The 276,370-nt window shown below is 44.7% G+C and overlaps 12 protein-coding genes across 24 annotated transcripts; 6 read left to right on the top strand and 6 right to left on the bottom strand.

Moving 5' to 3' along the window:
* The first annotated feature begins 3,000 nt into the window (after window positions 1-3,000).
* On the top strand, window positions 3,001-10,470 carry LOC115199670 (uncharacterized). 4 transcript variants are annotated; one of them, XM_029761985.1, is made up of 11 exons: window positions 3,001-3,321; window positions 3,610-3,638; window positions 4,384-4,478; window positions 4,580-4,838; window positions 4,961-5,085; window positions 5,219-5,255; window positions 5,366-5,634; window positions 5,871-9,358; window positions 9,484-9,647; window positions 9,768-9,849; window positions 10,138-10,470. In XM_029761985.1, the coding sequence occupies exons 3-11, from the start codon at window positions 4,396-4,398 to the stop codon at window positions 10,293-10,295; spliced, it is 4,665 nt and encodes a 1,554-aa protein (XP_029617845.1). In that variant the 5' UTR covers window positions 3,001-3,321; window positions 3,610-3,638; window positions 4,384-4,395; the 3' UTR covers window positions 10,296-10,470. The 4 variants fall into 4 exon arrangements, with proteins under 4 accessions (XP_029617845.1, XP_029617856.1, XP_029617838.1 ...); XM_029761996.1 differs by lacking the exon at window positions 3,610-3,638 and having other exon boundaries at window positions 4,421-4,478; XM_029761978.1 differs by lacking the exon at window positions 3,610-3,638.
* A 62,505-nt stretch (window positions 10,471-72,975) lies between these two features.
* On the bottom strand, window positions 72,976-75,201 carry LOC115199625 (ADP-ribosylation factor-like protein 4D). Its single transcript, XM_029761948.1, has 2 exons — window positions 75,058-75,201; window positions 72,976-74,304 (listed from the first exon to the last, which is right to left on the bottom strand). Exon 2 carries the CDS (start codon window positions 74,159-74,161, stop codon window positions 73,556-73,558), a length of 606 nt encoding a protein of 201 aa, XP_029617808.1. The 5' UTR covers window positions 74,162-74,304; window positions 75,058-75,201; the 3' UTR covers window positions 72,976-73,555.
* Window positions 75,202-80,246: 5,045 nt separating this feature from the next.
* On the bottom strand, window positions 80,247-88,128 carry LOC115199594 (transmembrane protein 106B). Of its 4 annotated transcripts, none has more exons than XM_029761940.1 (7): window positions 88,045-88,128; window positions 86,643-86,853; window positions 85,754-85,907; window positions 85,456-85,596; window positions 85,301-85,344; window positions 81,783-81,836; window positions 80,247-81,322 (listed from the first exon to the last, which is right to left on the bottom strand). In XM_029761940.1, the coding sequence occupies exons 2-7, from the start codon at window positions 86,849-86,851 to the stop codon at window positions 81,205-81,207; spliced, it is 720 nt and encodes a 239-aa protein (XP_029617800.1). In that variant the 5' UTR covers window positions 86,852-86,853; window positions 88,045-88,128; the 3' UTR covers window positions 80,247-81,204. The 4 variants fall into 4 exon arrangements, with proteins under 4 accessions (XP_029617800.1, XP_029617794.1, XP_029617790.1 ...); XM_029761934.1 differs by having other exon boundaries at window positions 86,643-86,856; window positions 88,045-88,112; XM_029761930.1 differs by having other exon boundaries at window positions 86,643-86,856; window positions 87,911-88,105.
* Window positions 88,129-89,256: 1,128 nt separating this feature from the next.
* LOC115199564 (next to BRCA1 gene 1 protein) lies at window positions 89,257-101,316 on the bottom strand. 3 transcript variants are annotated; one of them, XM_029761909.1, is made up of 20 exons: window positions 101,069-101,316; window positions 97,994-98,056; window positions 97,875-97,893; window positions 97,759-97,781; window positions 97,414-97,599; window positions 96,202-96,279; window positions 95,846-96,042; window positions 95,395-95,520; window positions 94,911-95,114; window positions 94,536-94,695; window positions 94,112-94,381; window positions 93,762-93,969; window positions 93,541-93,635; window positions 93,348-93,507; window positions 93,081-93,248; window positions 92,536-92,953; window positions 92,332-92,414; window positions 91,858-91,939; window positions 91,580-91,676; window positions 89,257-91,361 (listed from the first exon to the last, which is right to left on the bottom strand). In XM_029761909.1, the coding sequence occupies exons 1-20, from the start codon at window positions 101,168-101,170 to the stop codon at window positions 91,188-91,190; spliced, it is 2,913 nt and encodes a 970-aa protein (XP_029617769.1). In that variant the 5' UTR covers window positions 101,171-101,316; the 3' UTR covers window positions 89,257-91,187. The 3 variants fall into 3 exon arrangements, 2 of the variants coding, with proteins under 2 accessions (XP_029617769.1, XP_029617765.1); XM_029761905.1 differs by having other exon boundaries at window positions 93,348-93,635; XR_003879383.1 differs by having other exon boundaries at window positions 91,222-91,361; window positions 91,835-91,939; window positions 93,348-93,635.
* A 64-nt stretch (window positions 101,317-101,380) lies between these two features.
* Window positions 101,381-111,481, top strand: LOC115199584 (proteasome activator complex subunit 3-like). The gene is made up of 11 exons (XM_029761918.1): window positions 101,381-101,667; window positions 102,230-102,262; window positions 102,538-102,600; window positions 105,463-105,567; window positions 108,860-108,914; window positions 109,161-109,276; window positions 109,414-109,482; window positions 109,645-109,712; window positions 109,821-109,875; window positions 109,956-110,042; window positions 110,170-111,481. The coding sequence occupies exons 1-11, from the start codon at window positions 101,623-101,625 to the stop codon at window positions 110,248-110,250; spliced, it is 777 nt and encodes a 258-aa protein (XP_029617778.1). The 5' UTR covers window positions 101,381-101,622; the 3' UTR covers window positions 110,251-111,481.
* Window positions 111,482-120,396: 8,915 nt separating this feature from the next.
* LOC115199550 (primary amine oxidase, liver isozyme-like) lies at window positions 120,397-123,817 on the top strand. The gene is made up of 4 exons (XM_029761902.1): window positions 120,397-122,038; window positions 122,256-122,541; window positions 122,653-122,785; window positions 122,914-123,817. The coding sequence occupies exons 1-4, from the start codon at window positions 120,466-120,468 to the stop codon at window positions 123,196-123,198; spliced, it is 2,277 nt and encodes a 758-aa protein (XP_029617762.1). The 5' UTR covers window positions 120,397-120,465; the 3' UTR covers window positions 123,199-123,817.
* Window positions 123,818-128,643: 4,826 nt separating this feature from the next.
* On the top strand, window positions 128,644-131,798 carry LOC115199519 (glucose-6-phosphatase). The gene is made up of 5 exons (XM_029761901.1): window positions 128,644-129,236; window positions 129,454-129,563; window positions 130,406-130,511; window positions 130,645-130,760; window positions 130,994-131,798. The coding sequence occupies exons 1-5, from the start codon at window positions 129,019-129,021 to the stop codon at window positions 131,500-131,502; spliced, it is 1,059 nt and encodes a 352-aa protein (XP_029617761.1). The 5' UTR covers window positions 128,644-129,018; the 3' UTR covers window positions 131,503-131,798.
* Window positions 131,799-133,129: 1,331 nt separating this feature from the next.
* On the top strand, window positions 133,130-147,576 carry LOC115199478 (histone acetyltransferase KAT7). 4 transcript variants are annotated; one of them, XR_003879382.1, is made up of 15 exons: window positions 133,130-133,300; window positions 138,754-138,901; window positions 139,714-139,875; window positions 141,516-141,755; window positions 141,936-142,018; window positions 142,173-142,259; window positions 142,435-142,533; window positions 142,824-142,934; window positions 143,410-143,595; window positions 143,737-143,826; window positions 143,916-144,056; window positions 144,144-144,237; window positions 144,367-144,620; window positions 145,180-145,331; window positions 145,812-147,576. XR_003879382.1 is itself a non-coding variant. In XM_029761898.1 (14 exons), the coding sequence occupies exons 1-14, from the start codon at window positions 133,286-133,288 to the stop codon at window positions 145,276-145,278; spliced, it is 1,788 nt and encodes a 595-aa protein (XP_029617758.1). In that variant the 5' UTR covers window positions 133,130-133,285; the 3' UTR covers window positions 145,279-147,576. The 4 variants fall into 4 exon arrangements, 3 of the variants coding, with proteins under 3 accessions (XP_029617758.1, XP_029617757.1, XP_029617759.1); XM_029761898.1 differs by having other exon boundaries at window positions 142,824-142,913; window positions 145,180-147,576; XM_029761897.1 differs by having other exon boundaries at window positions 145,180-147,576.
* A 13,298-nt stretch (window positions 147,577-160,874) lies between these two features.
* Window positions 160,875-164,698, bottom strand: shfl (shiftless antiviral inhibitor of ribosomal frameshifting). 2 transcript variants are annotated; one of them, XM_029761895.1, is made up of 9 exons: window positions 164,524-164,698; window positions 163,918-164,053; window positions 163,247-163,296; window positions 163,014-163,073; window positions 162,649-162,690; window positions 162,351-162,506; window positions 162,019-162,122; window positions 161,767-161,927; window positions 160,875-161,583 (listed from the first exon to the last, which is right to left on the bottom strand). In XM_029761895.1, exons 1-9 carry the CDS (start codon window positions 164,548-164,550, stop codon window positions 161,366-161,368), a joined length of 954 nt encoding a protein of 317 aa, XP_029617755.1. In that variant the 5' UTR covers window positions 164,551-164,698; the 3' UTR covers window positions 160,875-161,365. The 2 variants fall into 2 exon arrangements, with proteins under 2 accessions (XP_029617755.1, XP_029617756.1); XM_029761896.1 differs by lacking the exon at window positions 164,524-164,698 and adding an exon at window positions 164,293-164,424.
* Window positions 164,699-174,897: 10,199 nt separating this feature from the next.
* Window positions 174,898-183,840, top strand: LOC115199435 (retinol dehydrogenase 8-like). The gene is made up of 4 exons (XM_029761894.1): window positions 174,898-174,924; window positions 181,573-181,752; window positions 181,870-181,963; window positions 183,779-183,840. The coding sequence occupies exons 1-4, from the start codon at window positions 174,909-174,911 to the stop codon at window positions 183,816-183,818; spliced, it is 330 nt and encodes a 109-aa protein (XP_029617754.1). The 5' UTR covers window positions 174,898-174,908; the 3' UTR covers window positions 183,819-183,840.
* A 1,802-nt stretch (window positions 183,841-185,642) lies between these two features.
* LOC115199419 (microfibril-associated glycoprotein 4) lies at window positions 185,643-187,177 on the bottom strand. The gene is made up of 5 exons (XM_029761893.1): window positions 187,043-187,177; window positions 186,756-186,959; window positions 186,464-186,560; window positions 186,152-186,319; window positions 185,643-186,009 (listed from the first exon to the last, which is right to left on the bottom strand). Exons 1-5 carry the CDS (start codon window positions 187,046-187,048, stop codon window positions 185,762-185,764), a joined length of 723 nt encoding a protein of 240 aa, XP_029617753.1. The 5' UTR covers window positions 187,049-187,177; the 3' UTR covers window positions 185,643-185,761.
* Window positions 187,178-187,511: 334 nt separating this feature from the next.
* On the bottom strand, window positions 187,512-237,090 carry LOC115199403 (neurogenic locus notch homolog protein 1-like). The gene is made up of 27 exons (XM_029761892.1): window positions 236,796-237,090; window positions 234,793-234,865; window positions 212,601-212,743; window positions 212,074-212,409; window positions 210,564-210,920; window positions 210,197-210,352; window positions 209,891-210,076; window positions 206,639-206,752; window positions 204,974-205,087; window positions 202,193-202,426; window positions 201,607-202,056; window positions 200,355-200,741; window positions 199,883-200,111; window positions 199,548-199,749; window positions 198,885-199,041; window positions 198,221-198,405; window positions 197,956-198,088; window positions 195,175-195,432; window positions 194,978-195,090; window positions 194,209-194,744; window positions 193,631-194,106; window positions 193,257-193,482; window positions 192,901-193,160; window positions 192,368-192,672; window positions 192,022-192,169; window positions 191,794-191,891; window positions 187,512-191,654 (listed from the first exon to the last, which is right to left on the bottom strand). Exons 1-27 carry the CDS (start codon window positions 236,857-236,859, stop codon window positions 190,170-190,172), a joined length of 7,425 nt encoding a protein of 2,474 aa, XP_029617752.1. The 5' UTR covers window positions 236,860-237,090; the 3' UTR covers window positions 187,512-190,169.
* Between the last annotated feature and the right edge of the window lie 39,280 nt (window positions 237,091-276,370).

Below are 276,370 nucleotides of genomic sequence, written 5' to 3'. Positions count from 1 at the left end.
TTAAATGAATCAAGTAGTTTATGACTGTCATGTGTCAACTTGCACTAAGTACAGTACCTTCCATAGGTCCATTTCACAACCCATTAAGTGTGTGCCCTCAGGCCACTACTCTACTACCACATATCTACAAACCAAAATCCATGTGTACGTGTGTGTGTATATAGTGCGTACGTTATCATGTGTGTGTGTGTATGAGTGTGACTGTGCCTGTGCGTGTCTCTTCACAGTCCCCGCTGTTCCATAAGGTGTATTTTTATGTTTTTGTAATGTGATTTTACTGCTTGTCTATGGTGCTGACCTCTTTCATGACCCCGGCTGCTGTGAAGACACCCCAGACATCTGTGAGAGAGAAAGCCCTCCACCTCCACTCTGTCGGTTAACCAACCCTGGACCTCTCCAAAGCCCACACTGGGTCCCTTTATGGTCTCAATCATTTTGTCTGGACGCCAGGCAGCTTCTTTGTACAGGGAAGACATGCTCCTGTGTGTGTGTGTGTGTGTGTGTGTGTGTGTGTGTGTGTGTGTGTGTGTGTGTGTGTGTGTGTGTGTGTGTGTGTGTGTGAGAGAGAGAGAGAGTGTGTAAGTGCAATACACAATGAGAATCTTTGGTTATTACGTGCTGTAAAAATCAATGCATTTTCCTTACTGCTAAATACATATTTAAGATTTCTTTCCATGAACCTACTTGCTCTTTACTTGTGTTCTAATTTATATATTTACTATACAATAATACACGGTATCTGTCTGTGCTTACCAGGTGGACTCAGACACCACACACACATACAGGAGGCAGTCCAGCAGGTCATCCATGCCCATCTGATGAAGACACCCGAGCATGGCCACTGCAGCCCTTTGTCCACCTCCTGAACCTAGCAGTGCTATGTGTGACACGTCCTGATTGTTTCAATATGAAAAGATAATTAACAAAGAACTCCAAACAATCATGAAGGTTGTGTTCTTTACACTTGGAAACCTCTCTTACTCATGTGACTGTCTACGTTTAATTCAGTTTCACACTGTTAAGTTGAATACATTTCATTCAGTTCATTTTGCTGCCATGAGAGGAGGAGAAATCCAGGGGTATCTGACAATTTGATCCACATACCGGTTCACAGTTGATGTCATTCCTCCTCAACCATTCTAGAATGTTATGTTTCTTCTTCACAACATACATCTCCCCTACACTGAGAGTGAGACTTCTGAACTGTCTGCTGAAATGAACAACACAAATTCTCATTATCAAAGGAGGTAATAATTAACATCAAATGTGTCACAGTACAAATGATCATACTCTTAATGTTTTGTGAATTTCTTGAATTTTTCTCCATGATTTTTCAAAGTAGTTGATTGCAAAATGAACATCATGCGTAGGCGTACAAGGTTTCAAAACAGAACTGGCACTGAAAGTATGCCTCCTTCAGTATGCCATATACTTTGTGACATGTAGGCCTAATGTACACTACATGATCAAACGTATGTGGACACCTGCTCGTCGAAAATCTCATTCCAAAATCATGGGCATTAATATGGAGTTGGTCCCCCCTTTGCTGCTATAACAGCCTCCACTCTTCTGGGAAGGCTTTCCACTAGATGTTGGAACATTGCTGTATGGACTTGCTTCCATTCAGCCACAAGAGCATTAGTGAGGTAGGGCACTGATGGTGGGCGATTAGGCCTGGCTTGCAGTCGGCGTTCCAATTCATCCCAAAGGTGTTCGATGGGGTTGAGGTCATGGCTCTGTGCAGGCCAGTCAAGTTCTTCATCACCGATCTCGACAAACCATTTCTGTATGGACCTCGCTTTGTGCACAGGGGCATTGTCATGCTGAAACAGGAAAGGGCATTCCCTAAACTGTTGCCACAAAGTTGGAAGCACAGAATCGTCTAGAATGTCATTGTATGCTGTAGCGTTAAGATTACCCTTCACTGGAACTAATGGGCCTAGACCAAACCATGAAAAACAGTTCCAGACCATTATTCCTCTTCCACCTAACTTTACAGTTGGCACTATGCATTCAGGCAGGTAGCGTTCTCTTAGCATCTGCCAAATCCTGACTCGCCCGTCGGACTGCCAGATGAGCTTTACACCACTCCAGCCGACGCTTGGCATTGCGCATTGTGATCTTAGGCTTGTATGCGCCTGCTCGGCCATGAAACCCATTTCATGAAGCTCCCGACGAAACAGTTTTTGTGCTGACATTGATTCCAGAGGCAGTTTGGAACTCGGTAGTTATTGTTACAACCAAGGACAGACAATTTTTACGCTCTACATGCTTCAGCACTCAAGGGTCCCATTCTGTGAGCTTGTGTGGCCTACCACTTCGCAGCTGAGCCATTGTTGCTCCTAGATGATCCCACTTCACAAGAACAGTGCTTACAGTTGACAGGGGCAGCTCTAGCGTGGCAGAAATTTGACGAACTAACCTGTTGGAAAGGTGGTATCTTGTGACGGTGCCACAATGAAAGTCACTGAGCTCTTCAGTAAGGCCATTCAACTGCCAATGTTTGTTTATGGAGATTGCATGGCTGTGTCCTTAGACACCCGTCACCAACGTGTGTGCCTGAAATAGCTGAATCCACTAATTTCAAGGTGTGTCCGCATACTTTTTTTTTTATATATAGTGCATGTTGTTAAACAGGTTTGTAGCTGGGAATCCACTAAACAAACATTCCTCTTTTCCTCCTGATACAGATTATATGATCAGGTTGTATTTGCTAAATTATTTTGGAACAATGCTTTGAAACAAAGTCCAGTATTCGAATACATTTTTTGATTTACTATCCACTGTCTGTTATGGATTAAAAACCCGGTCAATAACCTCAAAGATCCATTAAACCATCAAAACAGACAGCCCATTGTGTTCATTTCATAGCGGTACTTCTGGACCGAGCCTCGCGAGAGTTTGGTGTCAGAAACTTTTGAAGACTGGGATCACTTCCTTACCTTAACTAACCACAAGAGGGCAATATGTTTTTTTTTTTTTTTATGTACCACCCTTATTTATTGAAGTCCTGTATATAGGCTGGGCAGAGTTGATTGAACCGATGTTAATGATTTGGTATGACTATAGATTATAGGGTGAATATAGATTGTTAGTAATATGTATTGACTGTGCAGTTATAGTTTACTGGACTGTTCTCCTTATATCTGGTTGAAGCACAGGAGTAATCAGAGCAGGGATGTAACTATACCTGCCCCAGTACCCGTGCGTTAGAGATGACGACGATACCTCTAACGCGCAGATACTAGTGTACCTGCGATCTTATTCAAAAACTCTCATGATCTTATAGGACGATAGTTCCAGCTCAACTGCGACATTATGGTATGTAACTTAGTGTATCACCTTTTATGTTGTTTTGCATCGCACTCAACATTTGCGGCAAAAGCCCAAAACATGGGCCTTACAACCCCCATTAAGATTCAGTACTTTCAATGAGTAGGCCTGAATCGGGGGTGCGTTTACCAGTGCGTAAAATACTCATAACATTGTTACGTCATAATTGATGAGGTTTAAAACTGTACAGAAAAACTGGTTGGCTCGTTCTTATCTTCGTTGTTGACTGGACGACCTAGTGTTAATCATTGGATGCGCATTCACTTATTTTACAAGGAAAAGACACGGAGAGTAAAGTGTCTGAGGTATGTTACTTTATATTCAATACTGTAGTTATTGTAAATGAGAAGAAGCATTGTACAGATTTTACAGCAGAATAACATCCAATTGTATTAATTTATGTGGGTTAAAATGTAGCCTATAGGCTGTCATTGACCAAAACATTTAAGTAATAGACCAGTCATAGGCTACTGTAAAGATAGGCTAGATGAAGCATGTAGGCCTTCTTTCTAATGACTTCAGGGGGTCAAAGGTTATGACCCTTAGGTTGGGTGCAAGCAAAGATGATCAATTATATTGACAAGATAGTCGAGTGGCCTCTATAACAATGGAAATGCATGTCCTGGATGGCAGGCGGGAGGGGGTGAGATCAGGTACGACCATTCTAGCCAAAGACAGGCCAGATGCATGTGTGAACAACAGGCACAACTCCAATATAAAGTAGATTATTTTCAAAAGTTGCTGAAATGCCACGAGTGTCCGCTTATATCAGTGCATTCCGAACAACCTAACCATTCCAAAACTTCTATTCGATCAAATAAGCATCACTCAGCAAGTTAGAGATGACATTTTTTGTTGACCGAATTTGATACAAATATTCTTCACTTCGTGGTCTTATTTTTGCGATCAAATTTTGGGTGGAGTAAACCCTCGCTTTGCCTCTTCCTCTCTGGTGAAAGAGTTGCAATAGGTCACCTTCACTATAGATAAGATGTGACCAACGAGATGGCTAAAGGTGAGGCATGTACATGACTTTCTGATGTCTTTCAGAGGTCAAAAGTGATGACCTCACCCTCATATATATTAGACTCACAGCCTCTTGAGGACCCTATCAATAATGCTGATGACATGCAGGATGAAGTCAGGTAAGTAATTTACACAAATTATCCATTCACACATAGGTCAAAGGTCTATACATTATGGCTAGGTCCCAGTGATCATAGAGAGATTATTTTCCTCTGCACAGATATGAAAAAGATCAGCCTGATACTGGGAGTCTGGACCAGTTCTTTGCTGATCAAGAAATAGCCAGCCCAACTCAGTCAATAGCGGCTGAACCGGAGGCAGAGATGCAGGAGGCTGATCTGATGTCAGCTGAAACAACCCAGTCACTCGAGGCTGAAATAGAGAGTGGGATGCAGGCTGATCTAGAGACACCCGACCCATCCCATGTACAGGAGCCACACCAGACTTCTCTACTCAACTCTGGAGACCTGAAACTGGAGGTGAGGACTGTAGTCATCTCTCAATCTAATCTACTAGTTGCATTGTGTGTGTGTGTGTTTGGGAGGAGAGAGTACTAGAGTTGATTGAATTCCAGCCTAACTGTACTTCCTGTCATCACCAGGATACTGATGTGACCTTCACCACCACGCCCACGGCCCCCCAGGCTGCAACGTCCCAGAACAGCCTTGTCAGGCTGCAAAGAAGCTCCCCAGACCTCTCCACCTTTGTGCAGGACATGACTGACAAGTATGTTGCTCTGTGGATTTCCTATTCTCCCCTTGATTGTTTGATTGTATTATACATATTTTAGATGCCCAGATCAACTGGGCTTCCTAGATATGTTCCCCATTAGAAAGGTTATCTTTTATTTACTTTTCAGCCACTGGAATCTGTTGAGTGAGAATATGCGTGCCAAGGTGAGTTAAAGTCAGTTCCTGTCTGCTTGGTTAGTGAAACGGTGAGTCATCACATGGCTCTAAGTCATTATATCGATACAGTGTCTAACTTCTCTATATGTTCATTGCAGTTAACTAGAGATGAGTTTACTGCCAAGTGCATGGACATTGTCACATGGGTGAAGAAGATCAAATCGACAGTTGTGGTTCCCGCCCTTGACCTCACCATGCAGATAGAGCTGACTGAGTTGCCAGGCTCTCCTGGATCAGGAAGTGAGGAGGCAGTAACTTCTCTCTCCCGCACTGTGAGATTAAGTTGTACTCAAGGCCCCAGCAGGAGCACCAGTTCTAAAACTTCCTGGAGCACACCGACACCCACACCTTTCCCCTCCAGTCACCGGTAAGCACCACTATCCACTTCCCTCCAAGAAGTTCTACCCTCACACATTATTCCCATATCCCCCACCATGTGTACCAGTAACCAGCCCCACATAATGAGAGATACTGCTTAGATGGAACACAAAATCTCAAAAATGTTTATTGGTTTACTTCTTTTGATTAGTAATAATAATGAGGTTGAGTCCAAAACGCTATGGACATTTTTGTTACTATGTCTCTGTTGTGTGCATTCTCTAGGTCCATGACCTCTTTGCTGAGTGAAGAGGATGATAAAGACTTGATCCGTGGAGAGGTCACATATCTCTCAACACCTGAGGGGGGCAATAGAGAGATGAGGGACAGACCCTGCTCAGAGCCACTCAGGTCTGTGTTTGGCCTGTCTCAGAGCTGTGTTTTCAATCAAATGGTCCACAGTGGAGCATGCAGGTCGCTAAGTGAGATTGTACTGCCATCCAGCCGAAGTAGGCAGAGGAAGCTCATGCCCATCATCGTCTCCACAGACACCAGATTGGTAATGGAAATTGTGGAGATGGTGATGAAAATCATCAACTCCAGGCTAGCTCAGCTAATGCTAAATGTGGGTTGTAGTCAGGGAACTGAAGGTCATGGCAGCAACTCAGCAAGCATTCAGTTTGCTCAAGAGATGCTGAGCATGGCAACTGCATCAATGTATGCCCACGCAATGGAGCATATTGCACACGGCCGCAAGTCCAGCAGTCGCCAGTCCAACAAGTCTCCACTTGAATTAGCGGGGGAGATGGAAGCCATATTGGGTCCTCTGGCTGGACAGGTAATAGTCACCGTCATCAATAGTATCCTCAGGACTAAAGACAACGGAAGAACTGAGCAGGAACGGACCACCCCTTTGAGTTACTTCCTTACTGCAGTTTCTGCTGAAATTCAAAGCATGGTAGTTCAAAGATCTGCAAGTAGACAGTCCTCCAGGCAGTCCATCAGTGACCACTTGATGAATATCTCCAAGGGCAAGATCGTGAAAGCCGTCCAAATTAAAATGTCACAACTCTATGGCGAGTCTACCAATGAAAGCTGCATATCAGCAACTCCAACAATCCAGAGCCTGTCCAAGTGCTCATCCAAAGAATCCCTTTGTGATTGGACTCTCACCTCAGATGACGTGCATCCAGCTAAGTTCCTGTCTAGCAACAGAATTACAGCATTGTCGACTAATGTTGTGGATGTTGTGTTTGGTGATGTTCTTTATAATCTTGGACTTTCGGACAGCCAAACACTTTTAAGGCCACAGTGCACCGGCTCCAGCTCATCAATAGACATCAGCGGTGTTGCTGGGGAGATGGTCAGACAAGTCTCCGTAAAACTTCAGTCCTTTGCATCCGAGAGCAGTCTGAAGGCCATATCCATGACTCACGACTCACCATCTTTGCCCATCTCAGACTCTGACTTGAAGTTCTTGTGCTCTCACTCAGCGGTTGCTGTAGCAACTGCCTGCCAAGCAATTAAAACTGAGCTTGAGATTGAGATGAGTCTCAACCCAGCCACAGAGGCCGGCTCCCAGGGTAACCTTGCTGCCAGAGACCTGGTATCTTCTCTGTCACAGAGTCTTGAGGACATAGATGTTTCTCACATCATTCAGGGCCTTAAGGAGGCAGATGTGACATTTGCCAATCTGAACGAAACCCCTTCGACCGACACTAATAGATTAGAGGAAATCTTATCTGCCCATATTTCCCCTGAAAGTATTGCAGCGGCATCGGTTGATCTTTTTGATGGCGTATTAGGAGACTTGCATGAGGCATTTGAGGCAAATAAGGTCTCAGCAGCCACAAAATCTGGTCGCAAAAAGTTCTGGGTTGAAGTACATACAAGTTCACAAAACCTGTACACCAATGCGCTGGACAAACTAAATAAGTGGTTCAGTTTACACCATCTCACTGAGGAAAAAGATGTCCCTCTGAATAGCAAGCCCTCTCCAACTGGACCACTCCTAACTGAGGCCTGTGTGGAGGTATCTCCTGTGCAAAAGACCAGTATTAACAGCTCTGGTATGCCCTTCAGGTCTCTGAGTGATATCTCAGACAACCAGCTAACCCTCAACACATGCACTAAAGAGGTCATCAAACAGGTGGCCTCAGTTCTGAAGGTTGAGGCTTCTAAGGAAGACTGTTCTTCTTCCGTTGGAGGGAGGACATTAAATGTGTTCTTGGAGTTCAGCCAGAAGTTGGATGCTCTCATCTCAAAGTTGGAGGACCTCCCCATTTCAGGTGAGATTTCCTCGCTCACACAGCCACAAAGTGCAGTCAGCAGCAGCAGAACCTCTAATATTTCCATCAGGAGTATCCTAAGTGTGGAGTTCTACACAAAGGCCAACCAGATCGTGAGTGAGGCTATCCTTGGAGCTGCAATTGTTTTCTATGCTCGCAAAGCCAACCATTTGGAGCTGAATATGCCTGCTACCTATTCACAACATCTCTTTGCAGCCACCTCAGACATTGTGAACATTATTGTGGAAGACCTAGAGAGAGAGCCCATGGATACAGAGTCCCACCTCATACCTAAAATAGTTTTTGACAAGTTCCTGGATGCGGCTCACAACATCTACTACCAAGTGCGGGATAGGCTGAAGGTCTTCTTCTCCATGTCCTCAGTGCCTGCCTCCAAAACCAAAGATGTGGTGGATTCCATGCCTGTGGAGAAACATGGATACTTTGAGTCCTCTGACACTGCTCATGACCCGGAGCGACCTCAATCTGTCAGGAGTGTGAAGTTGTTGACAAAAGACAGTTTAGCCAAGATAGAAAGGTCTAAATCCCTTGCGTCTCGGGGTGGCACATCAACAGAAAATCAAGACTTTGACACCTTCACATTGACACCCACCAAGAGCATGTCAGTGTTGAGTGATCACAGTTTGAGAGGAGCTTTTTCTCTCTTGAGTGAAAGTTGCCAACCACTTTTGGCTCTCCAAGACTCAACAGTGGCAGTCACTAAGCATAGCTTCACCAAATCTGCTAAGACCACCCTCAGCCAGATCCTAAATGTGATCAAGTGCAGAGTGGCTGCCTCAGATAATTCATCTGTTGGACAGAAGACAACTGACATGTTGGACTCTCTTCTTGAGAGCCTTGACCAGTTGACTGCAGATGAGATAAAGGGGACGGCGTCCCACAGCTTGATCACAGTAGATGTGCCAGAGTCACTGTCTAAGCAATCCTTGACAAAATACTTTTCTACTCATGAGAGGAACCAGGATTCTTCCCCTGCAAAGCTTGTGTGTCAACCATCATGCGTGATACCAACATCCATGTCTGACACCAACATTATAGTACAAACTATAATGGAAACGCTGGTGAAGGACGAATCAAAGAAGACTTCAGCAGAGGAAAACCTTGAGAGGCTCGTCTCCATTGAAACCATTCAAGGTGTGTCAGACGACCTCATCACAAAGGTCCATGGTCTCATTCAGGAGATCACAATAAGCCGGCAACTTCAATCCATGGCTGGCCACAGGAGCTTCTCTGAACCGGCATTGCCAAAGCCAGCCCTGAAAAAGCTGTCAAGGAATGATGCCTCTGAGCTCGCCTACAGCTTTGCCGAAAATTCTGTTAGGGCTCTCCTGGGGCAGTGCTTAGATGTGTCGTCCTTTTCCACTGGAGTAAGGCAGACGATGGATCAGGTCACTAAGATAATGACCAACACAGTGATGGACACCCTGACTGATGAGTCCAAGCCCACAGTGAAGTCAGAGGATGGTAAGTTAAATTGCCATTTTAACTCTGTAGAATAATCTTTTGTAACGTGCTCAATAGATTGTTTCTTATGATGTAAAGTTTACTGACTTCAACTGTGCCAAATGTATCGTCTCTACTTCTCCCAGAATTAGTTTCCAGGTTAGTCCAACCAGATGAATTCCCCACGAGGAGCCTTAACCCATCTGATGGCAACGCTGAGGTGATGCCTCGCTCTGCTGGAGGTGAAAAGAATAGCAAGAAGTGGCGTTTCCTTTTCAAAATGCCTAACATCCCGAAGATCAGGATCAAGGTAGGGAGCTTTGTGTTTGGGAATTGCCTCTAAGTTAGGGCTGGGATTTAATTATCCCACAGCTAGTGGGCGTATGAGATTTTGTGAGGGCTCTAATGTCAGGATATATTTTGTCAACAGGTGTTCAAGAGAAAAGGACAATCCAAGAAGCACCCTGAACTGGAAGCGCTGCCAACAAAACGTTTCAGTGATATGTCACTGAGTGAGTAATAAGCATTGATTATGTAATTGTAATTAATCACCATGTGACCAGTTTGTTACGACTTTGGCATGAGTGAACAAAGATACAGTATCAGTCAAAAGTTTGGATACACCTACTCAGTCAAGGGTTTTTCTTTATTTTTACTGTTTTCTACATAGTAGAATAACACATATAGATTCATGTAGTAACCAAAAAAGTGTTAAACAAATCAGAATATATGCGTATTTGAGAATCTTCAAAGTAGCCACCCTTTGCCTTGATGACAGCTTTGCACACTTTTGGTTCCAGAGGTTCCTTCTGCCTTCCCACCCATGGAGGACCTGATACCTGCACCTACTGCACAGAATCCCCAATCCCGTAAATGCCCCTTCGTGGTTAGGGTGTTTCGGGCCCTCTCTCGAGCCATCACCAGCCTCTTCAGAGGAGCTTCAGGGAAGAAGCACTAGATAAGTGCTTGATTTTAATAAACATTACTGCATTTATTTTTGTGTCTACAGCAGTTGTATGTGCAATATAACAAGATTAGTACTTCAGAGTGATTTATAGTGGTAGACTTTTTATGGTCATTGATTGTGGAATACTGATATCAATAAAGACAAAATATTGCCTCTTATAGGGATACTTTGCCTTCAGTGTGGCATGCCCATATTCCAAATGTCAAATAGGGAATCCCCACCCACCTCTAAGACTCCTGAGACTCACTGATAATTCTCACCACGCCACACTCATCCCACTCCTAGCTTATTGGCTATGCCTCGTTTAACAATAGCGCTTCATCATTCTTTTTTAGACCTGGATCGCTTAGAATAAACAGGGTAGACACCGTGAGGCCTCATAAGTTTGATGCACACGATGACTGTAGTAGGTGTGGGGGAGCACATGGGCCAAGACTGAGTGACGAAACTATAAGTCTTCCTAAAGGGACTTCCTCGAACAGTGTGGCTTTTCCGAAAGGTATACAGCACATCCTACCATCCATTACATGGGTCACTCTCAACACCAAAGCTTCACCCTTCACATGTCTTTCTCCATCATAGAATTTCACTCGATTTTTACCCCTGTTGATCATATCTTTGGTCTGCATGTTTGAGTGGGGAATCAGATGGAATATTTGTTTGTGTGTAATATAGGACATCAAAGGCTTTGCTCATGGTATTTTAGTCTTAATAGGGAAAATATGTCAACAATAAGGAAGTAGGCTTCAAACCAGGTAACTGAAATCAAATAGCAAGCCATTTCTTACATTCATAGAATTGTTTATATTAGAACTCACATTGACATTAGCATTTTGACAGATGACATTGACTGATGAGTTCAGAGAGCACTAAAAGCTGTTCGACGGAGGGCTCTGCTCAGGATTCTAATAATGTAATATTGTCCACAAGACACAGCACTTAGATGGAAAACTGTTGAATCATGAATATGCCTCCCTCTGACGGTGACACAGGCATCCGCCCCCCCTAACCCTGCACATACCATCTATTCAGCAGTAGTCAACAGCGTACACTGGTGCTGCTTCATCATCTGTGAAGACAGGGTAAATGACTGACACATGCCTCCCAACAAACACACACGCAGACACGTACACTCCCCCCTGGACAGTGTATCACTATCAATAATATTCTCAGCATGAGGCAAAGTAAATTATTACTTCCCTCCCTAAAAAATGGAAGGGATAAAAGGAAAAACAGCAGAGCCCCATGTGGTCAATCAGCCAATGATCCCGGAGGAAGAGAAGAGTAATGGTGCTGTGAGGTATACAGTGACGGTCTGTGGATGATGTGTCTCATACATTATGAATGAAACCTTATGTTTTCCATCACTGTCAGATGTGCTTTGCTGCTGTCATCTGTCAGCGATTTAGTTCCTAAACTGGCCTATTTAGAATTCTGCATTCGAGGGCCACCGTCAATTTAAACATTGAATGTACAAAATGCCAATTTTGAGTCACCCGCATTGCTCATCTTGTCACGAGCACCTTGACATTAGTAAATGAGTTACTTGCACCAGTTCCTAGGGCAAGAGCAAGTGGTTTGGAAACAGATGAACTGTGTGTCTGTGTCTGGGTCTGTATCTGTATCTGTGTGTGTGTCTCTGTCTGTCTGTCTGTCTGTCTGTCTGTCTGTCTGTCTGTCTGTCTGTCTGTCTGTCTGTCTGTCTGTCTGTCTGTCTGTCTGTCTGTCTGTCTGTCTGTCTGTCTGTCTGTCTGTCTGTCTGTCTGTCTGTCTGTGTGTGTGTGTGTGTGTGTGTGTGTGTGTGTGTGTGTGTGTGTGTGGATAACAACAGGATCCAACCCCTCCCTTCCCCCCTCACCTCATTTCCAAAAGAAAATGTCATCTCACACAGATACACAACCCCCTGTGAAGATCATCCAACCTAATCGACCTCCATTATCCAATCAGACACAACAGTGGAGGAACAATCTGCCGCTAATTCAGTGGGCGGGAAAGGAACCCTAGGGGGAGGTGCTACTCTGTCTCCCCACTTCCACCCCCACTCCCACCCCCACCCATGTTTTATAATCAGGTGGTATTTCACTAGGCACTGTGAATAGTAAAAAACAGACTTTAAAAATCATTCTTCACATCCATGGCATTGTCAGTTTAGTGGTAAGGTCAACCCTTTGAAAAGGAAGATTGTCTTTAAGGACAGTGGGCTGTATAATTTTATGGATGTTTCTCTGTTGAGGGAGGCTAGAGTGTAAATGTTTGTGCCTGTCACTAAGACACATACACAGTTGGCTTTGTAAACAGTAAACACGTAGCTCATCACTCGAACAAAGGCACACGGACGACAGGATGAGAGTCAGCTGCCTTCACCAGGTTCTGATTAAGAAAAACTTCACTGGGGTACTGGCTCCTATGGCCACCAAGGGAATCAGTTAGATCCTAATGATTTCCTTTCAATGCCCTGAGCTGGTCAAAAAGCCAAACACAGACAGCTAAATAGAGCCTGATGACACATGTTGTTCTGCAGGACTGAGGTCATCTACTTGAGATCATTTAGAATCTAGTCATTGGGCAGAAGGGGATCAGTGGGGGGGGGGGGGGGGGGGGGCTGGGTGTTATTATTGGCACTTACAAAATGTCGTACTGGTCATACTACTGACAAATGTTGACATCATAAAACATGCAGTGTACAGGAATGTGTGCAGAAGTCATTTTTATTTATTGGATGTGACTGTTTCCATTTTGTAGTGATAACTAGGATTTTTTTAAATGTCTTCTGCATTATACCTAAACTGTATGCCTGTGTAGCTATGACATATGTTTTCCAGTAGTCAGTCCTTTACTGTAGTAGTGAGTCCTTTACATCCTGTTTTATTTTGAAGACCACCTGCCTCCTCAGTCCTGTATCTCTCCTCCTCAACCCTAGGGGGCGATCACAGTCAGGTGCAGAACAGGCCAGGCCATGGCTCCTCTGTCTCTAAGCCTCCTCTCATAGCTCCTGCTCCTCTCCATGGCTCAGTACATTAGGTAGCCCGCTGGGCATGGCTCTCATTGCATAACTGATAAATGAGCTTTGTCTGGAGGAAAAGTAGCTGAGAAGTTGGCAAAAGTTTTTCGTAGCCGGCTGTCATCGTGCTGATCAAGGAGGAGTGTGCAATGTAACCCACTTTCATCCCCCATTACGTCTGAAAGAAAGATGTTGGTGCCCTCCATTTTGTACACAATACCTGAGCTCAGAAAGAGTGCCTCAACACTGACATCTGGAATTACAGAAATATAGAATGTCCAAAAATGATATGAATTCTTAACAGCGTCACTCCTGTCTTTATACAGCATATCTCGGCAAAAATTACAGTTATAAAGCTTTTGAGACTAAATCGTCTGTGGCTTCTTTTTTTAAATTATGTCCTATTTTCTTTTTCTCACTCATTACAGCACATCTGCATTACATTTGCCTCATTATGTTTCATGTATCACATTAAGCTAGGCTCAACAGACTCCCCAGCCCATAACCAAAGAAGCCTGAGAAATACTGTTGTTTATACGGTCTATGGCTGAACCTCACTGGAACAACCCATATATTTTAGCCATCATTTTGTACAACGCAATAAGCCCTCAAATTCCTGCTATCATTTGTGCAAGGCATATAGGCAGCCATCACGTGTGCTCTAGAGAGCGCAGCTCCCCTGTCTGTCCTCTGGCTCTATTGTCCCTGTTGACAGTATAGGAGATATTTTGCCAAATTACTCGAGCAGGCACTTTTGTAAGACAATGGAGCTCCTACAGACCCGGCCTCAGAACAATGGCACAGCGGTGCTTAATAACCATCTGTCTGTCAACTTGAAGGATTAGACCCACACACACAGGGGTTATCAGCTGAATCCTGTGAGGGTGGGAGTGTGGGTCTGGCTGTGTGTGAGTGAGGGGGATGGGGATGAGGGTGCAAAGATTAAGCAGATTAATATGACAAGTGTAAACCTGTGTGTTTGTGCGTGCGTGCGTGTGTGTGTGTGTACACACATTTATATCCGTGTGTCTCTCTATGAGTGTGTTACAGAGCGAGCCTATGTATCTGTGTGTGTCTGTATTTGTCAGCCCAGCAGGATTCACTTGGGGACAAGTGGGAGTTTAACCACATATCCGGACCATTGAGCCTCAGTGACCCACCAGAAAGCTCTCCACACAGAACCAACATTTAACCAGATTAGAGTATTTGGGTCCTCTGGCACTTTACAAGGCTGAATCAGGACAGCTCTCTGACTGTGTATAAAAAAGGAATGTAAAAATAAAAACATCTGTCACTGAAGTGGATTTGCCACTGTGAATGTTCTGCATTTAAATGAAGCCATTACTGTCAGCAAAGCTATTGGATTGTCATGTCTCATCACCAAATGGCTTCACCAATCTATCTGACGTGATGCCGTGTAATAGCCATGCAATTGTAGTGTTCCCTGGCCCTCAACAAAAAGTGTTGGTGAGTTTTGGTCAGAGATGCAGTTTGCTGAGATTTTTATTTGAACCTTTATTTAACTAGGCAAGTCAGTTAAAAACAAATTCTTATTTACAATGATGGTCTACCCCGGCCAAACCCTAACCCGGACGACACATTTGGAGAACCAACCAGAAGTTGTGTTTGTTGTACCCATGCTATTTTTGTGCCCTGACTCATTCCCCTAAAAATCAACCTGTTTTGGGTGAGTGTTGGGCATTGATTCCAAATGTACTGACAGAAGTCTGAACAGGCTTTGAAGAAAAGTTTTCTACAAAGGATTTGTAAAATGAAAGTATTCCAAAAACCACTTTCACCCATCAGTGATCTCCACCCACACAAACATACTGTATACGTGCACAGAACACCTACATGTGGGTACAACACACACACACACACACATATATATATACACACACATAAATGGGTCATCAGGCAGTGTAAGGGTGTCAGTGAGTGGGTTTTGCGTGGGCCTTGTGATAACAGAGTTCTCCCAGAAAACTCTTCACATCTGATGTTACTGGGCTGAATACTGAAGAGGAGCACGTTTGGGTGAATCCTCGATGTTGAATCCTACCCATGTAGAATTTTAATCTTTTTTCTTGTTGTAGCCTACTACAAATGTCTCTAGGAGGGAAAGGGTGTTTATCCTATTCATTATTCCAATATGGCTGTGTGACTCACTCAATAACTCAAATTGGGAAGTAGACTAATGTTATTAGTTCACTGTGAGTGTGTCTGGACTCACTGAACTGGGACAGCTGTTTACATGGTACCCAGTGAAATACCTGATAGTTGGGTATCATGTTGTATACCCCACATAAGTCTATCATCCCTATACTTTTTCAAGACTTTGCCAATTGCTCAGGTATGACTCCCACGCTCTGACATGGTCAGGGAGACTCAGGTTACAAAAGTTAAATAAACCATTTGTATACCTTACCCTCCCTACTGTAATCTACTGTAGCACACCGACCCCTCTCCAGCTTTATCTAACCACCTTGTCAACATTTCCAATCTGCACTGCACAAATAACCCCATTAGGGGTGTTATTAGCTGTGAAAGCCACAATATGCTAGTTAAATAGCTCGCCGCTAGCTAGCAGGGGCTTTCTCTGTTTGCCTGATAGGAGCAGATTACAGTAATTTTATCTGCAGGGGGGTAACAGCAGGATACGAGAGAGAGGCCTGTGTATAATGACAGGATGATCGGGTGAGAGTGGAGAATGAGTTGCAGAGGCTGGATCTGTTCCACACAAATAGGCTAACAAACAGCGCTAGGATTGTGTTTACCGTATCTAGTCCCCCCGCTGTTAGCCTAGATCTCAACTACTCTGCCAACGTAACCACACAACCGTTTCCCTGTTAGGTGATGTTGTTGTCTGTCAACATAGCTGGTTGGTAATGGAACCACTCAATCTGTGGTAATATGTTTGTTATTGTGTGTACTGCTATATCTATAGCTTATTGTACACTTGTCCTCCACCAAGCAGTTTTACTATTAGTTTATCTCCTGAGGAGATATCTGTACCAATCTTCAACAAATCTGCTGGATAGCTAACTTGATCACTATTCCATTGTGTCTCTACTAGGCTTAAAACAGTTGACTGAGGACTGCACTGTACAGATCCAAGCGACAGTTAAAGTGAGTGGTGTCCATCCATCTCTCTGTTCTCTTCCTCCGGCCCGGCCCTCTCTCAGGAGACTGGTTAATCTAATGGGATCCATACTGATGAAAGAGCTCAGCCTGCAAACCTGATGACTTCAGCTATAGTCAGCAGTAATTATTACCAGTTGTCACGTCCTGACCATAGAAAGCTTTTATTTTCTAGGGTAGAGTAGGTCAGGGCGTGACTGGGGGGTTGTTCTAGTTTATATTTTCTATGTGGGGTTCTAGGTTCATTTTCTATGTTGGTGATTTGTATGATTCCCAATTAGAGGCAGCTGGTTATCGTTGTCTCTAATTGGGGATCATACTTAAGAATGTTTTCCACCTGTGGGTTATGGGATATTGTTTATATTTAGTTGCCTGTTAGCACTGCATTGTCATCACGGTTCGTTTATTCTTTATTGTTTTGTATTTTGCTTAATTTCACTTTCTAATAAATTATGTGGAATGCTACTCACGCCTGCTCCTTGGTCCGTTTCTACAAACGAACGTGACACCAGTTTACCACATGGCCGCATTCATCACATTCCCAGCGGGTCAGAAGTGTACATACCCTCAATTAGTATTTGGTAGCATTGCCTTTAAATTGTTTAACTTGGGTCAAATGTTTCAGGTAGCCTTCCACAAGCTTCCCACAATAAGTTGGGTGATTTTTGTCCCTTCCTCCTGACAGAGCTGGTGTAACTGAGTCAGGTTTGTAGGCCTCCTTGCTCGCACAAGCTTTTTCAGTTCTGCCCACAAATCTTCTATAGGATTGAGGTCAGGGCTTTGTGATGGCCACTCCAATACCTTGACTTTGTTGTCCTTAGGCCATTTTGCCACAACTTTGGAAGTATGCTTGGGGTCATTGTCCATTTGGAAGACCCATTTGCGACCAAGCTTTAACTTCCTGACTGATGTCTTGAGATGTTGCTTCAATATATCCACATAATTGTCCTACCTCATGATGCCATCTATTTTGTGAAGTAGACCAGTCCCTCCTGCAGCAAAGCACCCCCACAACATGATGCTGCTACCCCCGTGCGTCACGGTTGGGATGGTGTTCTTCGGCTTGCAAGCCTCCCCCTTTTTCCTCCAAACATAACGATGGTCATTATGGCCAAACAGTTCTATTTTTGTTTCATCAGACCAGAGGACATTTCTCCAAAAAGTACGATCTTTGTCCCCATGTGCAGTTGCAAACCGTAGTCTGGCTTTTTTTATGGTGGTTTTGGATCAGTGGCTTCTTCCTTCCTGAGCGGCCTTTCAGGTTATGTCGATATAGGACTCGTTTTACTGTGGATATAGATACTTTTGTAAATGTTTCCTCCAGCATCTTCACAAGGTCCTTTGCTGTTGTTCTGGGATTGATTTGCACTTTTCGCACCAAAGTACGTTCATCTCTAGGAGACAGAACGCGTCTCCTTCCTGAGCGGTATGACGGCAGCGTGGTCCCATGGTGTTTATACTTGCGTACTATTGTTTGTACAGATGAACGTGGTACCTTCAGGCGTTTGGAAATTGCTCCCAAGGATGAACCAGACTTGTGGAGGTCTACAATTCTTTTTCTGAGGTCTTGGCTGATTTCTTTTGATTTTCCCATGATGTCAAGCAAAGAGGCACTGAATTTGAAGGTAGGCCTTGAAATACATCCACAGGTACACCTCCAATTGACTCAAATTATGTCAGTTAGCCTATCAGAAGCTTCTAAAGCCATGACATCATTTTCTGTAATTTTCCAAGCTGTTTAAAGGCACAGTCAACTTAGTGTATGTAAACTTCTGACCCACTGGAATTGTGATACAGTGAATTATAAGTGAAATAATCTGTCTGTAAACAATTGTTGGAAAAATTACTTGTGTCATGCACAAAGTAGATGTCCTAACCGACTTGCCAAAACTATAGTTTGTTAACCTCACTGTATGTAAACTTCCGACTTCAACTGTAGCTACAGTATATGTCAGTATATCTACAGTAAGGCAGTATTTCCAATCTCAACCCCTCCTTGAGTGTACCCAGCCGATCCACTTATTTGATGCATTCTAGGCTAGCACATAGCATCAAGACATTGATCAGTTGTAGCGGACTAACTGTGAAATACAATGAAACCAAAATGTTTGCTGTGTCGCTGGTGACCACTAAGACTCTGACCATACCTGACAAACTCCACTAGCACTACAGATAAAGGGTAGCATGGCACCAGTATGTACATCTGATGATCCCCACAATGGCCTGGACTCATGTGGTTATCTGGGACTGAATCTCCAGTACTGTGGTTACATAAACGGAGGGCTCGGTGCTGGTGGAGAGATTGTGATTCCATTAATAAAGGACTTAAGAGAGGCAGCTGATCTGTTCCACGGAGGAAGAGCCCAGGGCATGTTCTTTGTGTGGTCACAATGAGGCCAGCACCACTAATGGGAAGACCGACCTCTCTGTGTTGTGTGTGTGTGAGTGACCTGGGCTTATCGCTTCAAACACAGGCATGGCTCCACAGTTATGTGAGAGAGCAAGGACGAATGAGGCAGAGTGAGAGAGATGGAGAGATGGAAAGAAAGAGAGAGAGGCAGGCCACGGGCCACTACACATCATTACACATCGTAATGCAGGAACAGAACTGATACTGTGCAAAGAGAGAGGAGTCAGTAACCCTGGGCCCTGTACTGTACAGTTATAGTTATATAAGTCAAGTTCCAACTGACAACATTGTGTCCAGTATGTAGCCTGAGTCTAAGATAGATTGAAAGATACTGTACTCTGGCTATTCTGCAGTACTACATTGCTGTAAGAAGACAGATGATATTGAAATGAGAAGTCTTGTCTAGAAGGACTATGCAAGGTAGATGCATTTTTATGGCCGACTGATTTGTGTAATGGGCTCTTTCAGTGATATCCATAAAATAGAAGTGAAATATTAGAGAGCGAAGTAGAAACACTGATAAAGAAGGAGGGAACAGCGGTCTTAACACTGAGCTCATCTAGAGTAACACTGATGGTTTCTAATGCATGAACAGCACACTCTCCTCCCATGCTATTCTCCCTGCTCTTGTATCAACAACATTACACAAACAACATCTCAATAGACATTGGGGCGTGGGTGATGCGATACTTCATCTTTACTATGATTGAGCAGTTGTTGCAGTCGATAAAGCAAGCCATAATTACTATCAAACAATCAGAGGGAAAATTAAAATCTCCCGTTGAGTATGCTAATACGTTGTCATTCATGCTACAATAATGGGCCGTGCCCTGCCCACAACTCACAGGATATAATTATAGCTTAGCTACCCTTTAACTTGAGCACCCGTGAATGGAATTCTTAAAGGCCCAATGCAGCCGTTTTTATATCAATATCAAATTATTTCTGGGTAACAATTAAGTACCTTACTATCCATGTTACCATCCAACCATTTCATGCAGATTAATTACCTGATGCATGGAAAAAGTCACCACCCAGCTGATGGAAACATGAAATGCCGGTACAAATGTATAAATGCCTACAGACAATTTGCTTGTTTCGACATGCGGGGATATTTTTGTGTCGGTAAAATTAATTATGCAAGAATGTCACGACTTCCGCCGAAGTCGGTCCCTCTCCTAGTTCGGGCGACGTTCGGCGGTCGACGTCACCGGCCTTCTTAGCCATCGCCGATCCACCTTTCATTTTCCATTGGTTTTGTCTTGTCTTCCCTCATACCTGGTTTCAATTCCATCAATTACATGTTGTGTATTTAACCCTCTGTTCCCTCCATGTCCTTGTCCGGAATTGTTTCTTGTAGTGCTTGTGTATGTTATGCAGGTGGATACCAGGTTTTGTTTGACCCATTCATTGCTTGTTCTGTTTACGGTGGTTTTTATGTTTATTAAACAACACCGTTGTAAATCAGTTTTCGCTCTCCTGCTCCTGACTTCTCTGCCGCCAGTATGCACCCCGTTACAGAGAAATGGCGGTGGAAATGCCTTTATGCGCAAATATTAATATAATAACCATCATATCAAAGTAAACTTGGAGTAACGCAATGATGTGTTGTGTGGTCCTCCCACTACGACTCGGAAAAGCATGTAGTTCGTTAGGCTACAGATAAAATACTTCAAAGGATGGTGAATGTGAAAGGTGATGAGCTTGATGCTCATTTCCTATAAATATTGAGGGTCTTATTCTGGTGACATGATGATCGATGCTTGGCTGTCGTTTGACAAGTACAAATAATATTGCTCTTATCCATAATAATCTCATAATGTAATATAGGTAGCCTACCAGCACTGTATTTGCGAGCTGTTGACTTGGGCGCATGTGCCAAGACCAGAGTGGACACATTTGCTAAATAATGCAACCGTTTTTGTGACAAAACCATCAGTAGAGTTGAAAATGCGATGGAAACCCATTTAACTTGTATTTTTTATTTGGTACATGGGAATTTAACCACAAAAGTTATTTTTATGTGCACTAAGTCATCACACGCAGCCTTTTATCCACAAAAAAGTCAGTTTGATGGAAACACATCTCTGGTGGGAAAATGCACATATTGTTTTATGCAGATTTTAGAATATTCACATTAAAATCTAACACAAACTGAATGGAAACCTAGCTACTGTATTAGATTTCCATTAAAATGTGCAAAAATAGCTTTTTAGCAAAACATTATTTCTAAGGCAAAAATGTTGTTAGGACTGTATGGGAGTGGTCTGAGTGGGAAGGGGAAAACTGAAAGTAACTGTTATTGACAGAGAGGTTTGGAACTGTCTTTGTTGTATGTCTAGTAACTAATTTACTGCATGGTGATGTCACCATGGATAGCCAAAACTCCGCCCATGTACAGTAACCTGTTGATTAGAAGGTCCTGTGTAGATTTGTATTTTCAATCAGCATCTATCAGGAAATAACACTGATAAAATATTTTCACACTTTTACAGTGTTAGTTTCATCAGCTGTTGTACAATATGATATAAAACACAGGACAAACTGCAATTTGTCTGCCCTGGGCCTTTAATCACCTATAAGGCAGATTAATTTCAGAATAAATCCTGTACAATAACCACATGTTATTAATAATGAATGTAGTCATTAATACATGGAGAAAACTGGGTCTATATACAGTAAGCTCAGGGGCCAATGTGATCTTAGCAGCTGTTCTTCCTTCTTCCCCACAGAGTAGATCTAGAGGCATTCTGTCGGTTGTGTGCTCTCATGGCGCGCAATCGGACATGATAAGGTTGGCTTTGCATTGCAGCCAATTCCTTGGTGACCTGACTACCTAGTAATGAAAAGTGTGTTTGCATGTTTTTAGACCCTTGAATTTGATGGTCAACGGTTTTCATCGTTCTGTTTCTTTAATGTTATGCGCTGTAGGCCTGTAGGCTTATGCTTTGTTGCGTTTACTTGTGTGAGAAGGAGCCTACAGTGTATGAGGAAAATAGAAGAGAACAGTTACATCTTTGCTAAAAAAATACTACAATTGTATAGATTCAGTGACAGACTCTTTAATGATGTTGCATCAGATATCTTAGCTAAATTTAGGCTTTTTACAAGTGTGCCATAGGCATGATTGCAATAGGCTGTAATGTGTAAGAGAGAGTTAGAAGTAGCACTCAAGCACATTATGAATGCCAAACTGCAAAACATTCTACAATATCACAGCAGAATCAGAGGGAGCAGGCCTATACTCTATGTATGACATTCTCATCTGCTAGGTTTGTGTAGGACTGGGATAATCCCTGTGCAGAACTGTATGTCCCCTCACAACAACTCAGCGGTTCACTGGATCACATCAATCAATTCAATAAGACCAACAGCGCCTTTGTTTTTGAAAGATGCGCCTTTGAAAGCGTGCCAATTTTCCGTGTGTTGGAGTTTCTCACAGCCAGGCAGTATCCACCACAGCGGCGGCTAAATCTGGGCCAAATCCCGCTGACAAAAGAAAGTTTTGACTCATGTCTGTCCCCACAACACTCTTAGCACCTCGCTTTCCACGCTGGTCCCAATCACTCCACTGTGGCAGTCACCAAGATGAGACAAGAATTTATATTCTCACAAAGTTGGTCTGCTCTAAACTGACCGACAGGTTAACAATATAAATATGCTCTCTCTAATTCTCTCTTTCTCTCTTTCTTTCTTTCTCTCGGAGGACCTGAGCCTTAGGACCATGCCTCAGGACTACCTGGCATGATGACTCCTTGCTGTCCCCAGTCCACCTGGCCATGCTGCTGCTCCAGTTTCAACTGTTCTGCCTGCGGCTACGGAACCCTGACCTGTTCACCGGACGTGCTTGTTGCACCCTCGACAACTACTATGATTATTATTATTTGACCATGCTGGTCATTTATGAACATTTTAACATCTTGACCATGTTCTGTTATAATATCCACCCGGCACAGCCAGAAGAGGACTGGCCACCCCTCATAGCCTGGTTCCTCTCTAGGTTTCTTCCTAGGTTTTTGGCCTTTCTAGGGAGTTTTTCCTAGGGAGTTTTTCCTAGCCACCGTGCTTCTTTCACATGCATTGCTTGCTGTTTGGGGTTTTAGGCTGGGTTTCTGTACAGCACTTTGAGATTTCAGCTGATGTACGAAGGGCTATATAAATAAATTTGATTTGATTTGAACACACTAAAGGCTAGTTTACGGTCCACAGGTTGACTGTGGCTCAACTGACCCGAGTCCCAGCATAATCTCGTGGCTCTTTGACCCCCTGGGGTTTATAATAATCAGCTAGTATAACACTGAAAAGAGAACATTTCAACAACACAGAGCCAACTATGTTGTATCCCAACTGGCTATTTATACCACAAGAAGAGGGCAGAGCACTATCCCCTGACATGGGCATATTACTCATCCACACAGAGGAATTCTGATCTCATTCATAGCCACAAAGCTCCTCTCTAAACATAACACTGGTGGGCACAGATCTGGAGGTTAATGGGTTATTTAATGGGTAATTTAATGGGTTATTTAATGGGTTAAACTCATTTCCCCCAGTAATATGAGTGCCAGGCCCATTACAGGCTTCATCCAATTTGTATTCTTTTTTTTCCAGAAATAATTTTCCTGGCATCATCCTTTATGCCCAATAAATGGATGAAATATGTCATCTGTGAATTAAAGTTGGCATAATTTTGCTCTTCTCTGAGGAACAAAATTATATTTAGTAACTGACTACATCTACTCGGATTAAACCAACCTGGACAGTTATTACAGATTCACTATGATATCTACATGCAACATTTCACTGAATTTGGCTTGTTACTACACTTGCATGTGCAGGCATGTGCTGTAGGTATATTACGGCTATGCTAAGTACCATATTAATGCTACACTAAATAATTTGTAGAGCCCTAAAAGGCAAGCCATTTCATGAACCACAAGGCATTGCTGTCCCATTCACCCACTGGGAAGACATAACCACTGTGCTGTATGTAAGTGAGGTTTGTTTGCACTTCTGTGACACTTTAGTGGTTCTCTCATCTCTCATCCCATTCTACATTGTGCTACTCAGTAAACAGGCTAGCGTCACCCTCCTCTCGCTGTGTCGTGAAGTCTTGACTGTCTGTGACTCACCCACAGAGAGCATGCTCCTCTGCCTGCCTGCCTGCTCGCTAGCGTGATGCTGAGAGGAGAGGCACGACAGGCTCTTGTTAGGGCAGTGGAGGCTGGCTCTTGCACGGCCCGCTGGGTACAGTCATGGCATTGTTACCGGGCAGATCCTCCAGCCTGTAGCACGCTCTGTGAGAGACTGGCTTGTGAGTGGGTGAGCCAGCAAAGCGGCCTATGACTTGTAGTGATATGACAGATCAGGAACAGGCAGACGCACCATGGGAAAAGTCTGTTGTGGTTCTGGGACCTACTTTTGGGACAGTGGAAAGGATGGGACAGGTTGTGGGATGGGGATGGCGGTGCATGTGTGAGCGTGTGGTGTGTATGTGCGTGTGTCTACATAAATCCTTGAAGCAAACGGTGCATGGAGAACGATGACCCCATCCGCACTCTAGATGTTGTTGGATAAACAAATTCTTAGGCATGGGGATAGTATCACAGATGATTGAGTGAAGATTACTGTGTGAGGATTACTGTATGTACTTAACGTGATATGTTTGCCCAGAGCGTGACATGTGGCTCAATGTCTGAGCATCACGAGATGTGTGTTTACATGTCTCCATTCCAAGGGTCGTTAAGGTCCATTTCAGCTTCACAGTTGAGACCACTGCATGTTTTACACGTGAGTGGTGCTATGTATGCGTCATGCAATATGTTCTGTCTGATCTACCTTGATCCACACACACGTACGCGCATGCTTGCAAGCACGCACACACACTTCATAAACATATATTCACTACAATTGGTACAAGAACAGACAGAACAAGAACGTACAGCACATCCTCGCATGCACATACTACCTGTAGCCTATGTACACAAACATGCTGTCTGTGCACTTGATATGACGAGGAAAATATGTACAGTGGACTTCATGTGGTTTTTGGACACGTGTACAGTATAAACACACATGTATGAACAAATCATGTGAGAAACATCATATAAATTACAAAAAGTTAACTTGAGTTAACTTGAACATGTGAACTCTGAATTTAATACATGTGAAAATATGGTTTCAAATGTGAAATTTAAGCTCAATGTGAAAACAGCCACATGTGAAAAGTCAAATGTCACTTTTTTGTTGTTGTAAGGGCCCAGTTGTCTATGTGTCAGTCTGTTTGTACAGTAGATAAGTGTTATAGTGGCTATACAGAGGACTTCAGGGCCCCAGTGGTCTACGTGTCAGTCTGTTGTACAGCAGATGACCTGTGTGGCTCTGCCAAGGTCTATTCTTGTGGAACAGACTCTGTCTTGGCTGGGCTCCCTCTGAGCTCACTGCTTCAAGAAGAGACCCATTGTTTTGCTTTCAGACTACAGATAGGGTTTCCTCCACCTGCAGTCAAGAAGAGATTTGAACGGCCGTGTCCAATTTCTGTCTACTGTCTAAAGACAGACTCATTCATTATTTTTCTCTCTCTTCTTTTTTTCTGTTTGGGTTCACAATAACTCTATTAAACCTAGAACAACTGTGAAATCTAGGGAATAACGCTGTGTGTGTGTCCTTGTGTTGTAGTGTGTGTGTGTGTCCTTGTGTTGTATTGTGTGTGTGTAATTGTGTGTGTGTGTGTTTACACATGTACAGTACCAGTCAAAAGTTTGGACACACCTACTCATTCAAGGGTTTTTCTTTATTTTTACTATGTTCTAGTAAAAATAAAGATAGTGAAGACATCAAAACTATGAAATAACACATATGGAATCATGTAGTAACCAAAAAAGTGTTAAACAAATCAAAATATATTTTAGATTTAAGATTCTTCAAAGTAGCCACCCTTTGCCTTGATTACAGCTTTGCTCTTGGCATTCTCTCAACCAGCTTCACCTGGAATGCTTTTCCAACAGTCTTGAAGGAGTTCCCACATATGCTGAGCACTTGTTGGCTGCTTTTCCTTCACTCTGCCGGTCCAACTCATCCCAAACCATCTCAATTGGGTTGAGGTCGGGTGATTGTGGAGGCCAGCTTATCTGATGCAGCACTCCATCACTCTCCTTCTTGGTCAAATAGCCCTTACACAGCCAATGTAGAACATAGTATAAACATTTTTTTTTTTTTAATTGAATGAGTAGGTGTGTCCAAACATTTGACTGGTACTGTACATGCTAACATATGCAGGAAAGGGTGGACAGTAGGCAGTGTAGGTGTCTGTGTATGTGTGTGTATGTGTGTGGTGTGTGTGTGTATGTGTGAGTGTGAGTGTGAGTGTGAGTGTGAGTGTGAGTGTGTGTGTGTGTGTGTGTGTGTGTGTGTGTGTGTGTGTGTGTGTGTGTGTGTGTGTGTGTGTGTGTAAGTTAGTGGATGAGGTCACAATGTTACTAGAAAAAACAGATGCCAACTGCTCAGCCTGAGGTTGGGTTTCTGAGATGAGATGGTGGAGTCTGGGGCATGTACTGTAGCAATAAGGCTAAACTGCAGACAATGTCTCTCCACCTCCAATATCCAACCCCCACCCATTAATATTTAATGGTGCTTGACAAATAATTGTCCCATCTGTTACAGTAAGTGCTGCCTCAGCCGCCGACAATATAAATAATGATGCTGCCATAGCCCGCAGCCCATGACAGCCAAGTTGATAATTCAATAGGCTTCACTTGGCTTCGGTTGCTGTTGCTGTCTGTACAGTGGCTGACTGGAGAGAGGGAGGAGGACGGTAGTAAAGATGTATAGACTTGTCTCCTGCTAGCACTTTCAAAACAGAATGCCACATAAGCTAATGGCTGCAACCTTGACACAGTTTCCCATCCCACACACACATCCACCCACACACAAGAAGAGCCTCTCCTCCAGCAAGCAACAATGTGAATTGTTTGTTAAGCATAGAAAGACACGAACATGAATTCTTCTGGAGACACAAATCTTGCGGCCGGAGGAGTAGCTTATCAGTGTCACTGTCTCAGCATTAGGCTCCTATATGAAAGGATAACTGACGATTTTACCAAAACATTTATATCAGAGAGATTAGTAGACATCAAAATACTGTATACAAACAGCAAGTGGAACTTTAAAAAAAAAAAAAACACATGAAAAAATCCTGTGGAAACAGCATGTGATAAAACTAGAACAAATCACATGGGAAAAATAGACACAAGGGAGACATGACACTTGGTTTTCAGACACGTGAAGTTTCATATGGATTTTTCACATGACTCAGACATGTGGTTTGCCAACAATTCACAATTTCACGTGTTTTTGTAACTGCCAGGATTAGAACCTGGGTCTTCCACAGGACAAGCCGACACCTTGACCATTAGACCAAGATTTTCACATGTGGAGTTTTCTTACATGTGAAACTGCAAATTCCACATGTGAACGTGAGATCCTCAAGTGAGAAAGTTCACATGTGAAACTGCATATCCGATTTTCACATGTGAAAGTTTTTAACGTGAAACTGCAACTACAATTCACGTGAGGTAAAAAAAATATATATCCTGTGAAAAGGTGGTTTTAACATGTAAAATATAATACCTGTGAAAATATGGTTTAATATGTGAAATTTAAGCTCAACATGTGAAAACAGCTATTTCACAAGTGAAAATGTAATTTCACAAATGTGACATATTTTATTGTAAGGGCTGTGGCTCAGCTCTGGACTTCCACTCCAAAAACCGGGAACTGAACGGGATTGATCCCGTCAACACTGGTGTCACCACGTTGCGAGTGACGTCACAGAGATTAAGTTGTGGGTCGCGTCGAGGGAAGACTTCCCTCAAGAGGATCAGACGGTCCTAATCTTGTTAGGTCATTCACAAGATCCTTGCTGGCCTCTGGGGTTGTGCAGTTTGACCTGGCCAGAGGTGACCTGCTGCTGTGGGTCCTTAGAGTACAGTATGTAGTGGATGGCCAAGTTAGCATCGCACTGTGACGTCATCAACCTGAAACCTGAGGTTCAAACACTGCCAACCAAAGCCATGCCATTTCAATATTGTGGCATCAACCTACACTCTTAGAAAAAAAAAGACACTATCTAGGACTAAAAAGGGTTATTTGGCTTTCAAAGCAAAGCAAAAAAATACCCTCCCTTTGGCTAGAAACTCGTGGCAGGATTTGAAAATCATTTTTTTTTAAACTTTTAATCCTACCCTGTGATTATAAGGGCACAAGGCGAGACCCAGATGCAGACACAGGAGGCAGATATTTAGAGTCTTAGTTGTTTACTTATATACAAAAGGAGTAGGCAACAGAATGGTCGTGGACAGGCAAAAGGTCAAAACCAGATTCTGAGTCCAAGAGGTACAGAGTGGCAGACAGGCTCGATGTCAGGGCAAGCAGAAGGGTCAGGCAGGCAGGTACGGAGTCCAGAAAAAACAGGCAAGGGTTAAAACCGGGAAGAGTAGAAAAAGAGAATAGAAAACAGGAGCACAGGGAAAAACACGCTGGTTGACTTGAAAACATACAAGACGAACTGGCACAGAGAGACAGGAAACACAGGGATAAATACACTGGGGATTATAAGCGACACCTGGAGGAGGTGGAGACAATCACAAGAACAGGCGAAACAGACCAGGGCGTAACAGTGATGTCACAGAGAAGCATTTTTTTAGGAGGTTTCTTCTTATCTTTTTAAACACGGATCATAGAAACAAATAGTTTTCACATATGTAGACATTGGTTTGGTGCTGGAGATCATGGATGTGGGGTTGAAAAGTGGCAGAATTGCCCTTCAAGCCTTAAACGTTTTAAAAGCCAAGCAAAAGACTTAGGCTACAGTATATTGCAAATTTGTGCCTGTCATATGTTCCGCTGAATCATTACCTACCCTTACTGTTAATTACTATTACAGGGCTCCCGACTAACATGTTCCCCTGAATCAACACCTACCCTTAGTGTTAATTACTATTACAGGGATCCAGACTAACATGTTCCCCTGAATCAACACCTACCCTTAGTGTTAATTACTATTACAGGGATCCAGACTAACATGTTCCCCTGAATCAACACCTACCCTTAGCGTTAATTACTATTACAGGGATCCAGACTAATATGTTCCCCTGAATCAACACCTACCCTTAGTGTTAATTACTATTACAGGGCTCCAGACTAATATGTTCCCCTGAATCAACACCTACCCTTAGTGTTAATTACTATTACAGGGATCCAGACTAACATGTTCCATTGAATCAACACCTACCCTTAGTGTTAATTATTATTACAGGGCTCCAGACTAACATGTTCCCCTGAATCAATACCTACCCTTAGTGTTAATTACTATTACAGGGCTCCAGACTAATATGTTCCCCTGAATCAACACCTACCCTTAGTGTTAATTACTATTACAGGGATCCAGACTAACATGTTCCCCTGAATCAACACCTACCCTTAGTGTTAATTACTATTACAGGGATCCAGAATAACATGTTCCCCTGAATCAACACCTACCCTTAGTGTTAATTATTATTACAGGGATCCAGACTAATATGTTCCCCTGAATCAATACCTACCCTTAGTGTTCATTACTATTACAGGGATCCAGACTAATATGTTCCCCTGAATCAATACCTACCCTTAGTGTTAATTACTATTACAGGGATCCAGACTAACATGTTCCCCTGAATCAACACCTACCCTTACTGTTAATTACTATTACAGGGATCCAGACTAATATGTTCCCCTGAATCAACACCTACCCTTAGTGTTAATTATTATTATTACAGGGATCCAGACTAATATGTTCCCCTGAATCAACACCTACCCTTAGTGTTCATTACTATTACAGGGATCCAGACTAATATGTTCCCCTGAATTAACACCTGCCCTTAGTGTTAATTATTATTACAGAGATCCAGACTAATATGTTCCCCTGAATCAACACCTACCCTTAGTGTTCATTACTATTACAGGGATCCAGACTAACATGTTCCCCTGAATCAACACCTACCCTTAGTGTTAATTACTATTACAGGGCTCCAGACTAACATGTTCCCCTGAATCAACACCTACCCTTAGTGTTAATTACTATTACAGGGATCCAGACTAACATGTTCCCCTGAATCAACACCTACCCTTAGTGTTGATTACTATAACAGGGATCCAGACTAATATGTTCCCCTGAATCAACACCTACCCTTAGTGTTAATTACTATTACAGGGATCCAGACTAACATGTTCCCCTGAATCAACACCTACCCTTAGTGTTAATTACTATAACAGGGATCCAGACTAACATGTTCCCCTGAATCAACACCTACCCTTAGTGTTCATTACTATTACAGGGATCCAGACTAATATGTTCCATTGAATCAACACCTACCCTTAGTGTTAATTATTATTACAGGGATCCAGACTAACATGTTCCCCTGAATCAACACCTACCCTTAGTGTTAATTATTATTACAGGGATCCAGACTAATATGTTCCCCTGAATCAACACCTACCCTTAGTGTTCATTACTATTACAGGGATCCAGACTAATATGTTCCCCTGAATCAACACCTACCCTTAGTGTTAATTATTATTACAGGGATCCAGACTAATATGTTCCCCTGAATCAACACCTACCCTTACTGTTAATTACTATTACAGGGATCCAGACTAACATGTTCCCCTGAATCAACACCTACCCTTAGTGTTAATTACTATTACAGGGATCCAGACTAACATGTTCCCCTGAATCAACACCTACCCTTAGTGTTAATTATTATTACAGGGATCCAGACTAATATGTTCCCCTGAATCAACACCTACCCTTAGTGTTCATTACTATTACAGGGATCCAGACTAACATGTTCCCCTGAATCAACACCTACCCTTAGTGTTAATTATTATTACAGGGCTCCAGACTAACATGTTCCCCTGAATCAACACCTACCCTTAGTGTTAATTACTATTACAGGGATCCAGACTAACATGTTCCCCTGAATCAACACCTACCCTTAGTGTTAATTACTATAACAGGGATCCAGACTAATATGTTCCCCTGAATCAACACCTACCCTTAGTGTTAATTACTATTACAGGGATCCAGACTAACATGTTCCCCTGAATCAACACCTACCCTTAGTGTTAATTACTATAACAGGGATCCAGACTAACATGTTCCCCTGAATCAACACCAACCCTTAGTGTTCATTACTATTACAGGGATCCAGACTAACATGTTCCACTGGTGTCACTGGTGCCACTAACTTTTACAGTTGGTCATGAGTATTCATCTTATAAAGTAATTCGTAGTGCTTTATTAAGAAGCGTAATAAATTCACTACTGAGGTATTCAAGCAGGAATTCATGATTCAAGATATTTTTATGTGCAACCTAATCCATTGATTGTCATGCGTTTTGTGTTCACAATTAGTCTATAGTTGCTATATTGTACTGTTAAATAGACTCCAGAATTTCCAGTTTTTTTTCAATAGAGATAAATTACATACATCTGTATGTGTACTAACTAATATCACAGGCTAATTCAATTTGGGTTCAACACCTGAGGAGGTTGAAACTCAAAACACATGAACTAGATCGCTAACTCTAAATAGAATACCCACTGCTAGTAGTCATCCAACAGTGAATGTTATGTCCTAAAAAAACTTTGCATTTGTAGACAACAGGACCTATAGGCCTATGTCCTCGCAATGGCCTGTGCGCATTTCGCTCCATATCGCAAAGCCATATCAAATATCTTGGTTGTCAAATAGTTTCTATTGAGCTGAATATTGAGAGTTAAGAAATCTAAATTATACCTACAGAAAGCTGAGACCCTCCTCTCGTCGATAAGAACAAGGGGATGAAGCTTCCAAAGCTGTGTTTGTCCCACAATTGCTTTTTGAAATGTTATACGATCAGAATGTCTTTTTCTCTCAAGCGCATGGGGGGAGAGGAGAGTGGTTCGCTCATTACAGCAGCGGGCCACAGCGATGGCACAGGGGCTTGGCAGACACTTTCTTTACAGGAATTATGAGGATAATGCACTTTATTGTTTGACCAAATCATGGTTTTAGCCGCCACAGAAAAGTATGTTTTGAGTGAGGTGACAATATAGAATGTGCTCTTTCTATGTTTAGAGGCAGCCTTTTCACATTTTATGATCCATGATCTTGGCCATCTAACTGATGACAGAGTCGGAGCAGGTCTCTTTGCTGATGCAGCGTTTGATTTTGAATGTGGGGGGCCGGCCGTTACCCACTGATCAGCCAAAGGCTCATTACAGAGTAGTATAACAGAGAAATTGCACAAAAACCTTAAACATTTTTATTAAAAGGCTTCAGGCCATGTCACATTTTCATTGTTTTATTTTGATATACCAAAAAATATTTTGGTGTGTCAATTTCGACCAGCCCAAAAAAATTGTCCAGCCCATCTGGCATTTGCCAGAATTGCCAGATGGCCAATCCGCCCCTGCTAGGTTGTGTTGCCTTTTTCTTCATAATGTGAAGTTGATGAAAGAAAGAATATGATGCATTTAGAAGTCTCATTACTTTTACAGTGAACACTTCCTCTAGGGTTATTTTGTTTAGGTTATGAATTAGATATGGAGCCTAAAGTGGAGGCAGTCTGAAAGATGAAAAACTAACCTTCAGAAAGGCAGAATGAACAAATAAAAAAGGGAGCCTTCCATTCTGATAGAAAAAGTTGTGTACTTAAGGATCAGTATTTAGTAGCGGCATTATCACATAAAATAGTTTCAGCTGTCAAAAACCTCTAAACTCAAAAACGGCAATGTAGAATCTCAGCTCTGTCAGCGTATCGATCCTTGTCTCTCTTCTTGCTTCATCTTCATCCTTTGAGAAAAGGAAGAAAACAGGAGGGCTCCATCTTGAATGAAAAGAAAAAAGAAAAGTTGTTCTTTAAAGCTGCAGGACTTTAATAATTCAAGTGAAAGGGCTGTCTGCTAATTTTCACCCTGGATAAGAGAGGTGTTTTGTAGTGGGTGGGGGGGTGGGGGTGGGGGGGGGTCAAGGAGCTCTTGAAGCAGAATTAATGTGCTTGTGTGTGAGGGAGTTTATGCCCCTCTCTCTCTTCTCTTCCTCACTCTCTCTCTTTCTCTCCCTCCTCTCCGCATTGCAGCAAACGATGCCAGCTCAGGACGAGGCTCCAGCGGCTGGCATGTCCTCAGGCTCTGGCACACTCCCGCTGTCACCTCCCATGGGACCTGTGTATGTGTGAGTGTGATGGGTGCCTGCGTGCGTATCTGTGAGCGTGCGAGCCTCAGTGTATGTATGTGTGTGCGTGTGTGTTTGCATTCAGATCCTGTCAGAGAAGTTGCTCTCCTGTTGGCGGGCCACAGATCACAGCAGCACAAACCAAGGACACCTTCTGTCTGTGTGTCAATGCAATCAAAAATTCCACAGGCTCCCTGCTGGGTTCTGTAACTGCTTGGTTATTTACTTCCTTCCTGTCCTTTTCTCCTTAAGTGTCTTTGGTGTGCAGCGTGGCTATGGGCAGGATGCTGCATACCAGCTATGACCTACATACTGTACTCATCAGCAGATAGGAGGGAGGGAGAGAGAGAGAGTATGTTTAATCACAACCAGGAAGAAAAGAACAGGACTCTGGCTATTGCACTGTGACGTCATCAACCTACACGTTGCATTGGCTGCCAAGGTCGATACCACACACACTCACTCGCATACACATATTCTTACTTATTAAGAGAGCCATATAGCCTTCACACACACATTCACTCATGCAAGCACACATATATGCACACACACCGCCTCTTGAGCCACAGAGGACGAATAGGTAACTAATGAAGGAGAACATCAGAGCAAGACAGCAGAGCCAAAGAGGCTATGAAGTTTAATGGAATGTCTCGGTGAGGTCATTGGTCAACAAAGTGACTGTTCAACAAGGAATGAACAATGTCAACCACAAACATGCTCAATAATCATGTGCCCTCATTACAGTATTATCATTGCTATAGCTGTGCTCTTAGTCAATCACTAAGTCATTTTGGTGCAATATTCAATAGCTACAGTATAATGTGATATACTGTATAATAATATACAGTGCATTCGGAAAGTATTCAGACCCCTTGACTTTTTCCGCATTTTGTTCCATTACAGCCTTATTCTAAAATAGATTTTTTTCATCATCAATCTACACACAATATCCCATAATGAAAACATTGTTAGGAATTTTTGCACATTCATGAAAAATACAAAACAGAAATACCTTATTTAAATAAGTATTCAGACCCTTTGCTATGATACTCGAAATTGAGCTCAGGTGCATCTTGTTTCTATTGACCACCCTTGAGATGTTTCTCCAACTTGATTGGAGTCTACCTGTGGTAAATTCAATTGATTGGACATGATTTGGTAAGGCACACACCTGTCTATATAAGGTCCCACAGTTGACAGTGCATGTCAGAGCAAAAACCAAGCCATGAGGTCGTAGGAACAGTCTGTAGAGCTCAGAGACAGGTTTGTGTCAAGGCAAAGATTTGGGGAAGGGTACCAAAAAATGTCTGCACCATTGAAGGTCCCCAAGAACACATTGGCCTCCATCGTTATTAAATGGAAGAAGTTTGGAACCACCAAGACTCTTCCTAGAGCTGGCCACCGGATGGTCACTCTGACAGAGCTCCAGAGTTCCTCTGTGGAGATGGGAGAACGTTCCAGAAGGACAACCATCTCTGCAGCACTCCAACAATCAGGCCTTTATGGTAGAGTGGCCAGAAGGAAGCCCCTCCTCAGTAAAAGGCACATGACAGCCTGCTTGGAGTTTGCCAAAAGGCACTTAAAGGACTCTCAGACCATGAGAAACAAGATTCTCTGGTCTGATGAAACCAAGATTGAACTCTTTGGTCTGAATGCCAAGTGTCATGGTCTGGAAGAAACACCTGGCACCATCCCTACAGTGAAGCATGGTAGTGGCAGAATCATGCTTTGGGGATGTTTTTCAGCAGCAGGGACTGGGAGACTAGTCAGGATCGAGGGAAAGATGAACGGAGCAAAGTATAGAGAGATCCTTGATGAAAACCTACTCCAGAGTGCTCAGTACCTCAGACTGAGGCAAAGGTTCCCCTTCCATCAGGACAACGAGCACACAGCCAAGACAATTCAGGAGTGGCTTCGGGACAAGTCTCTGAATGTTCTTGAGTGGCCCAACCAGAACCCGGACTTGAACCCGATCAAACATCTTTGGAGAGACCTGAAAATAGCTGTGCAGCGACGCCCCCCCATCCAACCTGACAGAGCTTGAGAGGATCTGCAGAAAATAACCTGTTGTGGGGTGGCAGGTAGCCTAGTGGTTAGAGCATTGAGCCAGTAACCGAAAGGTTGCAAGATTGAATCCCCGAGCTGACAAGGTAAAAATCTGTTGTTCTGCCCCTGAACAAAGCAGAAAACCCACTGTTCCTAGGCCATCATTGTAAATAAGAATTTGTTCTTAATTGACTTGCCTAGTTAAATTAAATGAATGGGAGAAACTCCCCAAAATAAAGGTGGGCCAAGCTTTTACCATCATAATCACTGCCAAAGTTGCAAAAGTACTGAGTAAAGGGTCTGAATACTTATGTACAGTCGTGGCCAAAGGTTTTGAGAATGACACAAATATACATTTTCACAAAGTTTGCTGCTTCAGTGTCTTTAGATATTTTTTTCAGATGTTACTATGGAACACTGAAGTATAATTACAAGCATTTCATAATTGTCAAAGGCTTTTATTGACAATTACATGAAGTTGATGCAAAGAGTCAATATTTGCAGTGTTGACCCTTCTTTTTCAAGACCTCTGCAATCCGCCCTGGCATGCTGTCAATTAACTTCTGGGCCACATCCTGACTGATGGCAGCCCATTCTTGCATAATCAATTCTTGGAGTTTGTCAGAATTTGTGGGTTTTTGTTTGTCCACCCGTCTCTTGAGGATTGACCACAAGTTCTCAATGGGATTAAGGTCTGGGGAGTTTCCTGGCCATGGACCCAAAATATCGATGTTTTGTTCCCTGAGCCACTTAGTTATCACTTTTGCCTTATGGCAAGGTGCTCCATCATGCTGGAAAAGGCATTGTTCGTCACCAAACTGTTCCTGGATGGTTGGGAGAAGTTGCTCTCGGAGGATGTGTTGGTACCATTCTTTATTCATGGCTGTGTTCTTAGGCAAAATTGTAAGTGAGCCCACTCCCTTGGCTGAGAAGCAACCGACACATGAATGGTCTCAGGATGCCTTACTGTTGGCATGATACAGGACTGATGGTAGCGCTCACCTTGTCTTCTCCGGACAAGCTTTTTTCCAGATGCCCCAAACAATCGGAAAGGCGATTCATCAGAGAAAATGACTTTACCCCAGTCCTCAGCAGTCCTATCCCTGTACCTTTTGCAGAATATCAATCTGTCCCTGAGGTTTTTCCTGGAGAGAAGTGGCTTCTTTGCTGCCCTTCTTGACACCAGGCCATCCTCCAAAAGTCTTCACCTCACAGTGTGTGCAGATGCACTCACACCTGCCTGCTGCCATTCCTGAGCAAGCTCTGTACTGGTGGTGCCCCGATCCTGCAGCTGAATCAACTTTAGGAGACGGTCCTGGCGCTTGCTGGACTTTCTTGGGCGCCCTGAAGCCTTCTTCAACAACAATTGAACCGCTCTCCTTGAAGTTCTTGATGATCTGATAAATGGTTGATTTAGGTGCAATCTTACTGGCAGCAATATCCTTGCCTGTGAAGCCCTTTTTGTGCAAAGCAATGATGACTGCATGTGTTTCCTTGCAGGTAACCATGGTTGACAGAGGAAGAACAATGATTCCAAGCACCACCCTCCTTTTGAAGCTTCCAGTCTGTTATTCGAACTCAATCACCATGACAGAGTGATCTCCAGCCTTGTCCTCGTCAACACTCACAGCTGTGTTAACGAGAGAATCACTGACATGATGTCAGCTGGTCCTTATGTGGCAGGGCTGAAATGCAGTTGTCACGACTCCCGCCGCAGTCGGCTCCTCTCCGTGTTCGGGCGGCGCTCGGCGGTCGACGTCACCGGTCTTCAAGCCATCGCCGCTCCACCTTTCATTTTCCATTTGTTTTGTCTTGTTTTTCCACACACCTGTTTTACATCCCCTCATCACTCTACGTGTATATTATCCTCTGTTCCCCCATGTCTGTGTGTGTAATTGTTCGTTACGTGTCATGTGTGACGCTTCATGCTGTTTTTTTCGCCGGGTCTTGTTTGGAACCAGTGGTATTGTATGCTGTACATTATCTGTGTGACGAGTGCACTATTCGCTTTTGCCTTTGGCGGGAGTGTCGTTACGCAGTTGCGTTTGACTGTTTTCCTTCTGCCACATAAAGTGTGCCTGTTCACTCATCTCTGCTCTCCTGTACCTGACTTCAGTTAACCAGTTGCTTACACTCTTGACAGCAGTGGAAATGTTTTTTGGGGGATTCAGTTCATTTGCATGGCAAAAAGGGACTTTGCAATTAATTGCAATTCATCTGATCACTCTTCATAACATTCTGGAGTATATGCAAATTGCCATCATACAAACTGAGGGAGCAGACTTTGTGAAAATTAATATTTGTGTCATTCTCAAAACCTTTGGCCACGACTGTAAATGTGATATTTCATTTTTATTTTTAATACATTTGCAAAAAATTCTATTAACCTGTTTTTGCTTTGTCATTATGGGGTATTGTGTGTAGAAAGATGAGGAGGAAAAAACTATTAAATACATTTTATAATAAGGCTGTAACATATTTTTTGCTGTGTGCTGTAGGCCTACTGTTCTGTGATATGACTTGATGTGATATAAAATGATATGACATGTACGCCTGGGTCAACAGGAAGGTTATCATCCTGTGATGAAGTCATATCCTAGACCAAGTCAGATCATGCCAAGGCAGTTCCTTGAACAGGAAATTAATAAAGCTGATGTTTAGTCAGTGAGCCAAGTTATTACATCCTACTGGTCAAGGTTAGGATTAGATCTGGGAACATAATGTAGGCCATGGGCATACATGGAATACAACTTGGATTCTAATCACCTTAAATTGATGCAGACAGTCATGTAGCCCTTTCCTGCATTCAATGACCAAAAGCGCCCTCTTTGGCCTCATGGGTGGAATGTTATTAATGTTATTATTATCATAGTTTCATCATTAATATTTTATTTTATTTATTTATTTAACTGTTATTTAACTAGGCAAGTCAGTTAAGAACAAATTCTTATTTACAATAACGGCCTACCAAAAGGCAAAAGGCCTCCTGCAGGAACGGGGGCCTGGGATAAAAAAAAAAAATTCATACAATATAAATATAGGACAAAACACACATCACAACAAGAGAGACAACACTACACTACATAAAGAGAGACCTAAGACAACAACATAGCATGACAGCAACACATGACAACACAGCATGGTAGCAACACAGCATAACAACAACATGGTAGCAACACAACATGGTAGCAGCACAAAACATGATACAAACATTATTGGGCACTGACAACAGCACAAAGGGCAAGAAGGTAGAGACAACAATACATCACGCAAACAACTGTCAGTAAGAGTGTCCATATTGTCTATATTGTGTCTTTGAATGAAGAGATTGAGATAAAACTGTCCAGTTTGAGTGTTTGTTGCAGCTCGTTCCAATCTCTAGCTGCAGCGAACTGAAAAGAGGTGTAACCCAGGGATGTGTGTGCTTTGGGGACCTTTAACAGAATGTGACTGGCAGAACGGGTGTTGTATGTGGAGGATGAGGGCTGCAGTAGATATCTCAGATAGGGGGGAGTGAGGCCTAAGAGGGTTTTATAAATAAATATCAACCAGTGGGTCTTACGACGGGTATACAGAGATGATCAGTTTACAGAGGAGTATAGAGTGCAGTGATGTGTCCTATAAGGAACATCTAGCTGCTCGAGAGCACCCTTACCTGCCGAACTATAAATTATGTCTCCATAATCTAGCATGGGTAGTATGGTCCTCTGAATTAGGGTTAGTTTGGCAGCTGGGATGAAAGAGATTACGATAGAGGAAACCAAGTCTAGATTTAACTTTAGCCTGCAGCTTTGATATGTGCTGAGAGAAGGACAGTGCACCGTCTAGCCATACCCCCAAGTACTTGTATGAGGTGACTACCTCAAGCTCTAAACCCTCAGAGATAGTATTAACAACAGTGGGAGGAGGGGCATTCTTCTTACCAAACCACATGACCTTTGTTTTGGAGGTGTTCAGAACAAGGTTAAGGGCAGAGAAAGCTTCTTGGACACTAAAAAAGCTTTGTTGTAGAGCATTTAACACAAAATCCGGGGAGGGGCCAGCTGAGTATAAGACTGTATCAACTGCATATAAATGGATGAGAGAGCTTCCTACTGCCTGAGCTATGTTGTTGATGTAAATTGAGAAGAGCGTGGGGCCTAGGATCGAGCCTTGGGGTACTCCCTTGGTGACAGGCAGTGGCAGAGACAGCAGATTTTCTGACTTTATACACTGCACTCTTTGGGAGAGGTAGTTAGCAAACCAGCCCAAAGACCCCTCAGAGACGACCAATACTCCTTAGCCGGCCCACAAGAATGGAATGGTCTACCGTATCAAAAGCTTTGGCCAAGTCAATGAAAATACTTGAGCAATATTGCTTAGAATCAAGGGCAATGGTGACATCATTGAGGACCTTTAAGGTTGCAGTGACACATCCATAACCTGAGCGGAAACCAGATTGCATACCCGAGAGAATACTATAGACATCAAGAAAGCCAGTCAGTTGATTATTGAAAAGTTTTTCCAACACTTTTGATAAACAGGGCAAAATAGAAATAGGCCTATAACAGTTAGGATCAGCTTGATCTCCCCCTTTAAATAAAGGACGAACTGTGGCATTCCAAGCAATGGGAACCTCCCCAGAAAGGAGAGACAGGTTAATTAAAAAGGTTTGAGATAGGCTTGGCGATGATAGGGGCAACAACCTTAAAGAAGAAAGGGTCTAAACCATCTGACCCAGCTGGTTTTTTGGGGTCATGTTTAAGGAGCTCCTTTAACACCTCGGACTCAGTGACTGCCTGCAGGGAGAACTTTGTAGCTGGGCAGGGGGGAAAAAAGGAAAAGCATCGGGGATAGTCACATTAGAAGGGTTGAGAGATGAGGAAATGTTGGACGGGCAAGGAGGCATGTCTGAGTCAAATAGGAATCCTGACTTAATGAAGTGGTGATTAAAGAGCTCAGCCATGTGCTTCTTGTCAGTAACAACCACATCAACAACATTAAGGGACATGGGCAGCTGTGAGGAGGAGGGTTTATTCTTCAGGTCTCTAACCATTTTCCAGAACTTCTTGGGGTTAGACCCACAGAGAGAGAACTGCTCCTTAAAGAAAGAGCTTAGGGCAGGTAGGGTACAGGCGGGTGCTGATGGAGGACGATAGCACCCAGCAACAGTCAACAAAGAGCTATTTGAAAGTTTAATGGTTAAAACCAGCAAATCAAATTGTTTGGGGACAGACTTGGTGGAGACAACCGAGCACTGAAGGTGATCCTTGGTAAAGATTGCCACTCCCCCACCTTTGGAGGATCTGTCTTGCCGAAAAAGGTTATAACCAGAAAGGTTAACATTAGTATTCAAAACACTTTTCCTTAACCACGTCTCAATAATGACCAACACATCTGGATTGGAGCTGTGAACCCACACTTTCAATTGAGCCATTTTAGGTAATAAGCTTCTTATGTCCGGTGTTTCTATGTTCATAACAGTTTTGTTATATTTCAGTCTTCTGTGATGTATATAAAGTGTAATATTGGGATGCAAACTGAAAATGTAATACATTTCAACTCTATATCTTACATAGTACAGGTGTGTTCTATTTTTTAAGCCCATAACCATGTCAAATCAAAGTTTATTTGTCACGTGCGCTGAATAGACCTTACAGTGAAATGCTTACTTACAGGCTCTAACCAATAGTGCAAAAAAGGTATTAGGGGAACAATAGGTAGATAAAGAAATAAAACAACAGTTAAAAGACAGGCTATATACAGTAGCGAGGCTATAAAAGTAGCGAGGCTACGTACAGACACCGGTTAGTCAGGCTGATTGAGGTAGTATGTATATGTAGATATGGTTAAAGTGACTATGCATATATGATGAACAGAGAGTAGCAGTAGCGTAAAGGAGGGGTTGGCGGGTGGTGGGTGGGACACAATGCATGTGTGATGTGTATACTTTTGTTTTCAAAGTAGATTGTTTTAAGACAACCAAGAATCACTCTGTGTGACCCTGATTTAGCCCACTGCAATATGAAAGGTCCAATGCAGCCGTTTTTAATTCAATATCAAATCATTTCTGGGTATTAAATGAAGTACCTTACTGTGATTGTTTTTAATTAAAATGGTCAAAAAGAAACAATAATAGCTTCTTAGCAAAGAGCAATATCTCAAGCAAGAATTTTGCTAGGACTGTCTGCGAATGGTCTGAGTGAGAGGCCTAATTGGACGAGCCTAATGGAAGGGATAAGTAACCAGAAAACTAGCTGTTATTGGTAGAATGGTGTATTAACTTATACCGGCTGGTGATGTCACCAGGCAGGCCAAAACGCCATTCTACCAAAACAGGCTGAAATTTCAGGCAATAGTTTTAAACAGCTCTTTTGCTAAAAGGGCATTATCATCATTTTTACAATTTCACAGTATTATTCCAACCTCATAGTGTGGAAATATATACTGTATAAAACATAATAAAATCATGTTTTTGACTGCACTGTGCCTTTTAAAGTAATCTGTTATGTTTCTAATTAATAATTGTACACAAAAGGATCATCTATTACCAAAGCTCCATGATTTATGAAGTGGAGTAATATGTAGGCGTCTAAGTACATAGAAGTATCATTAACAAGAACATCTTCAGGGACAATAGGCAATGTGCAGTTATGTAAATTCACTTGACTTTTCAAATTAATATGGAAATACGGCAATGACTAACTACACTTATGTAATGCACTTTACACACAAAAGAACAGAAACACCTCCCAGATCGGATAAACTGATAAGTAACAGTAGTAGACATGTTAGAAGTGATGTACAGAAAATAATCTGGTCTGAGTGATGAGCTTCATTTACTCTGGATCTCCAGTGCTTACTTCTCTTCTACCACAAATCAATGCTGTGTTTTATTGTCTCATTTATATTGCACATTATAATGCGAGTTATGTGGACTGCCAGTAAAATACTTGGCTTACCACACCTCTGTGATACCCAACGATGGTCTCTGCTGGTTTGAGCTTGTTTGTCTGAGATGTGGGCAGCAGCAGTAGCTGGGTCATCCCAGTGCAGCGGTCATAATAAACGATGATTCGCTGCATCTGCCAGCCATGCTACTCCTCCTTGCCCTGGGCCTCTTAGTAAGAGCTGACTCATTGGTCCACCATCACATTTCTTTTATCAAACAAGGTCTGCAGCCTCTTGTAGTACCATATCTCCCTTTATTATGTATTGTATGCATTTTATGGATTTAAAATGACTATTTGTATATATCTTTTGCTATATTATTTATGAGCTTGTACTTGATTCAGCAATGATGAGGAAACAGTAGGAAATGATGCTATGACATACTGTCTGTTTTGTGCTCATGTAGATGAATTGTAATGTGATACGATGAACATTTGGTGTCTGGTTGTAGTTAATCACTGTTCCTTTTCTCTCCCTTTCACCAGGACTCAGGGCTCCAGCAGGAGGGCTTATGGATATCTGATATGCCATTTGACTGGAGGCATGCTGCAGTATGCGGCACAGGGAGAAGAAAACATGCAGAAACGTACTCATGTGGCAAGGTCTAGTAAAGATTGGAAGGGTAAAATGCCTCCTCGAATAATATTCTAGAAAATCCCACCGCTGCCACTATTTCTCAATCCACCTAACAGAGGACAGACGAAATGGAAGCCGTTGCGGTTATAAAAATGCCCTTGAGATAGAAACAGCACTTTTATACTTAATCTCTTACTGGAATCCTAATTTTCCTACTGTACTGTATGACTGAGGGAGTTGGCTGCCAGCTTAACACATTATATTCTGCTGAACCTGGCTCAGGTTTGTGTGAGTTGGGTCAGTTCCCTGCCATAGTCCACGCATTAAGATACTGAACCAGGGTCAGCCAGTTGTTGTGAATGAGGTCACTGGTGGTGATTGAAGTGACGCAAGCCTGCCACTCATACTTGTTTGCATTAGAGGCTGATACTGTGGTTGCATGCCCATTCGGGAGATTCCATGCTTGTCATTCTTGGAATGCCTGGGATTCAATGAGCCTCTGGATTGGGACCATGTCATTGCACAGCACAGTACATCAGGATATACAGTATCAGAACATACACACAGGCACGCACACATACAGAAAGAGAGGGTGAGGGAGAGAGAGTGAAGCACAACAGTGGACAAGCAGTGCACAGAAACTCTTGAAACAGGAAGCACACACACTAACAGCCCACTAACATAGACACCTTTGTTTATCCCATGAATCTAACGACAAGCTTTGACAAATCAATCTTAATGTTTTGAGTCTGAGAAATAAGATGGATGAAAGATAAAAAGATGGGTAACTGGAGCAGGAGGTCAGAACTAATGCTTGTTGTCTATCTGGGCCAGGCCGGGAGAGCCCAGGGAACACCCACGGCATGAAAGCAGCAGCAGTTTCAAGCCTATCCTTGTTCTCTGTTTTGTGGGCGGTGCTACTAGCAACCAGCATGTGGGATGGATCACGTTCGGATTAATCATTTGCCAAGCAGATGCCAGGGACACTTGTATTTTGTGCTAATCCTTCCTGGGTAGTCAAAGGCTTTTAGAAAAAAAAGTTATCCTTTCATTGTTTTCTACAAAGTCATGTAGAGTTCTCATTTTCGAAGCGCACAGATCTTTGTTCGATTTAAATTGTTGTTGATAGTCAACAAACAAGCATGATGTTCATGTAACGTTTTATTGGCTGTATCAACTATATTTATGTGCTTCTTATGGTTTTACATTCATGAATGAATGTTATTGTCTAATTATACATGACTACTGCTATGCTAGGTTTTGGGACAGACGTAATAAGATATTACACAGCCTCATGCCATCATAAGTGCTACCTCGTAAACTTTAGATACCTAATTTCCTATTCACAATGCCATGGTGTCATTTGGTATGTTGAGAATGTTTGTTAACTAGGTGTGGTCATGACTTGAGAACTCACTGCGCTGTGTAGCCTGGTACAGTTTGGACTGTTCATGACACACAGCACAGACAAGGCACAGACCTGACGAACCAGATCACCCTGTTGAGAAATGCCATACGGGTTCCTTCTCTCTATAGCAACAAAACAAGCAGGTTGCATCACTCAGCTGGGTGCTATTGGTGGAGGTGTGCGAGGTAGGTTAACACACAGTGTGAAGTGCTGTGGAATGTTTTTGTCTGAAAGGTGGTTAAGTACATATTTGAACAAGGATGTAGGTCACCAGTCACATCCATTTCTGTAACATTGGAAATATGTTATCAATCTGTTTTTGGCCACAATGCCCATCTGGTCCCCAAAACATATCCCAATGCCCCAGGGCAGTGATTGGGGACATTGCTCTGTGTAGTGACGTCTTTCGGAAGGGACGTTAAACGCATGTCCTGACTCTCTTTGGTCACTAAAGGTCCCATGGCACTTATCATAAGAGTAGGGGTGTTAACCCCGGTGTCCTGGCTAAATTCCAAATCTGGCCCTCATACCATCATGGCTACCTTGTCATCACCAGCTTCCAATTGGCTCATTCATCCCACCTCCTCTCTCCTGTAACTATTCCCCAGGTCATCGCTGTAAATGAGAATGTGTTCTCAGTCAACTTACCTGGTTAAATAGGTTTTAAATAAAAAATGTAATAAATAAAAGACAATTGCTGACACTCCAAGACCGTGTGTCTGGTAAAAATCGGTGTGATAGTTGACTAGGAGCCCTAGTCCCTCAGCCCAATCTCTATCTGAATAAGGATTGTCACACACACACACACACACACACACACACACACACACACACACACACACACACACACACACACACACACACACACACACACACACACACACACACACACACACACACACACACACACACACACTTCCATGACAACACAATGCAGTCTACAATCTCACCTAAATGGCATTTCACAACTTTGATGATACCATTGTTTTCTTAAAGGAACCCTACAAACTATGTTACTATTGTTTTTTACTATCGTTTGTTTTCTCCTCCCCATGTTGACTCACCACAAATACAACCTGGTTCATTCTTCTCTTTCAGAAAACCTGCATTTCTGTCATTCCTCTGTATCCACAGCTGCTCCCTGCAAGTTTCAAGTTTTAATGGCACATGCACAAGTACAGTGTAATGCCCTTCTTGCAAGCTCCAAACCCAACAATGCAGTGATCAATATCAATGTAGCACTAAAAATAACATAAGGTAGAACAAAAACACAAGAAATACAAATAAGAAGAACATGTGAAAGAAGGTACAGTGCCTTCAGAAAGTATTCACACCCCTTGACTTTTTCCACATTTTGTTGTGTTACAGCCTGAACCCCATAATGTCAAAGTGGAAATATGTTTTTAGAAATGTTAATCAAATTAATTTAAAAAAGAAAAAGCTGAAATGTCTTGAGTCAGTAAGTATTCAACCCCTTTGTTATGGCAAGCCTAAATAAGTTTAGGAAGTCACTGACCTCTTATCGTCGCCGGTGAACAGGCCTACCACCGTCGTGTCGTAAGCAAAATTATGGTGTTGGGGGTGTGAACAGGGAGTACGGGAGGGGACTAAACACACACCCCTGTGGGGCCCTAGTGTTGAGGGTCAGCATGGCGGAGGTGATGTTGCCTATCCTCACCACCTGGGGTAGGCCCATCAAGAAATCCAGGATCCAGTTGCAGAGGAAGGTGTTCAGTCCCAGGGTCCTAAGCTTGCAGAGAGGCTAGTCAGGCAGGTTTTAGGCTCTTTTATGCTAAGCTAACGTTAGGTTAGTTATTAAGTAACATTCCTGTGCATCTTACACATGGTTTCCAATTGGCATAACGTGACATTCAAAATCTGGGCATACAGAACATACATCGAGCAAAGGTTCCTAGTAACATCTAGAACTTTCTGTTAACTCTCTCTGAAATTCTAGCATATATTACTTTTACTTGGCTGTGTTATGGTTCCTCTGGGAGCATTATTGGGTTTTTACGATACCTGCTTAACTGCCTCCAATCCCCTCATTCCATTCCCCTGTAGACAAACACACTCCCCAGCCAGCCAGCGCAAGCCGCCAAGGCCCTGATTATCAGTCCTGATGTTGCTCTAGGATCTGTCTCGCTGAGATCCATTCAACAGACTGTCTAAATATAGCCATGGTGGACCAGGCAGGATGGGACTTGTGGACTTCTTTTCTTTGGACAGTTGCAGCAGTGTTTTTGTTTTAGTTGCTGGTGACATACAGTAGCCTAAACAGGAGAAATGTTTTTACCAGACACTTGGCAAGAGACCTGGGGACTGTGGTGAATGGTTAACACTTTTGTTATCTTACCACTGCACTGGACAACAGGTGTACATTTGAGATAGACCACTGCAGTTTCCCACATGTTTGAAGCTATATTTTTCAGTTTGCCTGTCAAGTCTATAGGAAATGTTTTGTAGAGAGCTAAATGTAGTGACAAGAACATTCCATCTGACTGAAAGGAAATGGTGTCTCTTGCTATGTACGAGTTAGAGGTTTTAAATTATTTTGCTTTCATAAGGAAACAGGTAATATCCATTTATCATAACCACAAGGTTACTGTACTGCACATTCCGTACAAGCAAAAACCTGCTGTGGTCTCAATGTGCACATCTTGAAAGGGAGTTTGAGTGCCGGTTGACTGGAAGAGTATGTCTCATAGCTAAAACCCATGTCACTCCACTGAGAGGCCCTCACACCCACAGACCCCTCCCTCGTTATTCTAAAGCCCCGGTCACTTGTGGCTGTTGAGTTCATCTGTCAGAACTGCTTCCCCGGCCCAGAATCCCCCTCTACTGTTCCTCAGAGGAAGACACAACACAACACAGCAACACACATAGTTGGTACCATACTGGACTGTAAATACGGATGTGTGTGTATGGGAGATGGGTATTTTTAGTGTTGACTGACCCTATTTTGTGATCTTTGTGTTTTTACAGAGCTTTCTTATCTAGAACAATAGCTCTACTAACTCCAGTTTGTTCCGGTATTAAGTTCATGACTCACGGACAGGTAAACAATAGGCTTGTGTCCTACTGGGACATCCCATCAAACAAAAACGAAAGCACCCATGTGATTCAATATGATGCACATAATATTAGTGTTGTAGAAGACTGCGATTCCTGGGCAGTAAACATACATACAGATGTAGGATCTTCATTTGATCACTCTTTTGTTGCTGAGAATTTTCCTTGTAGTGTATTTGAGGTTTAAAAAGGCTTCTAAAATGTGTAATTTCCACTTTAAAATGTCAGATTTGATTTGTCCTAACGAAAAATGTATCAACCCCTACAAAAATGTTCCATTAATTCTAATCCACATAATAATTCACAATTCCTGTTGCTGCAGGATTAGTTTCTTGCTGTAACAAACTGGCTCAAATTAAGATCCTACATCTGTAATGACAATAGAAAACAATATGATACACAATATACAGAAGGTTCTATTTACGCCTGGACGTACAATCTTAGCTTCTAAACAACTTTGAAGCCCTAATGATGGCCTTCAGCAAATTAATGTCCATCAAGGGGTAAATAATGTTTTGATCGAAGAGAAATAGCTATGTTCATTTTTGGAATATGTGAGGGAAATGCATTAGTGATTCAGTACTTTCAGCAACCTGAAAATCTGCTAGAACTGTTGAGATTAAATTCAGAAGTTTTGCATTCCTTAGAACCACCACAATATGTCTGGCAATAAAAAATACATTTGAAGACCAAATATTTATCCCCAGACTTGAATTGAATTTTTCCCTTTGTGAGTTTCTAACAGCAAAGGCTAATCACAGGGCATTATTCAATCACTATTTAAAGGCCCAGTGAAGTAGAAATTCTGTTTTTCCTGTTTTGTGTATCATATTGTACAACAGTTGATGAAACTAACACTGTAAAAGTGTGAAGAAATGTGATCCGTGTTATTTCCTGATAGTTGCTGGTTGATAATACAATCTATCAGGGTGGAGTTTTTCGCTTGCCTGGTGACATCATAACTTAATTTAGACCAATAACAAAGAGAGTTCCAAACGTCAAATTTTGTTGCTTAAGAAATAGGCCTAGATTCGATCAGATCAAGCGTTAACTAGCAATAGCAGACACACACATAGAGAATAGGGGGCCGGGTCTAGCCTTTTGGGGGCCCTAAGCAACACCCCCCCACCTAAAAACATTAGATTTTTTTGTTGTTGATGTTTTAAAGTGAATTTTCTTGAAATTCTACACATCTTACCAAGCGGCAGAGGTAGTTTTGTTCAGTTTTACAGTTATTTCCCTGCAATTCTTTTCCATGACTTATGCCATGTTAAGGATATCTGAGTGGGCCCTCTGGAGGTCAGGGCACCTGGGCACGTGCCCTGCATGCCTGGTCGGTATGCGGCCATGATTACTATAAGTTTAGATAGCTGGTTAGACTAATTTAGCAATCTAAAATTGTTAGCTGACATGGCTAATTGAGTGACTGTCAGTCATAACAAAACAAAAAAATCTGATGCACAACCAAATTTCGGCCTTGCACCTTGTGTATACTACTATTCTAACTCTGAACAGTAAGTTTAGACCCCCACTGAGTTCCTACGAAAACATTGTTTGGGTTGGGGTCCCCCTAGCGGCCTGGAGCCCTAAGCGACCACTTATGTTGCTTATGCCTGGAACCGGCCCTGAGGGGATGGTTTGGCGGTGTCAGAGGGGAAACGGAGGTGGACCTGGATTGGAGCCATTCAATCTGTGAGCAGCTGCTCTTGCGATCATTGTCATGAAGCCACACCCACGTATTCAGAACAAGAAAGTGTAGGCTATATAAAAATAATTATGCTCAAATTGAAAAATGTATCAACTAAATAATAAGATTTCTATCATCCTAGTCGAGGTGTAGATCTCACATTCCAGTGTTGTAACTTGTAAAAAAGGCTGCATAGGATTTCTGTTAATGCGACTCCGTGCAGACAATGACAACGTCCACTTTAGGTGTAATGCCAGGAGTCACTTGTGGATTTGACAGACATAATGCAGTTCCACCTCCAATACCATCAAAACAACTGCTTTACGGATGTTGGCTAAAGCGGATCTGAAGGCATTTTTGTTTCTTTCTGACCATTTTAATGGAAAACAATTACAGTAAGGTATTAGTTGTTCCCTAGAAATGATTTGATTTTGAGATAAAAACGGCTGCATTGGGCCTTTAATATGCTTGACTGCCCTTCACACAGAGATATAAGACTGGTCTGCTGAGAGGTTCAAACACAGCTGATATTGCGGGCATATGGGACTGGAAATCCCAGAAGGCATTGGGAGGGGTGTGCCACCGCAGTAGTTGGAGGGATGGGGGGGTTATAGGGAGCTGAGCCTCCTGCATATCTGATGAGAGTGGAGAACAGAAGGTTTGGGGGTTATGGAGGGGGGGGGGGGGTCAGGGAGGGGAGGGGGTCAGGCATGGGGGTGATGGAAACCCAAAACAAAGAGACACAAAGACAAGCCTCGACCTTGAGCTTACAAATGGCACACGCTCGACCGCAGGGGATTCACTCTAACCCTGACCCTGTCTCTGCCAATGACAAGGGCCCATAAGTGCTCCTCATTACGTCTCATGTGGTCTCCATTTCATATCACGCCTTTCAAGATCAAAATGTCCCTAGAAGACGACCCTGTAGAAAACAATTTCAAGTTAAAAGGGCTTTCGTGATTCATAAGCTGGTTAGTCAACTGGTCAACTGCTTACGGCTTGTCTCCAAAAAAACATAAATGATATTGAAAAACTATACCCTCAACCTGTTCTTGGTTGTTTCTCTATACAGTAGTGTCTATTAACATTTTTGGTGGCAGTCTTCAAAAGCTTCCATTTACTGAGGGAAAGGAGTATACCAAATGTGCCTCTTAACCCTCGACCCTGACACAGCCGCGAAAAACAAACCTCATTTCCAACTATTTAGACTGGGAGAGCTACCTCTCCAGGTAGATAATAGATGTTGTAATCACCAAGGGAAACCAAACTGTTACTGTGGCAATCAGGTCTGACATGGGAAAACCTGTTACTGAAAATAGGACTTGGAAGAAAAGTAGACATATTTGTGAGGGCGGTATACATTGTGTGTGTCAAATATGATTTTAAAAGGTTAGAAAGTTGAATATCCAATGTGAAAAAATGCACAGCCTTAAGGCTCCTGAGTGGTGCAGCGGTCTAAGGCACTGCATCACAGTGCAAGAGACATCACTACAGTCCTTGGTTCAAATCCAGAATGTAACACATCTGGCTGTGATTGGGAGTGTCATAGGGCTCGGCACAATTGGCCCAGGGTAGGCCGTCATTGTAAATAAGAATTTATTCTTAACTGACTTGCCTAGTTAAATAAGGTTACATATTTTTTTATTACGTAGGCCTAGTTGTTTGTCAAGGATCAGTTGGAAAACATGTAATTTACCGTGTTGTATGTTGCATTTAGTGTACCGTCTTCAACAGGAAGTCATGTCATCAACATACAATTATGTGTTTGCTTGGGTGTTCAGGCAGACCAGGGACTGTGGTTTGTGGTGGCACAGAGGAAGAGGACAGTCTATCACTGAAACAGACAGGCAGGAGACATGCAAATCAGATGACTTTTAAATGGACCATGATCATATCAAAGATAGAAATGACGTAAATGTTTTTCTCTCTCCACTGGAACTTCTAACAAGCTTCCGTTGTTGATGTGTAACTTAAAAACAGATTTCCATAAAAGGGAAAAACATTATAGATTAACTGGAGCACTGTACATGAATAACAGGTACTGTATACCATGAACATTTGCACAGATATGGCAGGTGATAAGCAGGAGCCAAAATATTTGCATTGTAACAATCAGTTTTAAATCTTGGATATTGACTTGTGGTGAGTTTAAACTAAATCAATGGGATTAGCAATGGTTCAACTGTGCCTGTGAGCATACACCACAAACTTTATCTTCCTCGTACTCCCTAGGGTCAAATCAGTTCAACTCTCCCGGGCACCCATCGCCACCTTCCAAAAAAAGACATTCCCTTCCACTTCACCCTCCCTCCGTATTTCATTCTCTTGGCGGTTGCTCCCTTATTGCAGTATTAGCTATATTTAGCCCTGGCTGTCCCCCCAGCATTTAATCTGCCCGTTTCTCTCTCCCTCTCTCCCTCTCTCCCTCTCTCTCTCCCTCTCTCCCTCTCTCTCTCTCTCTCTCCCTCTCTCTCTCTCCCTCTCTCTGTCCCTCTCTCCCTCCCTCTCTCCCTCCCTCTCTCTCTCTTTCTCTCCCTCTCTCCCTCTCTCTGTCTCTCTCCCTTGGCTAATTGTGAAGTGGAGATCTGTATGTGGCCTGACTGTGGCGTGATCCTTTGAGCTCTGTCATGGCTGAGACGGAGTCGGAACTCAGAACCTTTAATCAGACTTGTCATGCCAGAGGCTTGGAACTGGAATGAGCAGTGCAGAAAGTGATGAGTGACTCTTTCTGCAGAGACTTGTTAGAAGGGGACAAGAAGGGAGTGGAGTGAGTGGTCAACTGGAGGGCGGGGGCACCCCTAATAACAATATAAATAAATCAATCCAAAATTAAGGAAACATTAAGAGCTGTATTTGCCAAAAAGATGACATATTGGAAAAACCTCTTGACGCATGGTGTATTGTGCATCAATCAAATTTCGATGGGCTCTATATAAGGTTCAGCCCCAACTCCCCAGCCTCCAGTCATGTTTTTCCTTCCATGACAATGTACGTTCTTAATTGACTCCTACACAGTGTCCCTATGACGTGTATTCCTTGATCCCTTCCTGTCCTTGTCCTCCCGTCTCTGTGTTTTCCTCCTATCAGGTGCCAGGATTCAGGTGGGGACCCAGGTGACATGTGGTGCTGTGTAGGGTTTAGCTCTGTGACGTCAGAAGCTTAGAATGTCAGAAGAAAAGGAGCCCAGGTTGGCTGCAGACAGACCTGCTCTAAAAAAAGCTCAGGTCAACCTGCCTGCACGTAGCATTGGTGCTCACATGGTGTCCTTGACAAGTGAAAGGTTGGCATACTGCCTTTAGAGGTATCTTCTTACTGTTGAACAGGCTAATTGGAATGTTCGCTGTATATTTTGAGAATTATCCAATAAATTCTGTCATTTTGGAGTTGAAGTCTGTCCAGAATTAAGCAAACAGTCACAGTAGGAGAGGGTGCTAGCTAGCATAAGAACAGTAATATTCTCCCAGTGGGGAATAGGGCCAATGCCTGTGAGAGAGGAAAGGAGATGATGAGACCCGAGAGGCAAGGTGACTCAGATGGACTGTGGAGAGAAAAGTCACTAAGTGTTCCTGCTGAGACAGTATCTGACAGCAACACAAAACGAGTTTGTCTGTGTTCCTATTGCTCTGGCTCTCTTTCACTTTCTCACACGCACGCACGCACGCACGCACGCACACACACACACACACACACACAGGGCTCCAATTTGGATCCTTTTCATTCTAAATATACAGGTCTGAGACTGAGATCCATCAAAAGAGCTTCTTCCTCATCACATTCCATTGTGTGATGCAAACCACAAACGCAAAGAACACCTCGACACCGAGCACACTACACTAACAACATAATTATAGGGCCGTTAATTTGGGTCGCTCGGGAGGGTATACGAAAGACTGTGATAATTGGGATGCTACAGTGGAAGAGTGGAAGACAATGAGGATAGTGTGTGGCCATGTGGGATGGAGAGGAGACAGACAGGCGAGTGGATGACAGACCTGTGGATTCCCTCCCCCCAGGTGACACACAAAGGGGCTGTTGTGGAGGAGTACAAGAGCTCTGTAGTAGGCTGCAATTACATGGAGGAGAGAGAGAGACAAAGGAGAGAGAGAGAGACAGAGGGAGAGAGACAGGGAGAGAGAGAGAGACAGAGGGAGAGAGACAGGGAGAGAGAGAGACAGAGAGAGTGAGAGAAGGGAGTGAGGAGTGAGAAGTAGAGACAGAGAAGGAGATAGATAATGAGGGGGAGAGAGGGACAAGGGGGGAGAGGAGGGAAGCAGAGGTGATTGAGAGATAAGATAGGAGAGGTAGAGGGAGAGAGAGAGAAAAGGAGGAAAAGGAGGAGAGGAACAGAGCAATGTAGTGCAGGCTCAGAGATAGAGAGACACAGCTAGGCAGTGAAAGAGAAAAATAGGAGAAAATGGTTGAGACAGAGATGGGAAAAGATCTTTTCAAAGATTGAGAGATAAATAAGAAGATGAGGGAGAGGGGCATATGGGAGAGAAGATAGAGAATCCACTAGCAGACAAATACTAGGCAGCAGGGGACAATCACCAGCCAAATGCATAGGACCGAGGACAAACACTGTCAAAATTGAAAAACTTTGTCATGGTCAATATCTGTAACGGCCGTCGTCAAAATAAGACCAAGGTGCAGCGGAGGATGTGTTCATCTTGAAAGATTTTAATGGACCGAATGAACACTTACAAAATAAACCAAAAAACGACAAGCAACAGTTCTGTCAGGTTACAAAACTAAACAGAAAACATTCACCCAGAAAACCCAAAGGAAAAACAGGCTGCCTAAGTATGACTCCCAATCAGCAACAACCATGTACAGCTGTTCCTGATTGGGAGCCATACCCTGCCGAAACAAAGCAATCCCAAACATAGAAAAACAGACATAGAATGCCCACCCAAATCACACCCTGACCAAACCTAAATAGAGACATAAAAAGGATCTCTCAGGTCAGGGCGTGACAATATCATTGATGTGTATCATTTCTTTGATAAATCATTTATCCCTTGTACTTATGGAATGTGTACTATATACAGCGGGTACCAGTACAGAGTCAATGTGCGGGGGCAACGGTGTCGAGGTAATTGAGGTAATTATGTACATGCAGGTAGGGTTATTAAAGTGGCTTTGCATAGATAATAACAGAGAGTAGCAGTAGCATATGGGGGGGGTGCAAATAGTCTGGGTAGCCATTTGATTAGCTGTTCAGGAGTCTTATGGCTTGGGGGTAGAAGCTGTTTAGAAGCCTCTTGGACCTAGACTTGGTGCTCCGGTACTGCTTGACGTGCGGTAGCAGAGAGAACAGTCTATGACTAGGCTGGCTGGAGTCTGACAATTTTTAGGGCCTTCCTCTGACACCGCCTGGTATAGAGGTCCTGGATGGCAGGAAGCTTGGCCCCGGTGATGTACTGGGCCGTATGCACTACCCTCTGTAGTGCCTTGCGGTCGGCGAGAACTTGCAGTTGCCATACCAGGCAGCGATGCAACCCGTCAGGGTGCTCTCGATGGTGCAGCTGTAAAACCTTTTGAAGATCTGAGGACCAATGCCAAATATTTTCAGTCTCCTGAGTGGGAATAGGTTTTAACGTGCCCTCTACTTGTGCTTGGACCATGTCAGTTTTTTGGTGATGTGGACGCCAAGGAACTTGAAGCTCTCAACCTGCTCCACTACAGCCCAGTTGATGAGAATGGGAGCGTGCTCAGTCCTCCTTTTCCTTTAGTCCACAATCATCTCCTTTGTCTTGATCACGTTGAGGGAGAGGTTGTTGTCCTGGAACCACACAGTCATGTCTCTGACCTCCTCCCTATAGGCTGTCTCATCGTTGTCAGTGATCAGGCCTACCACTGTTGTGTCATCAGCAAACTTAATGATGGTGTTGGAGTTGTGCCTGGCTGTACAGTCATGAGTGAACAGGGAGTTCAGGAGGGGACTGAGCACGAACCCCTGAGGGGCCCCCATGTTGAGGATCAGCGTGGCGGATGCGTTGTTACCTACCCTTACCACCTTGGGGCGGCCAGTCAGGAAGTCTTGGATCCAGTTGCAGAGGGAGGTGTTTAGTCCCAGGGTCCTTAGCTTAGTGATGAGCTTTGAGGGCACTATGGTGTTGAATGCTGAGCTGTAGTCAAAGAATAGCATTCTCACATAGGTGTTCCTTTTGTCCAGGTGGGACAGGGCAGTGTGGAGTGCAATAGAGATTTCATCATCTGTGGATCTGTTGGTGCGGTATGCAAATTGGAGTGGGTCTAGGGTTTCTGGGATAATGGTGTTGATGTGAGCCATGACCAGCCTTCAAAGTATTTCATGGCTACAGACGTAAGTGCTACGGGTCGGTATTCATTTAGGCAGGTTACCTTAGAGTTCTTGGGCAAAGGGACTATGGTGGTCTGCTTGAAACATGTTGGTATTACAGACTCAGACAGGGAGAGGTTGAAAATGTCAGTGAATACACTTTACAGTTGGTCAGCGCATACTCTCTCCCTAGCCTTACATTACAGTATGCAAATATGCATGTACACTTTTATACTACATATCCCCCATAGGCACACACACACTTTTGCAGCTGCACATAAAGATATACACATACTTTAATGTATACTATGAAGTAGAGCAGGTAGTAGGCAAATGAATAATGTATGTGGAGAAGGATAACATCAGTGGTGGATGTGAGAGGATGTTCTCAGAAGATACTGCCTGGTTCTAGAATGGACAGGGGGAGAAATATGAATTGAATGAAATGTGTGGAATTCCTATTTTATTACACTGTTCCACTTTTTCCTGTCTGCGCCACTGATCCACAGAGTGGAAAATCCAAAGTCCAAACCGTCTGGATGATCTCTTAAATGGGAAAAACAGATTCACACTTGATAGGCTAACAACCATATGCAAACTAGCTTTGGTAAGGAAGTCAACAAGACACTCTCTCCTGAGTTTGTCTGTCTGTCTCGGAGAAAATGTTATTTGCAGATTGTCATAAAAAGAGGCAGCAAAGTACTTTAACATCTATCCCCTGATGACCAGTGTGTGGGATGATAGCCATGGTTTGTGGAGTCCTGTTTTCCCCCCTCAAATCTGTGGTGTGACTCTGGCCATGTGTTCTGACTAGGGCCAGATGGGGTGCTGGGTAAACTTAGGCAAGCGCTAACAAATCTCTCGGGGGGGGGGGGGGGAATTCAATTAATGAATTGTATCTACTGTATATCAGTAGCAATACGATCCCAAGAATGAATTTCTCACACATATATATTTACAGATGGTGGCAGCGTTGGGATCACGTGGCATTGCATTGTGTGTTTTGAAACCCAATCCCATAGATACTTCCCTAGGGTTTTACCCAAGACACCCTGCACCGCTATTTTTGTCCCAGATCTGGTTCACCTACTCCATTCAAAACTGTAACATTTACAGGCTTATGGGAAAAACCTGGCCCTGAGCCTAAATGCTTATGGGCAAGTCTTACCTGATCCAACAACCCAACCTTTAAAGATCCAAAAAAAGGGGAAACAATTGTGTCTCCTTATGTCTTCACCAAGCTTCATCAAAGTGAATCTACATTAGAAGGAACTTTCATACCACCCTATTGACACATATAAGGAAGAAAATGTGTGTGTGCATACTGTACGTATGTCATCCTATATGTGGAGGCTCGTCTTTACACACATCAGTGCTGGTTCCGTTTCAGTCTAACGTATAATGTTCCACAGAAATATGTGGCCAGTAATATTGACTTTATACACTCTTTTCTTTGTCTGAAAAAGCTCCTGTGTTCATGGGAGAAACATGGTTGTCATAAAATGTGGCTTTTTATCCTGGATAAAAGAATGCTTTTGCTAATATAATTGACCAAGGTTCTTTTTTTGCGTGTGTATAACAGTCATGATTACGCAGACAAACCAACATTGATTGTCTTACATTGATTGGCTTATAACAATTGCCCTTTCTTTACAGTTCTATGCCAAGCTGAACCAATGTGCAGAAGGACAAATCTTCACATGGTGTTGTCATGTGACTATTTCTTGTGTAGTCTTTCTCTACTCTATTCTGCCATGTTGTCTTACCATGTCAAGGCTAGCACTGCTGTTTTGTCTGGTTCCCCAGCACATCTGGCTGACCTCAGTTGTTTCAAAATAATACATTCAAATAATAATCCAAGCACTCATTGAACGTATCAATGGTAATCAAACCAATAGGTTGGAATACAGCAGGGCATTTCAGTGGCATTGCTGCTAAACAGTCTGAGACCTTCATTTTCCTTTTGCAAGATAAGCAAATCTGAGGTGAGATCTCTTCTCTACAGGGGCCGACTGATCCATCTCCCCCTCCTCCTCTTCCTCCTCATGCTCCTCCCCCCTCCTCCTGTGCCACACATGGTTCAGTCTCTCCTGCTGGGGATGTAATAGCTGTGGTGGCTTAAATATGGAGGGGGACCAGTCCAAGTGTTAACTTTGCTACATGGCACTCACATATGAAGGAATATCGTATTTTGAGAGAGGCTATCCACTCTCAAGGTATTGTTCTACTTCGAGTGTTGAAATGTAAGGATTATGATCCCCACCATTTAAAAAAAGAGCCGTAAGACTGTAAAGAAATACATTTGGACCATGAAGTGTGACTTCGTGCAACAAAGCAACACTTGAGATTTAATGGACCGAGAACAACCTCTGTGGGATATCCACTTCTCTGTGTCCTCAGCTTGTAGAAAGAGACCCCAAGGGAAGTGTTTGTCACCAAATCTCATTAAAGTAGTACAGGCACTTGGACAAAGGCAGGACATAAAGTGGAGAATAGGGGTTGCCATTGCTTGATTGGCAGTAACATTTTGTGACCTCCCTATGCAGCAGGGTCCCTCGCTTTACGACCAGGATTTAGGAGCTCAGTGGCGGCCAGGGTGAGGATGAGGTACAGGTTGGGTGGGAGTGTTGTGGGTGTCTCCCCATGTCTCCTCTGCGGGGGTTGGCGGACTAATTATCCACACCAAAGGACTCACCAACATCGAAGAGATCTGTGGATTTATAGCCTGTTGTCACCCTTCTCATCCCTGTTATGTCCGGCTTTTGTTCAGGCTGAGGCTCCCCCACACGTTGATTTAAAGCGTGGGTCTACCACCTCACTCTGAAAGAATGATATCTTCAAACAGTTCTGTTTATACACTCTGTCTACGCAGCACCTCCAGACACAAACACACAGTGAAAACCTCCAGACTCCCAGACATACAGCAACATCCAGGGGGAACCTTTCAATATCAACCCTAACACTAAAACTGACCCTCACAAGTCTCCAAACACTAACAAGCACACCCTGTATGAAACCAGTAAAGTTTATGCATTATCCACAGGAGGAAACCTGTGTTGTGTGCAGACTAAACGTACAGTAGACAGAACCTTCTGTTGTTGTGAATCAATGTGATAAAATATTCAGCACTGTTGTTTTTATTTTTATTTTATTTTTTTAGTTTTACCCTTTTTTCTCCCCAATTTCGTGGTATCCATCGCTGCAACTCCTGTATGGACTCGGGAGAAGCGAAGGTCAAGAGCCGTGCGTCCTCTGAAACACAACCCAACCAAGCCGCACTGCTTCTTTGACACAATGCCCGCTTAACCCGGAAGCCAGCCATACCAATGTGTCAATCTGTCCAAGTCCCTGCCACAGAACAACATTCCCACAGCATGATGCTGCCACCACCATGCTTCACCGTAGCGATGGTGCCAGGTTTTGTCCAGATGTGACGCTTGGCATTCAGGCCAAAGTGTTCAATCTTGGTTTCATCAGACCAGAGAATCTTGTTTCTCATGGAAGTCTTTAGGTGCCTTTTGGCAAAATCCAAGCGGTCTGTCATGTGCCTTTTACTGGCTTCCGTCTGGCCACTCTACCATAAAGGCCTGATTGGTGGAGTGTTGCAGAGATGGTTGTCCTTCTGGAAGTATCTCCTATCTCCACAGAGGAACTCCGGAGCTTTGTCAGAGTGACCATCAGGTTCTTGGTCACTTCTCTGACCAAGGCCCTTCTCCCCGATTGCTCAGTTTGTGGGACCGTATATAGACAAAAAGTCGGATTTCGTAACCTAATAAACTCAGCAACAAAAGAAACGTCCCTTTTTCAGGACCCTGTCTTTCAAAGATAATTCGTAAAAATCCAAATAACTTTACAGATCTTCATTGTAAAGGGTTTAAACACTGTTTCCTATGCTTGTTCGATGAACCATAAACAATTCATGAACATGCATCTGTAGAACGGTTGTTAAGACACTAGCAGCTTACAGACGGTAGGAAATTAAGGTCACAGTTATGAAAACTTAGGACACTAAAGAGGCCTTTCTACTGACTCTGAAAAACACCAAATGAAAGATGCCCAGGGTCCCTGCTCGTCTGCATGAACGTGCCTTAGGCATGCTGCAAGGATGCATGAGGACTGCAGATGTGGCCAGGGCAATAAATTGCAATGTCCGTACTATGAAATGCCTAAGACAGCGCTACAGGGAGACAGGACGGACAGCTGATCGTCCTCGCAGTGGCAGACCACGTGTAACAAAACCTGCACAGGATCGGTACATCCGAACATCACACCTGCGGGACAGGTACAGGATGGCAACAACAACTGCCTGAGTTGCACCAGGAACGCACAATCCCTCCATCAGTGCTCAGACTGCCGCAATAGGCTGAGAGAGGCTGGACTGAGGGCTTGTAGGCCTGTTGTAAGGCAGGTCCACACCAGACATCACCGGCAACAACGTTGCCTATGGGCACAAACCCACAGTTGCTGGACCAGACAAGACCGGCAAAAAGTGCTCTTCACTGACGAGTCGTGGTTTTGTCTCACCAGAGGTGATGGTCAGATTCGCGTTTATCGTCGAAGGAATGTATTCTGGAGCGTGATCGATTTGGAGGTGGAGGGTCCGTCATGGTCTGGGGCAGTGTGTCACAGCATCATCGGACTGAGATTGTTGTTATTGCAGGCAATCACAATGCTGTGCGTTACAGGGAAGACATTCCCCTCCCTCATGTGGTACCCTTCCTGCAGGCTCATCCTGACATGACCCTCCAGTATGACAATGCCACCAGCTATACTGCTCGTTCTGTGTGATTTCCTGCAAGACAGGAATGTCAGTGTTCTGCCATGGCCAGCAAAGAGCCCGGATCTCAATCCCATTGAGCACGTCTGGGACCTGTTGGATCGGAGGGTGAGGCCTAGGGCCATTCCCCCCAGAAATGTCCAGGAACTTGCAGGTACCTTGGTAGAAGAGTGGGGTAACATCTCACAGCAAGAATTGGCAAATCTGGTGCAGTCCATGAGGAGGAGATGCACTGCAGTATTTAATGCAGCTGGTGGCCACACCAGATACTGACTGTTACTTTTTATTTTGACCCCCCCTTTGTTCAGGGACACATTATTCCATTTATGTTAGTCACATGTCTGTGGAACTTGTTCAGTTCATGTCTCAGTTGTTGAATCTTGTTATGTTCATACAAATATTTACACATGTTAAGTTTGCTGAAAAAAATGCAGTTGACAGTGAGAGGATGTTTATTTTTTGGCTGAGTTTACATCCAATAATAAACACCGAGCTCTGTTGACAGAGCTGTTCAGCTTTATCGCCCAAACTTTTGAGGATCTTACATATAGTTGACGTTATCTTCCAAGTTGTTTCCGCAGGTTGCAAATAGCAAAATTAGAATGACTCGAGCTGAATTAAATGTAAAAAGCTTTGAAAATAAAAAGCTTGGTGTATGCTATGTGCTCCGTTGACATTTCACAGAAACCAGGTTTCCATCCAACCTTTTGATGCGAGTAAAGTGCATGTCGGATAAAAAAATCTCATGACAGGCCCGATGGAAACAGAATTTGTTCTGGAAAACTTTCCAGATGTTGACATAACAAAATACGGTAGATGCTCCTTTCCAATAAATATCGAGGGTCTTATTCTGGTGACATGATCATCGATGCTTGTCTGCTGTTTGACAAATAAAAATAACCTTGCTCTTTTGTCCATAATAGTCTTATCATGTAGGCTATACGTGCGCTCTAGCCAACAGCCTGCGCACATGCCAATACCAGAGTGGGCACACTTGCTATATCGCAAAAAAATGTTGTGAGAAAACCGTCAGTAGAATTGAAAAGGTAATGGAACACATGGGAATTTAACTGCAAAAAGTTTTTTATGTGCACTATGTCATCATGCACAGCCTTTTATCTGCAACAAGTCCATTTGATGGAAACATCTCTGGTGGGAAAATGTGCATATTGTTTTTATGCAGAGTTTAGAATATTTGCATGAAAATCTGTCACCTATTGGATGGAAACCTAGCTATTAATACACTTGTTTTTGTGAGAGGTTTTTGAAGAAGAACAAGAACTTTGCATTAATACGAACAGCGTATACTAAAATATGAATAAATGTCATGTCTCAAAATCGATATCTTTATACTTTTTTATGTCCTCCAGATTTGACGAGAAAGATGACAAGTTCAGTGGTAGCCCTTAATTCTCGCACAGCATCTGACGACGCCATGCTATTTTACTAATTTTGACCAGCCTACCAGGGTAAAAACTTCAATACGTTTTGAACGGCTTATGATAGAGACGAGGTTTGGACAATTGGTTTTCTTAGAGGATCATCATCACAATTAACATCTTGTTTTACCATTGGTCAAAATATGCATTTTTATTTTACAAAGTAGCAACAGTTTAATCCAAGAGAGGACAAACATTATTATGAGCTAATGACCTAGGTCTAACCTTGATAAGTTATTTTGTTTTGAACAAAATCTGTTCATAACCAGGAGCTACTACCAATAATCTATTGTGTTATCATATTGGTTAGTCAAACAGTGCAGAGCGAGAGTACAATGCTGAACATGACAAAATCCCACCAATGAACCCAGCCCCCACATTAAAGGTCATGACCTCTGATGATATACAGCCCTGCCCCACAAAAGCAGTAAATGTCTGATGCTTCCAGAGGGTCACTCTTGGTAACCTGCCAGTGGTTTCTGTGGCTACCGAAAGGGAGGATGGGCAGCATTGGGTGCGTTGTCATCCAGAGAGAAACTCCAATGGATCTATCCTCTCTGGCTGCATCTGTCTGTGTCAGTTCAGTGTGTTGGCTATCTTTGTCCATTACGTTTCTCCACAGCTTTTCAACACCCCCTTGTCTCGGGTGTTTATTTAAATGTCTATTTCCATTTCACATTCCTAAAAAGGTCCTAACAGACCAAAATAGAGGAGACCAGCGTGGACCAATGCAGCTGCAATTACTCATGATGTTAGTAATTAAGCATGTAAGCCTGTTAGGAGGTTAAGTTTACACTGAGTGTACAAAACATTAGGAATACCTTCCTAATATTGAGTAGCACCCCCTTTTGCCCTCAGAACAGCTTCAATTTGTCGGGCCATGGACTCTACAAGGTGTCGAAAGCGTTCCAGAGGGATGCTGGCCCATGTTGACTCCAATGCTTCCCCACAATTGTTTCAAGTTGGCTGGATGTCCTTTTGGTGGTGGACCATTCTTAATACCAGTGGCGGTCGGTGAAGTTTAGAATGAGGGAGCAAGATTTTAAAAAAATGACCATGGCCTTATTTCTATTACAGCATATTGGATGACTGTCATTCATATTCCATTCCCCCAGCTCAATGTAACATTGATAGGTTTAGGCTACTACATTATACTCACATTTTCCCTATACCCATCATGAGGTTGCTACAACCTAGCCTACGAATGAAAGTTTACAACGTAGGTGCACAGGTCGAGAGAAGATTTGAGTAATCAAGGTGACAGTGACACATTCAATACCGCCTTGCACACTCTTGCCTGCATCTAGCTGATCTAGGGTGGCATCATTAGTTGCAAATTAATGTATTTTTATCCCCGTTCAGTTCCGTTTGCTTCCGTTTAAGAACTGTTTTTCAACAGAATCGGCAAAATAAATACACACCTGATCACCCGCAAACACAGTTCACTTTCATAGCAGCCACATACAAACAGCATGATCACTTTGCTCGTTATACAATTCCTTCTTGCATCTACACGCTCTCCTCCTCTCATCTTTTCCCTTCGCTTGTGGACTTCATTGCACAACACAACAGCTCTCTGTGACCAGGTGAAGAAACCTTTCCAAGCCAAACCTTCATATCATAACCACTAACCGCTAAACACAGCCTACATCGTTGTCACCATATTAGCTAACTTCATAGTCAACATAGTTACTAAAACTAACGCGTTAGTAAATCCACTACAATCATGCAGTACAGTGTCGAGCAAGCAGTTTAGTAGTTACACCGGTGGACCCGGTGGCAATAAAATAATAAAATCAAAAGCTTATCTTAACTTGGAAGAGTTCCAGTTGGATAGCCATAGTCAGCTAGCTAGCATAGCATCCCCCTCTGTTTTGAGCCGGGTGTTTGAGTAGGCTAAACTAGCTAGCTGCATTTGCTAGCTAAGTAAGTGAAAGTGAAAAAAATACAACAAAATATAGCTAGCTCTCTATCTCTCTTGCATTTTTAAACAATTAATTTGTTCAAAACTGTTCAACTATTGTCTTTCTCTCTCTTCGAGTCAACTGCTCACCACAATATATGCACTGCAGTGCTAGCTGTAGCTTATGCTTTCAGTACTAGATTAATTCTCTGATCCTTTGATTAGGTGGACAACATGTCAGTTCATGTTGCAAGAGCTCTGATAGGTTGGAGGACATCCTCCGGAAGTTGCCATAATTACTGTGTCAATCTATGGAAGGTAGTGAGAACTCTGAGCTTCCTAGGTTTTGTACTGAAGTCAATGTACCCAGAGGAGGACAGAAACGAGCTGTTCTCCGGCTACACCGTGGTGCTACCCTACAGAGGGCTGTTGAGGCTACTGTAGACCATTGCAAAACCGTGTGTTTTAATTCATTATTTGGTGACGTGAATATATTTAGTATAGTTTATCTAAACAGGATAACTTATTTTAATGTCTCACTATTTTATTTTTGTGAAATTTCATTGAGAAGGATGGTCCTCCTCTTCCTCCTCTGAGGAACCTCCACTGCTTGATACACACGGGAAAATGTTGAGCGTGAAAAAAATAGCAGCGTCGCAGTTCTTGACACACTCAAACTGGTGCGCCTGGCAGCTACTACCTTACCCCGTTCAAAGGCACTGAAATCTTTTGTCTTGCCCATTCATCCTCTGAAAGGCACACATACACAATACACGTCTCAATTGTCTCAAGGCTTAAAAATCCTTCTTTAACCTGTTTCCTCCCCTTAACCTACACTGATTAAAGTGGATTTAACAAGTGACATCAATAAGGGATCATAGCTTTCACCTGGATTCACTTGGTCAGTCAATGTTTTGTACACTCAGTGTATATGTTAGAGAATACCCAATGAGGACGGAAACTTCAATTCAGGAGAAATAAGCCAACAAAATGTTTTATGCATTCATATAGTGGAATAGCGTTCTGTAGCTTTCATAGGGCTCTATTCAATCCATATCGCGGAAGTTCAGCATTACAGTGTAATTGAAATTTAAAGGCAATGTTACGGCATTGGTGGAGACTGCATTCACGGTAAATGCTGCATATGTTGGGTTAATTGGAAATGACCTTTAAACGTCTATCGCGCAATCTGTAATGCTTCAGTGATACAGATTGAATAGAGCCCATAGCCTTCATATTTCCGGTAATCATTTCAGATATTGGTATGTATCTGGTATTTTGAGGGCCGTCAATACTCATCAATAATATTACAAAACCAAAAACTTTGAAGGAGCCTTTAAAGGGGAATTTTAAATAGGCTGAAGAAATTTCTATGTAGAGGAAGAGGGTTTACCAGATGGTTGCATGTTAAGATCCCAAGCGGTGCATATTACTGCAGTGCCCTTGAGCAGGGCACTTAACTTGGATTGTTTCATTGTGTGCATCGTGCCTTTAAATGGATTACCTGTAAAATGTATGCATATCTGAATAGAACAGAACAGAGGTAGAATGGAAAGAGAAGAAGGATTTGAAGCTTAAAAGGTTATTGGGTCCTTTATAATCAACAACAGTCTCAGACAGACTTGATTATCTTTACATGGAACGTTTATCATACCCATATTGTTCTTTTAAAGCCTGACTGACATTGGTTATGGTATTATATACAAACTGGTGATACATTCCTTGAATGTCTGGCATAGAGTGGCACCTTGCTGAGTTATCAAACAGGAGTCAACCTCTACATGCTAGACTGGTGGTGAGGCTTGAAAACGGAGTTTTACAGCTGATTTTCACATGTCCTCTCTCATTCAGAAATTACTCAAACTTTCCCTGGCATGATAGTGTGCCGTAGACTCCATAATGGTGCAAATCGAGAGGTAGAGTGCCCAGGGCCCGGGGCGGTAAACTAATCATCAGTCTACTTGACAGGCAACACCACACTATCAGACCCATCATATAAAACCCCTGAAAAATTTCAAAACAACATCCGTTGTTTCTCAGGTGAAGTCATCAACTGGAGGGTTTAACAGCAGCTATGGCCCAGCTGAGATCCAAACTGTAACTGTTTGCCCTGCAGTGCTGTGTCCCTTGGTGGTGCTCTGACAGTCTGTTTCCTGAGAGCAGCAAAGCTAAAGGCCAAGGAGAGCCAAGCAGAGCAGATTCTCCAACCTCTGCAGCTCCAATTAAAGCTTTGCTGGACTGTTCAGGCAGACGTCCAAGCCCCAGAGAGTAAAACAACCAGTTTTGTGTCCTAATACCACCCTCTTCTCCCTTGCTCTCCCCTATCCCGACACCCATCTTGGCTGTTAGATAATCCTTACTCCCCTGGGCCAGTACTTTATAGTGAAAACAAACTGTGATCAGCTGACTGACGGGGCTGTGAGGAGCGACGGGGAGAAAAAGGAGACACTGTGACTAACAACTGTAAACAGTTACAATCACAGTGACACTGTGGGCTCTGTTAACTTACATCATATAATTTGTCTGTCATGAGGTACACGGCCAGTGATAGGAGAGAAACAATACAGACTTGATCAGTAATAACAAATTGGATACACATAAAGAAGTACTTCATAACAGTACTACAAGTGATGTAACTGCCCCACATGTTATTCTTCCTTTTCTGTGGGCTTTTCACAACAAGCACAATTCCATTTAGTTAAACTCTCCAAATAGTTCCAGAACTGTACTTCCCGCTTGTCACACCACCACCAAAAGACGGCAATTAATTAAATTATCCACTGGTGTGGCAAAATTGTAGAATAGGCTGGACAGAGTTCCCAAAGCGTTTAATGAGAACATTCCTGAGTGTAATAGTGGATGAAGTATCCTGGGAGCTCACAGCTTGGGCTGAGGCTAGAGAGAGACGTTTCTCTGGCAGAGAGAGGCAGAGAGAGAGGCAGAGAGGCAGAGAGAGAGAGAGAGAGAGAGAGAGAGAGAGAGAGAGAGGCAGAGAGAGAGAGGCAGAGAGAGAGAGGCAGAGAGAGAGAGGCAGAGAGAGAGAGGCAGAGAGAGAGAGAGAGACAGAGAGACAGAGACAGAGAGACAGAGGCAGAGAGAGAGAGAGAGAGAGAGAGGCAGAGAGAGAGAGAGGCAGAGAGAGAGGCAGAGAGAGAGAGGCAGAGAGAGAGAGAGAGAGAGAGAGAGAGAGAGAGAGAGAGAGAGAGAGAGAGAGAGAGAGGCAGAGAGAGAGAGAGGCAGAGAGAGAGAGGCAGAGAGAGAGAGGCAGAGAGAGAGAGAGAAAGAGAAAGAGAATAAAAATGAGAGGAACACACAAAGATATTGTTTTGATCCACAAATGCATTCTTATCTCAAGGCCACTGTGGTAAACACCAAGTCAGTCTCTCACTCTCTCCCCCACACACATTGACTAACATAGACCACACACTTGTCCTCCACTGTACACTAACCTACTGATTTCTGACAGTTTTAGGTCTCTACTACCTACACCGAAAAATAACATTGTCCGGAGACGGATAGGAACATTTTGCAATATAAGTGATAAGCAAGCAAGGACATCTACCCAGAACTAACTGGCAGCATGGAGTGTCTTCACATTGAGAGAGGCACTTTATGGGCCAAACAAGATATCACAGAGGAAAAGAAACAATAACAGAAGATAGGAATTATATTTGCACTTACAAACCAACAGCGCAGTTGTCTATTAATTTAAAAACATATTTGTTTGACCTCTTGTTTTTAATGGATAACTTCGGTACAGAAAAATACATACTTATCTGAGAACCAAAGTAGGTTTGTGCTTTACTGTCCAAACCATTTCATTGTACCCTGGTGTTGTGGGTTACAACAAGACTCATGCTGAATCAGAGCAAGCCCTGAGGTCTGGTGCTAAATGACTATGTTCGTAGCAGATAAGCCACACAGAATCTAGATTAAGTTACACATAGATGCTGATGTAGAGCCAGTTTTTACAATTCCCTTTGATGCCTAACACCAGGATTAGAAGAGGGTAAGCTGATCCTAGATCTGTGTCTATGGGAAAACTTCTACCTGAAGATCGCAGCACAGTGCCAAATAAACAGCATCTGAGTGACGACCGTGTGAGGCAGAGACAAGTCTGTTTAATTGCCTCCTTAACGCCTGAGAGGGCCATGTCTCACAAGGCACTGTGCTTGTTTCCCGAGCGACCATGTTTGTTGACAGGTCTTAGTTGGGTTTGCTCTGTTCGCGTTCGAACATGGAGTAACTGGTTGCAGGCATATGGGTGCAATAAACACAAACACTATGTTGCCACTCATTATTCATCAGTTGTCCTCATTGTCACACAGTATTTAACAGTTAGCCTGACTTCTAATAATAATGTGATGTTAGCCTTTCAACATATCACATCTCCTTGCAAGACACCACACCTGGGTTTAAATTACTAAACTATTTAAAATATATTCACATACATACCAAAGTAAGTATTCAGATATTTTTTCTTTGAAAACAAAAACAAATAGTTGAATATTGGAATGTATTTGGAAATATACTTGGAAAGTATTGGCATGTATTTCAAACACAAATATGCTATTATTTAAAAATGACCATGCATTTGAACTCGTTATTTGAAACAACGTATTTTAAAATATCTTCAAGTAGTAGGCTATTTATAGGAAGCTATTTCAAAAAAATGCTTTCAAATACTTCAAATAGAAATGGTTGATTCGGCACCACAATATTTGGAAATACTCAAAAATACAGAATATAAGTATTTAATTGACAAATACTAAACCCAGGACTGCAAGACACAGATATGTGACCAAGGCCAATCCATGCATGAATATTCACATTCACCATTCATTATTCCCAATAGCAGGAGGCAGATCACCTTCCAGACACCAGAGCAGGAGCTGACTGCACAGTAACCCATTTCAGGTCACATCGTTACAGAGTCACTCATTGGAATTGGCACTTATCTATTGCTCAGTGGTGGTGGGTGTTATTGAAAGTATTATCTGTGTTCCGCCAGCCTGGCTAAGGTCAGAGATAGTAATGGAGCCGGGTTGACCTCTATGGATGGGGAAGAACAGATGACATCATTTACCTCCTGGCCCTCAGTGTCAAATAGAGTATTAGGATGTCCAATGCAGAGAGACCCCTGGATCTGCCTATTAACCCCAATAACCCATTAACGTACAGAGAGAAGATAGGATGTTATGTATGCAAAGAGTGGTTTGTACAGGCAAAATGAGAGATAGTGATATCTCTTTCACCATGGTTTCAGTTAGATTTGCTTTCATAAAATTGCAGATTTCTGATCCTGGCTTCTGTCACTTTTATCAAAAATGGATTACGGTTTAATAGGAGAAGCTACATTTATCGTACATCATCACATCTTCAAAGATGAATATCAAAAACATAACAGATGGCTTTGTTTGAGATCACACGTGAAGCTGAACTTGCAAGTGGCGCTAAATCTCCCTTTGTGTATACATGCACAACCTCAGGTCATTGGAGAGAAACAGAAACACACTAAGAGAGCACTCAATTGATGGCCCATCTGTCAACCAGCTGTATTCATGCAAAAGCAGGGACGATCTCCTATGGAAAAGATAGAATAATTTTACAAGACTCTTACATGTTCTACCTGGAACTTAAGCAATACATGCAATACATATGGTAGTAAATACACTTATAAGATTCATAGAAGATTCTTGTAATATCTGACTTATATGTTGCATGCATTATATTATATAAACCATACAAGAGACATGTAAGCTAAGCCTTCTAAGGTCTCATACATGGGATATACTAATTTCAAAGCACTTGCCTACCACTGTCTGATGTCACTGACACGTGCAATGTGACACTTATTGGAAAAAATAAGCAAAGTTCGCTGTGAGGATGAGTGGAAGGAGGAGGAGCAGGAGGAGGAGAGGGTGAAGAGGAGGAGGAGGAAGAGAGGAGATGGAGGAGGAGAGGGAGGAGGAGGAAAGGAGGAAGACAGGAGGAAGAGAGGGAGGAGGAAGAGAGGAGATGGAGGAGGAGAGGGAGGAGGAGGAGAAGATGGTGAAGGAGAAGAGGAGGAAGAGAAGAGATGGAGGAGGAGAGGGAGGAGGAGGAAAGGAGGAAGACAGGAGGAGGAGAGGAGGAAATTGATGAATGACTAATAGCAGCAGTTCATCTATTTAGTTATTAAGTGGAGATCTCCAACAATCATTCTCATGACAGCACATTAGTAATGTGACAAATACCATAACTAAGCTGGCTTAGTGACAAATATCATAGCTAAGCTGGGCTTGGTTAAAACCCTGGATGGGAGACCAAAGGCATAGATGTAAATACATCGACTGTCTAGCACGAGGTGCTGCCCAGCCTTAACCATAGAAACGCATACCTAAAAAGGTTTATTAAAGTATTATATTTTTCTTATAATAACTGTGATATTTTTTTATATCTTGACTTAAAAAAAACAATTTGAAACCTATAAGGAAAGCATTTATTTTGTTAAATTCTCAGCACATTCCTTATAATATTCGTAGATGACTCATAACTCATATATTTTATCTCAAATACTGCCATATCTTTGTAGGAAATGCACCACATCATGTACTCAATTGTGTATGTCATATAAGGCATATACATGAACACATATACAAATACACCACTGCCATACAAGATTCGTATTTGATTTTCAGGATTATTTTCCATATGGGGTGTAGTTGGTATCACTACTGTTGGACTGGCTTAAAAATCACTGACGTTGACATCAAGCTTGGGGTTGACCACGTGTTCTCTTGATAAATTGGTGAATTGGACTATTTCCCTTTCCTGCTAAGCATTCAACATGTAACGAGTACTTGTGGGTGTCAGGGAAAATGTATGGAGTAAAAAGTATATTATTTTCTTTAGGAATGTAGTGAAGTAAAAGTTGTCAAAAATATGAATAGTAAAGTAAGGTACAGATACCTCAAAAAACAAATTAAGTAGTACTTTCAGCTCATTGGCTGTCAGACTGGGTATCTCCTTTAGTGCCTGGGGGACAGTGCATAGCCAGGCCTGTGTCACTGCTCAGCTATTCTTTAGAGAGTGGGTGTGGATCACAGGGTTGGTTTGATATAATAGAGCTTCACGCAAGCTTGATAGCTTGCCTCTGCACACCCTTCACTGCTCTGACGCACTAGCTGCAAGCTATACTATGGGAGCAACAATGCAGAGGGAGAACCTGTCAAATTCTTCTGCTCTTTCTGCTTGACTTGTACCCAACCTTACAAAGCATTCCCTGTGAAGTATGTAAAAGTAAACTACTAGACCCACACTTCAGTTCAAGTACACAAATAAGTTAAGTACTTTTCTCAAAGGTAAACAATTCCCTTAGCACAGACTAATTTCCCTGCCTTATTACCTCACAGCTGCTTGGGGAATGAGAGGTAATGTTCTATTCAGGAAGCACTATCTGTGAGCCAACTTAAATGACCCATAAAGCTGGAGCCTCCCATAGAATGTGGAGATACACATCAGAAACACCCTAAATTACAGCACTGGCCAGGGGGGTGAAATGTAGCGTGCAGGGCATATTTAGGCATCAGGGCCGACAATGTTAGCAGCCAAGCTGGATGAATGTTATTGGCAAAACCAAATGGTGTGGTCAAAGAGCTTTAAAGCCTAACTTCTAGTGAAAAATGGTTCCTTAACTTCAATTAATGTAGACCTGCTTTACATGGTTTTGGTCTTGCGCCTTGGGAGAGCAAAGCACTTTGATGATGAAATCGCAAAAACACGCTAATCAGATAAAAGTTGAATTGAATTAAACTTGGCTACTGTGTTTTCCGTACAGGTTTGAGCCAATACTGCTGACTAATCCAGCTCAAGCTGCTGAGACACACAGGGAGGTTCTAATCAAGGTAATTGTATTTGGTATCAGTAGAAGTGTATAGTTGGTGGTGAGACTGTGGCCGTGACGGGGGATGGCTGGGTCCTTCTTACATTCCTGCATGACTTGTCTTCCCAGATCGGCCTGCAGGCCGTCCGCACACTAGGTTCGGTTTGCTCTTAGCAGAACTCGGCTAGGCGAAGTGAACATCTGTGTCTCATATAGGCCCTTAAAAGACCATCGGTTGAAAAACTAAAAAAAAATATGCCAATATTACTTTGTCCCTATTGAGACACCGTAGCAACAAATAGCCAAAATACACTACCTCAAAATAGTCTGAATTAATCTAAAGAAAAATCAAGAAATCTGTAATCAATTTTTACGTTTTTGCAGAGTAAGAGTTTGTTTCGTAATTTTACATCTAAGATGCTTGGTGCAGTATTTCTCAAGTGAAAAAATGTGCATGAAAACTAGTCTCTCATTGAATAACACTTAATTGAAGAATCCTTACTTTGACCAATCACCGAAGGGGCGTAGACTTCGACTAGCCTCAATAAAAAAATATTGTTTGCTCAAACAGCCCAACAAAAAAAACTGCCGAACACCAAAACAAACAAAACATCACAAAATGTAATATTTGCGCAAACTGTTTCAACTGGGAAGTATACGGTAAGCTTAAGGATGAAAATGCCTCCAAAACGTAGGTGATGCAATTGGAATATAACAGCATGGACACAAAACCTAAAAAAAGGTAGCAATACATACCCCCATAAATGTGTGAGGGACAATTCAAAGACATTGCATTAATCTGGTCATGGCCCCATTACCTGATAAATAGAATGACCAAAAAGAGACTAAAGTGAAGGTTTTCGTGTGCTGGTGTAGGCTCCTAGCCTCCATTATTGATTTGAATTATCTGGTACGTTTCAAGTCAGTCCTGCCCACAGCTTTCCTTTCATATGGCTTTCAAATATTTATACAGGCCAAACTCTGTAGATCCTTGATCCTGTTTCTTAGTATTCTGTGAACACATACAAAATCAAACATCTACTAAATCCACTGATTTCCGCTATACAAGTAATATGGGTCACTTGTTCAAACCTGTAGATTGTCTCTGATGAAATACAATATCTGACAAACCAGTTACATATTAGCACCTGGCAAGATGTAGGTTATTTTCATTGTGGCACTATTGCCAAGTAGTGCACTGTGTCAGGAAGAGTAACTTAAGTCTCAGGTTTAGAATTGCCTGTGGTTTTTGGGCTACCATTTAACACTGCCCTTTCTCACTGGAAGGTGAGATGTCCTTCAAGAAAACAAATTCTTACACAACTATTCCCAATTATCTTTGGGAACTAATTATACAAATTGTCTGACTAATAACTTCACTGATAAATTAATGACTTATTGGAGCTACCATAGATATAAAATGACTGGCAAACTGCCAATGAATGTCCTCTAAGAGACTTGATGTGCAAATCACTAATTAAATGTCATTGAACACAGGTAAGCAGTTCCTCTTGTGATTGATGCAAAAGCTATAATTGAGAAGCCAAAGAGACCGTGTGTTCTTTAAACGGATCTCTGCCAGGGTGGGAACCAGCAGGCAGATGTTAAAGGAAAGATTAGTAACTGAAATAGAAACATGAGCCGGTCTCCTGACTCCAAAGGATACTTTTTCAATGACGTTTAAGAAAAAAACACCTCAAGAGCAAAAAGGGAAACTGGAGCAATGACCTATAAGTTACAGGGTCCCTTGGTGTTCTGTTGAGAAGACCATTAACTGCACAAACATTTTGATATAACAAGGGCAAACTATAACACTTGGTCAGCATGGTCAAATAAACTGAAGGAAAGAAGGTGGACTTCCAGATAGTGTCTTCAATAATTTATTAATTTGTAAGCATTACAAAAAAATATGTACAGAATGTAAAAACATATTGGTTGTAACAACTTCACACATTTAAGTCTACCATGACAAGCAAAACAGTGGTGAAAAGTTGCATCATGGCTAGCAGCCTCAGGCCTCCTGCCAGCAGGCCTTTACAATGCCAGCCGAACAGTGGGTTGAAATACAGTCCCTCTTTTGATCTACAAAAGCGTGGTCTTTTCCAACGGTGAACCACCTCCGTGAAACAAAGTGAACTACAAGGTAAACAATTAGACCTACCATACGTCACTGGACGTTTGGACTAGACCATGTTGGTACTACAACTTGATAAAAAGCAGATGGCAATGTTTATTGAAAAAGAGCCACTATAAAAGGGCTAAACGTAGTCCGTGCTGTGTCCAACGTATAGAATAACAGGTCCATTTCTCTGTCCTCTGGACTGACCCTCACTGGGAGACCTGAAGCAGATCCTTCGGGGCACAAATTTCCCATAAAATTCCAAGGAACACCAACAAGGTCCATTCTGCGGGGTAAGTGGCTTTCGGAAGCTCAGACGCACAGCTCATCTCTTCTTCTTACTGTGTCTGAGCAGCTTCTTCCTCTTCAGGATCATTTCATATAGTTTCTCCAGGCCGGGTTGGAGCCCCTGTCCGTTCAGCGCGCTGCATCCCTGGGTGTGGTGCAGTGTGGAGTTGCTAAGCTCGTGGAGGGCCAAGGCCTTCTCCACCTCCACAGCAGAGACTGCAGAGTCCAAGTCCTGCTTGTTGGCAAGCACCAGAATTGGTACACCCTGGTTCTCTGCCGAGCGACTGATGCGGTGGAGCTCCACCTTGGCCTCCTCCATGCGCTCAGTCTCTGCAGCATCCACAACGAACACCAGGCCATCAGTGCGACGCGTGTATGACTTCCACAGGGGCCGCAGCTTCTCCTGACCGCCCACGTCCCACACCTGGAAGGTGGTGGTGGCCCGCGAGCTTCCAACTGCTACTTTAATCCGTTCAGTGTTGAAGCCCTTTGTGGGGATGGTCTCCACAAACTCCCGGAGCTTTAGTCTGTACAGCAGGGAGGTCTTTCCTGCAGAGTCCAGGCCGATGACGACCACATGCAGAGACTGGAAGTTGGGGAGGAAAGGAGTGTTGGGGGCTATCTCTGTTAGCTGGTTACCCATTTTGGCTGCTTGGCTGGCCCTGATCGTGAGGTGGCAGACTAGTCAGGGAGGTGGTGGGTGTCTCCAGAGAGATGAAGCATTCACACCTACTTCAAAGGCAGCAGTTGCAGACCAGAAGGCAGACGACTAAACTCACTGATGACCTTGTAAAATGAAGGAAACGGCAAGATTAGTTATGTTTTATAGACAGCACCATGGTTGACAATCATTTATACGTTTAGTCTACCGACTATGCTTTGGAAGAAAACAAATAAACTGCCCATTTCAGTTAGCCACAAGTTTCTCAAAACAAACCTGCATATCTTTCCATAGCAGAAAAAAAACAGTTTCAATATGTAATTATATGGAAATGCAGCTGAATTGCCATTACTGTTTGACAACACTGGCTAAAATCCTGTTCACTTTTTTTTTTACATAGCAATAAGAGTAGAGTACAGTACACGCATTGTCATAGTATCTTGTCGCGCTATCTGCAGAAAAATGAATTGACCACATTGAAATGTGTTTTGTCAGTAAGGCACAGAATATTCTGGTCCTGTAACGTTAGTTCAGCAAACGTATCTCCTCTGTCCTGTTGGTTCGTTGCGTATGCGGCTGCATAGTAACGCTGGTGTCGCTAACGCTAGTTAGTTAACCTTAACGCGAAAAAACAAACAAAATAGTAGATCACTTTAGTGAAGTGTTGGCCGTCTAGGTAGATAGTTGGGTAACAATTATTTCGTTGTAAGTAATTCCAGTGGGGTTAACAAACATTGGCTAGTTACTGTGCTGCACTTGCAATGCTGGCTCTGTCCGTGCGACAAACAATATCTAACAGTCGTGACACTTAGCGTTAATTAGTTAGCTAACTGAACCGAACAAACGATGTTAGTTAGAACACTTACACGTAATCTTACCTTTATAGCGTGCCTGTATTGAATCAGACAACATAATTCCAACACAGACAAGCACAAATCCACACTGAAGAAGAACTCCAAAAGATGCTGTGCTTGAAAAGAAGTCCCTCTTGTCGAATCTCCAGGAAAGGAATGGAACCAGAGGTGGTGAGCAAGACTGAAGAACACAACCCCCGTGTGACGTAACGAAAACACTCCCTGTCCCAGCCTCCCCCATAATGCAATGACCTTTAAATGGAAAGTGGTCAGAGGTCAACTTTTGAGCTCTTATCGACGGTTATCAGTCAATTGCTTTGGAATTGTCAAACTAAAGGTATAAACAAAGTAGGATATTGATTATGTGGGAATGCTTAGCTTGGTTGGCTGTTTCGCCTTGTTTATTTAATCAATACATAATCGTAAACCACTAAACAGTAACCTATTTCATATTTTGACATGAGACGTCATGTTCAGTAGCCTATGAGAAATGTATACCAGCAAAAATCATGGAAATATGTGTATAAAGTAGTTGGGGTTGCCGCTTGAGGTCCTTCTGCTCTGAACAAAGTTGGGGGCAGCAAGGGGACAATGGGTCGACTGTGGCAATTTGAATGCTAATGCCTTTGTAGTCTTTTCCTTGAACAGCATCATGATAACATTTCAGTGAATGACCCGCTGGAGTTGGAGTGCCCTGTATTCATAGGGCATGTGTTATGAAACCAGCCAGGTCATATCAGCATATCTGGGAGGAATCCAGTTACTACTCTCAGCACAACACTTGCTGGTTGTAGCCTGTCATGAGGGGAGGATGCAAAACTGTGTGCAGATTTGAAAATAGAGTGGTTATCAGATGTACCCACAGTGCAGCAAATGGAGGGCAGATATCACACATGGGAGTTAAATAAAAACTCGCAGGGGAATTGAGATTGAGAAATTGTGTCAGCATGTGCAACAATAATTATATTTCCTGCCGAGCAGAATTCCATGCCGAAGGGTCTGCCTCGGGGGAGCAGAACTCAGTAATTACACACAGTCAACGTTCAAATCACTGACAAATTAGCTTTCCAGTGAAGCAAATCAAATCAAAAATACTGTGCTTCTTCTCTCATCGTAAATTCACTCGATCTATGCACACACACAACACATCCATTTTACTGTCATTATCACAAGGGAACAACCTCAATATACAATGGACAATTATTAATTGCTGCTCCATTTATAGAGTTGCTATCTTAACAAACAATTGGAAAATTATAAATTGGGTACCAATTAACTTTCAGGACTGAATATATCATGCAGAATATATGTTTCTAAGTAGACTGTCTATGCATCTACTTATGTATTCTCATTGGCAATTACTGTGTTTGCTTTGTATGAAAAAAAGGCTAGAAAAACAAATAGGCCTATGTTTTTTAGATTAAAAAAAACATAAAAGCTTTGATCAATTGGAATTTGAATGCAAGAAAAAAGGCCTCCAGACTGTATCAGTACAAAGGAGCTGGTAGCCTAGTGGTTCGAGCGTTGGGCCAGAACCCGAAACCCTGAGCTGACAAGGTAAAAATCAGTCGTTCTGCCCCTGAACAAGGCAGTTAACCCACTGTTCCTAGGCCGTCATCGTAAATAAGAATGTGTTCTTAACTGACTTGTGTAGTTAAAAAAAGGGGGTCTGTTTTACTAAACATGACAGTAGCGCCCTCTACCAACTAATATGGGAAATACATCCATATATTGTGAAGCTTACACCTGAAAGATTCACAGGTGCAAAACTATTGCAGAACGACAATGCATTTGGTAAGTTACCAAACGTGCATTGCACATATTACATGATCTAATGGGTTGGAGATTTCCAGACTCCCCAGGTGAGAATTGTATCTCCAGAGGGTGAACTACTGGGGTGGGTGAGTTTACCTTGATCTATGACGCCACTAACTCAAGGGAACGTTCAGTTGCTAGGTAACTTGCGAGGCAGGTGGGAAATACTTGAAGCTGGGAAATTGAGGTAGTCAACGTCATCATTAGCTACCTGCTTAAGGCTGCTGAAGTCCACATTGCCTCTGAGGGCAAAACAGCTTTTTTTTCTCCAGGGATTGTTGTAAGTAAAAGATCCAATAATTCTTTGTCATTTTTGCATGCTGAATTTAACAGGGTAGATGTGTTTTTCCTTATCAATATAATATTTTAAAGTAGCTGTACTTGCAAATCATTTTATTTTGCTACATTCCTCATTGTATATCTTATTTCAATCGGTTAACCTAGATTAATAATCAACATAGCAGATCCAGTACATCGAGGTTCATTTTAATGTCTTACATGACTTTCTTTAATTACTGGCTGTTAGTGTGGTTAGTCTAGGTTAGATTTATACTATCCAGGGACAGCTATTGCCTTTTTTTTAATACACATTCATTGAAACTCCTAATGCAGCAGTGTGGAGACAGAGGGAATAACATCAGTGGCCCCTGTTTATATGAAGACAAAGACAAGACATTGTGTTGGGCTGTCATTAATCAGAATTGGTGAAACAGTGATACAGGGGCTTGTCTGTCTATCAGGTTACAGCACTGGCACTGTGGTTTAATGATTCGTTAGCTCCACTCTCCCACAGATGCTGGTGTAGGATGTCTGCTATGCATTGGGAAGCCCGGCGCCGGCAGACCATGGTGGACCGCAGGATGTCCAGGGCCAAGCAGCAGGTAGGCTACCGTCAGTAGGCTTGTTCCATAATTGATTAACACCGGAGGTGGAAACCAAAGTTGGACATGTGACACCCATGTGAGGGGTCAACTTCATTTCCTATTATTTATTTTGAAGGTTGTGTTTCTCTGGTCATACCTTACGCCTCGGCTGAATGTTTCATGTGTGCCAGCACTGACCGAGAGCCAATGAATAGCCTTGATATTCAGGAAAACATCAGAATCCCTCACTCAGGTGGCATTAAATGTCATTGGCTTACACTTATATATTCAAGCACCTCTGGAAACAGCAGAGCAAGGTGCTACTGTATTCTTATTCAAAGTTAGTTGCTACAACACAGTCCATTATCACTAACAAATAAGTTTGCAAGTTCCTGGTGGTAATTTGGTATTGAGAACAGGGATCATTGTATAGGGACCTCAACTCCACCACATTTTGGATGTTCAACATTGACAGGTATTCAGAATTTGGAGGCCATTAACACCTGTCTAAATGGAGGGTGTAAAACTGACCCGCCACTTGGGGTGAACCCCTCCCTGTCTGAGGTGTGCAACTGTTTACAAAACTGTGAAGTAATGTACAACACCCCTAGTTATATGCAAAATATCTCAGGTGCATTTGGTGTTTCTGCTGCATGTCAGGGTGCCTCAAGTAACAGCATTTACAAGTACCGCTTTTGTTTGTGCAGATGACAAAGGACTCTTCAGAGCCAAGCTCAAAGCCACTGGCAGAGTCTAACGCACCAGCTCAGCAACCAGGTAATATCTAAATGTTTAATTTGCACCATTTTTGTTGTACCTAAAAGGGTGACAAACTACTAACAAAACCATATTCATTATAAGCCAGACATGCTCATGTTATGTCTCATGACTAGGCCTTTCAGAAAAGGGACTTTTGCATACTTATTTGTAAATGTCTGACCCTGCAACAACAACCATCTTCTGACTGTAATTCAGGCAAATAAGGTAATCAAATCTCATAAGCAAACAATTCCATGCCCTGAGGATTCTGTTTAAGGAGTTATATCTGTGGGCTCATGTTCCAACATGACTTTGCTGTGTCGTCCAGCAAGTAGCCCACAATACCAGAGCCATTAATCCCCAATTGACTCCAACACTTTGAGAACAATGGAATTACAATTTACTCTCCAAAGCCTTCTATTGGCTCATGAATATCTCTGTAATCTGGTAGCTTCTCGCTTGCAGGCACATCAATGATTACCATTAACTGAGTCAACAACAGCCTATCCCCCAGAGGTGACATGGACACACATCCTCACCACAAACAGAAAACCTCCCATTCAGGAGGAATGCTCAGATCGGAGTGGTCTAGAATAGTCAACTTTCCCAACTCCAGTCCTGGGGAAAACACAGGACCGCAGCACAAGCATAACAGATGTTTATGATCTAAACATCAATAATTGAAGCAGGTGTGGTAGTGCTGGTATTGAACAAAAATGTGCGGTCACGTGGGTACCCGGGACTAAAATAGAAGCAAGTGTCTATACAGTTTGGTAATTGTAATGGCTCTAGCCTGGCCAAACCAAGTCTCCACAGTAGCAGAGGGTGTCACGCTCTACCGTCCTCTCATTAGAATGGGGTCTGTTAAATAATATATGGGGCCATGCTCTGCACTCCTACTGTGTAGTGGCTCTAATATCACAGATGAGGAGTTATGGGGATTGGAAACCTGAGGTTTGTGGCAGGCAGCCAAGTCTTGGGTTGTGTTCAGTAGAAACAAACAGGAGAAAGCTCTTGGTTACGAGTTCAGGTAGTGGTAATGATATTCTGTTTCAAAAATACTTTTCCCTGTTTCATTCTTACTGGATGCAACCCACAGTGAGTGCCTGTCGTGTGAGAGAAAGGACTAGAAGTAGTTGCCAGCCCGTTGACATGGGTCATGTACAGTTCATTGGCATGGCCACCTGCATTGTGCTATTTTGCAGGTGAATTATCAACTGTGAAACTAGTCTCAGACAACTGGACCAGTTGACAGGAAGGATAACATGTTCTTAGTAACAGAACAACGCTGATTACAACATATCTGTACAAAGTCTTGGAGTACTATGACCACTTTTGATGACTTCCTCTCTTGACCGTAGTATCCACTAACATGCCATTATCTTCTCCTTCTTGTCTTCCAGCCGTGAATGAATGTTCACACTGCAAAAACAAGCTCCAGTACAGTGCTAAGATTGACAACAGATACTCGGTGAGTGCATGGGATACACCATGATAATGCTATGTATTATTGATATACAGTACATAAGATTATAGTGTTTTTATCTCGACATTACAGTCCATACAGTACTCCCAGCAGTGGTGAAGAGCCCATATCCAGTCATTGGTGAAGAAGACGACTAATATGGACTGGACCCAACTGTCATCAAGGCAACTTTTTCTATGCAACTTCGGCACCACTCAGTGGCCATTTCAAAGTACAACACCCTTTAATCATGTGACCAAACAAGGACTGTGAAATCAGAAAGCCTGAGAAAATACAGTATTGACTACTTTAAAATGAGTATAATTTATTTCACTGATCTGACAAAGGTGAAAACAATGCACTAAAACCCTTAACTCAAGGAATAGAGGAAGTAAAGATTAAGAGTATTTGAACAGGGCATAAGAAACATTGCCATGATTATGCTGTAGCCAAGAACACAAGGGAGTAAATTAGTTAGCTTCCCCATTCCAAAAATACCCATGGTGACACTACTAGTCCATGTGGATTCCAAACAACCATTTTTCCCCTCACTAATAATCTCATTTCAGTGACACAAAAACCATAGGTTAATTAATATCCAGATCTTGTTATAGCTGTTAGAATTAGCATACAATTCAAGATTATGGTTTAACATAGAAATGTGTGGTCAGTAGTCAATCCCATTAGAGTACAAATCAAAGAGAACTGTGATTCCATAGAAAAGTTCTAAATAGTCTCTACCACAGTCATGTGATCAATACTACATAGTTGTATGCATAACTTTAAGAATACTTAAATGCTTTTACCTACTTTAACCAATTAACACACATACAAAAGTAATTTACTTGTTTGTAGTGCACCGACAATCTGTTTTTATAGGAAATTATGCAAAAATTAAATTACTCTTTCAAAAATGTGTGCAAATTTGTAGTCCATTCAAGTCTTTCAGTTTCTTTGAAGACAAAACAGAGTAGGTTTCAGTAGGATGTAGTGGCAAAAAAGTACATTTCACAGCGCAGAGCCTCCAACCGATGACCCTACTTATAAAACAAGTGCTACAGAGGTGCATAAAAAAGACAAACAGAACATTTCAGAGCTTTAATTTCAAGCTCCACAGTTGTGTTATTTCCTTCTTCCCCATAACTTCAGGGAACATTTGCATTAACTATGGCTTTTGACCACACAGTTGTTCTCCACAGTTCACCTCATGGCCTGCTCCTCAGTCTTCCCCTCACCCTTGTCATCCCGCCCCTAATGGAGCCATGGTTCTCAGGGTGTAGGGTTGATGATGTGGGGTGTTGTGGTGTTAGACCCACAGTCGATGTATTCAAACGTGTCCAGGGAAAGCTGCTCAAAGTGGGCCAGGTAGTAGACAGTCATTGACATCCTGAGGGAGGAGGATGGTTACAGATTCTAAAATATTTCATCTATTATTTATCAAATGTAATGATAATTGATGTAATTGTACCAGACTTAGGTCAGCCAGCTATTAAGGTTTCCTAACCGTAACCATGAAATAAACTCTACCTTGAGCCATCACTGTAAATACTGAGCCATGTTAATAAGCCCTTTATATCCCTTCCTCAGATTTTAACCACTGATAATAAATAGGTTAGTCTCTGACCCCATTGGTTTACGAGGTTGGTGAAGTTGTGTGTCGGTTTATCATCAAAACATTTAGTCATGAACTATTATGGTATTACATTTTTTTCCACTGAACACAGATTCAACATGATTCTTGTTCATTGTTGAATATATGCATTATAATCTAAATAGCTAATCTGTGGGAGTAAAGCTACATTTGGGGGGGTGTTTTACCCATACTGACTGACTGGGCACATACTCACTGAAGATGGACAAATAACGTGTGGATCTTGATTGTAGATTTCTTGCAGTAATTGCTGGGAAGAATAAATAGGATTAAATAATGAATACCTTCAGGATTTCCTTATGAAAGATATTTCAAAAACAACCTACTGGGCACAAACTAGTTGAATTAGCGCTGTTTCAACGTAATTTGACAACGTATTGTGACGTGAAATCTATGGAAAATACATTGATTTGAAAAAAGTCATCAACTGTTGTTTTGAGTGTGACATTTCAACCACAGGATTATGCATGTCATCATGGTAACCACATTAGAGACAATGTATAAAATGTTGAATTCGTACCTTTAAAACAACGTCAGAACTTCAATGTTATATCCACTACCAGGGGGGGAAAAAAAACAATAGGCTGGGCAGCACCTCCTACTGAAGAATTCATCCATCTCCAGCTACCCTTGAGTCTCCCATCCAGGGTTTTAACCAAGCCCAGCCCAGCTTAGCTATGAGATTTATCATTGACTATTACCAATGTGCTATCGTGACAATTATTATTGAGAGATCTCCACTTTAAAACTAAATAAATTCACTGTTGCTATCAAAGTCATTCCAAAGGGTAGGTTTAACAGAGTAAATTAAAATGTGATCATACTTTAGCACTTATCATCAATGATGCTATTTAGGCCTATATAGCATTTGCAAAGTCATCAACAGTTGTTTAAATTCAACCCAGAATGAACCTAAAAATAGACAATACAATAGGCCTAGTGTTTCAAGCTCTGGTTGACTTCAAATTAATGTGGAGATGCACCTTCTGCTTGATAGTTCCATCTGTGCCAATGACTTAGTCTGGTTTTAATTCCAAATGTATAATGTGTGTTGGGTTTACATCTCCATCTTAACCAAAATGTTAAAGAATAGGACTAAATAAAATCTAACTTTATTTAAAGTGCATTGAAAGTTTAATTTAATCGTATTCTTTCATTTTTGGTTGAGATGGCTTCATGAATACAACATATAACATTGTTAATTTGTAGACAAACTGGAATTAAAACCAGACTAAGACAGTGGCACAGATGGAACTATCCAAGCAGATGATTAAAACCTTCTTCAAACATCTCGTGTAGGCTTACCCTGGCGTGACATTTTGTAACCATGTAAATCTCTCGGACAAGGTGACCTTTATCAATATAGTCGCCTCTATTTACTCAGATTCGAAAACGCTAATTAGCATCAAAGTACACATCATGCAAAACTACAAATCCCTGCAAGCTCCTGCGTGTCATCTCTTGCTGACACCTTTGCTAACAAGTAGTGTCAATTTAAAACTTGCACAAGAAAGTTCAAAGAATTCAGGTTTAAAAAAAATGTTGCCAATATATTAATTACTACATTTAGATAGTTAATCCAAAGATTCTTACTTTTGCCTCGATTTGGCAGTCTCATCCAGATCATCATGGCATTTGTAGTTCTGTATGATATTAGCTGCTAATGTGGCTTAGCGTTTCATTTTTTAGGGGTAAATACAGGGGAATATATTGATATGTCACCTAGTCCTAGACTACACGGTTATCAAAAACATCACGCCAGGGTAAGCCTATACGAAACACAGCCCTTATTTTAAGTGTTTCTAAAATCCCCTATGGGAAAAATGAATGGTGGGAAAACGATTGGAACCATTTCCTTGCTTGACTACTAAGTTTTATGGGTATTATGACTCATTCTGTGGTACTCTATGGGACTAAGCCAGTGGCTCAGATGGAACTAGCCAAGCAGTAGATCCAGGTAACTGCCAAAATAATGGAAACACTTGCCTAAACGAGGGATAAAAATAATATTGAAAGCAGGTGCTTCCTGATCCGGAGTGAATTAAGCAATGCTAATGGTCATGTATAAAAATGCTTGACAGGCCACTATTTTGGCAACGCCCAATAGGATAACAACTCCCCAATCCACAGGGCACGAGTGGTCACTGTATGGTTTGATGACCAATAAAATGAGGTGAACTATATGCCATGGCCGTATCAGTAAGCAGATCTCAACCCAATTAAAACACTTATGGGAGATTCTGGAGTGCACCTGAGACTGCGTTTTCCAACAACACACCAAATTATGGAATTTCTCATGGAAGAATGGTGTCACATTCCCATAGAGTTTCAGACACTTGTAGAATCTATGCCAAGGTGCACTGAAGCTGTTCTGGCCCAACAGCCTATTAAGACACTTTAGGTTGGTATTTCCTTTATTTTGGCAGTTACCCATACCTCTCCTTTAAAATGTTGATATTTGGTTGCGTTGTCAACCAAACAATATTACTTCTGTAATACAGTAAATTGCTTAAAGTTAAGGCTATCTTACAAGAGAATGTAACATTCAACCCTAAAATGAGTAACATATCCAAGGCCACATTGAGGACACTAACTAATTTGTAAGTCGCTCTGGATAAGAGCGTCTGCTAAATGACTTAAATGTAATGTAAATGTATACATTTCTTATGTAACCATATAAAAGTCTGCATGTTCAAAAAGCACGCATAGGTCCTCACATGTCTGTGGAGATCTTCACAATTTCTGTAATCTGTGCAGAATATCAAATGGCATTGATCAGTTGCACCATATACTTTTAATGTAATCTCAACTGCAATCTAGGCCATTTGGTTCTGCTTTTAAAAGAAGTGCAGTAAAAACACTCTTTTATCAATAAACAAAATATGACATTGCCATCCCATTTCAACTTTGCTGGACTTTTAAAATGGTTGAAAGCACAGTGATAGACATTTGGGGTGACGACGACAACCAAAAATCGAATTGTTTTTCCATTGGAATTTGGTTGTGCTTTTAGATGGTTGAAAGCATAGTGATAACACATTGGAAATTCATCTAACTTTTCGCTGTCTTTTTGAGTGGGTGAATATAGGTTGTAATCTCATTGATCAACATGTTAACCAAATTGTAACCAAGTCCCCACGTTGAAATTACATGGTGTGCCCAGTGGGAATGCTTTTGACTTATTTCAGTCCAGAGGCCCTTTCATTTTGTGAATAGGAATTGCTACAGCTAGTGACAATTAGCCTGCAACACATGGAAAAAAATGAGATGGATTGCAGATGCCAGTGCTCCCAGGTAAGCAGGTTATGTACTTTTGTAAGACAAATACTTAATATCTGTTCAAACATTTGATAGTCATGCCTCAAACTTGCTCTAAATACCAAAAAAATAACATTTACATTATTGGTTTGTCTTTATACATTATTCAAAACTAACCAAGAAAAATGAAGAAAAGAACTGTGTAGAGCACACAAAATAAATTCACATTTACAGCGAATGAGTTACATTACTTTCACATGACAACATGCCACAATCAAAATAAGCTTAACTTCACAGCACAACTGAATTAAAAGGACTGCGTCACTATATTGTAAGTGTGTTACCATGGCACTTTGTATAACCAAACAGCCACAAAAGCAGCTTTATGTCTCACTACTGACGCAATGGAAGAGTCAGCACCAGACATAATTTAACCAAGGTTATACTTGCACTTACTTCAGACCCTCCTCCACTAGCGTGACAGGAATCTCAAAGGCAAACTGTCAGGGGAAATAAGGAAGAGCGTTAGTGAGTCAAGTAACAATATTTAGAGGCTTACAGAAGCTAACATCTCTGTAGTATAGCAGTTGGTAATGAGGGGAGGTGCTCACCGTTTTGTCCGCGAGTGGTTTGACGGTGGTGACATTTTTCATATCAGCCTTGCCCACAACCGTTTTATCAAAAAGAGCCTGCACTGTCAAGTTGTAGGCCTGAACTGTAAAAAAGTTGTCATTGGTAATATTCAGGATGTTCTGTGATGGGAGAGAGACAAGGCGATTATTACATTCACCTCCAAAAACACACTCCAGTGATGCAGAGGAAGAGACAAGAGGCCAATAATTTTATGGCATAGCCCAGATAGAAACCGACTGTGTGGTATATGAATGAATAAGGCCAATGAGGTCTCACCGTGATGTTCATTTGGACAGTGGTCGGGGTGAAGTAAACATAGACAGACTCGACAGCCACGGGTGAGAGGATGACACTGCGAGGAAACAAGAAGAAGAGGACCAGCGAGCTGACCAGCAGGCACAGCGTCACCGACACAGTGACATACAACTTCCTGTAAGGGGACATGATATGTACAAGTTGAGTATTGATTGAAGGCCCAGTGCAGTCAATGTTTTTTTTTTCTTTGTTTAATATCATATTGTACAACAGCTGATGAAATTAACACCAAGTGTGCTTTTTTTTTGCTGGTTGAAAATGTAATCTACACAGGATCTTCTAATCAGCAGGTTTGCATGGGCAGGAGTTTTAGATTTCCATGGTGACATCACCATGCGGTTAGTAGACCAATAACAAAAAGCTCCAAACCTCTGCAAATAACAGCTAGTTTTCATCTCTCCAGTCATGCTGCATTCAACTGCTAGTCGGAACTAGAAAACTCTAAAATGTACAACTTGCTAACTGGTTGTTATACACGTGCTGCGTTCAAGGAATCAGCAAGTCAGGAGTTCCAACTAGCATGTGAACGTGGCATACGACCACATTGCTAGAGAAAGTTTAGCTAAAAAGCTTGTTAATGGAAATTATTACAGTAAGTTAATTCATTGTTACCCAGAAATGATTTGATTTGGGAAAAAAAATGGCTGCATTGCATTGGCCATTTTAACATACCAAGTGTTTTCATGCAGTATACACAAAACACACCGAGATACAGATGCCCACTCACAGAACACAATAATACTTTGCACACACAATGAACATAACTACACACCATAGACTTAAAGGACCTTCTAAATGCTGCATGTGGGAAATAAAACAATTGTTGCTGTAAATCTCAACATGGTCTTACGTGTGTCGTGGTTTCAGCCTCTGATCGGAGCAGGGGATCACTGCCACCAATTTGCTCTCCTGACCTCGTGGGATGCGGCCCGTGCCCTGGCAGGTTGGGCAGTCCAGTGTTTCCTCAGAGTGTCTCCTGTTAGAGGTCTTCCTCCTGTCCTGCTGGGGTACAATGGCCTGCTCTTCATTCTGACTGGGTTGACTGGAACCAGCTCCCATGCCTGCTAAAGAGACAGTCATATATACAGGTAACTGCCAAAATAACGGAAACACCAACATCAGGTGTCTTAACAGGGCTTTGGGCCACTACGAACCACCAGAACAGCTTCAATGCACCTTGGCATAGATTCTACAAGTGTCTGGAACTCTATTGGAGGGATGCGACACCATTCTTCCACAAGAAATTTCAAAATGTGGTGTTCTGTTGATGGTGGTGGAAAACGCTGTCTCAGGCACTGCTCCAGAATCTCCCATAAGTGTTCAATTGTGTTGAGATTTGGTTACTGAGACACACACACCTGCGGGGAAACATTTGACTCCCATTCAAAATCCTATTTTACCTAACTTCAACCCCCCCTAGAAATAACCTTTTTATTTGTGGTGACCTGCAAATAGTCCTCAGTTGGGCGAATTTTTGTTTGTTTACAATTCTTGTGGGGACCAGTATAGTTTAGCGTGCACTCCTTTGAGACCCCTCTTTCAAAGTCACTGAGCTCTCTTCTTCTAGCCACAATAATAGGCAACTGGGGATTTTTTATATGACCCTAAGCATGATGGGATGTTAGTTGCTCAATTAACTCAGGAACCACACATGTGTGGAAGCATCTGCTTTCAATATACTTTATCCCTCTTTTACGCAAGTGTTTCCTTTATTTTGGAAGTTACCTGTAATGTTAGTTGCTTCACATCAATATAATGATACTTTACTATTTGATATTTGTAACGACAAAGGATTATATTTTAAGTATGTATGTGCTTTGCTGTCTTGGTGGATTTCACAATGGTGATTATCTTAAAAGCGTACAATTAGACGATGTTTCATTAACTTCGCAGACACCATAAGTATGACCCAATTAGATCGAAGTCGGCTTTGTCCATACATCAAACATTTTATCTGAATTAAGACTACAATTTAGCAAATAACCGATGGCGAACGTTAGTTTTAATCTAAACAGAAATTTGACTAAGCATTTATAACACTCCGCATACAAGTCTTGCGATGAGTTTCGTTTCTCTGCCACCCCTGAAGAAAACAATTGTTGCACTGTGTTTACTTGCCTTGTTTATGGGGTGTTACGATTTATAAAGACGGCGCCGTCATCAAGATTATCTGTAATCTAACTCCACACCATATGCCTCACAGAAGTCATGAAATGTGTCTAATATTCTTCTTATGTTGGTCACATACTCACTGAGCAGTGGCGTAATTTCCTATCCATGTGAGGGTGACGCAGCGTAATTTTGCTGCGACCTACAGGAAATAATTAAAGCGGCTATATGTAACTTTTTGGGGAACCCGACCAAACTCACAAAGAAAGATGAGTTCTAGATCTGTCATTTTCATTGAAAGGAAGTCTATGAAGCGGTAGATGTGTTCTATTTTATGCTTCCCGTGATTACGTTTTATTTTCGAGTCTTTTACTTTGTTTTGTACACCAGCTTTAAACAGCTGAAAATACAATATTTTTAGTTATGGAAAATATTTCAGTGGTTTAGAGGGTACAATTATTATTTGCACTGCACTTGCTCGATTAGTCAAACTGAAAATAGGCAAATGTTAGCAACCAGAAAATGGCGGAACAATGTCAACATAGTGCATCTTTAATAGGTTTGCCTACTCAATGTTTTTAAACGAAGTCAAATAAATACATTGATTCCTGGTTATTTTGAGTATGTGAGCATTTTAAATATTTTTATTTAGCCTTATTCAAAAAAAGTGACATCTAAGTGTAATGTCTTTTATTAGAGACAAGATATTTGTACATCACAGGTAGCCTGTCTTTTAATTGCCTGGAAACCCAACATAGAATTGCATTGAATTCTAGGTCGGCAGAAACGAGCGTTTGAATCAGGAAAGTTTGCTTTCACGAGCTCTACAAGCCAGAATGTTGAATAAAATTATATTTTTACGTACTTTACCGGTTGGTCCTTTTGGTGGAAGGAATGTGAGACAATATCCACAGGAAAGTATAATTACATTCAGATTTCTATCACCTGAAGCATGAGCAAAACACGTGCACGAGCTCGGCAAGTAACTAATGCATGTATTTTTATCATGTGTGCATGGCGGTAAAGTACATTAAAATATAATTTTATTCAACCTTCTGGCTTGTAGAGGTCGTGAGTATAAACTTTTCCTGATTCAAATGCTAAATTCTGCCGACCTAGAATCCAATGCAATTCAACGTCAGGGTTCCAGGTAAGTCTTAAGTGCAACACAGAAAGAGTTCAGACAATCTGCACATTATCCCTCCCAAAACACTTTTTGGAGTTCTCGTTCTTCACCCTCTATGAAACTATCCTGCCCATATATGGAAGGTATGAATGTTTCAAGTACATGTATGTAGAAATGTATGAATCGCACTGTTTCTGACCTCCATTAACCTGCCATAATTGCTGACATATAGTTTTCCACTGTGGGAAAAGCTTACTTTAATTTTAATTCAAAAGACCACAATCCTTATTGTCCTTGAATTCAGTTTCTCCTTGACACCCTAAAAGTTGACTCATAAGTGGCAATAAATCAGATACCATCACCTGGTAGGACTGTACATTCTAGTCATTTAGCAGACACTTATCCTTTGGTAAGACCCTAATCCCAAGAACCATTAAGACTACATTATACCAAAATAGGGTCGATTCAATGGGCTTTTGTATTAATGATTTTTACCAATATCCATTTGCTACATTTTTGACTGACCACTGTAAGAGTTAATTCTTTTTCACAATGCTCACAACCCTGTCAATTTCCCCTTAGTGTACAAGACTTAAGCAAACCTTTCCAGTATCTTTTCTTCAAATATAAACATATTAGAACAGTGGAAATTCAAGCACAATGACGTGAGCAAGCTTCAACCAGAAGAACATAGGCAAATCTTCCTTTACATTTCCAAAACAGCCCTCAAGCAATCAACTCTAAAACAAAAAATCTTTTAACAACAAAGATTACCTCTTAGGATCACCTGAAACACGTTAGCATTTCCATATTGGAAAAGAATAAAAGCATTTCAAACTTGTTGTTACATACTGCTTGATTTCAGCTTAAGTTTTGAAAGAACTTGACGTACATTTTTTTAAAAGAATGATACCAAGTGGAACGAGAAAATGCTTTTGATACGTCATGATCACCAGGTATGGCTCTGAAAAGAACCCCCCTCCCTCTGTGGACAATATAGAGCCGATTGAAGACATTTTATAAAGAAGGTTATTTCATTTCTTGATAAAATCCCTTCAACAGGATCTTAAAATGTATAACATCCTTCACTTCTTGAGCAGCTAGTCTTTTGGGTTTGCATCAATATTTATGTCTTCCATGTGCAACAAAAAAAATCATTTGTATATTATATTTACATGATTTTTCTTTTTCAACCCAAATATACTCCTACTTAAGAATGGTGATTAATATACCCTCTCAAAATGGAATTAAATGGAGTGCATCAATGTAATGGTCCTCATTTAAAAAATACTTCATGTGTACACCATTATGCACAAATATCCATAGCATGTTGTCAGCCATGGCGCGACATCACAGAAAGTAGGGGAATGATTATCTTCAATCAATAAGACACGCATCATGTCTACAGTACGCTGATACTTTGAACAGTTAAGCTGAGAAAGGTTTAAGCATGTGGGGGTGAGTGTGTGTGTGTGTGTGTGTGTGTGTGTGTGTGTGTGTGTGTGTGTGTTTAATTGCTGTGATCTGAATGAAGCATAGCGTTCTCCAACACTGACAGTCATTCACACTTGGAACGAGGACCTGACATGTCCACTATTCAAACACTCTATGAAGTTGATTAACGTCATACAATGTTGACTATTGCCACATATGGTTCTGGCTCTCTGTGATAAATATTACACCCAACACACCTTCAGCTAAGCTTACACCTTTTCCTGGAACTCTTGTTGAATATACCTGGTCTATGGCTGCCTATTCAGCCTGTATTCCAATCTATGACTTCAAGGGTGAGTATACTGTTTAACAGGAATGGCTTGGTGATAGCAACTTGTGATATGTTTGCCATTTGATACCACAGCAATGAAGGTGTTCTCCTGGAAAGAGTAGCCCACCTCATCCACCCCCCTTCAGTCTCCCCCTTTCCTATGCAAAAGCCAACAGCCAGAAACGGCCATGTTAAATGAATCTACATACATACTGTAGCTATTTGATAGTCTAAATATCCCAAAGTCCGTGGGAATGTCTCTAGGTCATAAATCAGGATACCTCCTGTCAACTTGGTCCAAATCTAAAAAGAGGAAGAAGAGACGAGAGGTCAAGGCATCAGAGGATAAACCCATGACGCCACCCCAGCTCCTCTTTCTCCTCCTCCCTCTCTCCTCAGTAGCGGGTGGAGTACCAGTCATTGTCGGTCATCTGGACCAGTTCATTGACCACGTCCAGCAGGTTGTAGTTGTGTTTCTTCAGCAGCCGCTGGTTGAGCGGCCGGTCACCAAAGCCCATCTCCACCAGCACCCCCATCATGGTGTCCTGGGTGGCTCCATCCACTGGGGGCTGCAGGAAGGACAGCATACTGTTTAAAATACACCTCCTAGATACTAACGACTCTGATAGTCAGTAATGACATGTTAAAGTAGCCTCACAATGGTGGCATTCCAGTTCGATGTCTCAACCACCACGTTGATATGATATAGCAATCCTCTGAGATTGCAAAAAGGATGACCTTGAATGCTGTTATTAACAGTGCTGTAGGAAGTGAACGGAGGACTGACCTGCACTGGGCCAGGCTGCCCAGTGAACAGAGCCTTGTAGGCGGATGCTGCGACAGACAGGGCTCCTTTCACCAGGCCTCCAGTGATGCCTGGGTGCCTAGAAGGAAGAAGACAGACAGAGAGGGCCAGGGAGTGAGTCTTACTGACACCATTTTGTTTCTGGTCAGCCAACACTAATATCATTAAATTGACGTTCCACTTTAACAATCTCTTCAAACAAGAGAGATCTAGGAAAATATTAGCATCTGAACTGACTGAGTTGCACATCAGGGTCCCACCTAGGGTCTTCGGAGTTGTCTTCTGAGTCACCGTCACCAGAAGCAGATGGACTGTCTGGTTGGCTGTCTGGCTGCTTGGAACCTTTCAGACACAACCACAGAGATGACTGGTTGGTTATGTTCTGGGAAAAGGATATACCGGTATGCTCATATGGATAAGTTGTAGAGCTCTAGAGGGGAGTGTATAGAAGGTGCTCTTTGACAAGAATGACTCTCCAAGCAGACCTCTACTCCATAGCCATTGATCTAGTGCTTAGTACTTGTGTTCGTTAGAACCAAGCATACATATTGTACTTCGATATTACCGCTGAATGATCAGAGAGCAAAAAGGCACTGCAGCAAGCAGAAAACATTATTACTGTTAGGGCATTGTCATCAGTTAGGCCCAACTGCCTTTATGTGACGAGCAAAAACGCTTTGTTTCCTTTAGTTGCTAGAACTACTGTTCAGTATGTGACCGTGTGTGTTCCTTACCATCCTCTGACTCCCCCTGCTGGTAGACCTCAGTCCTGTCCAGGGACTCAGCTGCTGCCTCGGTCTGATCATTGCTGTCTAGGCTGAAGACAACACCAACAATATACATCTACATTTTGGAACATCTCAGCAATTTAGCACTGTCAAAATGTGTAATTGCACTGTAAACCAATTTCCAAGCACTGCTGGCCCATGGTTTCTCACCTGAGTGTAAGAGCTGAGTTGAGCCGAGGGGGTGCCACCACCACAGGGGTTAGGGGCACGGCGTCCAATGTCTGGGAGGTGCACAGCATATCGTTAGCGCTGCTGGAGCCTGAAACCGTCTCTTCTGCTTCATCGTGCTCCCCCTCGGGAGTGGTACGGCCCTGGCGGTCAGGGTCTGTGGGCGTGTCGGGGACGTCGCCAGGCTGGGAGAGGGCGGAGCTGTACATGGACTCTCCCAGCGGGCGGCTGGTGTCGAAGCAGTCAGGGAGGATGATGATGTAATCCTCGGATGAGGCAGAGGAGGAACGGCTGCGGGCGCCCCTGTTCCCCTCTGTCAACTCTCCTTTATCTTCGCCCTTGTCTTCGTCCCCGCTGGCGTCCACGCAGATGCTCTCAATGTCTGACTCCAGTCCCTCATCTGCAAATGGTCAAACAATTTAATTGTTGTTTTTTTTTACCTGACAACAGGGCCCAGATTTGAGCTCAAGTGGTATTTATCAACCAACCAGCTAATTGAAAACAGGAGGATAAGTTGGGCCAATCACCTGGCATCATCAGCTCTGGTATAGCCAGCTGGGGTGGTGCTAGGCCTGTGAGAGGGGCCACAGGGGATATGTCCCGGGTTTTCTCCAACCTCGCCTCCAAACGCTTCTCAGCACCTTTCCCTTTAAGAGAAGAGGAGGCGGAGCCACCTTGGGCTGCTGGGCGGACCACTGTGAAGATCAGGGAAAGTAATTTTGGTTACACTATGTTATGGCCCTTAATCTGGTATTAACATAGGCTTAATATGGAACTAATTAATAAAAACTCACCTTTGCCGGGGCAGTTGCCACGCAGGGGTGTGTGGTCTGGGGCCTCCTCCAGTGTGAGCGAGCGCATCACTGTCTCACACACAAACTGAGTCCCGCTCATATCCTCCTCTCCCTCCTCCTGGGCTGGAACCCGGCCCCCCTCCGCCCCTGGCCCCAGGCCCTGAGACGGCTGGATGCTTTTGACTCCCTGGGCCTGATGGGCCTCTGCTTCCTCCTGGATCAACCCCAGGGTGGGCTTCTCCTGCAGGGGACCGTCATGGGGCAGTGGGGATATGCACGGGGTCATATCTGTGTGGAAGAGAGAGAGAGAGAATGAGAGAGAAATTCAGAAAAGAGACGGAGAGACCCTAAGTGCAGTCAACTGATTAGGAACACCCTGCAGATTTAGCATGTGAATAGCAATGGAAGGCTTACCTGCCGGAGTGTTGTTGGGCACGCTCTCTATTTCCTGAACAATGTTGATGTCCAGTAGCTCAAAGGAGAGTAAATCCTGGGCTGTGAGCAGGTCCACAGAGGGAATGTAGTATTCTTGTTCGTCTTGGTCCACTGACATGAGTGCTTGGTCCCTAGAGGCTGCAGTACAAGACTTACCACCCTTATCTGTGGAGAGGGGGTTCTTCCCCTGTAGAGCACCAGCAGATCGAAATATATGTTACCCAGACAGAATACATACTTAACTGAGATTACTACCATCTTTTCCAGAGAACTACAGCATTGTATAGCAGGCCACTGAGAACCAAAGTCAAGAGGGTGGGTGGACTTGCCTGAGGGGTGATGCAGGGCGACACCAGCACGCCATCTGCCATCACGGCTGCAGGGGCCAGGGGGTCCACCACAATGCTGCACCAGACGCGAGGGCCAAACTGCTCCCCACCGTGTGCCAGACGCCAGTGAGAGGTGTATGAGCCTTCCAGGGCTGGGGCGCATAGGGCCACGCTTACCACGCCCACCTGACCTGGCTGCAAGAAAGGCACAGCCACCTCACGCCAGCGGTCGCCCGACGCCACCGCCAGATTCCCCCACATGAACTTCAGCTGAGAAGGAGATGAGCGTAGAGAGAAAGAGACTGTCAATGTTATGCCTAACTCTCATCATCGTGTCCTCCTTTCTGCTAAGAATACTGTGGCTGTCAATGGTAACCTCAGATAATGTGCATATCCCAGGTGCATCCTCATCCCATAATAGTACCTTGGTCTCAGAGCTCCAGCTCACGCTGCCAGTGTTTCTCATCTTCCAGTACTTGATGAACTTGGTGCCCGGACGAAGACGAGTCCCATCAGGCAGGTTCTCATCCAGGAACAGGGCCGTCATGGCTGGCACCACCAGAGGGCAGGGCCGCTTGGGACGCCTGGGGGACAAAGCGCCAAAATACACTATTAAACCACAGAACATCTCTACAAAGCACAACTCTCTCTGACCTTTCCCTCCTTTTGACAGCAGTCTAACTACAGAGACAAGCCCTGTGCCTCTCACTGATTTGACCTTAAGATACTGCTTGCAAGGCGTGGTATTCAGTGTATCGCCTTTCATCTAATTCTGGTTAACTGTCCCTTTAAGACGTACTCTGGGCTGTTGGCCTGGGTGGCCCTGGGTTGGAGCAGGACGGGTGAGGAGCTCCCGTCGCCAGCGGCACTCCACTGCAGGCCCCTCCTTTCCATCTTCAGCTGCTTCCTGATCTCCTTTACCTCCGCCTTCAGCTGACGCTTCTCAGCCTTCAGACGCTGCTTCTCTGCCTTACGGAAGCTCCGGTCCCCTCGCCGGTAGAACCTGGGGACGAGGTAGGGAAGGGGAGAATGCAAGTGTTTCTGATTGGCCATCATAGGACAGATACAGTTCTGACAACTTTCTGATGACAATGATCAGTGTAGGATTGAAAATTACAAACACAAAACAACCCCCAAAATGGAGAGTCATTTCTCATATCAAACCATAGCAGCCCCATAAACAAGAATTCATTAACATTGGCACCCCATAAGCATTAAAGGAGGTTCCAAAAAGTGAATATGTAACTGTTACAATATGTAATATTTTCCAACCCTGGTCTTACCTGCTGTGGTCTGGGGCTGGTGAGCCGTGCTCAGGGATGGAGAGGGGTGTTCTGGCTCTCACCAGGTTGTGGCTGGGGTCATGGGAGAAGCTGCAGGGCTCACACAGTGTGCAGGACGTACACACACTGGGAAAAAGAAAACCAGACATTCAGGGAGCGGCACACCAAACAAAGGGCCTTCTGATTATTTTAAACTGATCTTAGGTGTCGCATACTGAAGAAATGGAAATGACAACTGACCGAAGGAATTGGTTTGTTTTGGAGCAACACAATGTATGTTGGAGGCACTAAATGAAAAGTGTGTGGGAATAGGCTATTTACAAAAACATGTAAGAAAATATCTGATTACATTGGTGTTTATTTACCTTAACTCACATTTGAACTAATTCACATTTGTCAATGTCCTCCCTAGTCTCTCTCGGAGCCACCTCTCTTCTCCTCCCCTTCTCACCTGCACTGATATCCTCCCCCAGCGGTCTGGCCCCGGCAGCTGCTGCAGGCAGGGGTGGAACTAGGACCCCCAGGCAGGGTGGAGGAGGTCACCTCAGGGATCTGGGCCTCAGCCCCAATGGGCTTGTGGATGCAGCACTGGCCCGAGAACTCCCGACAGATCTTCTCCACTGCCTCCCTCACTACTTGGTCTTTGAACTGGATGACAAGAGTTTGGGTTACTGGTTAGCTAGTGAGTTTAATTTAATCTATAAAATATACACATACAACCATATAATGTCAAGGTTAAGTGGTATGATTCTAAATAGTACATTCATTGACTATAAAACCACAGTAATTTCCAAATCATCTCCTCACCTTCTCCATGTAAGATGTAAACCATGCTGGAGGTGTCTTATCTTCCTCTTTGGTCCCCTTTAGTTCTTTCATGATCACCTTGGGAACAAAAGTAGAAACACATCGGTGAGAAATCAGACAAATAAGCCATATTTATTTTAGGACACGCAATGACTTAGTTTGGTCTTTACTTTTATTAAATTAATACCTAATGACACAAAAGCTCATTCAATTTGAAAGAATTAGCGATATAAAAGTAATAGTGCTGAGCGATTAGTACTTTGAGGTCAGATCGGTTTGGTTCGATTATAAAAACAACATTAAATACACTATACATTATGTGGGTTGAATGCTGTAACACAGAATAAAGCAATGAATAAAAATCCCATGATGGTAGTGACTGCCCATTACTGCTGATCAACCATCATTTATTCACCGTACTTTAATAAAATATTTCAGTTGTTCAATGTGTATATTACATTTCTTTTATTTGATTACTTTATTATTTCATGTCATCTCAATATAGCTGCTGCCTATGCAGTCTGACAAAATCTAAAAATGTAGTTCTTCAAAGTAAATAAGGCATACTAAATAGCAACTACCAATCACTTAGATGGTGTATTTTCTGGTAGATACCCCACGAAGCAACAGTTGCTCTCTATATCACCTCACGCAATGGATCTTGGTCATTGTGGTTAATTACCGCATTTTATGCGCTAACCTATGTAGAATATTGGCCTGTTGGAATCTACAACTCCCTACTACATCACACAGTTCAGACTGGATCTAATTTATCTCTAGAGAAACTGTGAGATGTGCGCATTGAGCTCACAGGGAAAAATAATTACGAAATGGAATTCAAATACATATATATATTTATTTTTTTACACCTTTATTTAACCATTCAAGTCAGTTAATAACAAATTCTTATATTACAATGACAGCCTACCCCGGCCAAACCCTCCCCTAACCCGGACGACGCTGGGCCAATTTTGCGTCGCCCTATGGGACTCACGATCACGGCCAGTTGTGATACAGCCCGGGATCGAACCCGGGTCTGTAGTGACACCTCTAGCGCTGCGAGGCAGTGCCTTAAACCGCTGCACCACTCGGTCCCTATAATGTAACCAACATTGGTCAATTAGTTGTTTAAAAACCGAAACATGGTTAATCGCTCAGCACTATTAAGTAGAAAGTATACAGTAGTGTGTATATCTATAGCTCTGTCCTTACCATGCCCTGTTCGGGGACAGCAGCCTGGACCTTCCGGCTCACCACCTGAGCCAGGGTTGGGCAGTGCTGTGGGGGACGGAACCCTCTCTTGGGCTCCCCTCCACTGGCCTTGGCCGGCACACGTGTGGGCTGACCCCTGGTCTCATACACATTCATGTGCAGCCGGTTCCCTTGCCTGGATGCACTCTGATGAAATCAACATAGATGAATGATGGTTAATGTTTTGCTTTGTTACTTGAAGGCGTATTTTGGGTCCTGCCTCAGGTAACAGTTCCACTTCACTTGGACCTTTTGTCATCATAAGGCCTAAGTAGGGACAGGAGTCAGATTGAAGTTACCACCTACCTTTAATGCCTCCTCATACTCCACTAGAAGAGGAAAAATATCATTATTGGACATGTTACATTGAACAACTAATTAATATTATGTTTGGTACAAAAACAATGTGTTTTACTACTCACTTTGGCTGTTTATGGATACCTGAAACACAAAATGGAAATTTATTGCAGTAACATTGTAATAGCATTGTATTACCATTCCCAACAAATTAACATTGCCATAACTCTTTGCTCTCACTCACCTCCTCATTCTCCTCATCAAAATAAGTAACTTGTAGATTACACAGGCCAAAGGACCGTTTCACCTGTAGACAAAAGACAATCTATAAACCAACCAGTGTATTACATGATTTAGCAAGCTGTTTCTCAGACAAAGGACAGGCGCCTCCAAATGACATAAAAGTGATCCTTTCAAGAGCCAAAAATCAATCATGTTATCACGGTTATATTTAGGCTATGCCGTAGTATCCCATATTTGCTCATTGAATGAACAAGCAGGGCTATGATGTAGCATATGATGCCTGAAAGGAAAATTGATCGGTCTCCTTGAAGGCAATGCCATGGCAACATGGAGACACAATGGCAATTTCAATGAGGATGAACTCCGTGACTAGTGACTGGACAGCGGAGTGACAATGGAGTCTGAGCTTGCTGCTGCCAGGAGATTCAGAGGAAAACAGTCTCATAAGCTCTCCATATAGGAAAACCACCAACTGGCATCCACCATTCAGTCTTGCACTCACTGAAATTAAGATTTCCCATTTTACTGTGGGAAGAGAGAGAATGCAGCCCATTGCAAGATATTTTATTGGCTTGCTTTGGAAAGTGACACATCTTGGCATAAGGGGATGTTGTCAGATGAGGTGGCTTGGCTCAAATGTTTATTTTGACATCATATGGCAGGGCTGTTAAACCCTGGAGTGAGAGACGGAAGCCTCAAGTGTCATAAGCCAGACTCGCCCTCGAATCAATACCCTCCACATACTGACGTCAAAAAGAGTATAGTACTAACATGAACCAAGCTATCATAGACGAATAATATGTTCTGTTATTGTATTTATGAAAAGGAAATGAGAACCGCAGAGAACTAGCAACATTAACGGTAGCACGCAGTGTAGCCCTCCATCTCAATAGCCTGACTGTTGTCAATAAAGTGTCACTGGGTTAAATATGAATTCATCCCAAAATGATGCAACTGAATAATAGATGATAATGGGGCATTTTATAATTGTTTTACCTTTATTTAACTAGGCAAGTCAGTTAATTAAGAACAAATTGTTATTTACAATGATGGCCTATCAAAAGGCCTCCTGTGGGGGAGGAGGCTGGGATTATTTTTTATTTTTTATTTTTTTTAAATGAATTAAATTAAAATATAGGACAAAACACATATCACGACGAGACAACACTACATAAAGAGAGACCTAAGACGACAACATAGCATGGCAGCAACACATAACAACTAGAAGTCGACCGATTAACGGGAATGGCCGATTAATTAGGGCCGATTTCAAGTTTTCATAACAATCGGTAAATCGGCATTTTTGGACACCGATTATGGCCGATTACACTGCCCTCCACGAGGAGACTGCGTGGCAGGCTGACTACCTGTTATGCGAGTGCAGCAAGGAGCCAAGGTAAGGTGCTAGCTAGTATTAAACTTATCTTATAAAAAAACAATCCATTTTAACATAATCACTAGTTACACATGGTTGATGATATTACTAGTTTATCTAGCTTGTCCTGAGTTGCATATAAATCAATGCGGTGCCTGTTAATTTATCATTGAATCACAGCCTACTTCGCATTCACGAAAAAAGCACTGTCATTGCACCAATGTGTACCTAACCATAAACATCAATGCCTTTCTTAAAATCAATACACAAGTATATATTTTTAAACCTGCATATTTAGTTAATATTGCCTGCTAACATGAATTTCTTTTAACTAGGGAAATTGTGTCACTTCTCTTACGTTCTGTGCAAGCAGAGTCAGGGTATATGCAGCAGTTTGGGCCGCCTGGCTCGTTGTGAACTGTGTGAAGACCTTTTCTTCCTAACAAAGACCGTAATTAATTTGCCAGAATTGTACATAATTATGACATAACATTGAAGGTTGTGCAATGTAACAGCAATATTTAGACTTAGGGATGCCACCCGTTAGATAAAATACGGAACGGTTCAGTAGTTCACTGAAAGAATAAACGTTTTGTTTTCGAAATGATAGTTTCCGGATTTGACCATATTAATGACCTAAGGCTCGTATTTCTGTGTGTTATTATATTATAATTAAGTCTATGATTTGATAGAGCAGTCTGACTGTGCGGTGGTAGGCAGCAGCAGCATTTATTTGAGACTAAGTTGATTTTATTGATGTATTATATTAAGTTAAAATAAGTGTTCATTCAGTATTGTTGTAATTGTCATTATTACAAATATATATGTAATAATGACACATACATAATATATATTTACATACATACATACATACATACATACATACATACATACATACATACATACATACATACATACATGCATACATAAAAATCGGCATTGGCTTTTTTTGGTCCGCCAATAATCGGTATCGGCGTTGAAAAATCATAATTGGTCGACCTCTCAACATAGCATGGTTGCAATACAACATGACAACAACATGGTAGCAGCAAAAGACAGAGTACAAACATTATTGGGCACAGACAACAGCACAATGGGCAAGAAGGTGGAGACAACAATACATCACACAAAGCAGCCACAACTGTCAGTAAGAGTGTCCATGAGTAGATAGGTTCTGCTTGTAGTCTATTTTGACAGCCACGGCTTCAAGCGCTCATATCAAGAATGTCACTGGTCTTCTTTACTGTTGTTGTTACCATTGACATGGTTACGACGCATGTATACTCATCTACGTGGATGCCCTCTGTAGGGCAGGCAACAAATTCATTTCTAATGCATCTTCAGCAAAATGTAGGCCTATTGTAATATATCCACTTTTATTAATAGCAGCGCCTCTTATTTTAGCATTGCTCGATATTATGTTGTTGCGACTGGGATGTTGTTGTCGTACTGATTTTCAGGTCGTTTAGATCGGTAGCTACTGTAACTACTAGCTAACATTAGGCCCTAATTGTTAAATACTGGATTGTCATAGCTAGAATGTTTTCAACTACAGGGTATCAATCATTTATACAAGGTCTACAACATTTAGCAAATAAGCGGCCGGCGATCGATGGCTGATAGCTTCAGTAACAGCCTACCGTAAAGGAAGGTGAAGGTGAATGCTGCTATGAAAACACCAGCGTCGTTATCCTTGCTTACCATGGCCTCCATTGACTCCCAACTCTTCGTCTCGGAACCTGACAGAAGAAAATTCTTCGCATTCCCCCTGAAATTCACCTTCAAATTGATGTAGAAGTCCATTGCTCCTTGTTTCTATGAATTAAAACATATCAAGGAAAACAAAAATTAATTACTGTTGCCGAGATAAACACAGATTGTCTGTCTTTATGGTATGTGACTTATCCGGATGAGGCGTCTTTTCTGTTTACATCATCAGCTATGTAAACACACCCATATGATCACGTGACAAGAAACGCATATTTGAATCAATGCTGCGCAAAAATAAACACTGATACACAGTTAATGTAATACACGGACGTAACTTTTTGTATCAGTATATAATCTTATATTTTAAAATAATCCACGAGAAACATAGCTAGTGATACGTTTTTTTTTTTGGTTCACGTGGTTGTTTTACTAGTCGCATCTTGTCTACGTCATACTTTGATTTCGAAGCAGTGTGCGGCAAAGCAACAACGAGCCACTTCAAACCGTTTTTTGTTTATATCAGTTAATTTGATTTATTTCAAATTATGTCTTCAAAAGGAATTAAGGTAGACAATGACCTCAAAACAAAGGTAATGTTTTGACAATTTCTTTGACGCAGAAGTTGAATAATTGACAATGCTTGCCAGGCCTAGCTAGGGAGGTTAGCTACATTTTGCTCATTGCTTATAGTAGCTAGTTACGTTATTAGCACAACATCATCTATGAAAGTTCAATTAGAAAATCTGAGCTCAGTCAAGTGGTGTTTATCTATCCTTGTGAGACTGGATAGTACCGATTTGTTTGTTTGTCTACAGTACCCGGCATCACACATTTAAACACGAGGGCTGTCTTTTTCTGCAGAAACAGCAACGTTAGCTAGTAACGTTACTAACTAAATATTTACAATTTAATCTGTTGTAACACTAACAGTTCTTGGGGAGAGCGATAACATTAGCATATGTACAAATTTAACTAGATGGGTCGCCTGCTAGGTACAGATAAATACACGACGGGGGAAAAAAACTATGGCGGTAAGGACAGCTGCTTCCATCAAATGGCACGTGGTGTTATTGGACTGTCATTCAACATGGTTTTACTTTCACATGTCATAAGATGTGTTCGAAAAGGGTTATTATTATTATTGTCTCATAGGTTGACGCCTTCAGAGAGCGGATCACGGGTGAGGTGAGTATCAATATTATGTCAACATGTTATTATTTTAGACTTTTGATGGTCCTAGTCTATTTCACAAATTTTACCAACAACCACAAATAACTATCAATCAACAACCACAAATAACTGTTTGGAGTCGTCATGTAGTGGAGGCATCATATATATATATATATATATATATATATATATATATATATATATATATATATATATATATATATATATATATATATATGCTGGTGCACACGTGATCAATGATAAAAAAAAAAAACTTTGTTCTTTACTAGGCTGAAAACCTGGTTGCAGACTTTTTCCCAAAAAAGTTGCTGGAACTTGACAGCTTTCTGAAGGTAATTCATATTCTAATAACAGGGATTCTATTGTTGTACATTTCTTTGTCAAAATAGAACATAGGTTAATCCAGAGCCCCTTAAGTTCTGTCACAGCTGACATGATGTGTTGTCAGCTGTGATGCATTGTCCTGGCACCACCCTTGCACTGCCAGGACAACAACCTCTCCCTCATCAGCAAGGCAAAGGAGCTGATCATGGACTTCATGAAAGGAGGGCCGAGCACGCCTCCATCGACGTGGCTGTAGTGGAGTGGGTTGAGAGCCTGAAGTTCCTGTGTCCATATCACTAATTAACATGGTCCACACTAGAGCTGGGACGATAAACCGAAAATGATCAATACCAATACTATACTAGTGAAATTTGAAGTTATATACATTTGCTGATATGGGTGATTCTTAATAGGACAGTTGATGGCTACAACCATCAAACCAGTAGTACATAATAAAAACTATAGTGCACATTAATGTTATAACAACGTTATTGCATCAATTCAGGCACTTTATTCCGCTATGGATTGTTGTCCATATCACCCAGCTCTAGTCCACACACCAACACAGTCGTGAGGAAGGCACGACAACGCCTCTTCCCCATTTAGGAGGCTGAAAATATTTGGCATGGGCCCTCGGATACTCAAAGTTCTACAGCTGCACTATTGAGAGCATCTTGGCTGGCTGCCTCACTGCTTGGTGAGGCAACGGCTTGGCATCCGATGGCAAGCACTGGGTCGTACGCACTACCTTCCAGGGCCTCGATACCAGGCGGTGTCCGAGGAAGGCCCTAAAAATTGTCAAGTACTCCAGCCACCCAAGTCATAGACTTCTCTCAACTACCGTACGGCAAGTGGTACCGATGCACCAAGTCTGGAACCAACAGGACCCTGAACAGATTCTACCACCAAGTCATAAGATTGTTAAATAGTTAACCAAATAGCTACCTGAACTATATGCATTGAACCTTTTGCACTCACTTTTGACTCATCACATACACTGCTGCTACTGTTTATTATCTATTCTGTTGTCTAGTCACTTTACCCCTATGTATATGTACAGTTGAAGTCAGAAGTTTACATGCACCTTAGCCAAATACATTTAAACTACATTTTTCACAATTCCTGACATTTAATCCTAGTAAAAAAATCCCTGTTTTTGGTCAGTTAGGGTCACCACTTTATTTTAAGAATGTGAAATGTCAGAATAATAGTAGAGAGAAGGATTTATTTCAGCTTTTATTTCTTTCATCACATACCCAGTGGGTCAGAAGTTTACATACACTCAATTAGTATTTGGTAGCGTTGCCTTTACATTGTTTAACTTGGGTCAAATGTTTCGGGTAGCCTTCCACAAGCTTCCCACAATAAGTTGGGTGAATTTTGGCCCATTCCTCCTGACAGCTGGTGTAACTGAGTCAGGTTTGTAGGCCCTCTTGGTCGCACACGCTTTTTCAGTTGTGCCCACACATTTTCTATAGGATTGAGGTCAGGGCTTTGTGATGGCCACTCCAATACCTTGACTTTGTTGTCCTTAAGCCATTTTGCCACAAGTATACTTTGGGTCCATGTCCATTTGGAAGACCCATTTGCGACCAAGCTTTAACTTCCTGACTCATGTCTTGAGATGTTGCTTCAATATATCCACATAATTTCCCTTCCTCGTGATGCCATCTATTTTGTGAAGTGCACCAGTCCCTCCTGCAGCAAAGCACCCCCACAACATGATGCTGCCACCCCCCGTGCTTCGCGGTTGGGATGTTGTTCTTCGGCCTTTTTCCTCCAAACATAACGATGGTCATTATGGCCAAACAGTTCTATTTTTGTTTCATCAGACCAGAGGACATCTCTCCAAAAAGTACAATCTTTGACCCCATGTGCAGTTGCAAACCGTAGTCTGGCTTTTTTCTGGCCGTTTTGGAGCAGTGGCTTTATGGCTTCTTCCTTGCTTCTTTGCTGAGCGGTCTTTCAGGTTATGTTGATATAGGTACTTTTGTACCTGTTTCCTCCAGCATCTTCACAAGGTCCTTTTGCTGCTGTTCTGGGATTGATCTGCACTTTTCGCACCAAAGTACGTTCATCTCTAGGAGACAGAACGCGTCTCCTTCCTGAGCAGTTTGACAGCTGCGTGGTCCCATGGTGTTTATACTTGCGTACTATTGTTTGTACAGATGAACGTGGTACCTTAAGGCGTTTGGAAATTGCTCCCAAGGATGAACCAGACTTGTGGAGGTCTACACATTTTTTTTCTGAGGTCTTGGATGATTTCTTTAGATTTTCCCATGATGTCAAGCAAAGAGGCACTGAGTTTGAAGGTAGGCCTTGAAATACATCCACAGGTACACCTCCAATTGACTCAAATGATGTCAATTAGCTTATCAGAAGCTTCTAAAGCCATGACATCATTTTCTGGAATTTTCCAAGCTGTTTAAAGGCACAGTCAACTTAGTGTATGTAAACTTCTGACGCACTGGAATTGTGATACAGTGAATTATAAGTGAAATAATCTCTGTAAACAATTGTTGGAAAAATTACTTGTGTCATGCACAAAGTAGATGACCTAACCGACTTGCCAAAACTATAGTTTGTTAACAAGAAATTTGTGGAGTGGTTGAAAAACGAGTTTTAATGACGCCAACCTAAGTGTATGTTAACTTCCGACTTCAACTATACCTATCTACCTCGTACCCCAGCACATGGAGTCGGTGTAGCCAAGTTATCGTTACTCATTGTGTAATTATTCCACGCTGTATTATTTTTCAAATTCTCTCTGCATTGTTGGGAAGGGCCTGTAAGCATTTCACTGTTAGTCTACACCTGTTTATGAAGCATGTGACAAATACATTTTGACTTGATTTCTTCATCCTTTCCAGGAGCCCATTTTGAATGTCGCAGACCTGAAAGAGATCCACTCAGAGATAAACATCAAAGTACCAGACCCAATCATTCTCAACAATAGTCATGATGGAGTAGATGTGGTAAGTTCGTGGATTCTCATTCGCATCAAATCAGTATCATGAAAGTGTATACATTCAATACCAAACATGATTTTGTCAATTACTTTTTTTATTTAACTAGGCAAGTCAGTTAAGAAAAACTTCTTATTTTCAATGACTGCCTAGGAACAGTGAGTTAACTGCCTTGTTCAGGGGCAGAACGACAGATTTTTACCTTGTCAGCTCGGGGATTCGATCTAGCAACCTTTCGGTTACTGGCCCAGCGGTCTACCTGCTGCTCCCATGGTTACAAGTAACACACCTGATTTAGCAAATTGGATCTTGATTGAAGACACGGGCACCCTCATAGATATCATCCTGACCTCTAAATACACCTCTGCTCTCTTCAACTAGGATCTCAGCGATCACTCCCTCATTGCCTGCGTCCGTAATGGATCTGCGGTCAAACGACCACCCCTCACCCTAAAACACTTCAGCGAGCAGGCCTTTCTAATCGACCTGGCCCGGGTATCCTAGAAAGATATTGACCTCATTCCGTCAGTAGAGGATGCCTGGTTATTCTTTAAAAGTGCTTTCCTCACCATCTTAAATAAGCATGCCCCGTTCAAAAAATGTAGAACCAGGAACAGATCTAGCCCTTGGTTCACTTCAGGCCTGACTGCCCTTGACCAGCACAAAAACATCCTGTGGCGTACTGAATTAGCATCGAACAACCCCCGCGATATGCAACTTTTTTTTTGTGATGTTGGGAACCAATATACACAGGCAGTTAGGAAAGCAAAGGCTAGCTTTCTCAAACAGAAATTTGCATCCTGTAGCACAAACTCCGAAAGGTTCTGGGACACTGTAGAGTCCATGGAGAATAAGAGCACCTCCTCCCAGCTGCCCACTGCACTGAGGCTAGGAAACACTGTTACCACCGATTTTTAAATTCACGATAATTGAGAATTTCAATAAGCATTTTTCTACGGCTGGCCATGCTTTCCACCTGGCTACCCCTACCCCGGTCAACAGCCCTGCACCCCCCACAGCAACTTTCCCAAGCCTCCCACATTTATCCTTCACCAAAATCCAGATAGCTGATGTTCTTAAAGAGTTGCAAAATCTGGACCCCTACAAATCAGCTGAGCTAGACAATCTGGACCCTCCTTTATTTTTATTATCCGTTGCAACCCCTATTACTAGCCTGTTCAACCTCTTTCGTATCATCTGAGATCCCCAAAGATTGAAGAGGGGGATGACTGTGGCAGCTTTCCAAAGGGGGAGACTCTTGACCCAAACTGTTACAGACCTACATCTATCCTACCCTGCCTTTCTTTCTAAGGTCTTTGAGAGCCAAGTTAACAAACAGATCACTGACCATTTCGAATCCCACCGTACCTTCTCCGCTATGCAATCTGGTTTCCGAGCTGGTCATGGGTGCACCTCAGCCACGCTCATGGTCCTAAACGATATCAAAACCGCCATCGATAAAAGACAATACTGTGCAGCCGTATTCGTTGACCTGGCCAAGGCCTTCGACTCTGTCAATCACCACATTCTTATCGGCAGACTCAACAGCCTTGGTTTCTCAAATGACTGCCTCGCCTGGTTCACCAACTACTTCTCAGAGTTCAGTGTGTCAAATCGGAGGGCCTGTTGTCCGGACCTCTGACAGTCTCTATGGGGGTGCCACAGGGTTAAATTCTCGGGCTGACTCTCTTTTCTCTGTATACATCGATGTCGCTCTTGCTGCTGGTTATTCTCTGATCCACCTCTATGTAGACGACACCATTCTGTATCCTTCTGGCCCTTCTTTGGACACTGTGTTAACTAACCTCCAGATGAGCTTCAATGCCATACAACTCCTTCCGTGGCCTCCAACTGCTCTTAAATGCAAGTAAAACTAAATGCATGCTCTTCAACCGATCGCTGCCTGTCCAGCATCACTACTCTGGACGGTTCTGACTTCTGAGAATATGTGGACAACGACAAATACCTAAGTATCTGGTTAGACTTGAACTCTCCTTCCACACTCACATTAAGCATCTTCAATCCAAAATTAAATGTAGAATCGGCTTCCTATTTCGCAACAAAGCATCCTTTACTCATGCTGCCAAACATACCCTCGTAAAACTGACTGTCCTACCAATCCTTGACTTCGGCAATGTCATTTACAAAATAGCCTCCAACACTCAGCAAATTAGATGTAGTCTATCACAGTGCCATCCGTTTTGTCACCAAAGCCCCATATACCACCCACCATTGCGACCTGTTGGCTGGCCCTCGCTTCATATTCGTTGCCAAACCCTCTGGCGCCAGGTCATCTATAAGTCTTTGCTAGGTAAAGCCCCGCCTTATCTCAGCTCACTGGTCACCATAGCAGCACCCACCCGTAGCACGCGCTCCAGCAGGTATATCTCACTGGTCACCCCAAGCCAATTTCTCCTTTGGTTGCCTTTCCTTCCAGTTCTCTGCTGCCAATGACTGGAACAAATTGCAAAAATCACTGTAGCTGGAGACTCAATCTCCCTCACTAGCTTTAAGCATCAGCTGTCAGAGCAGCTCACAGATTGCACCTGTACATAGCCCATCTGTAAATAGCCCAAACAACTACCTCATCCCCATACTGTCATTTATTTTGCTCCTTTGCACCCCAGTATCTCTACTTGCACATTCATCTTCTGCACATCTATCACTCCAGTGTTTAATTGCTAAATTGTAATTACTTCGCCACTACGGCCTATTTATTGCCTTACCTCCCTAATTTTACCTCATTTGCATACTCTGTATATAGATTTTTTCTATTGTGTTATTGACTGTACGTTTGTTTATTCCATGTGTAACTCTGTCGCGCTGCTTTGCTTTATCTTGGCCAGGTCGCAGTTGTAAATGAGAACTTGTTCTCAACTGGCCTACCTGGTTAAATAAAGGTGAAATAAAAATGTAAAAAGACTATGAAAAGTAGAATCAGGTGTGTTACTGCTTCGCTGGAACAAAGGCCTGCACCCACGGTTAGCTAGCATTTGTTTATATTGGCACTGCCTAACAACTTCATTAGTCTGATCACAAGGGTATGTTCCACATCTGAAAGAGACTACCCTGAACAAAGTGGAGGATAGCCAACACCAGTAGTCTCTCACTCACTTTAACATAACACTGTGAAGGAATGTTAATGAGACACAAACAGAATGGCTCATTGACTCTCAGCAGGCCACTGTGCTCAAAGCACTTGACCATTACTGTTCGAGGGAGAAAAATGTGGAACCCCTTTGGTCAAGGGAGACCTGTAACAGAAGTAATGCCTATGTTAACGCGAGGTTAATGTTTATAGCAAAATTCCAGAAAACGGAAAATGGAAGATGGACTAGATGATGATAACTGTCAAGGTAAACCCTACTGCCTGTTGTCATGCCATTTAATACTTGCATAATACGTCTGATGGCATTGCTGTACTGTAAAATATGCTTGTTGATATCGCTTAATGTCTGTCAATGCCCACTTATGCCAGAACCATTAATCTTCAATACATTTCTTGATAGAAGAGAATAGTAGACTACACTTGACTGATTTACAGTATTCTGTATTAGCTAGAAGCTGCTTGGATATTTGACCTCTCAATCCCACCTCTCTAGATGGCCCCAAGGTGTTTGCCATGCCAGGGGGGATGATAAAGAGCAACGGCCAGCTGGTGGACCTGATCGAAAGAGTCAAGCCAGAAATAAGAACCCTCATAGAGAAATGCAACACGGTATGTACCCAAAGACACAGCCATTTTTCTTTTGAGGGATTTATTTCATTGCTTTTTGAGGGCTCTCCCACTGAATTGCTTAGTGGAGATCTACTGTTGAGAAATGACTGTCTCGTCTGTATGTCTCTCACTTTCAGGTCAAAATGTGGGTCCAGCTCTTAATCCCCAGAATAGAGGATGGTAACAACTTTGGTGTATCCATCCAGGTATTATACTTTCCCATCAATATGAGTGCAGAGACATGCACATTAACATGTCTAGCTTCTGGTCTACTTTCCCGAACATGAACAAATCTCCAACACTAGGGGGCAGTAATTGCTCTCTTTTGCCTTTCTGTCAGATGATGCTGGCCTTGTTTCTGTTTACAGGAGGAAACTGTTGCTGAGCTCAGGACTGTAGAAGGAGAGGCAGCCTCTTACCTGGACCAAATTTCCAGGTATGCCACAGTATACACTACGTTGTGTGTTTTTATTTACTTCACAAAAATCCCTTATGAATCTTTAAAACGGTTCCTTGGACTGTCTCAAACATTTGTTTTCAACAGGTATTACATCACCAGAGCGAAGCTAGTCTCAAAAATTACAAAGTACCCTCATGTGGTAAGTGTTAACTGCATACTGTTTACATCCACATCCAATCTGCTGCCCCGAGTCTCTTATTGTTGACCATCTGTCTGCAGGAGGACTACCAGCGCACGGTGACTGAAATAGACGAGAAGGAATACATCAGCCTCAAGATCATTGTGTCAGAGCTGAGGAATCAATATGTGAGCAATACATGCACACCGTTCTGGCTCTGTTCAACCATGTTGTATCAACGTTATGTTGTTAGCCTGTCATGTTCTGGTGCAGATATTTGTTTACCGTAATAACCAAACCCCATCCGCTTTGCAGGTGACATTACATGACATGATTCTGAAAAACATAGAGAAGATCAAGAGGCCACGAAGCAGCAACAATGAAGCCCTCTACTGAACACTCCACTTCTCCTTATCCTCTTCTCACCAACTCCTAGTAACATCCACATTGGCAGTATTTAGATATCAGAATTGGGCTGCCTATTTCTTTTCACTAATTAGTCTTTTGACCAATCAGATAAGCTCTGATGTGATTGGTCAAAATGCCAGTTAGTGGAAAAAAGCTCCAAATTGGGTTGCCTGTGTGAATGCAGCCATTGACTGTAACGGGCTTTGTTCTGGACTATCATCAATTCCCTCAAGGTGGACTTCGAAAGAACCTCCTTAGACATGTTCTGAAACATCCATGTTTCCAGGACTTGTGAGAAGGTTGTACCTTGATTATGGATTTTTCTCCATGTCGACCAATCAAGCGGGCTTGAACTGAACTCAAACATGGCCGGCCTCCACAAGGTTGGTAGGAGGTCAGATGAAACTTTTTGTGTCCTTGTTGTCCATGTCTGTGTGCTTGTAGTGTGTATGTCTTGTCTGGAAACCATCATTGGAGTCTCACAGGTATACTTTGTCTGTTTTATCTTTAGTTTGTTTTAAAGGAATTATTTTTAGGATTCTGAAGTGCTTGATGGTAACTATAATTAGCTGTATGTGAGATTGTCAAGGTGAGTGTGTGGGAATGCTCAGTCTGCATTTTAGCTGTAGTGTAGCTTGCAGTCCTGTCATTTTATTTTGACTTAAGGGACTACTCACAAGTACATTGTGAAGGACTATAGTCTGTTTCCAGCACAATATGTAATGGCCATCCACTCCCACTCTGATCTTGGAGTTTCAATTGTGTTAAAAGCCAGATCTGTAATGTTCTCATATCCCAGATGCTACGTGATGAGAGAAGTGTCTTTTACTGTATCTCTCCCTTAATTGTAATTTTGTTTTAAGAATAAATATTTTTTACTTAATACAAATTCTTGAGAGAATGACATGGTTTCTCACCTATTGTATGTGCTGAAACTGTTGGTGTGTCTCAAAGAGCTTGTGTAGTTGAATTCAAGCCTTGCTGTGAAAATTATTAACCTCCAGATGAGGGGGCAAAATACTTATTAATAGCTAGGTTTCTATCTAATTTGCTACATATTTTCATACAAATGTGGTCAAATCTGCATTTAAAAAAGATGTGCATTTCCCCACCAGAGGTGTTTCCATCAGACACTTCTTTTGTGGATAAAAGGCTGCGTGATGAAGTTGCACTGCGTGATGAAGTTGTACTGAATAAAGGTTGATGTGTTTCTATGGCATTTTCAGCTCTACCGATTTAGTTTTGTCACGCAGTGTTGCGATAAATGGCAAATTTGCCCAATCTGGTTTGCATGCTCTCTAGACAAGTTTGTTGATGGTGTACACAGGATCGGTTAGGTTATATGATAAGCTGGATAAGAGCAAGATAACTTGTATTTGTTAATTGGCAGCTAAGCACAGATCATGTCACTAGCATACAAATTAAGACCCTTGATTTGTATTGGAAAGGAGCATCAAGCTTATCACTGTGCACTTTCAGCACCCTGTAGTGTAGACAACGGCATGCTTTACCAACTTGCTGTGGGATGACCACACATCATAGCAACGTGTGACTGCAAATTTACCTCAACGTGATGATTATTCTATCAAATTGCGTAAGAAATTTCACCACAATTCGTTGCACAATTAATTTTACAGACACAAAGGTCCCACCATGTCGAACAAACAAATTGTAAACATTTACAAAATTGTAAGGACATATCCTGTTTCTATCACACTTGTCGTGATGTATTTTCATATGGCAGGCCTTTACTCGCATAAAAACTGTTGATGGATACATGGTTATAGGGTAACTTTAATCTACTACTGCTGTTTTTTTGTTCTACTTGATCATTAATTGCACCCAGGTCTAAATCAGTCCCTGATTAGAGGGGAACAATGGAAGAAAATAAAAAAATCTGTGGCATCGGCTTCGAGGTCCAGAGTAAGAGTTTGAGGGCACAACACTTTGCACTCGTAGTGGTGGTATAGAGATAGGGAAGTGCACCCAAGAGGTAATGTATAACAGGCTAGATAATGGGAAATAATCTAGAATTGGCTGCTGGTTGGTCATGGGCAGGGTTGTGTAGGTTACTTTCTAAATGTAACCTGCACTTTCGAAGTAATGTAATTTTGGGATTACCCAAACTCAGTAATGTAGTATTATTAATTTCAGTTTCTTTTGGATTACTTTCCCATTAAGAGGCAATAGAAGAGGACGAAAAGGACCCATCAAACGCAGTTGGTGTGTCATAGTGGTCTCTGACTTGTAGTTAGACTCACTCAGGTGGAACAAATTTAAACTTGAGCATCGGTGTACACGTCGCTGACAAATGGAAATGGTCCACCCCACAGACAGCGTGGTGAAGAAGGCACAACAGAGCATCTTCAACCTCAGGAGGCTAACGAAATTTGGCTTAACACAAAACCCTCACAACCTTTTATAGATACACAACTGAGAGCATCCTGTCAGGCTATATCACCGCCTGGTACAGCAACTGCACTGCCCACAACCACAAAGCTCTCCAGAGGGTGGTGTGGTCTGCCCAACGCATTACCGGGGGCAAACTACCTGCCCTCCTGGACACCTACAGCACCCGATGTCACAGGAAGGCCAAAAAGATCATCAAGGACAACAACCACCCGAGCCACTGCCTGTTCACCCCGCTATCATCCAGAAGGTGAGGTCAGTACAGGCGCATCAAAGCTGGGACCGAGAGACTGAAAAACAGCTTCTATCTCAAGGCCATCAGACTGCTAAACAGCTATCACTAGCACATCAGAGGTGGCTACCTATAGATGAGGAATCACTGGCCACTTCAACAATGTTCCATATCTAGCATTACTCATCTCATGTGTATAAACTGCACTCCACACTATTCTACAGTATCTTAGTCACTTTTAAATTGTGTTTACATATTGCATCACCTATTTCATATGTATATACTATATTGTATTCTATACTACACCACTGACTGTTAAACAGCAATCTCCAGCACACCAGAGGCTGCTGCCCATAGACATAGATTAGGAATCACTGGCCACTTTAATAATGTCTCTATATCTTGCATTACTCCTTTCATATGTGTAAACTGTACTCTATACTATTCTATGTATCTTAGTCACTTTAATTGTTTGTAAATATTGCATCACACATCTCATATGTATATACTGTGCTCTATACTATGCCACACTATTTTAGTCCAAAGCTGCTCTGACATATGTGTGTGTGTGTGTGTGTGTGTGTGTGTATATATATATATATATATATATATATATATGTATATATATATTCTTAATCCATTCCTTACTTAGATTTACCTGTATTTTGGGTATAAGTTGTGAAACTGTTAGATATTGCTGCACTGTCGGAGCTAGAAGCACAAGCATTTCACTACACCCACAATAACTTCTGCTAAATGTATGTGTGTGACCAATAAAATTAGATTTTAAATTATAATCTCTTTTTTTAAGTATCTAATCTGTTTACAATATTTTTACTGGTAAAATAACTGATTGCTTAGCTTTTTTATAATCCGTTTTTTTGTAAAAACTCCCCAACCCTGGTCACGGGTGTGATATGAAATGTTCGTATATAGTGAGAGTTTAGAGAGACGGTGAGTCATCGGCACATGACTTTACTGTATACAGAACAGTGGTTGTTTAGAGTAGCATTAGTGCCTGCTAAGATTTATTGTGCTCTTATATTTGATACAGTTGGTTCTTAAAGGTAAGCCTTGTCAGGGGTTACATCTGATCCTGACCTGAACAATGTTCCAATACATCCCATACAGCTGTAAATGCAATCCTGTAATGTGAATGTTGTTAATGAACTCTTAAAGGGAATGGTTGGTGTGGGCTGGTCATCTCAGATAAGATGTGCACCTCTCACAATATATAAAACTGACAATCGTTCCTTTACCGCTTTCTTTTGACCTCTCCTGCAAAATGGTCGCATCAATGAATATATCCGTTAGTCAAATGGATATTGATATTCCTTGGCATTGTCTCAGTAATGGTACAACATTGTTCTAATATGGCTTAATACGAGAGATATGACAGCAGGGCAACAATTCCTTGCTTAACCTCTCCACCCTATAACGGGTGAACACAACGAGCGCAGCGTTGTTTTAACTGGCCTATCAGCTGAGGAATATCGTCAAGTACGCGACTACATGGGCACAATTCCAGACATAAACATTTCGTACTATCCACAAACTATGCCTTTTGATGATTACTTTAATCGACCTTTCTCTGCCAAAGAAAGAGGATACGGTGCTCTACCTGGATGACAATGGACCCAAGCCGGTGAGAGAACCGAGGAGGGATGTTTTCCATGGCACCCTTGGGTACATTAAAGACAGTGGTGGCAAAGTACCCAATTGTCATACTTGAGTAAAAGTAAAGATACTGTACCTTAATAGAAAATTACTCAAGGAAAAGTTAAAGTCACCCAGTAAAATACTACTTGAGTCAAAGTCTAAAATCATTTGGTTTTAAATATAATTAAGTATCGAAAGTAAATGTAATTGCTAAAATATACGTAAGTATCAAATGTAAAAGTACAATCATAAATAATATCACATTCCTTATATTAAGCAAACCAGACTGCACCATTTTTTAGTTTTTTAAATGAAAAGATAGCCAGGGACACACTCGAACACTGTGTGCCCCTGGAGCGTCTGTGTTTAGTGAGCCTGCCAGGGATGTTCACTTGAGAAGTGCGTGAATTGGACCACTTTCCTGTTCTGCTTAGCATTCCCAATGTAACGAGTACTTTTGGATGTCAGGGAAAATGTATAGAGTAAAAACTAAATGATTTTCTTTAGGAATGTAGTGAAGTAAAAGTTGTCATATACACACCAAAAAAAACTACTTAAGTAGTACTTTAACGTATTTTTACTGAAGTACTTTACAACACTGATTAAATAATATTTGGTGGGACCTCTTCCCAACTCTACTTACCATCGAGATGTCACGTTTGAGAGGTATAAAACCGAGTTACACTTTACCGCCCGCCAATTTACACTGGGGAGTACACACTTTTAATCTCAGTTGTTTATTTAGTTATTTTCAGGGTTTGGTAAATTGCTAAATTAGAATTTTGGTGTTGAGCCCCTTGTCTCTTACGAGAGTATGCCTCGTGGAGTCAAGTCAAGGACAGAGGGTTCCGTCGTAATTATGAGGGGTTGTATGTTCACCCTATATGATTTGAATTTCAACTCAATCACGAGAGCAAAAATCCGTTTCAAAGGCGTGTGATGAAGTTGCTTCTTAACGGCCGGTACTTCAATAGCGTGCTGGATCTTAAACAGCAATATGACGCTGGGACAGGCTCCCAGCTATATTATGTTCAAGGTAAACGCCTCAGTGTCAAAAAGAATAATGTCATATACACTACATGACATCTCATTCCAAAATCATGGGTATTAATATGGAGTTGGTCCCCCTTTGCTGCTATAACAGCCTACACTCTTCTGGGAAGGCTTTCCACTAGATGTTGGAACATTGCTGCAGGGACTTTCTTCCATTCAGAGCATTAGTGAGATGGGGTTGAGGTCAGGGCTCTGTGCAGACCAGTCAAGTTCTTCCACACTGATCTCAACAAACCATTTCTGTATGGACTTCGCTTTGTGCACAGGGGCATTGTCATGCTGAAACAGAAAAGACCTTTCCCAAACTGTTGCCACAAAGTTGGAAGCACAGAATCGTCTAGAATGTCATTGTATGCTGTCGTGTTTAGATTTCCCCAGACTGGAACTAAGGGAACTAGCACGAACCATGAAAAATAGCCTCAGACCATTATTCCTTCTCCTCCAAACTTTACAGTCGGCACTATACATTCGGCACGTAGCGTTCTCCTGGCCTCCGTCAAACCCGGATTCATCCGTCAGACTGCCAGATGGTAAATCGTGATTCATCACTCCAGAGAACGCGTTTCCACTGCCCCAGAGTCCAATGGTGGCAAGCTTTACGCCACTCCAGCCAATGCTTGGCATTGCGCATGGTGATCATAATCTTGGTGTGGCTGCATGACCATGGAAACAAATTTCATGAAGCTCCCTACGAACAGTTATTGTGCTGACGTTGCTTCCAGAGGCAGTTTGGAACTCGGTAGTGAGTGTTGCAACCGAGGACAGAAATGTTTATGCGCTAAACACTTCAGCACTCGGCAGTCCTGTTCTGTGAGCTTGTGTAGCCTACCACTTCGCACCTGAGCTGTTGTTGCTCCTAGACGTTTCTACTTCACAATAACGGCACTTACAGTTGACCGGGGCAGCTTTAGCAGGGCATAAATTTGACAAACTGACTTGTTGGAAAGGTGGCATCCTATGATGGCGGCACGTTGAAAGTCACTGAGCTCTTCAGTAAGGCCATTCTACTGCCAATGTTTGTCTATGGAGATTGCATGGCGGTGTGCTCGATTTTCTACACCTGTCAGCAACGGGTGTGGCTGAAATAGCCAAATTCACTCATTTGAGGAGGTGTATGTAAATGTGTCCACATACTTATATATAGTGTATCAAACCGCCTGGCGGAGCACATTTTTCGAAAATTTGTGCTTTTTAGCCTTTTTACATTTCAACTATTTATTTTCATATCCCTGCTCTTCATGGTCTCTACTAACAGGAATGGTGCAATATTTATGCCTCACCAACTGTGTCTGCCTTTTATCCCATGTCTTTGGTGACTGATTGAGTTTTCTTACAGCCGTCTGAGTGGTCAAAGTTAGTGCCACTACTGATGCAGGAGGGCTAGGGGAGTTGACCAATCAGGTTCAAGTGAAGCTTTTTTCATATCCATTTCTAAATCGACTTCTTTTGAGCCTAAAATTAAGAAAATTGGCGCGAAATTGTAGAAGGGGATCCTCCTGCAGCTTAGAATGCTTAGCATATTATAATATAGATAATATAGCTAGATATATGAATGTGTATTTAACAAATCAAATATCCACATAGTTCTGCAGATAGGCCGGTATACTCAAAGTGATCTACAATTCTTGGTTTTCTTGTATAAACAGACATTGAATTTGCTACAACTTATCGGAGTTCCTCCTGAGAAGCAAATTGTGTTTCCCTGGAATTCAACATCTGAAAGTTGTCACAAGGGAGAGAGGACTCATAGGAGAATGAAAATGAGTGGGCCAAGCAGCTCTTGCACTGGCCAGGAATAAATGAGTGAATTATAGAAACATATCTCAGTAAATCTAAGTCGAATGGCAGGAAGGTCAAAGGCTGGAAAATGTATAGGTCAGGGAAGGGCAACTTTGATGGGGGTGGGAGCCACAACAAAAAAATCTGAAATCATCACGAGGGGCCCAGTGGCTCGCAGGTCTCCATACCCACATCGATACCCACACATGCAGCCTAGTGTTTTGGGGGCCCTAAGCAAAACATATATACATTTTTTTATAATTATGAATTGTGGTGTTGTATTGGATCAATAGAATATGGGGAATAAAATGTATCCAAATATACCAGTTAATCCTGAAATTAAAGATAGATTCCTTAACTGAAGCATAAAAAAGGAAAGCCATCCATATCGCGGTCACCAACGCCTCACTACCGGACGAGCTAAACACCTTTTTCTCATGATTCGAGCACAATGACCCCAAGCTGCCAAGGAGAGCCCCGATGACAACATGGGCTACACACCCAGTCTCCACTGAGGACATATGTAACTCATTCAAATGTGTTAACCCTCACAAGGCTGCCGGCTCAGACGGCATTGCTAGCCCTGCCCGCAGAGCATGTGCAGACCAGCTGGCTGTTGTCTTCTCTGACATTTTCTCTCCCTAGGTCATATAGGTCAGGCCGCTATACCCACCTTCAAGATGTCCACTATCATCCCTGTGCCCAAGAAAGGGAAAGTAACTGAACTGAATGACTACCGACCAGTAGCACTCACTTCTGTTATCATGAAGTACTTAAAGATGCTAGTCAAAGACCATATCACCTCCCTCCCTGACACAATAAACTCTCTCCAATTCGCCTACCGCCCTGACAGATCCACGGACAACTCAATCGCCATTGCACTGCACACTGCCCTTAGCCACCTGGACAAAAGGAATGCATATGTGAGGATGCTGTTCACCTACTACAGTTCGGTCTTCAATACCATAGTGCCCTATAAGCTCATTACAAAGCTCACAGCCCTGGGTCTGAACTCCTCCCTATGCAACTGGGTCCTTGGCCTCCTGACGGGACACCCCCAGGTGGTGAAGGTAGGCAACATTACCTTGTCGACACTGATTCTCAACACAGGGGCCCCACAAGGGTGCGTCCTCGGTCCCCTTCTGTATTCCCTGTATACACACGACTGCGTGGCCTCACACAGTTCCAACTCCATCATCAAGTTTGCTGACAACACGACAGTAGTAGGCCTGATTACTAACAACGACGAGACAGTTTACAGGTAGGAGGAAGGCACTCTGACGGCGTAGTGCCAGGTAAACAACCTCTCCCTCAATGTTAGAAAAACAAAGGAGCTGATTGTGGACTTCAGGAGGAACCAGGCTGGACACGCCCCCACTCTCATCAACGGGGCCGCCGTGGAGACAGTCAATAACTTAAACTTCCTTGGTGTACACATCTCAGAGAAGCTGAAATGGTCTAACCACACGGACACGTGAAGAAGGCACGACAGCGACTCTTCAACCTCAGGATGCAGAAGAAATTCAGCCTGTACCGAAGGGCCCTCCACAGTGTTCTACAGGTGCATCATCGAGAGCATACTGTCGGGCTGCATCACTTACAGCAACTCCCCCGCCACGGACCGTAAGGCGCTTCAGAGAGTGATACGTGCAGTCAAATTCACCATTGGGTGCACACCGCCTGCCCTACAGGACACCTACAACACCAGGTGTCGCAGGAAGGCCAAGATGATCATCAGGGACCCCAGCCATGCCCTGTCCTCCCTGCTTCAATCACTCAGATGCAAACAGTTGTAAGGGATTTCTGCCCTATGTTCATACAAGAGACCACAGGAAACTTATTTGATCAGAGGTTAGTTTGTTTAATAAGGATTGCAACCTGGAGTATACACTTACAGTAATTTGCAAGTAACACACTCAGTTGTCAAGATGTTGTTTGCCATTGTTATCCCCTACTATGGTTCACACTGCCCAGGGTGATGTCCCTTAACTTTAATACCATATAAGCACATAATTATCAGTTGCTAATACAAAGTTGTCTCTGCTAGCCATGTTTTGAGGGTATACATTGTTCGTTTACATTTAGGCCTACATTGTTTACAAACATTGGTGTAAAACAAGCTTATATTTTGGGTTCTGATGGGGTAGGTCTACGACAGTTGAACTAGCTCATGAGGCATTTATAACTTAGCCTATTCTTCAAGAATCAATGGGTATAGGCTATATCATTCATGTATAGCCTATATCCAAAAATGGATGTTGCAAGTAAGAGTTATAGCTGTGTTGGTTGGAATAAGAGAGCTCCTTTTACGGCTTGCCTCAGAAAGAAAAAGTGAGGAGCGCCATACACTATAAACCTACTTCAAACTGAGGACTTTCGGAAGGCTGCCAAGACTTGTGGCTTTCCACTTACATCAAATGTTGGGAAGAGAATGTTGGCTTCGTTCCGAAACGGAAAACTCTTCCCACCAGGGTCCAGGAAACACGGCGGGAGACAACAGACAAATCAAGACGGTGTTTTTTCACTTCGACAGTGCAGTGAGACCCAGGCTAGTGAAAAACAACAAAAGCAACACCATCAGTTGTTTTGTCTGCGTATGATGCCTGGTTTATAGAGGCTTCCCAACTAAAATAACCATTATAGTGTATTTCAACTTCAAGAAGACGATGCTCTTGCAAACCACATTTTGTGTAAAAATAGTTACACATTTAATTTAATCTAGGCCTACATGTACAAATAAAAATATCTGTCAAAAATATATCAACATAACGAAGTCCCTTGAACATGTATTTATTTGACAGGAACGCACAGCCCTTTCCACAGTATGTGCGTAAAATACACTTTACGCAGAGGGAATGTTGGCGTTTATCCAAAAAACTATTGGATTAAATCCCGGCAATTGCATAACTTTATTCAAAGTATGGGAGAACTTTGAATTTCTTGAGGGTGCTGCATGGGGGTGGGACGAGGGACGGACGGGTGTGGCTCATCCCAAATTCACTTGCGCGCCTAATCTTATTCTATGCTCCTCGCAATCGCCTTCTCTATCCAGAACACCCCATGGTGTTTAGATGGTGGTTTTGAGAATGACTTCATTAGTTAAATGGATATTGATACTCTTTGGCCTGATCTCAGTAATAGCGAATATTGTCATCGTATGTCTTTACTCAGGTAGGCTGCCCAAATGCTCCTTGAAGCCGCATCATGCTTTCAAGGGCAAACACAATGAACGCAGCGTGGTGTTTGCTGACCTGTCCGCCGAGGAATATCTCCAAGTCCGCGACTATATGAGTAATCAAAAAGACTTGGATATTTCTGTCAATGCGTTTACAAAGCCTTCAGGGAATTTTCTCTTCTTAATTGAAGTGTTGTTGCCAAGGAAAGCAGATGCGCTTGGCTACCTAGATAACAATAAACCCAAGCCGGTGAGAGAGGCTACTGCGGTGGTTTTCTATGGCACCCTGGGGCACATTAAGGAATATGTGGTGGGACCTCTCCCCAACCCGACTTACCACCGCGATGTCACGGTTGAGAGGTATAAAGAAGAGTTGCCCATCAATGCGCGTACGGTCACCATTGGTGAATATGTACTTATTTTCAAGTTTATTAATGAGGAGGTATTTACAAAACTTGGTAAAATTGTGAAAGAAAGTTTTGATGTCAGTAAAGAGAAAACCCTGAATAGTTTCGAAGGCATGCCTCGGGGTGTCAAATCGGGAGAGAGACAGACATGGATATCTTTCTTTCGGGATTTGAGTGGGATGTACATCCACCCTGTAGGTTTGGAAGTTTTAATCAATCACGAAAGCACCAACGCGTCTCTTTGGAGTGTGAAGAGATTACTTTATAACGGACAGTACTTCGACAGTGTGGAGGATCTTATAAAACAATATGATGCCGGGACAGTGACTAAAATTGTGTATAAACCTGTCCAGAACTATGCATCACTCAAACCTAAAAGTAAACCCACCGGTTTAAGCCCTCAGCAGTTTTACGCGCAAGGTAAACGCTTCAGTGTCAAGAATAATCATGTTATGTATCTCGAATGGAGTTTTGCGTTTGGTCTGAGTTCCCTCACCGGTATGAGAGTTTTTGACATTCGTTTTAAGGGGGAGAGGATAGCTTATGAGGTTAGTGTTCAAGAGGCAATGTCAGTTTATGGTTCCATCACACCCGGCATGATTCTGACTAAGTTTTTGGACTCTAGTATCGGAATAGGGCGCTTTGCGCACGAGCTCGTTCGAGGCGTGGATTGTCCGTACTCGGCAACCTACATCGACACTTTCCGATACATTGACGTCAGTGCACCTCATAGATTCAGGAATTCAATTTGCCTTTTTGAGCACAATACAGGCCGTCCTCTCAGAAGACACTTCTCTGACTTTTTCAGCAATAGTTATGGAGGCATGGTTAACAGTGCCTTAGTTTTTAGGACCATTACGGCCATAGGTAACTATGACTACCTGTGGGACTTTATTTTTTACCAGAGCGGCTCTGTTGAGACCAAAGTGCATGCCACTGGATACATATCGTCATCTTTCAATGTTGATGGTAATCTCAAATACGGACACCAGGTGGCAGAAAATACTATTGGGAACATCCACACTCATTTCATCAACTTCAAAGTTGACCTAGACGTGTTGGGTAAGTGTGAACAATGCCTTTGGCCTAGTATGAACCGATGAAAGGTCAAGCACAGTTATAAATGTTTTAAATGCCTTGTGGCCACTGAAGACCTGGTTTTAACCCCAGTTTGTTACATTGGTGCTGGACGTGTCTCTGCGAGTTATCTTTCATTTCAATGATAGGATTATAGCATGATCCAATAATTAGAATTTTGAATTGGGTTTCTGTACCACAGGGGTTGAGAATGTATTCCAGACCAAGGACATGAAGTTTATGAATGTGTCTTTACCCTGGATGCCGGAGCGCTATGCCATGGTTCCTCAGCTGGTGGAGGCCCAGCTAAAGACCGAGAAGGAGGCTGCTCTCCGCTACGACACCAAGACGCCACGCTACCTTCACATCGCCAGCAACCGCACCAACCGCTGGGGCCACCAACGCTCCTACCGCCTCCAGGTGGTCAGCTTCACCGGTGACAGCCTTCCAGAGACGGAGCCAGAGGAGAAGTCCATGTCTTGGGCTAGGTGAGGCTCCCTCCTCTCTCCTCCTAAGGAAGGTCCTAATTCCTAAAACACAGGTTACAGGTAGACCAAAGGCAAAGCAGTTTGACCAACTTTTGTTATTTTATTTGACAGGTATAAAGTGGCCATCACTAAGCACAAAGACTCAGAGCAGACCAGCAGTAGCCTGTACAGTCAGAACAACATGTGGACACCAGCAGTGGACTTCAGCAAGTACATTGAGGATGACGAGAGCATTGAGAACCAGGTGTGTTTTTGATCTAATGTGCCATTGTCCTTACATATATTTTACCACTCTCTCTTGAGACTTGCACATTTTCAGGTCATTGATAAATGAAGGTTTGGTAGTCACCAAATTAGTGCTTTTTCGTCTAGGACCTGGTTGCCTGGGTAACCACCGGCTTCCTCCACATTCCTCACGCTGAGGACATCCCCAACACAGTTACCATTGGAAATGGAGGCGGAGTGATCCTGAGACCACATAACTACTTTGATGAGGACCCGTCTATTCACTCTCCAGACGGGGTGTACATCAGCCCAGGGTCAGAGGGAAACTGTGAAAATAACAAGATGGCCTGCTTGGCTGAAGACGCATGCAGCCCAGTCATTGAACCCTTCACCTACAGTGGGTTTGAAGGGACCATGAAGTTTGAAGAGTGAAAAAAAAAGTCCCCAGTCCCAATCCTGAGTGTGCTCTGCGCTAAACACTAAAACACTTATGAAAATGTGAAACTTTCCCAAGACAACATTTTAAATAATTAAGAAACGACATTGGATTTCTAACTTGGCATGGACTCTACAAGTTGTCAAAAGTGTTCCACAGGGATGCTGTCTGAAATTGACTCCAATACTTCCCACAGTTGTGTCAAGTTGGCTGGATGTCTTTTGGGTGGTGGACCATTCTTGATACACACGGGAAACTGTTGAGAGTGGAAAAATCCAGCGGCGTTGCCGTTCTTGACACACTCGCGCCAGTGTGCCTGGCACCTGCTATCATACCCTGTTCAACAGCACTTAAATCTTTTGTCTTGCCCATTCACCCTCTGAATGGTACACTCACTGTATATATTCAACTCAATACAGTATAGGTTTATATCTGCTCATTTGAATACTTTATCACTGCACTGAGGCTTTTCAATTCACTTTTGTCTGACCACTCTCTGTATGAGGATGCTGGAACTCTCCGTTGATTGTTTTGTTTATGTTTTTACCTTACACATAAGAAAGAATCTGTCTAGTTGTCTCTCCCAATAAAAATTTAAATATTTGTTTAAAATGGGCTGGACCTCAGCTGTTTCCTGTTTTTTCAGTCTTTCTACTCCCCATGGTGTCTGCAGAGACCAGATCAAAGTGGGTGAATGAACTCCCCACCCCTCCTCACTTCATGGGAACGGAAGTTGTTGTTGTAATGCATTTTAATACATTGAAAATATTTTTTAAACCTTTATTTAACTAGGCAAGTCAGTTAAGAACAAATTCTTATTTACAATGACGGCCTACACCGGCCAAACTCGGACGACACTGGGCCAACTGTGCTCCACCCTATGGAACTCCCAATCACGGCCGGTTGTGATACAGCCTGGATAAGAATTATCTTACATTTTTTTTTCATAGTACAATAGGGTAAGAAATTTAAACAGCACTGCAATTTATTTCCTGTAAACATGCATTTCTGGGGGGTTTGTTGCACAAGATTTTGGCATTTTTTAAGGCCATTGTGAGGCTGTAATTTCCTCCCTTGGATAACCCACAGATTTTGTAACATATCTTGGCGCAGCGTCCAATCCTTACAAAAGGTGACCTGAAAATGACCTGCCCTCCCTGGCCATCGTAAATACACACGCACGCACGCACGCACGCACGCACGCACGCACACACACACACACACACACACACACACACACACACACACATACACACATGTCTACTCCCACATGTCTACTCCCACATGTCTACTCCCACTTTCAATAAATTCCACTCAGACTGTGTAGACATTCAGTTACAGACCAGATGTTAAAGTGTTAGAGCTGTGAGGGGAATGGATACATTGAATCAACACTGGAGTTTGTGGTGTCAGAGAAAACGTTCCTATAGAGATTACCACATCTGGGTTCGCATGACTTCAGTCAGACACTAAGGAAACTTTGGTTTGTCCTCCATTCTAATTAATGCCTGCAGGCTAGCTTGGTTAAAACAAGAAAATAAACACTCAGTAGAAAGCGATGGAACTTCATTTGTCACATTCCTAACTTGAATCCTGACACAGCAACCACATCCCCCCCTAAATAAAGAGGAGATAACTGCATCTGTGTTAATGTCAGGGACATTTTCCACTGGATTCAAACTCTCAGCTGCCTTGTGCTGGTCCCCCCGAAGGTCCTCGCCCTGTGACCTTCCTGCTCCACTAACCATATAACGGTCATGAGTCATGACCAGTAGACTGCTCCAGTTACTGGTAAGAACCCCCACACACTGATCTCAGAGGTAGACCAAAGACTGGTTGTCAGTCTCTCCAGAGGCACCTTCATTCGGAGAGTCACTCCCTTGGAGTTGAAAAGTCTGCACCAAGATTACTAGACTTAGACTAAGCAGTAAGAAGACTTGAATAGAGGAATATACACAGGATAGCCTATAGCCTACATAGAAAGATAACATATTTCTATACAACATTAGATCAAATGCTGGCCAGATAAAACCACCCATCTTTAGCGATTTACCTGAGTTCATTTGAGTTTGAGTTTCATTTCATAATGAAAGACCCGTGCACAACTATTAGGTAACTTCAACCATGGGAATTTTTGTTTCTTTATGGCAGCAAGAAAATCTAGCAAAAAATACTCAATGTCAGGGTCTCTTGGTTCAGGGCATACTGTGAGGAGTCTGAACTGACTTGGGAAAGTATGTTGGAAGTTTCTATAAAGAACTTTACTGTTATAACAAGACTGTTTATCGTTTGGATTCTCTTGGCAGACTGCCTGGCGAGACATCGAGAGCAACATGGGTGTCACATGCTATGGCTTCATCTGTCTATTCTCAAGGGCAATAGATGGAAAGTTGCCTATAAGTTGAGGTTCATGATAGTATAGTACAACACTTCCTTTGATCCTGTAGTCATTAATTAGTCTAGTTTCTCTTTCAATAACAACTTCTATAACAGATGTATAAATGCTGAACAGACCAGATGACTTTATAAACAAAACCTCAACTGTATGGCTAAATTGTATTGTGTAAACACAGTGATGCTATTTTAATACGCTAATCTATCTGATGCAGCACATCAGATTATTGTTTATTCAATATTTCAATGTGCTTGTACCCGTCCCTCTTAAAATGAACCATAAATGAAATTAAATCTAGGCCTATGCATGGTGTGAGACCCCAGTATTTGACTTCCCTTTGGAACTTCCTTGAAGGTAAGCCTCTCCAACTGATGAAAGTGTCACATCCTGACCCTTGTAAGAGGTCATTTGCCATAGTAGAGCGGTCAGGGCGTGACAGGTGGTTGTGTTGGGTGGTTTTGGGTTTTCTGTTTATATGTGGGGTTTTTCTAGTATTCTATTTCTATGTTTTGTTTTCCAGGTTTTGGCCGGGTATGGTTTCCAATCAGAGGCAGGTGTCTTTCGTTGTCTCTGATTGGAAGCCAGACTTAGGCAGCCTGTTTTCCTTTGAGGTTTGTGGGTAGTTGTTTTCCGTTTTGTCTACGTACCTGACGGAACTGTTGGCTGTCGTTTTGTTATTTTGTTGAAGTGTTATCATTAATAAAAAGAAAAATGAGCACTTTACACGCTGCGCCTTGGTCCCCTTTCAACGACCCCTGTGACAGAAAGAGGATGCTGACAGAGTCCAGAAACTCAGGGAGGAATCCTGCCATGTGATCTGCAAGGATAACTTTCACAAAAATCTCCCATTGACGTCAATGCATTATTTCCGCAAAAGTCTGAGCCTTGTGATTCCCTGGTGCTAAAAGTCTCCAGTAGACCATTATCCTCCTTTTATAACGTGGTGAACAACAGCAACACTAGACAATGTAATGGACGCATGGTGAACTGCACAGGTTTCCTCTCTAATGCATTATGCATCCTCACACTTGTGATGAATGTGTTGGGGATGTCTGTAATCATTAACTAATAGACCTGGTTTGGTCATAACTCACAGTCCCAAACAGCCACAGCTCAGAGGCCTGATCTCCATACAAAGCAGACAACCATTGGCTGAACATTCAATATTTGGACAACTGTGTGTTTTTCTCTAGTTTATCAGCACAGTCCACTGGGACAGATGGTACTTTGGTGTGCAGGGCAGTGGTGTTGGTGATGTGGTCTATGGCAAGGGTATTATTGGTGATGGAGTGCCTGGTTTAACCTCTGTTTTAACTCTGTTTATTAAGCCTGGTTATAGCACTCTGGTAATCAACATGGCACAATTAAGACAATTGCCTTGTTAATCACAGACGTATATGTGTAGACATAAACAAGAGGCTCTTGACTGAGTAAACATCTTCACAGTGACATGTTGCATAGCAGAGATCAACCACAGTTAATGGCCTCCTTGAGTTGCAAATAACAACTTTCTCCCCTCTCACACCAGTAGCAGTCCCTTGGCTGGCTAGAAAATATCAATAGGTTTGTAATGGATTTACAAATGTTACATGAATAAATATCACAAAAATGTATCCTATTATACCATCAGGGAAGAGTTCAACAAAACACACTTAGATCATGCATCTCTCACCTGGTTTCCCTCCCCACCCCACACACACGTTCACTTGTCTCCCCCCTCCCTGAACGTGTTTCTCAAGGGAAAGCCATCCGCTCCATTAGTGCAGTTGGAGGGGTGGGGGATGGACATGAAAGGGGAATTGTAGCATGTGTGTGTACGTGTGGTGGGCTGCACAGTGGAACCATGCTAGTGTTATTTTTAGCTCCCTGGGGAAGATTATGGTTTGTGGAGCAAACAACAGCAGCAGCAGGCAAGGAACAGGCCTAATGTCTGTCAGCCGGCCACGGCCAGATAACATATCACCTTGGAAACTTGTGCTGGTTGGAGGTTGGTGGCTGGGAACACTCAGCTAGAAGTAAAAACAGACCCTGTCCTCCTCCCCTCCTCTTCCCTCCATGCCTACCCTCACTAAACGAGGCTACACTCTTTTCCATCGCTAGCTCGACGTGCCTGTCCAGCGTGGGTTTTTCCATATTGTCCTCTTTTTTCCCCTTCTCATTTGGCCTTCAGTAACACATGCTAAGTAGTATGTCCTGGAAAAGTCCTCTTTCTTAACATGGTTAACCATACACTCTTAGAAAAAAAGGAGCTATCTAGAACCTAAAAGAGTTCTTCTGCTGTCCCCATAGGAGAACCCTTTTTGGTTCCAGGTAGAACCCTTTTGGGTTCCAAGTAGGACCCTTTCCACAGAGGATTCTACATGGAACCCAAAAGTGTTCTACGTGGAACCAAAAAGGGTTCTCCTATGGGGACAGCCAAAGAACCCTTTTGGAACCCTTAGAGAGTACATGTAGTTTAAAGCAGTCATTGAATGAAATAAGAATGATGGATCAATGAGACATTGAGGGATATTGAACTCTTGAAAGGAGAAATCCGTCAGCGATTCATTGGCGCTTATATTGAACCCATACTCTTGTTATTGTTCAACTCCACCAGCCCCATAAGAGAGAAATCAGGCACCGGGGGAAAAAGAACACCTCACATTTACTTCATCTGGTATCTACTCACTCTGAGCTCTCAAAAGGGCAGGGAGCGATAACTGGAGGAGCAGCCCCTGCACATGCATGACACGTGACGGTGGTGATGAGTATGTGTGCATGCATATGTCTTTCAGTGGAGGCTGGTGGGAGGAGCAATAGGAGGACGGGCTCATTGTAATGGCTGGAATGGAATTAATGGAACGGAGTCAAGCATGTGGTTTCCATATGTTTGATGTGTTTGGTACCGTTCCATCGATTCCGTTCCAGCCATTACAATGAGCCCGTCCTCCTATAGCTCCTCCCACCTGCCACCACTGGTGCGTGTGTACGTGCGTGCATGTGGGGGGGGGGGGGGGTCTTCCAGCAATACCACACCACAGGTAGTCCCCATGGTGATGCACTGACCAGCTGGCTGCAGTGCAGTCAGTCATGATGTAATGTTTGTCCAGTTCTTTTCCCTCCTCACTCTCTCCAGTTCAAAGATCAGGCATGGTGGAGTGACCAGGTGTTCACAAGGGTATAAAAGGGATAGCAGCGGTGACCGGCGGGCACTGGACAGACAAGCAGCACACACTACAAGGGCTGCACAGAGACCTCACACCACTACCTCTTGACTTTATCGGACAATACACAGAACTATGGTACTGCCAGCGGGCATCTCAGGAGACACCTCTGCTCTTCTGACATAGGATATCAGACACAGCAGCAGCTATAGACTAGTTGTCGAAGACTGTTCTTAACGTTAGTGTGACTGTCAGATACAGTGAACTAGAGAGCAGCCATGGACACCGTCCACGCCTATGGGGTTAGCACCACACGATACCTCCAGACTCACTACAGGGACACTCAGAGCTGGTTCCTGTTTGTTTCCATGGCAGCTGACCTGCGGAACACCTTCTTTGTCTTCTTCCCTGTGTGTTTCCACCTGCGGGAATCAGTAGGGGTCAAGCTGGTCTGGGTGGCTGTAGTGGGAGACTGGCTCAACCTTATCTTCAAATGGTAGGTGACTACTAATACTAATCACAGTGCTTAGATGCTAAGATAAAGAATAACAATATAATAAGTATATTTCCAGGATGAAAATACTGCAGGTTCCGAATGTTTTAACAATGCTATGAGAACGATCCAACAGATGATCCCTCCAGGGCGTATGTTGCCAGACAGAGGAGGATTCAATATGTGATACATTATATATTACTCTCTCATGTCTACACAGGATCCTGTTTGGCGAGCGTCCCTATTGGTGGGTTCAAGAGACTCCTTACTATGCAAACTCATCAGCGCCACAAATTGAGCAGTTCCCTATGACCTGTGAGACTAGTCCAGGTGAGTGCCTGTTTGTCTGCTGCTGGCAAAACCACTTTCCCTTCTGGAGAATCCATGCAGTATTTTCAACTCAAATGAAATTAAATTCCATTATTTTATTATTCAAAAAAATAATAATTACATCTTTATTATGACGGCCTACCAAAAGGCAAAAGGCCTCCTGCTGGGACGGGGGCTGGGATTACAAATAAAAATAAATTAAATAAAAATATAGAACAAAACACACATCACGACAAGAGAGACAACACTACATAAAGAGAGACCTAAGACAACAACATAGCATGGAAGCAACACATGACAACACAGCATGGTAGCAACACAACATGGCAGAAGCACAACATGGTAGCAGCACAAAACAGGGTACAAACATTTTTGGGCAGACAACAGCACAAAGGGCAAGAAGGTAGAGACAACAATACATCACGCAAAGCAGCCACAACTGTCAGTAAGAGCGAACATGATTGACTCTTTGAATGAAGAGATCGAGATAAAACTGTCCAGTTTGAGTTTTTGTTGCAGCTCGTTCCAGTCGCTAGCTGCAGCGAACTGAAAAGACGAGTGACCCAGAGATGTGTGTACTTTGGGGACCTTTAACAGAATGTGACTGGCAGAACGGGTGTTGTATGTGGAGGATGAGGGCTGCAGTAGATATCTCAGATAGGAGGGAGTGAGGCCTAAGAGGGTTTTATAAATAAGCATCAACCAGTGGGTCTAGCGACGGGTATACAGAGATGACCAGTTTACAGAGGAGTAGAGAGTGCAGTTCGATTCAGTTGGATTCCATTCAGTTCGCTATTTCTTTTCAAGCAAAACTGTACTTGACTGCAGTTCTCCTCTCACAGGAAGTCCGTCGGGTCATGCCATGAGTGCTGCAGGGGTTTACTACGCTATGATCTCATCACTCCTTGCCATCCTTCTCAAGGAACATGGGGGTCACATCAAGAACTGGTAAGAGGACAAATTCTATGTTGTTTATCAGAGTTTATCCGCTAGACACAATTATCTAGATTGAATGATCCAACGCTGCTAAGTAGGTGACTGTGTGTCCTTCCCCGTGTGTGTGTGTGTGTGTTTGTGTCAGGTGTGTCCGCGGGACCCTGTGGGCTGTCTTCTGGTGTGTGCAGGTGTGTGTCTGCCTCTCCAGGGTTTTCATCGCTGCCCACTTCCCTCACCAGGTTGTCGCTGGGGTCGTCACAGGTCAGTGGAGAGCCCCAACTCTTATACCGAATTCTAAATCAAATCCTACACCCTACCCTGTTGTGTATATGTGCCATTCAGAGGGTGAATGGGCAAGACAAAAGATTTAGGTGTCTTTGAACGAGGTATGGTACTAGGTCCCTGGCGCCTTTGTTAGGTGTTTTCCCAATTGAGAACATGCAAGTGAAAGCTGGGAAAGAACTTCTCTTTGACAAGCCTGTCTGTTTTCCTAGGCATCCTAGTGGCGGAGACCTTTGACCGGGTCCACTGGATCTACAGGGCTAGCCTGAGGCGCTACATCTACACCACCCTCTCCCTGCTCTCCTTCGCTGTGGGCCTTTACCTGGGCCTCAGGGGCCTGGGGGTGGACCTGCTCTGGACCCTGGACAAGGCCCAGCGCTGGTGCCAGCGGCCCCAATGGGTCCACATAGACACTACACCCTTTGCCAGCCTCCTGCGCAACACCGGCACTCTGTTAGGCCTGGGCTTGGGCTTGCACTCGCCCCTCTACGCCGAGGCCCGGAGAGTAGGCGGTGGCGCCACCTACAGGCTGGCATGCGTTGGCGCCACACTGCTACTGCTCCACCTACTGGACTCAGTCAGGCCACCAGCCCACACCAGGGCTCTGTTCTACCTGCTGTCCTTCTGTAAGAGTGCCACTGTGCCCCTGGCCACCGTGGGCATAGTGCCCTACTGCGTGGCCGGGGCAGCGGGACGGAATGGAAAGAAACACCAGTTTTGAACTAATTCGAACTTATTGTAATTCTGTGAGAAATGCCCTGAAGGGACAGACAGAGACGGACTGTCATAGGAGAAGCAGGAATGTTCACCCCAGTTGAAAGGGCTTGAAGGTCGGTCAGTAGACACTTGTTGCTGCATGAGGTGGATGTTTTATATTCTCTTTTTTTTCTCTTTTTTCATGTCACATGCACAGATGTAGTTGCAGTGTACAGTGAAATTCTTAAGCTCCGAGCTCCAGCAGTGCAGGTGTGAATGAAACAATAAAAAAAATACAATAACAATTATTATTATTATGCATACATGTTTACAACATGACAATGATCAATATAAATGTTCATTGGGTGTGGGCAGGGTAATTGTCCATTGGGGGGGATAAAATGTTCATAGGGGGATCAGCTGTCGTTTTTTCCAATGGAGAAGGGCTGGTAACCTCACACAGTGCAGTGGTCATGGACAGGGCTTGCCCTGAGAAATTAGACAGCAATATAAATCCATTATTAACTCACTACTTGGTTTTCTTTTTATATGATATGAGAGACAATTCTTTTAAAATTAAATATATATTTTTTTATTGTGTACAATCCACATGAATCATGTTCTATGAAACAGCCACTTTTCCTGTAAATGCCCTGTGATTTGTAATACCCAATGGCACATTTTATTTGACTATCAAATAGCATAATTAATAATCACTTACTGTAGATAGACCACAGTTAATTTATTTGTTATCGCTCTCAGCCAGAAAAGCCTGTGGAGGATTCAGTCTTAAGATTGTAAAATCAAGAAGCACTCCCAATTGGTTTCTTGTCTTCATGAAATATTGTTATAGGGAGAGAAGGAGGGTGAGCATAGAATTACATATATACTGAACAAAATTATAAACGCAACAAAGTGTTGGTCCCATGTTTTGTGAACAGAGTGGTGGTGGGGTTATGGTATGGGCAGTCATAAGCTACGGACAATGAAAACAATTGCATTTTTATCAATGGCAATTTGAATGCACAGAGATAACGTGACGAGATCCTGAGGCCCATTGTCGTGCCATTCATCCGCCGCCATCACCTCATGTTTCAGCATAATAATGCACGGCCCCATGTCGCAAGGATCTGTACACAATTCCTAGAGGCTGATAATTTCCCAGTTCTTCCATGGCCTGCATACTCACCAGACATGTCACCCATTGAGCATGTTTGGGATGCTCTGGATCGATGTGTAAGACAGCCTGTTCCAGTTCCCACCAACATCCAGGAACCTCGCACAGCCATTGAAGAACTGGCCACAATCAATAGCCTGATCAACTCTATGCGAAGGAGATGTGTCGCACTGCATGAGGCAAATGGTGGTCACACCAGATACTGACTGGTTTTCTGATACACGCCCCTAATACACAGTCAATTTTTATGTAAACTGTATGAGTCAGTGTATTGTCAGTGTATTTCACCGTACATTATCTGGGGTCCTTGGGATGTCCCTACCTCTCAACCTGTAGTGGGGTAGGGACTTCCCAAGGATTCCGAATAGCAAGGGGCCTTTACACAAGGGACCATCATGTACACGTTACAACACTGCCATCTAGTGGCCAATTGAATAACAGTAGAACCGTTTCAAAACATTCCAAAACGTGTCGACTTGCTTGAACATACCACGGAAGTGTGAGACAAACGTTGAGCGGCATCTCCAGTCAATCAGTTTCATTAGTGAGCATTTTCATTTTAAAACGCGGTGTTTATTTTTACTGCTAAGGGATAGCTAACGTCTTAAAACAGACACCGTTAAAGTGAAATATGCCTCGGAGAAAGGTAAGAACTTGGTTTATTTAGATACGTAGTGGTAAAATACAGGTGACTGACTCATGCTAGCTATATCTAATGTCAATTTGTTTAGCTAACTTGCTATCATGTCGAAATGTCACTATAACGTGACAAATAGGAGCTAATTGAGCCCTGGTTTGCGTTAAAGCATAGCACAATCAATTTTGTGTAACATTTAGAATAGCACAAATGCCATGGCAAGCTGATGCGATACTGGTCTAGTTAATGCTAACTAGCTATCCATGAGTATGTTCATTCATGGCTATAGTGATGGGGCGCATTTGAACATCATTTAACAATCGCTTTAGCTAGCTGACATAGTTATCTAGCTAACAGATGAAGCACCAGCTAGCAGTGATAGAACCAAAAGCTTGGTGGAACAGGCCCGCAGGGTGTACGGAAAAGGTGTTATCTAGGTTCAAACCTCTCTGGCTGTAGCTAGTTGAATCCTGCTGGTGGTGAGGGAAATACTTGTCTTCCTCAAAACAACGATTTCATTGGATTGATTCAGGAATAACAGTGTCAATTGGTTTAATTTTCTCCTGTCCCGCCTTTCATCGCTTGCAATTGGTTAAAGACACATAGTGCCCTAACGATTGTTGAACCATTTATCTCGAATGTATTTTCGCTACGCTAGTTGTCAACGTAACAGTATGGTAATATACATTTGCATGGTCCGTTGCATGTTCATGTTTGTTTTGGAACATTTCCCGAGTGGATTTCAGTTCTGGCCGTTGGTAAATGTTTTGACATGGTGCATTGTGGGAAAAGTACTACGGAAGTGTTGCTTGTGCACATGCTCCTCCTCCACATGAATCAAGATGTAAACCGTTGACGCTTGTAAACAATATTTTCGGTGATTCTTGTATTTTATGTGCTTGTGCTTTTGGATTAGGATTTTTTTCCTGTGTAGAGTACTAGCTAGTATTCCAGTCCAGTTTGCTTCAAAACACACAATGCCTTCAGAAAGTATTCACTTACCCTTTACTTATTCCACGTTGTTGTGTGACAGCCTGAATTCAAAATTGATTAAATATTTTTTCTCACCCGTCTACACACAATACCCCATAATTATAATGACAAAGTGAAAACATATAGTTTAGAAATGTTAGCAAATTTATAGAAAATGAAATCAGAAGTATTCACACCCGTGAGTCAATGCATGTTAGAATCACATTTTTCAGCAATTACAGCTGTCTTTCTGGGTCTCCAAAAACTTTGCACACCTGGATTGTGCAATATTTGCACATTTATTATTTTTTAAATTCTTCAACCTCTGTCAAGTTGGTTGTTGAGCATTCCATTTTCAAGTCTTGCCATAGACTTTCAAGCCGATTTAAGTCAAAACTGTAACTAGGCCACTCAGGAACATTCAATGTCGTCTTGATAAGCAACTCTTGTGTATATTGTGCCTTGTGTTTTAGGTTATTGTCCTGCTGAAAGGTGAATTTGTCTCCCAGTGTCTAGGTTTTCCTCTAGGATTGTGCCTGTGCTTAGCTCTATTCCATTTCTTATATCCTAAAAAACTCCCTTGTCCTTGCTGATGACAAGCATACCCATAACATGATGCAGCCACCACCATGCTTGAAAATATGAAGAGTGGTACTCAGTGATGTGTTGGGATTTTCCCCAAATATAACGCTTTCTATTCAGGACATAAAGTACATTTCTTTGCCACATGTTTTTGCAGTTGTAGGGGGCTTTCACACAATTGGTTTGGTGCGTTTTTTCCGACCTCTGGTGCGTTTACCCCCTTAGTTTGGCTCATTTGGACTGGTGTGATTACTATCTGCACTCGGAAGCACACTAAACAACGCACTGTGATTTGCTCAAAAAGGGTGTACTCGGTCCGATTCTATTCATACCGTGGTGCGGTTCACTGCAGGTGAGAATGCAGTCCGCACTAAACACAGGAAAAGAATCTGTCACCTTTATTTAACCAGGTTGGCCAGTTGAGAACAAGTTCTCATTTACAACTACGACCTGGCCAAGATAAAGCAAAGCAGTGTAACACAAACAACAACACAGTTACACATGGACTAAACAAACATACAGTGAATAACACAATAGAAAAAAAGTCTATATACAGTGTGTGCAAATGGCGTGAGGAGGTAAGGCAATAAATAGGCCATAGTGGCGAAGTAATTACAATTGAGCAAATTAACACTGGAGTGATAGATGTGCAGATGATGATGTTCAAGTAGAAGTACTGGTGTGCAAAAAAGTAAATAAAAACAATATGGGGATGAGGTAGGTAGATTGGATGGGCTATTTATAGATGGGCTGTGTACAGCTGCAGCGATCGGTAAGCTGCTCAGATTGCTGATGTTTAAAGTTAGTGAGGGAGATATGAGTCTCCAACTTCAGCGATTTGATTTTTTATTTTTTTATTTCAATTTGATTTTTTTTGCAATTCGTTCCAGTCATTGGCAGCAAAGAACTGGAAGGGAAGGCGGCCGAAGTAAGTGTTGGCTTTGGGGATGACCAGTGAGATATACCTGCTGGAGAGCGTGCTACGGGTGGGTGTTGTTATTGTGACCAGTGAGCTGAGATAAGGCGGAGCGACGAATATGATGCGAGGGCCAGCCGACGAGCATACAGGTCGCAGTGGTGGATCGTATATGGGGCTTTGGTGACAAAACGGATGGCACTGTGATAGACTGCATCCAGTTTGCTGAGTAGAGTGTTGGAGGCTATTTTGTAAATTACATCGTCGAGGATCGGTAGGATAGTCAGTTTTACGAGGGTATGTTTGGCGGCGTGAGTGAAGGAGGCTTTGTTGCAAAATAGGAAGCCGATTCTAGATTTAATTTTGGATTGGAGATGTTTAATTGGAGTCTGGAAGGAAAGTTTACAGTCTAGCCAGACACCTAGAATGTGTGGACAACTACAAATACCTAAGTCAGAACCGTCCAGAGTAGTGATGCTGTAGTAGTGCATTTAGTTTTACTAGCGTTTAAGAACAGTTGGAGGCCACGGAAGGAGTGTTGTATGGCATTGAAGCTTGTTTGGAGGTTTGTTAACACAGTGTCCAAAGAAGGGCCAGATGTATACAGGATGGTGTCGTCTGCGTAGAGGTGGATCAGGGAGTCACCCGCAGCAAGAGCGACATCATTGGTATATACAGAGAAAAGAGTCGGCCCGAGAATTGAACCTTGTGGTACCCCCATAGAGACTGCCAGAGGTCTGGACAACAGGCCCTCTGATTTGACACACTGAACTCTTTCTGAGAAGTAGTTGGTGAACCAGGCGAGGCAGTCATTTGAGAAACCAAGGCTGTTGAGTCTGCTGATAAGAATGCGGTGATTGACAGAGTTGAAGGCCTTGGCCAGGTCGATGAAGACGGCTGCACAGTATTGTCTTTTATCGATGGCGGTTATGATAGCGTTTAATACCTTGAGTGTGGCTGAGGTGCACCCGTGACCAGCTTGGAAACCGGATTGCACAGCGGAAAAGGTACGGTGGGATTCGAAATGGTCAATGATCTGTTTATTAACTTGGCTTTCGAAGACTTTTTAATAAGGCAGGCAGGATGGATATAGGTCTGTAATTGTTATTTGTTGTTTGACTGCGTGTATTTGATGAAATGCACGCAACATCATACTTGAGATCTCTGCAGAGAATTTATGAGCGCATCCGATGCAGATTAGGGGAGACCGGAGCTATATTGGGGATATACAGTGCATTCGGAAAGTATTCAGACCCCTTCTCTTTTTCCACCTTCTGTTACGTTACAGCCTTATTCTAAAATGTATTCAATATTTTTTTTTCTCATCAATCTACACACATTACCCCACAATGACAAAGCAAAAGCAGATTTTTATAAATTCTTGAAAATGTATTAAACAAACAAAAAAACACCTTATTTACATAAGTGTTCAGACCCTTTGCTATGAGACTCGAAATTGAGCTCAGGTGTTTCCTGTTTTCATTGATCATCCTTGAGATGTTTCTACAACTTGATTGCAGTCCCCCTGTGGTAAATTCAATTGATTGGACATGATTTGGAATGGCACACACCTATCTATACAAGGTCCCACAGATGACAATGTATAACAGAGGAAAAACCAAGCCATGAGGTCGAAGGAATTGTCCGTGGAGCTCCGAGACAGGATTGTGTCGAGGCACAGATCTGGGGAAGGGTATCAAAAAATGTCTGCAGCATTGAAGGTTCCCAAGAGCACAGTGGCCTCCATCATTCTTAAATGGAAGACGTTTGGAACCACCAATACTCTTCCTAGAGCTGGCCGCCCGGCCAAACTGAGCAATCGGAGCCTTGGTCAGTGAGGTGACCAAGAAAAAAAAATAGGAAAAGAACCCAATGGTCACTCTGACAGAGCTCCAGAGTTCCTCTGTGGAGATGGGAGAACCTTCCAGAAGGTCAACCATCTCTGCAGCACTCCACCAATCAGGCCTTTATGGTAGAGTGGCCAGACGGAAGCCACTTTTTAGTAAATGGCACATGACAGCCCTCTTTGAGTTTGCCAAAAGGCACCTAAAGGACTCTCAGACCATGAGAAACAAGATTCTCTGGTCTGATGAAACCAAGTCTGGAGTAAACTTGGCATCATCCCTACGGTGAAGCATGGGGGAGGCAGCATCATGTTGTGGGGTTGTTTTTCAGCGGCAAGGACTGGCAGACTAGTCAGGATCGAGGCAAAGATGAACGGAGCAAAGTACAGAGAGATCCTTGATGAAAACCTGCTCCAGAGCCCTCAGGACCTCAGATTGGGGTGAAGGTTCACCTACCAACAGGACAACGACCCTAAGCACACAGCCAAGACAACGCAGGAGTGGCTTTGGGACAAGTCTCAATGTCCTTGAGTGGCCCAGCCAGAGTCCGGACCTGAACCCGATCAAACATTTCTGGAGAGACCTGAAAATAGCTGTGCAGCGATGCTCCCCATCCAACCTGACAGAGCTTTAGAGGATCTGCAGAGAAGAATGGCTAATGGATAGGTAATGGGTAATCACTGCCAAAGGTGCTTCAACAAAGTACTGAGTAAACAGTCTGAATACGTATGTAAATATGATATATATTTTTATACATTTGCTAAAATAAAAAATGTTGCCTTGTCATTATGGGGTATTGTGTGTAGATTGAGGGGGAAAAACGATTTCATACATAACGTAACAAAATGTGGAAAAAGTCTCTAGGGGTCTGAATACTTTCCGAATGCACTGTAAGCTACTGAATATAGCCTATTCACGTCGCAGTTAGAGCGGCTATTGCGCTGTTTCCTCCCACATGTTGCTGGAAGACGACAACGAAAGTAATAGGAAGATTGGGGCACACAAGTGATGTTTCATGATAATCATAAATGGATTCAATGATAGCATTGTGTTCATACAAGCTAACAGGAACCAAACCAAAGAATCGTCATGTTTATGTTACTGATGTGCATAACTGACGATCGATCTTCCCTTTCGTTCTATGAAAGAGGAATGCTGGAAGCAGCTCCGACGGCACTGAGGATTCAGACTTCTCTGCTGACCATGAGCACACAGACAGAATCGAGACCTATGGGAGAACACGGAGGAACACGCGCCTCACCCGGGCATCGCTGCGACTCAGCCAAAGTTCACAAGGTAAATATGCCTCTTTCAAATTGTATTTGTCACATGCTCCGAATACAACAGTTGTAGACCTTACAGTGGCTTACTTACAAGCCCTTAACCAACAATGCAGTTTTGATATGGAACTGTCATGAGATGGCCAAGATATTTATATTGTTATGTTTCTGCATCAAGAATCTGCTGAATAACTATGAATCCTATATGAATCCCTTGGATTCCAGCCCTATGAGTTTTCAGTCTAGATCATTGAACCAAATGTTGTGACAATAATCTTAGTCAGAAGATTCAAAATGAAGATACTGAATATAATGCTGGGGTTCTCTTTTGTCTGTCTGTAGCTACACCCATAGATGTGCTCGTGGGTTGTTATCGCTTGCTGTACAATAGCCATTGTATATCAGCATTCAAGCTCATAAACTGTGAATGGGTTTAGACAGCAGTCATCCCCCCTGATCCCTATTCGGTCTGGCGGTCATGGTTTGAGTAGAGGATGATATAGTTTCCACTCCCTTTTGTTATTGGAAAAAAACTGGATGCATTCTATGTGGTTTTTAAAAAGTTTGGCATGTTTGAACTGATATTGTTATTAAGTTGTTAGGCCCAATCAGTAGGCTACTTGTTGTGTATATGTTTTGTTTGTTGCCTGTACTCTACTGGTCAGTTTTGTTGTGGAAACGAATCTGTTTGTTAAGGGAGTGTAAGTGTCTCTGCTTGAAAGGGATTTGTCCATTGACGAGACAAAAGAATTGTAGCTCCTAGCCTGCTACATTACTACTGAGGGCCGGAGACCCCTGAAGACGTCTGTTAAAAAAATGTGTTTTTAGATTCCAGCCCTGTCCAGATCAGCCCAGCAGAGGTGGTGACCTTCTCTGCCCGGCGAGTGACCCGTAGCCGTAGTCTGCAGCAAGGGCCGCCGGTCACCCCCAAGAAATACCCTCTGCGCCAGAGTCGCTCTTCAGGGTCGGACACGGAGCAGCATGTGGAGGGTAGGAGGACGATGCAGCATGGTCACTTTCTCTCACAGTTCCCCCCGCTCCATTGTCCACATCCGAGAGCTGGCCACCCACTGTGTTATTTATGTTATATTTTCATTGTATCATTTTAAGTTTTCGAAGAGGCAGTGATGCTCAACCAGTGCTTTTCTACTCTTTAAGTTTGTTTTGGGCTTGTGTCCTCAAACATAGATGATTTGAGCTTGTGTTGTCCTCCACATGTTATTCCACTCATTTGTTATGTTTCTGCTGGTTACCCAGACAGTTCTGTTGAAAATTGCAGCCTTTGCTTGTAGCTACCATCCCTATTCATTCCTTTGGGTTTCCGTTGCTGGTGTGGTGGGGTCGTTGTATGCGATCATGGGAAAACCTGAAGGGGGCATGCACGAATTTTGTGAAAAACAAATGCATCACCAACATTGACAAAAAATATATAGCAGTGTGTGTGTGTGTGTGTGTGTGTGTGTGTGTGTGTGTGTGTGTGTGTGTGTGTGTGTGTGTGTGTGTGTGTGTGTGTGTGTGTGTGTGTGTGTGTGTGTATATATAACAGCATCACAACTAAATGGAATCTTGTATCCTGAAACTGTATAAACATGGTACTGTGAGAGAGTGGCGAGATAGTTGGAATGTCCTCATTCATAATTATAGATACAAGCCAGGCACTTGAAATATGAACTAAGCCCCGTGTGGGCTCCCGAGTGGCACAGTGGTCTAAGGCACTGCATCTCAGTGCTAGAGGTGTCACTACAGACCCTGGTTCGATTCCAGGCTGTATTACAACTGGCCGTGATTGGGAGTCCCATAGGGCAGCGCACAATTGGCCCAGCTTGTACGGGTTTGGCCGGGGTAGGCCGTCATTGTAAATAAGAATTTGTTCTAACTGACTTGCCTAGTTAAATAAAGGTAAAATAAAATAATGTGAGTTGTCAGTCGGGCTTGTGAGTATAACATCAAATGTATTTATAAGGCCTTCTTACATCAGCTGATATCTCAAAGTGCTGTACAGAAACCCAGCCTAAAACCCCAAACAGCAAGCAATGCAGGTGTAGAAGCTCGGTGGCTAAGAAAAACTCCCTAGTAAGGCCAGAACCTAGGAAGAAACCTAGAGAGGAACCAGGCTATGAGGGGTGGCCAGTCCTCTTCTGGCTGTGCCGGGTGGAGATTATAACAGTATATGGCCAAGATGTTAAAATGTTCATAGATGCGCCGCAGGGTCAAATAATAATAATCACAGTGGATGTCGAGGGTGCAACAGGTCAGCACCTCAGGAGTAAATGTCAGTTGGCTTTTTATAGCCCATTATTCAGAGTATCTCTACCGCTCATGCTGTCTCTAGTGAGTTGAAAACAGCAGGTCTGGGACAGGTAGCACGTCTGGTGAACAGGTCAGGATTCCATAGCCGCAGGCAGAACAGTTTGAAACTGGAGCAGCAGCACAGCCAGGTGGACTGGGGACAGCAAGGAGTCATCAGGCCAGGTAGTCCTGAGGCATGGTCCTAGGGCTCAGGTCCTCCTAGAGAGAGAGAGAGAGAGAGAGAGAGAAAGAAAGAGAGAGAGAGAGAATTAGAGAGAGCATACTTTAAATTCACATAACAATGCCTTTACATGTGTTCTTCTCCTCGTTGGCTTTTCCAGACCTGAAGCGAGCAGCAGACCAGGACGAGTCTCCGCCCCGCACCCCAACAGGGAACACCCTCTCATCGGAGTCGGACATTGACGTGTCCAGCCCTAACGCCTCTCATGACGAGAGCCTGGCCAAGGAGCTGTCACTCAAAGACTCTGGCAGTGACCTCTCCCACAGGCCCAAGCGCCGCCGTTTCCACGAGAGCTACAACTTCAACATGAAGTGCCCCACACCAGGCTGCAACTCCCTGGGTAAATGATCTCATTCTTAACTGTCAGCTCCACTGTCAATGAGGGCAGGACATTTTATTTACATAGTTGACTTTTTGTGCAGTGGGGACCTCAGAGCGCTACACATTCAAAACACGCACTGTTAATTGTTATGTTCTGCATTTGTTTCACTTGACGTTCTCTGTTTTATTTGTTTTTCAGGCCATTTGACAGGGAAACATGAGAGGCACTTCTCAATATCTGGCTGCCCTCTCTTCCACAACCTCTCTGTAGATGAATGCAAGGTAAATCTACAAGACCTTGGAAGTTGGCTTTAGTGTTGAGGTGTGGGATTCTTGGACTGTGTCTGAAATCTGTCTGCCTACTACTTAATAAAACAACATACTGTAGGCATATCTTTAGTAGGGATCGCTTACCAAATGGGATTTCTCTTCACAGACGAGGGCCTCCTCTCGTGACAAACAGGTGGAGGAGCGGACGTTGTCCCACCGGCAGGATGAGAACAGACACACTACCCGTCACCAGGTACTATGATCCTGGGCCTTTCATTTGGTCAACCATCTCATTTTATCACTACGCTACTGTTTTTAGTTTGGATTTGTCCCTCCTTGCAGTAAATGTTTCAAGAAAGGCAATAGGGCGCAAATTAGTTTAGGATTTGGATTTAAAGGCAGTATCATAACATTGCATAATGGATTAGGCCCCAACGGAGAGACAGATGAGGTACAAGGAGAAGGTGACGGAAATGAGGAAGAAGAGGAACTCAGGTCTGCTAAAAGAGCAGAAAGACCAGTACATGGTGAGTGTGATGATCTGACCTCTAATCCAAAATCTAGGAAAGAAAAAACAACCCTTTTCCATTAGTACCAGAAGAAAAAGCTTCCTTGTAGCCTACGCGTTGTAATACACTCTTATCCCATACGAAACGTAAACAAATATAATACTTGCAATATTAAAAAGTGTCTCGCAAGCACAGTTTGACAACTGTTCGGACAACAGATATGTTGAAGGTAAATAATGTGTCCGGTTGAAGAGATGTGCTGATTGTTACTGAGGTTAAAGGCTTCTTCTCCCTCTCTGATGTCCCAGGATCACCGGCAGTCCCACGGCAACAACCGAGAGCCCCTCCTGGAGAACATCACAAGTGATTACGACCTGGAGCTCTTTCGAAAAGCCCAGGCACGTGCTTCGGAGGATCTTGTAAGAGAGAGAACTCATCGCCCTTCCTCCCATTTTCCTCTTTCTTTTCCTGAGCCTGTACTAGTGACTGTCTGGACTGGGCCCAGTCGACGCCCAGCTCTCACCGTTTATGGTGGGCAGTGCCAGACGGGGAGCATTCTGGGTAATCTGGCTACTTACACTGTCTGGTGTTGTCAGTTACAAGACCGGGTAGTTTATGGAGAAGTTCTTCTTCACTCTCTTTGAGTTAGATTTACTCTAGCCGATATCTTTAAGATATCAGTCTTCCAAATCAAAGCTCTCTCTTATCCTTTCCACACACATTTCTAACCTTTTTTCCCCAAATTAAAGCGCATTCTCCGTGGTCGCTTCCACGGAGAGTAATGAGTTCTCCTCCCGTGGCGTTTTGCCTGCCCCTCTCCCTCGCTGCGTTGGTCAAACCTCTCTCTTCCTCCTCTCTTTTCTGTCCCCTCTCCCTGTCCTCCGCCTGGTGCAGGAGAAGCTGCAGGGCCAGGTGGCGGAGGGCAGCAACATGATCAAGACCATCGTGTTTGGCCGCTACGAGCTGGACACCTGGTACCACTCGCCCTACCCAGAGGAGTACGCCCGCCTGGGACGCCTCTACATGTGTGAATTCTGCCTCAAGTACATGAAGAGTCTGACCATCCTGCGCCGGCACATGGTGAGAACGTTGGTGCATGTCAATTAGTTTCTCCGGTGTTTTCTGATTGTTCTTTATGGATGGATTCAGACGTTTCAGAGTGGATCTCAGTTCTGAATAGGTTTTTGTATGATGATTGGTGCTGTCCCTCCCCCTGTACAGGCCAAGTGTGTCTGGAAACACCCACCAGGGGATGAGATCTATCGAAAGGGAAACATCTCCGTCTTTGAGGTGGACGGTAAAAAGAACAAGGTGAGAGATTTCTGTGGTCCCCGGAATGTTATGTTATCCTGCCTTGTGAATGTTATGACTACCCTGCTAAATGACCCTATTGTCCACAGATCTACTGCCAAAACCTGTGCCTTCTGGCTAAGCTCTTCCTGGACCACAAGACCCTATACTACGACGTGGAGCCCTTCCTCTTCTACGTCATGACAGAGGCTGACAACACCGGCTGCCATCTTGTTGGCTACTTCTCAAAGGTAACCAGTCAGTCGTAGTTATAATGCTACGTTTTATTTATAAACTTCTTTTCTCAAACTCAAAATGTCAATGCCCTCCCATTTTAGGAGAAGAACTCGTTCCTGAACTACAATGTCTCCTGTATCCTCACCATGCCACAGTACATGAGGCAGGGCTACGGAAAGATGCTGATTGACTTCAGTGAGTACAGCCACTACCTTGTGGTCTCTCTGTAACTCTACCTGACCTCTCTGTAACCCTGTGTCTGGTCCTGGTTTCTCTCTAACCCTGGTCTCTGTGTAACCCTGTGTGTGGTCTGCCCTCTCCCAGGTTACCTACTGTCCAAGGTGGAGGAGAAGGTGGGCTCTCCAGAGCGGCCCCTCTCAGACCTGGGCCTAATCAGCTACAGGTCCTACTGGAAGGAGGTGCTGCTGCGCTACCTCAACCAGTTCCAGGGGAAGGAGATCTCCATCAAGGAGATCAGCCAGGAGACAGCCGTCAACCCAGTGGACATCGTCAGCACCCTGCAGTCCCTCCAGATGCTCAAGTACTGGAAAGGGAAGCACCTGGTCTTGAAGAGACAGGTATGTCACCTACCATTTCTTCATATATTTATTCTTTAATCAGCCAAGAACAAGTTCTGATTTAGTATGACGGCCAGGAAATTTCTCCAACTAACTGTGGAATTAGTTGGGGTTTGGGTTATTCCATTAGACGTCAGTTCAGTCTGGATATTGTCTTGGACATCCACTTATCATTAAGCCTAGCAGTGCTAACGTGCTTACTAACCTCACGGAGCCATCCTTCCAAATCTCGTTACGATGACTTTACTATTGAAAGTCTGGAGAACTTTGGTATTGGATTTTGAGTAGAAGTGACGTTGCTTTTTTTTTTATTTGCTTTGTTTCTCTTTCTACCGTGTCAGACAGTTTGCCTATGCTGTGTTAGTTGTGTATGAATAAATAAAATAAGCTGAAACATGCTAAATATTTAATGGGTTTGAAAAGTGGCAACATGTCTAGTTTCCGTCTATACCACTGTTTGTCCTTTTTTATTGTCTTCCTGAGGAGAACTTCCACAGGTTTTGGAACGGAGCGTGACAAACCTTGGCTTCTGAGGCTAACATGCTACTATCTCCTCCAGGACCTAATCGACGACTGGAAAGCCAAGGAGACCAAGCGTGGCAGCAGCAAGACTATTGAACCCACCGCCTTAAAGTGGACCCCACCTAAAGGAACATAGGACACCCTTCCCCCTACACCATACCACACCAACTCTCCAACCCACGGACCTAGGTTCAAAGCTCACTATCAGAATAGTTTACTTCAAACAACTTTTGATCAGTACACTGTGTTAGCGCAGAATTATTGATCATTATATTGAGAGTCCTAACCAAGCTTAAGTAGTAGATCATAATATCAAGAAGAATAGTGATGTTGGGTTGCTTGAATCCAGACCCTAGCTTTCCTCACACAACTTCTCAGTAGAACCGTGTTAACCTAGTGAGCCAGTCAGTTAGTACGTATGGGGAATATAGCTGTCTTTCTGGGGAGGGGTCGAGGTAACACAACAATGCATCTTGATTGTCTTTAGTGTTTCTGTTTGGTTTGGGCTTTATTTGCCAAATTTTTTATTTTTTATTTTATTTTATTTTTTACTTCTGTTTGGTTTTACCACTGTTTTAAGCTGTTTTGGCTAATGTCCTTTTTTTAAGCTATTTTAAATTTGGCTTTCTGAAAGATTGCCAATTCCCTTTCTTCCCCTTCTCTCCACAGTGTGCACTCTTTCAAGTATTTAAAAGCATAGGACTGGTGAAAACGTTGGCTGGAGGAAGTTCCTTACCCCAATCCATTCCTTTCAAATCCACGAGGAAGAGTGCACAAGTAAACACTTTGGGAGAGAAGGAGGAGGAAAAGAACTGGAATTCTCAGTCAGGCTCTGTCTGAGGCCGAAGTGCGAATTTGATGTCAAGTTCAAGTCATGCTGTCAATATATTTAAATGATAGAGAGAAGATTTTATAGTACAGGTTTGGCAAGACAAAGTATATTTGAAGAAAGTTTTTAAAATCTGCAGGACTGGTTTCCTAGCCGTACTGAGAACTAGATTTGAACGTGTCATTAGAAGAGATTTTCTGTAACATATTGCAGAGGAACAAGCAAATGCATGTAGTACACAGCAAAAGAGACAATTTGTTTTGCGTTGTGGTCAACCCATTTTATGTCTATGTGTATAAGGATACAATAATGGATGTTTTTCACCAACATTTTGAATTGCTGCAAATGTTACTGACTGCTAGACTGATTGTGCAAATACATTGGATGAAACCAGAAATGACCTCCATCTGCTGTGTGTATATATAAAGATTGAGTTCCACAGCAACGTATGGACCTCATCTCAAGAATTTATAGCCACAATAGGGCAATAAATATATAAAGTGCACATCTTTATAGTTGCAGAAGAAATGGCCTTTACTGACCATATGTCAAAAGTTAACTCTTTACTAACATAGGATTGACAAACTTCACTGTCATTCTGAAATAGTGTTAATCCTTGTGCAGAGTTTTGAGTTTTTATTCAGTTGTGTTTCTGGGTTCTTTCTTGTGTGTTTTAAAAATAAGCTATTTGATCCGTGTATTTGTATGTCATAGGGGAGAAACAAAACAAGCTCAGAATCTGAGAGGAGGTATTTCTTCAAGGCTGCCAAATATACTGTATATTTCACCACCATATTTCAATGGATCCAGGTTGAACTAAGAAAGTAATACTCCAATAATATGGCGTTATGATTCTTTTCAGAATATAAGCACTGGTGTTGAAGTGTTCGATGTCCCATTTAAATTGCATGTTAAAATAGTTTTGGGCCAGTCAGGCTTTTTTTATTCCTTCTGCTTTTGAATGTTAAGTAAAAGGCCTTGAAATATACCTGCCCATCAGATTGTTTACTTCCTTATTTTGACTCTTTAAAACTAGATTGTATACTGTCCTCTATATTTTGGGGTATGATTTTGATTTAGTTGCAAAGTTCATGGTTCATCAAGAGTCTGTATAATATCAGCATATTTGGCATGAATAGATGCTAACTTGGCCTAACATCACACAAAGGTATTATAGCAGGTCAACTTGCAGCTAATTTCACTGTATATTTTATTGGAACCTGAGAAAACACTGCTACAACAGATCAACTGTTAATTTCCCCCAAACAATTCTCCTTTACCTCTCTGCCTTTCATATTTTTGCCTCCCAACCTGTTGCTGTGGTCTGTGTTGTCTTGATGCTTCCTCCTGTGCCAGTCATGGCAGCTATAGAAAGCAACTCCAGAACAGCTCAGTTTACCTGAAACCAGTGTGTGTGGTCATAATGTTCACCTTCATACAAGCGTTTGTTCTTCAATAAGCTATCAAAAGAGCAGTAGACCACTGTCGCTACACAGCAGTCAGCAGTACCTCTGTACAGCATTAATATGTAGATAAGTTGTGTGCACCTGCTTTTGTACTTGCTTCCTCTCCAATAAATCTAAACACCAAAATGTGTTGATCATGTGTGCAAGGTGTTCTTTCTGAACTTTCTTGGGCAGCATCCTCTGTTTCCCCAACCAGTTGCCACTACACACTGCAATGTGTTTTTGTTTCGGGTGCATGGATCAGTCTAGTGGTCTCATCTCCACTCCATGACCTGCACCAATCTGGTAGAGCTAGACAATTGAAAGCAAATGACCACTACAAGAAGTGCACTTGATTGAACAAATTGTTTTTATTAAGGAAATGTGAACAGCATTGAGCCTTTGCAACATAGATGTGTAGGGGTTCACTGACAAATTATCAGCATTTGATATGAAGCACAGAAAAGCAAATTGTTTTTCAAAATTAATGAATCTTGAAGTTCAGTAATTCTCTCAGTGATGGGACATGTGTGAATTATCTTAAATTAGACCATATATACCTGTTTGTATGCACAACAATCCATCTAATATGCAACACAAAATACTTGACTGAACATGACAAGCGGCTTGTATTGCAAAGGAGAGTACAGAATGATACAGTTAAGGCATAAAATGTCAATTAATTGCAGCAAATCCCTGACCCAGTTTTTACACACATGGGTCAAATAATTATTTACCCTTATTACACATTCCTTACTTATGCTACATCAATTAAGCTGTGTTGCATGTATTGGATTGATTTGACCTTGATTAATAATTTGAGCAACATTGATTATTACAGTAACTTTGAACAGTCAAGTTATATCTTCATCTCTAGTGATACTGGGGCTTGTTCCATTCCTCTTGTGACTCTGGAAAAAACAAATATGGAATAAATACATTAGATTGAAATTGTTCTGAAGAATGATAGCTAACATATTTATCATCTGGTAAGGTGCTTGACTACCTCCACTTGAGGACCTTCTACCCATGAGTCCAACAAAGATGTCTCCTTTATATCCTGATGACACACACACACACACACACACACACACACACACACACACACACATTTTTATTTGAGAAGTACATAATATAGGCTATAGCCCAAAGCAGGCCAATTAATAATTTAATTAATAATGCTTTCAAATTTGAAACACCTACTTTTCTGCTCCAGTGGAATCGGTTGAGGGACTCCTAAAATTGGGAAATGAAATGCGTTTATTCATTCAAATTTCAATCATTTCTATAAATTATAGCCTACAAGCTCATTTTACTATGACCCCCCCCCCCCAAAAAAAACCAGACCAAATCAAAAGATATGAACGTTGAATTGACCTGAGCTTCGCCCAATGAGTCTGTGAAACTGCTGCGAGTTGGACCTCTTGATGAGGTCAGCCACGCGGAAGACCAAGCCACTCTCCAACGGATCCCTCTGTAACAATAATTGTAACAGTGAATAAGTAACAGAAGCCTTCTATCAACCATTGCCATATAAGATGTCCTAAACGTGAAACCTTAAAATAATAGCTTGAACGCAGCAGGACGCTACAACATTCGCTGCTAACCAACTAGCTATGCACCTCAGAAGAGGGACGTGCGTTTTACCTGCCAGTTTTCAATCGACCAAATATCTCCATCGTCGCTGGTTGGGGTTCCCAGGGCACAGTATACCTGCGCAAACACTGCAACAATCAAAACCACAAACTTTAAAACGTCCATGTCGGTAAATTTGAGGGAATAGATGATAGGCTGCAGGTGTTTCTTCTGTTTGAAACAAACAGATATCTATTAAGCAAAGCCAAAGTTGTAACGGGCTTTATAGTGTGGTCTCTCTCGTGTGCCTGTCAATCCGTAGCGCTGTGGTCAATTTATATTCCATTGTTTTGCTCCGCCCCTCTCTCCATATAGCGTCATATGTGCATTTTTATGAGAATAAATATTGTTTTTGACATAGCTTTGTGCGCAACTGGTGAGCAAACTCACGATTGTCTAAAGCCATCTGACCTTTTTCTCATGATGCATGTGTAGTTTCTTTCAACCCATTTGTTTTACATGGTGTGTTCGAATTGTTTACCTCTGGATAAATGATCATCCAATGAGGGCAGAACACTCAGAGGTGAGTACCATTGAGTTAGCGCAATAATCAATGATTTATTGAAGAAATATATATTGCAGTTGCAGTTGACTTGGTGAAAAAAGGCTAATGGAATCAATGTTGGACAAATCATCCCTCTCTAATGAATATATGTATTAAAAAAAGTTTCTTAGATCTTAACAGTTCTTATTCGGTAATTTCCCTCTTTCTATCTCTGTGTCAGACAGGGGCGTCATGCAACCCAAAAACCTGAGGGGGCACAAAGTATGTGAGGATGGCTGGTGGGTGGGCCAGAGAAGGGCTATAAATATAAAATCATAAAAGCTAATTTACAAAATAAACCCAGAACGCAATTATGTCATTAATTAGGAATTTATAACATTGCTTTTTTCATTATCACTAATAATTCCGATATTTGCCAATTTGGAGAATTTAGCATTTTTCAAACATCTGAAACAGCTTTTTTTCTGCAATCTAGAGCCATAAGCGTTATGCTTAATTCTATGTAAAGACAACATGGTTATTTTTCTGCATATCTAATCATACCTCTTGAGCTGTCTGTATCCTACTGACTGGTGTGTTTTTTTTAAAGAAACTAAATATGCTACTTTGCATTTCTACTAAAATCTGAGTAAAATATTGAAATGAATGAGTCTTATTCAGTACACTTAGTAATTGCTTGCTTTTCTAGTCTACCAACCTTGCCAGCAGGCATGCCAGCTGAGATAGTTAGACAAGCTACTCTAACTTGATAGCCTGAAATGTCTTCTTGGTAGGTAGTTTTGAGGTTGGGAAATTGGGAACATATCTGGGCTAGCTAAAGCCAACTTCATAAAATAGCTACAGATGTAGGATCTTAATTTGATCACTTGAAAAATTAAAGGAGAGCCGCACATTCTAGGAGCTCAGATGCAATAATTTAATAACCAAATAACCAACGTTTTGATAGACAAGCTGTCTTCACATAGTGTCAAAGGACACACAAAGGTGTCTGTAATCATGGCCGGGTGTGGCCTGATATCATTGGTTAATTCTCAGATATAAAAATAACATACCAAAAACATGAATGGATAGCATACGATCATAGATACAATTTGGCTACATAGGCCTAAAAACATTTACAATAGCAAAATCACAATAATCACAAGAATGGCTTCAGATAAAAGTCTACGTTATGACCGAAGGGAGCAAGTGTATTTAAATTAAAGATCCAGGCAGCTTCACGTTTTAACAATAAATTGTCGAAGTCACCCCCTCTCCTATGGAGGGTGACATGTTCGATGCCGATATAAAGTATGGATGAAATCGAGTGGTTTGCTTCCAAAAACGTAATTTGACCACCCTGTTGCAGCATAACTTTCCTGCAATGCAGGAAATGTAAAACTTGTAGTGTATTTGAGGTTTAAAAAGGTTTCTGAAGTCTGTCATTTCCACTTTGAAATAACAGACTTGATTTTCCCAGTCAAAAAATGTCTCATCTCCTAAAAAAATTGCATTAATTATAATCCACATAATAATTCCTATTTCCTATTGCTGCAGGATTATTTTCCTGCTGTAGTAAACTGCCTCAAATTAACATCCTACATATGTAGGTGTCTAGTAGTATTACAGAGAAACAATAACAACAAATTAAACAAAAACATGTAATGTTCTTTAATTTTTTTCCCAGGACACATCTGAGGGGGCACGTGCCCTGTGCCCCTTAAAGGCATGACACCTCTGGTGGCAGATCTGCATGTAGCATGTAGGCCTACATCTTCCATGTGTTTTATGGCATGTGTCACATAGCAGGCATAGGCTAAGGTCTATGTTAATACACACATACAATACATACATTAAAATACTGGCTGGATATACACCACAAGAAAGAACAAAATAACATGCTACACACATGTTGGTTATATCATCCCTCTAATGACAGATGTACCAATTCCAGGCTGAAGTACAGGTGCTATTGGATGTGCGTGACAAGAGCGGTTCAATCAGCACATAGCCATGTGTTTTGCATTCAATATCCCAGCCAGTCACAAAGGTCCCTAATATCCTCATTGTCTTTTTGGACATTGGGGTCAACTCTAGGGATGAATCTGTAAAATGAGATTGCTGCTCTATCCAGCTCAATCCTACCCAGGCCACAGAGGTAGTTTCAATGAAATGGCAGGTCTCACTGAGTAGCCAGTCAATCTCAGGCATGTTGCTGCCTCATGTCTAGAGGTGTGAATATGTGCCAGGAAGATCAGGCTGGCTGGGAAGATAAGTTAACTTAGCGTCTTTGACAGGATTTACTTTTTTAATATGGTTGATAGAAACAAAGAAAGTGTATGTAATAAAATGAATGTATCATTGAAGGAGAATGATTGATACAGGTGAGAGGTTATATAGAACCTGCCAGAATTACATGATAGAAGCTCAAATGTCTGTAATCAAGCTGCTTTGAAAATCAGACCCATTTGAAAATCATTCTCCATTGAAGTCATAAGGGTCAGTATCAATGGACATTGTGGATGTCATCAGGAGATAATTACATATTTCTGGAAGATAAAAAACTGAAATAAATGTTTAGTCTAGTCATCTTTATTTTTGGTTTTACAGTCCTGTTTCAGCCGTATAACTGAAACAACATTTTGGTAGCATAGCTGTGTTGTGTTTATCATATCTAGCACAGCTCAAGAGATCAGCCAAATTAGATGGAGACATAGCAGCCACGTTGTTTAGTCGTTTTTTCCCCAGCTATCTGACCTTTCAGAACCATAAAACACACAGCATTCTGCCCATCGATGCGCGCACATAATTTTTGTGACATTGTCAGGCAACCCATCTACAAAGAGCAATAAATAGCAATAAAGAATGTCAGTCTTCATGTTTTCAACATCTGGCGTCAACTTGAAAGCTTCTTTATTAGTTATTGTAATTAAATCGGAAATTAGCCTGCTAATTTGGATTGTTACGCAACCCTACCCACATCTTATAACTCTGAGGGTATTCATGAGTAAAAAAGTGTTCCTAGAATTGGACCTCATTGAAAAGTCATCCCACCTGGGCGATACATGTCAGTCATTTCTATTACAGGTACCGAGGAATGCATAGGTTAGATTGACTTCAAGCCACTTAGGATGAGAATTTATGTCAGTTCCTTCTCAACACTTCTGCCTTCAGTCTGGAATGTCACACTGCCAACTACAACGCTCCTGAGGGAGAGCATGATTAGTCCCTAGTGTTATCTCTCCTGTTCCACCAATCAAATCAAATCAAGCATTTCAGACATGGAATGCAACGCAATGTGCTTTACAGGAAAAAATCATTAATAACCTACGAAAATAAAAGCTGAAATATTTACTACACAACAAACTAAAGTGACACAAACTGAACAACTAAAAAGCACCCTAAGGAAAAGCAAAGCTTAAAGACGTTTTAACATCTCTTTTAAATATGTCCTTAGTTTCGGCCCCCCTCAGGTTCTATGGGAGGCTGTTCCAGAGGCTGGGGGCATAATAACTAAAGGCTGCCTCTCCATGCCTCCTGGTCCTAGGCTTTGGGATAGTTAAAAGGACAGTGCCAGAGGACCTGAGGGACCTACTGGGTACGTAACTTAAAAGCATGTCTGACATGTATTGGGATGAACAATCATGGATTGATTTAAAAACCAATAGAATAATCTTAAAATTAATTATAAAACTCACAGGCAGCCAGTGCAGAGACCTTAAACCGGTGTAATGGGTGCTCTCTGTCTGGTCTTGGTCAGTACCCATGCTGCAGCATTCTGTATGTTTTGTAGTTGACCAATGGCTTTTTTTGGGTAGACCAGACAGGAGAGCGTTACAGTAGTCAAGCCTGCTTGTAATAAAAGCATGGATGATGCTCTTTGTATCAGCCTGAGAGAGAAACGGCCGCACCTTGGCAATGTTCCTCATGTGGTTAAAAAGCTATTTTGGTCACATTCCTAATGTGTGATTTGATATTTTGTTCAGAATCTAAAATAAAACCTAGGTTTTTTACCTTTTGTTTTATCTTTACTGCCCTTGAATTAAAATGTGCAACTAGATTCTCTCTGTGCTTTGGCTCCAACAATAAGTACCCCAGCTGGAGGACGTTGTGAGCCATCTAAGTATTTCAATCACTAACACAGTCTAATGATTTATCTGTGGAGCTAAAACCCTCTGGTGACACAGAAATGTAAAGTTGTATATCGTCTGTGTAGCAGTGAAAATCAATGCTTTGCTTTCTGATAACGCTGCCAAGGTGTAACATATATAAACTGAACAGTAAAGGACCCAAAATCGAACTTTGTGGAACGCCACATTTGATTTGTATTTTATGTTTTATGAGTTATGTTCACCAAGGGTGACAAAAATGTCTCGACCGGTTAAATCAGTCCGAAACCAATTTATAACTGGACCAATGGCTTTCACATAACTCTCCTGGTCAATGTCAATAATACAGTTAACCAGTCCACCATCAACTATCAAGCTATTCATTTTATGTTAACAAAACATTCAATTTGATTGGTAATCATCTTTGTTTGTGCTTTTAGCATAACTCTCCCAGATGCCAACATTTCATCAAGGCACACATCTACAGAAAGGAACATTTAGTTGAGCTAAGACATTTCTCTCTGACACTTTGTGGTGATTGAAAGTAGTCAGACATCTCTGGCCGTGTTTAGGCGTGGAGTGATGAGGGAAGGGTCAGAGGATGCAGAGAGATGAGATGAGTTAGACCAGACTAGACCAAGGCTGATTGAGGATGTGATCTAAGGAGGGTCCTCAGATGATCTGAGTGTCCTGATGAGAAACACTGTCACCACTCTCCAAACGGACAGGGAATAAATTTGCCTGCTACTGTCCATATGAATTCTAGACAAAAAGGAACGACAATACCATCATGTCACTGCTCATAACCGCCTCCACAGAAATGTGTCTACAAATGTTCTGTAATTCCTTGTCTAGCAAGGCTAATACTGGTGCTATCTGGAGGCGAAAGAAACGCACACCTGTTTAGGTGATGGCTGGCAGAGCAGAACACTTGAAAAAGAAAAGGAGAGCTGCACTCTAGACGCAATCATTTAATAACCTAATAACCACCGTTTCCACAGACAAGCTGTCTTCTTCCGGGTATAGTCCAGGTGCTACATCGTATTTATGCACATACAGTACCAGTCCAAAAAGTTTGGACACGCCTACTCATTCAAGGGTTAGGCTTTATTTTTAATGTAAAATAATATTGAAGACATCAAAACTATGCAATAACAAATATGGAATCATGTAGTACGAGAGCTTACTCCAATGAGTACGTCATTCATATGACTGGGCATTTCCCTCAATGATGGATTGACTAAATCATTTGCCTGAGTGACCAGCATGTGTCTTTGAGGCATGTTTCCTCTAAAGTCCTCGACTGATTGGAAAGCAGTTAAACTCAAATCAAGCATCAGTCAGTTAGTTGGTGTGTTGCCGTATGGTACACACTCGCTCTCCACTGCAACGTGTGTGTGTGTCACAGATGGGCTAGATCTCACTACCTGTCAGACTGAGCTGTGAGGTACACAGAGCGAGTCACTGAGAGGCACCCGCCTCAATCTCCTCTCCACAGCACTAGCTACTGTGTGGTAAACTACTGACGCACTGTGGGCTTTATAATCAAGTCAACCCCTTTTCACTAAACTATTACTGTCACATTGGAAGATAAGCAGTGTTAAATCACACATGGGATGGCAAGCCACTGTATTGAGTCAATGAATGAGTTGTGTATTCAATGCTCAGCAGGATCTTGCTATTTAGTCCAACCTTCTGTTTATTATATGAAGATATCAGGGTAACACATACTGTGGTGCCATTTAAATGAAAGTAATAACGATATAACTATGTTATTTTATAGATCATTTATAAATCAGCAATAAACCTTTAATCCTTCTTCAGGGAAAAGATAACCTTGTAAATAGATTCATCCCTGAGGCATTTCCAAGCTCCTAACTGCTTTCCATATGCTTCAATTTGGCAAACAAATATTATTTCCCAGGGGCAAAGACTGTGTACAGCAGGTCTGAAATTATTGACACCCTTGATAAAGATGAGCAGTAATGACTGTATAAAATAAATTATTCAAATACTGAGCTATATTGTATGCTCAAAAAAAGTGGGAAATTATATAATATAGTAATACAATTGCTAAAAAATATATAGATTTTGCTTAACAAGTAACACCTTTTTTCTCAAAAAGGTAGGGGTCCAAATTATTGACACCCCTAACGATTCGTAAAAATAAAGTAGTCAAAAGTTTAGTATTTGGTCCCATATTCCTAGCAAACAATGAATACATCAAGCTTGTGACTCTACAAACTTGTTGGATGCATTTGCAGTTTGTTTTGGTTGTGTTTCAGATTATTTTGTGGGCAATAGAAATGAATGGGAATTAATGTATTGTGTCAGAAAATCCTGAATGACTACTGGTTTTATTGGTTTATTAGAATCCCCATTAGCTTTTGCTGAAGCAGCAGCTACTCTTCCTGGGGTCCACACAAAAACATAGAACACGACAAGTAACAAAACACTGATACACTGATAGACAAGAACGGTCACACAAATGTAAAATACAACGATATACAAACAATACAACTAAAGAACGTGTGTTATTTTTTTATTTTACCTTTATTTAACTAGGCAAAAGAACAAATTCTTATTTACAATGACGGCCTACACCGGCCAAACCCGAACAACACTGGGCCAATTGTGCGCCTCCAAATGGGGCTCCCAATCACGGCCGGTTGTGATACAGCCTGGAATCTAACCACACTGCCTGTAGTGACGCCTCTAGCACTGAAACGCAGTGCCTTAGACTGTGTTAGAGTGTGTCAGTGTGTGTCTCATTTCACAGTCCCTATTGTGCCATGAGATGTTGTTTTATAAAACATTTTTAGGTCATTTTGATGTTTGCTTGACTAATTGGAGATAGAAGGGAGTTCCATGCGATCATGGCTCTGTATAATACTGTGACGAGTCCCCTGTCTTGTGGGGTACATTTGGGTGTCTGAGCTGTATGTTATTTGATTATGCAGACAATCTGGAATTTTCATCAAAGTAATATTTCTCATAAAACCTACAAGAGAATACTTTAATCTCTCTTTAACCCTCAACAAGGAAAGATTGGCATGCATGTTGTTGATGTTATGCAGTTACTGTGCATTCGGAAAGTATTCAGACCCCTTTTCCACATTTTGTTAAGTTATTGCCTCATTCTAAAATTGATTTAACAAAATCCTTATCAATCTGCACACAATACCGCATAATGACAAAGCGAAAACAGGTTTTTAGAAATTGTTGCAAGTTAGTTATTAAAAATAAAAAACAGAAATACCTTATTTACATAAGTATTCAGACCCTTTGCTATGAGACACGAAATTGGGCTCAGGTGCATCCTGTTTCCATTGATCATCCTTGAGATGTTTCTACAACTTGATTGGAGTCCACCTGTGGTAAATTCAATTGATTGGACATGATTTGGTAACACAGTTAACAGTGCATGTCTGAGCAAAACTGCCATGTTCTGACCTGTAAAGGTGTTATTTATTAGTGTTTAGTTTGGTCAGGACGTGGCAGGGGGTATTTGTTTTATGTGGTTCATGGTGGTTGTGTGTATGTGTCCATGTAGAGAGGGGTATTTGATTTATTAGTCCAGGGTTTTGGTTATTGTTCTATGTTAGTTTATTTCTATGTTCTGTCTAGTCATTTGTATTTCTATGTTTAGTTCATTGGTGTTGGGGCCTTCAATTGGAGGCAGCTGTCTATCGTTGCCTCTGATTGAAGGTCCTATAATTAGGGGTGTGTTTGTATTGTGTGTAGTTGTATTCTGTTTCGTGCTTGTCACCTGACAGAACTGTTAGTGTCGTTTCTGTTAATTGTATACGTGTTTATTTTGTTTCTCCTTCTTATATATTAAAAAGAGAAGATGAGTATACACTTCCCTGTTGCGTCTTGGTCCTCCACACAAGACACTCGTTACAGAACTACCCACCACAACCAGACCAAGCAACAGAAGAGGGAGCAGCCAATGAAGCAGGAGGACTATAGGGAATCGTGGTCATGGGAGGAAATCCTGGCGGGAGAAGGTCCGTGGCGAAGGAACGGTGAGGACCGGGAGAAGTACGTTGGGACGAGGCTAGCAAGGAAGCCTGAGAGGCAGCTCCAATAATTTTTTGGGGGGGGCACACGGGGTGGGTGGCTGGGCAAAGGATGCCCCTGAAGCCAACACCTCGTGCTTATTATGGGGAGCACATGGAGTGGAGAGCGCCGAAGTACGAAGAGGTACGCAAGATCTTGCCCATGCGCACGCACAGTCCGGTGCGTGTGACCTCAGCCCCAAGCAAAGGCCGTGCTAGAGTGGGCATCCAGCCTGGAAGGAGGATGCCAGCCCAATACGTCTGGCCACCGGTACGCCTCCGAAGTCCAGGCTACAGGACACCTCCTCTACGCACGGCCACCATCAGGCCCCTGCATATCCCAGTCCGCCCTGTACCAGCAACCCGAACGTACAGGGCTACTACTGCCATCCAGCCAGGACGGGTTGTGCAGGAGGTGAGCTCGAGACTTCCAGTACTCACCCAAGGCCCGGTGTATCCTACTCCTGCGCCTCGTAGAAGCCCACAGGTGCGTGTCTCCAGTCTGGCTCCTCCAAAGTTTGGAACCTCCAAGACTCTTCCCAGAGCTGGCCACCCGGCCAAACTGAGCAATCGGGGGAAAAGGGCCTTGGTCAGGGAGGTGACCAAGAACCCGATAGTCACTCTGACAGAGCTCCAGAGTTCGTCTGTGGAGATCGGGGAATCTTCCAGAAGGTCAACCATCTCTGCAGCACTTCACCAATCAGGCTTTTATGGTAGAGTGGCCAGGGGGAAGCCACTCCTCAGTAAAAGGCACATGACAGCCCACTTGGAGTTTTCCAAAAAGCACCTAAAAGATTCTCAGACCATGAGAAACAAGATTCTCTGGTCTGATGAAACCAAGATTGAACTTTTTGGCACGAATGCCAAGCGTCACGTCTGGAGGAAACCTAGCACCATCTCTACGGTGAAGCATGGTGGTGGCAGCATCATGCTGTGGGGTGTTTTTCAGCAGCAGGGACTGAGAGACTAGTCAGGTTTGAGGGAAAGATGAATGGAGCAAAGTACAGAGAGATCCTTGATGAAAACCTGCTCTAGAGCACTCAGGACCTCAGAGTGGGGTAAAGGTTCACCTTCCAACAGGACAACGACCCTAAGCACACAGCCAAGACAACGCAGGAGTGGCTTCGGGACAAGTCTCTGAATGTCCTTGAGTGTCCCAGCCAGAGCCCGGACTTGAACCAGATCAAACATCTCTGGAGACCTGAAAATAGCTGTGCAGCGACATTCCCCATCCAACCTGACAGAGCTTGAGAGGATCTGCAGAGAAAAATGGGAGAAACACCCCAAATACAGGTGTGCCAAGCTTGTATTGTCATACCCAAGAAGAATCGAGGCTGTAATCGCTGCCAAAAGGTGCTTCAACAAAGTACTGAGTAAAGGGTCTGAATACTTATGTACATGTGATATTTCAGTTTTGTATTTTTTATAAATGAGAAAAAATGTCTAAAAACCTGTTTTTGCTTTGTCATTATGGGGTACTGTATGTAGATCGATGAGAAAAAAACAATTGAATCAATTTTAGAATAAGGCTGTAACGTAACAAAATGTGGAAAAAGTCAAGGTGTCTGAATACTTTCCGAATGCACGGTAAGGGCAAGGCGTGCTGCTGTTATTAAACAGCTGCAGATTTGCTAGGTTTTTCTATGCTTCATTTGACCATATTACCGGACAGTAATCAAGATGGGACATACCCCTCCCCATCTTCACAAAAACGTAGTCAATATGATAATTGACCATTCAATGATAATTCAAATCAAATCAAAGTTTATTTGTCACGTGCGCTGAATACAACAGGTGTAGACCTTACAGTGAAATGCTTACTTACAGGCTCTAACCAATAGTGCAAAAAAGGTATTAGGTGAACAATAGGTAGGTAAAGAAATAAAACAACAGTAAAAAGACAGGCTATATACAGTAGCGAGGCTATAAAAGTAGCGAGGCTACATACAGACACCGGTTAGTCAGGCTGATTGAGGTAGTATGTACATGTAGACCATCCAATGTTATACCTAGAAGTTTAGTCCCTCTGTAACTTTCTCCCTCATCATTATTTACGATTCATTAAGGATTATCCGCAATCGAGGTAGCACCCACATGAATGTAGAAGTGTTTAGAAACATATTCTATTCTTATTTACAATAAAAGTGATTCCAAAAAGACAATACATTATTTACCATTCATTTCTATTGGGCACAAAACGATCTGAAACACAACTTAAACGAACTGCAAATGCATCCAAAAGGTTTGTAGTAACAAGCTTGATGTTGTAATTATGTGCTAGGAACATGGGACCAAATACAAAACTTTTGACTATTTTATTTATAAGAATCTTTAGGGGTGTCAATAATTTTGACCACTACCTTTTTGAGAGGAAAAAAAATATTACTTGTTAAACAACATCTCTTTCTCTGAGGAATTGTATTATTAGTATAAAATAATAATTTCCCAATTTTTTTCTCCGCATACAATATAGCTCAGTATTTGAATTCTTTAGTTTACAAAGTCAATATTGCTTATCTTTGTCAATCTTTATCAATATCTTTGAACCCCACTGTAAATGTTTTTCTCAGGTTATTCTTAAACAAACAGAATAAATTGTGCTTTATTGGTGTACAGGTATCTTCTAAATTATTTACAGTGATATATTAAAATCCACAGTGGCATGTCTGTGATTTTTCCTCCTAAAAATCATAGACTGTTCTCTCTGCTATTGCACGGCAAGCGGTACCAGAGCGCCAAGTCTAGGTCCAAAAGGCTCCTTAATAGCTTCTATCCCCAAGCCATAAGCCCTCCTGAACAGTTAATCAAATGGCTACCCGGACTATTTGCATTGACCGCTTTTTTTTACCCTGCTTCTACTTGCTGTTTATTATCTATGCATAGTCACTTTACCCCTATCTACATGTACATATTACCTCAATTAACCTGTACCCCTGCACATTGACTCGGTACCGGGAACCCCTATATATAGCCTCGTTATTTTATTGTGATACGTTTTTGAATATTTTCTTATTTTTTTTTAAACTCTGCATTGCTGGTTAAGGGCTTGTAAGTAAGCATTTCATGGTAAGGTCTACACTTGTTGTATTCGGTGCATGTGACAAATACAATTTGATTTGAACCCGAGTCGTATTGAAAATGAATAATAGTAAGATTTCATAATGCATTATTTGTGGGGTTTTTTTGGGGGGGGGGACCAAAATGCATTATTTGTGTTTTATAATATATTCTTGTTCAAATTGATATGACAAATCTATTTGAACACACACATTACTAGAAAGCTAACTCCTGAATAGGTAACCAAAAGTAAAGTCAGAATTTTGGGCAGTAGCCAGTGCGGTCAATCTCCCCTTGTCATTCAGACATTAACAAAGCAGCAGCAACAACACGTGGCAACACTTCAATAAGCATAAACAAAGCCAAAAGCAAAACATGAAACTAGTTATATCATCTCACTTATATCATCTGACTGTTGTGAATGTCGAGCGGTATTTTCATGGTTTTTAAAATGAAAGGAAAGTAGAACCAATACTATGTCAGTAGGCCTATGAGATGCCATCCCAACCTAAGATAAGTGACATATCCTGATCATTGGAAGCACCATTGGGGAAGCATGGAAGCTGCTCACGACTGTTGGTCAATGGTAACATCAGTGATGCTCTAGCTGCTGCTGCTACCACTACTGTTGTCCTCTTCACTCTCCTCTCTGATGTCATCCATGATGAGGTCGTATAGGTTCTCCAGGCTTCCTTGGCTCAGGCAGGTGTTGACGGTGGAGCCGGAGCTGATGTGGATGGAGCTGGGATTGACCACGCGAGGCTTCCTGTTCCTCTGGCGACTGCGGGGGTGGACACACTCTGTCCCAGGAACATGGGGCTCTGGAATGGAAGTACAAGGCCAGTTAGTTGGCTGGAGCCAGCAGCCAGACAGACATGTAAAAGGACTCCATCTGGTGGTGCTTGTTTGTAGTAACACACTCTACAAACCACAGTACATTGCACTGTACAGCAATCCTGTGTGTGTGTGTGTGTGTGTGTGTGTATGTGTGTGCGCAGTTTAACCTTGTCTGTTGTAACAGTCCTCAGCGAGGCAGCTGTGTGGGATAGGTTTTCTGGGTCCACCTACTCCTACCCCTCCCTTGCGTGGAGGGAGAATCTCTGTTGGGATTACCAGAGTTCGGCAGGAGTAGCAGGGGGAGCCCAAATCCATCCTCCCAAAGCCCCTGATGGACAAATAAAACCAAGTGCATAGAGATTAAATAACATGTATCATTTCTCATAATCACACATGCACAGGACAGCTCCAGCGTTTACCTGAAGGTGCGTGTGCATTTGGTGCAGCAGAACTCTCCAATACCCCACATTTTGTCATAAGGGACAGGGTCATACTTCTTCTTGCACAGGTGACAGCGAGATACCTAGGAGAGATGACAGTCAGTGGAGACCCCAGTTAGTAGATGAACTGGCCATGTGAAATACACATCCTAAGACAAAGTAACAAGGTAACAGGAACACCGTTACAGACACAGGCAGGGAGAAATACGTTTGAACTATTGTGCATGGGTTTGGCATGCATATCAAACAGAGTGTACCAATGTGTGAAGACCACGGTGTATACCAGGTGGGTATGTATGGAAGAGCATTACCCTCTTCCTCTGGGGTACCCGACGCCACCAGTCCTTGTCACAGGTCTGGCAGGCAAACTGGTGCAGGACCGAGGGGGTGATATGGCGCTGGGCATTATCAAACATTCTCTTGTTCTTCTCAGTGAGAGGCAGGACCCGCAGACGCTCTCCCAGCTCCTGAAGACTCAACACACACGAGCCACACACATAAAGGCAGGGACGCACTCATGCGCACACACACCTTTCAGTTAGCCATCCACTTAACCCTTAATCTCTTTCCCCACCAGTAAAGTCGGTAAATAGCCTGTGGATGACTGACCTTGATATCATTATCGTGTTCAGGCTGTCTGCTACCTCGGGGCTGTAGGGAAGACAAATGTAAGTCATAGAATATGAAATAGTCAAGGCAACCAATTTACCAACCTGATCATCAGATTGGATATAGGACCAATGTAATATGATAGGAGTTTTATTCCCTCTTTCAGCCCTTGAACAGTGTTGTTATAATAGCTCACAAATCTATTCCCAATGTGTTATTAACCATTACCAATATGGTTATGGAATATGAAACTTCAAAATCAACAGAGATTTTTCCATTATGCTGAAATCCAGATGTGTTCTGATGAACATTGACTCTTTAACCTAACGAAAGAGGGACTAACTAACACTGTGACTGTGTTGTACCTGCTGTGCAGGAGGGACCTGAGGTTCCCTGTCCTCAGCTGTGAGTCTCTGCACCACATTCTGAAAGAGAGAGAGAGAGAGGTGGGTCAAGGGTCAGGGTACAACTGAACTATCATGTTTATGAGCACAAAGACCACATGTTCAAAGAAATACAGACCAGCCTGGATACACCCCTAAAGCCAAAGAGACACACACAATGCGACAGAGAATAGTATGGAATGTATTAATGTAACCTTGACAGCCTGATCCGTCTGTAAGCATTTTCTGTCCTCATCATCCAGCTCTGCACGGCAAGAGTAGAGAAAGAGGAAGAATCAGAGGTTAGATTGTCAACATGGCCAACCCTTTAACGCAAATAAAAAAGGTATGGTTGTTAAACCACCAGAGACCATGTCTGAATAGAGAGGTTAAAGAGGCAATCAGCAGCTGAAACAATAACAAAGTGTCTACCCCGCCCCTGTTTCTGTAAAAAATGTAGGGATGGGGCTGGAGAAATGTAGCCACTTTTAAATGTATACGCAGAGCTGTGGATGCAAGGACTGACCATCCATGATATAAAAATGACCGTGTTTTGATGCTATATAGTGTTTGTTTACATTTACTTTGTTCACAAACAATGGAGTAAAACTAGCTTATATTTTGGGTTCTGATGGGGTACAAGAATCAATGAATACATATCATAAATGCATAAGTCCAACAAATGGATGTAGCATCTGCAGATTGCCACTTTAAGGGATAGTTTCCTGGACAGATGAATCTTAGTTCTGACTAAGGGGCACATTTAATGGACAATAACCATTGAACAAGCTTTTTAGTACCGGACCCATTGTCTTGGAAAACACTCCATAGGGTTTCCTATGGTGGTATGACTGGGGTTTGCATTTACTGTAAACCATGTCTTTACCGTTGCCTTTCTTCAGTATAACTGCCCAGGTGACCATTTGGTGGTTGTTGGCATAGCGCCTCATCAGTAAGGTTGCCTTTTCCACCGCTATCTTTCCATGGAACGTCTCCCTGAACCGCCTGACACTTTTCTCCAGCTGAGTTAACAGACAAATAAAAAAGGACAATAAGAATCTAAAAAAAAAAACAGACTGGTCTCAATCATGTTGTAAATAAAATAGAAGATCGGGCACATTCAACAGGAAGATCGACAGAACATTGCAACAAATGCAAATGCAGCCTAAGGGCATGGTTTATTCAAAAACAGATCACAACACAACGCACAATGAAACACACTGCTCTTGACTGTCCTCGCTAACAACATAGGCCTACTTACAAAGTGTAATAACGCCATAGTGTTTGATGACGTTATTTAGGTTTAGGCAAACGTATGAGAAATGTAATAAAAAACATCATTCTTATCCAACGTTAAAAGTTTCACATCGACCAAAACACAAATTGAACTTTGGATCCGTAGGACTACAATACAAACAAGAAAGGCGCATTCAAATTGACCATATAAAACAGTGTTATTGGCCAAATGAAAACTAAGTTTACCGTAGCCTACCTCAAATTCATCTTGCAGACAGCTCATTTTATTGTCGTCTAGGCCTTTTCTATCCTTGTATATGTCGTTCTATGGTAACATATTTTGCAACAATGGATCTATTTCCTTGTAGCGCTGTAGTTGCAGTGTGTTGACTAACGTTAACAACTTTCACTTTGATACAATGCAGCGTTCAAAACCACTGGGAACTTTGAATAATACGATGTCAGGTCATTACGTCAGGGATCATTAGGGCGAAAAGTCGGATCTCGCGAAAGAGGCCCGAGTTCCCGAGTTGAAATTCCGAGTTGGATGACCGTTCAAATCAAATTTTCCCAGTCGGAGCTCGTTTTTAGTCCGAGTTCCCATTTATTTTGAACGCACTGAAGTCGGATTTCGGGGTTCCCAGTTCCGAGTTGTTTTGAACGTATCATTAGACTGGTCATACGTACCACGCGTCCACAGACGCCCACGCACGCCACACACAGTAAAAACCAACACACACCAACCAATGAGCACACTACCAGCTCCCGCTACTTCTTCTTCTTATTATTTGGTATCATGGCGTTTGCACATTTTGTTTGTGCATTTCGCCACCTACTGTGCGGTAGTGTATGTTCAATCACGTTATACAAAAATAAAAAGGGGTAAAAAAAATATATATATAAAAAATAACATATATATATATTCACAATATATACACAAAAATAACACACATATATATATATATATATATATATATATATACACACATTCACCACCAATCAACCCTACAACTATATAGCACTATTTCATTTTAAAAAATCTAAAAAATCTCATATAGCCAGCTGCCAGCTACAATCATTAAAAAACCCACAACCCCATTCCACTACTTTGACCCTATCTGCTCCTACACCATGCCAACGGCCTGGGAGGACGGGACAACCCCACTCAACACACCCTGTAACTCTTCTGAATTCAAATCTCATATAACCAAATACTTCTCTGCAGCTGCCACCACAACATATATGTTCTGTGATTTACATTTCATTTCTGCGGTACAGTTGATAACCATTGCTGTGAACTCTAAGAAGGCAGCCTCAAAGAAGCTCAAAACACTATGGCCTCTCCCTCTGTGCTGACACAGATCTACTACTCACTGGGATCCTCTCAGGATTCCTCACCTTTGACCCATCCGCCTCTGCTTTCTTCACTGCCTCAGCATACAACACCTTCTGCACTAGTCTCTGACCACCTCAACCTGCCTCGCTCATACCGGACACTTCCGATCCCCAGCAACATGGGCACCACTACAGTTGACACACACAACTTTACCAAAACTACACAATCCTCTGTCCAATGCCCTCCTGCACACTTCTCACATCTTGGAATCTCCCTCCTACACACTGCTGCAACATGACCATAAACATTGTACCTGAAACAGCGCAGCGGATTTGCCACAAAAGCTCAAACAGGATAACTGATATATCCTAACATGACCACGTCGGGTAAAGACTCTGACTCAAAACTCAAAAGGACTGACAGTGACTCCTCTGTTTCACCACGCTCCCCACCAGGTCTGTGTCGCACCAAACGGCGGGCTTCACAAACACCAGGAATCTTCAACTTCAATTGCCCCACCGCCACACTTAACGCTATCTCAGAAATCACTCCTTTCAATGGTGCCCTGTTCTTAAGAGCAAAGCACGAAATAGATCTTGACCCAAGTTGCGTGACATGGAGCGCCTGCTCCCTCTGGTCAGAAGAAACATAAACAAAAAGAAAAAGTCCACTTCAGGTTACCTTCACGGATTCTACTGCACCCAACTCCTTTCCCACCCATCCTGAAACCACAAATGGAAAGGGTCCACTTTCTCCAAAAATGTCACTCCTATTTAACTACAGTAGATTATTTTTATCATGTTCAACAATGTCAAGCTCTTCACCACACCTTCCACCTCACTTAACTCTCCCTCATTCACTTCAATTTCTCCTCTAGAACTCAGTCTGGCTCATGGCTCACTCTGTTTGACACCAATCATCTTCAACACCCCATCATTTTTATTGCCTTCCTCAGATTCAAATCCAACTTCTGCTTTCCTCATTCTCTTCAACCACCTCTTCCTCTTTTTCCGCCTCCATTCCTCCTCAGAAATCCACATTTCTGTGTCCCTGTCCCAATATTCCTGTTCTTGTTCCATGATTCCTCTTCAGAACCCCTTTCAAGTGAACTGTTCCAACCAGCCCCCTCTGCTTCTTCTTCTTTGTGATTGGATTGGCGGATCGCATCTAACATTTAAGGTGCATACACCACCACCTACTGTACTGGAGTGTAAGGCCAGTCACAGCCTACCAAAATGTCATTATCTTCATTAGTCCTGTTCCTCTAAGAAAGTGAAATATCACTTCCCTCCCATTTACTCCCCCCACTACACCACCCAAACTCCAACCTCGTCCAGCCTCTCTAACAGTTTCACTTAATCTCTCCCTATCTACATTACCAGTCAAAAGTTTAGACAAACCTACTCAGTCAAGGGTTTTCTTTATTTTTTTACTATTTTCTACATTGTAGAATAATAGTGGAGACATCAAAACTATTAAATAACACACATGGAATCATGTAGTAACCAAAACAGTGTTAAACAAATCAAAATATATTTTATATTCTTCAAAGTAGCCACCGTTTGCCTTGATGACAGCTTTGCACACTTAGCATTCTCTCAACCAGCTTCATGATGTAGTCAACTGGAATGCATTTTAATTAAAAGGTGTGCCTTGTTAAAAGTTCATTGTAAAATGTCTTTCCTTCTTAATGTGTTTGAGCCAATCAGTTGTGTTTTGCAAGATAAGGGTGGTATACATAATATATCCCTATTTGGTAAAACACCAAGTCCATACTATGGCAAGAACAACTCAAATAAGCAAAGAGAAATGACAGTTCATCATTACTTTAAGACATGAATGTCAGTCAATCTGGAAAGTTTCTTCAAGTGCAGTTGCAAAAACCGTCAAGCGCTATGATGAAACTGGCTCTCATGTGGACTGCCACAGGAAAGGAAGACCCAGAGTTACCTCTACTGCAGAGGATAAGTTCATTAGAGTTACCAGCCTCAGAAATTGCAGCCAAAATAAATGCTTCACAGAGTTCAAGTAACAGACACATCTCAACATCAACTCTTCAGAGGAAACAGCATGAATCAGACCTTCATGGTTGATTTGCTGCAAAGAAACCACTACTAAAGGACACCAATAATAAGAAGAGACTTGCTTGGGCCAAGAAACACGAGCACTGGACATTATAGACCAGTAGAAATCTGTCCTTTGGTCTGATGAGCCCAAATGTGAGATTTTTGGTTCCAACCGCCGTGTCGTTCTGAGATGCAGAGTAGGTGAACGGATGATCTCTGCATGTGTGGTTTCCATCGTGAACCATGGAGGAGGTGGTGTGATGCTGTGGGGGTGCTTTGCTGGTGACACTGTCTGTGATTTATTTAGAATTTAACACTTTTTTGGTTACTACATGATTCCATAAGTGTTATTTCATAGTTTTGATGTCTATTATTCTACAATGTAAGAAAAACCCTGGAATGAGTAGGTGTGTCCAAACTTTTGACTGGTATTGTACGTCATACAGTTCACAAAATATCAACACATGATCCACTGTCTCGTCCACTGAACACTCATCACACAGCCCTGTTTCATGTCTCCCTATCATCCACAACGTGGCATTCAAACCTGTGTGCCCAAACCGTAGTCTACTCTACACAGCTTCCTTTCTCCTACATCCCATACTCCCCACCTCTTTATTTACTGACCGGTGCACGTAAACAATTTTCCTCCCCTTAAAACTAGCATCCCACTGCCTTTGCCAAAGATCGAACCCTTTTGCCTGGACTTGAAGGACTTGAATTCTTTATGGCCTAGCGGGACCTGAATATCTACCCCCTCTCTCCTCACAGCACTCTTAGCTACCACATCGGCCTTCTCATTACCCTCCACACCCACATGGGCGGGAACCCAGCAAAAGCTCACCACCACTCCCATCCTCTCCAATCCCATTAACAGCACCGTCATCTCCACTAAACAAGTCTAACCTATCCGACCTGCCCATCTTCACACTGCCCAACACTGCAGCCGAATCAGAGCAGATCACCACTCTGAGTGGTTTCACCTCCTCCACCCATCTCAAACCTATAATCATGGTCATCAACTCGGCCGCATACACTGATACATAATCAGTTAACCGCGCACATACACTAACATTGAAATCTGGGATATACACCCCTGCCCCCACCCTACCACTGACTGGATCCTTTGAACTATCTGCATATATCATTAAAAACTCTACACACCATCTCACGTCACCCAATTCTCTCCTGCCCTCAATCATGTCCACATCTACACTTGGTTTAGGAAACAGCCATGGAGGAACGTTCCCCAATGCAATGGCCGGCCCTCTCCCTCTCTCCCCCCTGTCCCTCTCTCCCCTGGATCTGGCTGTGCCACTCAAGGACATTCAGAGACTTGACCCGAAGCCACTCCTGCGTTGTCTTGGGTGTGTGCTTAGGGTTGTTATCCTGTTAGAAGGTGAACCTTCTCCCCGGTCTGAGGTCCTGAGCACTCCGGAGCAGATTTTCATCAAGGATCTCACTGTACTTTGCTCCAATCATCTTTCCCTTCGATCCTGACTAGTCTCCTAGTCCCTGCCGCTGAAAAACATCCCACAGCATGATGCTGCCACCACCACCATGCTTCACCGTAGGGATGGTACCAGGTTTCCTCCAGACGTGATGCTTCGTATTCAGGACAAAGTGCTCAATCTTGGTTTCATCAGACCAGAGAATCTTGTTTCTCATGGTCTGAGAGTCTTTTAGAGGCCTTTTGGCAAACTCCAAGCGGGCTGTCATGCGCCTTTTCCTGAGGAGTGGCTTCCGTCTGGCCACTACCATAAAGGTCTGATTGGTGGAGTGCTGCAGAGATGGTTGTCCTTCTGGGAAGTTCTCCCGATCTCCACAGAAGAAATCTGGAGCTCTGTCAGAGTGACCATCAAGTTCTTAATCACCTCCCTGACCAAGGCCCTTCTCCCCCGATTGCTCAGTTTGGCCGGGTGGCCAGCTCTAGGAAGAGTTGTGGTGATTCCAAACTTCTTCCATTTAAGAATGATGGATGCCACTGTGTTCTTGGGGACCTTCAATGCTGCAGACATTTTGGTACCCTTCCCCAGATCTGTGCCTTGACACAATCCTGTCTCAGAGCTCTATGGACATTTCCTTCAACCTCATGGTTGGTTTTTGCTCTGACATGCACTTTCAACTGTGGGACCTTATATAGACAGGTGTGTGCCTTTCCATATCGTGTCAAATCAATTGAATTTACCACAGGTGGACTCCAATCAAGTTGTAGAAACATCTCAAGGATGATCAATGGAAACAGGATGCACCTGAGCTCAATTTCGAGTCTCATGGCAAAGGGTCTGAATACTTATGTAAATAAGTTATTTCTGTATTTTAAATTTGCAATTACTTCTAAAAACCTGTTTCCACTTTTTCATTATGGAGTATTGTGTGTAGATTGATGAGGGAAAAAAACAATATAATCAATTTTAGAATAAGGCCGTAACGTAACAAAATGTGGAAAAAGTCAAGGGGTCTGAATACTTTCCAAATGCACTATAGAACCCATTCCACAGAGGGTTCTACATGGCACCTAAAATGGTTCTACCTGGAACCAAAAAGGGTTATCCTATGGGAACAGCCGAATAACCCTTTTGGAACCCTTTTTTCCAAGAGTGTACCTATATCCTGACCATATATTTTCAGCCTTACGTTTTTAGCCTTCCTCCTAGAATACACCATAAACCAGGGCTTGGCCACAGACATTCTAAACCCTCATGTTAGAGACCAATCTTCCACTACTCCTGCAACTTCTTGCAACTTCCTCATCACATATTTCACATTCCCACCTCTCTTCCACACAGCCCCATCATCGGCATACAAGGCCACACCCACTCCCTGTCTCAGCTCCTTAAATATGTCATCTATCATTAGGGTGAACAACACCGGACTAACCACACTTCTCTGAGGAGTACCATTGTCCACTTCAAACCACATTGACAATTCTGACCCCACCCTCACCCGTATGACTCAATCGAACAGGAAGTCCATGATCCAGTTATACAGATGTCCCAGTCCTCCACACCTTATTATACAACCCCAACACTGCTTCCAACACACTGTCTGGTGCATGCTGAAACATCTCATAACCCTATCTTCAGGAGCAGTCTGCCCGCAGCCCTCCCGACACCCTTGGCATCTCAAACATCCATAGCTTCTCCTGACTCTCCTTTTCTCTCTAAGACATTTCCATGCTCCTTTAACTTTTCCCTACGTCTCCTCTTACTCTCATCACACAGGTGCTCACATCTATGAACCGCTGCAAACACCTCCTAGGACATTTGCCTTTTCTTCACTTGATACAGCTGTGACGTTTCCTTCTACCAACACTGGAATTTCAGCAGTTTAACCCTTCCCAATCATTTTTTAAAACATTTTCTAACCCTCACCAATTTTGGCCCCTATACCAATAGTGGAGCAAAATTCACACCATGCCTCCCCTTTCACTGTCTTAATCATTCTTCTGGCCATTGCTCTCTTCCTTTGATACTTCATGATACACACTGGAACAGTCACATCGGCAGCTGATATAATTACAGACATTACTGCCTCGGTGCACTCCTTCACAGACCCCTCCATTGATCACTTTTGTCCCACACGCTCACACAGGTACTAATATCTTCCAGTTAGCTTTCTCAAAGCACCACCTTATGTTATTTTTTTATTTTACCCGGTAAGTTGACTGAGAATACAATCTCATTTACAGCAACAACCTGGGGAATAGTTACAAGGGAGAGGAGAGGGATGAATTGTAAGCTGGGGATGATTAGGTGACCATGATGGCCAGATTGGGAATTTAGCCAATACACCAGCGTTAACACCCCTACTCTTACGATAAGTGCCATGGGATCTTTTAGTGACCACAGAGAGTCAGGACACCCGTTTAACATCCCATCCGAAAGACAGCACCTTACACAGGACAATGGCCCTGGGGCATTGGGATATTTTTTTAGACCAGAGGAAAGGGTGCCTCCTACTGGCCCTCCAACACCGTTTCCAGCACACACACACACACACACACACACACACACACACACACACACACACACACACACACACACACACACACACACACACACACACACACACACACACACACACACACACACGAGCACACACCTTACATCTAACTGGAAAATGATCACTCCTCATCACTTGCCATTCATACACACCTCCCTGCCACCGCTGCAGATACCAATGCCAAGTCAGAGCATGACTCTCTACCACTCACCACATTGATTCTCATCCCCCTCCCATCATTAACACACACTAATCCCCTGATATCCATACATTATTCAACTGTACTCCCATTGTGGTCTTCATTAAGAGTATAAAAATCACACCGTATTAGCTTTCCTACATCCTATCAATCCCTTTAACTTTGGTAACAAGGGAGGTTTGCAGGGGTTATAGAAGTTAACTATTACGTTACCCCTATTCCTACATACAGTTGAAGTCGGAAGTTTACATACACCTTAGCCAAATACATTTATACTCAGTTTTTCACAATTCCTGACATTTAATCCTAGTAAAAATTCCCTGTCTTAGGTCAGTAAGGATCACCACTTTATTTTAAGAATGTGAAATGTCAGAATAATAGTAGAGAGAATGATTTATTTCAGATTTTATTTCTTTCATCACATTCCCAGTGGGTCAGAAGTTTACACACACTCAATTAGTATTTGGTAGCATTGCCTTTAAATGGTTTAACTTTGGTCAAACGTTTCGGGTAGCCTTCCACAAGCTTCCCACAATAAATTGGGTGAATTTTGGCCAATTACTACTGACAGAGCTGGTGTAACTGAGTCAGGTTTGTAGGCCTCCTTGCTCGCACACACTTTTTCAGTTCTGCCAACAAATTTTCTATGGCTTTGTGATGGCCACTCCAATACCTTGACTTTATTTTCCTTAAGCCATTTGCCACAACTTTGGAAGTACGCTTGGGGTCATTGTCCATTTGGAAGATCCATTTGCGACCAAGCTTTAACTTCCTGACTGATGTCTTGAGATGTTGCTTCAATATATCCTTTTCATTTTCCTTCCACATGATGCCATCTATTTTGTGAAGTGCACCAGTCCCTCCTGCAGCAAAGCACCCCCACAACATGATGCTGCCACCCCCGTGCTTCACGGTTGGGATGGCGATCTTCGGCTTGCAAGCCTCCCCCTTTTTCCTCCAAACATAACTCTGGTCATTATGGCCAAACAGTTCTATTTTTGTTTCATCAGACCAGAGGACATTTTTCCAAAAAGTACGATCTTTGTCCCCATGTGCAGTTGTAAACCATAGTCTGGCTTTTTTATGCCGTTTTTGGAGCAGTGGCTTCTTCCTTGCAGGGTGGCCTTTCAGTTTATATCAATATAGGACTCGTTTTACTGTGGATATAGATACTTTTGTACCTGTTTCCTCCAGCATCTCCACAAGGTCCTTTGCTGTTGTTCTGGGATTGATCTGCACTTTTGCACCAAAGTACGTTCATCTCTAAGAGACAGAACGCGTCTCCTTCCTGAGCGGTATGACGTGGTCCCATGGTGTTTATACTTGCGTACTATTGATTGTACAGATGAAGGTGGTACCTTCAGGCATTTGGAAATTGCTCCCAAGGATGAACCAGACTTGTGGAGGTCTACAATTTTTTTCTGAAGTCTTGGCTGATTTCTTTTGATTTTCCCATGATGTCAAGCAAAGAGGCACTAAGTTTGAAGGTAGGCCTTGAAATATATCCACAGGTACACCTCCAATTGACTCAAATGATGTCAATTAGTCTATCAGAAGCTTCTAAAGCCATGACATAATTTTTCTGGAATTTTCCAAGCTGTTTAAAGGCACAGTCAACTTAGTGTATGTAAACTTCTGACCCACTGGAATTGTGATACAGTGAATTATAAGTGAAATAATCTGTCTGTAAACAATTGTTGGAAAAATTACTTGTCTCATGCATAAAGTAGATGTCCTAACCAACTTCCAAAACTATAGTTTGTTTAAAAAAAATTGTGGAGTAGTCAAAAAACGAGTTTTAATGACTCCAACCAAAGTGTATGTAAACTTCCTACTTCAACTGTATTTCTATTCCTCCTACACATTCCAATTCCTGTATCTCCAATACTCTGTATGCCATCCCCTCTTTAACGAATGTAGCACAACCCCCACCCCACCCGTCCCCTCCACTCTGTCACATCTAAGCGAACTGAATCACGGAATCACCAGCCCCCTCTCCTAAACCAACGATTTAAAACCTAATGTAAATTGCCGACGAAGAACTACAACTCCCAGTAGAGCAGCCACAGTTTGCAAAATGACATGACCCAGTTAGGTCATCGGGCTAGCCGCTGCTCGGTCGTCGTTATGTGACTGTTCACTTTGCTTTAGTGTTGGTTAGAATAACCTACATGTTTAGACGTTGCTCTAAATTGGCAATCTTTACCTAGATATATCTGTATTAGATTACACATATACGTGGGATATATACCTGCACCGTCGCAACTGCGCGCTATTTCCCACACTACAGGTTAGTATACCGGTAGACTACAGCCATTTATAACGGCTGTAACTATAGCCTGCTGTAGCTGTATTAATTACGACATCAATCGCATAAGGGGCAGTATTGTCACTTTCGGATGAAATACATGCCCATATTAAACTGCCTCCTACTCAAACTCAGAAGCTAGGATATGCATATTATTAGTATATTTGGATAGAAAACACTCTGAAGTTTCTAAAACTGTTTGAATGATGTCTGTGAGTATAACAGAACTCATATGGCAGGCAAAAACCTGAGAAAAATCCTACCAGGAAGTGGAAATCTGATGCGTGGAATCTTTCCAAGTCATTGCCTATCAAACACACAGTGACTCAGGATTCATTTTGCACTTCCTAAGGCTTCCACTAGATGTCAACAGTCTTTAGAAAGTTGTTTGAGGCTTCTATGATGAACAGAGAGCGAACAAGAAGGTGGGGAAGTTGGTGACTCAGGGAATGACATCAGTTCATTGGCGTGCATTCACGTGAGAGGTAGCTGTGTTCCAAAACGTTTTTCAAGACAATGGAATCGTCCAGTTGGAATATTATTGAAGTTCTAAGTGATAAAGTCCCTAAAGATTGATGCTATACAACGTTTGACATGTTTGAACGAACGTAAATATAACTTTTCGTCGTGACATTTTCCGCCGCTTCCTATATTTGGAGTAGCTAACTGAGTTTATCGAACAAAACAACATTTATTGTGGACCTGGGATTCCTGGAAGTGCCTTCTGATGAAGATCATCAAAGGTAAGTGAATATTTCTAATGCTATGTATGATTTTAGATGACTCCAAAATGGCGGGTATCTGTATTGCCTAATGTATTTTTCTGAGCGCAGTACTCAGATTATTGCAAAGTGTGCTTTCCCCGTGAAGCTTTTTTGAAATCTTTCACAGCGTTTGCATAAAGGAGATGTTCATCTATAATTCTTTGAATGACAGTTTAATATTTTATCAACGTTTATGACGAGTATTTTTGTAAATTGTTGTGCTGATTCACCGGCAGTATTTGAGGGATAATATTTTCTGAATGTCACGCGCCAATGTTAAATGCTGTTTTTAGATATAAATATGAACTTTATCGAACAAAAAATGCATGTATTGTGTAACATGATGTCCTAGGAGTATCATCTGATGAAGATTGTCAAAGGTTAGTGCTTCATTTGGCTGTGTTGTGGGTATTTGTGATGCATCTAGTTGCTTGGAAAATGGCTGTGTGGTTATTTGTGTCTATGTACTCTCCTAACATAATCTAATGTTTTGCTTTCGATGTGAAGCCTTTTTGAAATCGGACAACGTGGTTCGATTCAGGAGAAGTGTATCTATAAAATGGTGTAAAATAGTCCTATGTTTGAGAAATTGAAATAATTAGATTTGTGGTTTTGAATTTGGCGCTCTGATTTTTCACTGGCTATTGTCAAACTCAATCCCGCTAACGGGATTGGTGTCGTGTTAACCGGCACATGGGGCACTTCAGATAGCAGCACCAAGCAACCTTTTTTTAGTCATTGTAAGCAACGCAGCTGGCAACTTCTTCAACTTTGTGTTGCAGCCTTTTAGGCTGACCAGAACTTGCATAACTTTCACTATTACATTATAATTAAGCAATAAGGCCAGAGGGGGTGTGGTATATGGCTGTTCTTATTTCTTGCGACGCAACGCGGAGTGCCTGGACACGTCCATTAGCAGTGATAAATTGGCAATATACCACAACCCCCGAGGTGCCTTATTGTTATTACAATCTGGTTACCAACATAATTAGAGAGGTAAAAACAAATGTTTTGTCATACCCATGGTATATGTCTTATATACCACGGCTGTCAGCCAATCAGCGTTCAGGGCTCGAACCACCCAGTTTATTATATGATGTAATGTTTCATCATGGGTAGCATGTGTGTATGCTATGTAGTTAAATATTTATATTAGAAATGTATTTAGATTTGTAAAGAGTTGCAGACCGTTGTCATTAAATAATTTGCATTTGTAAAGCCCAGCAAAAATACTTAAGTGATTGAAATTAATTTAGGGGCCTGAGGGGAGGCTTTGTTACTGAAATCCACACAGCCATCCATATAATGAACTTGACCCTTTAGAGTGAAATTAAGTAATCAGCAGGCTACTGACATTTGAATGAAGTGGGGCAAGCAGCGACCCCACAGACCGGTTGTACCAATCGGTAAGGCTGTACAGCATAGATGGGTTAGCTGACAACGTCACGAAAACGATGTGTGCGCTTCCATGTGGCGTGTTGTTGTGATTCTGGATGGCCAGATTGCTAGCAAAACTGACAAGAAACAGCCATGTGGGGAATCGGAAGTGGCTCTTTTCATCTTGTTCTTTATACCATCTCTTGTTTTGAGGTGTTTTGATTGATTTCATGTCAATGCTAATAGGGCTAGCTAGCTAACCACCAACTGTAACGATGTATTTGAGAGACAACAACTGCAAATTGATTTATGTTTTCAACAAATATTGTAAACGAAATATAGTTTACATGTTGTCAACAAAAGCCAACCACGTCAGTTTTGCCCCATAGTTGCGCACGTTTCGGTTTTGTTGCTAAGTAGCCTGCATGCACATAACACACACACATGCACATAACACACAAACATTCATACTGACTCTACACGCACATAACACACACACATTCATACTGACTCTACACGCACATAACACACACACATTCATACTGACTCTACACGCACATAACACACACACATTCATACTGACTCTACACGCACATAACACACACACATTCATACTGACTCTACACGCACATAACACACACACATTCATACTGACTCTACACGCACATAACACACACACATTCATACTGACTCTACATGCACATAACACACACACATTCATACTGACTCTACACGCACACACACTCACATGCAATAATCATATACGCTGCTCCTACTCTGTTTATCAAATGTCCTGATACCTTACCTCTAGTCACCTTACCCCTATACATATCTAACCCTACCACTCTAATATCCCTGCACTTTGTAAATATGGTTTTGGCACTGAGCCAGGAACTGACCCTGTATACAGCTTACTGACCCAGGAACTGACCCTGTATACAGCCTACTGACCCTGGAACTGACCCTGTATACAGCTTACTGACCCAGGAACTGACCCTGTATACAGCCTACTGACCCTGGAACTGACCCTGTATACAGCTTACTGACCCAGGAACTGACCCTGTATACAGCCTACTGACCCTGTCTATAGCCTACTGACCCTGGAACTGACCCTGTATACAGCCTACTGACCCTGGAACTGACCATGTATACAGCCTACTGACCCTGGAACTGACCCTGTATACAGCTTACTGACCCAGGAACTGACCCTGTATACAGCCTACTGACCCTGGAACTGACCCTGTATACAGCCTACTGACCCTGGAACTGACCCTGTATACAGCCTACTGACCCTGGAACTGACCCTGTATACAGCCTACTGACCCTGGAACTGACCATGTATACAGCCTACTGACCCTGGAACTGACCCTGTATACAGCTTACTGACCCAGGAACTGACCCTGTATACAGCCTACTGACCCTGGAACTGACCATGTATACAGCCTACTGACCCTGGAACTGACCCTGTATACAGCCTACTGACCCTGGAACTGACCCTGTATACAGCCTACTGACCCTGGAACTGACCCTGTATACAGCCTACTGACCCTGGAACTGACCCTGTATACAGCCTACTGACCCTGGAACTGACCCTGTATACAGCCTACTGACCCTGGAATTTACCCTGTATACAGCCTACTGACCCTGGAACTGACCCTGTATACAGCCTACTGACCCTGGAACTGACCCTGTATACAGCCTACTGACCCTGGAACTGACCCTGTATACAGCTTACTGACCCTGGAACTGACCCTGTATACAGCCTACTGACCCTGGAACTGACCCTGTATACAGTCTACTGAACCTGGAACTGACCCTGTATACAGCCTACTGACCCTGGAACTGACCCTGTATACAGCCTACTGACCCTGGAACTGACCCTGTATACAGCCTACAGACCCTGGAACTGACCCTGTATACAGCCTACTGACCCTGGAACTGACCCTGTATACAGCCTACTGACCCTGGAACTGACCCTGCATATAGCCTACTGACCCTGGAACTGACCCTGTATACAGCCTACTGACCCTGGAACTGACCCTGTATACAGCCTACTGACCCTGGAACTGACCCTGTATACAGCCTACTGACCCTGGAACTGACCCTGTATACAGCCTACTGACCCTGGAACTGACCCTGTATACAGCCTACTGACCCTGGAACTGACCCTGTATACAGCCTACTGACCCTGGAACTGACCCTGTATGCAGCCTACTGACCCTGGAACTGACCCTGTATACAGCCTACTGACCCTGGAACTGACCCTGTATACAGCCTACTGACCCTGGAACTGACCCTGCATATAGCCTACTGACCCTGGAACTGACCCTGTATACAGCCTACTGACCCTGGAACTGACCCTGTATACAGCCTACTGACCCTGGAACTGACCCTGTATACAGCTTACTGACCCTGGAACTGACCCTGTATACAGCCTACTGACCCTGGAACTGACCCTGTATATAGCCTACTGACCCTGGAACTGACCCTGTATACAGCCTACTGACCCTGGAACTGACCCTGTATACAGCCTACTGACCCTGGAACTGACCCTGTATACAGCCTACTGACCCTGGAACTGACCCTGTATACAGCCTACTGACCCTGGAACTGACCCTGTATACAGCCTACTGACCCTGGAACTGACCCTGTATACAGCTTACTGACCCTGGAACTGACCCTGTATACAGCCTACTGACCCTGGAACTGACCCTGTATACAGCCTACTGACCCTGGAACTGACCCTGTATACAGCCTACTGACCCTGGAACTGACCCTGTATACAGCCTACTGACCCTGGAACTGACCCTGTATAAAGCCTACTGACCCTGGAACTGACCCTGTATACAGCCTACTGACCCTGTACTAGCCTACTGACCCTGGAACTGACCCTGTCTATAGCCTACTGACCCTGGAACTGACCCTGTATACAGCCTACTGACCCTGGAACTGACCCTGTATACAGCCTACTGACCCTGGAACTGACCCTGTATACAGCCTACTGACCCTGTCTACAGCCTACTGACCCTGGAACTGACCCTGTATACAGCCTACTGACCCTGGAACTGACCCTGTATACAGCCTACTGACCCTGGAACTGACCCTGTATACAGCCTACTGACCCTGGAACTGACCCTGTATACAGCCTACTGACCCTGGAACTGACCCTGTATACAGCCTACTGACCCTGGAACTGACCATGTATACAGCCTACTGACCCTGGAACTGACCCTGTATACAGCCTACTGACCCTGGAACTGACCCTGTATACAGCCTACTGACCCTGGAACTGACCCTGTATACAGCCTACTGACCCTGGAACTGACCCTGTATACAGCCTACTGACCCTGGAACTGACCCTGTATACAGCCTACTGACCCTGGAACTGACCCTGTATACAGCCTACTGACCCTGGAACTGACCCTGTATACAGCCTACTGACCCTGGAACTGACCCTGTATACAGCCTACTGACCCTGGAACTGACCCTGTATACAGCCTACTGACCCTGGAACTGACCCTGTATACAGCCTACTGACCCTGGAACTGACCCTGTATACAGCCTACTGACCCTGGAACTGACCCTGTATACAGCCTACTGACCCTGGAACTGACCCTGTATACAGCCTGCTGACCCTGGAACTGACCCTGTATACAGCCTACTGACCCTGGAACTGACCCTGTATACAGCCTACTGACCCTGGAACTGACCCTGTATACAGCCTACTGACCCTGGAACTGACCCTGTATACAGCCTACTGACCCTGGAACTGACCCTGTATACAGCCTACTGACCCTGGAACTGACCCTGTATACAGCCTACTGACCCTGGAACTGACCCTGTATACAGCCTACTGACCCTGGAACTGACCCTGTATACAGCCTACTGACCCTGGAACTGACCCTGTATACAGCCTACTGACCCTGGAACTGACCCTGTATACAGCCTACTGACCCTGGAACTGACCCTGTATACAGTCTACTGACCCTGGAACTGACCATGTATACAGCCTACTGACCCTGGAACTTACCCTGTATACAGCCTGCTGACCCTGGAACTGACCCTGTATACAGCCTACTGACCCTGGAACTGACCCTGTATACAGTCTACTGACCCTGGAACTGACCCTGTATACAGCCTACTGACCCTGGAACTTACCCTGTATACAGCCTACTGACCCTGGAACTGACCCTGTATACAGCCTACTGACCCTGGAACTGACCCTGTATACAGCCTACTGACCCTGGAACTGACCCTGTATACAGCCTACTGACCCTGGAACTGACCCTGTATACAGCCTACTGACCCTGGAACTGACCCTGTATACAGCTTACTGACCCAGGAACTGACCCTGTATACAGCCTACTGACCCTGGAACTGACCCTGTATACAGCCTACTGACCCTGGAACTGACCCTGTATACAGCCTACTGACCCTGGAACTGACCCTGTATACAGCCTACTGACCCAGGAACTGACCCTGTATACAGCCTACTGACCCTGGAACTGACCCTGTATACAGCCTACTGACCCTGGAACTGACCCTGTATACAGCCTACTGACCCAGGAACTGACCCTGTATACAGCCTACTGACCCTGGAACTGACCCTGTATACAGCCTACTGACCCTGGAACTGACCCTGTATACAGCCTACTGACCCTGGAACTGACCCTGTATACAGCCTACTGACCCTGGAACTGACCCTGTATACAGCCTACTGACCCTGGAACTGACCCTGTATACAGCCTGCTGACCCTGGAACTGACCCTGTATACAGCCTACTGACCCTGGAACTGACCCTGTATACAGCCTACTGACCCTGGAACTGACCCTGTATACAGCCTACTGACCCTGGAACTGACCCTGTATACAGCCTACTGACCCTGGAACTGACCCTGTATACAGCCTACTGACCCTGGAACTGACCCTGTATACAGCCTACTGACCCTGGAACTGACCCTGTATACAGCTTACTTACTTTCTTGTGTTCTTCTTATTTCTATTTTTTGAGCATTTTTGTTCTACTTGACTTTTTCTTTTACTGTTATAGTACTTCTGATATTGATTACCGCATTGTTGGCATTTACTGCATTTTTGGCATTTCACTGTACTAGTTCACGCGGCACGATAACTTGAACCACACTCCAATATAAACTGACTTGTACTGTACACAGTACACCATGATTGATAACATGTTGTCATCCATAATGAGGGAACAGGGTGTGACATGGTGTTATCTGTCACCCTCAGTGAGTAACGCAGGTGTAGGCATGATTGGGCCGTTGGAGTGCCATAGTGTGTCTGACGGGCAGGGGCTCTTCGACACCAACTTCTTTGGCTTGGTGCTGCTGGTGAAGGAGGTCCTGCCTGATATGAAGCGACGTCGAAGCGGACATATTGTGGTGATGAGCAGCATCATGGGCATTCAGGGTGAGTAGTCACTACATAAATGCAGCTTCAGAAATAAATAAGATGTTTACTTCCTAAACTTATCCCTATATAAATCGTACATTAAAACGAATGAATGGATTGTATTTGTATTGATAAGGCTACTCTTCAATGATGTCTACTCTGCTTCAAAGTTTGCTGTGGAGGGGTTCTGTGAGAGTCTAGCAGTACAAGCCATGAAGTTCAGTGTGAAGTGAGTCTACATTAAAGGAGATCCATCCACATCCCTTCACATGAGTCATGCAGCAGTAGCTAAACCAACACTCGGCAGTAATAAGACTTTGCCCTAATGCCACGACAGTGAACCCGCAGGTAATGTTTTCATGTAGATGATTAGCCTGAGATAGGGAATAGCTGATTGCACATGCATGTGCAAACAGGAGGATTCCCTCAGTTAAACAGTGGTCCTTTATCTCTCCCTGCTTTGTCCATCTGTCCCTCTCCCTGCTCTGTCCTTCTCCCTGCTCTGTCCATCTGTCCTTCTCCCTGCTCTGTCCATCTGTCCCTCTCCCTGCTCTGTCCTTTTCCCTGCTCTGTCATCTGTCCCTCTCCCTGCTCTGTGCTTCTCCCTGCTCTGTCCATCTGTCCTTCTCCCTGCTCTGTCCTTCTCCCTGCTCTGTCCATCTGTCCTTCTCCCTGCTCTGTCCTTCTCCCTGCTCTGTCCTTCTCCCTGCTCTGTCCATCTGTCCTTCTCCCTGCTGTCCTTCTCCCTGCTCTGTCCATCTGTCCTTCTCCCTGCTGTCCTTCTCCCTGCTCTGTCCTTCTCCCTGCTCTGTCCATCTGTCCTTCTCCCTGCTGTCCTTCTCCCTGCTCTGTCCATCTGTCCTTCTCCCTGCTGTCCTTCTCCCTGCTCTGTCCTTCTCCCTGCTCTGTCCATCTGTCCTTCTCCCTGCTCTGTCCTTCTCCCTGCTCTGTCCATCTGTCCTTCTCCCTGCTGTCCTTCTCCCTGCTCTGTCCTTCTCCCTGCTCTGTCCATCTGTCCTTCTCCCTGCTCTGTCCATCTGTCCCTCTCCCTGCTCTGTCCTTTTCCCTGCTCTGTCATCTGTCCCTCTCCCTGCTCTGTGCTTCTCCCTGCTCTGTCCATCTGTTCTTCTCCCTGCTCTGTCCTTCTCCCTGCTCTGTCCATCTGTCCTTCTCCCTGCTCTGTCCTTCTCCCTGCTCTGTCCTTCTCCCTGCTCTGTCCATCTGTCCTTCTCCCTGCTGTCCTTCTCCCTGCTCTGTCCATCTGTCCTTCTCCCTGCTGTCCTTCTCCCTGCTCTGTCCTTCTCCCTGCTCTGTCCATCTGTCCTTCTCCCTGCTGTCCTTCTCCCTGCTCTGTCCTTCTCCCTGCTCTGTCCATCTGTCCTTCTCCCTGCTCTGTCCTTCTCCCTGCTCTGTCCATCTGTCCTTCTCCCTGCTGTCCTTCTCCCTGCTCTGTCCTTCTCCCTGCTCTGTCCATCTGTCCTTCTCCCTGCTCTGTCCATCTGTCCCTCTCCCTGCTCTGTCCTTTTCCCTGCTCTGTCATCTGTCCCTCTCCCTGCTCTGTGCTTCTCCCTGCTCTGTCCATCTGTCCTTCTCCCTGCTCTGTCCTTCTCCCTGCTCTGTCCATCTGTCCTTCTCCCTGCTCTGTCCTTCTCCCTGCTCTGTCCTTCTCCCTGCTCTGTCCATCTGTCCTTCTCCCTGCTGTTCTTCTCCCTGCTCTGTCCATCTGTCCTTCTCCCTGCTGTCCTTCTCCCTGCTCTGTCCTTCTCCCTGCTCTGTCCATCTGTCCTTCTCCCTGCTGTCCTTCTCCCTGCTCTGTCCATCTGTCCTTCTCCCTGCTGTCCTTCTCCCTGCTCTGTCCTTCTCCCTGCTCTGTCCATCTGTCCTTCTCCCTGCTCTGTCCTTCTCCCTGCTCTGTCCATCTGTCCTTCTCCCTGCTGTCCTTCTCCCTGCTCTGTCCATCTGTCCCTCTCCCTGCTCTGTGTTTCTCCCTGCTCTGTCCATCTGTCCCTCTCCCTGCTCTGTCCATCTGTCCTTCCACTCTGAGGATGACTAGTGGAGCCTGGTCCGGTGGGGACAGAGTTTGAGAGGAAGGTGTACGACGACGCTGAGAAGATGGACCTCGCGGGGGCAGACGAGGAGACGGCTAGGATCTTCCGTGAGATCTACCTGCCCTACTCTAGGAAGGTGTTCAACTCTCTCGCACAGACACCCGAGGAAATAGCAGAGGTAACACTCTGTTATGTCACTATCTTATATTTTGTGACTACTATCCTAGTATTATTTGGTATGCAGTCTCAACATGTCATCCTTTGGTGGCTAAATGGGAAACAGAATATACTAATCGCTCACCTCTACTCTCTTGCAGCAAACACTTCAACTGATCACAGCGAAGGAGCCTCCCTTTCGCCACCAAACCAACCGGGTGTACATGCCCATGACTGCCCTGAAGCACGCAGACCCTACCGGTCGTCTACCCCTGGACACCTTTTATAAGCTGCTATTCAAGCATGACAGTCTATTCACTGCCAGGCTGGGGCTGCTGCGCATGTTGCAAAAGAGGATGGGGAAGAGCTCCAATTGAGCAGAAGGTTGGAGAGACAGAGTGAATAACCTGGTGAGGAGAGATAGGAGGATAGAGAGAGCAGAAGGTTGGAGAGACAGAGTGAATAACCTGGTGAGGAGAGATAGGAGGATAGAGAGAGCAGAAGGTTGGAGAGACAGAGTGAATAACCTGGTGAGGAGAGATAGGAGGATAGAGAGAGCAGAAGGTTGGAGAGACAGAGTGAATAACCTGGTGAGGAGAGATAGGAGGATAGAGAGAGCAGAAGGTTGGAGAGACAGAGTTAATATCCTAGTGAGGAGAGATAGGAGGATAGAGAGAGCAGAAGGTTGAAGAGACAGAGTTAATATCCTAGTGAGGAGAGATAGGAGGATAGAGAGAGCAGAAGGTTGGAGAGACAGAGTTAATATCCTAGTGAGGAGAGATAGCAGGATAGAGAGAGCAGAAGGTTGAAGAGACAGAGTTAATATCCTAGTGAGGAGAGATAGGAAGATAGAGAGAGCAGAAGGTTGGAGAGACAGAGTGAATAACCTGGTGAGGAGAGATAGCAGGATAGAGAGAGCAGAAGGTTGGAGAGACAGAGTGAATAACCTGGTGAGGAGAGATAGGAGGATAGAGAGAGCAGAAGGTTGGAGAGACAGAGTGAATAACCTGGTGAGGAGAGATAGGAGGATAGAGAGAGCAGAAGGTTGGAGAGACAGAGTGAATAACCTGGTGAGGAGAGATAGCAGGATAGAGAGAGCAGAAGGTTGGAGAGACAGAGTGAATAACCTGGTGAGGAGAGATAGGAGGATAGAGAGAGCAGAAGGTTGGAGAGACAGAGTGAATAACCTGGTGAGGAGAGATAGGAGGATAGAGAGAGCAGAAGGTTGGAGAGACAGAGTGAATAACCTGGTGAGGAGAGATAGGAGGATAGAGAGAGCAGAAGGCGTGAGCCATTGAGTGACTCTCCACTCTGCAGTGCACAAGCCTCCTCCTCTTCTTTGCTAGTCATGTTTGTGTATAGACACAACAAAAGAGTACTGTTGAGACCTTCCTGATAGATCCTTAGTAAAAGACCCACGCCTCAGACCAGAACCCTTCCTTATGAACATTCATAACCACTCCTTAAACTATCAATGACTGTGCTCAACAAAGATGAGACTTTAACAAGGACTGATGTTTGTGGGCCTCTAATCAAACCCAGTAACCTAGCCATACGGACTAAGGGCTCAGTGTGTCTCAGACCAATCTGGACTCCTTCTGTTCCTTCAGCTTTTAGAGGATATTAGTGTGTTACTACTGTATTTTAACAGTGTAATGAAGTTTTATGGTAAGACTGGCAACACTTCAATAAAACGAGGCAAAACCTTTTTTCCCTTCAATTTATTAGCTTTAAAATGTTTAAACTTCAGTGGCTTTCCAAATATTTTCATAATTTGGAAGGTAATATTTGAGTGCAAAGTGTGAGTATGCTTGGTTCTGAACTTATTCCACAGGCCTTATCTTCATTTCAATGGCTTTTAAAGAGTATTTATAACCTTTCCAAGACACCCAGTTGATACCAATACCATAGATTGAGTCGCCCCACAGATATACCCCGTTGGGATTGACACTGTGGCATTCTCCATACCACCATCCTCCTAGATAGGATTTAGCACAGTTTGTAACGTGAGTGCCCTGGTCTTTGTCGAAGGTGGAGAACTTCTGCCCATTGTGTTCATCCATAGATTTTCCTGAAATGCAGAAGGGATTGTTCCACATGTCCATTTACAATATAACTTTCTTCATACTGTATCGACCAAGTAGTCCTTTCAGATTTGTAATACTGTTATTTCACGGGAAAGGAGGAGAAATTGAAGTGTTCTTTAGACTCACCGGCACCTCCATCTTTGAAGCCACTTAAATGCAGCTTGTATCCTTCATGCTCAGAGTCGACAGAGAACGAGGAGTACTGGACGTGGACTTTAGCCCCTTCGAAGTCTTCCAGGTCCACTCTCAACTCATACTTCTTCCTCTGAGTGAGGAGATGGATGTTTTCTAGACCTGAGGGAGAGCACAAGGTGTTGGTGGAGAACATAACAAGAGGTGAGTACTAAAGATAGTAATAATACACATTAACAGACATTTAATATATTTTTGTATCTCAGCATAGACATTTCAAATGTGTCCAGTGCATCGTGCTCTTACCTAACCAGTACTCTCCAGATGCCTGCCCAAATCCACTCCTGTATTGGTCCCATCCACGGTAAAAGTTCACTGTCCCATCCTTTCTCTTCTGGATCACCTGGAATAGAGGGGCATTTTAAGATGTTCCACACAAGGGGAATTTTTATCCATCTCTCCGGGTCGATAACATTCTCTACTTCAAATGTTAATTGCGCAAACAACAACATGGATTGAGCCCTGAGGTAGTGGTTGTGAAACAAACTTTGATGAAGCTCAAAAGACTATAAACAAAAGGTCTAGTCACTGTACACACTGTCCATTTCCCCCCCCCAGGTTGGTCCTCACAGCCCATGTCACAGTAGACCTGGATGGGGGAGGTTGTTCCTGCAGGGTAGATGGTGAACACTCCACTGTGTCCAAAGCCCCTTCTATACACATCAGCACAATCCACTGGCGTGATATTGTATGGTAGAGTATTGACTGCCACTGGGAGTAGTAGAATGAGCACATCCAAAGCCTGCAATAAATGTCAACTTTAACTTAAAGACATTATTATAGAATAGTAATCCCCCACCCCCTATTCAAGGTAACCAATCTCACCTTCATTATGATCCTTCCTCGCTCTGAGAGTAACGTTGAACTGGAGGAAACTGATGAATAGCATGAATAGCGAGGTCTTTGGAAGTTCAGTTTTATACCATTTAAAGAACATGCCTGTCCCTCCTTGTAGGCTTGTTTACTTTTGTGCAATTGTGACAGAGTGGAAATTCCACTGCAATTACGACAGAGTGGAAATTCCACCCGACATGGGCACGAACTCACAACTCTCAGCTCCGTAACAACATACTCAAGAAGTACTGTCAATACCACTGACCCAGAAATGCTAAGGCTTTTCTAAATCCAGGGAAACTCAGGAAGGCCATAGCGATGCCTTTAACCATCCACTAAAACGGCAATCAACATCATATTCTACATTTGAAACGATTTGCTCTTATTCACATGCAATACTTAATAAGTAGTACATTATTATAAGTCAAATATAAATGTGTGAAAATAAGATACACAGAAATGTAGTTCCCTACAGTTTTTATTAGAAGTGACTTACTTTACAACTTTTGTCTGTAGAAAGAAACATTGTGGAACGGTTTTTTATGTACAATGATTTTTAAACTACTTTTAAACAAGTATAGGAATTAATAATAATGATAGAAAATATCTATGACTTCTAATAATACAAGACCAATAAAATATCAGTCACATCCTCAATTTTCACAATAATCCTAAAAGGAAGTACATTTTATTTTTGTCCTTTTTAGTACATAATCATTTTTAGAAACATACGATGCATCTTAAACAAGTAAATCTACCCAGGACAAACATTATTTACAGACAGAAGTTGGGATATCTGAAATGTACAGACAGAGCATAGTAATGTCGCCAGGAAAGAAAATCAAAGGACAACAAATAAACACTTCACTAAATGAACCCTGAAGTGGAATCTGAACCTAGTATCAGTCCAACCCAGAAACCTCCCAGGTCTGACTGTACTGTAGTAGCTGGTTATAGTGAACAGGCTTGGACCAGTAATGAAATCGAACAGGGGAGGATCTGATTGGCTCTCCCAGTAGTAAGTATCCTGTCCAGGGAGCAGCAGTGGTCTGGTTGTGAGGGCTAGTTGGATCTCTGGGGAGTGACCTCCATAGTAAAGGGCTACAGTAGGGGGGTGCAGCACTACATAGTAGTGTTCTCTCCTTCCACGTCTTCTAACAAGTCCTATGTAAATGTCCTCTCTGTGGCTAGTGGGGTGCGAGCTGCTAACGACGCAGGGGAACGCTCCTCTTCATGCTGTAGAACAGCACCTCCCTGAGGAGAGACAGAGCACTAACAGTCCCAACTCACCAGCCACGCCCTCACACTGGCCGACTGACTGACGACTGACTGACTGACCACGACTGGAGCGCACCAGAGTTGGAATCAGTCCACAGACTTATCCGTAACTGAACCGCAGGAGAACATACCAACACCTCAATTACCAATGGAACCGCAAGAGAATGTGCTTCTATTGGCCAACGCGACAGCTAGCCTGAGTCCCAGATCTAGGTGTGCGTTCTTGCACGCATAACAATGGCAGCAATGGAGTCAGCAAGAGAGCACAAGCAGATGTGGGACTCAGGCTACACAAAAACAGGACCAGGGGTCAAAGAATAGAATAGAAGCAGTCAAAAACATGCTATCACACTGCCAGGCAACATGCAGGAATGTTTGCAGGTTAGTGGTAAAAGAATAGCAGCTGATAAACATAGCTTAGTACACCGAGGAGATGTTCCAAAAGGTAACCATGGTGTCAACACATATACAGTATATAAAAAAACACACAGAACTGAGTTAAAACCAAAACTAAAGGGCAGTGAAAGGCTGATTTAGAATTGGCATAATAATGCCTTCATCTGAATGAATGTTCAGAATGAGTGAAAACAAGCTGCATGACTGAAGTAGTGATGGCAGACTGGGGGGGCAAACCCTTTATACCAGGACCAATGAGACTAATGACTAGGATGACTCGAGCCGTGCCTGGGGCTGACACGCAGACGGCCTGGGGGAGAACGTGGCTTAAGTCAATGGGAAGTTGAAACTTTAACACATCAATGTTTTTGTTGAGTTGACTGTCTGACTGAACACTGGCCAACGAACGTACTGTAATGAATGTTTAGAGCCTTCCTGGCTCTGTGTGTGGATAAGCAGAGTGCCTCGTTGCAGTGTCAGAACGCCACCTCACGATCACCCTCCCTCCCTCCCAACGCTCGGTCCCGTCAAGTGCTTCAGAGACGCCCATCATTCTACATCCTTAAACATAATACTTCTACGGAATGTAATCAGTTCCTTTTTTTCCTAGTTCATCAAATCAGAACATAATATCACTAATGACAGCCAACTTAAAAGAGTACATATTTGTTCCCAAGCCAATCTGATCGTTTTACCTGTTGGCCTAAATAAATAACATCAGTCAAGAGAGGCGAGACCTCTTCCTCTTCCTGTCTGAAGCCCACGTCGATCTGCCTACAGAGTGTTAGACACTGGTGGTGGTGGTGGTGGGTGGAGAGTGACTGAATCCCTAGTCATCTTCCTTGTAACACCACTGGCCTCAGGTGAGCCCAAGACATGTGTTCCATGTAACAGGTGAGTGTGAAACACTGTGTGAGAGGACAGGACAGAAAGGGGCTGAGAAAACACCTGAAAAGGCAGTTCTGAGAAACACAAAAAAACAATAAATAAAAATAAAGGAATTCCCTTCAACATTGTTGCTTTTTTCTTTCTTTTATCTACTTTTTTAAAAGTTTGTTAGTTTTTCAGGAGAGCATCCCTAAGTCTTTGAAATGAAAGACTTTGTTTTCTTCATATACTTTTTATAATAATAAAAAAACAAGTCCATCTGTGACAGAATAAGTCTTACTTCATTAAATTGTCTGTTCTTTTATATCCAGACAACACACATTTCCCTTTACTCTTTCTCTGCAAACAACACTAGCAGACGGTCCTCGTGATAAAACACAGTCAATCCAAATCCAATGGAAAACCTGGATCCAGGCTGACGCATAAACTCCAGACACACAGGCCTTTACAGCCAGTCGTCTCCTCTCTCCTCTCCCCCAGGCTGGTCTCTGTTAACCCGGGGTTAACCAGGTGTTAACCAGGTGTTAACCAGGTGTTAACCAGGTGCCTTGGGGGTTCATGCAAACACCTGCATCTTGCCGTTGGACTCCTGGACATGGGGGATCTGGGTTTGGGCAGGACCGGCCACCGCCGGGCTGGGGGTGGAGTCTGACCAATCAGACACACAGTGGGGGGAGGGGCTGGACCAGGGCTCGGGCGACTCTGGGGAGGGGGTCAGGTAGGGATGCTCGCTGGACAGGCGGAGGTAATGCTTGGGGGTGGCATCCAGGGCGGAGTAGCTGTGCTGGGAGGGCGGGGTGGGGTAGTCCTCCAAGCCTGCAGTGCTGCCACTGGCCTGGGGAGGAGGGGCCTGGGAGGCCTGTGGAGAGGTGGGCTGAGGAGCTGGCTGGGGCTGAGGAGGCTGCTGCTGAAAGAAGGCTGGAGGGGGCTGTGTCGTCTGGGGGGTGGGTGGGGAGGAGGTGCCCATGCGGAGGCTCTGCTGGCTGGCCATGGAGTGGTTGTGAAGCTGCTGCTGCTGCTCTGCGATGGAGGGCAGCTTGACGGGGCTGTGGGAGATGGGCGTGCTGGCGATGACAGGCGTGGGCTGCAGCATGGCCTGCTGGGCGCTGCGGTACAGGTTCTGCTGGTGCTGCTGGTGCTGCTGCATCATGAGGCTGTTCTGCTGCTGCTGCATGGGGCTCTGAGGGTGCATGCCCGCCTGGCTGCTGTGGACCAGGTTCACCACCTGTCCCCCGCACTGGGAGGAGGAGGGCATGCGGCTGTGCCAGTCGAAGGGCACGCTGACAGGGCTCACCAGGCCCATGTTGAGCCCCAGCTGGCCGGCGTTGAGCACGTAGCCGTGGGGGCCCTGGTTGACCTGGCTGGCCATGGACACGCGGCCCTGCATGGACATGCCTCCATCTCCCAGGTCGTTGAGCTGGGCCAGAGACACAGTGAAGGGGCCAGAGCCGTCCATCATGCTGCTGTGCACCATGGGAGTGCTGGGCACCGACATGGAGGAGTGGAAGAGCCCCGAGGAGGGCATGGCGACCGGGGAGCAGGGGTTGGTGATGTAGCCGGCGTTGTTGGCCCCTCCGCGGGGGGAGTCCAGGGAGTCGACGGGGGACAGGGTGACAGAGCTCTCCAGCAGGGCGCTCTGCATGTCCAGGGTCAGCTTCTTGTTGCGGGCCTTAGCTGAATCCTTGAGGTTCTGGGCATGCTGCCCTCCCAGACCTGAACCCTTGGCCCCGGGGCGGCGACTCTTCTTCCCCTGGGGGGTGTTCTTCAGGCCGGGCATGAAGGCGCTGGGGGGGCACATGAGGGGGGACAGGGTGTGTCCCCCGGCCAGGTGGTGTGGGGCCCCTCCGTGGACCTGGGGGCTCCTCACTGTGTTGTACTCATCCAGCAGCTGAACGATGTCATGGTGCATTCTCTCCTGGGCGATGTCCCTTGGCAGACGATCCATATGGTCGGTTATCTCCCTGTTGGCGAAATGGGCCAGGAGGACCTTGACCGCCTCACAACTACCCTCACGCGCCGCCAGGAATAGAGGCGTCTCCTCCTAATATACAGAGAGAGAAGAGAGAGAGAGAAAGAGAGAGAGAATTAGACATGTTGGCTCCTCAATATCTCTATATATTCAAGGCTGTATGACTGTGGGTGGCTGACAGTTGTAGATATAGGTGGAGAGCTGTGTGTACCTTGAGGTCCTGCATGTCTTTGTTGGCTCCGTTCTTCAGCAGGGCCATGGTGGCCTCCACGTTGTTGACAGCAGCTGCCCAGTGCAGAGCAGATTTACCTGGGATGGGAGGAACACACCCTGTTCTTACTCATCCTGCCTCTTACCACGAAACACAGCATCACCATTCAACTGCATCAACTCTCTCTTCAACACACACACTCACACACTAGTTTAGCCAATCACGTACCCAGTTCGTCGACAGCGTTGATGTCTGCGTGGCAGGTGATGAGTTCCTCCACCATGCCCTCTACGGCCAGGCGGGCAGCCAGGATCAGGGCGGTGGAGCCATCGTACATACGAGAGTCCAGGTCTGTAGCCCGGGTTCGGATCAGAATCTAACCAGGTCAGACAGGGAGAAATAACATGTCAGTCTGGAAGATGACACAGCAGTCTACTCAGCAAGTGGGCAACCGTAAGAAGTAGCAAAGTCAAGTCTTACATGTGTAATACTGTGTATAGAAAGACAGAGGAATACATTGAGTAAATATGAAGATATAACTTAAACATTAAGCATCTGAAAAGTGTGTGTTTACCTGGAAGACCCCCTGGGCGTCGGCGGCCACGGCGGCGTGTAGCGGCGTGCGCCCTGTGTTGTCCTGCGCGTTGGCGTCGGCCCCGGCGTCCAACAGCCGCTTGGCGGCGTCTGCGCGGGCGTAGCGGGCAGCCAGGTGAAGGGCGGTCTCTCCGGTGCGGTCCGTCTGGGCGACCAATGTGGCGCCCTGGTAGATGAGGTCAGAGATGATGTTGGCGGAACACTCCTCTGACTCCTCCTCCTCGGGGAGCTCGGGCTCCAGACCGCCTCCGCAGAACGACGCCAGCATCAGAGGGGTGAAACCGTCTGGAGGGGAGAAGGACGCGAGAGGCGAAGGGTCAGTCAATGTGTCAATCAAAACACAACGGACGGGAACAGGTCAAAGAGATCAAACGTAGCAACTAACCATAAACAATACGAATCAGGAGGAGCGGTTTTAAAGGATATACTACAGCCTTAAGGATTCCAGTCCAGACACATACAACACCGCGCACGACACAACAATGCTCCCATGTGATTCATTTCAATACTGACCAGGTCCTCGGACGTTGACGTCCATGCAGTCCTGGTCGAACTCTCCCTGGGGCGGGGTGAGGGCCATGGAGGGGGGCATGCGGATGTCTGCAGCCGCTAGGTGGTGCTGGGTCCACTGTCTACAGTCTACAGTGTCTTCACTGTCTGACAGGAGGCTGGGCTCCTCCACCTTCAGTCTCTTGGCCTCGGGGCAGTCTGTGTCGATCCACGAGTCACTGTGGTCGCCAAGCAGAGACTCCTCCACCGTCTTGGGCATGTATCTGCAGAGAGACAGGTAACACACAGTCACAATACCATAGTGGAGCAGATACATTGATCTGGAAGTGTACTGAGGAGACAACAGAGTGACTACTCACTTCATGCCCAGTGCGTCCTGGCCTAAGGGTTCCCTGCGGTTCTTGTTGCTGCTGGGTTCCTTCTTGGGGAAGAAGCCCTCGGGGAACCACAGGGTGCTGTGTTCTCTCTTCCTGCGGCCGATCAGCACGCCCACCACCAGGATGACCAATAGGAACAGGGCTGCCACGCCCGCCAGCATCAGCTTGGCCCACTCTGGCATGTCCTCAGGGTCTTGGATCTTCTCACCTACATGATATAACAAGGATTTTAGTATACAAGCTGTGGTTACAGTATTTGATGGAGAAATGACATATATATATAAATGTTTGTAACGTTATCTCCTGTTATGTTTAGATGCTGTATCCTGGTATAGTGTCAGAGGGTTTCTGCTCACCGCGGACTTCCTTGATGGGGTAGGGGAAGCGGAGCATCTCCACGGCTGACAGGGCTCCCAGGTAGTCTGCTGCGCTGTCTGCCGACGGGAAACAGTCGTCAGACCGCTGGGAACACAGACGGTTGTCTATCTCCAGGTACACTATGGACCCAATGACCTCCTGGTGGGGCTGCAGCTCTCGTTTGAGGCGCGCCTCTCGGCGGGTGTAGGGTCGGATCATGGGCTCTCCGTTGTGGTCCAGGCGGAAGCGCAGGGTGGTTCTCAGGATGGCGCTGAGCTTCTGCAGGAAGGCAGGGGCCGTATTCACGAGTTCGTCCGGGGGTAGCAGGACCACCAGGACCAGCACTCCGTCAGCCAGGTTCTCTGGAACCTTCCCTGCACAGTCCAGACCGTCCCAGCCACACTCCTCTGAGTTACAGCCCTGGTCACAGCGGCCGTCAGCGTAGTGGTCGATGCAGTACGCCTCGTAGATGGGACTGGTGGAGACCGAGAGAGTTACAGAGATCAGCTTAGAGGGTTTCATATAGAGGGTAAGGTGAAAGAATGAGAGAACAGAATGCTGGCGGTGGAGTACTTACTTGCAGATTTTCTCCTTGCTCTTGCAGTCAAAGTTGTCGTAGAGGCAGTCGGCGTTCTTGCACGACTCGTCACACTGGCTGTTGTTGAAGACACGCCAGCAGCGCGGGTCGGTGCAGCGCGCCCATGGGTTCACCGCCAGCGAGCAGTCGCCCCCGTCCCAGCGGCAGGGGAATGTGTTGCACTCCTTGTCGCAGACACCGTCGTTAGCCTTGCCGTGGCAGTCGGCCAGGGGGCAGGAGGGCGGCAGAGGGACCTCTATCAGCCTGGTGCTGCCCTGCTCGCAGCGCTTGCCCGTCCAGCCTTGGGCACACTGGCAGAGGAAGAAGGGGAAGCTGGTCTCCTCGGTGCAGAGGCCTCCGTTGCGGCACGGCTGCGAGGAGCAGCCCTCGTTACTACGGTGCTGGCACTGGGGCCCGGCGTAGCCTGTCAGGCAGGTGCAGCGGGCGCCCCGCGTGGTCAGAGCACAACTACCTCCATTATAGCAAGATAACTCCCGACATGACATGCTCCTCTCACAGTTGTTCCCAGCATAGCCCTGAGGAGGGAGAACAATCACATACAACGTCAGTGTGGGTAACAAACAGATGTGGTCAACTACAGGACGTTAGCGTTGTAATAAATCCAGGGCTCTTTGACATATGGTTCTAGGTTATGCTATGTGAGCAGGGAAGTTCAGGGAGATAGAGATGGTTGTAGTAATACCAGCTGTTTCCACAGGAGGACTAGACACTGGGTAAAGGTGTACGACAGTGACATGTTGATACTTACCAGCTGACAGGTACAGGCGTATCCAAGGGCTGAGCTGCTGGAGACAGAACAGGCCCCTCCGTTCTGACAGGGCTGAGACTCACACACACTGAACCTGCTCTGGCACCGCCGACCTGCACACGATAACACAAACGCGTTAGAGTGGCGCCAACAGATACAAACACACATTTACATGCACACACGCGCACCCTCCTTACCTGTGAAGCCGGGCTTGCAGACACACTGGTAGTCGTTGGGGAGCTGGATGCAGTCCAGACTGTTGGCGGGGCTGCAGGGGTTGGAGTGACACTCGTTGATGTCCCCCTCACACCTCTCTCCAGTGAAGCCGGGGGGACAGTTGCAGCGGTAGCCCCCCACCCTGTCCACACAGGTACCATTGTTCAGACACTTAGGAGGAGTCCCGCGCAGCCTCAGAGGAAGAGCACAGTCATCCTCATTGATCTCACACAGAACACCTGTAGGAGAGATGGACAGCTATCAATATTGAGTATGTTTACATGCACACTAGTCATGAAATATCAAACTGAGTATGGCATTAGTCATGTAAACACCTTACTCTGCTTATCTTAATCAGCGTAAGGTTATAATGGTAGTAAGCATACGGCGATTAAAACACCTGGTTTTCTGAGCAATCTTTTCTAATTATTAGGACATGTTAACGGCTTAATCTGACTTCCAGCGGTGTATTTGATCTGTACATGTACCAGGCAGCACCAGCGGTGTATTTGATCTGTACATGTACCAGGCAGCACCAGCGGTGTATTTGATCTGAACATGTACCAGGCAGCACCAGCGGTGTATTTGATCTGTACATGTACCAGGCAGCACCAGCGGTGTATTTGATCTGTACATGTACCAGGCAGCACCAGCGGTGTATTTGATCTGTACATGTACCAGGCAGCACCAGCGGTGTATTTGATCTGAACATGTATCAGGCAGCACCAGCGGTGTATTTGATCTGAACATGTATCAGGCAGCACCAGTGGTGTATTTGATCTGTACATGTACCAGGCAGCACCAGCGGTGTATTTGATCTGTACATGTACCAGGCAGCACCAGCGGTGTATTTGATCGGTACATGTACCAGGCAGCCCCAGCAGTGTATTTGATCTGTACATGTACCAGGCAGCACCAGCGGTGTATTTGATCTGTACATGTACCAGGCAGCACCAGCGGTGTATTTGATCGGTACATGTACCAGGCAGCCCCAGCGGTGTATTTGATCTGTACATGTACCAGGCAGCACCAGCGGTGTATTTGATCTGTACATGTACCAGGCAGCACCAGCGGTGTATTTGATCTGTACATGTACCAGGCAGCACCAGCAGCCCAGCCTCCATAACGCGCGAGTGAAGGGAGTTGGGAAAAACTGAAAGTATGCATCTCAGAAGTAGCTTTCACATACAAACTTTACATGTCCAAACTCAGATAGGCTTCCCAAAAATAACATGGCCGCTGTGGTAGACAGCTTATTTTGATTGGCAATTTTCTGCATTCATCATGTTGTGAGTATAAAAGAGGACATGTTGTGAGTATGGAAGAGGACATGTTGTGAGTATGGAAGAGGACATGTTGTGAGTATGGAAGAGGACATGTTGTGAGTATGGAAGAGGACATGTTGTGAGTATGGAAGAGGACACTTTGTGAGTATGGAAGAGGACACGTTGTGAGTATGGAAGAGGACATGTTGTGAGTATGGAAGAGGACATGTTGTGAGTATGGAAGAGGACACGTTGTGAGTATGGAAGAGGACACGTTGTGAGTATGGAAGAGGACACGTTGTGAGTATGGAAGAGGACACGTTGTGAGTATGGAAGAGGACACGTTGTGAGTATGGAAGAGGACACGGTGTGAGTATGGAAGAGGACATGTTGTGAGTATTGAAGTGGACATGTTGTGAGTATGGAAGAGGACACGTTGTGAGTATGGAAGAGGACACGTTGTGAGTATGGAAGAGGACACGTTGTGAGTATGGAAGAGGACACGTTGTGAGTATGGAAGAGGACATGTTGTGAGTATGGAAGAGGACACGTTGTGAGTATGGAAGAGGACACGTTGTGAGTATGGAAGAGGACACGTTGTGAGTATAGAAGAGGACACGTTGTGAGTATGGAAGAGGACACGTTGTGAGTATGGAAGAGGACACGTTGTGAGTATGGAAGAGAACACATTGTGAGTATGGAAGAGGACACGTTGTGAGTATGGAAGAGGACATGTTGTGAGTATGGAAGAGGACACGTTGTGAGTATGGAAGAGGACACGTTGTGAGTATGGAAGAGGACACGTTGTGAGTATGGAAGAGGACATGTTGTGAGTATGGAAGAGGACACGTTGTGAGTATGGAAGAGGACATGTTGTGAGTATGGAAGAGGACATGTTGTGAGTATGGAAGAGGACATGTTGTGAGTATGGAAGAGGACATGTTGTGAGTATGGAAGAGGACATGTTGTGAGTATGGAAGAGAACACATTGTGAGTATGGAAGAGGACACGTTGTGAGTATGGAAGAGGACACGTTGTGAGTATGGAAGAGGACACGTTGTGAGTATGGAAGAGGACACGTTGTGAGTATGGAAGAGGACACGTTGTGAGTATGGAAGAGGACACGTTGTGAGTACAGAAGAGGACATGTTGTGAGTATGGAAGAGGACATGGGTGAGGACAGAAGAGGACATGTTGTGAGTACAGAAGAGGACATGGGTGAGGACAGAAGAGGACACGTTGTGAGTACAGAAGCGGACATGGGGAGGACAGAAGAGGACATGTTGTGAGTATGGAAGAGGACATGGGTGAGGACAGAAGAGGACACGTTGTGAGTACAGAAGAGGACATGGGTGAGGACAGAAGAGGACACGTTGTGAGTACAGAAGAGGGCATGGGTGAGGACAGAAGAGGACACGTTGTGAGTACAGAAGAGGGCATGGGGAGGACAGAAGAGGACACGTTGTGAGTACAGAAGAGGACATGGGGAGGACATACCCAAGGTACCAGGTGGGCAGGAGCAGATGTAGTGTCCCACCAGGTCAATGCAGGTGCCACCGTTCTGACACGGGTGAGACTGGCACTCGTTGACCTCCATCTCACAGTTCTCTCCGGTGTAGCCCGGCATACACTGTAGGGCCATAGACACATACCATTAACATCATATCTAGAACCATATTACAGCAACATTAAGACATTCCCTTCAGAGTTATTAGACAAACTGCAGTTTATACAGAATTCTGACTTGACTAATCCGACTCACGTCACACTGGTATCCTCCCACGTAGCCCCTGCAGGTGGCGCCGTTGCGACAGTGTTTGTCCTCACAGTGGTCCACCTGGCTCTCACAGTAGCTGTCTGTGTAGTCTGTGGGACACTTACAGTAGTGGGTGTTGCCTGTGTTGACACAGTGACCTCCGTGATGACACAGCTCGTCTGTCTGGAGGCCTGGGAGCAGACAAGAGGCCAGGGACGGTTATACCACGGTATAAATACAAACACATACTGCATACATGCGCTAAACCAGGGGTGTCAAACATACGGCCTGTGGGTGGTTTGAGTAAAACAAAATATATATGTACGAACTCAATATACTTTAAAATGACTAAAACCAAATCAAGACAGTGTAGTAATGATAATGGGCCTATATTCATACAGTTTGTTGACTGTCCAGCTCTCTAATAATCACCTAAATGGAGCTAGACAGTCAGGAAGCAGCGGAAAATCCAACAACTATGGATAGAGGACAATTCTTTGCTAACTTTGATGTGGAGGAAATATAACGATTTTTGTGCGCGACCCTCTGGACCTCGTTGAAGACCGAATGCGGCCCCCCGGGGCAAAATGAGTTTGACACCGCTGCGCTAAACACTTACAGTAAACACACACACACACACAAATAACAAGAACAGAGCATGCCTCTGTACCTCTCTTGAGCGCGGCAACCTCACAGGAAACCCCAGGGATGTCACAGTAGCGTCCAGACCAGCCTCCCAGACACTCACAGGAGAAGGAGGCGTCCTTCTGACGACAGCGCCCTCCGTTCTGACAGGGAGACGAGCGTCTGCACCAGTCCACTGACATCTGGAGAGACAGAGAAGAGAACCAGCTTAACACCACAGTATCTGAACATGTGTTTGTGTTAATGCTTTCTAGATTAGTATACAATAGATTAGTATAGAATAGAATAGTATAGAATAGTATAGAATATAATAGTATAGAATAGTATAGTATAGAATAGTATAGAATAGTATAGAATATAATAGTATAGAATAGTATAGAATATAATAGTATAGAATAGTATAGAATATAATAGTATAGTATAGAATATAATAGTATAGAATAGTATAGAATATAATAGTATAGTATAGAATATAATAGTATAGAATAGTATAGAATATAATAGTATAGTATATAATAGTATAGAATATAATATAATAGTATAGAATAGTATAGAATATAATATAGAATATAATAGTATAGAATATAATAGTATAGTATAGCAAAAATAGCATAGTATAGTATAGAACAGAATAGTATAGAATATAATAGTATAGTATAGTATAGTATAGTATACGCTGTGTGTGTACCTGGCAGCGGTTGCCTGTGTATCCCTTGGGGCAGGAGCAGCGGAAGGACTCCAGAGCGTCCTGGCAGACCCCTCCGTTGAGGCAGGGCTGGGAGTCACACTCATTCACCTCATACTGGCAGTGGGAGCCTGTGAAGCCTGAGCGACAGGTACAGGAGTAGCCGTTGATCTTGTCTGTACAGGTACCTCCGTTGAAGCATGAGCTGTGGGTATAGGGTAATAGATAGTTAAATCATCACTGCTGATCCATTCTGCACACATCAGAACACGCACTGTTTCAAAGGTCACAAAGGGCACACGTGCACGCACACAAACACAGCGGACTATGAGACTCACCTTTCAGTGCAGTCTGGGATGTTGGTCTCACAGTTAATGCCAGTGAAGCCAGGTCTGCAGGTGCAGGTGTAGCTGTTGACGTAGTCTGTGCAGGTGCCTCCGTTCTTACAGGGGGCGCTCTGACACTCGTTCACCTCCACGGCACAGCGAGGCCCCGTGAAGCCTGGCAGACAGCTGCAGCGGAACGAGTTCACACCGTCCGTACAGGAACCCCCACTCAGACACGGGTCTGCAGGAAGACGGAGAGAGAGAGAGAGAGAGAGAGAGAGAGAGAGAGGGGTTAGGGATGAAGGAAGAGGAAGATGATATGTCTATACAGTACTGTAGTTCTATGGATAATGTGATAAACTGGAGTTGGAGGAAGTAGAAGCAGAATTGGAGGCCAGTATTGTACAGCAGCAGCAGGGCCTGTGGTCCTGTGGATAATGAAGTACAGTGATAGAATATTGCTAGTCTCTCATTGGTCACTCACTAGGGGCACAGTCGTTGATGTCTGTCTCACAGTTGGGCCCGGTGAAGCCGCCGCGGCAGGAGCACACGAACCCTCCCAGCGTGTTGGTGCAGGTACCACGGTTCTTACACGGGTTGGCGATGCACTCGTTCACGTCAATGTTGCACAGCTGACCTTGCCATCCTTGCTGGCAGTTGCACTGGTAGCCCAGGTAGTCAGGTGTGTTGCTGCACAGGGCATGGTTGGCACAGGGGTTGGGGGAGCAGGGGGTGAGCACGTCGGCACAGGTGGGACCGCTGTAGGGCAGCTCACACAGACAGGTGAAACTGGCCACGCCGTCCACACACGTGCCCTGGTTCAGACACGGACTGGACGAACACTCGTTGATGTTTACCTGGCACAGGTTACCTAGGCAACGCAGGACAGAGCGACACAAGGGAGATGTGTTAGATTACGATACAGAGTAGAGTCATTGAGTAGGTTCATTTAACATGGGGATAAACCTTACTAAGTAAACTAGTAAACTGTCTGTCACCTGCTGCAGTTCTTTTAGATATACACTAGGGGGCGTTATGAGCCAGTATATTAGATGGGACCCTTTATGGATGATCTGGAAACCAAACAAGGCCTCTTGAGTTGTGTGAAGCAATCAGTTGGCATGAGAACAACGTACAGAAGTTTACACGGTCTGTAGATGTTCAAATGTTCTGGTGCATACATGCATCTCCAAGTTTATTTTCAAACAGCGATTGGTGTTTATCTACCATGTGTTTGTATACTGTGAGAATGTATACATCACGGGTGCCTGGTGTATGTTTGTAGTGCCTCTGTGTGTCTAGAGTTAGGGTTAGGGATAGAGTCAGGGTTAGGGATAGAGTCAGGGTTAGGGGTAGAGTCAGGGTTAGGGGTAGAGTCAGGGTTAGGGATAGAGTCAGGGTTAGGGATAGAGTCAGGGTTAGAGTCAGGGTTAGGGATAGAGTCAGGGTTAGTGATAGAGATAGAGTTTGGGGTAGAGTCAGGGTTAGGGATAGAGTCAGGGTTAGAGTCAGGGTTAGGGATAGAGTCAGGGTTAGTGATAGAGATAGAGTTTGGGGTAGAGTCAGGGTTAGGGATAGAGTCAGGGTTAGTGATAGAGATAGAGTTTGGGGTAGAGTCAGGGTTAGGGATAGAGTCAGGGTTAGTGATAGAGATAGAGTTTGGGGTAGAGTCAGGGTTAGGGATAGAGATAGGGTTAGGGATAGAGATAGAGTTTGGGGTATGACAGCAGGCTGACCTCTGAAGCCGTGGCGACACTTGCAGGTGAATCCGTTCAGCTGATCGATGCAGGTGCCAGCGTTCTGACAGGGGCTGGGCAGACAGTCATTACGGTCTAGGTCACAGTTCTTCCCCACCCAGCCGGGCTCACAGTCACAGCGGTAGCCGTTGATGTCGTCTCTGCAGGCGCCGTGCACACAGGGGTTGCTGCCACACTCGTCCACCTGGGAGTAACAGTAGGGAGGCTGGAAGCCCTCGGGACACTGGCAGTGGAAGCCGTTCTCCTCGTCCACACACGTCCCCCCGTTCCTGCAGGGGCCGGACGAGCACTCGTCCATCTCCACGTTGCACAGCGGGCCGGTGAAGCCTGGTTTGCACACGCAGTCGTAGCGGTTGATGCCGTCCTTGCAGATGCCATAGTCACATGGTTTGCTGGCGCAGTCATCAAAGTTAATCTCACAGTTGGTACCTGCGTGTACAAGAGAGAGAGCACCAATCAAACAGCAGTAGTAAGACAGAGACCCCAGCAGATATTCTGTGTCCATAACCAGAATAAAGTAGAAGATATTTAGTGTTCTGAATCTCTGTTGGTACTGCTCTCTCACCTGAGGTGCCGTGCTGACACTGGCAGATGTACTTGTTGACCAGGTCCACACACTTGCCCCCATTCTGGCAGGGGTTACTGTGGCACTCGTTCAGCTGGTTCTCGCAGCGGTAGCCCGTGTAGCCGGCCTCGCAGTTACACGTGTAGCTGGCGATGCCGTCCAGGCAGGTGCCGTGGTGGCAGGGGTCGGGCTGGCAGTTGTTGGTGTTGCTCTCGCACAGTGTGCCCTCGTACCCTTGGGGAAGAGACAACAGGAATTACAACACAGTGTGCCCTCGTACCCTTGGGGAAGAGACAACAGGAATTACAACACAGTGTGCCCTCGTACCCTTGGGGAAGAGACAACAGGAATTACAACACAGTGTGCCCTCGTACCCTTGGGGAAGAGACAACAGGAATTACAACACAGTGTGCCCTCGTACCCTTGGGGAAGAGACAACAGGAATTACAACACAGTGTGCCCTCGTACCCTTGGGGAAGAGACAACAGGAATTACAACACAGTGTGCCCTCGTACCCTTGGGGAAGAGACAACAGGAATTACAACAGGCCTCTTGGGGTTTCTTTGCGTCTCACTCTTCATCTTTTAGACAGTTATTTGTCTTTAAATCTGCCTGCCACCCAGCCACCTCTCCTCATCCAAACCCCTCCTACCATTTCCCCTCTCCCATTCACTTCTCTCCATCTCCACTTCCCTCTTTATCCCTTTCTATTTCCTCCCCCTATTTCCCACTCTTTCTCTCTCTATGAAAGCTTCTACAGTTTGGAGTTCTGGGCCCCGTGGTTTCCATGCCGACGGTGGTGTGTGTGTGTGTGTGAGACCGAGCAGTGTTAGTTGGTTGGTTAGTGTGCAGAGCAGAGCCGGGTGGTGTGGTGGTGCAGAGAGAGTTGAGCGCTGCTGTGCCGGGTGTTTGGTAGGCCCCGTGGTGCTGTGGGCCAGGGCCTTGCGGTGTAGAAGGAGTAGGGCCCTTGACAAGGCTCACAGGCCTGGCTTTGTTCCCACCGGGGACAATGGGCCGCGCCACGTCTAACAGGGCCACTTCACTCAACAACGGGGGTGGGGGGGGTGGGGGGGGGGACAGGGAATACCAAGCAGCTGGTCACCGCTAAACAATGCAACAGGCTCCCCCATACACACACATACACACAGCCTCCGACAAACACACACACACACACACACACACACACACACACACACACACACACACACACACACTAGACCAACTAACACAAACACACCTGCTCAAGAAACAAGCTAAAAACAGCTGAGCTGTTCACAGTCTTACACATAGATGTTAATATGAATGGGAATGACCTTGAGTGAGCTAAGATATACCAGAAGGCCAGTGCAGCGTGTTGGGGTGTGTGGGGGTATGTTTTGTGGGGTACAGAGGAACAGATGTCGGGGGGATGACCAGCCCTAACCCCCCGGCCCCCCAGCAGCTGCTGGCCCTGGGTGACCCTGTGTGTGATCCTGGGGTCCGAGGGACCGGCTGGGGAGAAGAGGGGGATTAGGGGCCTCAGCCCAGTCTCAACCCCAGCCCAGTCTCAACTCCAGCCCAGTCTCAACTCCAGCCCAGTCTCAACCCCAGCCCAGTCTCAACTCCAGCCCAGTCTCAACCCCAGCCCAGTCTCAACTCCAGCCCAGTCTCAACCCCAGCCCAGTCTCAACCCCAGCCCAGTCTCAACTCCAGCCCAGTCTCAACCCCAGTCCAGTCTCAACTCCAGCCCAGTCTCAACCCCAGCCCAGTCTCAACTCCAGCCCAGTCTCAACCCCAGCCCAGTCTCAACTCCAGCCCAGTCTCAACTCCAGCCCAGTCTCAACCCCAGCCCAGTCTCAACTCCAGCCCAGTCTCAACCCCAGCCCAGTCTCAACCCCAGCCCAGTCTCAACCCCAGCCCAGTCTCAACTCCAGCCCAGTCTCAACCCCAGTCCAGTCTCAACCCCAGTCCAGTCTCAACTCCAGCCCAGTCTCAACTCCAGCCCAGTCTCAACCCCAGCCCAGTCTCAACCCCAGCCCAGTCTCAACTCCAGCCCAGTCTCAACCCCAGCCCAGTCTCAACCCCAGCCCAGTCTCAACCCCAGCCCAGTCTCAACCTAAACTCAGCCTCAGTCCCAGTCCATCTCCAGCAACAGTCTCCCAGGTCCAGTCCAAGCAGCAGTCTGAGGCCGCAACAGACACACAACCAGGGAGTCGTCTGACCTGACCATCACACTCACTCTCACTGAGACCATCACCATCTATAACCCCTATAGAGGTGAGGGGACAGACTCACTCTCACTGAGACCATCACCATCTATAACCCCTATAGAGGTGAGGGGACAGACTCACTCTCACTGAGACCATCACCATCTATAACCCCTATAGAGGTGAGGGGACAGACTCACTCTCACTGAGACCATCACCATCTATAACCCCTATAGAGGTGAGGGGACAGACTCACTCTCACTGAGACCATCACCATCTATAACCCCTATAGAAGTGAGGGGACAGACTCACTCTCACTGAGACCATCACCATCTATAACCCCTATAGAGGTGAGGGGACAGACTCACTCTCACTGAGACCATCACCATCTATAACCCCTATAGAGGTGAGGGGACAGACTCACTCTCACTGAGACCATCACCATCTATAACCCCTATAGAGGTGAGGGGACAGACTTGCCTGCTGTAGGGGCTGACTGTCAGTCTAGGACCACTCATGTATGTACACACTGACACACACAAACACAGAACACACACCTGGACATAAAGAAATGGACATTATTATTGCTCCTTACCTTCAGCACAGCGGCACTCGTATCCGTTGGGTCGGTCGTAACACTTGGCTCCGTTCTGGCAGGGCGTGCTGGCGCACTCATCAATGTCGATCTGACACATGGTGCCAGTAAACCCTGGGACAGGCAAATACAGAGGTGAGGGGTCAGAGAAAAGCTCCAGTAGACGGGTCCACGGTGAGGTCAGCCAGAGGTCAGCCAGAGGTCTCCAGGTTAGGCTAGGTGGGGGACGTCTGTACAGTGGGATGGTAAGGTTCTGAAGTGTCTGGACAGGGTGATCCATGGACTTGAAATGTCTACTGTGATCCACAGTGTATGACCTAAACATGGTTCTGGAGAGGGTTAGGTTCTGCAATGTCTACAATCTGCAGTGTTCTGTTACGTCTGGACTATCATGCATTCTGGGATGTCTGGTGAATTTGAGAATGTCTGGACTCTAAAGGGCTATGTTGTGTTCTGGAATGTCTGGACTCTAAAGGGCTATGTTGTGTTCTGGAATGTCTGGACTCTAAAGGGCTATGTTGTGTTCTGGAATGTCTGGACTCTAAAGGGCTATGTTGTGTTCTGGAATGTCTGCTAATGTCAAATCATGGTTCCAACTTCCAACACGTCTACCAATCGCTTAACCCAGCAAGATTTTATCTGCCACATGCTTACCATTTAAATGGATTTCTTGCCCCGACATGAACGTAAATGTCAAACCAGAATAGTGAGTATGGTTGATGCCTTGGTCAGCTAGCTGAGCCATTTCATCTTGTACACCTTCTACAGTGTCTGAAACAGCTCGTTCTCAACTTGTTGAGACGGCAGCACCACAGTAGGCTTTAAATGAACTTGTATTCCATGTCTGAGAAAAAGTTTGGCTGGCAAAGCAACAGAAATAAATGGGGAAGGGGCCCTTGGAGGAGTCAATTGGTGCAGGAGGTTCAGGAATACCTAGTGGTGATTAACAGTGTGAGGAGGATGGACCTGGTCTGTGTCTCTGTGTGTCTGTGTTGCTGCTTGGTGCAGGAGGTTCAGGAATACCTAGTGGTGATTAACAGTGTGAGGAGGATGGACCTGGTCTGTGTCTCTGTGTGTCTGTGTTGCTGCTTGGTGCAGGAGGTTCAGGAATACCTAGTGGTGATTAACAGTGTGAGGAGGATGGACCTGGTCTGTGTCTCTGTGTTGCTGCTTGGGGCAGGAGGTTAGAGGGGGAGAGACAGTGGGATTGTTTTCTCTCTCAGGGACCCCCCCCCCTGCCTGCATCAGCTACACAGGCTCAATAGCTAGATGGGGGGTGAGGGGGGATGTCTGCCCCAGATGTAAATTGCCAACCTGAATAAGAATCTCATTAGTAAGACTGCTGTCCCTTCCACATTCCACCATAGATGGGGAGAGGAAGGGGGAGGGGTTGTGGGGGGGGGTCACAATAGTGTCTTTGTTCAGTGGAAAGGATAGGCAGGCTGCCTCTGGGGCCTGCCTGGCTTTTATGACTGGGCTCGGTTGCTCTAAACTCCCATCAGACAAAACGAGCAAGAGGAGCACTGATTCAAAGGGACATTTAACTCTACATCTCACGCCGACCGACACCGGCACAGGTCAGCTATTCTCATTCATGACAGGCTGGAGAGGCTCTTTGCTGTATCTCAACAGCTCAGAGAGACTGAGACGTGAATCGGGTCTTACCTGGCTGGCAGGTGCATGTGAAGCCGTTGACCATGTCGCGGCAGATTCCGTCGTTCACACAAGGGTTGCTCTCACACTCATCCACATCCACCTCACAGTAGGTCCCCATGTAGCCTGGAAAGTAAATACGCATGTATATCTATATATTTTAACATATATATTATTGGATTTTCAAACTGGACAATCAACATAATTATTATAGAACAGCCCCTGCATATACATTATTAACACAAATATCAAAGATCATATTTATTCATAAAATACAAAAGTGTGAAGTGAAAAAACGATTAATGTGGGCCTTCTATGTCCAGGAGACATGACTATATCGTTTCCCTGTCTATCTAGAGGAGTTCTAGCAGTGGAAAGAGTTCTCACAGTCTCAGTCTCGGGGGGCCACAGAAGGTTTTCAATCAACACGGCTCTTGTCAGAGTCCCAAACCACAGGGGGAGCGTTAGCTTTTACTCCCTGGATGGGAAACCATCACAGATACACCTAATTGAACTGCTGCCTGGGCTAAGGCTGTGACCTGGATCACCAAACCCCACCGTGGTTCCCCCTCCCAGTCCCCGGGTCATCTTTCCCCTTAACAACTGTCCTATATGCAGTGGAATCGTGCTATAGAGTGTTGCAGTGTCCCCTCCATTGAGCTGACGCTGAGTGTGGACTGGCTCTGAAGAGACAGAGGCGGCGTGGAATCAGGAAGAATCGGCCCACTCCACATGGCGCTCCAGCAGGCTAGCCGATGATGAGGAGGGTGGAGAGCGAGGAAGGCGGCTGTCTGTGGAAAATGAACGGGGAGGTGGAGGGGAAGGGGGAGGGTAGAAGCTCTGGGAAAAAGCCTCTCTCCCTTCTCTTCTCTGTGTGTGTATGAGGGGTGCAAAGTGGAGCACAGAGGGGCTCTATTGTTCTGCTCCATTCCCACCACACCACCGCTCATTATTATTCACAGCACACTCCTCCCCCTCGCCTCGCTTCTCTCTCTCCCTCTCTCTCTCACCATCCAGTCCTATAGACCACGACTCCCATCCCTAATTTGCATAGTCCCCCAAACCAAACCCCCAGCCAGGATGCATGGACTGAGGACGGTGCCGTGCGTGAGAGTTTCAATGTGTTTGTGAAGGAGGGTCGGGAGCCTTGACTCTGTACCGTTCTAACTAACACACTGGCTGGCTGTCTTACTGGGACCACCGGTGGGTGGCAAGGTTATGAGCACCTCTCTAGCCCACCACCACCAGCACCAGCAGCAGTGAGAACGTGTTACATAATCAGATCTAGTGCTGAGGGTTGGTGGAGGGTTAGAGCTGTGGCTAATGCTGCTCTGGGAAAGTCAAGTGTAAATCCATCATCTCCAGAGTGTCTGGGGCTCAGAGGGTCTATTGTAAACAAGAGGGATGGGAGAGCAGTGAGAGATGAGATGAGACAGGACTGGGCTGTAGTTCCCTGACTGTAATTCCGTAGCTGTAGTTCCCTGACTGTAGTTCCTTGGCTGTAGTTCCCTGACTGTAATTCCTTGGCTGTAGTTCCCTGGCTGTAGTTCCCTGACTGTAATTCCTTGGCTGTAGTTCCCTGGCTGTAGTTCCCTAGCTGTAGTTCCTTGGCTGTAGTTCCCTGGCTGTAGTTCCCTGGCTGTAGTTCCCTGACTGTAATTTCGTAGCTGTAGTTCCCTGACTGTAATTCCTTGGCTGTAGTTCCCTGGCTGTAGTTCCCTGGCTGTAGTTCCCTGACTGTAATTCCTTGGCTGTAGTTCCCTGGCTGTATTTCTCTGGCTGTAGTTCAGTAGCTGTAGTTCCCTGTAGTTCCCTAGCTGTATTTCTCTGGCTGTAGTTCAGTAGCTATAATTCCCTGTAGTTCCCTAGCTGTACTTCTCTGTAGTTCTCTGGTTGTAGTTCAGTAGCTGTATTTCTCTGTAGTTCTCTGGCTGTAGTTCAGTAGCTATAATTCCCTGTAGTTCCCTAGCAGTACTTCTCTGTATTTCTCTGGCTGTAGTTCAGTAACTGTAGTTCCCTGTATTTCTCTGGCTGTAGTTCAGTAGCTGTAGTTCCCTGTAGTTCCCTAGCTGTATTTCTCTGGCTGTAGTTCAGTAGCTGTAGTTCCCTGTAGTTCCCTAGCTGTATTTCTCTGGCTGTAGTTCAGTAGCTGTAGTTCCCTGTAGTTCCCTAGCTGTATTTCTCTGGCTGTAGTTCAGTAGCTGTAGTTCCCTGTAGTTCCCTAGCTGTATTTCTCTGGCTGTAGTTCAGTAGCTGTAGTTCCCTGTAGTTCCCTAGCTGTATTTCTCTGGCTGTAGTTCAGTAGCTGTAGTTCCCTGTAGGTCCATAGCTGTATTTCTCTGGCTGTAGTTCAGTAGCTGTAGTTCCCTGTAGTTCCCTAGCTGTAGTTCTCTGGCTGTAGTTCAGTAGCTGTAGTTCCCTGTAGTTCCCTAGCTGTATTTCTCTGGCTGTAGTTCAGTAGCTGTAATTCCCTGTAGTTCCCTAGCTGTATTTCTCTGGCTGTAGTTCAGTAGCTGTAGTTCCCTGTAGTTCCCTAGCTGTAGTTCTCTGGCTGTAGTTCAGTAGCTGTAGTTCCCTGTAGTTCCCTAGCTGTATTTCTCTGGCTGTAGTTCAGTAGCTGTAGTTCCCTGTAGTTCCTTAGCTGTAGTTCTCTGGCTGTAGTTCAGTAGCTGTAGTTCCCTGTAGTTCCCTAGCTGTAGTTCTCTGGCTGTAGTTCAGTAGCTGTAGTTCCCTGTAGTTCCCTAGCTGTAGTTCTCTGGCTGTAGTTCAGTAGCTGTAGTTCCCTGTAGTTCCCTAGCTGTAGTTCTCTGGCTGTAGTTCAGTAGCTGTAGTTCCCTGTAGTTCCCTAGCTGTAGTTCTCTGGCTGTAGTTCAGTAGCTGTAGTTCCCTGTAGTTCCCTAGCTGTATTTCTCTAGCTGTAGTTCAGTAGCTGTAGTTCCCTGTAGTTCCCTAGCTGTAGTTCTCTGGCTGTAGTTCAGTAGCTGTAGTTCCCTGTAGTTCCCTAGCTGTAGTTCTCTGGCTGTAGTTCAGTAGCTGTAGTTCCCTGTAGTTCCCTAGCTGTAGTTCTCTGGCTGTAGTTCAGTAGCTGTAGTTCCCTGTAGTTCCCTAGCTGTAGTTCTCTGGCTGTAGTTCAGTAGCTGTAGTTCCCTGTAGTTCCCTAGCTGTATTTCTCTAGCTGTAGTTCAGTAGCTGTAGTTCCCTGTAGTTCCCTGGCTGTAGTTCTGTGCTGTGAGGTGTCTCCAGGTGGTCGGGGTGGGGTCCTACCTGGCATGCAGATGCAGGTGAACTCTCCGATGCGGTCCAGACAGGTGGCATCGTTCTGGCAGGGCATGGACAGACACTCGTTGATGTCGATCTCACAGCGGGGGCCGGCATAGCCTCGACCACACTGGCACTGGAAGGACCCCTCCGTGTTCACACACTTCCCAAAGTGTTCACAGGGGTTGGCACCTGCAGGCAGAGGGAACAGGGGTCAGTGCACCCGCTCACACACAGTACATATAGGGCGGGGCCAGGTGAGATAGGACCAACACAAAGCAGAGGGCGGTGCTAAATAATATGCCACTTTACCAATGGAACACTCGTCCATGTCCTGGTTGCAGGCTCCGCCCACGAAGCCGGCGGGACAGGTGCAGATGGCGCGCCCGTTCAGGGGGTTGGTGTCACACACGGCGCCCTCGTTACATGGGTTGCTGACGCACGCGTCGTCCAGGTGACACAGCAGACCTGAGGGAGGGGACACAGGGACAAACAGAGCCATGTCAGGAACACTGTCCTAACTTACATATAGCTGACTGGGACTAGGACTGCAAAATTCTGGAAACTTCCCTGGTTTTCCAGACCGGGATTTCAGGAAAACCAGGTAATTTGGGGAAAGTTCCCGGAATTTCACAACCCTAACTAGGACACAGAGAAACAAGTGGACCAGCGGACTCACCGGTTTTCCCCACGGGGCATTCGCAGAAGAAGGAAGCCACGCGGTCGTGGCAGGTGGCGCCGTTGAAGCACACGGCGGTGGCACAGTCGTCGATGTTCTCGCTGCAGTCGTCTCCCGTCCAGCCGTTGACGCACACGCAGGTGTGCCCCCCGATGGTGTTGAAGCAGGTGCCTCCGTTATGGCAGGCGTTGGGCTGCATAAGGCACTCATTGACATCCTCTGCACAGTACTGACCTGTCCACTCAGGTGGGCACTGGCAATTATAGGTGTTGACTCCATCCACACACAGGCCCCCATTCATACACCTATGCCCTGGGCAGTCGTCCACGTTCGTCTCACAGTTGTGTCCCTCGAACCCTGACAGAGAGAGAGAGAGAGAGAGAGAGAGAGAGAGAGAGAGAGAGAGAGAGAGAGAGGGAGAGGTGAGCCAAGAAGCTAGGTCTCAGGGATAACAGGCACTCCCATTAGAGTTAAGTGTTCACTAACACATCCAATGCCCCCCACTTCCATTCATATGGTCTTCCTAAACATTCCCCTCTGCTTCCCACAGCCGTGGAGGTGAAGGGCAGAGAGGGCCAGTAAAAGTGTTTACATGTTCTCATGACGTGGTGTTTCCCACAGTAGGCAGCAGCAGAGCACCAGCGAGAGCCCTGACACCACCGGGCTGACACACAGCGCTGTGCTGTGCTACAGAGGTCCACTACTCCCTGCCATGTTTGCTTGTTTTACAATCTCTCACAGTTTCAATGACTTCCTCTCCGGCCCAGAGACATTTCCTGTCAGCTCCCAGGAGGGAAGCCAGAAGGGCCATGAAGTAAATTCCTCCTGAAGGGAGGCAGTTTGGAGCAGAGCAGCGGCCCACTCTCCTCTCCCAACCCCCGTTTGTCCCCCCCATCCCGTCAACAAACTATTAATAGCAGCCAGAGGGAGAGAGAGAGAGAGAGAGAGCGAGAGAGAGAGAGAGCGAGAGAGAGAGAGAGCGATAGAGAGAGAGAGAGAGAGAGAGAGAGAGAGAGAGAGAGAGAGAGAGAGAGAGAAAGAGAGAGAGAGAGAGAGAGAGAGAGAGAAAGAGAAAGAGAGAGAGAGAGAGAGAGAGAGAAAGAGAGAGAGAGAGAGCGAGAAGAGAGAGAGGAGCGAGAGAGAGAGAGAGAGAGAGAGAGAGAGAGAGAGAGAGAGAGAAAGAGAGAGAGAGAGAGAGAGAGAGAAAGAGAAAGAGAGAGAGAGAGAGAGAGAGAGAAAGAGAAAGAGAAAGAGAGAGAGAGAGAGGCATGGGAACCTGGGATAGACAGGGGAGTAGATCCACATCCCACCAGACAGCACTAGCAGCTACGTGACAGCCTGCCTGGGGAACCCTGAGAAAGACCTGGGGTTCATAGTGACTGGCGGGGCTCTGGGGTCTGTGTTGAGGCTGTGTGTGTGTGTGTGTGTGTGTGTGTGTGTGTGTGTGTGTGTGTGTGTGTGTGTGTGTGTGTGAGTGTGTGTGGGCCAGTTTATGAGCCAATCAGTTTACCTGGTAGGCAAGCACAGTCATAGGTGTGATCTCCGGTCGGGCGGCAGGTGCCCCCGTTGATGCACTGGGAGGGGGCGCAGGGCAGGGAGGACACCTCGCAGGTGCGCCCGCTGTACCCAGGTGGGCACTGGCAGCGGAAGGAACCATGGGTGTTCATGCAGAGGCCTGCGTTGAGACAGACGCCAGACTTGCGGCACTCGTCGATATCGTTGCGGCAGTTCTTTCCCTGGAACCCAGGCGGGCAGGAACAGTTATAGTGGTTATTCCAACTGGCACAGCGGGCGCCATTGGCACAGGGGCTGGTGGCACAGGCGTCTATGAGGGAGCAGTCTTGACCTGTAGATAGATAAGGGATGCAATGTCTCATTATGAACATTTTAGTTAACACCTAAACCTAATATATGCTTTAAAACTTGTTATAAGCATGCATGAGCCTTCAACTGCCTCTCATCATTGTACTTGCATACTGTAACTCCACTCTCTCAGTAAACACTGATCCACACGGACAGACAGACAGACAGACGAACCTCTGAACCCTCTCTGGCACACACAGGTGAACTGTGGCATTCCGTTGGCCACCTGGCTCTTGCAGGCGGCTCCGTTGAGGCATGGCGACCGGTGACAGGGGTCCAGGCTTTGGCACAGAGGCCCGATGTACCCCGGCCGACATCTGGACAGAAATACGGAACACAGCACGTTAGACCCTAGGTTAGACTGACAGACAGACTGGCAGCAGAGCAGCAGGCCTCAGAGCTGAGGCAGTTGGGAGAGATGAGAAACTAACTACAACTACATCAGTGTGATTTTCCAGCCAAAAGCCAGGCAGGCAACCCCGTTCCCAGCTCCCATCATGCTCCTGCTCCACCCCCTGACAGACACCTGGGCAGGCGCCCCTGACCCTTGGCCCTGGACCGGGTGGGTTCCATTCAGTCAGAATATTTATACTGCAAGGCCACACACACACACATTACACACACTATTTCTAATTCGGAAACAGATGTAAACCATCAGTCATTGTCTTTCTCTCTTGTCTGTAAAAGACAAGACATGCACTCTCTCCATTTCCCTCTCCCTCTGTTGTTCCCAGCTGGAAAGCATCACTCTCTCCATGCCAGTTCACATTCTTCCACCATTACTCCTTTTCCGCACTTCAGCTCTCACTTTTCCCCTCGTTCATTAAAACAAGCACGCCCAAAACCAGCAGCATGTCAACAATGTCAGACCACCTGTGACATAGCTGACCAATGAGAGATGCAGACATTAGGAACCAGGATTCCACTAACACAACATTTCACTGACTCTGAGAGCTGCTTTGGAACGATTGTAAAGACTAGGTGAGAAATAAATGTCTCTGCTTCCTGGACCTCTTCCTAGTTGTTGTTTTCCAGTAACGCATCACACCATCTTGATGGACGACTAAAGCCTGAACTAAAAGTGTGCAGGTAGGGTGAGGTAAACAACAGGTTTCCTGTGGCCCACTCCAGGGGCCCCAGGGGTGGGAGAGCTCGGCGAAGCAGCACCTATTGGGGTCTGTTTGAGAGGGAGGCCAGTGTGATAGGTAGATAACCATACATCCACCCAGGGACAGGGAGCCCCGGTCCGGCCAAGGGATAGGGACGGGAATTGTCTCCCACTTCAAACAGGTCGTTTGAAGCTGATGACAGGGCTGTGATGGCTGGGCCCTGGCCCTCCCTCGGGGCCCGCTCTCGTCTTTCACTGTAAAATAACCCCGGGGCAGAAAACAACAATGGCTTTTCCTCTTCTTGTTTGCAGGAGGGGGTAGATCATCTCTGTTACTTTTTGTGCTTCTTTTGTGACCTACTCTCTCTCTCTCTCCTCCCTCAATCTGCTTTTATGACTCTGCTCTGTGACTGGGGGGCCTGAGGCTAGTGCAGGGAGAGGAGGTGCTGTTTCTACCCGTAGGGGCCACTCTTCTTGTGGGTTACCAGGTCCTGTGTTCTGAATACTGAGCCGGCCTGCTCTCTGTCTCTCTAATACACTGTGTTCCACTGGCTGCTCTGCTCCGCTTCCTAAAAACAAGACTGCTCAGTGTTCTGTGGCCTTTCTTTCTACCTGCCAGGACAATGGCGAGACCGAGAAGCCACAGGGCTCAGCATGGAGAGGCAGGCACACCCACACACACACACACACACACACACACACACACACACACACACACACACACACACACACACACACACCGGACCTAAAATCCAGAGAAACCCAGGAAAGTCCTCCTCAGACAATTTGTTTCCCCTCTAAACTTTCAACGATATGCTGAAGAATTACAAGATTATTCAAGTACGCCGCTCTGATTAATTAGACAACCGGTAATTTTGAACAGAACTGCCATCACAGTAAAAACCTAGTGGTTCTTGGCAGTTGGGACAGTGTTGGGGCCTGAGAGAGTTATGCTCCTCTACATGGAAGAAGAGCTTGAGCAGCAATATTGAGAGACAGAGAGAAAGAGAGAGAGGGGGGGGGGAAAGGTCCTGCTGGCTTGCTTAGTTTCCACGGCTACTCCTCCCGTGTCCCAAAGCTCCGGCAGCATAGGCCTGGCTTTCCCTATGAACCCACTCACACGCTGGGAGGTCAGATGTCAAAGGTCACCAGTCTGATTGTAATGATAATGTCAGTCAGGCTGTGGAAAGGAGGGGGCAGAGCTGGCCGGGGGATGTGGGTGGTTGTGGGAAGGGAAGGCGGGGGTTGGGGGGATTCTGTTGGAGAGAGAATGTATTTGGGAGGGTATGGGTGGGGTATAGAGGGGGGTCTGGTCCAGAGAGAATGTATTTGGGAGGGTATGGGTGGGGTATAGAGGGGGGTCTGGTCCAGAGAGAATGTCTTTGGGAGGGTATGGGTGGGGTATAGAGTAGAGATCGACCGATCAATCGGAATGGCCGATTAATTAGGGCCGATTTCAAGTTTTCATAACAATCGGTAATCGGTATTTTTGGACACCGATTTACCATTTAAAAAAAAATATGTTTTACACCTTTATTTAACTAGGCAAGTCAGTTAAGAACACATTCTTATTTTCAATGATGGCCTAGGAACAGTGGGTTAACTGCCTTGTTCAAGGGCAGAACGACAGATTTTTACCTTGTCAGCTCGGGGATTCAATCTTGCAACTTTACGGTTAACTAGTCCAACGCTCTAACCACCTGCTTTACATTGCACTCCACGAGGAGCCTGCCAGTTACACGAATGCAGTAAGAAGCCAAGGTAAGTTGCTAGCTAGCATTAAACTTATCTTATAAAAAACAATCAATCAATCATAATCACTAGTTAACTACACATGGTTGATGATATTACTAGTTTATCTAGCCTGTCCTGCGTTGCATATAATCGATGCGGTGCGCATTCGCGAAAAAGGACTGTCATTGCTCCAACGTGTACCTAACCATAAACTAATTTGCCAGAATTTTACGTAATTATGACATAACATTGAAGGTTGTGCAATGTAACAGGAATATTTAGACTTAGGGATGCCACCCGTTAGATAAAATACGGAACGGTTCCGTATTTCACTGAAAGAATAAACGTTTTGTTTTCGAGATGATAGTTTCCGGATTCGACCATATTAATGACCTAAGGCTCGTATTTCTGTGTGTTTATTATATTATAATTAAGTCTATGATTTGATAGAGCAGTCTGACTGAGCATTGGTAGGCACCAGCAGGCTCATAAGCATTCATTCAAACAGCACTTTCGTGCGTTTTGCCAGCAGCTCTTCGCAATGCTTCAAGCATTGCGCTGTTTATGACTTCAAGCCTATCAACTCCCAAGATTAGGCTGGTGTAACCGATGTGAAATGGCTAGCTAGTTAGCGGGGTGCGCGCTAATAGCGTTTCAAACGTCACTCGCTCTGAGACTTGGAGTAGTTGTTCCCCTTGCTCTACATGGGTAAGGGTGCTTCGAGGGTGGCTGTTGTCGATGTGTTCCTGGTTCGAGCCCAGGTAGGAGCGAGGAGAGGGACGGAAGCTATACTGTTACACTGGCAATACTAAAGTGCCTATAAGAACATCCAATAGTCAAAGGTATATGAAATACAAATCGTATAGAGAGAAATAGTCCTATAATTCCTATAATAACTACAACCTAAAACTTCTTACCTGGGAATATTGAAGACTCATGTTAAAAGGAACCACCAGCTTTCATATGTTCTCATATTCTGAGCAAGGAACTTAAACGTTAGCTTTTTTACATGGCACATATTGCACTTTTACTTTCTTCTCCAGCACTTTGTTTTTGCATTATTTAAACCAAATTGAACATCTTTCATTATTTATTTGAGGCTAAATTGATTTTATTGATGTATTATATTAAGTTAAAATAAGTGTTCATTCAGTATTGTTATAATTGTCATTATTACAAATACATGTTAAAAAAATCGTCCGATTAATCGGTAGCGGCCTTTTTGGTCCTCCAATAATCGGTATCGGCGTTGAAAAATCATAATCGGTCAACCTCTAGTATAGAGGAGGGTCTGGTCCAGAGAGAATGTCTTTGGGAGGGTATGGGTGGGGTATAGAGGGGGGTCTGGTCCAGAGAAAATGTCTTTGGGAGGGTATGGGTGGGGTATAGAGGGGGGTCTGGTCCAGAGAGAATGTCTTTGGGAGGGTATGGGTGGGGTATAGAGAGGGGTCTGGTCCAGAGAGAATGTCTTTGGGAGGGTATGGGTGGGGTATAGAGGGGGGTCTGGTCCAGAGAGAATGTATTTGGGAGGGTATGGGTGGGGTATAGAGGGGGGTCTGGTCCAGAGAAAATGTCTTTGGGAGGGTATGGGTGGGGTATAGAGGGGGGTCTGGTCCAGAGAAAATGTCTTTGGGAGGGTATGGGTGGGGTATAGAGGGGGTCTGGTCCAGAGAGAATGTATTTGGGAGGGTATGGGTGGGGTATAGAGGGGGGTCTGGTCCAGAGAAAATGTCTTTGGGAGGGTATGGGTGGGGTATAGAGGAGGGTCTGGTCCAGAGAGAATGTATTTGGGAGGGTATGGGTGGGGTATAGAGGAGGGTCTGGTCCAGAGAGAATGTATTTGGGAGGGTATGGGTGGGGTATAGAGGAGGGTCTGGTCCAGAGAGAATGTCTTTGGGAGGGTATGGGTGGGGTATAGAGGAGGGTCTGGTCCAGAGAGAATGTATTTGGGAGGGTATGGGTGGGGTATAGAGGGGGGTCTGGTCCAGAGAGAATGTCTTTGGGAGGGTATGGGTGGGGTATAGAGGGGGGTCTGGTCCAGAGAGAATGTCTTTGGGAGGGTATGGGTGGGGTATAGAGGGGGGTCTGGTCCAGAGAGAATGTCTTTGGGAGGGTATGGGTGGGGTATAGAGGGGGTCTGGTCCAGAGAAAATGTCTTTGGGAGGGTATGGGTGGGGTATAGAGGGGGGTCTGGTCCAGAGAGAATGTCTTTGGGAGGGTATGGGTGGGGTATAGAGGGGGTCTGGTCCAGAGAGAATGTATTTGGGAGGGTATGGGTGGGGTATAGAGGGGGTCTGGTCCAGAGAGAATGTCTTTGGGAGGGTATGGGTGGGGTATAGAGGAGGGTCTGGTCCAGAGAGAATGTATTTGGGAGGGTATGGGTGGGGTATAGAGGGGGGTCTGGTCCAGAGAGAATGTATTTGGGAGGGTATGGGTGGGGTATAGAGGGGGTCTGGTCCAGAGAGAATGTCTTTGGGAGGGTATGGGTGGGGTATAGAGGAGGGTCTGGTCCAGAGAGAATGTCTTTGGGAGGGTATGGGTGGGGTATAGAGGGGGGTCTGGTCCAGAGAGAATGTATTTGGGAGGGTATGGGTGGGGTATAGAGGGGGGTCTGGTCCAGAGAGAATGTATTTGGGAGGGTATGGGTGGGGTATAGAGGAGGGTCTGGTCCAGAGAGAATGTATTTGGGAGGGTATGGGTGGGGTATAGAGGGGGGTCTGGTCCAGAGAGAATGTATTTGGGAGGGTATGGGTGGGGTATAGAGGGGGGTCTGGTCCAGAGAGAATGTCTTTGGGAGGGTATGGGTGGGGTATAGAGGAGGGTCTGGTCCAGAGAGAATGTCTTTGGGAGGGTATGGGTGGGGTATAGAGGGGGGTCTGGTCCAGAGAGAATGTATTTGGGAGGGTATGGGTGGGGTATAGAGGAGGGTCTGGTCCAGAGAGAATGTCTTTGGGAGGGTATGGGTGGGGTATAGAGGAGGGTCTGGTCCAGAGAGAATGTCTTTGGGAGGGTATGGGTGGGGTATAGAGGGGGTCTGGTCCAGAGAGAATGTCTTTGGGAGGGTATGGGTGGGGTATAGAGGGGGGTCTGGTCCAGAGAGAATGTCATGTCATATTTCCTGTAATCCCTCGTCCCCTGCTCTGAAAACACTATCTGAATCGCATATCCCTGTTGCCCTGGCAACCTCACAGACGAACGAGCAAGCCCTGACACCCGACCAATCACCCGCCTCACCCCCCCACCCCCTCCCTCCCAAGCCTTCGTCCCCTTAGCTTTTTGTCATGGCTTGGCTGGGTTTATTTAGAAGCAAATGAACTATGTCTGGAATCTAGGGTGTCACCCAGGAAGAAACGAGGACAGCGCTGCGTCGCCACAAAGAGAGGTCTGGACGGACTGAGGAGGGGAAGGGGAACCGCTTGGAGGTTTAAAAACTAACAACACAGACTGACACTCAAACTCTTCTGAGGCCATTCTGTGCTGTGGCCATTTAAAACGCTGAAGAAAGAACCGCAGAACAGCCATCTTTTACGGCCTGTTGTTCTGTTCTAAAGGCCTTCACAACTCTCCTGGACAGACAGACAGACAGGGAATAACTTACAGCTACTTCTAGAAACTAGCGGATGTGAGAATGTATGTGTGTGTGTTTGTCTGAGGCACAGTGAATGAGACCAGGGCAGTCACACTCAAATCTTTTTGACTTCTATTCTGTTGATACGGCAGTTAAAAGTTTAAGGGAGAGAGGAGAATCTCAACCCGACGACTGTGGAGAGAGCTGCATAATGTGTAGATAATACTGACTGAGAGATGTTACAATTCAGGAAGTAAGGGTAAAAGAGTACGACTGGATTGTGAGAATAAATCAGGTGTGTGTGTGTGTGTGTGTGTGTGTGTGTGTGTGTGTGTGTGTCTGTGATTGAGCAGCAGCAGCGGTAGAGCAGGAGGGAATGCAGTGGAGAGATTGTTTGCTTTCCTTTAAAAACACAGAGTCCAGCAGCCAAAACACACATTCTTTTGTCAGGGCCTTGGCCATTGTCAACATGCTACTCCCGGAACACATAACTAGACCAGGGTTCTGTCAGTCTCGTGGCTGTGGAGGACGCTGTTTTGTCCTGCACCTGTGGTTCAGTCAGGCAGCCTTATCAGAATCTGGGAGTTCAGTTCAGACTTTTACAGCCATCTGGATTCCACCACTGTTGTGAAAGTCCTTGTCCACTGAGACTGCTGTAGTGTAGCCTCGCAGAGCAGTAACTGTTGGACCTTCGACCAGAGCCAGGGAGTGTTAAGTGTTTAGTGGGATGTGGAGAGAGCAGGTGTGTGTGTGTGGGGGGGGGTGGTTGGGGGATGTTGCGCAACCTCTGTCAAGATTTACTGAGGGCTGGCTCCTGACCTTTGAGGAAGAGAGTGTGCCAGAGCCAGACAAGGGGGAGGTCGGTGGGGTGCAGCGGGGCCCGGGGCCAGAAAAGCCAGGGTAATCTCCTCACGTCACAACAGACCTGAGGGTTAACGCCAGCTGTGGCCCCACTCAGCCCCAGCCAGCACCATGCATCTGTCCACATCTGTCAGAGAGACTCAGGCTGACTGGTGTTGGTCCGCTCTGCCAGAGCTTTACTTTACTCTTGCTAGAACAATGGAGCTATTCTGCCTGGCTGGTGGACGAGGCACGAACACCAACACACACACACACACACACACGATATTACCTCACAAACACTCACATGCAATGGAGGGACTTTTTACACCTTCAACCAAAAGGGCACCAACGGCAACAAAAACAATGCAAATAATCACATGGTATAATGTGCGCACACATGCAAAGAAACACCACAGAACACACCCAAACACAGGCAGGAACTTACAACCACTATAGTGTCTGGAAGAGGAGGGAGGCAGTATGTTGAGCCCATCACAGGGCCGGGGATCCACTGGGAAATTACAAAACAGGTGACAATGAGATTGAGCTCCTCCGACGTTCTACACTTTATGGGGGAGACTTCTGAACAACAGGAAGGGACCCAGACAGACCTACCGAAAAGACCCCTAACTCCTATGTTTTACATGTTGAAAAGCAGACTCTGTGTTCAGGCTGAGCGTGTGTTCCTCTCCAGATAAAGGAGACGTGATTTATCTGTGTGAATCAGGACACCTCCGTTCAGCCCGTGTGAGTGACAGTAACCCAGAGACACTTTTTCTGCTCTGTGGGTCATTGAGCAAGGTAACCTGAGCCCACCCTCTCAGACACAATACATCACCCAGCCTGACACAGGGGTCGTAGGCCAGCTCACCTGTGGACGTCACGCAGTAATCTGTGACACGGTTCGACACACCACGGTCACGGACTACAGAGCAACAAGTATGGATGAATGGCCTGATCCCCACTCAGACAGTGACCTATTCCACAGGTATTGTGAACCAACCAAAAGCCCATAGACAAATGGACAATAACAATAACAGGATAGAAAGCACAGCAGGGCCACCATCTTGTCATCCCCTTCAGCAGGAAGGAAGGAATCTCCAACCTCTACACTTCTGAGAACTGTCATGGATGTTTTTTCCTTCCCTTGTTTGCGAGCTTTTGCGTTGGGAGGAATTTATGAAGGTATGGAAATTTGGTAACCTCCAATAAAAGTCTCTCTGAGGCAGTGTTCGGCCCACAGCAAAGCACAGCCCCCGTCACCATCACCACCACCACCACCACCACCCCCACTACCACCACCATCACCACCATCATCACCACCATCACCACCACCACCCCCACCACCCCACCACCACCACCACCATCATCACCATCACCACCACCATCACCCCCATCACCACCACCATCACCACCACCATCATCCCCATCACCACCACCACCATCACCACCATCACCACCACCATCACCACTACGATCACCACCACCAGGAACCAGCAGCTTTGTGAGAGTCCATACTGACACCACACTGCCAACAAGAAGAGATCCTCCTCCCCCAACACCCCCTCTCCTCTCTCTCTCCCTGCTCTCCTCTCTCTCTCCCTGCTCTCCTCTCTCTCTCCCTGCTCTCCTCTCTCTCTCCCTGCTCTCCTCTCTCTCTCCCTGCTCTCCTCTCTTTCTCCCTGCTCTCCTCTCTCTCTCCCTGCTCTCCTCTCTTTCTCCCTGCTCTCCTCTCTCTCTCCCTGCTGTCCTCTCTTTCTCCCTGCTCTCCTCTCTCTCTCTCCCTGCTCTCCTCTTTCTCAGAGAGGAGCCAACAGGTTGGGGGTAGGAGAGAGTTTTGTGGGCCAAATAAAAGACCTAAAGTAGTCAGAACTGCATTGTGTGAGGGGGGGGGGGGGGGGTTGGAGCGGAGTGGAGGGAGGAGGGGCAGTGACCCAAACAGACAGTCTTTCAGGCCTGAGCTTACACGGACCAACAGATCTCAGCTGTAGCCTGGCAACAGTAACCCATGGTTGGGGAGAGGGTGAGAGGTGAGGGGGGCGTTTGGGAGAGACACAGGGTTCCGTGGAGACAGTTTGTAAAGTTCTGGAGAGCATACAGTATATACAGGTAACTTAGAGTTCAGTTAGTGACAGGATCAAACAGAATGACCATGATCAACTATAACTGTATGTGTGTACGAGAGTTTCCCCGTTTAAAGACCAACGTTTTATTGAACAATGGTGCTTGGCGACAGACAATGGAGGTATTGAAATGAGCAGAGGGAGGTTTGAGGAGCGCCCCCATGGCATGAATATTAACCATGTGAACATTAAGACAATTAACCTCCTCTTAGAGAAAAGCAAATATGAATCTGAGCAGTAAAAAGCTGTCACTAAACCCTCTTAACCCTCGAGGGGACAAGAACACATACGCCCATCAGTGAATTTCAAACTCCCGTGGCTTTGCTCGTCTCAATGCTCTTTGTAAGTCCTAGTTTTCTCTGATCAGAAGACTGCATGGACACGGTGCATTTCTGTACCTTGGCGTGACACATAAATAAGGGCTCAGTAATGCAGTAAACACACACATTTACCTCACATTAAACTGAAACATAGACACTGATTCTTTAGGAGACAATGCAACACTGAAGTTAAGAAATACCTCAAATGCCAACATCTTTTTTGGGGGATAAAAGAACTCCCTGAAATAGTTTGAATTGCAAAGCAGACGTCCATAACCACATCGCATGCATCCCAGGGTCGAGGTCTTCCAAAGCATTCTTCAATTTGCTCCACCACAGAACCCCACCCCACCACCTAAACTGAACCAGACTGCTGCAAAGCCTGAGAAAATAAAAGGCAATTTTTCCAGCACAAAAGGCAACTTCAAAAATCGACTTCCTCACAGAGTTTCTCAACAAATGATTCCCCGTCATGAAATGACAGAACTTCCCTTTCAGTATCTGGCATGTTTCTCACTGTGATGGTTCCAAGTTCATTCAGGAATAATGTATAGCCAGGCCTAAATGTGACTAATGATGATGAGACAGCATTTGTTCCAATCCAAAGACCAAGTTCATTTATCATAGTTGGCTATCCTACTGCTCAGTGAACATTTATTTCACAATGACTTTGGGAGAGAGCAATGAATGGATTCCAATATATTCAAACAAAAGCTTTTATGAAGACAGGCTGATGGATTAGAATGTGGAGTCCAAAGCAAACAGACCAGCACAGAGCGGACCGTTTTACAGGAGAAAGGCTGTGTGATAATCAGAGTCATTGGAGGTATGTTTACAAGACAGGGACTATCTTCCACAGTGATAAGAAACCTGGGGGAGAATGCTAGGAAAAGGGCCAAAGAATGTCCATTATCTCAAGCACTCTCACCAACAAACCGCTGGAGAAGTTTAACATGAAGGGTGAGGTCCTCACTTCTATCTCCTCTAACATCTCATAAACACCAAAACAAGCACTCGACAACGTGGGATTTGACTTGTGTCTTTCTGTAACCGCGCCTGGTTTCTTTCTACTTTAAAGATGGACTATGCAGAAATCGCTCCACCATTTCCTGGTTGCTAAAATTAGAATAGTTTCCAAAATGTCAGTTTATGTTAAAAAACATCATTGTACCATCTAAACCACTGTCTAATATATTTTATATAACCAAAAATATTGTGTTTTCAGCTGTTTGAAGCTGGTGTGCAAAATCGAAAGTAAAACTAAATTTAAGAGTGGGAAGCATAGAAAGAGGACACATAGAACAGATCTACTGCTTCTTTGACTTACTTTCAATGAGAATGACAGATCTTTAACTCAGATTTCTATGTGAATTTGGTCAGATCGCCCAAAAAGTTCGATATTGCAGCTTTAATGCACCCTGCTGCTCGGCGGCTACATTAACACATTTCTGTGTTGTGGAAAAGTGTGCTTGCCTTTCCTCTGGTCGTCTGAGGGAAGAACCCATTCCTTCCTCTCCTCAGCTAGTCTGGGTCTGAGAGGAGAGGGAGGGGGACATGGGGAGGAATCTCAATCTGTTGGGCTCAACCTCAGTTATTCCAATGACATGTCTCTTTAGAAGCCATAGTCTCCCAGCAGAAAGAGAAACAAGCAGGGGATGAGGCATCAGAGGAAGGACTATCCCTATCTAAGCACGAGATTTAGACATATTGGGACTGAAGCATAATGTAGTAATAATATAGGACTTCATCGCATATTTTCTTCCTCTTTGGGCAACACAATAATGGACAGTCTGACAATGATTATCTAGCTCAGTTGAGTGTCTGTGTCTGTGTGTCTCTGTGTCTGTGTCTGTGTGTCTCTGTGTCTGTGTGTCTGTGTGTCTCTGTATCTGAGTGCTGTGTGTCTCTGTGTCTGTGTCTCGGTGTCTGTGTCTGTATCTCTGTGTCTGAGTGCTCTGTGTCTCTGTGTCTGTGTCTCGGTGTCTGTGTGTCTGTGTCTCTGTGTATCTGTGTCTCTGTGTCTCTGTGTCTCTGTGTCTGTGTCTCGGTGTCTGTGTCTCTGTGTCTGTGTCTCTGTGTCTCTGTGTCTGAGTCTCTGTGTCTCTGTGTCTGAGTGCTGTGTGTCTCTGTGTCTGAGTGCTGTGTGTCTCTGTGTCTGTATCTCTGTGTCTTGGTGTCTGTGTCTCTGTGTCTGTGTCTCGGTGTCTGTGTGTCTGTGTCTCTGTGTCTGTGTCTCTGTGTCTCTGTGTCTGTGTCTCTGTGTCTTGGTGTCTGTGTCTCTGTGTCTCTGTGTCTGTGTCTCTGTGTCTTGGTGTCTGTGTCACTGTGTCTTGGTGTCTGTGTCTCTGTGTCTGTGTCTCTGTGTCTTGGTGTCTGTGTCACTGTGTCTCTGTGTCTCTGTGTCTGTGTCTCTGTGTCTCTGTGTCTCTGTGTCTGTGTGTCTGTGTCTCTGTGTCACTGTGTCTCTGTGTCTGTGTGTCTGTGTCTCTGTGTCACTGTGTCTCTGTGTCTGTGTGTCTCTGTGTCTGTGTGTCTGTGTGTGTGTGAGTCAGTGTTTGTTCTTAGTAGAGATTCCAAATATAAAACATGAAGGATTCACATGAGAAAAACAAGCAGGCAAGTTGTACCACAATCCCTGATGATGAGTTGTGGCAGTAACATGATTGCGTAGGGGACGCTGTTGGTGGTGTGGTCAGTGTGGATGGAGGGGTCAAGGAGGAGGAGGGCAGAGAGTAGTGAGGAAGCTGCTGTAAGCTGTACAGACAGACAGGATGTGCGTATGACAGCGGGTCAGAAGGCACCACTTCCTCTGATAGGGCCTGGGAACCACAGCCCCCCAGTTCTCCTCCAGTCCCCATGACCCAGGAGCAGTGGGGACAAACCCCCCTTCTACCCGCGACCTCCTTTCTCTGCTCAGACCCAACCACCACTGTCTCAGATAAATACACTTCATCTTCCCTTCTCAAATCCTATCTGCAGGTCCAACAAGCTGAATCCACAGGTTCCTTCAAGTCGGGAAGAGACCGCTGACTCCTTGGGAGTGAATCTCAATTGTGTTTACGCGATTCCATGGATCCTCTCTCATAGATGCATTTTGAGGAGGCGAGGGAAGAGGATGCAAGGAATCAAGAAACACAATTGAGATTCACCCCATGGAGTCAGCGGTCTCCTCCTGACATGACGGATTGGGGATGGCTCAATCTGCCTGTCAACCAGACACGAGAGACCTGTGGTTCCCTCCCGCTGCATGTTGGCGTGAGAGAACCTAATTGTCTATCTATCCCACCAGTCATTCCAAACATGCCGTTTTAAACGAGAGCCTGTGGTCAGGGTGTTTGAAGCATTCCTGAGAAGCCTGCAGGATGAACGGGCTGGAGGTGAGCAGGACAATGCACTGAGAGGAGCAGCAGAGGGGGAGAGGAAAGGAGGGATCTTACTCGGCATTCCTCTCTAATCCAGCGTGACGACGCCAGAGAAAACACTACTATCCCCAAGGTGCTCCGGGCCAAGCCAACAGTACTAACTAACTGTGTTGTCCGCCTGCTTCGCTCTGCCTGTCACCATGTGACTGCCCACCTGGATTTTACTGTTGTTGATGAATTAATATTGTTTCCACATCACTGCAGCAAAACAAAATCAATGTGATGATGTTTAACTGATTGGATTTGCATAAAGTCATCAACGTAAGGGAATTCATGATCTTTTTATGTACCTAAATCCAATGACATGGTGCCATTTTGTGTTGATTTCATGTTGAATTCATGTTAGTTGACAACTCAACCAAATGTACATCAGAATTGTTGTTGAAATGACATCTGTGCCCAGTGGATGGGGGATCTGTGTCCATCTCTCTTTTAAGGTGGATTGGCTCTGTTCAGGGGTAGTGCACAGGATTACATCTCAGGGATGGGCAACTTTAATGGGGGTGGGGGTCACAAAAAGCTGAAAACGTCATGGGGGGGGTCTGCATACCTATATCCATACCCACATATGCAACCTTTTGGGGGCCCAAAGCGAAATTTGAGGTTTTAGAGTTCATTTCCTACAATTCTACTCATTTTGCCATGGGGCAGATAGAAATGTTTGCAGTTTTTAATATGATATCTGACTGAGATTGACTAATAAAATCAATTGGGGCCGTCCGGTCGGTAATTCACCATGAATACTACAAGTTTAGATAGCTGGCCGCAAAACTAACTTACAATCTAAAAAATGTTTGCCGATCAGGGCTAATTGAGTGACCCCCAGTGACCCATCCAAATCAAATCCCTGGTCTATCTGGTTTGGATCCAAATGACAATAATCACATTCAACAGAACCTGATGCATTTTTCATGAGGAAATTCTGAATTCTGCTCAGGTCTTTCTTTCCTCGTGGCAACTGAAAATAAAGCAAACATTAACACATAAAACCTTACTACACAGAGCTCCTACTACACAGAGACCCTACTACACAGAGACCCTACTACACAGAGACCCCAGGACACAGACCCTACTACACAGAGACCCTAGGACACAGAGACCCTAGGACACAGAGACCCTAGGACACAGAGACCCTACTACACAGAGCTCCTACTACACAGATACCCTACTACACAGAGACCCTACTACACAGAGACCCCAGGACACAGACCCTACTACACAGAGACCCTAGGACACAGAGACCCTAGGACACAGAGACCCTAGGACACAGAGACCCTACTACACAGAGCTCCTACTACACAGATACCCTACTACACAGAGATCCTAGGACTGAGACCCTACTACACAGAGACCCTAGGACATAGAGACCCTATGGCCACAGAGACCCTACTACACAGAGCTCCTACTACACAGAGACCCCAGGACACAGAGACCCTAGGACACAGAGACCCTACTACACAGATACCCCACTACACAGAGATCCTAGGACAGAGACCCTACTACACAGAGACCCTAGGACACAGAGCTCCTACTACACAGAGCTCCTACTACACAGAGACCCTAGGACACAGAGACCCTACTACACAGAGCTCCTACTACACAGAGACCCTAGGACACAGAGAACCTACTACACAGAGACCCTACTACACAGAGCTCCTAGGACACAGAGTCCCTTCTACACAGAGCTGCTAGGACACAGAGCTCTTACTACACAGAGACCCTACTACACAGAGACTCAGAGACACACACACACACACACACACACACACACACACACACACAGGCTGAAGTGGCTGTTCCCTATCAAACTGAAAAACTGTCCCTCGTTCATCATGTCCTAAGAGGCCGGGAGCTTCCATGGAGGTCATTAAAACACAACACTTACAATTTATAGACCTCACTCTGCTACACTCTGCTACTGAGGTCACATCACAGCTATTACAGTTTGTCTCTGTGAATGGTTCGTCCTCTGACAAATCAATTGTAAATTTCGGTGTTCCTCAAGGTTCCGTTCTAGGACCACTATTGTTTTCACTATATATTTTACCTCTTGGGGATGTCATTCGAAAACATAATGTTAAATTTCACTGCTATGCGGACGACACACAGCTGTACATTTCAATGAAACATGGTGAAGCCCCAAAATTGCCCTCGCTAGAAGCCTGTGTTTCAGACATAAGGAAGTGGATGGCTGCAAATTTTCTATTTTTAAACTCGGACAAAACAGAGATGCTTGTCCTAGGTCCCAAGAAACAAAGAGATCTTCTGTTGAATCTGACAATTAATCTGGATGGTTGTACAGTCGTCTCAAATAAAACTGTGAAGGACCTCGCCGTTACTCTGGACCCTGATCTCTCTTTTGAAGAACATATCAAGACTGCTTCAAGGACAGCTTTTTTCCACCTACGTAACATTGCAAAAATCAGAAACTTTCTGTCCAAAAATGACGCAGAAAAATTAATCCATGCTTTTGTTACTTCTAGGCTCGACTACTGCAATGCTCTACTTTCCGGCTACCCGGATAAAGCACTAAACAAACTTCAGTTAGTGCTAAATACGGCTGCTAGAATCCTGACTAGAACCCAAAAATTTGATCATATTACTCCAGTGCTAGCCTCCCTACACTGGCTTCCTGTTAAGGCAAGGGCTGATTTCAAGGTTTTACTGCTAACCTACAAAGCATTACATGGGCTTGCTCCTACCTATCTTTCCGATTTGGTCCTGCCGTACATACCTACACGTACGCTACGGTCACAAGACGCAGGCCTCCTAATTGTCCCTAGAATTTCTAAGCAAACGGCTGGAGGTAGGGCTTTCTCCTATAGAGCTCCATTTTTATGGAATGGTCTGCCTACCCATGTGAGAGACGCAGACTCAGTCTCAACCTTTAAGTCTTTACTGAAGACTTATCTCTTCAGTAGGTCCTATGATTAAGTATAGTCTGGCCCAGGAGTGTGAAGGTGAACGGAAAGGCTGGAGCAACGAACCGCCCTTGCTGTCTCTGCCTTGTCGGTTCCCCTCTTCCCACTGGGATTCTCTGCCTCTAACCCTTTTACAGGGGCTGAGTCACTGACTTACTGGTGTTCTTCCATGCCGTCCATGGGAGGGGTGCGTCACTTGAGTAGGTTGAGCCACTGACGTGGTCTTCCTGTCTGGGTTGGCGCCCCCCCCTTGGGTTGTGCCGTGGCGGAGATCTTTGTGGGCTATACTCGGCCTTGTCTTTGGACGGTAAGTTGGTGGTTGTAGATATCCCTCTAGTGGTGTGGGGGCTGTGCTTTGGCAAAGTGGGTGGGGTTATATCCTGCCTGTTTGGCCCTGTCCGGGGGTATCATCGGATGGGGCCACAGTGTCTTCTGATCCCTCCTGTCTCAGCCTCCAGTATTTATGCTGCAGTAGTTTATGTGTCGGGGGGCTAGGGTCAGTCTGTTACATCTGGAGTATTCTCTTGTCTTATCCGGTGTCCTGTGTGAATGTAAATATGCTCTCTCTAATTCTCTCTTTCTCTCTTTCTTTCTTTCTTTCTCTCGGAGGACCTGAGCCCTAGGACCATGCCTCAGGACTACCTGGCATGATGACTCCTTGCTGTCCCCAGTCCACCTGGCCATGCTGCTGCTCCAGTTTCAACTGTTCTGCCTGCGGCTACGGAACCCTGACCTGTTCACCGGACGTGCTTGTGGCACCCTCGACAATTACTATGATTATTATTATTTGACCATGCTGGTCATTTACGAACATTTTAACATCTTGACCATGTTCTGTTATAATATCCACCCGGCACAGCCAGAAGAGGACTGGCCACCCCTCATAGCCTGGTTCCTCTCTAGGTTTCTTCCTAGGTTTTTGGCCTTTCTCAGGAGTTTTTCCTAGGGAGTTTTTCCCAGCCACCGTGCTTCTTTCACATGCATTGCTTGCTGTTTGGGGTTGTAGGCTGGGTTTCTGTACAGCACTTTGAGATTTCAGCTGATGTACGAAGGGCTATATAAATAAATTTGATTTGATTTGATTTATTACTGTTTCCATCCCTCCATCGGCCTGGCCTCACAGACAGACAGACAGACAGAGAGAGAGAGAGAGAGAGAGAGAGAGAGAGAGAGAGAGAGAGAGAGAGAGAGAGAGAAGAACATATCTTTCAGATCCATCCATCCCTGCCGGAGGATCTGAAGCCATTGTGCAATCTGTGGTGGGGTCCACTGTGGGCTTTGAAAGACACAACACACAGAGGATAGATAAACCGTTGGAGGAGCTGGGGAAAAACACACAGAGACAAAGAGCGTTCATCCCCAATAGCAGTGAGAGAGAAAGGGAGCATGTTCAGAGAAGAGGAGGCCTCCACTCCTCCACGCACGAGCCCGTCTCTCCCAGCATGCGGCCAGCAGGCCGCTCAATGGCAGCACCTGGCCCTCCGCTTGCTCCCCCTTTGTCAAAGATCTGACTTCACTGGATTACCATCACAACATCCACCAGCTGTCCCCTACACCCCCCCCCCCCAATTCTTCCAGCTGGATCCACTCTGAATGACACCCTCTCAATCTGCCTAATTATCTCCAGCACTCCAGCGGCCCCTCCGTTGCACATTCCATCTACACACAGACATACGGGGCAGGGCAGGGCGGAGCAGAGGGGGCCCGTGGCCCTTCAACTGACTGCTCACCTAGAGGGCCACTCTCTCCGTGATACTCAACCTCTTCACCATCAAGTGCACCACACGTCTGTCTGTCTGTCTGTCTGTCTGTCTGTCTGTCTGTCTGTCTGTCTGTCTGTCTCTGGGCTTTGTGCTCCCTTGGCCTTGTGTTCAATTATGGGATTCAGAGAGAGAATGAGGGACAGAGAGAACAACAACGTTCTGTCCAATGATGTGTGTATGTTTTGTACTTTCCCCAACCAACCAGGATGTTGATGTAAGCAGGTGCATCAAGAGAAGAGAAAAGAATAGCTAAGACTCATAATACGACACAACAGGGAGTATCGTGCCCTGAAGCCAAAGTACTAGATCCAATATACTGTTATCATGATTCAGAGAAGAAGAACAAATCACTTGGATCGCTGTAGTGTGTGTTACAGGTGCATCAGCATAGTAGTCCCTCCCAGGCCAGACCAGCCAGCCCCTACACCTATCAGAAGTGACCCATCCTGCTGGCTCAGTGAGACGGTGGAACAGGTTCCAGAAGGATTACTCCTGTAATCTGCTATCCACTACACGTCTGAGACCCTGCTCGTTCACCTTAGACAGGGCCACAGCAGTGAACCATGAGGGGGCCAGACAGACAGGGCCACAGCAGTGAACCATGAGGGGGCCAGACAGACAGGGCCACACAGACAGGGCCACAGCAGTGAACCATGAGGGGGCCAGACAGACAGGGCCACAGCAGTGAACCATGAGGGGGCCAGACAGACAGGGCCAGACAGACAGGGCCACAGCAGTGAACCATGAGGGGGCCAGACAGACAGGGCCACAGCAGTGAACCATGAGGGGGCCAGACAGACAGGGCCAGACAGACAGGGCCACAGCAGTGAACCATGAGGGGGCCAGACAGACAGGGCCACAGCAGTGAACCATGAGGGGGCCAGACAGACAGGGCCACAGCAGTGAACCATGAGGAGGCCAGACAGACAGGGCCACAGCAGTGAACCATGAAGAGGCCAGACAGACAGGGCCACAGCAGTGAACCATGAGCGGGCCAGACAGACAGGGCCACAGCAGTGAACCATGAGGGGGCCAGACAGACAGGGCTAACAGGGAGGGAGCAAAGCTTCATGGTTCTGGCATGCTTAGAGCAGAGTTTTTGAAATGTATTTATTTGATTTATTTTACCTTTATTTAACCAGGTAGGCAAGTTGAGAACAAGTTCTCATTTACAACTGCGACCCGGCCAAGATAAAGCAAAGCAGTATGACACATACAACAACACAGAGTTACACATGGAGTAAAACAAACATACAGTCAATAATACAGTAGAAAAATAAGTCTATTTACAATGTGAGCAAATGAGGTGAGATAAGGGAGATAAAGGCAAGAAAAGGCCATGGTGGCAAAGTAAATACAATATAGCAAGTAAAACACTGGAATGGTAGATTTGTTGTGGAATAAAGTGCAAAGTAGAAATAGAAATAATGGGGTGCAAAGGAGCAAAATAAATAAATAAATATAGTAGGGGAAGAGGTAGTAGTTTGGGCTAAATTATAGATGGGCTATGTACAGGTGCAGTGATCTGTGAGCTGCTCTGACAGCTGGTGCTTAAAGCTAGTGAGGGAGATAAGTGTTTCCAGTTTCAGAGATTTTTGTAGTTCGTTCCAGTCATTGGCAGCAGAGAACTGGAAGGAGAGGCGGCCGAAGGAGGAATTGGCTTTGGGGGTGACCAGTGAGATATACCTGCTGGAGTGCGTACTACAGGTGGGTGCTGCTATGGTGACCAGCGATCTGAGATAAGGGGGGACTTTACCTAGCAGGGTCTTGTAGATGACCTGGAGCCAGTGGGTTTGGCGATGAGTATGAAGCGAGGGCCAGCCAACGAGAGCGTACAGGTCCCAGTGGTGGGTAGTATATGGGGCTTTGGTGACAAAACGGATGGCACTGTGATAGACTGCATCCAGTTTATTGAGTAGGGTATTGGAGTTTAGTATCATGTTTTTATGTTTGCCAACCAGACAGAGGATACATTGGTATCTGGGGCAGTAACAATGACAATAAATAAAGATAGAATATTATTGTCACCTGAGAACAGAGGAAAATAATACCCATGTTGCACAACTTCAGAGAAGGACCTGATCAACAGCTTCTGCTCTGAAACATCAGGTAGAAAAATCCACAGGTTGATTTCAAACAGAGAGCTAATGGCTAGTTTCTGAAACATCAGGTAGGAAAATCCACAGGTTGATTTCAAACAGAGAGCTAATGGCTAGTTTCTGAAACATCAGGTAGGAAAATCCACAGGTTGATTTCAAACAGAGAGCTAATGGCTAGTTTCTGAAACATCAGGTAGGAAAATCCACAGGTTGATTTCAAACAGAGAGCTAATGGCTCGTTTGCCCTCAGTGATTTTCAGGTAAAATCTCACGTGTCTCACCAGCTCTCTACAATTTCTTCCTAAAGCTACCACTTTTATCTCTACCTGCTATTTCTCTCTCTCTCTCTCCATTCCTCCCTCACTCTCCTGTGCCCTTTCCTGTTCTCACCCTCTCCCCAGCTCTCAGCTCTCCTGATGGTGCCCGGTTACAGTCAGGTATCTGGGAGAAGAAAGGCTCTTTTCTGCTGTTGTGGATCTCCAGTTACACTGGGATCCCAGGGGATGGGGCTGGGGTGGGGTGGGTCCTCCAGTCGCCTCTGTCTAGGACTAGGACTGGTTTGACCACTCCGATCCTCTCCCCCGTTGGCCGGGCTGAGGCTACGCTGCCTGTCCCGGTCATGGCACCGCTGTGGGCGTGTTACCATTTTGTGTGGTACGGCATTTAAATGTCCTATTGGGAATCTCTTCTATGTATCGCTGTTGACACTGACCCAGAGGGGTGATTACGCTTGAATGGATAGTCCTCCACGCCCCATACATATAGACACACAGCACCAAGAAGCTGAGGAACACAAAGCATGAACACACTACACACTCTCTGGAAAGCAAACACTAACCCAGTGACGTGAGGCCATTAAAGTTGGGAGATGAATGAATACGCTAGGTCCAAGTTCAAGGGTTTAACCATGTACAATAACACAGTAATGACCAGTAGAAGGTTGAAGCATAGGCTAGCTGGTAGCAGAGTTATGTGAAGACACTGAGAAGTCTTTTGCTCCAGAAAGTCTAACCAGTTTGAAAACAGAAGAGAGCTCATCTCACAAAGAACAGTTTGAGGAGCTATTAACACAATTATACATTTCCCCAGCGCTTTCCCTGCTTTAGGTAATGATTTGAGAACTATATTGTCGCTTGTTGTATACTGGCTGCCACTTGTATACCTTTATGCGGTGTCTGTGACTGATCTGTTTTCAGACAGGTCAGAACTGGGATGTAAGTAATGAAATGAGGTGGCAGTGTAGAAAGTTCCAAGCAAGCAGCAACTATAGTATAAACTACTCTGGTGGAATCAGTGGTCCATCCATAGCCTACATAGGGAGCTACTATACAGCCTGGATGAGAAACTCTACTGAGCATTGGAATGATGCTTGGTGACGTCAAATAGCCTTTAGCCCAACTGTAGCATGAAGGTGAGGGTCTTGTCACCAACCAAAACGACTGTAGTGGAGGGAAGCTGCCTGTCAGCCAATCTCATCAGACAAAAGTAAAAACCAAAGGAACCAGCATTATTTTTCCATCCAATTCTCAGCTCTGGTCCAACTTCAAACCCTAATGTATTATAGGCTTTGGTTTTCCCAATGGTAAAAACCCTAACGGCCCCCGCGCCATCATCACACTGTATTTGTTTCCCACGTACCCCCTCGCCTACTGGAAAAACAAACACCCCTAATCACTGTGAACGCCGGTGAGAGCTCACACAGAAAATGTCCAAATCAGGCGGGAGAGTAAAAACAGCAGCCCCTGGCTCTCATGATAACAATCATGTTGCTCTCGCTCTGAAGGACTGGAAGCACGACCTCACCGATATACAAACCGTGGGAAACTCTCAGAATCAATTCTGCTGGTTACGAAACAATCCATCGAATTGCGTATAAAGAACACCTTAGTCATGCTATGACCAGTTTAATAGTGTAATTTATGTTTCACAAAGCTCTTCATCTTCAACAGGTGCAACTGCAAGTGAACGGTGTGTCACAAGCCAAACAAGTCCAGTCTGGAACTCCATTCAACCTGTCTCGTGTGTATCCATGCATTGTTCATTATACACATTACACCCCAGGTGGTTGTTTGACTGCAGATTGAAACATTTCATTAAACGTGTAAAATGTTCACCTTAAACACTTGCCATTGTCCACATTGTATCGATAACCACCCAGCACTTGGCTGAGCTCCAGCCCATTGTGAGCGCGGTGCAGCTCCAGTAGTTTGCAATGCAATGATTTACTAACCAACGCTAAATAACACAAGTTCTGCATACTGATACAAATGACTAAACTATGCCTACTTGAACCGTTTCTACACCATAACTCCTCAACTAATCGTGACAGCCTACTCATAGGCCTGGGCCTGGCCTGGGCCTGTACTGCTTTCAGACTTCCTCCTCATCATGTCACCATTTGGAACAATGTAGGCCTGCAGTGAATTCGTACATGTGTGATCCATAAAACATGATGTTGCACTTACATGCATTGCGAGGGTGAGTCTATGCACGTTCCTCCATTGTCACAAGGTCTGTATTTATCCACGCAGCGGAATCCTGTGGAGAGGAAGGAGAGATGAAGGGAGTCCTGCCCATGGTGATCAGGCCCTTTTCTCAGGGCAGGTTTGAAATATTCATTTAATCCAAACATTTGATAGAGCATCCTATATCATTTGTGGGAGGAGAAGTGGGCATTTAATTTTTTTTAATATATAATCAAATTACACTTTTCTGCCATTCAGAATCAATCATTCCAACATACCGGTAAGCCATGTGCTGGATTTCAAACATGTTGCTCTTGGCTAGACAGTTCCATTTTCCCACTCGTTAAAATGACACTTTATGGACACCCGCTTACATGGGAACGTTTTGTTGACTTTCTTGGCAAGAGCTGATAGCGTTATCTGCGACTGAATGCAGATGCATGCTGAGATCGATGTAGACAGGGGAAACGAGATAGGATTCCATTTCTTTTACATAGATTCAAAATCGTTTTAGTAATAATAGGTTTGATATGGTAATTATTGACTATATGGGATAAGTATAAGAATATCTGCCAATCCGTTTCGTTATAGGCATAGCCTATAAGCCAATGAATGGTTTCCATAATTTGTTTAATTACAGTGTAATGTAGCCGACTCAAGTTGATTAATGTTCAGGGTTATTGCAAGATAATTCATTAATTCAGAATTCAGCTTCCCTGTATACAACCAATCAAATGTTGCTACCATAAACTACCATTTTACCGGATGTCAACAAAATAGAGCCATTAGTTACTTTCTCAACAGTAGGCCTATCAAAAGATTGTCGCGAACAAACAGATCTGGAAGTCACAACCCTATCAAACATCCATCCAAACGGTTTGTCAGCCATGTGTGGGAGTTTGTTACACAGCGTAAACAGATACGTGACCTTTTTTAAATCATGTTATTATATTCTAGCACTCACCCCATCCCCCACAGCAACACAGTTCAATTGTTAAAAGCTCTTTGTTCAGATAAGGAGGGGGTAAAGTTGGCTCCTCACCCCCTTCACTCACAAACAAAGTCTCACCTTATACCCCCACGAACGAAGATAATAGACTTGAATGAAATAGGGAAAATATTTATCTCCTACAAGACATAAATATCGAATTCCGTGTTCATGTGAGTAAACCGTGCTTCTAGCCTACAACTTGTGGACGAATGCCCGAAGTAACTTTCTTTAAACGGTTCCATTCCGCGTTCCGTTGTTGCGGCTTGTACCGCGCTGCCAGCCGCGCTCCACACCGCCGCTTGTCATTATGTTCTCACCGTGGCGATCAGCCTCGCAACGTTACCCACAGAGACGCATACCAATCCCACCATCCCGCAGAGACAAGCGGGTTCTTTGCTGTTATCGGGTGCAATCTGTAAACAAAAATCTCACCCATACAATAGAAGATACAACATTTGTATCAACCTCCACAAAACACCTCCCAACTTCCTTCCATTGAATACATTGGGCTTTGTCACTCAACACTGCTAGAAGATAGAATAACTTCAGGGGGCAAATATTCCAGGATAGAATCCTCCCTGTTCACTACCAGTCTACAAAGATCATTATGCAAATAAAAAGTTTCGTAGCCTATTACTGTAGGCTAAACAAAAACGAATGCTTGTTATCTAGTTATTAACCCGTTATGAGAGCCTTCGTGGGTGTTATATTAACCTGTCAGAAATCGAACTTTGAACGCCACTAACAACCAACCATGCTTTTGTAAATGAAATGCTTAAAACAAATCTTTGTAGCCTAGACTAGAGATCAGCTAGCATGTTGCCTGGCATGTGCTTCAATCTGATGCCATTTAAATTGCGCAGCGCACAGGTGACAAAATGTAACGTTAACAATTTGTGAAAAACGGAAAAAGCTAGAATTTGTCCAGACTTGTCTGCTAGCCAAATTTAGAAAGCTCACATACACATTCATTGGAATTTATGTTACTGTCAAATACATTAATTGTCCTTACCTTCGCAATTATGGACCAAGAATAAAATTGGTAAAAATATCCAAACTTTATAATTCCCCCCCATCTCGGTGGAAATTTGTCCCAACTTCTCTTTGAAGTGTTAACTTAGCAGTAATACATCCTTTGAGTTCACCGAGAGATAAAAGTTCCAAGAGGCAGTGTCTGGGATCTTCAAAAAGTTAATTAATCAACTAAAAGTAAAAACGGCGTATAAATCGTACAGGTCCTATCCCGGATCAGCGTTGGCAGCTCGGACACTGCTGTTGTGCGTCTCCTCCTGCAACTTTTGAAAAACGATTTTTTTTCTTCTCAGCTTGAAGTCTGCGCTGGGAAACAACTTGGTATCACTCCGCCCTCCTTTCCTCCCCTTTCCGCTCGCAGTAACGGGTTACACTCCGCTCAAGACAAATAGTCCGCAAGCCACCCCTCAATGGACAGGGTAAAGTGTTTTTTTGTTGTATGTCATTAGCAACATTTAGGGAGAGACCAGTCTTGTTGTCTTTCAAGATTATGACATATAACGGTACCATTTAGGTATCTTATCTCTCACTTGAAAATCATTTCAAAGAAATAGTAAATTATCTAATTAATATGACAGCACATTAAGACATACATGTAGACAGCCAGTTTATACTGGCACTTCATATAGAGTTTTATCAGCATTGTAATCGATCTGTAATAGCCAATCTAGAGTAGACTTACCATAAAACATCTTTGCCATTACTACTTGATATGATCTGTTGTTATTAACTTGATAATAACAGATAACACTCTTTGTAGAATAACAGCATGTTTACAGTAGAGTGTGATGGACTACTGTTTTCCTGACAATGCGCCTCTTGTTATCCTGACAGGAGTGTGTCTGGGTGCTACTTGTTTGTTTGTTTGTGTGTTTACACTTGAAGCTTTGCAGATAAGACTGTGAATCATGTTTACACGATGGAAATGAGAGCAGACATCCCTGTTACCACCCTTTATACCGCTACTGTCAGGGCTACAGGCCTCTCTTTCTCTCAGCCTGCCTCTCCAGCGTCCACAGCCCTGTGTCAGTGGACTCATTTTTTACAGCCGCTGTATAGTGCCTCGGTTGTTCTGTGTGCTCAGAGCGGAGCCGGTCGCTTACAGAGACAATAAGCGGGATTTGAATGAGAAAAGGAGTCCGGCATTATGACACAGTTTCTCTCCGCGGGGGACTGAGGTGAAGGGGGGTAGTAGCACACTGACATTCTGCTCCTGGCCTGGAATAAATGAACAAGGTCTAGATAGGGGGTGTGAATGTAGCTCGTTTGGAGTGGAGTTCGTTACAGCCAGTGACGTCACTCTATAGGGGTAATTGAAAAGAGCTTGTTAGGGCCCACCAGACACCTGCCTCTTTTGGCACCGACCCTCTAAAACTTGTGTTCTGCTGTAACCATCCCAGTCAATAGCCGGATTCAGCAGCGTATACAATGGTTGATGATGTACACATGGTGGGTGGATGAGTTCATTTCTTCACCAGCACCACCAAATCATGTTGATGTTCTCACACTGATATAGCCACTGGATGCAAACTCACTCTCGACCAAGACTCTCTGACTATGTGTGAGTGTCTCCATATGTTAACGAAAGACAGATGTAGAGAAGAAGAGAGGTTGCGAGTGTGTGTGATCGGGTGAGTTTGTGTATCTCACCTGGCTGGCTACAGTTTTGTCTTGCAGCCACAGGGCTTGTGGTATAACCTCTCCATATGGGTCATGGCAGGCTCCCGTCTGTGTTGAGAGTCCTTTCCAGCTGGAGGACTTCCCAGAGAGGGTTTTCTCCCTGTGTGCTGTAAGACAGAGAGTCTGTTAGGGGAGTCTATAATCACCCAGGAACTCCATGTCTGACTGTGACCGCCTTATTATCCTTCATCTTTCCCTGATGACTTTCACAATAGAGGTCAAAATGGGCAGTTGACCAATCCCAGCTGCAACCTTGTCATACGCTCATATATCTCAGTAGAAATTGCTGTTGGAGATGTTATATTTGGGGGTAATGGACCACTGAGAGGAGCATTCCCCAGCACCACAAAGTCGTTTGGGGACACTTTTGTTTGTGTGTGTGTTCTGGTATTTCCGATTTATGCACGGCACTGGCCCGGCACGCCCTGCACCTATATCTCTGTCATATCACTGAGTGAAAAAGTGTGTCAGTGTGTGTGTGTGTTTCCCTGTGCTTACAGCTAGCAGGCTGTTTGGCTCTGTTCCATAGAGGTTGTTCTACTCTGACAGTGCTTTGACAACAGAGGTGTTACCGATCAGTCACATCACTACTGCAGTAAATACAGTGTAATAATACAGTGGAACAATTTACAATATTCTTGTAACACTGTACTTACTGTAAAACAATAATTACACTGTTATAACAACACTGTAGTTAAGTGTTACGGTGTGTAAGTGTATAAGGTAATCCAATAAGCATCGCAGACACAGGCGTGCCAGTGTAGAGCCTTGACACTATTTGATGTGTAAAAAATATTGGCCTATTAAAGCTGCACTATGTAACTTTTTGGGTGACCTGACCAAATTTACATAGAAAAGTGTGTTGTAGATCTGTCATTCTTATTGAAAGCAAGTGTTAGAAACAGTAGGTCTGTTCTATGTGCGCTATTTCTATGCTTCCCGTTCTTAAGTTTTGCTTTTGCGTCTTTTACATTCGGTTTTGTACACCAGCTTCAAACAGTTGAAAATACAATATTTTTGGTTATAGAAAATATATTTCACAGCGTTTTAGATGGTACAATGATTCTCTACACTATACTTGCTTGTTTTGTCACATGAACTGAAATTAAGGGTGAACTATTAGAATTTTAGCAACCAGGAAATGGTGGAGCGATATCTGCATATTGCATCTTTAAGGATAATGGACCACAGCCCAGTTAGTTGGATTTTGGAGCACACAGTGGAACCAGAGTGGGACAGCAGACGGAGTAGCGTGATCAAAAGCATAGTTATTTACAGTGTTGTAGGTCTACAGTGCAAAAGTGATGTTGAGGATATTTACAAATGTACAGTCCAGGAACATTAAAAAAAATGGTTGTAGTAGTAGGTTTTCAGTTGAAAACAAATACAGGTTAAAAGGATCCAAAGAAGGATAGGCCTACTTACTGTAACAACCAAACACTGTAACAACAGCACGTTGTCTATACACCACCAACATCAGGTGAAAAAGCGCATATGGCTTAAATAGCATGAAAGTGAAAATGATCATAATACGACCTAACAACAGGTGGATCCATTCATGATTTTTTTAAATAAATAAACACCTCAACGAGATTCAATAAACATGTATTTTACATCAATACACACAGTGGTAATTGGAAATAGTATTAGCCATTTAAATTAGCACAAAATGTAATATTGTCACTGACAATTCAGAATGGATTATACCTAACTATGTGCGTGCACTACACAGGTAAAGTAGTGCATGAGAAGGGCATGCACGCTCTCTAGAACTCCCAACATGAAGACAGATATTGACAGGAACAGAGTGGGGAAATGGCGGCGAGTAGTGTGGTCAAAATGGAAGAAATGGAGAGAAGGTTGGAGAAGCAACAGCTGTGCTGGAATGTGAACAATATGCATGACTGTTCTGATGACATGGAGCGGGAGCATGAGGGTCAAGGATCTGAATGGTCTGTAGTGGAAAGACATAGTAAGAAGAGAGATCATGTGAACACCCTTGTCCTAGCCGATGTGAGTAAAACCTGTAAACAGGTCAACAGACGGATTACCAGGATGGGTACTCGAGCATGCGCTGACCAGCTGGCAAGTGTCTTCACTGACATTTTCAACCTGTCCCTGACCGACTCTGTAATATCTACATGTTTCAAGCAGACTACCATAGTCCCTGTACCCAAGAACACCAAGGTAACCTGCCTAAATGACTACCGACCCATAGCACTCACGTCTGTAGCCATGAAGTGCTTTGAAAGGCTGGTCATGGCTCACATCAACACCATTATCCCAGAAACCCTAGACCCACTCCAATTTGAATACTGCCCCAACAGATCCACAGATGATGCAATCTCTATTGCGCTCAACACTGCCCTTTCACACCTGGACAAAAGGAACACCAATGTGAGAATGCTATTCATTAACTACAGCTCAGCGTTCAACATCATAGTGCCCTCAAAGCTCATCACTAAGCTAAGGACCCTGGGACTGAACATCTCCCTCTGCAACCGGATCCTGGACTTCCTGACGACCGCCCCCAGGTGTTTAGGTTAGGCAACAACACATCTGCTACACTGATCCTCAACATTGGGGCCCCTCAGGGGTGCGTGCTTAGTCCCCTCCTGTACTCCCTGTTCACCCATGTCTGCATGGCCAAGCACGACTAAAACACCATCATTAAGTTTGCCGACGACACAACGGTGGTAGGCCTGATTACCGACAACGATGAGACAGCCTATAGGGAGGAGGTCAGAGACCTGGAAGGATGGTGCCAAGACAACAACCTCTCTCTCAACGTGATCAAGACAAAGGAGATGATCATGGAATACAGGAAAAGGAGGGACAAGCACGCACCCATTCTCATCGACGGGGCTGCAGTGGAGAAGGTTGAGAGCTTCAAGTTCCTTGGTGTCCACATCACCAACAAACTATTATGGTCCAAACACACCAAGACAGTCGTGAAGAGGGCACGACAACGCCTATTCCCCCCCAGGAATAGATGTTACTGTTGAAATGGTTGTTGACATGCTGAACAATCCTAAGGGTGGAGTGTTTCAGCATGATATAGATCAAGTTTAATGGGGTAGGGGGTTGGGGAGTTTTTTTGGGGGGAGAGGGTGGTCGAAGTTAGTAGGGAATAGGGATTAATTTGTTATTTTCTGTTATTTTTCATGGTAGTACAGAATTGGGTAGATCATGACTGATCGTACATTCCAGCACAGTAGGTGGCGGCAGCATGCACTTAAACGTTTGTTTGCGGACCGCCATGATGTAATTGAAGAATAAGACTTCCCAACGTGATTTTCAAGCAAACAGGTGAGTTGCGGTAGAAATGTTACTCTCTAAACAGTGCTTTTTAGGCAAAATAAGCAACATAATGACTTGGCCTAAGCTTGACTGTAAAGAAACACTAACACATACCAATGTGAGCGTTCATTTGAAAATGCTAGGCCTAAATAGGCAACTGTAATCACGTGACAGCGCAAGATACAAATAGGTCTAGGGCCTACTCTGAATAAGCACTATTACGCGAGCCCGTATCTTCACAGAGATGAAAAAAATATTGGCCAATATTTCCTATTCATTGAGTCAGTTGCCAGGTATTGTGATATGTGATATGTTTTGCTGTTAGAAGGAATCTTAAATCTCCCATGGGCCATGTAGTGTTGAGTTGGCCGTGACTGTTTGAGGTTGGGTTTGACCTGCCCCAGCATCTTTGCGTTCGAGATGTCGACGATGAGTATGACGTGTCTCCTCTCCTCTTCTTTATCTTCTTTTGAGTTTAACGGCGGTTGGCATTCAATATGTTTCATTACCACCCCCAGCTGGACCATAATATAAATCCATTATACTTTGTGATACAAAGAGGAAAAAGGAAAAAAAAATGAACACCCTTCCAACTCATTAAATACCCACCAACCCACTTTGACCCTATCTGCTCCTGCACCATGCCAACGGTCTGTAACTCTTCTGAATTCAAATGTCGTATACCCAAATACTTCTCTGCGGCTGCCACCACAACATATATGTTCTGTGATATTCATTTAATTTCTGCGGTACAGTTGATAAGCATTGCTATGAACTCTAAGAAGCCAACTTTACTGAAGCATATATCACTCGTTGGCCTATCCGTGTGCTGGCACAGATCTACTACTCACTACTCAGACTCTAGCCACCTCAACCTGCCTCTCTCGCATCGGACACTTCCGATCCCTAGCGACACATACAACTTTACCGAAACTACACAATCCTCTATCCCATGCCCTCCTGCACACTTCCCACATCTTGGAATCTCCCTTCTACACACTGCTGCAACTTGACCATAAACATTGTACCTGGAACAGAGCAGTGGATTCGCCACAAAAGCTCACACAGGATAACTGATATATCCTAACGTGACTTTGTTGGTTAAAGACTCAGGCTCAAAACTCGGAAGGACCGACAGTGACTCCTCTGTTTCACCACGCTCACCACCAGGTCTGTGTCGCACCAAATTGCAGGCTTCACAAACACCAGGAATCTTCAACTTCAATTGCTCCAACTCCACACTTAACGCTTCCCCAGAAATCACTCCTTTCGATGGTGCCCTGTTCTTAAGAGCAAAGCACGAAACAGATCTTGACCCAAATTGCGTGACACGGAGCGCCTGCTCCCTCTGGTCAGAAGAAACATAAACAAAAAGAAAAAGTCCACTTCAGGTTACCTTCACGGATTCTACTGCACCCAACTCCTTTCCCATCCATCCTGAAACCACAAATGGATCTGCCAAATGGCAAGGGTCCACTTTCTCCAAAAATGTCACTCCTGTTGAACTAGATTATTTTGTATTTTGTCCAACGATGTCAAGCTCTTCACCACACTTTCCACCTCACTTAACTCTCCCTCATTCACTTCAATTTCTCCTCTAGAACTCAGTCTGGCTCATGGCTCACTCTGTTTGACACCAATCATCTTCAACACCCCATCTCCATTTTTATCTCCATCTTCATCTTCATCTTCATCAGATTCAAATCCAACTTCTGCTTTCCTCATGTCCGACTTGCTAACTGGTTGAACGTGTAAAACTCCAAACAGTTATCAACTCTTACATTTCTGAGTTTCCTAGTTCCGACTAGCACGTGAACATGGCAGATGAGTATGACACGTCATAGTCATCATTGTCATCTCGAATGCACTGATACCGGGGCAGGTTCGACCTTGCCTGAGGACCAGATGGTGAATTTCTAAATACACTGTCTCGAACATGAGTGTTTGATTCTGGAAATAGTCCTCTACAAGACAGAATGTTGAAAACATTTATATTTGAACTTGTCCATGGTGTTGGTCCTTCAACTATTCAAAATTTGAAACAAAATATCCACAGGAAAGTATTGTTTAGCCAAGTTTTTAGAGCACAGGTACTGAAGTTGAAATTTGTTTCACCTGGCACATGCGCAAAACCATGTAAACATCTCCAAGACTTCTGTTCATATGCATGGGGGCCTAGTCTTTTCTTCACCCTGCAGGCCCAGAGGCCTGCGTTAAACCCCGTAATGTGTGGGAATAATACCAGGCTCATCTGATCTTAACCCAGGAAATAGGAACACAATCACATAAAATTCTGGTTTGACGTATTTTCTCTGAACTCATCAGTGGAAGAGCCAGCCCCAGCCCTTCACCTCTGGAAATGTGAACTCTCCCTGGTTGTTTGGAGAATTAAAGAGAACAGTGTGACCAGACTACTTCTGTGGTGGTGAGTGTGTAGTGTACTGTTGTGTTGTTTCGGCTGTGCACAGCAACAATGGTTTGTTTGTGTAATGCGGTTTTTGTACTAGGTGAATTTAGAACTTCATGTTGATTCTGTAGCCTACATTACTGCACATAGTTTCACATACATAAACATGCGTGTGGGTGCGCACACGCACACAAAAACACACACACACACACAAACGCAAACAGAGGGAACTTAATGTTTGTTTGTGTGAGGGGCAGAGAGTGTGAGAGAGGAAAAGGCTGGTGACGGAGTTCTCGCAGGACTCCGAGGGGATCTCACATCAGATAAACAACACTGACAGCAGTCAGGATTTATAACCCCTGGCCACTGATGAGAACCCAGTAACACTCCCTGTGTTACCCTTTGAACCCTCACTCCTATAGGAGACAGCAATGCACTGAGGAATTCTACAGATATGTGGATCTGTGTCTCTATTAACAGTCTACATACAGTACATACTGTATTGACATGAAAGACATACATCAAATTACCCCTATGGCATTCAGCAATTCCCTGAGGAATTATTTCGATGATATAGATATGTCCCTATTAAAAGTATATATTTACACTAAGGACATACATCCAAGGGCTTGCCTATTCAAAGTAGCTTTTTGTAAGATCTTGTTGTTGACATTTCCCTACGTATAGTTAGTTGTATGTTCAGCTGTACTAACTAGTCCACAGTATACTATTCCGAATCGGATTACCATGAGTAACCTACAGTGTTTCTGTGCTATTGTGATGCAACACCGGCCTGGTGTTGCTTTGATCCACTCAGCAGCGCATTAGAATGATACTGTATGTTCTGTTGACCAAGAGGAGAGTGAAAGCTTGAGGTTAAAGCCACTTAGTGAGGAGGACCACCCTGGTGTGTGTGTAGGTGTGTGTGTAAAGAGAGTAAAGCTGCCTGCATAACCTCCCCCCACTTCGCACCCAGACCCCAGGGGAACACGTTGATACCCTGCAGGGGTCACTTGGACAAACATAACAGACACACTGACCACTAAGATATATCTAACGAGATACAGTTTTGTTTTGAAGCCCTAATCTGGAGTCTGTTTCTGCCCACTGGCAGTCTGTAGGCTAATCACTACTATGTGGCAGCAGGTAGCCTAGCTATTAAGAGCATTGTGCCAGTAACCCAAAGGTTGCTGGTTGGAATCCCCAAGCCGACATGGTGAAAAATCTGTCAATGTGCCCTTGAGCAAGGTACTCAACCATAATTGCTCCTAAATTGCTATGGATAAGAGTGTCTGCTAAATGACTAAAATGTAAATGTACTGTAGACAGTGGTGCAACACAGTAAGTCTGTAGGGAGAAAAATGCTGTTGGGGATGTCATCAAAACATTTGCTCAAATTATTGTGCCCTGTACTAACCTAACATGCTCCATATGATAGGAGGGGAAGGTGAGTTTGTAACATGCAGTATGACCTGAGAGAACTAATGCTAAAACAGACTGTGGCAAGCCCCTGTGCTGTGAGTGAGTGCTCTTCTAGCCTAGTCTAGTGGCCTTTGAGATCTAGGATAGCCTATCCTGCTCTGTGATGTGAGGCTGTTTGGACTGAGTGAGGGGAGGTGATGACTTTACCACCCAGACCAGGCTGATTTATGTGGGAAAAGCCCTCAGAGTGCCTGTTGAGTGTGGAAAGGATTAGAGCCCCCTCCACACAACCCCGTCACGGCCAATCATCAACTCTGACCCCCTACAGACAGACGTCACGGCCAATCAAAACGCAACATTCAGGTCTGCTGTCTTTATTAGCTACTTCTAGCTCCTCCCAGTTCCTTTATGATCTTATGATCTCTCTATCATCAGGCTCTGTAGGTTGAATCCATTTGTATGCTTTACGTGTCGGCCATGGAATTGTAATTAAGTACATATGCGATAGATCCTTCTATTGATTAAGTGTGTGTTATGTCCGGGTGGAGAAACATTAAGCGGCTTACAGGCCCAAGGGTCAAGGGTCTTGTAAAATTGACAACTTTGACTGTTAAAATAATATTTGGGGTTCGGCTGGGAATGTGATCTATTCCAACCATATCTATTTTTGACACATTGACTTATTATTGTGGTGTTGTGTTCTTATCATTAAATAAAGTTTGTTCTACAAGAACACACACGAACACACGAACACACACACACACACACACACACACACACACACACACACACACACACACACACACACTCCTTTTCCCGGGATGATAAGACATCACCTCGCTTGCTCTGCTCTGAATGGAAAGTTGGGATCATCTCTGAGGGCGGGAATGGGAACACCTCTGCCTTTCCCAGGATGATAAGTAAATGGAGAGGAACAAAATATGATTTTTCCTTTCTTCCTATCTGAGTATGGTTTGTTCATTTCCTGTTTCCTAATCTTTCAAGAAAATCCTGCTGAGCCAACAGAGCGACTAGAAGGCTAAATAATGTGTTGGTGAAATGTGTGTTCATGTGGTTTGATCGTGTAGTTTCTCTGCTGTGTGTATTTTTGAACTGTACTGTTGAATCAGTTTGCTGGAGGCTTAAAAGTGGAAAGTACCTTTTTTTTCATATTAATTAATCATAATCTCCCCATTCCTGTCTCCTTCACACTTTCTCCCCTCTCTCTCTCTGCCTTCGATATTTCTGTATGTATCTCCCTCTCTCTCTCTCTCTCTCTCTCTCTCTCTCTCAACCACACACACAGAGAAAATTAGGCTTGTTACCTAAAGTAAACAATTGTGAGTGATGGATCTTTTTACAGATTGTGGGAAAAGGTGTTTGACTTTCACACAAGTCCTCTAAACGGCTATTAAATCTATCATGTGTGTACGTCTACCTCAGGGTGGAAGTTTGTGTGTGTGTAAGAGAGGGGAACGGTTAGATTCTTTTTATCTGGATCTTTTCCCACCCTCCACCCTCCCTTTTCTCATTTACTCTTTTCTCCCGGTTAGTGATTGTTGCCCCTGGTGTTTCTCTGTGGAAATGTGCCATGGCTCTGTTGGAGTGTTAGATCACATTCCCCGAGGGGAGAGGCACCTAACGACAACCCCTGTAGTAGACCTGTGCTACAGTGGACCTTTTGTCCTCCCACCCTCCAGTCCCCTGGAGAACACAAACAGAATCACTCCCCAAAAAAAGCAGACCTGCCCTCTGATATTCCTGCTATGTAAGAAGTAGCCCCCCCACCTATGGGGGTTTACACCCCCCACATGAGAGGAACACCCCAGAGCTCCTGTAAGAGAACCCGGCGGTCCGCTCGCCCCTCAGTAGTCAGTCAGTCCGTCCCCAGCAGAGCAAGGAGGAGGAGGCCGCAGAGTACAGCAGAGCAGAGTGGATGGTCTGTGTGAGGGAATGTGTTTCAGATCAGGGCTGGAGACGAGCCAGCTCGAGGAATCCAGAGTGCCATGGCTCTGTTTCCGTGTGAAATAGCTTCTTAAGACCACTGTGAACAGCTGCCGGACAGTGTTCCCCCCCTCCCTCCTTTCTCCCCTCCCCCCTCTCCCCAGGGCTATAAATCTCAGCGGAGGAACGGGAGGTGCTGGCGACTTGTTGAAAGGGCTCCAGAGGGGTTCCTGGGGTTTAGTGTGTGGGGTCAGGTCTGTGTTAGCAGGCTCCCGGTGCCGAGGCTCATGGCCTGATACCCACAGATAACCCAGCACAGTGAGCACACGCCTAAAGGCCAGGGAGCTGCTCCTCACTGCAGCCCTGGAGCACCATGTCCGCCATGATCCACCACACCTCTCCACCCAGCCCCGCCCTGCCCCGCCTGCCTGCTGGGTTTATAGACGTGAGAGAGAGGACACAAATGGCGCCCCCCAAAACAAGATGACTTATCTTAAGGAATGTCGAGTGTAATTTAAACCAGTCATCAAGTAATCTGACAAATAATCACAAAACAAATAAATTGGGGAATGTATTATTCACGGACACTGTTTAAAACTTTGAACCTCGGTTTGGAGAAGCATACGTCCCACAAAATATGTCAAAATAAGAAAAATGACTGAATTACAACTGCAATTGATCCTGCATTTGCCTCTGAAAAAAAAGACGAGAAAAGAGTTGGAGGGGACCCGTCTCTGTGTTGGTCCTCTGTCCCTCCTGAGTCAATTGTTCTGGAGGCATGGTGTCAACCCTGCGCCATCAATCACCCCCTTTCAGAGGAGGGCAGACAGGCCGGGGACCCGCCCTCCAGGACAGGGGGGTGGTGGTTCTCATGCCCTCCCCGCCTCCTGCAGCCCCGCGCCCCTACAGACACAACTCTGACAGCTGGTCTGGCCATTAGGGATAGGCCGAGACCTGAGGGCCCCTTCACAGCACAGCGGCAACAGCTGCCAGCCCACTGCACTGCCCCTCCCTGCACCTCCGCTCTGCTCTGCTCCTCTCTGCTGGCCCAGCCCCACCCAGCCCCATAGCTCCACATACCCACCGCTATAAAGTCTGTATTACAGCTTTTATATTGTTGCTCCTCTTCGTTCCCCGCCCCTCCCCACCCATGCAGAAGTCCTGATTTTTACATCTTACACGTTTAGTTATGTACACTTGGTTCTGTTTGTGCGTATGTAATTGAGGTGTGTGTGGCAGAGCGGGTGGGTGTGTGACCGTGTGTGCACGTGCATGCACTAGAGCTCTGTGGAGTATAACTGCAGCGTTGTTATGGAGGGCGCGCGCTAGAGCTCTGTGGAGTATAACTGCAGCGTTGTTATGGAGGGCGCGTGCTAGAGCTCTGTGGAGTATAACTGCAGCGTTGTTATGGAGGGCGCGCGCTAGAGCTCTGTGGAGTATAACTGCAGCGTTGTTATGGAGGGCGCGTGCTAGAACTCTGTGGAGTATAACTTCAGCGTTGTTATGGAGGGCGCGTGCTAGAGCTCTGTGGAGTATAACTGCAGCGTTGTTATGGAGGGCGCGTGCTAGAGCTCTGTGGAGTATAACTGCAGCGTTGTTATGGAGGGCGCGCGCTAGAGCTCCGTGGAGTATAACTGCAGCGTTATTATGGAGGGCGGGTGCTAGAGCTCTGTGGAGTATAACTTCAGCGTTGTTATGGAGGGCGCGTGCTAGAGCTCTGTGGAGTATGACTGCAGCGTTGTTATGGAGGGCGTGTGCTAGAGCTCTGTGGAGTATAACTGCAGCGTTGTAATGGAGGGCGCGCGCTAGAGCTCTGTGGAGTTAAACTGCAGCGTGTTAGAGCTCTGTGGAGTATAACTGCAGCGTTGTTATGGAGGGCCCGTGCTAGAGCTCTGTGGAGTATAACTGCAGCGTGTTAGAGCTCTGTGGAGTATAACTGCAGCGTTGTTATGGAGGATGTTAGATCATCTTTTTTTTCACCATCATGCAAAGCTGAACAATGTCACTATTGATACAACAGAGAAAGTGGATATATATTATGTACATGTTATTTACTGAGGGGAGCATTCCAGTTTTGTCATGGCACTTGACTAGCAATTATGAAGCTTTACACACGGTGGGTGGTTTGGCTGTAGTTGATTTAATCCATGTATTACAATTCCCTTATTCATTAGCTCCTGATGTGAAGAATGCACTTGTATAAAACATTACAACAGTAGACTGGGTTAGACTATGTGGTGCTGCAGTTTATGGACGTGACTAGAAAATATTAAAGCCAATTTTCCTACTACACACATGTTGCATAGTAAACAGCTCAACCGTATTCTGTATTGTTGCTCAATCAGCCACGTCTTGCTGTTTCAAATCCAGGTGTGTTGTAATTGCACACTAGTTGTTTTGGCAATTCATTTTTACAAGAAGTATCTTACATACAGTAAATGGTTATTACTCATCTATTCACTAATGGACTTTCTTGTGTTTGGTATTATATAGACCTGTATTTGCAATATCACATACTTACCATACATTGTGTTTATGTGATTATCGAGCGTGTGTATTCATTTGCAGACGAATGTTTGCGAATGTACACCGATTGAGATGAACGTGTTTGTGTGAGGTTACCTGTTTATTGGAGTGAGTGTGTATGTCTGTGTGTGTGTGTGTGTGTGTGTGTGTGTGTGTGTGTGTGTGTGTGTTCCTCTGAGAGCCGGTTGGGAGAAATAGAGGGAAAAGAAAAGCGTTGGAGGAGATTACGCCACTCTCCCTCAGGGGTCTTGTTTCTCATGCACTACTGATGGCAGAGTGGTTCCCACACCTCCACACGGAGGTGAGAGGGAGGCCCCCCAGCCCACAGCCCCACCTGTACAGGTAGCCTGCCTGTCCCAGCAGAGCCCCACATATCCCTGCTCTTCCCCAAGAAAAGAAACAGGGAAAACAGGATCAATCTGGCCATGCTCAAATCAAAACACCAGCCAGGGAGACACAATGCCACAACACCACTAAGGTATAATTATAACAAACACTACCCAATAGCAGGATAATTACCCTAGTAGTTACCACACACACACAGACATAGGCTACACACACACTTACATGCTGGCACAGACACACCCACACACATAGACCTCCGTGCCTCATAGCAGAGACATCACCGCAAGAGAGAGTCTTAAAGACAGGGAGTGTCATTCAGTGCACCAAGCCATCAGGCTGGAAGTGGAGGGAAGTCATGCATTGGAAGGTTTCACTAGTACTTCCTGCTCTGATGTAGTCAGACCTTGATCCTTTGGTCCCATGTTGATTGAACTGACTCATAAACACTCGGGCCAGTGGCACCACACTTTCAGTTTGCTTTTTGAAGTATAGTTTATATGGCGTTATGGCTTTGTACTGTGGAGGGGCAGTGCAGTGATGGCTGTGTCGGCATGTCAGTAGTAACTGGTCTGGTGTGAACCCTGCCAAGGCTGGTGAATCCTCTGGCTGTCCTCCTGCTGCCAAAATCAACAGGCCTGTTTATTCTGAGGACCAATCCGTCTCTGATCGCTAGGATCTGTGACGGGGGCCCCTTGCCTTTTGTCCCAGCCCAGTGAAGCGGTGTCAGATGACATCTCCGGTTATTACCACAGTCTTCCTCTCGTCCTCTTCCTCAGTCAGTCGGGCCAGGGCTGTGGAGGGAGGGAGGGAGAGAGCAGCTATAGCGCCAGCCTCCGTTAAAGATGTTATCACGCACCACTTTGCAGCAGCTGCTCCAGTTCATTACAAAGGATTCCATGACATGCTCTGTGTCAGGCTTAGGGAGAGAAAGTGAGGATCATCAAGTCAAGAAAATGAGGGTGAATTTGAGGAGTGGTGAGCTTTACTGTCGCTGGTCTCAGATTCCAGATTCCACAGCGTGCTGCGCTGCACGTCACGGTGTTGAGACAGACTGACTAGGCATGGCAGGTCTGGAGTGGAGGGACATAGGGAGAGGGTAGTGATGGAATGAGAAGGGGGGAAGGAAGGAAGATGATGGGGGGTTGGTTGACATGGTTGGAATACTTTATGCCCGAAGGCTAACTCACTTTGACAAAGGCAACTTGGAAAGGAACTTTGACCCAGCTCCTCTGTGGGTTACAGACACACACACACACACACACACACACACACACACACACACGCGCGCATGCACGCACGCACGCACACACACACACATTTTCACCAGAGTACACATCACTCCCACATGAACACCTCTGTACAGATAGTGTGTGAAGATAAGGGTTTCCCTAGCCTGCGTCATTGGCTATGGACTGGACACAACATGACTGTTTATGTTTAGACCAAACTTCTGGCTCCGAGCTTTTCTTCTAAGTCGTAGTTCAGTTGAATCAGAAAGCGTGGGAATGGTTACTCCAAGAGCTAAATATGGCAAATTATTTGTCTTTCTCCATATCTGGGTCTCGTGGGTCAAAGTGTGTGATTGGAGTTGAACGCTGTGCTGCGCTGTCTTCCTCTGAGGGGCTGGGGGGGATCCGACGGGAGCAGACATTCCACACCACCACCGAGGCAGTGGGGAGGAGGGGCATGGGGGGATGAGTAATACCACTTTTATTAAAATATATTGAAGAAAAACAGCAAGCTGCGCTGTTGCAGGGGAGGAGGAAATCAACATGACAGATCCCCCTTCTCTCTCTTTTCCTCCCTCACTGGAGGCTTGTGCCTCTGCTCTGGCGATGAACCTTTCTTCTTCTTTTCAGCTCTCCCTCTCTCTCCCTTTCTCTCCCTCTCTCCCATTCTCTCCCTTTCTCTTCATCTCTCTCTCCCTCTGTCCGGTTCCAAACAGCTGTCCGGCCATCTCTCCTCCTTTAATCTCTCTTCTTCCTCCGTTCAACATCCCACTCCCTCTTTCTCGCCCCCTCCTTTATCAGTCCTTCACTACTCCACTTCCTCTCTCATGGCAGCCTCTCTGTCTCCCCATGTGAGTAGTTCGCAGTAGTAAACACATGCTCTGTGTAAGTAGCCTCGAGGTGCTCCTCCTTCCATGCTTGTCTGCCCTCTGTTAGCCTGGCGTCCTGTGTCTTTCAGGAGGTTGTGGTGCTGGTGGTGTGGTGCTGGTGGTGGGGTGGTGGGGTGGTGGGGTGCTGGTGGTGGGGCCCTAAAGAGCTGTGTTGGCCTAATCTCTTGTGAATGAACACTACACTGTTATTGAGGTGAACGTTTTTGTCTGGTTGATTTTACAACCATGCTCCTGGTCCCTTTGACCCCGGTGACCCTGGTCACTGTTTCCCCGGTAACTAATGAAGGAACTGTGATAATGAAGCTCGGACAGCGAGAGGAGCTCCTCACCTCCTCGCAGACCGGATGACCCGTGGGTCTCACAGTGGCTGGCTCTCTAACCTCACATAGCAACAGCAAACATGCCATGCCATGGTCACTTGTCTTAGACATTAGGCATTGCGGGAATGTCTTCTGCTATTTCCTGTTGGAGAAAATAAAAACATTCATATGTCAATCTTAAAATGATGCCTTTGTGTGTCATTTAACAGTTATTAGCCACTAATTCTATTCAGGCCATCTGGGCAATCCAATGTGTATTTAGAATAAGATTATTAGCCTATAGGAACATACGTGATGGGCTGGATTATCCTGCATCCTGGTAGAGCTTCTGCTGCAGTTGCAGCAGTCTTCCCAGGGAGCTTCTGCAGGAGAGAGAGATGGCTGCTGGGACAATCCTGGCATTCCAGGGCTCTGTCGTGTTGTCTTCTGCTCTCTAATTTGGGAGCAGCTGTCGCTCTGCAAACCCTCAACCATCAAAGCTCCTGACTGGCCTGGGAGGAGGGTGGGGGTAGGGGGGCACACGTAGAGAAGCAGGGGACTGAGAGGAGAGGAGATATACTCAGCACACGTTCCTTCTAACTGTGTGTCAGATCATCTCCCGACCACAACACCTGCGAAAGGTAAGAGGGAGGATAAATTACAGGATGGAAATAGACAGTCACTGGAGGCCCCGGCAGTAAAAACACAAAGGGCAGTTATTTTACAGATGGCCATTGATAGAAGTGTCCATCTCTGCCCCCCATCTCTATACTGTGCATTCAGAAAGTATTCAGACCTATTGACTTTTTCCACATTTTGTTACGTTACAGCTTTATTCGAAAATGGATTAAAAATATATATATTCTCAACAATCTACACACAGTACCCCATAATGACAGAGTGAAAACTGTTTTTTAGAAATGTTAGCATTTTTTAAATGTCTGCAGCAGCATTGATGGTCGCCAAGAACACAGTGGCCTCCATTATTCTTTAATGGGAGAAGTTTGGATCCACCAAGACTTTCTAGAGCTGGCTGCCCGGCCAAACTGAGCAATCGGGGGAGAAGGGCCTTCGTCAAGGAGGTGACCAAGAACCAGAGTTCCTCTGTGAGTTCCAGAGTTCCTCTGTGGAGATGGGAAAACCTTCCAGAAGTGCAACCATCTCTGCAGCACTCCACCAATCAGGTCTTTATGGTAGAGTGGCCAGACGGAAGCCACTCCTTAGTAAAAGGCACATGACAGCCCGCTTGGAGTTTGCCAAAAGGCACCTAAAGAACTCAGACCATGAGAAACAAGATTCTCTGATCTGATGAAACCAAGACTAAACTCTTCTGCCTGAATGCCAAGCGTCACGTCCTCTGGTCTGATGAAACAAAAATAGAACTGTTTGGCCATAATGACCATTGTTATGTTTGGAGGAAAAAGGGGGAGGCTTGCAAGCCAAAGAACAACATCCCAACCGTGAAGCATGGGGGTGGCAGCATCATGTTGTGGGGGTGCTTTGCTGCAGGAGGGACTGGTGCGCTTCTCAAAATAGATGGCATCATGAGGAAGGAAAATTATGTGGATATATTGAAGCAACATCTCAAGACATCAGTCAGGAAGTTAAAGCTTGGTCGCAAATGTGTCTTCCAAATGGACAATGACCCCAAGCGTACTTCCAAAGTTGTGGCAAAATGGCTTAAGGACAACAAAGTCAAGGTATTGGAGTGGCCATCACAAAGCCCTGACCACAAAGCCCTGACCTCAAGCCTACAGAAAATTTGTGGGAGGAACTGAAAAAGTGTGTGTGAGCAAGGAGGCCTACAAACCTGACTCAGTTACACCAGCTCTGTCAGGAGGAATGGGCCAAAATTCACCCAACTTATTGTGGGAAGCTTTTGGAAGGCTACCCGAAACTTTTGACCCAAGTTAAACAATTTGAAGGCAATGCTACCAAATACTAATTGAGTGTATGTAAACTTCTGACCCACTGGGAATATGATGAAAGAAATAAAAGCTGAAATAAATAATTCTCTATACTATTATTCTGACATTTCACATTCTTAAAATAAAGTGGTGATCCTAACTGACCTAAGACAGGGCCATTTTACTAGGATTAAATGTCAGGAATTGTTAAAAACTGAGTTTAAATGTATTTGGCTAAGGTGTATGTAAACTTCCGACTTCAACTGTAGGTACAGTCCTGTCTCGGAGCTCTACAGACAATTCCTTCGACCTCATGGTGTCACGCCCTGGCCATAGAGAGGGTTTTATTCTCTATTTTGGTTAGGCCAGGGTGTGACTAGGGTGGGCATTCTATGTCCTTTTTTCTATGTTTTTGTATTTCTTTGTTTTGGCCTGGTATGGCTCTCAATCAGGGACAGCTGTACATCGTTGTCGCTGATTGGGAGCCATACTTAGGTAGCCTGTTTTCCTTTGGGTTTTGTGGGTGGTTATTTTCTGTTTCGTGAGTATTACCTGACAGAACTGTTTGGCTGTCGTTTTTGTTATTTTGTTTAAGTGTTCACCAGAAATAAATACATGATGAGCACTAACCACGCTGCGCCTTGGTCTACTCTTTCAGACGGCCGTTACAGAACCACCCACCTTCAACGGACCAAGCAGCGTGGTAAGGAGGAGCAGAGGGTTCAGGACTCCTGGACTTGGGAAGAGATACCGGACGGAAAGGGACCCTGGAGACAGGCTGGAGAATACCGCCACCCGCCGGAGGAGATAGAGGCAGCGAAGGCAGAACGGCGTTTCTGGGAGGATCGGCTGGCACGGCAAGAGGAGGAGAGGCAGCCCCAAGATTTTTTGTTGGGGGGGGGCACACGGGACGGTCGGCGGAGCCGAGGATGGAACCAGAGCCAGTCGGGGTGAAGTTGGAGGTGAGCGAAGGGAGCGAAGCAGAGACAGTGAAGGAGTTGATGGGGAGATTGGAGGAGAGAGCTATGAGAGAGCTGCTGTGTTGGTGCATTGAATTTACCACAGGTGGAATCCAATCAAGTTGTAGAAATATCTCAAGGATGATCAATGGAAACAGGATGCACCTGAGCTCAATTTCGGGTCTAATAGCAAAGGGTCTGAATACTTATGTAAATAAGTTATTTATGTTTTTTATTTTTAATACATTTGCAAAACTATGTATTTTTGCGCTTTGTTATTAAGGAGTATTGTGTGTAGATTGATGAGGGAAAAAAACATGTAATCAATTTTAGAATAAGGCTGTAATGTAACAAAATGTGGAAAAAGTCAAGGGGTCTGAATACTTTCCGAATGCACTGTAAGCTACGAACAACGAACACAATTGCATTTTATCAATGGCAATTTGAATGCACAGAAATACCGTGATGAGATCCTGAGGCCCATTGTGAGGCCCGTTTTTTTAAGGTATCTGTGACCAACAGATGCATATCTGTATTCTCAGTCATGTGAAGTCCATAGATTAGGGCCTAATGAATGTATTTCCCCAATGAACTGTAACTCAGTAAAATCTTTGAAATTGTTGCATGTTGCATTTATACTTTTGTTCAGTATTTCTCTCTCTCTCTCTCTCTCTCTCTCTCTCTCTCTCTGCGCTCTCTTCTCCAAAGGGGCTGGTCTCAGTGGAACAGCACTTGATGGCCTACATGGGTAATGTTACTCAGGGGTCCTGTGGAGGTCTCTGGTGGATAGGACTGTTATCTGTGGTTCTCACACTGAGACCTGAAGGCCCTTGCTGGGTTGTTTGTGCAGAGGATGGCACCTGCTGCTGCTGTGGGTACTGTGGTCCCGCTAGCCTCTCTCTTAGTGAAGAGGGAAATCACCTGTTGCTTTATCCATTCACCAGATCCAGCATTAGTCATTGCAGAGCGGGTAGTGATTTGTGCAGCAGCACCTGAGATCCTGAGTCATGGAGGCTTCTCATAGCACACGTTCCCTTAATAGAAAAGCCTACAACAGAATATACAGCCTACAGGAGGAGCGAGTAACACTCACAGACCAAACCAGTGATGAGAGGAAAGGTTTTTAGGAATTTAAAAAACATTTGCTGGAAACAACGACACCCGAGAGAAGTCAAAAATAAGTTGTAAACAAACTAAACTATCACTTAAATGCTCAACACCCACCTAAATGTATAATTTCATATTCAAAGTGATTTTAATGTCATATTGTAGGTGTGTGGTAGATAGATCCAATTGCCAATGGAGATAGGTGTCTCCCCAGGTCGAGGAGGCCGGTTCTCACACTCGGCTGAGCTGCATGTTGGGAGACTCTGGGGGATCCCAGATGTTGTCTGCTTTCTGTTCCAGTGTGCTCTCTAACCCCTAATTACCTTATTGGCTCCATTAGGAGACATAATTAGTACTGGGAATTTAAAGCTCTGGGATTCAGGCAAGTGCTGCACCACTCATTTATCTCCCTTTTTCCTCATCTCTCTTGTGCACATACATACATACATATTATACATGCACACATACTGTCAATACACGCACATTACTCAAACACACACAGGTCAAAGAATGGCTCACTAGTGCAATGCCCTCCACAGGTGCAAAAAGTTCAAACTTTTTGGCTTACTCAGAATGAACCAATCAATATAGGTCCTTACTGAGAATACAAGACTAAATAAACTGGCATGCAGTTTTATAAAAAAATTGCCTTTTCATTAGCAATTTTCTTTCATTCCTGCTGCATAACATTACTCCGGCATCTCTCTCTAGCAGTTGTTTCCTTAAGCTTTACGTTGAAGCGATGTGAATTGCGCAGGCTCCTTCCTGACCCCAGTGCTCTGAGTTCGTCAACACAACACATGCATGAGAACAGACCAGGAGATCCAGGGGGTCTCCCCACGCTGCTCTCCCATGGAAGTGCTGTTTCAACAGCTTGTTCCAATTCCTCCCTCTCCCCTTAGCCCTTCTCCCGCTGGACAAACACAGGAGGAAGTCTTGGAAGTCCAACAAGTCCACAATAAGAGCAGCCTCTGGCTTGGGGGCGCCAGCAGGAAGAGGGTTAACACAATCACAGTGGGGCTCGGGGCAAGGGAGGGGAGGGGGTCGCAAATATGGGAACAGGATAGGGGCGTAGCCCACTACCCTACGCCCTCATATTGGGGAATATCTCTTCTTTCCAAGGGGTCCTCTGGTTATTAATGGTTTTACAAAGGCTGGTATAGTATAGCCTAAACCCGGCTGGCTCAGACTGTTTGAAGTCCCCATCTGAAACCTGAGTCTGTGTTAAGGATCCTAATCCTCCTCACTACATTTCTCCCTTAAACTTTAAAGGCCTCTCTCTGAAGGGAGAGGTGATCCCTCCACCACAGTATTTTAAGAGTGGTTGGTGGACTGGCTGGCCGAGGCAGTAAGAGTTACAGTTTAAACCCAGCTGGAGGGAAGGAGCGGGCCGCAGTGGAAACGGTGATCTGAGCTCCAGATCCTCTTCGGGAGAAACTTTGAAACAGAAAACACATCTCACACACCACAAGTACTTACAGGCGCTCGGACGGTCGGTGAAATCAAGGCTTAATAAACGGATGTGGGGTTCTGTGTAAATAATGACCGGTTCTGACACCGTGAATGGAGAGAGAGGGAGGGGAGAGGGAAAGAACAGTATTATAGTCTCCACCAGTTGTTTATTCACCTCACGTCATGAACTGACGTTTTCAGACTGCTCTGGTTCAGGAACTATTAATGTACTGACTGAATTTCCCTCTCAGCCCGTTTCCTCAGACAGCACATTTCCATCAGGTCATGTGTTGGAGAGGAGTGCAGAGTGGAAGGGTGAAGTGTAGCCATATGCATGACTGAGCGAAGATGGTAGAACTGGTATTGCCATAAAGTGAGGTAAAGTCGGTCTATTCAAGTCAAGGGCAGGTCTCTTTTGAAAAGGTGAAAGCTGAGTAGGAGGATGTTGGAGTGGCTTTAGGTTGAGTGAAGCTTTAGAGCAGGTGAACTTTCGCTGTGGCCCAAAACGTGACACGATATTTAGGTATTTGTGGTGTTTTGTCTGTGTGGACCAGTCATTGGTCTGTAAACTCTCTTGGAACGTTTGGTGAAGATATTAACTCTTTCCTCTCCTTTTAACTTGACTCATCAAACCTCCTCGCCCTTTTCTACAACCCTATTGCCTGATGGATCATTCAGTTTGCGCTCTCTGCCTCCTTCCAGAGGCACCAGCGAGCTCTTAAACTGGCCAGTGGCCACCAACCCTGAGAGGGAGCCTCTGCCAGGGCATCTGATGCTCCTGATGACAGAAACATATGGTCTGTTGTGAACACGGCTGGGTCGGCTGGCTTTACTACCCTGGCTAAACGCTAAAGCCAGCCTGGCAACTAATACATTACACCACCCTGCTCTGCCCTGGCTGAAACAATGCTGCCTCTGTCTCCAAAGCTCAATAATATCCCAGCTCCTCCATTCCAAATCCTCCCTGTTCTTCTCTTCTCAGGCGGCTGCATGGCCACTGATACCAGCCAGATACCAGCCCTCTCATCCTTGTCTCATCTGCTTCCCCTGACACTCCATCTGCCTCACCTCCATCACCAGACACTAATGCCCTTTTCACACTATTGCTTCTAACTTGAATCATACTGTTCTTGCGAGGGTATTTCCTTTTTTACGTGGGCCTTTTCCAGCAGGGCTCCAGCAACTACGGTGGATGCAGAACTTTGGCCAGCGCAGCTTGGCTGGACTCAGTAGTGTAAAAAAGATACCTGATGTGCCTTGCCACTCCGCCACCCAGTAGAACTGCTCCTGGTGCTGAGCAGTATGTCCGTCCCAGACAGGGTCTCTCCCAGGCCAGACCTTCGGTCAGGGGAGTGTGATCCGCAGATGGCAGCCGTCTGCTTGTTTACACTGCCGGCTGAAGGGGAGTATGTGTGGGAACCGTGTGCTCCCCAGTAGAGATCGATGTGGGAGAGATAAGGGCCGGCAGAGTGGCCTTGGTCGGGCATGGACTAGAACCGTTTTTCTGTGAGAACTTCATCCTCCACATGCTGTCCTTTCAACATAACATGGAACAGCAGCAAGGTCACCCTGAGAAATCTCTCTCTCTCACATTCTCTTTTTCATTTTTTCTCTGTCTGTGTGACAGGGCAGGGGTAGTTTTTGTACACACCGCAAGCATTCTGGGACATAATAGTGTGTGTGTCCCTCTATTCTGGAATGTTCCCATCAGACCTGTTGCTTTAGCTTTAGTGTGGGAATCAAGGGAAGAGATAGGATATGGGAGAATAAGAACTGTCAATCAGTCATGTGCACAGGGCATCCAGGGGACAGGGGCTCCGTGCAGTAGGATGAGAAAAACAAAGCACCTCTGGGGATCTAGAACATCCTCGCCCCTGTAGGCATAGCTATAGTCATAACTCTCCCCTCCTCAGCCTGCTGTACTCTACATGTGTCTGCTAGGAGAGAGCTGTCAACAGAACTGGTGATGGGAACCAACCTGGAGATGGGAGGATAACAGAGACCTGTCTCTACCTGATCTCCTCCCATCAACACTTATCAGTGCCATCATCATAATCCCCCCACATTTCACTCTCACTCTCTCCCAAACACAGATCAGAGTACACACACGCACGTACACACGCACACGCGCACACACACATACACACACACACACACTTGCTCAGAACTCATTGACTGCTGCTATCATGTTGTAGTACGATTGACCATCATTGGGTGCAGGATCAGCTACATGCGTCTCAGATCTCTCCTCTGTGTTCTGTGTGTGTGCTGTGTGCGTGCTGTGTGTGTGCTGTGTGTGTGCTGTGTGTGTGCTGTGTGTGTGCTGGGTGTGTGCTGGGTGTGTGCTGTGTGTGTGCTGGGTATGTGCCCAGAAAGAAGGCCGTTGAGTAATGACAGAATGCTTTTGGGACTTCTTACTGAACTCTGTTTTCCCTGTATCTGTATCCGCCTGTAATGAAGTTCTCTCTGCCTGACGATGCATTTATCACCTTTAACAAGAACACATTCCTATAGCGGCACCATGGGACAAAGACACAGGGGCAACAGAGGCCGCAGGGCATTACTGCAGCAGTAAGAGTAAGGGATGTGGAGAGAGAGAGAGGGGGAGTGTGTGTGTGTGTGTGTGTGTGTGTGTGTGTGTGTGTGTGTGTGTGTGTGTGTGTGTGTGTGTGTGTGTGTGTGTGTGTGTGTGTGTGTGTGTGTGTGTGTGTTGTGAGAGAGAGGAAAGCTAAGACCCCTATGCTAAGAGTGAAGTTGAGAGAGATACTTGAAGAGAGAGAGAGAGAGAGAGAGAGAGAGAGAGAGAGAGAGAGGGCCAGGCAAAGGGAGAATGGGAACATATGTACTGTGTGCCTATAAGCTGAGTGACAGTCCCCCTTTGTGGTGGTGTTGAACACCCTGTGTGGTCTCTCTGGTCCCAGTCTCACCGAGTGTGTGTGCGAGTTTGTGCTCGAAGTGTGTGTGTGTGTGTGTGTGTGTGTGTGCGTGTGCGTGCGTGCGTGCATGCGTGTGAGAGAGAGAGTGGCGCTCTCAGACACTTCAGACTGCAGTCTGATACACAGCTCCTAGATGAGAGGGGAGAAGGGCAGGAGACGTCCAATAAACAGAGTCTGTTTGATCCAGCCGCAGCCCCAGCAGCCCCAGCAGCCCCAGCAGCCCCAGCAGCCCCAGCAGCCTGCCAAATTCCCCCTTTGTCTTTGTCTCAACTAGGGCTGACAGCGCAGCCATAGCCACAGTCACAGCCGTCACGCAGCCACTCGTCTTCCCACTGCTAGCTGCTGAGAAGGGCATCATTCAGTCTGGGGTGGTCAATGGCTAAGGAGGGGGAGAGGGAGAGAAAGAGAGAGGGGGCAGGGAACGAGAGTGAGAAGCAGGGACACAGGGCACGGCAAAGAGAACATGGCAATGAGCAATCATGTCAATCATAGACGGATCATTAAATCTAGAACATGACCTCACTCTGTCCTCATGTCTAAAATTAACTTCTCTATTTTCTTTCCCTGTTTGTTTACCCAATCATCTCCCCCCAAAACCACATCCCTTAACATTGCCACAACATTCCCTAATGAAGCTGGGAGGCGTTCCCTCTGCAGGTGATTAAAAGTGATGCCTCCAGACAGCCCACATGCTACTCATCATTCCCTGGCTGACTGGTTGGGAAAGATTGGAAGATGGAGTTCACAATCACTCAGAAATGTCCAACGGGAACATGAAGCCAAACCCAGTAAAAGTGATGTAGTCGATAAGTAGGAACAGATTAAAGGTTGTTATTACGTTCACAGGCAGCGATTTGCTCCCAACTGTTGAGTTGCTTGAGTATGTCTTTACAACATACACAGTTAAGGAGAATTGTATATAAACTGCTTAATGAGGAATGGTGTATTGGAAGGCTGTTTTTCCAAGTGCTGCTCAACTTGTTGAAAGCTTACGGGCAAGGGAAGGCAAGCATATTTTAGGAGCATTGGCTTGCCTGTAAGTGTGTGATGTGCTCCAAAAGAAAAAAATATGATTCCACATTAAAAGATATAACTTTCATGTTGAGGTATACCATAAATCCAGTTTGAGCAGCGTATGAACTATAAAGTTATACAACTGTGTCCCAAGTACACAACCTGGCTCTTCTTTACCACTAAACGCAATTTAGAGATCCTATATGAACCTCTAATACATACTACCAGGTCTCCTCCAGTCTCTTCCACAGGCCCGGCTAGAGAATGTCCTATTGGTAGAGAATGGCCTGTTGGTAATAGGATTTGGCCGGTTGAGAGTGGAGGAGATCTGATCTGGGGAAGGTTTTGTTCTTGGCCTCCTGGCACACAGAAGAGGGCTGGCCAAGCTCCAGCTGTCAGGGGAACTATGATTATCCCAATCAGATGCCATTTTAGTTTACTTTTTATTCTAAGCCAGGTTTAGTCTCACTGTTCTTCCTCATGTGACGGGCCAGTTGAGGAGAAACTCTAAGCTGAGCTCTGGATCAGGTGCAACCAGCACCGCCTATTTCCCACAGTCAGGCCCAGGTAGCACAGGCCAGATATCTGACACTAATCAGTCATTAAAAGTCTAACCCTAACACTCCAGCATCCCTGCACGTTGTAAATATGGTTTTGGCACAGACCCAGGGACTGACCCTGTATATAGCCTACTTACTTTCTTGTTTTCTTATTATTTACATTTTTGTGTGTTTTTGTTTCACTTTACTTTAGTTTATAGTATAATAGTTTTACTACTGATATTTATTACTGCATTGATGGGAGAGCTTGCAAGAAAGGCATTTCACGGTACTAGTGCATGTGACTAAAACTTGAAACTAATTCTGCTCTGCCCTCGGCCAGACCAGGCCAGACCGGGCCAGACCGGGCCAGACCAGACCAGGCCAGACCGGGCCAGACCGGGCCAGACCAGGCCAGACCGGGCCAGACCGGACCAGACCAGACCGGGCCAGACCGGGCCAGACCGGACCAGGCCGGGCCAGACCAGGCCAGACCGGGCCAGACCAGGCCAGACCGGGCCAGACCGGACCAGACCGGGCCAGACCGGGCCAGACCAGACCAGACCGGGCCAGACTGGGCCAGACCAGACCAGACCGGGCCAGACTGGGCCAGACCAGACCAGACCGGGTCATACCGGGCCAGACCAGGCCAGACCAGTGACACTGAGACAGTGAAAACCGCTGTTATGTCTTCTGGAGGGATTCCAGTGACACACAAACACTAGAGAGGAGAAACAACAGAGGAATGTCACTCTCTTTTTCAATTTCCAGAGCTTTCTCTGTGCTTTATTGTTTCAGGAGGGGGGTAATAGAAAATGAATAGGTAAGTTAGAGACATTTTTGAGGGGTCAGATGTGAAGATGGTGGGTGATTTGAGTGAGGTAGATGATGTAGAGTCTGAGTAGGTCATGGAGAGAGGAGAGACAGGGGAAAGGTGATTGACGCTCAAATCAAAGCTCTCCCCTAGGCTATAACCCCCCCCCCAAAAAAAATGTAGTTATCTTCTTTCTCTGTCTCTTTCTATCTCTTCCCACCATCCTCTACTCTATGACCCTTATCTTTCTCCTGCTCATTCCAACCTTTCTCCCTCTGCCTCTCTCTCTCTCTCTCTCTCTCTCTCTCTCTCTCTCTCTCTCTCAATCTCTCTTGCTCTCTCCATCTTTCCTCCTCCATCCTCTTCCTTGTCTTTCCCCCTGACCTATACTATTTCCCGCCTTTTGACGTCTCTCTCTCTCTCTCTCTCTCTCTCTCTCTCTCATTCTCTCTCTGTCCCTCTGTCCTCTCCCCCTCTTCCCCCTCTACAGTAATCTCCTTCAGAGGTCCAGCAGTATTGTGATGTTCCAGGCTTCAGTCTTCATTGGTCTTTGGCCTGTGGTAGAACAGCGTGCATCGTACCCAGGGTTAGAAAAGTACCGTTACCCGGGCGTCTGCATGTGGAGATCAGCTTTAATCCAGGGAGAGGGGTTCGGAGGGGCCGTCTTAGCAGCACCTGTCATGGCTCAGCTCAGAACCTCAGGCCCAGGACCCAGGGGCCTGGATCCAGTGTGGATGTAGGGATGTATGTATGCAGCTGTGCTGTTGTGGCTGAATGATCTGAAACACAGCCGTCAGCAGCACACACAGGGCAGTTGGCCTCTGATCTGACACACCATGATAACAACCTTCACTGTGAGGGCCAGAATATAGGGAGGCGTGTAATCTTATGATCCAGAATTATGCTGGTGATCTAGTGGCTCCAGGAATGCAGTTTGCGTAACGATGGTTAATTTCAACACTGAAGCGTTGAACGTTGAGACAATCAACAGGAGACAATCAACAGAGCCAGCTGACAGTGTCCAAAGCGTGCACACACACACACACACACACACACACACACACACACACACACACACACACACACACACACACACACACACACACACACACACACACACAAACACACACACACAGAGAGAGAGAGAGAGACACACACACACACACACACAGAGAGAGAGAGAGAGACACACACACACAGTCCCAGAGGATTTAATATTTCAGACTAACTTTCTCTCAGTCTAAACTGCTATTGTAAACATCGGGGGTTAAATGTCGACTCGAAACATGTCAGTGTTTTTTCTGTCTGTCTTGAATGGAAAAATGCGTGGCCCCGAGCATCTCTCCCTCAGAGCTCTGGCCTCTTGAGATAGCCAGGGATATAAAAGAGGCTGATCTGACCGGTCCTGTACTCTGGGGCCTGCAGGCCTCGAAGGGCTGTGAAAGTCCATTTATAAACCGATTGGTCCAAATAAGCAGAGGAAGCAGGAGGCCGAGAGCTGCGCTTTCCCACAGTTCTCCAGGAGGCCAGCGTGACCACTCCTCCTGCTCCTCTGAGCTCTGCTCCATGACTGCATGGAAACTTTCAGCATTCCCACCATTACAGGCAGCAGGACCACTGGACCATGTCAACCCCAGGCAGGTCAGGCATGCAGACCAACCTGACCACTCCTGTTTACCCTGCACCAAATCACCACTCACTCATATAGTACAATGGGATGGCTATGGGGCCGTGGAGAGGTTCTCACAGTGTTACCTAGATCAGGATCTTATCATATGTACATATAAACATTGTAAGCATCCCATACAGTCACAGTTCTGATTAGCTGTGGTTAAGGAAGCTATGTTCCTCTCCAGGGATAAGGAGAAGCAATATTACATTATTTTAGATTAGGTTGGAGGTGGTGGCTTCTGCAAACACAATATCATATGGTTATTTATACCTGCTCATTGTGTGGCAGTAAAAGTGACATTTTCAACCCCACTGGACTTTGAAATCATAAAGCTCTCTTCATCTCTGTCAGGTAACTCCAGCCTCCAGCCACCTGCTGCTGCCCAGTCCTGCAGGTCAGATCCTAGCAGGTCCGCTCTGAACAACAAAGCCTGCTTGACCAACATCAGTCCATTAGTCCAACCCAAAGCCCCTAGTCAACAAGAAACCTCTGAAAATTCTCCACTACGTGCCTTTTTCCTCAAAAATCCACCTGCCATTTCTTCATTCGGTTCAAGTCCATTGAGTGGATATCCAATTTCCCTGTGTAGCATCTTGAGGCTTCAGTGTGACATTCTATGTTCTGGCTCTTTTAACGGGTTTCTCTGAGGCCTCTGGAGGTCGTTGACCCTGGGCGTGTGAGTGACATGAAGGAACAGACTCCCTCTAAGAGGATTTACTGTGAATTAACGCGCTGATTTGATACTCTGTTTCATCTGCCATGTTCTGGCCTGGGCCAGCAGCCCAAGCTGGACTGGATGGACCTAGAGCATGGTCCTGTCCTGTACAGATGGTGGATTGCAGATTGGATTTCAGTTGGCTTTCAAAAGGCTGTGCGCTTGCAGGATATATTTCAGCGATGTCATTGGTCAACTGTCACATCTGGCAACGATGGGCTTTTGAAGTCTAAGCTTTTGAAGAATGCGGCTGAATCGGCCCCAACGTCATCTCACTGCATCCCTCTGGTTTTTATACTTGACCTCTGTTCAGTTTATTAACCCATGGTTGTCATACAACATTCCAGGCAGCATTTACTCAACACTTTGGTAGATAGAAATAAGATAGTTATAATAGATGTTCTTTGAGTAAAAATATCTTAAGATGAATGCACTAACTGTAAGTTGCTCTGGATAAGAGCGTCTACTAAATTACTTCACTGTAAATGTAAATTGATAATAGCACAAAATGTCTTGATGTTCAGACTGAGTGCTAGAACATGATGTTGACCAGTGCAGAGTGCCAGCAAGCTCTAATCAGTTAGGAGGGCAGCTGTGCTGCTAGGAGGCCATATCCAGCTGGCCTGGGCTCTGGGAACCAGAGACGGAGCAAGACTCAACTTCTGCACCAACACACACACACACAGGCACATGGACACGCATGAGTACACACACATACGGTCACATGTACTACCTCAAGCACACACACACTTGCACGTGTATACACACACACTCACAAACACACACTGAATCTCTCAAACTTCCAACTAACTCTTACCCCCTGGTTAAACTGTAATCTGTAGTTCTGTTCCAGGCCTTGCTCCAGCTTTTACAGCGTCATGTGGTTCTGGATTCCCACATTACAGAGCCGCTGCATGTGGTGTGGCTTGCCTGTTCCGTTTCCTGGAGATTAACTCTGTGTGGCTCTTTCTTTACTCTGACAGAATGAATCAATCTAATGTAAATAAGCATTCCCTCCCAACTTTCAGCAAACCAATGGCCTCCCCAAAACCATAGCAGCCCCCCCCCTCCTCCGCTGAAAGTAAGAACATTTCACTAGGAGATGTAAACTTCCCCTTCCCTCTCTTCCAACAGATGCCCCTGGCTCAATGACTTTGACTTCCCACATAAGAGTGACTAAAAAAAGCATCTTCAAATTGCAACCATACGTGTTTCTGTTCCCCCGTCCTCCCCCTTCCCCCCACCCCACACACACACACACACACACACACACACACACACACACACACACACACACACACACACACACACACACACACACACACACACACACACACACACACACACTCACACACACTTATAAGTCTAATGGGGGCTGTAAACTCTGGGAATTGGTACAAACCCTCCACAACCCCCTCTTTTCCCCTGGAACTCAGAGCTCTCTTGTGAAAGAGAAATTCCTACTCATTTCAGAGTTCACCTACCATTTACCTCTTATAACCATACAGTATTACTAGGAGAGTGAGCAGACATTTCTCTGTATGAGAACGGGGAGGGGTATGGGACCCTGCACAGAGTTGAAGTTCTCAGTAAGAAAACAAACATTCTGGGCAGAGAGGAGAGAAAAGGGGGGGAGAGAGAGAGAGACATACAGAGAGAAAGGCGAAAGAGAGAGGAAGAGAGTTGAGAGAGAGAGCAGAACTAGTCTGATGCAGTCGTCAGACTGAGGGAGAGCAGTACAGGCAGGCAGAGAGGAGACAGAGTCCTGGCTGGCAGTCCTGGCGTATTCCACTACAGGGTTCAAGGGCCTCGTCCCTCAGGACATGTGCGCTTCTCTTCAACCCCAGAATGAAATAGATCTGCTTCGTGAGGTCACTTTCTGTGGAAGCTCTGAGTGGTGAGGACGCCAGGAACGATGTGGCCCAACACAGTTCAGGCAGCAGAGAATGGAGGGAAGTGGAATCAGTTTACTGTATAAAGAGCGGTTTTGTGTGTTGAGTAAAACTGGATGCTGCATTTAGTGGTAGCTGGGGGATAGACTGGCGAAATATGGGTTATTACTCTAAGTTGTGTAAGTCGTAATTGATCTGGGAGTGTGGCTGTGGTTAGGTTTTGTAATGTAACATATCACATGTAGTTTTACTATGTGCCCTTACTTGATGGATCAACAGTGCGTGTCCCATCTTGCCTCTCAGAGTTTTTTTTCTCATGTCTCCCTCCTCTTCCTCATCTAATAGTGCTCCGGGGAACTTGATCTCTGTGAGACACTCTAACAGATTCTCCCTCATACTCATCCCATGCCCAGAGACGGGCACGAGGCGTGAGATGTGTTATTGTTTCACTCCCACAGAAGCCATGCAGGCAGACAGGCAGGCCCATTCACAGAGGCCTGTGTGATAAAAGCTTTAGACCAGTGAGATGAGAGGATGCTGCTGCAGTCTAACGACTCTTATCTCTACTAGCGTGTTCAGGGCCCTCATCAGGGGCCTGGATGGTGTGTGGGCAGCTCCCTGCCTCCTGCTCTGGACTTTCATGTACAGAGGGAAAGCAGGCGACACAGCTGCACGCCAAAAGTTTTGTTTCAGACACTACAGATCCACTGAAAGAGCAGGGCTCCATGGTCTTTTGACAACAACAAAGAGCAGTATGCAGCTGTTCAGTGTGTCTGTAAAGCTATGTACCGCTGCAAACTTAGCCTAGTCAACAACGTAGCTCAATAGTACCCCAAATGACTAATGACTTGGGGAAGGAGTTCCTGACAAGGAAACCTATGTGATTTTAGGGCCAGTGTGTGTTTACCACTCTGCAAGCCCAGTGTGTGTGTCTGACTCACTAGAGTATTGGACCGCTAGACCTCAGATGAAGCACAGAGAGAGGCCATCTAGTCCCCAGCATCGGCCATGATGTCTGTCACACCCCAGCGCTGCTGAAAGCCCCAGTCTCGTTCAGCTGGACCTTAAAAGAACACACAATAGTTGAGCGTCGTGCTGAAACAGAAATATTTAATCATGTATGTCATGGTCCATAACTCATCTTCGTCGGGCCCTCCGTGACCCATTCATCTTTCTGCGCCCAAGTTGTCCACGCACGCTACAATAGCACACACTACATCAACATGACATCTGAGCCCGTAAGAGGAAAGAAATGATGGCGTATTCAAATTTAAAAACGAGGTGAGTGGGGCTGTGGTGTTTAAGAGGTATTTCCTTTGAAGAGCTTTCTGGGCATGGTTCCATTTGTTTTTGAGAGGTGCAGTGAAAGTGACTGACATGTAATATGGAATTGAACCGTATTGTTTTATTGTTGTACAGTTCAGTATCTAAGAGACAAGATTAGCTAATACACATAAGTACCTTCGGTTTCCCCACTGGATAAGTCGGTTGACTTGTGCAATAGTCAGGACAGCCGACTAGGAAAACACTGGCAGCACCATCGTGGTATACAGACTAACCGTCTCGGGACCACAGATAAATACGACATCATGCGTTGTGAAACGTGGCCTGGAAGAAATAGAAGCACACGGAAACGGGCTTTCACCAGACCAATGACAGAATGAATCACTGCTTTCATTGTATTTTCATGGGGAGAAATATCAGCTACAGCATATCAAGCCATTGAGCTTTTTCTCCCGTCTCCCAGTTCAAGGTTGTCCTCCTAGCTGATTCATGTTAACAGACATAATTTACAGTAATACATGAAGTCAGTTCTCACACCAAACACAAGAGCCTGTGTGTGTGTGTGTGTGTGTGTGTGTGTGTGTGTGTGTGTGTGTGTGTGTGTGTGTGCCCATACTGTTCTATGTGAGGGTGCACGTATAAAGAGTCAGACCACTTCCCCTCTGTTGGCCCTGCTGTGCTCCAGAGGCTGGGAGAGCTCTGGCTGTCTCTCTCCCCAGGGTCTCTCCCACGCTGCCTGGCCTGGCCTCCCATTCCCCTGCCTGTTATTCCCCTGCTATTCCTCTGAGCGCATGAACAGAGACATAAATCACACAGCCAGGGCCAGTCTGAACAGGCAGGGACAGGTCATGCTCCCATCAGACACCCTGCTGTCTCACTGAGAGAGGTAGGGCCGATACCGACACACCTTCCCCTGGAACAGCCAGGCTCAGGGTCATAGGTACCACTGGGGTGCGGTCATACCCAGGATGATCACATTAGCAAAGGTCCTTGCAGTGATTGACATATGCAGTGACTGTTCAGGCTGCCGTCACACACACACACACACACACACACACACACACACACACACACACACACACACACACACACACACACACACACACACACACACACACACACACACACACACACACACACACACACACACACACACCCCTCCCTCCTATTCTCATCTGCCTGGAGGGCCAAGAACAACTCCACAAGTCCCTCTGGGGCTTCATTAGACGGACAAACATCAAAAGATAATAAATGAACTAACCCCAACATTTTGGTGCCTGCGTGGGAGAGTTCAGAATGCCTCAAAAATAACCTTCAGTAAGGCTGGAGGAATGAGAGGGGACGTCTTTGTCCTTTCACCATACAAGGCCTGTCCCTGCTACCCCCATCCCCTCCACACCACACCACACCCACTAAAGGGACCATTTCACTGTGGCTTCGGGACATTTTCTTTTTTGCCTTTGTGTTTCTTCTTAGTGCCGTTCTGTCACACACACACACACACACACACACACAGTCTTGTACAGCTAACCTTGTGGGAACACACAATTCAGTCCGATTCAAAATCATATTTTCCCTAGCCCGTACTCTTCCCCTAACCCTAACACTAATCTTAACCCAAAAACCTAACCTTAACCCTAAACCTAACCTTAGTTCCTAACCCTAAAACTAACCCTAGCTCCAAACCCTATCCCTTAACGTAATTCTAACCCTAACACTAATTCTAATTCTAACCTTAACCCTAAACCCCCTAGAAATAGCATTTGACCTTGTGGGGACTAAAAGCATGTCCCCATTTGGTCCAATTTAAAAAAATAGGACTTCTGGTCCCCACAAGAATAGTTAAACACGTCCACACACACACACACACACACACACACACACACACACACACACACACACACACACACACACACACACACACACACACACACACACACACACACACACACACACACACACACACACACACACACTGAGTGGCAGGGAGTTGTGGTGCAGTGCATTAGGGCTGTAGCATAGCAGAGGCTGTGTGGGGATCATGCTTTGTTGGGCTCTTTGTTCTGGGTCTCTGTGGATGAAGTGGCTCCTGGTAGTCTGATCATCAGATGGAGCATGGCCCTGCTTCCACATGTTCACAACGTATGACTAACACACACTTGCACGCAGGGACACAGGCACAGACACACAGAGACCGACAGGCAGACAATCAGTCAGACAGATAGACAGTCACAGATTATAACCCACAATTATAATCAGTTTGTCTTAATAGTAGGTTTATAGTAGTATTTTTGCCCCTGGAAAGAAACTTGGAGCATGATGACAGCATTATCCTCTTAGTAAAGCACAATGACATCCATACTCACTGGTTAATGGCCAATGGTAAGGCAGCACCCGACATTTCTCCCTGACCCCCTTTAAACAGAAGAGAGAAACAGACACGAAAACACATTCACACACAGGGACAAGCATCAGACAGCCTTGCTTTCATCAGTCAGTGCGTAATGTACTTCACTGGAATCTGGTTAGCACCCCCAACAACATTAAGCAGGGTTTTAGTGCACACAGACACAACACAGAGACTAACAAGGCTGTCTGCAGCAGGCCTAGCCCAGTGTGTGTGTGTGTGTGTGTACATGTGTGGACAACGCCCACCCAGTCGCCCGCCCTGCTCTCTGTGATTCATTCAAGACCTAGTAGGCTGTGTGTCTGACGTCAGCGCTGTCACAACCATTACCAGCCCCGCTTAATTCATCTGTTTGTTTGTCACTGCCAAAGCCTGCTAGATACAGGAGACGACGTGAAGAAAAGGAAAGCCAACGGAGAGAGAGAGTGTTGAGCGCCAACTGAATGAGTTCCCTGGCTGTTGAAGAGAGTCAGGCAGGATAATCTTGTGTTGCTGGCTTTGTGGACCCCTGGACGTTTGGAAGTGCTGGCATGTAGCACCAGCTGTCAATCTGCAAATCTATGGGAGATCTGTGTTTAATTTGCGTGAGGCGACTCTGCCAGACCAGAAAGAGGGAGAGAAAAAGAGAGAAAGGGAGTTGAAGCCAGTACTTTTGTCTGTGTGTTTGAGCAGTGCGGAGCGGGGCCTGTGTTCCTGGCCTTGGGTGTGAATGAGGAGGTTGTTTTTGATGTCATGAGATCTCGATGTTCCAGAGTGTCAAAGATTCTGTGTGAGCCAACACTGTGACAGTAGAGAGAGAGAGAGTGTGTACCTGTCTGTCTGTCTGTCTGTGCGTGCGTGCGTGCGTGTGTGTGTGTGTGTGTGTGTGTGTGTGTGTGTGTGTGTGTGTGTGTACAGCATACAGTGCATCTAGATCTCATTTTATATCACCCAGAAGCCTAGTAGATGTTACAGGGTGATGACATACAGTGCATTCGGAGAGTATTCAGACCCCTTGACTTTTTCAAAATGTTGTTACGTTACAGCCTTATTCTAAAATGGATTCAATTATTTTTTCCCTCATCAATCTACAGACAATTCCCCATAATGACAAAGTGAAAACAGGTTTTTAGAAATTTTTGCAAATTTTTACAAATACAAAAAAGAAATAGCTTATTTATATTAGCATTCAGGCCCTTTGCTATGAGACTGGAAAATGAGCTCAGGTGCATCCTGTTTCAATTGATCATACTTGAGATGTTTCCACAACTTGATTGGAGTCCACCTGTGGTAAATTCAACTGAGTGTGTCGAGGCACAGATCTTGGGAAGAGTACCAAAGCAATTCTGCAGCATTGATGGTCCCCAAGAACATGGTGGCCTCCATCATTCTTAAATGGAAGACATTTGGAACCACCAAGACTCTTCCTAGAGCTGGCCGCCTGGCCAAACTGAGCAATCAGGGGAGAAGGGCCTTGGTCAGGGAGGTGACCAAGTCACTCTGACTGAGCTCCAGAGTTCCTCTGTGGAGATGGGAGAACCTTCCAGAAGGACAATCATCTCTGCAGCACTCCACCAATCAGGCCTTTATGACAGAGTGGCCAGACAGAAGCCACTCCTCAGTAAAAGGACCATGACAGCCCGCTTGGAGTTTGCCAAAAGGCACCTCAAGGACTCATGAGAAACAAGATTCTCTGGTCTGATGAAACCAAGATTGAACTATTTGGCCTGAATGTCAAGTGTCACATCTGGAGGAAACATGGCACCATCCCTACAGTGAAGCATGGTGGTGGCAGCATCATGCTGTGTGCATGTTTTTCAGTGGCAGGGACTGGGAGTCTAGTCAGGATCAAGGGAAAGATGAACGGAGCAAAGTACAGAGAGATCCTTGATGAAAACCTGCTCCAGAGCATTCAGGACCTCAGACTGGGGCGAAGGTTCACCTTCCAACAGAACAATGACACTAAGCACACAGCCAAGACAACACAGAAGTGGCTTCGGGACAAGTCTCTGAATGTCCTTGAGTGGTCCAGCCAGAGCCCGGATTTGAACCTGATCGAACATCTCTGGAGAGACCTGAAAATAGCTGTGCAGCGACGCTCCCCATCCAAATTGACAGAGCTTGGGAGGATCTGCAGAGAAGAATGGGATAAACTCCCCAAATACAGGTGTGCCAAGCTTGCAGCGTCATACCCAAGAAGACTTGAGGCTGTAATCGCTGCCAAAGGTGCTTCAACAAAGTACTGAGTAAAGGGTCTGAATACTTATGTAAATGTGATATTATTATTATTATTTTGATTAATACATTTGCAAAAGGTTATAACCGTTTTTTTCTTTGTCATTACGGGGTACTGTGTGTAGATTGATGAGAGAATTTTTATTTTTTTTTAAATACATTTTAGAGGCTGTAAGGCTGTAACAAAATATGTAAAAAGTCAAGGCGTCTGAATACTTTCTGAATGCACTGTATGTGTTCACACGTTTGGATGTGTGTGTGTGTGTGTGTGCGCCAGTGTTCGTGAATGTGTGTGTGTGTGTGTGTGTGTGTGTGTGTGTGTGTGAGCGCATATACGCTGAGTATACAAAACATTAAGGACACCTGCTCTTTCCATGACATAGACTGACCAGGTGAATCCAGGTGAAAGCTCTGATCCCTTGTTGATGTCACTGGTTAAATCCACATGAATCAGTGTAGATGAAGGGGAGGAGACAGGTGTCACGGATCCCTCTGGAACTTTCATTGTGCACACCTGACCCCTAATCCCACTGATTGTATTTGTATAAGTGTGCACTTTGGTTTCCATCGGGCTGTTCGATTATTGTTCCAATGTCCGTTGGTGCGTGTGAGTACCTGTGCTATGTGTTGTGGGCTTTCGTGCTCTTGTGGATTGCGCAGATGATTACGGGTCTCGTCCCATGTGATAATCATTGTGCGCGTGTGTTATTTATTCGAGGTACTCCTCTCTCTTTTGTTTTTGGTTTCTACTCTGTGTTTTACGTGTTTGTTTGGTCTTCGTCCTCGTGCCTTTACACGGCACGCTGTAATTTGGGCTTAATAAAAACCCTATTACGCATTCCTGTGCCTGTCTCCCGAATCATTTATGCCAGCGTGACAACCGGTTAAAGAACGATTTTTAAGCCTTGAGACAATTTAGACATAGATTGTGTATGTGTGTCATTCAGAGACTGAATGGGCAAGACAAAATATTGAAGTGCCTTTGAACAGGGTATTGTAGTAAATGTTTAAAAAATATATATATTTAACGAGGCAAGTCAGTTAAGAACAAATTCTTATTTACAATGACGGCTTACACCGGCCAAACCTGGGCCAATTGTGCACCGCCCTACGGGACTCCCAATAACAGCCAGTTGTGGTACAGCCTGGATTTGAACCAGGGTGTCTGTAGTGATGCCTCTAGCACTGAGATGCAGTGCCTTCGACCGCTGTGCCACTCGGGAGCCCTAGTAGGTGGTGCCAGGCAATCCAGTTTGAGTGTGTCAAGAACTTCAATGCTGCTGGGTTTTTCACGCTCAACAGTTTCCCGTGTGTATCAAGAATGGTCCACCCCCCAAATGACAACCAGTCAACTTGACACAACTGTGAAAAGCATTGGAGTCAACATGGGCCAGCATCCCTTGTTGACTTTCGACACCTTGTAGAGTCCATGCCCCGACGAATTCAGGCTGTTCTGAGGGCAAAAGGGGGTTCAACTCAATATTAGGAAGGTGTTCCTAACGTTTGGTATAAAGGGACAGGGAAAGGGGGATACCTAGTCAGTTGTACAACTGAATGCATTCAACTGAAATGTGTTTTCTGCATTTAACCCAACCCCTCTGAATCAGAGAGGTGCGGAGGGCTGCCTTAATCGACATCCACTACTCAGTGTATGTGTGTGTGTGAGCGTGTGTATGTGTGTATGTGTATGTGTATATGTATGTGTGTGTGGTTAATTGTCTGTGCTCCCCTGCAGATTGTTCTGGCCCAGGTCTGAGCCCACAAGCCTGGGAGAATCCAGCTCTTTCCAAGATTACCCAACTGTGCCAGAGTGCATCCAAGCACAAACAGCTCTAGTACTGACCCACAGAGGGGCGTGTTGCACAAGAAAACATAGCTACATTACACAAGGCAGCAAAACTGAATGAAAGCTGTGTGTACGAATATATAACCTTATATCTATTTGCATTTACAGCATACAACTGTACATCATAACGGGACAGCGGAGTATGTGTGGGCTTGTCTTGCGTATAGGGTGTGTGTTTGTATGTGTGTATGAATGACAGGTAACGAACGGTGTGTGCCGGCAGGTTTTTCTGGTTCTGCTGTTGTGGGATTGACTGAGTGTGTGTAGAGTCAGGCTAGGGCTTGCCCTCTCTCCCTGCTCTTCCCGTTCCAGAGAGAGAGAGCCTGGGAACCAGAACAGGGATGGGTCTTTCTCTCTCTACCTTGCTGCTGCTGCCTGACACTGGGGCTTGGAGCCTTTCCCATACCATCCAGCCTCATCTGTTTATTATTTTCCTGTGTGGGCTTGTGTTGCAAGGGGAGAGGGAGAGGGAGGGAGGGGAGTATGGAGGTCAAGATAGATGGTTTCATAAACAATACCATGAGAGGCTCAAGGTATTGTGGGGGACTGGATTGCTGTACATACAGTGTTTAGTCTTTGATTCCAACAGTCATGCTGTAGGTTCTCATAAAAGGAAAGTACTCTTGTCCATGTTGATTTTGAAATGGAATAAAGGCAAAAATGAGTTGTTTGATCTGCCCTGGCTGGTTCAGTGGGTTTTTGGCTTCAAAACGCTGGACTAGCAGATACTAATCTCAGGCAACAAGAGACAGAAC

This window comes from Salmo trutta, chromosome 1 (genome assembly GCF_901001165.1).
Source record: "Salmo trutta chromosome 1, fSalTru1.1, whole genome shotgun sequence".
Taxonomy (NCBI): Eukaryota; Metazoa; Chordata; class Actinopteri; order Salmoniformes; family Salmonidae; genus Salmo; species Salmo trutta.
This window is presented reverse-complemented; position numbering and strand designations above follow the sequence as displayed.

What these genes read in the sequence shown, in the direction of transcription:
- LOC115199419 (XM_029761893.1), bottom strand. An exon ending in CTGGGGGGGGGAAATGGACA is followed by an intron (nt 186,561 to 186,755) that starts GTGTGTACAGTG and finishes CCTCTATTCCAG; the next exon opens with GTGATCCAGAAGAGAAAGGA. An exon ending in CTTCAAAGATGGAGGTGCCG is followed by an intron (nt 186,010 to 186,151) that starts GTGAGTCTAAAG and finishes TCTGCATTTCAG; the next exon opens with GAAAATCTATGGATGAACAC.
- LOC115199564 (XM_029761905.1), bottom strand. Translation starts at nt 101,170, where the DNA reads ATGGACTTCTACATCAATTTGAAGGTGAATTTCAGGGGGAATGCGAAG. An exon ending in ACCCAGGCCAACAGCCCAGA is followed by an intron (nt 94,696 to 94,910) that starts GTACGTCTTAAA and finishes TTTGTCCCCCAG; the next exon opens with GCGTCCCAAGCGGCCCTGCC. An exon ending in ACCAGAGCTGATGATGCCAG is followed by an intron (nt 92,954 to 93,080) that starts GTGATTGGCCCA and finishes GACCATTTGCAG; the next exon opens with ATGAGGGACTGGAGTCAGAC.
- LOC115199519 (XM_029761901.1), top strand. Translation starts at nt 129,019, where the DNA reads ATGGACACCGTCCACGCCTATGGGGTTAGCACCACACGATACCTCCAG. An exon ending in CTCAACCTTATCTTCAAATG is followed by an intron (nt 129,237 to 129,453) that starts GTAGGTGACTAC and finishes ATGTCTACACAG; the next exon opens with GATCCTGTTTGGCGAGCGTC. An exon ending in GACCTGTGAGACTAGTCCAG is followed by an intron (nt 129,564 to 130,405) that starts GTGAGTGCCTGT and finishes CTCCTCTCACAG; the next exon opens with GAAGTCCGTCGGGTCATGCC.
- LOC115199594 (XM_029761940.1), bottom strand. Translation starts at nt 86,851, where the DNA reads ATGGGAGCTGGTTCCAGTCAACCCAGTCAGAATGAAGAGCAGGCCATT. An exon ending in CTGTCCAAATGAACATCACG is followed by an intron (nt 85,597 to 85,753) that starts GTGAGACCTCAT and finishes CTCCCATCACAG; the next exon opens with AACATCCTGAATATTACCAA. An exon ending in CTAGTGGAGGAGGGTCTGAA is followed by an intron (nt 81,837 to 85,300) that starts GTAAGTGCAAGT and finishes TATTCTTCCCAG; the next exon opens with CAATTACTGCAAGAAATCTA.
- LOC115199550 (XM_029761902.1), top strand. Translation starts at nt 120,466, where the DNA reads ATGGTGGTTTTGAGAATGACTTCATTAGTTAAATGGATATTGATACTC. An exon ending in AAGTCCATGTCTTGGGCTAG is followed by an intron (nt 122,542 to 122,652) that starts GTGAGGCTCCCT and finishes TTTATTTGACAG; the next exon opens with GTATAAAGTGGCCATCACTA. An exon ending in ACGAGAGCATTGAGAACCAG is followed by an intron (nt 122,786 to 122,913) that starts GTGTGTTTTTGA and finishes TTTTTCGTCTAG; the next exon opens with GACCTGGTTGCCTGGGTAAC.
- LOC115199435 (XM_029761894.1), top strand. An exon ending in CAGCATCATGGGCATTCAGG is followed by an intron (nt 181,753 to 181,869) that starts GTGAGTAGTCAC and finishes TTGTATTGATAA; the next exon opens with GGCTACTCTTCAATGATGTC. An exon ending in GCCATGAAGTTCAGTGTGAA is followed by an intron (nt 181,964 to 183,778) that starts GTGAGTCTACAT and finishes TTCCACTCTGAG; the next exon opens with GATGACTAGTGGAGCCTGGT.
- LOC115199403 (XM_029761892.1), bottom strand. Translation starts at nt 236,859, where the DNA reads ATGGGGGGGAATTATAAAGTTTGGATATTTTTACCAATTTTATTCTTG. An exon ending in GACTCACCCTCGCAATGCAT is followed by an intron (nt 212,744 to 234,792) that starts GTAAGTGCAACA and finishes ATTTCTGTCCAG; the next exon opens with ATGTCGGCCGGGGTACATCG. An exon ending in CAACGCTGTCGACGAACTGG is followed by an intron (nt 191,892 to 192,021) that starts GTACGTGATTGG and finishes CTCCCATCCCAG; the next exon opens with GTAAATCTGCTCTGCACTGG.
- shfl (XM_029761895.1), bottom strand. Translation starts at nt 164,550, where the DNA reads ATGAGCTGTCTGCAAGATGAATTTGAG. An exon ending in GGGTACCCCAGAGGAAGAGG is followed by an intron (nt 162,123 to 162,350) that starts GTAATGCTCTTC and finishes CATCTCTCCTAG; the next exon opens with GTATCTCGCTGTCACCTGTG. An exon ending in AAATGCACACGCACCTTCAG is followed by an intron (nt 161,928 to 162,018) that starts GTAAACGCTGGA and finishes TTTGTCCATCAG; the next exon opens with GGGCTTTGGGAGGATGGATT.
- LOC115199625 (XM_029761948.1), bottom strand. Translation starts at nt 74,161, where the DNA reads ATGGGTAACCAGCTAACAGAGATAGCCCCCAACACTCCTTTCCTCCCC.
- LOC115199478 (XM_029761897.1), top strand. An exon ending in ACCAGGCTGCAACTCCCTGG is followed by an intron (nt 141,756 to 141,935) that starts GTAAATGATCTC and finishes TTTGTTTTTCAG; the next exon opens with GCCATTTGACAGGGAAACAT. An exon ending in AGCAGAAAGACCAGTACATG is followed by an intron (nt 142,534 to 142,823) that starts GTGAGTGTGATG and finishes CTGATGTCCCAG; the next exon opens with GATCACCGGCAGTCCCACGG.
- LOC115199670 (XM_029761978.1), top strand. An exon ending in CTGGAGACCTGAAACTGGAG is followed by an intron (nt 4,839 to 4,960) that starts GTGAGGACTGTA and finishes TGTCATCACCAG; the next exon opens with GATACTGATGTGACCTTCAC. An exon ending in GTGAGAATATGCGTGCCAAG is followed by an intron (nt 5,256 to 5,365) that starts GTGAGTTAAAGT and finishes TGTTCATTGCAG; the next exon opens with TTAACTAGAGATGAGTTTAC.
- LOC115199584 (XM_029761918.1), top strand. Translation starts at nt 101,623, where the DNA reads ATGTCTTCAAAAGGAATTAAGGTAGACAATGACCTCAAAACAAAG. An exon ending in TCATAGAGAAATGCAACACG is followed by an intron (nt 109,277 to 109,413) that starts GTATGTACCCAA and finishes TCTCACTTTCAG; the next exon opens with GTCAAAATGTGGGTCCAGCT. An exon ending in ACTTTGGTGTATCCATCCAG is followed by an intron (nt 109,483 to 109,644) that starts GTATTATACTTT and finishes TTCTGTTTACAG; the next exon opens with GAGGAAACTGTTGCTGAGCT.